We start from the raw sequence: 234424 nt of genomic DNA on the forward strand, positions 1-234424 counted from the left end.
TTTGGATGCAGTGCCAGTAAGGTGCTTTGGAATACTTGGGTCTGTAAATATGGGTCTGTAAATATAGCACTGGTCTGCAACTCTTTAAAGCAGCTGCATGTTTTCCCAAGATCACATGGTCGCTCTGTACAGCTCCTGTGTGATGTTGGGAAAAGATGCAGCTCTTTTAAAGAGTTGCAAACTTAAACTGCATTTGCATTCCTGCACATTCCAAAGCAGCTTTTTGGAATAGAATCTAAAGTGCTGTATGATCCTAGATACAATGCAAATGTGACACTTTTAATTAGGAAAGCAGCTACAGAACTTGGTGAGTTTGGGGCTTGATCCACCAAGATCTATTCCAAGTTGCACAAAGTGCCCCTTTGTTCATACAGAGCTGAAGTGAGGACAAGTCAACAGGTGAGAAGGAATAAGACATGCCCTACAAGCCCATGCCGTCATGGACAACTGGGCCTTGGAAACTTCCCAAGTTTGCTTAGAGTGCAATCTCGCTCTATCTTCTCTATGGAGAAGTTAAACTCTTCTAAGGGTGATGTCTCTTATGGAAGGAAGGAAGGAAGAAAGAGAGAGATGGCAAAGCTTTTAAAGCTTTTTAAAGCATGTGCCATATAACCCAATCTCAATTCAGCCAAGTATGTGTTGTGCATTACTGTCACATTTTCAGGACTGATCCAAGCAATTTGCTGGTGGTTCTGTTGGGGAAACAGAAAACATCTTTTCTCACATTCTTCAGATTAGTAAATGATGATTATGTTTTTTGCTTGCTTTGTAGATAAATGTTTAAGGAACGTTGTGTGGAGAGAGAGAGAATGCCATATACAGCAGAATGATCAAAATCATAACTATGAGAAGGAGAAAGGAATTAAGACTTATAGCAAATGAAGCCAGCTACAGTGGTTAACAGGTGGCTCAGTAACTGTGTAGACCAACTGATAACAAATGGGATTAATTTAACATAGGCCAATGTGGTTTAAATTAACATAGGCTCTCACTGGAATAGAAGCTTCAGGGTCAATATTTATGTAAATCAGAGTAGAGAACCTTTCTGGTTTTGCCCAAATGCTGCACTGCCTCAACAGAAATCTGCTGGGAGTGGTATTTTATTTTATTTCTTTTATTTTTATTTCTTTATCAAACTTTTATCACCACCCATCTCCCCACAAAGGAGGGACTCTGGGCGATATTCCTGCAGTGGATGATGATACAGTCCAAATAAGTGGCTGGAGTTAAGGGGTTCAACTATTCACTTACTTGTTTATATATATCATATATATATAAAAAATCCCTTCTCACCCCTATGGGTGGTATGTGTCTTCTTCAACCTCGGGTCCTCTAACAGAGGCCTGGGAGTTCGGGGATTCTGCACAGTATCTTAGCTGTTCCTATCACTTCACTCTTCTGGACAGAGAGCTCTGATGTTGTTCCTGGGATTTGTTGGAGCCACTCTCCCAGTTTGGGAGTCACAGCCCCAAGTGCCCCTACCACCACTGGGACCATTTTGGCCTTCACTTTCCACATCCTCTCTAATTCCTCCTTCAGGTCCTGGTACTTCTCCAGCTTCTCATACTCCTTTCTGATGTTGCTGTCACTTGGCACTGCTACATCTATCACCATTGCTGTCTTCTGGTCCTTGTCTACTACCACGATGTCTGGTTGATTGGCCAGTACCTGCCTGTCTGTCTGGATCTGGAAGTCCCACAGGACCTTAGCTCTGTCATTCTCCACAACCTTCTGTGGAATCTCCCATCTGGACTTGGGACGGTCTAGCCCATACATAATATATCATATCCATCCAATTTGCAGCTGATTGGACAGGTAAAGGATTGTTCTGTCCCTGCTTTGCCATTCCAATTGGCTTCCACCCTACTTATGAATGAGGTACCTTCACTTCCTCTTTGGCTTTATAGAAGCAACTGAAGCTATTGAAGAATAAATAGAAAGAGTATTGACATCTTTGAACTTTTATGTTGAAGAAGACTCATAGGAATACATGGATAGCCAAGAAAACAAACAAATGGATCCTAGAACAAATCACTCCAGAGTTCTCACTTGAGGTACAAAACATGGGGCTCAAGTTATTATAATTTGTATACATTATGCAAAGATACAGCTTTCTTGAGAAGTCTATAACACTGGGAAAGGTAGAAAGAAAGAGAAGAGGATGACCAGCAGCAAGGTAGATGCACTCTATTACAGTGGTGATGGTGAATCATTGGAAGACCTGAACAGTCAGGTTGGGGATAGATCATTCTGGAGAAGTCTCTCTGGTTGGTTGCTGAGAATTTACATTGGCTTAATGGCAAATAATAAAGAGGCGGCGGGGGCACAAAAACATTTTCATAATTCCTGGGAATGTGCAGAAAAGCAGGATCTTTCCATAGTTAAAAGAAACTGTATGAAGAATCGAATTGTCCCTGTTTTCATTGTATATTTACTTGATTAATTCTTTAAAATGACTTTAAAACACGCTGACAAGCTCAATGACCACTGATAAATTGTAGATCAGATATGAGCAGATTGAAAGGTTATGATATCTACTTTGTGTTTTAACTAAGGTAGTTGAGTGCAAAATATTGCCTGGGGTGGAGCCAGGTGCAAAGTATAAGATGGGAAGGAATCCAATTATACGTAATGTGTATCAGTACAGCCAAATGGGAAAATTGAACTTTGATGATTTGGAAAGGTTTGAGAGAGCACCAAATTGAGCCTCGACTCATCTGAAGCAGAATGAATCAAATGTGAACTCTCTCATAGCTTTGTCAGTGGCTTAAAGATTTGAAGGGACCCAGAGAAGCAGCCTGTGTGTCTCCAAAATCAGTATTTTCTTCCGAAGTCCCAGTAGAAGCTGTAGGGCAAGAATGGAGGTGTGAGAATCACAGTAATTGTCACATGAATAAGGCTGACAGTTATCAAAACTGTGAGCACATGGAGGCTGCTGTCTTTCACATAAAGTGAGTGTGCGTATGTATGTATGCATATGTCCAGCCCTTTCTGTAGAAAAAAACAGGAGAAAATGAACTTGAGTTTTGCCACCCTAAATTGCCCATACATAGGTAATTCATCTGAAAGGCGAGTATTCACTGGAACAATACTGAACTCTTACAATCTCGTTCTTGGAGTAATACTTTTGCAGTCCAGACTGCCGTGAAGGAAGTCTGTAAGGAGGCATAGTTATGGGAGGGGCAGATCTAGTTTCTAAGTACATGGTGAATGAATTTATCACATCTCTCCAACCTCTGTGCCTTTGCAGTGATGTAATAAAATTTTCCTTGAGTAGCATTTCAATCCTGGCCCTTACATGGATATGTCTCTGTGCTTGATAGCAATATGGAAGTACTCTGCCATTGCCCTTCTACTAGAATTTTTGTTTTTTAACTTTCTGGTCTAGTCTGCAGTGTGGTGGTCTTTCCTGATGTTCCAAGTATTAACCAGGTCCAATTTTGCTTAGTCAGCTATGTGCTTCCATGTGCCAGATTTTGAAGTCCTTTTTCTTCTGCCATTGTAAACTCCACAATAACTTCTCTGCATTCTATGTAGTCCCATTGCATCTTCAGTGACTAAGTTAACAAATGTTTTTTAGAGAGTTGTGGGAAGACATTGCCGTGAAAAAAATGAACTAGTGATTATGAGTGTGCAACTTAGAATTAAAAGTTCACTTGGAAGTCAACCTAAATCCCATCATTGGGAGGGGGAAAGAGCTGATTCAAAGATGATTTCAATTGTGTTGTGAACTAATTTCCATGTTCAAATGTTATTGCCACATTTCTGTGATTATCTTTAGAGAATACTGTCCATGATATGTAATCTGTGGGCTGAAGTAATATTTTTAAAAGCAGAGTTTCTTGTTTGACTCCAAAGCATAGCACAAATAAGGGGAACCTGTAGCCTTCAACTGCATCTTTCAGCCTTTTTCAAGGTGTCTGAAGCTGTTGGGAGTTAAAGTTCAGTTGTATCCTAAAAGCCAAGGTACTTCACCTTATCATAAGAGTAAACCCCAGCCCTGAACAAATAAACCTTCAAGTAGAGGTCAGATGGGCAGAGACTACACAATGCTATCACAGTTTATGTGCTGCTGATCTGACAATAAATGCATTAATGAAGCCACAGTGATATTTTCCCCACAACATGTTTCAAATATGTCTGTCGAAGCAAATAATTATTTTTAAAAAATAACTTCACATTGTATATTAATACATTGGTAGGCTTAAGAAATTTTGAACATCCATATTCAATATTTCTGTCCAACATGAGGTTAATCTATTATGCATTATGTTTTTAATATAACCTCCCTCAATGGAGCTAAAATGGAATCAAAGTATCCTTAACTAAGATTCTGTGCTGTTTTCTAAATTGTTTTGGCAATGCAGTTTCCAATTGTTTTAAATACCACTGTTCCAAAGAGAGATGTACTTCAGCTGTTCAGCATTTGCTATAATAAATCTGATAGTTCATAACAAAAATTGAATTACTTTTTTACACTGCACCATTTTATACATCTTGGAGGAAAATGATCAATAAAACCACAACAGAATTTTTATATAAGAATGTTATGAAATGTTTCTATTTTCCTCAAAACCTTTCTAACAGAATAGTTAACTAAATTGACATTTGCCACCAGATATAACTTAACTTGATCGCATCCACTTCAGCATAATCCAACTGAAAAGCTAAAGTTTTGCAGTTATTGGTGTGACTCTGAATGCCAGTTTCGTAGGATATTTTGGAACTAAGCATCTAACATGTCTTATTTTACTATTTCATTTAAGGGAAAAAAAACTTAAATTAATTGAAAGTCTACAAAGATGCCTTCCTGGGAATTTCCTGTAGGAGGCCTATCTTAAATTTCAGTGTACAGATAATATTCTATTAAGTTGTTCAGCTTTCACAATGAACTATGATAGAAATAGAATGTGTCAAGACTGTCTTATTTGATTAATTCTGATGACAAAAACGGCACAAATGAATACTGCCAAATCATCCTAAGATGAACAATTTCCTTTTCTTAAACAATTCCTATAGGGACAATAAATGCTGACAGAATCACAGACAAATTGAGACATTCTATATTTTACTTTGATTAAATAAAATAAAGGTCCCTTGGTAATCTGAAATCATAAGTGTCTCTTCATAAAAATTGATGAAGGAAAGTGTTTATTGAGATCTCATTGGACAATCTATTTACAATCTGTTTACTATCAACAGTTGCTTTTTTTTTCTGGGGGATAATGTTTTTACAGCATTCAAAATCACATCATGTTGTAAGAATATAATCTTTTTCATGATTTTGACATTCACTTTTCTCTTTGGAATGTGGCTGTGTAAACACAAACTAGACAATGAATCCCCAACATTTTGACATAAGGTAGCCCCATTTGGAATTTTAAAAGCATGCTGTGCACATGCTCACAATGGCATGGAACACTTATTCCATTGATGAAGCTAAAGAAAAGGTAACGCTCTCAAACCAAAGTATACACATTCCAAATGACATTTATAAGAATGCTTAAAACAATGCAGGGCGTCACATTGGGACTCCAGAATTACAGTTTTAAATGCCAATGATAACTCTTTTATGAAGAGATCTATTTATATAAATCTGGAATAACCACAGACCTGGAAAACTTATTGTCTACAAAAGATGGTTTCTTAAGCCTGAGTGCATACTAGGGATCAGATCTCAGCTTTCACTGCAGGGTCCCTATAAGGATTTTGACTGCCCCATCCCATTTTGAAGAGAACAGGGATGGCTGTATTCTCTGCAGAATGCCACTGAAAGGACTGAAGCTGGAATTTGAGGAAAAAAGAAAAATCTGGACTTGCCTTCCTTTGAAGTCAGTTTCGTTGCAGTGATTATAACATGTACATACTTATCCTATTCCTTTTTGTGTAAGCAATGTTACGCAGAACACAAAACAAGAGTAAGACAAATATGTTAAAGACATGAGATAATAAGGAAAGAAAATATAGTTAGAATTAGTTTACACCATCACCATTCACTAGACTTTTCTAGTGCTTTCAAACCATCCTTTAAACTTCTCACCTTTCTCTTTTGAGGAACTCATCATTACATCCAACCAGGACTTCCTTGATTTTCCTTCTTCCCTATGCCACAAGGGCAACCAAAGTCCAATTCTATCCCCATCATGTCCACCCTATTCTGTGCAAGCTAAGATCTCTAATCTAGAGACTATTTTGCAAGTCAGCATACTATTGCCTGTATCCCAACAACTAGGAGTCATTCTTTTGTATCCCCAGTGAGTAAGAGAAGAAGCAGACAGCAAAGGAATGTCATTTTTCCTGCCCTGTGAAGAAGGAGCAGGTTGAGATGATCCTCTTTTTCTTGGGAACTGTTGGCCTGGCATCCTGTCCTCCCAGAGATCATCAAGATTAATAAAAAATCCACTTATTGTCTATTCACATTTCCTTTGTGTGAGTGTGTGATTCTTTTTATTTTCCTTGCTTGCAGTGACAAAGAAGCTACCTTTTCTGTTTTTCAGGAATGGATTGTTATTTTACCCTGAGAGCTAGATAGACATTGAATATCATGTGGGGCCACACATTATTGGAGATTGTGGAAGATCTAGAGCCCTCAGTCTCACATATGCACTCTTCATGTCTATCTATAAAGATATTTAAAGACATTAACATCATTATCAGCACATATTCATGCACACCATCCACATACATAGAAGGAAAAAAATAAAAAGATTCACCTCCTGTTGACTTCAGGACCTGTCAGTCTATAAGGAAATAGAGTACCTCGCATAAAAGCTCTGGGCCTCTCTCTGTATGTGAAAAGGACTAAGTGGCAGGAAAATGAAAAATAAAACCCTTTTGTGGAAAAAAGGAATTTGTCTTCTGTTATTGCAGAAATACGTATAGACCCCTGGTCAGTATTAAATAACATTTGAGAGAAGGTTGCTAAAACTGACTTAACTGGTTGTCTAATCTGAGGCCTTCCATTAACACATCATATCTTAACTGATAAGGGTTTGCAGAGAAAGCTTGCCGTTTGCACCTAATGTATTCAGGAGCATGACTACAAAATGCATTGCAGAAAAGTGTTTATTTGAAGCCCTTGGGATTTTGTCCTTCACAAAGAAATTAGGAGTTGGCAAATGTAGATAAGAGGGTTTTTTTGGCATAGCTTTTTAAAGATGGCATCAAATTGTAAACAGATGCACTGCCTTAGAGGTAGATATTGCATTCACACCCTATCAGATCTTATCCCAAAACTTATTTTTGCAAGGGCAAAAGTCTAATATGATTTTAATCAGTTACTGTACTTTAGAAGAATGAAAGCTAAGGCTCTCAGAATCTTTCCAAGAGCCCATTGCTAGACAAAAAGGACCTCTTGAAGCTTGATGCAGTTTGTTGATTGCTACTTTTCATATGCTGCAACCCACAATCTTCCTATGCCTATTTCTATAACCCCTCCCCATTTTCTGAGTCTTAGTTACATGGCAGGGAGCAGATTGGTGAAAGCAGCTTCTTAGCACATGACAAATGAGTCAGACCCTTATCTGATTGAACATATTTTCAGCTATGCTACTTTTTAAAAAATCAGTAGAGGTGGGGTGAATATATTACTACTGAGGTCTTATTTAACAGAAGAGTGAGAGAGGCACAAGCTAGTGTTCTGAGTAAATAAAACACAATTCAATCCTCTCTTTTTAATCATGAATTATTCATTTATTTCCTCTGGTGAATGCTGCCCATGTTTTCCCTGCTTTGCTGTGGATGCAGAGCGGCTGGTAGAGGATCTGAGGAGCTAATACTTACGCAGTCCCAAGTGTCAGTCTAGTCCTAAATTGAGGTGTCTTCAGACCAGCAAATCTGCTTTTGGATAGCAAGTGGCCCAGTAACAATGGCCCATCTTGTGGGTTTCACACATGATACTAGAGGTATTTTGAATGAATGAGCTGCTAAAGATTTCCCCCTCAAGGCAATAGGAAGCAAGAAACTGAGACATGAGCCTGAGGTTTGCCTAAAGCTGAAGAAAGAGAAGGAATCTTATACATTACTGCAGTGATTTTCAACCCTGGCAGCTTGAAGATATGTGGACCAACTCCCAGAATTCCCCAGACAGCTATATCTTTCCTGTATGGATTCTGGAGGAACATGTGAGGTGTGAAGACAATATAGCTTTCAGGGCAAATAATTTAATCAATTGTATAATCAATTTTTTTCCGGCAGGACTTTGGTGTGTTTTTTTTAAATAGAACAGAAAGAAATCCAATAGTATATCTTCTTTAACCAGATGGTGATATGCAGAATATGGGAAAGGATCTTTTGTACATTATTGAACTTTGATCAGGGAGAACCAAAGTCCAAAAGAATTCTGATCCAGCCATCAGGCTCACCTGGGTTCTAAGGCTAAGGCACTAAGCTTCATCACATGTTGGTGCTATTATGTCACCATCAGTGCCCCAAACAAATTGGGAATAAACCTACAATCTGACCTGACAACTGTGGCTCCTGTTGTTTTCCTTATAGCTCATGTTATTGCTGTCTTGGTCCCATATGTGTTTCCTACTTAAAATGCTCTGGTTTCTCTCCAGATCATATAAATATTTCATCTTTGTTTTTATTTACAGTGGGTTCAGATGGCATTGGGAGGTGAAGCCTAGATATGTTGCCCAGGAAGATATAAGGACTGCTGATAGTGATAGCGATGCAAAGCAATTCAGGGCACAGGGCTGCTTCTTATGCAATGATGCTGCAAATGTTAATTATACAGTACTGCAGTGCAGATGGCTCAACATTTTTACTGTCTGGATCCAGCATAACCCCTAACAGATGCCCTTCCATTAGGGGAAAGCTTTTAATTTAGCAGAAAGGGTGCATTTTTTTGGCGATTTCCTCCAAGTCTCCTACTTGAAAAAATTGACTTGAAGGACTGGAAAAAGGGCTGTAAAAGGACAAGCAATTGGCCACAATTGTCCTTCACTCCCCTGCTAGATTCTGTATTCAATCCACTATCTTGTTTAGGATAGGAATGTCAGGAACTGCAGGTAGCAACAACTCTTTAACATGAATTCTTTAAGCATATATAAGTAGGAGGGCTGCAGCTCAGTGGTAGAGCAGCACACACGTTCACGGGTCCAGGTTTTCGGGTTCTGACTGATGCTCAGAGAAAGCCTTCTCTAAACACTCTAAAGAGCCATTGGCAGTCACTGTAGACCTGCTTTCCACAATCTGCTGCCTTCCAGACACGTTGGCATTGCATCTCCTTGTTGGGAATTGTGGAAGTTGCATATGTAACCCAGCTGGGAGGCACCAGGCAGAAGGCTAGCACAGAGCTTAAGAGACAAACTCCTTTCAAAATGGTTGCTAATAGATCTAAAACAATGAGCCATGGGCATGCTCACATGTTTCACGTATCTTTCTTTGATGTTTCTTTTTGATGCTGTTTTTACATTTCTTTGAATTTTGTTTTCTTAATTAAAGCTAGGTTTGTGAATGCTTAAGTATATAACTTGTTTATGGCCACCCCTCCCCATATCAGTGCTTCAGTAAATGATGGTGAAACACATACTTCATTTGTTCTTCTTCTGAAGATTAGTCTGTTCTTGGTAGCCTTATGATGGTAAATTGCAACTGCCTAAGAACAAAGTGCTCAAGCTTGAAAGTGGCAGGACGGGGAGGCGAGGAAGAAGCCACACAGGCAGTCTCGTCTGTTCGTTGTGGACTTCTGTTAGTGCTGCATCTCTTCTATTGGATGACATGGACCCTTTGGAAGAAAGTCACTGTATCTGCATCCTTTAAGGTGTCAATTTAGAAAGTTTTGAAAACATTTGTCATTCTCACATTAGGGACTGGCTGCGTGCAGACGTAATAATGTAGTTAACATATTCCATATTCTGGTAGTTTGCAATTTTGCAAAATTACTTTTTAAGTGGAATGTTTCTCTTGTTTATATTAAAACTTTGCCTGGGCATGTTTTCAGTGATTGTTCACAAATGCTAATTGGTATTAGAATTAAAAAGAATTTTCTAATACGTAAAATTTAGATAAGGATCTATGGATTCATTTTCCCCTTACAATAAAAAGTGGGTATAATTAAAAGTGGCTATGTATGTGTTTAGTGTCCAAATATCAAAGGACTGTGTTGTCTCATTCATTGAAGGGTCTCTCCAAGTGATCTGTAGTACTTGCTAGCTTTTTTTTAAAAAAAAATTACTAAACTTATATTCCATCTTTCTGCTTATGTAAGCACTCAGGGTGGTTTATAAAATATATTCTGTATTTTATACAGAAAACACAACAGAAAGATCAGTATGATTAAAATCAAAATCAGAATGATTAATGTTAAATTAACAGTTAACAGCTTGGTGAAAGAGATGCTGTTTTGCCAAGTTTGTATTTTCTGGGAGGAAGGAGCCACATGCCATCTCCCTGTGGAAGGCCTACCATACCCTGGGAGCCAAACAGAAGAAGGCTTGCTCCTAAACCCAGATGGTCCAGCTTCAGGCAGTGGGAGAAATATACGTTTACCCATATTGCTGTGTAGGCCAAATACAGTATATCTATATTTATTCCAAGTGTCTCATTAAATTCAGTGGGGATTATTCCTAGGTAAATAATGAAAGAATTGAGTTCTGTGACCAACTATGCCAAAGTTTAATGCAGGGTTCTTTCTCTCAGTCAAGCACAGCAAACACTGAGCCACACTTTTCCTCCCTATCATCGTTGGAATAATACTCAAATGTGCAGCTGAATTCTTCTCCTGAAAGCATGAGTAATGCCAAAACAGAACCAAAAGTATTAGGACATTGGAATAATGTTTATACACCAACTCATCCCCTTCTCCCAGTTAAAGGTAAATACTCACAAAGAGTATTATGTTTCTCTCTGAATCAATTCACAAAAGATTCAGGTACATGTATATGTACTGTATGCAGTATTAGGTACATGGGATGACAGCTGTTTTATTTGCATGAGATCTCAGGGAATGTTGCTGGAACAGGCAATACAAGCTTTAGGTACAAGTCAGCTCCAAATCTTCTTCCTTTAAATCTGGCAGATGGGGTTATATGAAGTATTAGCCAGTTTTCCCAAACATTGAGCATGATATGCAGTAGATAAAGCAAGCTTTTGATTAGATTTACTGCTATTTGTTAGTTTGTAAGCTTTGAAAAACAGCATTCTTTTTAGCATTTCATTTGTGAATGTAGCTGAGTTCTCAGAGTCTCTGGGCTGTGCTCCAGAAGATGATGATGTAATATAAACAGATCACTTGCCAATATGACATTCTTGGGTTTTTTTCCAAAGTGTTAGTTAAATACCCCATTAGGAGAGCTTTGTTGCAAGTTGGCTGCTGCTTTCTTGAGATGGATTTGCAGGTTCAGTCGTGCCAAGTACCAGTTTACTGATCTATTTATATAAATATATCCTTTGAGAGACTTTAAAGAAGCTGGAAAGTGACAGCTCCTGGCTGACTTTGTTTGGGCTCAGACACTAAGTAGGATTGCGTCTGATTAGTATTTGGATGGGAGGCCTCCAGAGAATACCAAACCTATAAACCTGACTGGGGAAACTGAAAAACAACCCAAAACAGTGTTTCTCAACCTTGGCAACTTTAAGATGTGTGGACTTCAACTCCTGGAACTCCCCAGCCTGAAAAGCTGGCTGGGGAATTCTGGGAGTTGAAGCCTACACATCTTAAAGTTGCCAGGGTTGAGAAACACTGCCCCAAAAGAAGGTAATGGCCAACCACTTTCATACTGCTGCCAAAAAAACTGTATGAACATGTCTGTTAAGGCAACAGCCTCTCAGAGAATTGCCACCTAGAAGTGGTAGGAGAATTTGGTGGCTTCAGTGACCATAAGAATTATGCCAGTGGGACTGGGAGTCCCTGTTAGGGTCACCTTTACCAGTAAGGAAGACATGGGAAGGGTAAACCTAAGAGTAATCACAACAGTGCTGATGATAGGTTGGGCTCTGCAGGCATGAGGAAAGCCAACCCATCTAGGAGAAAGAATTCCCAAAATCATAGAAGTCAATGACAAGAAAACATCTATGAAATATTTAGACAAGTTTGGATGCCAGATGATGAGGCCTCAGGTCATGAGACCCTCCTTCAATTACTGGACAAAAGTGTCAAACTTTTATTTGCCAATATGGAGGTAGTGATATGGCCAGACCAAAATCTCATGAATGGTTGAATTTTAAAAAAGATGTTCCTTGTTTTATGAGGCCACATGCAATTGAAACATAGAATATGAGAAGCATAATTCAGGAAATCTGAAATTGTTGAAACAGAATAGAAGTGTATTAAATTAGAAGTTTTAGGTCTAACTTAGGTAAGTAGACCAGAATTGGCCATATAAATTAGAGACATTGGATTGCATTATTTGGAGCATGAGATCAAAGAAAGGAATGAAATCTGTATCTCTCTGCTGCCATCTAGTGGGTATTAGGATTTAGTAGTAACTCTCAAGCACCCAGAAACTACATTTATCCGCCATCTACCAATCCCCATGGGTGATGGTTAACTGAGAGTCTACTGTAAATGACAAGGTTAGATCTGTTATTGTTACTGGAGGTCCAGTTTACATCAGTCTCGTTCGAGTGTATGTAATATATGTATTTGTTAAATGTATATCCCACCTTCCTTCCAGGGCTCAAGCCAGCTAAGTACTGCACCATCTTCCCAGTTTTCCCTACAACAGCAAGCCGGTGAGGTAGGTTGGACTAACAAAGAGAGATTGGCCCAAAGTTACTCAGTCAGCTTTCATGGTGGAGATGGATTAAGCATGGATTTTCCCCAAGTCAGTCCAATACCTTAAGCACTACACCATCCTGGCCAGACCATCACACTGTTACACTAGTGGAACACATTGAGGAATTTTACAGCATATTTTAAGAGGCATTAAATGAGTGATCAAGAGTGATCACTGAATGATTGGAATGAAGATGGAGAAAAGGAGGAACCTGAAATTACAGTATGATTTGAACTGGGTAAATGCAATAATACAGAAGATAGGTAAATATTATTTGTTATTCCCACACCTGCTTCAAGCAGTAGAAACCCAGACTTCCAGGGGAGGTACAGCAAACTGAAGGCAGCTCTATGAAAGCAGAGCCAATGACCACGGCAAAGATGAAGGAACTGGTGAGTAGACCAGTCCCTTGGAACCTCTCTGGATAAGGAGAGGACAGGAGATCACCCACATTTGCTCCAGATGGCTGTTCCTCACAAGGAGACCACAGGACAGTGGTTTTCTGAGGGTTTGAGTGCCAGGAGACCTTGGGATCATCCACCTTGCTCGCAACCATGGTGGAGCCTTTTAAAAGACACTAAGTTTGCAAACCTCACTTTCTAATCACTTTTAGAAATTGCCGTTTAACCATCTTAAAGCTATTAGAGACCTTTGGAACAACAAATTTGAACAGTCTTCATCGGGTGAATTTATCTTCAACTCTGAGAAAAGAAAAATTAATTGTAAGCTTAAGAACTTAAAGAATTTGAAATAAACAGCAAAAAGCTAAATAAGATTTTGATCTAAGAAAGTTATACATGGATTAAGGGTCCAGATAAATTTGGAATATTGACTTTTACTATAAGATTTTGGAATTAATTATAAAGAATAAACAGCTTCTCGTGGGAAACAGATTTGTTTTGGTTATTGCAAGTAATTTTATGATTTTAGAAACTGGACACTAGAGGGGACTAAAGTTCCTAAGTAGAGGAAAAAAAACACAACCCTGCTTTTATTTATTGGGACTTACAGAATGATGCAAAATGCTATAACACTGAAAATATTAAATGAGACCTTTGAAGAATGGAGCCAGAAATTAATAGCCACAATATCATCAATACCAGTAATGATGTCTGCTTCTATAGATAAACTATGTCCAAAAGATATTGAAGAAATCACAGATGTGGAACAAATTTTGTCTGACAAGATAGAGAGGGTACCGAAAATGGATTTACAAATGAAAAACCAACAGAATGACTTGGAAAAAGATGCTTTACTGAATATACAAAAGAAACTGGCTGATGTTTTAAAAATCAAAATGCAAATACAAATGACAAAGCAAGAGAGTGACCTGGATAATTTTTTTCTTATTGGATTTACAAAAGAGGCTTGTTAAAGCCTTGAAGAACTCTCTGATGGGACAAAGTCTCTGATGGGACAAAGAAGAATTGGAGAAAAATCAAATCCTATAACAATATTTGAATGAACTAAAGAATAAGGCAGAAGTAAAAGGAAGGAATATAAAGTTGGTTTATTTGATCAAGGTTAAAATAAGAAATGTTGTTACAAAGCTAGCAATCCTTTATGGACTTTTTGCTGATGTCTGGACTGAAAAATTGATGCTTTATGGATTTGTCTATAGATAAGGGAGGGGATATGTGATGAAGAAATATTTGTTTATAACTTTATAGGGGGTGGAGAGCCACTAAATGTGTTTATACTTGTTGTGATGAAGGTTGGAAATCACTTCTTTATATATTTCTTTTCTCTTTATTATATTCTCACTTTTCTCTTTCTTCTTCTTTTACCTTTTATTCTTCCTCTTCTCTTCTCTTTCTTTAAGTTTAGTCTGTATTACTTTTTATTATTATAATCTATCGATCAATCTCAGGACAAACTCAGACTGTACTCATGGATATCACTGCGCTATCACTGGATGTGCTGAACACTGGAATTAAATCAATTACTTAAGAGGAAACCAAAGAAGGGCAGTTCAGTCAGCCTGGGTACTTCCAAGTGCAGATTGTGGAATAGACCATAAATTATACTTGTTAAATGTACAGAGTAAATATAGAAAACAAAACAGAATAAGCGTGTCAGTAATATTTGGCCTGGAGGAATGCAGCCAGAATATAAAAACAATGCAAGAAACCGATTTGGTACACTTAATTTATGTGAACAAAACCTTAACAACCCTCAGCTCAGAAGGGATAAGAGAAATTGTGAAGATTAAAATGGAAACTCTCCCCTCCCAATTTCAAGTAAGGAAACATGCATGTTGCTTTAAGAACCAGCTATCATGACTGCTAGAAAAAGATGGAGATGAAAGCCTTGTGCAACAAGAAGGACGTTGAAGGACTGAATGTAGACTTTCAAAGTCAGATAAGAAAGGACAGGGAAGGGTATGTCAATCAAAAATGTCAACAAATAGAGGAAAATAGCAAGGAAAATGGATGATGTTTTTAAGAAGCTTGCAGGAAAATGTATAGCTAAGGTAGGGAGAGACTTCACAGAGACTGAGACAAATGAACTGTCCTGAAATCCTTTACAAATGGGATTATAGAATGTCAGAAATATTTGCAGAAACCAACTCCATTTGAAAGCAAGATATGAAAAGCAAAAGACCAGCTGCCACATAAGAAAGCTCTGGTCTACTCACCAGTTCCTTCATCTTTGCCGTGGTCATTGGCTCTGCTTTCATAGAGCTGCCTTCAGTTTGCTGTACCTCCCCTGGAAGTCTGGGTTTCTACTGCTTGAAGCAGGTGTGGGAATAACAAATAATATTTACCTGAAATGTACATTGAAGACTGCAAGAAAAGAGGCAATTAGTGCTACTAGCTCCATGCCAACAAATATGGAACAAGACTAGAAAGTGAGAAAGATTGCCATATAATACTGAAGAAGAGTGATGCAAATGACCAAACCACTGCATGGAAAATTTTGCTTAAGATATTTCCAAGGAAAACAGACCATTACACGGAAAGAAAAATGTCAAATGAACAGGTAGATTTCAGAAAAGGCAGAGACATGAGCTCTGATAGTTAATACAAACTGAATTGTGGAGAGTGCAAGAGAATTCAAGGAGGTTCACTTTTGCCTCATTGACTACATTGTCCTTAGTTGTGGAGATCATGCCAGAAGGTAGAATCTGTTAAACCTCCTGTGTGTGCCAGAACATTGGAGTCTTCTTCTGAGGAATCTTTCTCATGAACAAGAAGCCTGTGTAAGAACTGAGTTTGAACAAAACAGAGTTGTTCAGAAAACGGAGGATGCATGTTGTCCTATATCTGTTGAAATTGTACTACAAGTATATTACAGGAATAGCAGGATTAGAAGAAACAATAGGGGGTCAATACATTAGCAGTTGAGATATGCAGATGATGTTTATTAGCTGAAAGTAGAGACTTACAAGAGTGCATTATGAAAGTAAAACTGGAAATGTGAGTAATGTTAACCGGTATGCATAGTGAACTCACAGGTGATAGCAAAGAAGTAAAGATAGCAGACAATATTGGTTTCTTGAGCTCAGTGATAAAGATGGGCACTGTGCTAGAGAGGTAAAGAGGAAATTAATCCAATGGAGAAAGGTAATGACAGAATTAGGGAAAATCATGAACAATAACATATTTCCATCATAGCAAAGACCAGAAAAGTTAAAGGATTGGACTTTCTAATGGCAATGCACAATACAGCTGTGAAAGCTGGACAAGCAGAAACATCAAAAGAAAGATTGATGCCTGAAATATAGATCCACAGACATTTACTAAGAGTATCACATACAGCAAGAAGAGCCAGTCAGTCAATATTGGACCAAATAAAGAATGATCACTCCCTTAAGACACTGATCAGCAAGCAGAACTCATATATTTTAAGCGTGTGATGTGAACAGATGAAGAACTATAGGAAATTACTATGTTTGAGAGGGCTGAGGTAAATGAAAAAGGGAAAGACAAAGGATAAGAATTATGGACAGGATTAAGGGGACTGTTCTTGGAAGTGCTACAGCTTATCGCTGAGATGGCAAGCATCTGCTGATGCAATCACTGGGGGTTGAGCCCCACCCAGTTGCACCTCACCAAAGAAATACCAAAAACTTCAGTCCAAATCATTAAACTAAGTCAAACATCTATATTTCCTTGATCTGTATTAAAATGTTTCTTTTCCCTTTAGCCAATAATGGTATTCAATTAATAAAACATAATTGTAATTGAATTAATTGTAATTTGAATTAGATTTACATTCCAGGAGGCATCTGGGACCCTTTGAGGTTAGTGGAAATGTAGTTTACATCACTGTAATCAATGCAGTGCTCAAGTTATCTGTGAAGAATGATGTTTAAAATCAGCCATCCTCCGGATGAGGCTATCCATTGCAATTCAAATGCAAGTGGAAGGAGTGAATAATAAATTGTAATCAGGCAGCTGTTTAAGTCTTTATAGTAAGTTCAGCAAAACTTACATGCTCTGTAGGTGTAGCTCTAATACATAGTCAAATAATGTTACTGATTTGAAGAAGAAGGAGCACTATATAAATCTGTAGTTAAAGTAGCCTTCAGAAATCTTCTGAAAGGGTCTTCATAGCAATTTAACGGCAGAGAGGTAAGTGTGAAAAATCTTTATGTAGGAGATTTTGGACAAAGATCTGCCTAAGTGAATGTTCAGACTCTTTCTGGTGATTAAATTAATGGGGGAGTCAGTTTCTACATTCAATTAAGTCTTTTTTCAGATGCTCAGTAGGTCCTAGAGAGTCTCTCCAATGTGCTATGTATTAGGTTGTGTTTGCACAACAAACTAGGCACAAACTAGCCACATACAATTTCTTAGCATGCTAGGTAAAAGCAGCCCATATGAACAGATTAGGATTGTGCAAAACTAGAACTTTGGGTTGAGTAAATCATGTTTTGGTTAACCACTGGTAAATATATCATGCAAACGTTAACCGCAGTGTATGTGTGCATGTCCACTTCTATATTTCATCTAACTGCTACAATAAGAAATGATCCAGCTGTTCAGTACCATATACTATGTGGTTGCAGGCTTTATTCTGAAAGAGCAGCTGACTGGGACATAAACAGAGAAAAGCAAGTTCAGTCTAGTTCAGTCAGTGTATGAAATGATAATTCTTTGGAAAATGAATGATATAAGTGCATGTGTGAATCAGTCCCTCAGCATACCAGGGACTAGATCTCTGAACTGGTATTTTAGGGATATGCAATTTATATTTTGAATTATGATAACATAATTTTCTATCATAATAAATATAAAATACTTGTTAGACAATATTATAAAGATAATTTTAATTAATCATACAATAGACCCCAAAGAAAACTTTCACAGATATCTCAGAAATTTGTACAGTAACATATTTTGTGAGATCTTGCCTTTCAGAGAGACAGTAGTATCCAGTTCCTAGTTTGGCTACAAATTAAAAGCTAATATATGAAGAATTAATAAAAATGTTGCTTATAGATATTTTCATAAAATTAATGCTTATTTCATTCAGATTGGCCAGAACAGAATACAAATTGCCATATCTAACTAGCACAGAAGATATACAGTATGACATCTTGTTTTTTTGTGCTTTGTTGATCTTGTAACTTTAAAAATGGGAACAATACAGTATTATCCAATTTCAGATGATGTTCCGGTTCAGATCAACACTGTAGAACCAACTTAGCTAAAGAAAATTATGTTCTGCTATACTGTACTGCAGAGATAGCCATTTTTCTTGTTTGTCAAGCCCATTTTCGTTCTCATGCAGTACCGACTGTCTGCCTACTATTCAAAAATTGCAGAAATCTTCTGATGGACGTCTAGGATCTCAAAGAATGCCCCCTTTTTTGCCAGGATTGTTGAGATCTCATTAGAGATCTCATTAGATTTCAAGTAAGAATGTTAAAGATACTATGAAATTCCAACAATTTTTACTTTGTAGGGCACCTCAGGTAGCTGTGGGTGCCATTTTGCTGATTCCTACTATGTAGTGCTATTTATCTTTCATCCAGAATAACCACATTATGCATTTTAAGTAGTAGGTAACTCACATAATTTAGCTAAAGTAGCCAATATTAATGAAATGTTCCTGTATCCCCAGTGCTTTCCACTGTACTTCACTGTGCTTGTCTACCCCACTGTCTGCTACACTGTGCTTCAGGGGATTTGGAGATCCTATGGGACAGATTTTAGAAAGATGCGGTGGTCCACAGGAGGAGAATTGAAAGTTCTGTTGTGTAAGACATTATTTGCATGACCTTGGCTCTTGCCCATTTCTATTTAGTTGCTAAATTGCAGGTACTGGATAAAAATGAACTTAGTTCAGTAAATGTGAAAATGTTAGTATATGGTCAAAACTCCCTTGCTGGGCTAACTTACCTGTTTTTGAATGGATTTTTATAGAATTGTATGGTAAAAGACTATCTAAGTCTCTTCTCTTATGTATAAAGTACTGTTGCTGGAAAATTGGAGGTGTAATTTATGATATGAATACAAATGAAGTTACTAAATTCCTTATCTCTGAGCTGACTTTATTATTATTTGTTCTTTCATATATTATGATTATATTTTGTGGTCAGTTTTTTAGGATAAGCTGTAAAGTATACCATAGTATTTTTAATTAATTAATTAATTTCCATCCCACCTTTATTATTTTTATAAACAACTCAAGGTGAGGATTATACCTAATACAACAACAACCCTGTGAGGTGGGTTGGGCTGAGAGAGAGTGACTGGCTCAAGGTCACCCAGCCAGCTTTCATGCTTAAAGTGGGATTAGAACTCACAGTCGCCTGGTTTCTAGCCAGCACCTTAACCACTAGACCATAGTAGTTGGTCAGACAATCAAATTCTTACAATCACTACAGATATGAAAACCCCACTTACTTTCAGTTGAATACATTTTTCCAAGAACCTTTTGCCCTGTCTGAAAAAAGGAAGTTGTGCAACTTTGGTGTGGAGGGACACAGAAGCTCCAGATATCCCAAAGAGTAAATTGTGTTTCAGAGGCCTACATAGCTTGGTGCCTGCTAGCCTACCTCTGATTCTTGGTCAATCTTACATGTGCCTCAGATATTTTCCAGATTTTTTTTCCGGCATAAAACCATTGCTGCAAAGCTCTCTTTAGATTATATGAATGATTGCTCCTGAGGTTTGGGGTGCTTCAGAAAGATACAGGAGAAGAAGCTGATGCTCTATTAGGAGGATGTAGTTCTAGAAGGAGAAGTCAGAGCAACGTGTGTAGGGAGTAAGGCAGATGACCTTGACAGAAGTCCAGAAAATGTTTGAAAGTGACTCAGATACCTCCCTAATTCACTGAACTACAGTATAAGAAGGAGGAGCAAAGACAATATAGTGAGCCTTGCAAGATTGGTGTCAGCCCCACTAGGTAGACCAGACCAAGAAATCAATTCTACAGGAAGACTAAAGCTACTTTTATTGAGACTGGCTGTAATAACAGGATCTTGCAAGTCTGATTATTGCTACACCAGTATCCAGAGGAGTGACTTTTAGAAGGAGATATGACAGAAAAGACAAAAAAATTATCTTGCAATTGTTCTTCTATGCAGATTCACCTGGGTACAACTCTATGGTTTTCCAAATTCTCCCTGGGTCTGGATTTTGATTTCAATTTAACTCTCCTCTCCTTCGATGACAATAATGAAGAAAGAAGATAGGAAAGAAACAGAGTGGGCACAAATCTATTCAAAGCATGATGATGATGATGATGATGATGATGATATAAATTTGGAAAAGCGAGGGATACCCTGAAACTGGGGAAAATCTATAGAGCAGGAGTAGAAAAATGGCAATAGAGGATGGTGTCAGGTACATGGATTTTGCTAAAGCAGGGAGCAAATTTATGTATTTACTACAGCAAAAATACATTTTACTTTTCCAAAGGAAGCTAAACAAGGTTTAAATATTTTTTTCTGAAGGTTCTGTTTAAGGTTTAATACTGCCATGTGCAAAACTTCTAAAAGAGGTGCATTCTTTATTAAACACATTTTCTTAAATCACATGAAATAACAACTTATTGGAGCACTGATTATTTTCAACAGCATAATTCCACACGGCAAATATATCAGCAAAATCAAACACCCTGTTACAAGGGGTGGCTTAGCTCTTCAAAAATGTTTCAGCACAACATACAAATCTTCAAAGGTTTATAATATGTTTTTAAACAATGCAATATAAAACATGATTCCAACATAAAAATATTCATAATATATTTCTAGGACAATCCTCCAGTGGCAGTTATTAGATGTTACACATCACATGTTGTATACAGTTACATATACACGCACACACGCAAAGACAGAAACATTCATTCTCTTGCATCTACTATGAATCTAATGAACTGCTATTAAGAACAGCTTTTTGCTTAAAGTAATAATTGTTGCTGAAAATATATAATTATTTTATATGTAGTTGTTTCCATAGTAACACAAACAAACAACGTAATTACATGGCAATCTCACTGGATTATTAAAGTCGAGTCGGTAAATATTGTTTTGCTACAGGGAATGTAGTGTTAACAGTATAGTCACCTGGCTTCTGGCTTCTACAATGGCAAATCTAAGATTTCAAAACTACAGGGATTTTGGACTTGATTATGTCAACAGATTTTTCTGATTTTCTTACGTTTTACTCCAGTCTTTTTAAAATCAGTAAACCAGGGGGAAAATACTAGATCAGTTTTTCTAAATATTCTTTATGAGCTATATGCTAACATGCTAGGTGGCATCCCCAACATAAATTTCAGGAGATGTCTTGCTATTTCCACCTAAAAAAGTTTAACAAAATATATTCTCTCCTTCCAAGCAAATGTTGCTGCATTACGGTATAGTATCTGCTGCATTCAATGGTGGTGCACATCCTGGAGATAAAATTGCGCAGTCATATTCAAGTGTTGCCAAGAGAGTATATGATGTGACTGTGTATTTGTGAACACTGTGTGTTACTATTATGCTGTCTTTTTGCTATAGAAGTTGTATATGGGATTTGTGCTTTGTCAGAATTCCGATGGTCTTCTCAGAATACACTACTCTTGAACACAATTATTTCCTTTTTTAAAACAAAACCACACACACAACAGGTAAAGAACTGGAGCCCTCTAATGGATTTAGTGCAGGATACAAATTTTTGCCCCACCACGTACACCGTGCTCACTGGTCTTCACTTGCCCCACAGGGCTTGTGCTATTTCTCCCCATCCAATCAGAGCTGAGAGAGAAGACAATCTCTACTTGCTTTCACCAGAGCAGCCTCTGTTCTACAAAGTGGATGAGCTTTGCTTGTAATCCCTCAAAACAACAGAGGTGCAAGTTGCATTGGGAAGTATGCAAAGCACTGATTCGGACACAGGAGAACTGGGCACAGAACTGCCTGAAGCCACCGAATCTCGAAAAGGAGATGGAGGTGTCAGTGCTGGTGAATCCTCTAGAGTCAGTTTGCTGGTGGCCTGTTCCTCTTCTTCATCTTCCTCCTCCTCTAAATTTCCTGGCCTCTCGTACACATACTCTTGGATAAGCTTAAACTTTTCATTTTCTTCTTCTTCCTCCTCCTCTTCCTCTTCTTCCTCCTCCTCTTCCTCTTCTTCAGATGGGAGTGAAACTGGCTCTTTACTGAAAGTGCCCATTTGTAGTGGCAGTATCTGTTGCTGCATTGCCGGAGGATGGTATATGGGCCTCAATCCATTTCCTGCGCCAGACACGGGCATTACAGCATTGAAATCAGGAATGCCAGTGGCAAATTTGTGGACCACACCGTGCAGCTGCTCCATAATGGATCGCGGGGGTGGGGGTGGGGGTGGCAGGACTTTGGGACTCTGTATGTCTTCTGCTGCTGCCTGGGGTGGAGGCATCACCATCACTCTCCTGGGTACAACCATGGAAGGACTACTCATTTGGCTGACGTGCACTGACTCCCTTCCTTCCTCCTCCACAACGTTGTACAAAGTCTTACTGCTGATGTCTGAAAAAGTGAGGCTCTTGCTTGGACCTGGATAGCTTTTGGTTAGGGGCTTGATCACTGCTGTCTGATTGCATCCCAGCTCCTTACTCTTCACATGCACTGAGAGCCTGTGCCACATATGTTGTCCCTTGGGAATTTCTCTTCCACCTGGTTCAGACCATGACACAGACTTGCCATTAGAACTAGAAATAAAATAAAGATGGGTTTATTCACATTTGCATAGGCAGACATAGGCAACCACAACAATGTTATCCTACAAAATCCCTGTGTGCTTTGTAGTGTTAGTTCCTCTGAGAAACAACTGCAGCTGTTCTTAAATCTGGAAGTTCTTGCTGTCTGCAGATGAAGGCAAATTATTCTCTGTTAGTTTCAGACGTTGTGGACAGAGCAACGTGTGGCAGAATATGCATCGCTGCCACCAAACACAGGAGGTAATGGCTCTTCATTCCCTCTCCCTGAAACGTTTGTAAGGAATAGCAGATGAGCTGATTCCAAGATTCTCCACCCCCAGTTTATAAACTAGCAGGGGAGGAGGTGCAGAGAAACGTTAACAGCAATGACTGTGACAAACATATATTTTTTAAATTAAATATTGTTAGGGTGAATGAGGTAAAATGTTGTTACTATTAATTATAACAGCAGCTTTCTTCAGGTTCAGCTTCTCTTTTAAAAGCAAGCAGCCTCTGTGTTTAAGGAGGAGAAAGGGTGGTGAATGGGAAATGGAAAGGTCCATCTCCTGCTCTGTTGTCAGCCTATTATTCTTAACAAACATAAAATAAATGCATGCACCTAAGACATAGAATTTCCACACACAGAGGAGGTTATTCAGTGCAGAAACTCAACTTCCATATTTAAAGGGGACTAAAACTTATATAATCTAAAGTCTGTATCATTTGATTTGCATTTCACTTGCAACAATTTTCACAACACAGACATTTGTCTGGATGTGGTAAAAACAGTAATGCAAAACTTCTTAGGTCCAATTTGTGGATGGGTGGAATTACGTCAGAAATATTCTCATTCATCTATTGCATTTGTTCCATTAGAGTCATGGAAGTTTGAGGATTACCTTTCTCATGGCACATACATTGCACTGTTGCCCTTGTGTATATACTGCAAAAAAAAAATCCGTTGTACAATCTATGATGACAGATGTCTTAAAACACAAATGCAGACATACCTAATACCAGTAAATATATTATACATTTAGTAAGTATAAACGACCTTAAATACTTGGGGGAAAGAAATTAAAAGGATGACAAAAGGTAGACCATATTTATGTCTGTTTGCTCTAGGACAATCCCACTGTTTAGAAACAGGCTACGCTTATGATATGGAAGCACCAAGAAAGTACTGTAATGAATGAGAATCACAACAACAGTGTAGGTACACATGACATTAAGCAAGACTGTTACTCTGAGAATTCTTTGGGGTGATGACGGCTTACCATCCGTATTAATTGCAGTGGCAGCTTTAGATGGTTAGTGGATTTTTTTTGTAGGTATGTTATGTTGTTAGACACTGTAGGAGTGTGGCATAACAAAACAGTCCTGTAAAATAGCTTTAAAGGCTGGTATTTTTTGTGATTTGTTCTATGTAACATGGAAGTAAGGAAGTATTTTGTTCTGAAGAATGGATTGAAATGTGAAGTGAAACACTTTTCACTTAAAGAAGAGTTTATGATGGAAGTTATGAAAGAGTCAGGTTAGCTGGGTTAGAGCATAATAGTTTGTGTGTGTGTGTGTGTGATGCGTAAACATTCTGCTGCAGGCTCTCTGCTGCTCAGAGTAGAGACTGCAATGATCTAATTCTATGTTAGCTTTATGTGGATGTACCTAGTTAGCACCTTCTGATGGAAATTACTTGCTTCGCAATGCACTATGGTTTGAAGTTATCAGCTAATTTCTCAACAGCTGATGGATGTGCTGTGTGACAATGTAAATGCTGAACTAGATAAATGGACATTTTATCCAGTCCTGTAATTCTATAGATTGAAGCCCAGTTATTTCTCAAATGAAGGTCTATGCAGACACCCTCAGATAGGAATAAATCAAGGCATAGAATACATTTTAGATGGAAATTTCCTCTAGCTGCTTACATGTAAAAAGCTGAAGTCTTTTTAATGGGTGCCACTGGGGTTATTTAGTTGGGAAAGCTTGGTGGAAAGCCTTATCTTTCTTGTACATAATTTATAAATTAGTAGTATTGGAAATTTTTCTGTAGGAGACAATGAAGCAATCTCCAAATTTAGATGGGCAAGTTCAAACAATGTATTTGATGATCAGAAAACAGGCCAAAGATGCTCTGTAATATGTGTGGGATTGGATTTTATACTTTTATATAGGTATAGAATGTAAAACACACGGCAGTACAGAATATATTGAACAATTATACTGATTAATGCATATAAAAATGACACAGTGAAAGCACAACTCATATATATTGGTATACACCCACATATGTAAACACACACACACACACACACACAAAGTGCCTTTCAGCTCAGTGGGGCTGACTCCCAGGCAAGAAGATATAGAATCACAGACTTATACTGCTCCATTTCAGTGAGGTTGCTTTGAGAGTTGATTTTGTTTGTAACACACCATTCTTTATTCTGAGAAAGCTTTATGGATTAAAGGCTGACAACAACAATATCATCTCAAAAAACTTCCATTCCTTGAAATGAAATGCACCCAAATCTGTTTACCTGCTGGATTATACCTCATACCAGTAGTCCTTGTTTAGCAACTGCCTTGTTTAGTGACCGTTTGCAGTTACAGTAGTGATGAAAAAGTAACTTTACAACCAATCCTCACATTTACAACCTTTGCAGGTCTGTAAAGCAAAGAAAAGCTGAAGTAAGGTCATAAGCACAGTTGTGGTTTCACTTAGTGAATGCTTTGCTTAACGACCAGGTTGCTGGTCCCAATTGTGGTCACTAAGCAAGGACAACCTGTATAGCTAAAATGTTGTGTTATAGTCACAGCTAGGTTGTTAATCTTCAGTGGTGTTTCAGATATTAAGATCAGCATGTTTATAGGCTAAGAATCTATGAATTGCCCTAAACTTTCCAATATATACTGCATTCTGAATATTTTAACAGATCTTTCATATTTATGGGCAGAGTTTGGCAATCCAGCAACCCATTTATTCTTTGCTAGCTGCCTGAGATCATGACACTTAAATTTTACAGCAAAATGATTTGGGGTGGGTGCTTTTTTTTTTTTTTGTTCCTTTTCTCCAAAATAAGGTTAGAAATAGGAGCAGGAATCCTCTGGAGACAAACCACTCCAATTTCCATTCTGACCCAACAGAACTAATAAATATGCCCCAAAATCACTCCACTGAAATTCAGTGATTTTACCACTGACTTCAGCACTGTGATTTTTGGTCAGTGGGGGCGAGAGGCTTACCACTCCTATTCCCATCCTGAACCTTGCTCCCCCTTTAGAAAAAAATGGGCTGAAGAGAACAGCTCAACACCCTTTCAGGGAAGTTCCATGTGGTTCTTCAGCTGATCAGAGAAAGGATGATAATCCGAGCCATGAGAAAGTTGCTTACACTTGCCATTTAGGGTAACTTCATATCCATTTATACCCATTTTCGATACTAAGGAATGCAAGTACTGTATTCTAGAAAATCATCTTAAATTTATTTTACATTTACTGTACTAGTTTTATTGAAACTCTTATTGACTTCTGGAAATATCTGGACTGTCTGTCCTGGCAACACATTCTGAATTTTATTTTAAATCAATGTTGGCAGCAATTCCAGTTCCTGAACAAGTTTTTTTTCTCCATGAGTATTACATCTTTATTTATCTTTAATATTTATCTTTAACATTACATATTACAATAGGGACGCGGTGGCGCTGCGGGTTAAACCACTGAGCTGCTGAGGTTGCCGATCGGAAGGTCGGCGGTTCGAATCCACGTGATGGGGTGAGCTCCCGTTGCTAGTCCCAGCTCCTGCCAACCTAGCAGTTCGAAAACATGCAAATGTGAGTAGATTAATAGGTACCGCTTCAGCGGGCAGGTAACGGCGTTCCGTGTAGTCATGCCGGCCACATGACCACGGAAGTGTCTACGGACAAACGCCGGCTCTTCGGCTTTGAAACGGAGATGAGCACTGCCCCCTAGAGTCGGACACGACTGGACTAAATGTCAAGGGAAACCTTTACCTTTACTATTACATCCCAACAAAAGTTCCAGTGATGACTTCAATCTTGTCCACAATGTTGATGACTAATAATGCACCTATTTCATTGGATTCTATTTTGTATGGACTGGCAACTTCCCATTGTCATATAATACTGAGAACACTTGATAATTATTTCTAAAATTTCCATTGACATTTCTTCGACTGGATGTTTGGCAAATAAACTCAAAATTTGCTTGGAAAATTCATTTTGAGTTAAATTTATGGCACCTGTATTGAAATGTTGACCCAAAGGTTATTTTTGTGAAGTCTCTTCATTTTGGCTAAAAAGCCCCTTCATCACTCAGCAGCATTTTTTTCTTCTTTTATCCTGCATTACTTTCTTCTGTGTGTTCAGTTTATTGCCGTTTTGCCCACCTAGACTTTCAAACATTCTGGGGAAAGCAGATTCAATTCAACATGATTTGAAATTTATCCTTAATAATCTACTGTATGTGGGCTCCCCTTTCTACCATGCAACTATTTAAAAAAAAATTTTTTTCTTGCTATATCATCATTCTACTTACTAAACAGATTTCACTCAGCTCAAATCTGTGGCTTTTAAATCTTGCTTAACTGTGAAACCTTTCATGCAATAAGAAAGAAAGAAGAAATATATAATAAGTAATGATTAATATCTTCTATCTCATTGGTCTGTTTTTCATCTTCCAAGATTCCAGTACGGCCAACTAAATGCAGTCATGTTCATCAGTGAGAATTTTTGTATTTGGCCTACCAGCTGAATATTTCTGAAGCCCTCAGTATGCCAGAAGAACTGGACACAGCCAGGATGCAGCTGAAGCTGCTAGAGAAAATGGAAAGCTGTCGTTGAAAGAAGACCACTTCAGCTCTATACAAAACCGTGAACAAGAAAAACTGTGGGCTAAATGTGGGAAAGATAAAATGAACAGGTAAACTATTTTTTTTCCCTTTTGCAATTCAGCCAGCAGATGTTGAAGTGACAACCATGAAAAACAGAAAAAAAAATTCTTTCAAAAATTATTTGACAGTGTCCTTTAAAGAATATATGGACGAGCAAGTCAAGGCAGTGGGAAAAATGGGACACATACACGACTTTTCTATCATTAATGGCATGCACCATTATTAGAAATGAGAAAGTCATGAGAAAGAGAAAGCAATGGGTTAAAAAAAATACACCACTGTTTGTCATGCAGCTTTTCTTACACATTCACTGCAGTTTGGGGGTTTTCAAAGCTGCACATGTGCCGACGGACACTGGCTGGTGGGCGGGAATTCTGGTTGCCTCTTCCTGAGGATTGAAAAGAAAAAGATACCTAGTGAGTGGTTATCCACATCCACATCCAGGACAGTTGTACCACTCAGTAGGGTGCTATGTTCCACCTTCCTTGGACATCTTCCCATTTCTCCACCATGTCTGTATTACTCAGGTTACAATCCTATGCTTGCTTACCTGGGAGGAAGCCCTACTGAACTCAAAAGGGACTGACTTCCAAGAAATTTGTGCAGGAATTGCACCATTAATGGCTGAACTGCTTCCTTGGTTCTACACTGATAGAGGTCTGACGTTCTTTGCACAGTGTTCCTTTCTTGATCACCTTTGTTGTGTTTAAAAGCCAATGTGGAAATGCAATACTCTTGGGATAGGTTGAAATCTATCCTCTCCTAGGACACTGCCTCCAGTAGCACCGTTGGAATGACCTTGTGTTCTCTTTCAGTGCTAAAATGAGAGAGACGTATCACTTAACCTATCCCAGCTTCCTGTGAAAATTCAGAGATTTCATTAATCAAATACAACTCTAGCAACTGTGGTGGGCAGATCAGAATGTATTGCAGACCCCCTTAAACAGTTTGTCTGGTTCCCTGTTGTGAGGAAGAATTAATTCCAGGCAAACAAGTAATACCTTTTTTTTCTTCCCTGTGACTATTGATTGGGCAGAAGGAATTATGTGGATGGCTAAGTCAAGGAGAGGAAAGTTGGGTTAATAACTTTTGTGGATTTATCTGCAAGGTGACTTTACAATGTGTCAAATGTATTTAGGGATTGGTATAATGTATGAGTGCTTCCTTGCCTACTGACTGAACGTTTCAAAAGAATGCACATACAGTATGTTTATTTCTTTTTTGAAGAGTTGATAGCTTTACACAGTGCACTGGATCCACCATTCCTTTGTCGCATTTTCATAATTTGCTCTTGCCAAATACCTTATTTTAGCCCACATTAATGAATATGCTGATCAATGGTTTACTAGAAAAAAATAGTTATACCACTGTCAGAAGTGTCATATGAACATAACAAAACCAGATGAAGTAAACAGAAACTGTCACTTACCTGTCAGTTTGTAACTTCCCACCCTGACAACATATTAAATTGGTGTGTGATATTATGAAATGCTCATAAATATTCTGTGCTCCATATGTAAAGCTTCCAGAGAGAAACCACTGTCTTTATTCAAATGGTAGTTTGATCACCGCTTCATCAATTAACACACATAGTTCCTCTATTTTTACTATTCTGCTATAATGAAACTCTATGATAGAAGGAAGCTCATGCTGTGGTATGAAAGGCAAAGAGGTGGGGAGAAATAAACTGGCTGTGTTCACACAATACACCAAACCTGTTCACCGAAGTAACAAATTTCTCAAGGGTAATATACTGACTTACAAGCTAACCAAATGCCACAAAAAAACCAAATCAAGATTCAAACTAGTCAAGGTTATCTTGTCACATGAATGCTGATGCTAGGGAGGTCTTCTGCTGCAATAGTGGGGAAAACTATTAGCCATTAAAAGCCATTAGACCTTAGACTTACTTCAGCCTGCCTCAGTAGAGGGCTGCTGATGGGTTGGAGGCTAGGTTGTGGGGACATTTCCCCAGGAACGGTGGGGTGCCTTGGTGCCACAACAAGCAGGACGTGTGGATGAACTCTGTAGTTTTCCTAATGTAGTCCTTGGGTTGAAAAAGTTTCCCTGCACTGATGAATAGATGAATGACCCAGAGCCCAGCTCTATAGGGCACACATAGGAAAACTCCTGCTGGTGGGCTGAATGTGGTCAGAGAAGGTTCTCCTCAGTTTGTCTGCCAAATGTCTTCCTTAAGTTCCTTTCTTTCTTGCTAATCCTAGCCTCTTCCGTAGCAGTTAAGAGGCGATCTCCCGCCTGCCAGGAAAGAGACAGTTGCCGTCTGCCAGTGGGCATGTGATGAAATATTACAAGTCTCATTGACTACCACAGAACTGAAATGTGAAAACCTTACAGCTGCATAAATTCTTGGCTTGGAAAACCTCTTGCAGGCATGCTCTTGCAAATAAGAACTCTGCTGCTTAAGCAACATTTTTGCATAGGATAGGGGTCCATCTGCAGGGAAAACCTGGGATAAGATTGGATCTGAGGAAAACATACATCAGAAGTCTAAGCGATTACTCTTGTATTTTGAAGTATTGATAATTCAAGCAAACATAAATCTTCTGTTATTTACTGCAGCAAGCCTTCATATTCATGAACTGGGAGACTTTTGCCCTTCTCCAGAAAAGACTGCATAAACGTCTTTATATCAGGGATTGATAAAGTGATGTCCACAGACATCAATGTGCCCTCAGACACTTCCCTTGCTACCATCCAGGCTTGCTGCTTTATCGGACTGTTTGTTTGTTTGTTTTTAATTAAAGCTATATAGGAAGCCCTTCAGCAAAGGATCGTTACCTTGTCGTGGTGCTGGAGCTTGAGCACCTCAATGATGCCATGAGCTAAACCATGAAGGGCCACCCAAGACGGGAAGGTCATGACAGAGAGGTCAGACTAAATGCGATCCCTGGGGAAGGTAATGGCAACCCACCCCAGGATTCTTGCCGTGAAAACTAAATGGATCAGTACAACCAGAGATATGTCGGTATACCATCGGAAGATGAGACCCCCAGGTCGGAAGATGGTCAAAATGCTACTGGGGAGGAACAGAGGATGAGCTCAACTAGCCCCAGACGTGATGACGCAGCTAGCTCAAAGCCGAAAGGACGGCTAGCGGCCGACGGTGCTGGTGGTGAACGGCGAATCCGATGTTCTAAGGATCAACACGCCATTGGAACCTGGAATGTAAGATCTATGAGCCAGGGCAAATTGGATGTGGTTATTGGTGAGATGTGAAGATTAAAGATAGACATTCTGGGCGTCAGTGAACTGAAATGGACTGGAATGGGCCACTTCACATCAAATGACCACCAGATCTACTACTGTGGACAAGAGGACCACAGAAGAAATGGAGTAGCCTTCATAATTAATAGTAAAGTGGCTAAAGCAGTGCTTGGATACAATGCAAAAAACAATAGAATGATCTCAATTCGAATTCAGGGCAAGCCATCTAACACCACAGTGATCCAAATATACGCCCCAACCACAGATGCTGAAGAAGCTGAAGTAGAGCAGTTCTATGAGGATCTGCAGCACCTACTGGACAACACGCCTAAAAGAGATGTTATTTTCATCACGGGAGACTGGAATGCTAAGGTGGGCAGTCAAATGACACCTGGAATTACAGGTAAGCATGGCCTGGGAGAACAAAATGAAGCAGGACATAGGCTGATAGAATTTTGCCAAGACAACTCACTCTGCATAACGAACACTCTCTTCCAACAACCTAAGAGACGGCTTTATACATGGACTTCACCAGATGGACAACACCGAAATCAGATTGACTACATCCTTTGCAGCCAAAGGTGGCGGACATCTGTACAGTCGGTAAAAACAAGACCTGGAGCTGACTGTAGTTCTGATCACGAACTTCTTATTGCACAATTTAGGATCAGACTAAAGAGATTAGGGAAGACCCACAGATCAGCTAGATATGAGCTCACTAATATCCCTCAGGAATATGCAGTGGAGGTAAAGAATCAATTTAAGGGACTGGACTTAGTAGATAGGGTCCCGGAAGAACTCTGGACAGAAGTTCGCAACATTGTTCAGGAGGCGGCAACAAAATACATCCCAAAGAAAGAGAAAACCAAGAAGGCAAAGTGGCTGTCTGCTGAGACACTAGAAGTAGCCCAAGAAAGAAGGAAAGCAAAAGGCAACAGTGATAGGGGGCGATATGCCCAATTAAATGCAAAATTCCAGAGGTTAACCAGAAGAGATAAGGAATTATTTTTAAACAAGCAATGCGTGGAAGTGGAAGAAGACAATAGAATAGGAAGGACAAGAGACCTCTTCCAGAAAATTAGTAACATTGGAGGTAAATTCCAGGCAAAAATGGGTATGATCAAAAACAAAGATGGCAAGGACCTAACAGAAGAAGAAGAGATCAAGAAAAGGTGGCAAGAATATACGGAAGATCTGTATAGGAAGGATAACAATATTGGGGATAGCTTTGATGGTGTGGTCAGTGAGCTAGAGCCAGAGATCCTGAAGAGTGAGGTTGAATGGGCCTTAAGAAGCATTGCTAATAACAAGGCAGCAGGAGACGGCGGCATCCCAGCTGAACTGTTCAAAATCTTGCGAGATGATGCTGTCAAGGTAATGCATGCTATATGCCAGCAAATTTGGAAAACACAGGAATGGCCATCAGATTGGAAAAAATCAACTTATATCCCCATACCAAAAAAGGGAAACACTAAAGAATGTTCAAACTATCGAACAGTGACACTCATTTCACATGCCAGTAAGGTAATGCTCAAGGTCCTGCAAGGTAGACTTCAGCAATTCATGGAGCGAGAATTGCCAGATGTACAAGCTGGGTTTAGAAAATGCAGAGGAAATAGGGACCAAATTGCCAATATCCGCTGGATAATGGAAAAAGCCAGGGAGTTTCAGAAAAACATCTATTTCTGTTTTATTGACTATTCTAAAGCCTTTGACTGTGTGGACCATAACAAATTGTGGCAAGTTCTTAGCGGTATGGGGATACCAAGTCATCTTGTCTGCCTCCTGAAGAATCTGTATAACGACCAAGTAGCAACAGTAAGAACAGACCACGGAACAACGGACTGGTTTAAGATTGGGAAAGGAGTACGGCAGGGCTGTATACTCTCACCCTACCTATTCAACTTTTACGCAGAACACATCATGCGACATGCTGGGCTTGAGGAATCCAAGGCTGGAGTTAAAATCGCTGGAAGAAACATTAACAATCTCAGATATGCAGATGATACCACTTTGATGGCTGAAAGCGAAGAGGAACTGTGGAGCCTTATGATGAAGGTGAAAGAAGAAAGTGCAAAAGCTGGCTTGCAACTAAACCTCAAAAAAACCAAGATTATGGCAACCAGCTTGATCGATAACTGGCAAATAGAGGGAGAAAATGTAGAAGCAGTGAAAGACTTTGTATTTCTAGGTGCGAAGATTACTGCAGATGCTGACTGCAGTCAGGAAATCAGAAGACGCTTAATCCTTGGGAGAAGAGCAATGACAAATCTCAATAAAATAGTTAAGAGCAGAGACATCACACTGACAACAAAGGTCCGCATTGTTAAAGCAATGGTGTTCCCCGTAGTAACATATGGCTGCGAGAGCTGGACCATAAGGAAGGCTGAGAGAAGGAAGATCGATGCTTTTGAACTGTGGTGTTGGAGGAAAATTCTGAGAGTGCCTTGAACTGCCAGAAGATCAAACCAGTCCATCCTCCAGGAAATAAAGCCAGACTGCTCACTTGAGGGAATGATATTCAAGGCAAAACTGAAATACTTTGGCCACACAATGAGAAGACAGGACACCCTGGAGAAGATGCTGATGCTAGGAAGAGTGGAGGGCAAAAGGAAGAGGTGCCGACCAAGGGCAAGGTGGATGGATGATATTCTAGAGGACTCGTCCCTGGGGGAGCTGGGGGTGTTGACGACCAACAGGAAGCTCTGGCGTGGGCTGGTCCATGAAGTCACGAAGAGTCGGAAGCGACTGAATGAATAAACAACAATATAGGAAGCCAGCAAATGCAAGGCAAAACTCCAGCCTCTAAGTATTGTAGTTATCTGCAGCAATATCTTTGGACCTCAGAAAGATCCCATGGAAATGGCAGAGGACATTCCGGAAGCTCGATCATAAGTGTTCTGTGACCGGCCATGATAAGCATTGCACAAACATGTGTTGAACAGGTAAATCTCCAAAGGCAACCATTTTGTGAAGCATTGACCGCATTCTCTCAGAATTTCAAATACAACTCAACTCCAAAAAAATGCTTATTTTTATCTTAAATACAAACATGCCTTTGCTCTGCTGTTTATTCAATAATATACATATTAAAAAAAACATAATGCAAACAAGCTTCTTTTATGACACTTCCCAACACATGTTTTGAAAAAAATCATGAACAAAGATTGCTACGTTTATTTAATCATGGTACTGCTATCATCACCAGATATTTAGCTTCAAAACTGGGCTCTTGAAAGATATGGTAAAAAGAGAAATTAGTTCTGATATGCATATCATTCTAAATTGGATTACAAATTACAAATAAGGTTTGGTCTCCACAGAAATAAACTGAATACTAGGTGCAGGTGAAAAAAATGCTGTGTGTAATTCACTATTAAAGAGATACATTTCTGCATATCTTACTTTCTTCCCTTTGCTTGCCTTATAAATATTTACAAGTTTGCCATTACAAGGGTAAATGGTATGACACCCAGTCAAGCAAGAAATTAAATTATGTGCACCTACACACACTCATGCACAAAACAACAATGAAGAGAACTTTCCATCCTAATTTTCCACAGTAATGCATCTGTATCCTCTACCTTGGGAAACACAGAAATGCTGCATAGTTATAAGCATCATTCATGAGTCCTGGTACATCTTTACTCTCTCCTAAATGCTGAGCTTCATAATGCAATTTTGTCTCATGGTACAGATTTATAAAATAAATCAGATGCTTCAGCAACAAAATATTGCTTCAAGGCACAAAGAAGAAAAAGTGGAGCATATGGCTGTCTTCATGCTTCCTAGACTTGCTCTCTCTCATTCTAGAGCAGTGTGTTTCAAACTTGGTAACTTTAAGATGTGTGGACTTCAATTCCCAGAATTCCCCAGCCAATAGAGTGTTAGGAAAAACTTCTCAACAGATCAGTTTGATATTGGAACCAATTTACCCAAAAAGGGGGTCCTTCACTGGAGGTGTTCAAGTTGAGGCTAGGCAGTCATCTTTAACTTGCATTCCTCCACTAAGCAGAACGTTGGACCTGATGGCCTAAATACAACTAGACATCACGTGAATAGTAATCACTGAAAACTTCATCCCAGAGAGGAACTTCCTGGAAGGCCTTGCTCAACATACCTTATTTATACATATCCTTGCTTTAGTTTGTTTTATGGTTACTCCTGAAGATAATGGCAGGCTGTTCCTTATGCAAAAAGCAAAAAACATCAGAGATTAGATAAACTCAGCCTTCTCCCCCATTTCACTCTGTGCTGTGAGTCGCACTACAGAGGAAACATTGCTGCTCAGAGTTATGACAAAGCATCAATGGCCTGAGCAGGGAGTAACGATCACCTGTATGGTTAAATTAAGGTATAAGCACAGCAATGTAATGTTTGAGAGACCTACTTCACATAAGCCCTATTTCAAAGCAAAGCAGATTCTCCTCAATGGTCTCTTCTGACTGCTTGTTATGGGTTACTATGCAATCTGTCTGTTGGTTTAGTAATGTCCACAATGGAGCCACATTTTAATTTTTAAAAAGCCGTCAGATGGGCCTCCCATACTTCATTTCCTGAGGTCTGGATGCTGAACTGTTCCTCAGGGAAAACAATCTGTCTAGTTTCGGGATTTAATTATAATAATTAAAAAAGAAACAATATGCATATAGAATACCAAAAGCTAGATGGTATGGACAGACCTTAAGTGCAACCAATTTCTCCAGTCATGATCTCTCAGTTCCAGGCCAGAAATCTCTCTTGTCATGAGGCACGGTGAGACTCTGGTTTTAAAGAGGCACGTTAACCCTTCCCCACAAACACATCCAGAAACTGTTCCCAGTGGCTTCTGGGTGACCTGCTTCCCCTGCTAGTGGCAGCTTCCTTCTTCTCTACCACTGTTGCCCATGTTGCAGCCCCGGCCTCCGCTCCTCTCCTGCATAGCAACACTATAATTATTGCTTTACTACAGCCCAGCAAAGCAGATGGCCATTCCTTTCCTGCAGAGGTAAAATGATGGCCATATAGCACACCTTCTCTGACCTTGCCTTTAATCGCCGCCTTCTGTGAGAAAGGACCTGAGAACAGGACCACTGTTTTGTTCTCCTGAGATTAAAAAAAGGGGGGATATTAAAAAAAAAATCCCCCTACAGCAGTGCAACCAGCCATTGTGTAGCTGAGCCTGGCGCCATCACAGATCTTGCTTCCTCCTTCCCTGACCTTCACTCTTTGAGGACAGGGATGCTCTTCGCAGACCAAGGCATTTGGGAATGAGATCTGAGATCCGATTGGCTTGCCAGTCTCAAAAGTAGAGTCCATCAGCTGAAGATGGAAAAAGGATGTTCCTCAAATGGTGTTCCTTTGACTATTTGAGGAAGACCAGAAGCAGTGAGCAGCAACAGATCAGTATCTGGGTTGCTTTCTGCTCCAGATGCTGCAGAGGGGCAGAAACGGAGAAACCGATTGGGGAGAACGAAGAATTGGGGGCATGCAGGGAGGTGGCATTTTCTCAAGCTGACGGGTTCTGTAGGGTGTGGTAAAAAAAAGCACATTAAAAACCAGGTGGAGTTTCGATTGCACTGTTGCAGCCACCATCTTGACTTTTGTGTCAATATCCTGTGGACATCCCTGCAGGCTGAGGTGCAAAATTGTATTCGCCTGTCCTCTTCGATGGAGTTTTTAAAGGTTAATAAAAGAACTCCAAGCAGCAAACAGCAATCTTGCAGAGTTGAAGTGTGAACCAAAAAAGGAATTTGCACATTAAGTTTAATTATGTTCAGAAATAAATTCAGTCTTCACTCTATAGTTAGATGAAGAAAAATAGAGATAGCTTACTTTTATTCAGTAGATCTGGATACAGGTAGGTTCATAGTAGAAAGCATTTAATCATCCCTGGTGCTTTGTAGACACTTTCTATAGGGCAAGAGCTGCATCCTGCAGTAGCTCCTGCTTGCAGGTCTGCCAGAAAGGTAATGGAGATTGTTAATCCCCAAGCCCATGAAGGAGGAGGAAGTGGAAATCAGGTGACCCATGTGACATCCCACAAGCACAATAGAGATGTGTTTGCTGGAGAGACTCCCTTATGCTTATGAGACAATGCTGAGTTGACCCCTGATAATTCCAACACTCTTTTCATATTTTCTTACAAAAGTAAAATATAAAATGTGCCATGGCTTGTTGAATTCTATGTTATTGGTAACACACCGAAGGGGGAATTCTAAAACGACATCCGGTCTCTTGTTCTTCCCATTGTTCTTCTTCTTTTTAATTGGTTTTATTGTATTTTCCTTGTTTTAGTTGTTGTGAACTGCCCAGAGTCATTGGGAGTCAAGTGACATACAAATTAGATAAATAAATAAATAAATATGTATATTTAAAATGGCAGTTATTTTTTGTTACAGTTCTCTGAGATCTATGAAAAAGATGGAAATTCAGTGAGTAAAACCAGGAGAGGTACGATTCGCTAGAGAGAGTCTGATATGTAAATATTTAGCGCAATATTTATATGTCAGAGTGTGGAATATTATAGTACTTGGATAACAACATACAGCATTTATTAAAACTAAGAGGCAGGTTAAATGGAGTAATATGAAGTGCATGATTGTCTAAATGTTAAAAAATATTAGAAAAAATGATTTCATTCTAATACTTTGGAAATTAGGAGCAAAAGAATGCTGTTTTGACAGAGGACACAGCTGCAGTAAACTGAAAAAGCTGAGATACTTTTGCTACTGACAAATTACAGTAAGTTATCGGATAAAAGTGTTAATTATGAACATAAAACTAATGTGTTTATTTATTGCAGAACTCTAATTGCTTTGAGTAAGAACAAGTGGCATTTTAAAAAGATAATAAAATGTAGAAGAGCCTATACTATACAAGATGACTGTTAGCAAGTATCAGATACACTGAGAAGTACCCAGGCAGGTTTAATTTGAATGAGCTTACTTACTTCAGCTGATGTAGTAATATGTTTATAGAAATAAATGTTCCCAAGGAATGCATGGGTTAGTGCAGTCTTTGTTAAGAAAACCTCTCTTTTCACTTACCATGCATGTACTAGACCAAGGGTTCTTGACCATTTTGTGTCATAGATCCCTTTGGGAGTCTGGTGAAACCTACAGACGCCTTTGCAGAAAAATGTATTAAAATGCATAAAATGAAACACAAACCTATAGATTGCATTACAAAGGAAAACAATTTTACTGAAATACAATTATCAAAGTATTTAAAATGACAAATATAGTAATATAGGTGAGAATAAAGCTGTCATTTCTTTTCCCGTCCAAGTTCATGGACCATGTGCTAGACAGTAGCTCTTACTGGCAGCTGTGCTCCGTGTCACTTGGAGGCGAAGCTGCAAGGCCTGGCTGTCGTGTTATGGCATCTGTCCTTTTGCAACCCGAGGCCAATGGGACTTGGCTTCTCTGTAAAGAGTGCCGGTTCTTGCCCTTTCCAAGACAAACACACCCAGACACACATGCTCACAAACACAGAAAGTCTCGGTTGTTTCCTCCCATTCCAAACAAATGTTTCCAACATGTCTAAAATAAATCTTTGTCCCAAGTGAAATACTTTTTGCCCCTCCATGAGGCCATCAATGTGACTTTTCAAGCCCTTTTCTAGGCAAGTCCCAAGTCCTAGTTCTTTTCAAACTTGGCACTAGCAAGCCCCTGTAAACCTCTACAGGCACTGCATGTCAGAACAATTGTCTACCCACTCACAAGATGGGCCACAGTTTTCTGTACAACTTAAAATGATGTGTGGCACATTACAGTTGTCAAGCAATTATGTCACTGAAATGAACATTAATTACTAAGTATAAACCTAGAAGGCAATTGTGCCATGGAGAGTTTCTGAAGTATAAAATAAGTTCTGGAGCATATACTAAATTTCACAAAAAGCCTTTTCATTACATTTACTGAGTCTGAGAATATGGGCAAATGTTAGCCCATCTCAGCTTATTTCTTTTAATCACAGAGAACTGATCAGTTGAGTCAAAGCAACTGTTAATCGATTACTGAATAATGGAATGATGCCTGTCACCTCAAAAAAAGAAAAAGTCTTCCTTGAAGTTGGATTTGACAAATACCTACCTTGTCAGTAATGTCCCTTTGGGGGCAAGATATTCAAGAAATTGTCAGCAATTAAATTGCAAGCATTATTGGAAGATACTGATTACCTTTTTAAGCCTATGTTCATGTGGCCTAGTTTGGGGACAAAATTGCTCTTATGTATTCTTATAGATCAGGGTTTCTCAACCAGGTTTCTGTGGAATCCTAGGGTTCTGTGAAAGGTCACTAGGAGTTCCCTGGGAGATCACAATTTATTTAAAAAATTATTTCAAATTCGAGCAACTTCACAGTAAAGAGGTAAGTTTCATTTTTTATTTTTAATTTAAGAACACTGTTAATGCATATATATAGGCCTACACATGAAACAAATATAATAGTAACTTCTGGCCTATATTTGAGCCTGAACATGCAGGGGTTCCCTGAGGCCTGAAAAATATTTAAAGGTTCCTCCAGGATCAAAAGGTTAGAAAGGATGTTATAGATTATTTCTATGGGAAAGAGGGAGGAAGACATAAAGGAAATATAACCTCCTTATGCTTGCTGTTAAGATTCTGCTGGTCAGTCTCAACAAATTGGGGATTGGAGAAAGTATTTTACAATGATTCTGTTGTAATTTGTGTAGCCAGTTCCAGACAGTAGCTCTGGATAACTGTATGTTAATATCTTTGCAGTTTTTCTTGGGGTGTCATTGGATGGAATTCTGCCCCAAATGCTATTTAACATGCATGCAATGGCATTAGAATGCCATTAGAAATTTGAGGCATGATGTCACTGAGATGTAAATGATAGCTGACTTTTCTCTAATACATTTAAAGCAGAGGGATCATACCTGCTCTTGACCAGTTTTTGCACATATTGATGGATTGGATCACAACAAACTGTCAGAGACTGAATCCTGATGAGATACAAATTCAGTGGATGAATTGTTTATAGGTAAAAGACCTGGGGAGTTTACAGACCCCAGAAGAGATATATTGGAGTACTTCTAGATCCACTACCATTTAGGTACCTTCTATGGCAGGAAAATACACTGTACTATCACCTTTGGCTGGTGTATCAGCTATGTCCTAACCTGGACAGAAATATTTTTGCTACAGTAATGAATGGATTATTAACGTCACACGTGTGGACTGCTGTGTGGCTCTCCATCTGGATCTGTCTTTGAAGCTGGTACAAAAACTGATGCAGAATGTAGTGGAAAAGGGATGGACTGGAACAATGTACCACATACAGAAAACTGCATTAGGTGTCTATTTTCTACCAGATCGTCTTCCATATTTTGTAGTTAGGATATAAAAACCTTTTTAAAAGTTCAGGAACGGAAAGATCTCTTCCTGTCTAGAGCCTGTTGGATTACTATAGTTGCCAAGGGAGATTTTATTGATGATGTGACATTCTGCACACTGTGATGTGGCAGTCACCCAGAAATCGATGTTTTCTGCTACTGCTTCTATCCCCTGGAATATTCTTCAGTTGCTATGCACCAAGTAACTTCTCTGTTCTTCTTGATATTTGAGGCTGTATTAATATTAGTAATATCTATTGCACTTATATTCTATTGGTTTTTATATATTCAATTCATTGTATTTTATATTGTGTACCACTTAAGGATAATTTTAATGATAAGAGTAAATTATGTTACATTTCAATGTAATAGTAAAATAATAACAAAAAGCCTTTAGATGGTGCCAAACCAGTCAAGAAAGATGTAATCACATTCAGAGGAAGTGTGCGTTGTTAACAAAGAGAGTCAAGGGAGTCATGAGAAGCAAAAAATTCCTTTAGAAAGTGAACACCTTGCTCAAGTGTGGAGAATAAAAAGAGAATACCAACTTGCTCACAGACCAAGCAAATGGAAAGTAAAATGCAAATAAGAGGGAGAGAAAGAAGAAAAGAATGTGCAGTCATATTTTTTTTCAGAAATAAATTGAGTGATAAAAATATGTAACTCGTTAGGGAGAATTCAGATTCAAAATTGGTCTTCTAACAAAGAAACCCACTTTATTTCTGTCTAAGATTGGCCTCTGTGACTGAAAACAAGCAAATGGAACACTAACTTTTAAAAAGGATCTGGGGATTCAGGAAATTATAGGTCAGTTAGCTTAATGACAGTTCCTGTAGATACATGGAAAGCTTTATTAAGGACAGATTACCAAGCATATTAAGGACATTGGGTCTGCAAAGTTTCAGCTGAGTAGTTTCAAGTGTTTCACTGTGGTGCATGTTTTAAATATCCCCCTGGCACCTTTTTAAGGCAAGAAATAGCAAGGAGGAGAAAAACACTGCAACCTCCAAATTGTTAAGCAAAAAGCATATGGCGTAGTTGTACCAAACCATCGCAAAATGTATTTGTTTTCACGGCTCACTGGAAAATTTAGCTTCTTCAGGGAATAATGCGTTATATACTGCTTGTGCAATCTCTTTGTTAAAAGAAAAGTTTAAGAAAAGCATGTGTAATCACTATGTTAAATAGAATACATTGTGATATACAGTTGTATTATAGGCAAAAGTTTAACAGCCAAGTATTCTATCACAGATTCACTCTTGCAATGAATCAATCTGAGTCTCTCTCTTGCTCCCCATCCCTTCAAGAAAACCTGCCCAACCCAAGCAGAAAAACAGCATGTCTCCATGTTACAGGGTTTGCAGAGATGATAAAATTCAGTGATTGGTGTTAGTATCAGGCAGCTTATCCCACCATTTGCCACACGTACAGTACACTAGCTTTTTTCACATATAGCTGTAAGAATATTAGACTCTGTAAAGCCAGAAAGTTCACTAAACGTCTGAATTGCCTTCAAATCTCTTTAACGTGATTCAGATGCACCTGACTCAATGTGACGCTTCAAACTGTTATGACGGTATGACTCAAACACTTGATTGAAATGGACAATTCAATAGGATCTTCTTTGAATCGAATCACCCATTCAGAGCTTCATCTAATCTTATTGTTAAGTTTCACTGAAAGACCCATGGTTCTCATGTAGGAAGAGAAAAGCTCTCCTGCAGCTCCCTTCTTTGCCCTGTGCAGAATTGTGTCAAATTCTATCATATCTCCCATTTTCTTCTTTTCTTCTATTTTAAGAATAGAAAAAGTTAGGAGAAATGCTCTACTCCCCTTGTGATTTTGGTTGTCTTTTCCTGCATTATTTTATCCCCACGATTTTAATTATTTATTTTTATCAAATTTGTATAGCCACCCATCTCACAGAAAAGTGACTCTGGGAGGCGTACAAAATTTTATTTTTCAAATGCAATGGGAAATATATACATCAAATGTGATCACATCATTGTTAATGGAAGTTTTAGTTCTGATCTCTTTCTGACCGATTCACAAAATGAAATGTTTTTGTCTTTTAACAGCCACCATGTCCTGGGTTAACATTTTCACTGAATGATCTATGACAGCAACAGTATCTTTTTCTGGTCAGTCACTGCCAGCTCATTCAGAACACACTAGTGTATTGGTGTTTCTTGCCCCAATATGCATTACATTACATTTAGACAGAATTGCATTTGCCATTTTATTGTCTCTTCACCAGTTTTGAAGGGATCCCACTCCTCTTTCTACTGAAAAACAAACCATTTTGTGCCCTTGCCAACCTGACTAGATAACTGCTCATCTGCAATTCTAGATAAGTTGATCACAAGTAGGTCATTAGATAACATCACATTTTACATCTCCAGCTGTAAGAGCTGTCCATTTATTCCTGTTCCCTTTTTCCTCTCCTTTACTAGCCCAGAAGAGAGCATTGCCTCTGATTTTTGACAACCTTTTCAGAAGGCCTTTTCAGAAGCTTTTTGAAATCTCTCACATACAAGGTCTATCCATCTATTTCTGGGTTTGTTGATATTCTCAAAGAAACATTTGCAGAAGCCTTATTGATTCTTCTTTAGCAAGGTGAAGTCACCTTCAAGTCAAGGAAGACACCCGGTGACTTCATGGACAGATTCAGGTCCTTTCTAGGCACCACATTAGAAGTTTGCCATTTCCCTCTTCCAGAATTTTTTTTTAATTTCTAGGTCTAGCTTATATCTGTGGTCTTCCCTGATGGCCTCCCATTTGACCATGATGATGGTGCTTTTATTTTCTTTAAAATAGGACTATCAAATCTGGGCTGCAAAAATCCAGATGATCGTCAGCAAAGAGGTTACAGAAACTAATGCTGCCATCAAGTGTTCAACTGGATTTTTGAAGCCCAGATCTGGAGGTTGGAACAATGTTTAAAAAATAAAAAAATAAACTGGGATAGCAGACCTACCAGGCACTAAGGAACATGACACATTAGGGAACCCAGTTCTATCTAATGGTATCATGGAGAAATACAAAGAGCAAAGAGAGGGAGAGAAAGCATCTTCTGCTAGCTATTTACCTACTTAGGTTCACTCATGTCTCAGATTCTTAGCAATTTTCATAAATGGATGCCATGCATGGCTGTTGTACTATCCAGTGACTTTTCTGAGAACATATTCCTGGCAGAGATTGTTGGAAGTGGGGTAAGTGGGGAGGAGGCTCTGTCAGACTGATAGGCACAGAGTGATGAGTGAGTTCAAGGTATCTGCCAGTGTGTCTTGTGTAGGTTTCTGAGCTAAGGCAAAAGTTTGGGAAATACATTGTAATTATTGTATTGCCCTGGTCATCTCCCATATAGACTACTGCAATGTGCTCTACATGGGAGTACCCTTGAAGAGTATCCGGAAGCCTTAGCTGGTCCAGAATGCAGCCGTGTGGGCAGTTATTGGGGCCCCAAGATTGGCACATGTGACACCACTGCTGCGCGAGCTGCACTGGGTTCCAGTTTGCTTCCAGGTCCAATTCAAGTTGTTGGTTATGACCTTTAAAGCCCTACATGGCATGGGGCCAGGTTACCTGAGGGACCATCTCATCCCCATAACATCGACCCGTCCCATCTGGTCATGCAGAGAGGGCATGCTACGGACCCCGCCGGTAAGGGAATTCTACTTGGAGGGGTCCAGGAGGCAGGCCTTCTCTGCAGTGGCACCCACCCTCTGGAACATTCTGCCCCCGGAGGTGAGGCAGGCCCCTTTGCTCCTGGCCTTTGAAGTCCTGGTTCTGCTGCCTTGCCTGGGGTGGGAGGGGCAATCGTTCTTCCTGGGGGTGGCTGGCACCATAGATCCCTCCCCAGTGAATGAGATCTTCACTCCTTGGATTCTGTATCTATTTTATTCTTATTTATCAGTTGTTTAAATTGTAATTTATATTTTTATGGATTTAATTGCTGATTTTATTGTAAACTGCCCAGAGTCCCCCTTTTGGGGGGAGATGGGCAGTGATAGAAATTTGAAAAATAAATAAATAAAATTTTATTAAGTAGAATATGCAAGAGAGAACATTGAGAGTCAAGCATTCAAAATTTAGCATTCTTCTCCATTAAAATTTAACACAGCTCACCTAAATTTAGGATGAAAAAAGGGGAAATGATGTTAACAGAACAGAAAACATTGATGCAAATACAATAGTAATCATTTCAATGGTATGTAGATTGCATGCCTATCTTTAAGATATTTCTCTGCCAACAGAAAGAGATCTTTGCAATGTTGGTAAGACTTAAGATAGTCTTACTGGGATTGTGTGCCCCCCACACAGTATGAACGAATACATGGTGGCCTTTGCTTCATCTGAAAACTTCAAGACTATACAGAAATATCCCCAGGAACTCTGAGGGCATTTGTGAATTGTTCTTGCTTTATTGATAAAATCCTTTTAGAAGCATTTGCCTAAGGTGTTTAATTATTTGATCACTTGTAATTTAGTCCACAGGATTTTTGCTTTTGTTTGAGTACAGAATGGAAAATTGAATGATGCAGTTAGTGGTAAACAGTTTATAATAAATGGAGACATAAAAGGGGAAGCATGAACCTTATGCTTAATTGCTGAGGTGGGCATTAAAATGAGTAAGCAATGACTTTGCTTTTCGACATATATTATGTGGTTTTCAAAGTTTGTAGATTTTCCAATCTTTCTAAATACAAATTTAGAAACTTCTTATGTAATGATTTTTTTAAAATTTCATGCAGAAACTGGAGAGTTTTCAGTGAAGTTATTAGGCAGAGTCACATGTTGAAATAAGCAAAAAAGAAACCATTAAAAAGCATTATTTTAAAAATATTTTAAAAAGCAAAGTTCATTGCCAAGGAAAACTCATTCCATAAATAAAAGGCATGAATGACTTTCCTTCTTTCTCTCCCTCACATCCTATGTCCAGGCTGCTTGGCTTCATTTCCCTTTCTTAAAGAATATATTTTTCTGTCTCTATTAACTCCTCAATGTTCATAATATAATCAGACACAGTCATTAGGAAGTAAATCCAATTAATTTCAGTGGAATTTACTTTCAACTAAATGGGTTAAGTTACTCTCCAGATAGCCTTTACATTTGGCATCAAAACACGTATAAATGAAAATAGGAAAAACGAGTAGCTGTTTGAAATAATTAATGGATCTTGCCAGAGTCTGTAAAATAAGTTTAATGTTTCGGACTGCTCCAATTTCAATCAGATTTTATGTTTGACTGTTATAAACATAAATAATTATAAACATTTACAACTCCTTAACTTTTCTTTTTTTAATGTCATGGCTTTTTGAGAGAAGTAAATAAATGGACAAGTTAAAGCAAGGAACGCTTATATATCCAGAGGGTTTGCATACAGATTTATTATCCAGAATGTCCTTGTAATATGACAATGTTCATTTTTCTACTTTTAAATAATTGTTTATCCTTTCTTACCAAAGAGTGTAGGACAGAAGTGACTTATCTATGACTCCAAAATGATTTGGAAGAAGTGTTTTCAGACCTAGTACAAGCCAAGCATGTTTTTGCTATTCGTTAAAGGAATCTGATCTTTTTCAAATTTCAACAGGTTGGGGGCAAGTCACTCTTAATGCAGCAGGATTTTCTTTTCAGACATGAAGCATACATACACCTATTATCTATTCATATTCTTTCATACTGGTTGTGGTGGTGATGTGATCTTGGGGAAGCATACTGGTATCTGTGCAAACATTCATTTGCTTATTTGTTTAGCTGTTTGACTTTTCGCAGGGATGATCTGTTTTAATGATCGTATGTAATTTGGAGTTGCATTTTTGTGAGTTGGTAGTCCATATAAAACTTAAAAACATATAAGAACTTTGAGTCTCATGAATGGAAGGAAGGGGGGCTTCGAATGGTGGAGTCGGCAGTGTTCTGAACTACTGTCCAACTGCCTCACCCTAGGGTTGTATTGGGGATATTTTCTCCATAGCCCCCACCACCACTGGATCTGGCCGAATTTCCAACCTGACCAATTTTACTGGCTTCTTCTCCCACATTAAATTTGGTCCCATTCTGTTTGTTCTTGGATAGTTATCCTGCTGATAAATGGATGGACAGACAATGTCCTGAGCCCTTTTACATTATTTCTTTCCAACATTCCATTGGATTAAAAAAAAATAAGGTAGAAAGGGGAAGTCAAACAAAAATATTTGAAAGTTAATGTTTAGCGTTATTAGAGTCTTAATCTCCCTCTGCCAATGCCCAGTGGAATGACTGTTGAGCATAAGGAAAATAAATTCTGATGGAGCGGGTTTTTCAGGAGAAGACCCCTTCAGAATAATTCCTATTTCTTTTTGTTATTCCTGAGGAATCAGTGATGGGCTGAGCATCTTTTTTTTTTTTCAAAAGAATCAACAGCTGGACATGATAAGAAGTTAATGTTAAGGTATTGGGTATCAGCTGACAATGAGAGGGATAGAGAAGGGATTTTTTTCTCTCTAGAACTAAGCTAAACATCATTCAGAGCTGGTTTAGGTCAATCTTGTCTTTTTGTTACAGATGATGGTTGAGTTCTCCCAACTCTGTGATTAACCCTCAAATGCATTTACAGCTACTTGGCTTGCTGAGACAGTACTTTAAAGCCAGTGTTATCTTCCTGGACACCCATCAGCATGTTGATATTTATGCAGAGTAATAAGGTGTGTGTCTCCACTGAACAACAGATTTGCAGCAGCAGCATCTTTTTCGTCTGCAAACAAGCTTGGGTTAAGGTTCAGGCTTGCAACTATACTATATGTCATGACAGGGCTTTTATTTTTTTATGGGCAATACATCCACGTAGATATAGTAATAAGTTAGTTGGCACTTACAGTTTGAAGTATTAATGAAGTACAGTGTGATAATATTAGTTTATAATTTCATACAGCTTGAGCAGAGAAAAATCAAAGGGAAAAGCTAAAATATTAAAAATGTCATAAGAAAAAGAATCTCTCAGAATGTGTTTAATGCCAGTTTTGAGACACTGGACTATTGTAAAATATAGAAAAATGTGGTCTTATAATGCATACTTAATACACAGAGTTCATTACACATTATGTACATATTGCATAAAAGATAAATATTTTTCCTCATGTAATTCCTTTTGCTATTATTAAAAATGTTATTTGAATCTTACACATCTAGACTACATTAAGCTGGGGAATATGCTCTAGAGGCTGTTGCGAAAATGAGGTTGTGTTTATTTCTCCTGGAAAATGTTATGTCTGCATTAATGCATTCCCCTGTTCTATATTGGCATTATTAAATTCAGAGAAAATCAGTAAGGAAGATGGGAAACTCCACTGCCATCTTGTGCAAATAGCTTTGCGGGCCAATGCAAAGGAAAGGATAGGATACAGGAGGGACATGCCTTCCTTGTCTGTGATAAAGGTTGCCTCTTTGGTGGGGATCTTTGAGTGAGATGGGCAGTGACAAAATTTGGAATATAAATAAAAATAAATAAATAAATCTTGGAGGCTGTAGTGGCTTTGTCATGGCCTTGCTCTTCTGGAAGGGTGGGGAAGGGTGGGAGACTAACATGGACAGAACAAAGGAATTTGTTAGATTTACCAGGTAATATTTTTGCTACTAATTGGGATAAAGAAGAAAAACCTGGACTAGTGAATTGGAAGGGGGGAAGGGGAGGGGCAGAAGAGATTACAGAGAAAGAAGTCAGGACAGGTGGGTGATTAGGGGAGATAAAAGGGTCAGCATCCAGCCTCCTACCTGGTATGGTGAAATTTTCAGTTAGAGTCTGAAAGTCCAGAATAACAGGAAGATCTGAACCATACCCACAATTTCATATTTACAAAGAGAAGTGTCAAAATTGCATAAAGCCAATGTACTAGGAATATATATTTAATACAAGCCAAGGCCTACTCCTAGATTTTTCTCCCTTTCTTGTAGATGGAAGTGAGAATATATTTGAACAAATGGAACTCCAAAGTTAAACTAGAGCTGGATACTGATTAGAATGTAGTTGTGCCTAGGTTGTAGCAGAATGTCACAGTGGGCAGTTTGGTGTTTCATACTGGGTGAATTCAGACAACACTCTAAGCCAGGATTTTTAAACCATGTTTAACTACCCATAGTTCCTGCTTCCAAATAATGCTAAATTACACGGAGCCCCCAAAAACCCAAACCATATTGTAGCTTAACATTATATGTGAACCAGGCACTATGAAATTTAGAGACTTTGGTGCTCTCTGAACTTGGTTGTTTGCTTGCAGACATTTCATGCCCGACTAAGCAATATCTTCATTGCACTGAAGATGTTGCCTAGTTGGGCAAGCAAACAACCAAGTTCAGAGAGCGCCAAGGACTCCACAGTTCCATCCTGAGCTACAGATATTCTCTTCTATTAGTGCTATGAACTTTAATTCAGACAGATCATCATCTGGACATTTACAAAGGTGAACATCAATTTAATATAACTATTTAATTTTCTACTGTGGATAAAGACTGGATGGTATTTCCTTTAGCCAAGAATAGAAGGTGTTTTGTTTCTTCCAATACCTGAGTCTGTAAAATTGCCTCATTCTTTCTTATCCAGTTACCTTCTTCCATTTCTAGTTCCAGTTCTCTAGCATCTCTATGTTACAGATAAATAGCCTATTTCTGGTCCATGTCCATGTTGCACAACTAAATCACTCACACTCCTCCTTTTCCCATAATCCTGTAAGATGCTGCTCTTCTCTTATCTGGCAGACAATCTTGCTGAAGAGAAAGTGCAGCCATGGAAGACGAAGGAAGTGAACAAAAGAAGATGGCGTGGTTGGAAGCAATAAAAGGGGGGGAGGGAGGTGCCAGCAATCCCAGAAAAGACCTGAAGATGCTGGAGCTGAGCCAAGTGAAGCTAGTAGGTGTGGTGTCATCAAGAGCCACCATAACTCCAGTGGTGCTGTAACTGGCCTCAGCAGTCCCGTAGTCCAGTAGTGGGTGATAGAAAGCAGGAAGGTGCTGGAAAGTTCAGGACATATAAAAGTCCAGAACTATAAAATGCAAGCAATACTAGAATACAGAACTGTAAGTGTCAGTGAATTGATTATAGAATTATAAATACAATGGAATTGAACAGAGAGCAAGATAGAACAACCCAGAGAAGAAATAAGAATAATTCCTGGGAATAAGGAATTATAATGACACCTTTATTTTAAGATACGTTTTTATAATAAAATTCTTTCTGAAGGGAATTGTTCGCCCTCTTGACTAGGTTTGTTAGTACCCCCCAGTTGGACTCATGACAGTTCATTAATAAATTCTGTTCTGTTTCTGCAATAATCTATTTTTTAAAAAATAAAATTTTCCAAAAGTGCTTAGTTTTAAATGTATTTTAAACAAAATAAACATTTATAAATATTTTATCCTCAAAGCACACAAATTGTATATAAATTCAAATCCTAAAATAAATTGCATTTTAGTGCATTTGGGGAGATATTATGAACCAAAAACCAGGGGAATGGTTTTCAATTCTTCTAGTTCTTTTACCTACTTCCATTTTTTTCTAGATTAAATTCTCAGCTGAGCTTATGGTGTAGTTTTTTCCAAAGGCAAAGGGTCAGGACTTCATTGCAGATTAGAAAATGTTCAGTATTTCCTGTTATCTATACTGTACTTCCCCTGCCTATAATTCAGCAATATTTATTGATATTATTTCCTTTTTTAAAAAAGTATTAAAATGTACATTTGGGTATTTTTATTAATTAATTGATTAATTAATTTTCTATCCCACCTTTATTATTTTTTATAAATAACTCAAGGCAGAGAACATACCTAATACTCCTTCCTCCTATTTTCCCCCAACAACTCTGTGCGATGGGTTGGGCTGAGAGAAAGTGACTGGCCCAAGGTCACCCAGATCAAAAATACAAGAATTATTATAAAATTTATCAGAGTAATTATTTTAATATTTTATATTGGTTCCTGAAACAGAATAAAAATGTTTTATAAAAACCTGTTAGAAACTTACAATTATATTCCTCATAACAGACAGATAGAACTAAATTTCCTGCTATGAAAGGCAATACATAATTAAGCATTAGATGTACCTATTCTTGTAAATGTAATCTTCCCAAACTCATAGTTCTAATGATTCTTCTGCACCACTATTGTAACAAAAAAATAAATTTTAAAAATTTGTTTAGGGTATTATTTCAGGACATTTTCTATCTTGTGAATCATTCAGAATTGGTAGTTGCATACCTGCCATCCTGAGAAGATCTACTGCAATTACAACATTTCCAGAAATTCCTGAACAGAGTCCTCCAAATTCTGAAGCTTTGGTGAACATCAAGCATCCACTAAATTTTATCCAAAATTAATAAGATAGCTTAGCTTATCATTACCTTCTACTCTAAGAGGAACTACCTTTGTTTAATAGTTCCAGTCTTGAAATAACACTGTGTAGAATCCTATGAAATTAGTCAAGTATGAATATAAGAGTAAATTAGTTGGATGATGATAAAGATGTTAATGATAGTCTCAGAGATCGCTTCTATATTTCATAGAAGTGTGTGTGTACACTTGTTTTGTGAGGTAAGAAATCCATCTAATTGCCCTGCAGTTACTTCTGCATATAATCATCATCCCACAACATTCCTTTCTTCTGTTTAAATAAAGGGAAAATGACAGAAAAGGCTCTGTCTCTTATTTCAATGGAGACTATGAGAATAGAAAAAAATCCTGAAATTTCTTATCAGGCAGTGAAAAAATGATGGAGTGAATGAATCATAAGGCTCTGCCATATTCAGACATAGATCAAAGAGATTTTCCTAGAGAGTATTGTACTATAATTCATAAACGGTATGAGGCCTATCATTTCTAGGGAAAAGATTCAGTCAGCTGAAAGCTGCTGAAATACAGTACTTCAGTTTAACTGATTTGTCAACCACTGATGGTTAAAGTGGTGTTCAGTGCACAGCCCTCCAACAACTTACCCAGATTTGCAGGGCAGTTGGGGTAAGCATAGCTAGTCATTGTATTTTTGTTACACAGTCAGAAAAATACTGAATTTGAAGTGGCTTTAAAAACCCTTCCAGTTCAGTTACCTGTCATATATTGGACTAGGAAGAAAGCTTATTGAGACAAAATGGCTCTTAGGAGATTAAGACTGTTCAATTCAGTCTTTGTCAACAACTGAGCGTAATGGAATCTCACTTCATTTGAAAGACCCGTGTAAGAAAAGAAGCTGGTGAGGCGGGAACCAGTAATTCACAGAGAGAACTGTTCCATCAACACAGAGCAATTGCCTCTCAAGGCCAAGAGAGCAATCAAGTATCTGTTGATTCAGAAAAGCAGGAACAAAAAGCTTAGAATTTAAATGCTGGAGCATAAGCCTATCTATAGGCTTTGACCACGGTGTATTGCAGCAGGCACATCTTCTTTGTGTATATAGCTTTTTTCCTGTCTACAATAAAGAAACTAATCTCACTGAGTGATGCATGTGAGTTTTCTACTGAGTAAGCCAGTTCAAGAATAAAGGCAGAGTACCTGGAGAGCTGAGATTTTCAGTTGTGTCTGTGAGAAGCCTAATACATAGGTCAGTAAAGAGTTAGTAAATTGTTTATTATGTGGCAGTACTGGCACAGAATGAGACATTTTTGCAAATGTAGAAATACCCTTTCCAAGATTTGTTGATAGTTCACCATGCAGTCCATTATTTTATATGTATAACATTAGGGATCAGGAAGCAAAAATGACGGGAAATCAGAAAGGTTTATAAGATTGGAGATGATAAGGGCATGCCAAAATATTAGACAGGATTCACGGATTCAAAGCAGCAGAGAGGAAGAATAGATCCCTATTTTAGATTTTGCCTTGCTTTGCTTCTTTAATGCAAATGTTGATTTTTTGAACACACAGCAAGTTTTTGAAGAACAAGGAAAAGAAAACAAGAGTGTGCTAGAGGTGCACTGTCAGAGTACTTACTTTGGGTTTCCAGTGCCTGGCTTCTTTCTCCGGAATATGCTGAGGAAAGTGTTGGACCTACAAGGTGTCTTGCCATCCCCGACATGCATACGCACCACGTCTGAAGTGGTGAAGGCACTGCGGACATTCCTTTCGGGCTTTGCAATGATGATGTACATCTTGGGAGTGAACATGCACCCCAAGGCCACTGTCACACTCAGGCTCACGGCAAAGCAAGTTGTGATGATCTTGTAGTTGCTTCCAAAGTATATAGGTACAAAGGCAAGCCAGATGATGCAAGTTGTGTACATAGTGAAGGCAATATACTTGGCTTCATTGAAATTGGCGGGCACGTTGCGAGTTTTGAAAGCATAGTAAGTGCAGCTCATGATAAGGAGTCCATTGTAGCCCACTGGGGCAACCACACCTAAGTTGCTGGTGTTGCAGATCAGAAAGACTTCCTTGATACTGGGGTAGGAAAGGATGGGGAAAGGGGGCTCCATGATGATCAGAGTAATCACCAAGGTCAGCTGCACACTGATCAAAATGGAGGCAATAACTACTTGGGCCCAAGCACTCATGAAGCGTGGTTTGCGGGTACAAATCTTTTTCTTGCTCCCTGCCAGAATGCGTGCAATGCGGTTGGTTTTCGTGACAAGGGCAGAATAGCACATGGCAGCGGAAAGCCCCACCAGGAGACGCTGGAGGTAGCATGAAGTGACTGTGGGCTTAGCAAGGAGGGTGAAAGGGCAGATATAACCAAGGAAGATCCCCGCAAGTATTATGTAGCAGAGCTCCCGGCTAGAGGATTTGACGACAGGGGTATCCCTGTAGAGTGCAAAGATAAGGGTGACAAACATGGTGACGAGGATGCCCAGGCAAGAGAAGACCACAGCCACAATAGACTCTATGTCACTCCACTGCAGATACTTTACAGGGATAGGTTTGCAGCCTGCAGGATACAAAAAAGAAAAAACAGTGATTGGATAAGCAAACAAATATAGCAAAATAAAAGGCTCCCCTGGAATCCTTAAAGAGCAGTTGCATAAAAGAACTGATCCTGCATTTACTGGCCAGTAAAGAGTTTCATCCAATTATGTTGTTCCACTGGTAGAACAAACTCTGCCAATGGAATGGATTATTCTTCCTCCCTCTGGCCCCCTGTGTCTTTGCCAAATCTGCTCCACCAGTTTGGACAGAAGAAAGAGGAAACACAAGGGAAATCTTAACTGCATGAGTGCAAGTCCTTTCATGTATCTTTGTTGTAATCTCTTAGTTTACATATAAAAAGGATGGACTCATCTTAATTTTTCAAGGCAATTTGCAGTAGAGTTTAGTTCTCAAAGGTCTATTTATTTCTAAACTTTATACTTACAACTTCAAGGCCAAGGGACATCCCCAGGACAGCATTCAAACCAAATAAATGTTAGTTACAGTTTCTATTTAATAATACATAGACAGAAATTAATTGTCCTGTAGGGTAAAAGCCAACATATTTATTCAGCTTCTGAGACATTTACAGTATACAAGACCATTAGCTAGCACAGACATCTAATTTTTAAAGTGCTTGGACATTTTTACTATTACTAGACAACATTCCTGACTATTAAAAGCAACATTAAGTATAGACATATTTTTCTTTTAAATAGACATCATGCATTTCTGTCCTTATTCTGCCTGACAGCATTACCAATGTAATTATTTGTGCACATAGTTTGTAATTTGGACAGTCAGAAATCCTTCAGCTTCCGTTTCATTAACTGTCAAGGTAATATCATTTGATTTTTGGTTTACTTAAATGAAACCCTATATCCACTTTCTAGAGATAATAGGGACAAAAGATCTACTAGGTTAAGGGTACATGAGTGGGATACAGCATCCCATTTATGCTAATTGCTCAGTGTAGGTGCTAATTTATTTGGTCAACAGTCATGAGTTTCATAGTGTAGACATGACTATGTAAAGTATTAAATGTATACTTCTGACATTATAAGTGCCTGCTGAGCAGAAGAAAAAGCCAAATGAAGTTCCAAGGAATATAGGAGTTGGATGATTTAAGCAGTTATTGCCACCTACAGTTTTACTCCCTCACAATGTTCCAATAATCTCAATGCCACTCTTTGCAAGCATAATGGTACATGTGGTGAAAAATAACTGTAAATTTTAAACTCTTAAGAATACACAGGAGCATAGCAATTGTATAACCTGGAGGTTATGATCTGGCTATCATACATAATTGTCAGTTGTTCTTTCTTTTTTTTAAAGAAAATTATCAATTCAAATTATTTATAGTTTCCAGGGTGGTGTAACTAACAGCAGTGTGCACACACACAAAATCCCTAGTGAAGGTATTGCTGCGAACATTCCTAGATTCCCACCTTTCCTCCAGGAACTATCAGGAATAGCAATCTCTGTTCATATTTTTCCCTACCAAAACGTTGTGAGGTTGCTTGGGTTGAGAGATAGTGACTGATCCAAAGCCATCCAGTGAACTTTCATGGCTGAGGGACCCTGTGTTTCCCCACTTGTAGCTGTAGTGTAGCATTTTAACCACTGTGCCATATTGGCTCCCGAACCATAAAGTGAGAGGGCCTGAGCAGCAGGCAGAAAGTACACACAGCTCTCTTCTGTGTCATTCTTGGGGTGGAGTAGGGAGGAGATATGAACAGCAACTGGAAGCAAAACCCTCTCTCTTTCATCTTTTCTCTCCCTAGGAAGTACAGTGTGAATGTAAATGTGATTGATCAGAGGTAAGCATCACCTGGATTTTTAGCAGCTTGGTATGTGTTGCAAACCCACTGGGTTGTAGAGTGCTCACTGTTTCATATCATACCAACCTCTGAGCTGTTTAACTTAACTTCCATTTTCATCTGTGTTCAAAAATGAATTGGAAGGCCATGGAGTTGTTTAAGGACTGGTAAGAAATGTTCCTGTAATGGTATGTGGGAATGACCTTGGGAGATAGGAGGAAGAGCTGCAGCCCAGACAATGGTCTGATAAATGAAATCTGAGACTGAAGGAGGGTGAGGGTAGAGAAAGCGTCTCTAGTTTTCGGGAGAGTAAAAGTAAGGAGGTGAGAGGTACTTTTAGATTTGCAAGATTCTGTTACTGTAACCTTACAGTAAAGGAAGTGTTAATACTCATGGTTTGTGTTTCTTGTCTGGACTACCTTGAAGGGCTGACAGTTCCTAATTCCCAGTGGCTATGAATGTTATATAATCAGGAAACATGCAACAGGAGGAATGTGCTCCCACTTCTCTCTCCTCATAGGATCACAATTGCCCAGAGGAAAATGCCTGAAATTTTCCCCATATAGAAGTGTGCATATACAGGTAGTCATCATTTAGTGACCACAATTGGGGCTGGCAACTCAGTTGTTAAGCAAAGCGGTTGCTAAGTGAAACTATGACTATGCTTGTAATCTTACTTCAGTTTTCCTTTGCTTTACAGACCTATGAATGTCATAAATGTGAGGATTGGTTGCAAAGTTACTTTTTCATCACTGTTATAATTGTGATCAGTTGCTAAACAAGACAGTTGCTAAATGAGGACCATCTGTATGGATTTTTGTTGTATGTGTAATCAGACACATACTTTTGTGACTATCCAGGCATTCTGCTTTTGCAGCGTATCCAAAGCCAACCTTGCTTTGAAATTGTATTTAAGAAGGAAAATGGAGGATAAAAGTTTTATAAGTAAGTAAGTAAGTAAAATAAACATTCTTATTTTGGAAGTATTGATAGACGGTTATTGTAAAGAGTTGTTCATACCTGTCAGCTCATCATTAGGCCACCATCCTAGTTCACAGGCTTTGCATGTGAACTCATCTTGCACAAATTCATTCTCCTTGCAAGCAGTACAAATCCAGCAGCAACTCACTTCTCCCTTCCTTATAACCTACAACAAAATTAGAGAATTTTTTAGGTGGAAATCTTCTAATATGGCATCTGAATATGGTATCTCTCTGGCAATATAGTGTATGACATTATGAATACAGTCCCAGAAAGTAATAGCGATGGGTAAATTTTAAAACTTGTATTCAAGTCTCAACTTGTCTGGGCTAAAACAGACCTTTTGTAAATAAAAACTGAGTGCTTCAGGCTTTGAAGGAGCTGTAGCTCAGTGACAGATCCCAAGGCTTTCATTCTAATGGTCCCAGACCTACCTACCTGGCGTCACCTGAAAAAGGAGCCAAGGTAGTACAGCCAGAAGAGACCCCATCCTAAAACTATTGGCAATCAAGTTTGTCCATAACTCTCATCCATAATAAGTACACTAGCCTATTACATAGTCAGAAACAAGCAGAGCTAAAGAGACTAATTGTCTGTTGCAACATAGGACCACTTAGTAAGTCAAGTGCAGTTGGTAAGTAAAAGAATTGATACAACCCCCAACAATCTATCATGATTTAAACTTCACTGCATCCTACCTGCGTATTAGGTAGTTTCTAATGTATAAAAAAGATTTTGCACTTGAATCCTCATTAGAGTCCATCTACTGGCATAAAGAAGCTCTGGCTGACACCTGTCCAACACCTTTATCTGAAGCAAGGTCAGTATCCTCAGTTGCAGCCTGCTTACTTGTCCCCTCCTCTCAGATAGAAGATGGACTAATAAATTCAAGAGGAGACAATAAGATTTTGATTGAGAGGCACAGGTCAGGTGGGTTTAGTTTGGTCTCTACCGCAAAGATTAGAATCATCCACTTCTGGAAATCTAATAGTGCAGGCCCTTTGTTTTTCTCACTGAACTAAAAAGAAGAATCCAATGTTATAGGAAAGAGCAAATAAAGTGTTACTAATAGATATTTCACTTTGAGGGGCAATTCCCCCCCCCCATTCTTTAACATTGCAGCTTTTTATCAGCCATCCCCTGCCACCTCTGTGGAACAGTTGTTCTGACAGGCTAACTTTCTACCCATTCTTTGATTCTTGTGACTTTTTTTCTTCTCTCATGCCACATGAGCATGGTGGGTGGCAAATTGCGTTTACCTAGATACAAATGGAGTCAGCAGGTAGAGATTTTGTTCGCAGAGATTTTGTTTGTGGCTCAAAGCTGCCTGTGATGTGGGAGCACAGAGGAAATGTAGTATGTAGTGTATGTTTCAGTCTCCATGTAGGGAGATTGGAGTTATATAACTTAGTTAGGCACTGTGTTGTTCAGTAAATTTTATATTATAGACATATGATATGGTTTGTTCATTCAGAAAAGCCTGCAGAAAGTCTGTTTAATAAAGCAGAAGACTCTGGCTACATTCCTTTATTCAAAAACAGAGAGCCAACCACTTGTTAGAAGACGAAAGAGATAACGTTTGTGAAACAAATAGGATTGCAGAAGCAGAATGTGATAGGAGACATACTGAAACTGGATGACAGTATATTTTAAGAAGAATATCTCATTTCCAAAGTAACTTGTAACTATGACTAAACAGGTTTTGTAAAAGAGTAATTGTGGCAGCACCACTACCCTAGTAATGCCATTAAGATAGGACAGGAGGTGGAGAATTAGGATCTACTCAACAGAATGAGCATGAAGGTCCCAACTAACATTTTTTGAAGTAAATAAAGAAATCCACATTTGCCATTCAATGAAGACACCCCTTCCCTCCCTTGCCAGTCCCCCCTCGCCAAAGACCATCAGATCAGCAGGAGAAACTTTTCAAGCTGGGGTTATAAATATTATCCTCAAGAAATCTAGGTGCCATTAAAAATGCAGGAATAGATGGTAGCCCAAAATGTAGCTATGGGACAAAAATATTTCATTTGGTAGTGTCCTTAGGGGAGATAATACTCCTGAATAAAAACATGACAGAATCAGTGTTTGAAAACACCCTGAAGGAAAGACTTGAATACTGCAATTGTGTCCAAGATCTCTGAGATTAAATGTCCCTGCTGGTGACATGATGTGATTTAAACAGAAGAAGAACAGCTAAACAAATTGCCATGATATACTGCATTTCTTAAGGTAGGGGTTAGGAAATCTAGTAAGAAGAAAAATGAGGCCATATATACTACAAAATCTGGAATAAAACACAATGGAGATTCCACATTTATCATTATTATTTTCCTCAACAAAAATTGTCCTGCAAACAAGACTCCTGGAATAAAATGTTTATTATTTTTCAGGGCTGTGTGATATTCTGGATTTGAAGGGCAAAATGTGAGAGCACCTGGGAATACCTAAAACCAATGTGTCTTTTCCCAGGATCAAGTGTCAGCCATGGAGGGCCGAGGCAGGAGCCCAGAAAAAGATGCAGCTGATTTAAGGCATTCCTGGCAGTGCTACGAAGGCACAAATGTATGTTCTAAATCACATTTTCCTTTCAAATGGGCATCTCTGAACTATTATTTTTATTGGAAAAAAATGCTTTTAAACCTCATAAATTTGAAGGATGCTTCAAATGGATACACAGCTATTACAATGGGGGTGGGAGGACTCTCCAAACCATTCTTCTGTCTTCCAAACTACAGATTTCTTTCCAGGCATTTGGTTATAAAGTCCAAACCTGGTTGGGTCAAGTAAAACATCTACATTTTGCTTCTGTTCTGACACACTCCTTAAATTAATTGCATACTTTTTTCTTAAAGTAGTATCATCACATCCTTTTCATTTAGAATAGGTGGAATGTGTACACAGAAAACTAGAATCCAGAATTAAGATCTTAACTCAGTCACCTCTTATGCAGCTCTCAGCAAACTGGTAAAAGGAGCTCCAGGAAGGATGGGACAAAGAAAACCATGAGGTACCTTAGAAATAATTTTAGTTACTTTACAGATTAAAACTTTAATTTAAAAAATTCCTGAAACATTCTAAATATTGTTATGCCATTCTTTTAACATTCTATGGTATCAAAGTACTGTTGTTTGTGTAATGAATATTTCCACTTGTAGTCCAAATAATCTGTTAACCCATTGCCAACCAAACATAATTCCCTATTTTTTGCTCAAGGCCTGCTAAACTCTACATTCTACCTTCCTGCTGTCCATCCATGCTCTATGCTGTCTCTTCCTCATCAGTGAAGCATATAAAATTTAGATCTGAGAGCCACTTAAAAAAAATCAATTGGCACCCTAGTTTTAAACTAAAATCCATCTGTTCTCAGCCTTTCAAGTAGAATAACTTCAATTTAACAAGTGAAAAAAAGTAACAATTTCTACTTTCTTTTCTTACTCTGTTCTATCTGTCTTGTAAGCTGCTTTAACTGGAGCCAGATCATTCATCTATCTAACTCAGTATTCCTAAATCCCACCTGGAGGTGTCCTGAATAGCCACTGAACGTGAGATATCAAGTCATAATTCACTACCAATGTCTCCCCCAAAAGGTGGACTGTGTGATTCCTGGTAGAGGAAATTTGCAATACAGATGTGATTATTTTGTACATTTTATTCTAAGCATAATAAGAATTCGTTTATTGCTATGATTAACAATTTTTCCTTAATCTAACACAATTGTACACAGATTAATAGAGGTTAAGTATTCATGTCATCCAATCTTCAACCTCCATAGGAGCAGTTACCTTGATCTGACCTTTCAAACAGGGATCACTACACACAGACCGGACCATTTCAGTTTTGTTCATTTGAATTCGGTTATCATCAATATTCAAGACTCCTTCGTGCCAGGTCCCAATGTGGACATAATCATAATGGTTAGATTCTATATGTTGCAGGTTCATGATGTCATATCTAGAGAACAGAAAGAAAAATGTCTAATTAAAAAAACTGCCCAAAGCATTAACAACTCCTTCTCTTCTCCCCCCTTCCGACAAAATAAAGTAAGCCCTTTCCTGCCAATACACAATTTAACTTCATCCATTCTTCCAATAGAAGAGAATTTATGTAGCTCAGGGTTGAACTGTGGAGTTCTTGGTGTTCTCTGAGCTTGGTTGTTTGCTTGCAGGCATTTTATTACCCAACTAGGTAACATCCATCCATCCTTCTTTTCAGGCAAATGCCGAACTTAGAGAAAAATGTTCTGGCCACCATGTCCCTTCAGTCTACTATAGTCAATTTAGGGAAATGAAGTCCTTGGGCTGGGCCAGACCGGGCATAAAAGAAAACTCATCTACATGAAGCCATTGAGGGAGATCATCCAGTGTTTCAGGGTCTGGTGCTATCAATACGCTTATGACACCCAACTGTACATCATGGCCCTGGGGTGGAGATGCCGTCCAAGTTTTGTCCCAATGCCTGAGAGCTGTGTGGGTCTGGATGGGAGAGAATAGGTTTAAATTGAATCCTAGCAAGACTGAGCTACTGTACATCAGGGTTCTTTTACATCTTCTGAAGGAGCAGGTCTGTGACTGGGGGATCCTCCTGGAATTGCAGCTCCTGAAGAATCAGCAGGTGGAGACTGTGATGTGGGGGGAGGTGTCTTTGCCCAGCTTTGTGGCCTTGAGATGGGATGTCCTGACTACTGTGGCTCATGCCCTCATCACCAACTAATTAGATAACTGCGATGAATTCTAGGTGGGGCTGCCTTTAAAGACCACCCAGAAGCTTCAGTTGATACAAAATGGAGTGGCCCAGGGGATCACTAGAGTTAGCTTGGCCACTTTAATCATGCCAGGAGAAGCAGCTGGTTGTTCCCCATTTTCCGGAGATCAGCCTGGAGGGCTTGTTTTTTGGTGATTGGACAGGCCCTCTAGAATGGCCTCCCATTGGAGGTTCATTGGTCTCCAATGTCATCTGCTCTCTGCAAAAAGTTGAAGATAGAGTTTTTCTAGAGAGCTGTTGAGGCCTGATGCTATGTATTGTTCGGAGGTTTAAACTGTATTTATGTTCTTATGTACTATTACTCTGTATTTATGTTCTTATGTACTATTACTCTTATTTTTGTGAGCTGCCAAGAGTCTTATGATTGCAATAGGATATAAATGTGAACTTCTACATTTCCTGGGACAGTTGACTATTGCTTTATTATTATATTGAAAACATGATGTAGAGAGTAAGGAAGATGACCTTGACTGATATCTGTGAGATCGTTACCAAAGTGATCAAGAAAAACATATCTTAAGTCCACAACAAGCAGAAAATATGCAGAAGAGATTCAGATACCTCCTAATTCACATGTGTATAAGAAGGGATGGAGGTACAGCACAATTAGCCTTGCAAGGTTCTTTATTATAACCAATTTCAATAAAAGTAGTTTTAGCCTTCCTGTGGAATTGATTCCTGGTCATATTTACCTGGTAGGGCTTACACATAATAATTGTGGGCTTGTATGTAATGATTTATCCCTGTTATCAGTGCTGAAGTGAGAATTCTATTCAATATCAGAGATAGTCTTCTGGATTTTGAGAGCACATTTAACTTGTGTGGAATTATTGGGAATGCATACTGAGAAATGTGCTAATTTTTATTGATTGATTGATTGATCAAATTTATACAGCCACCCACCTCACAGGGAGTGACTCTGGGCAGCATACAACAATTAAATAAAACAACAATATATAAAAACTATCATTATAAAAATATAAAAATCATTATAAAAATTAAAATATTATAAAAATTAAAAATATACAAAGCACAAGGCATGGAGAGAGTAAATATATCAACCACAATAATGGAGCCATCATAGAATGTCTCTGGTTTCCTGGGACCCTCAAGCCTGGTGACATAACCAGGTCTTGAGGGACTTCCAGAATATTAACAGGGATGCAGCTAACCTGACTTCAGGGGGAAGAATGTTCCATAAGGTGAGTGCCATGGCAGAGAAGGCCCGCCTCCTGGGTCCCACCAAATGTAAGTCCCTAGCAGATGGTATCTGCAATATGCCTTCTCTGCCAGATCTAATTCACTCCACTCAAGGCAATCAAAGATTTCTTGTTATAAAATGCCAAGTGAAAAGCAAGTGAAAAAATGCTTTATGAGAAATAATTAACAATCTGGAGATGTGAATAAATAAAACATGGTGATGTATTAAAAAGAGTAAAAAATGCAAAGTAAGTACATGTTGTCTTCTGGGTAACTTGTATAAATTATACAGACAAATTGATTTTCATAAGCAAGAAAATAATAGTGAGGCAAAACCTCTATCACTCATGGTTAAATGGATATTTAAATAGCAATGAACTATAATTTTTAAGGTTCCAATTCAGATTTTTCTCCCTAAAGTTTGTTCAATAGCTTATAGCTCAAATTCAGAAGTGTGCTTAATATTGTACTAATCAGTTAATGTCAGTGGTAAATGTTCAAAATACATTTTGTAACTAGGGAAATAAAAATACTATACACTTGATTAATGACCTGTTTAGAGATGTCAGTAAGATAGCAGTATAAGTTGCTGTGTACTTGTAAAAAATACCCAATTTGCAATGATACTCATTTAAGTAAGACAAACATGAACAAAAAAAAAAAGCTTGGACATCTCACAGAGGGGAGCAAGTATTCTATCAACTCCGCACTATGGTGACTCCAGAAAATCAAAGATCTAAAAATAGATGGATGTAATTATGGTTTCATTCAATGTCACAGCACTCTTCACATCCATAGACCCAGAACTAGCAAAATAATCCATGGCAGAAGTACTACAGAACACACCTGACATAACAAAATACACTAAGATCGAAATACCCAGAATCACGGACCTCACCAACCTCTGCCTCACCACCTACTTTCAGTTTGATGGACACATATACCAACAAATCAGAGGAACACACCCATGGGATCCCACTCTTAGGACTCATAGCGGAGACTGTAATGCAGCATCTAGAAACTACAGCACCCCCAGTATGTAGATGACACCTTCGTGATAATAAAAACGGAACAACTAGAGAAGACACATAAAACAATCAACATCTTCAAAGGAATAAAATTCACAAGGGAAGAGGAAAACAACAACACACTACCCTTCCTGGATATCCTCATCAGCAGAGGAAACAACAGCAGATTAGAGGTCAGGAGTCATCTACACATACAGTGTAAGGACTGGAACAGCCACTCTGTAGGACAAACAGGCAGAAGACTAGCAGAGCACATCCATGAACACCAGCTAGCAGTCAGAAGACACGATGAAAACTCCTTAATCTCACAATACATGGACAGACTCCACCACAGTTTTAGTTGGGAAATTATTAGCATCCTAGACCAAGCCAAATCCAAAAACACTAGGAAATTCCTGGAAGCTTGGCACTCAGACATATCAGCCATCAATAAACACATAGAAATAAACCACATTTACACACTATCCAAAAGGGACAATAAGAAAGCTAAGAAGAAAACAAAAAGACCAGACACATCCTCTCCAGCAGCCTATATCCAGATAAGCAGAGATTAACACCAGACAAACAATCAAGCAGAAAACAACACCCTAAGCAAGGAACTACCAAGGAGAAAACCACCCCCCCACCCCCACTGGCAAGGCAAGCTACTGTATATAAACAAAGAGCAAACCCCACACTCGCACTGATGATGTCACCTGGTCAGGTAATGAAACATCTGCAAGGAAACAAGCAAGTCGGGAGAGCACCAAGGACTCCACAGTGAAATCCTTGTTGGGGACTCCTCTTCAAAGTAGCCCCTTGCTTTTGAAAACCTTGGGGATTTTGATCCCTTAAGGGACCCTTGCTCCCTTGAGATCCTCTGATTCTGAAAAGGAAGTTGAGCCTTTCCATATTCGTAGACAGCGCTGACATCAAATAGTGCATTTCAGTACAAAAATGTAGATGTATTGATGAATAAGGGCCTCCTCATGAATAAGAATTCTGCAAAGACCAACTTCTACTAATTGATTATGGGTTTTTTTAACTATGATCTATTGAACAAACCATACTCAGCTAATTTGCAGATCATAGACTATAACTCTGGTTTACAAATGTAATGTCTAGATTTTCACATGGCACTCCAACAAAACTAAACAAACCCAGCTTCTGCTTCCAACTGAGTTGGGACTCTGAGAGCTCCAGCTTTAGAACCTTCAGTCCCAAAGTGCTAGTTGCTGTCCCAGGGTCTCTTTCCCAACTCTGTTTGCATTGGTCTTGTCCAAGCAGTTGATTGATTGATTATATTTGTATAGCCATCCATCGCACAAGGAAGTGACTCTATTAGTTGTCTATTAATCTGTGGGACTCCTGAGGGATAGACTGTGAACTTTGTTTTTGGCAAGGAGCTCCTGCTTCATCCTAACTAGGTCAAATTATATTGACTTTCCTAGGAAAGGTAGTTTAGAACTGTACATCTAATTTATACGAAAATTAAATGATTATAATATGAGATAATATTGGCAAGAAAGCTGCATTTAAAAGGGCCTTCATATTATGGCTGATCCAAGGAACCTTGATGGTTTACAAACAAGCCATGGATGATTCTTCTTCTTCTTCATCATCATCGTCATCATCATCTAGATATTCCTATTTTCAAGCTGCTGACTGTAATACAAGAAATGAGTAAAAGACTTGGCAGTACAGTTCAAAATGGATTTGGAGTGAGGAAGCACATTTACTCCCACAGCTAAAACTTTGCTAGTCCATTGATCCTTTAATCTCTTCATCTGCATCTGTCTGCTTAGTTTCCATATGAGTGGAGCAGATGTTACTCCTTTTTGCCACTGACATGTAGGAGAAGCCCATTCTATGTTTTAATCTACAAATGTCCCACCTTCCAGAAACAGAAAGCTGATCCATCCAACTTGAATGCCCCCAACCTGTCTTTGTTAAACTGATGAAAGTCTAAACAATATTCTCCATGACTTAAGTAGATTTCTTACAGTGCACACTGAGAATAATGGGGCTAAATAAATAAAAATAAAAACAAACAAACAAATATCTAAAGAGCACCCATAACTGGGGCATGAGCTTGAGGCCTGGGCCAAACTGCCCTCCTGTCTCTTGGCTCCCACTGCCCAGGATGTGCTTACACAAGAGCAACCTAGTCACCCTCCTGCTTCTGTAGGCTGTCAGAAAGCATTCCCTGCTCACAGCGCTGCCTCACAAAAGGCTTTCGGAGCTAACATGCTCTTCTGTTGCTTATCAGAGGGAACAAGACCCATGCAAAAGGAAGGAGTGACAAGACGTTGAAGCTAATGGAGCAGAGTAGAAAGAAGGAGGAGGAATCACCAGCAAGTCTAGACAGACAAGCAGGCAGTTGAGAGATGGAGATGGAAAAAAATATGTTGTGGGTGGCAGACCGAGAAGTGTTTTGATTGAAATTCAGAATGAGGAGAAAACTGCAACCAGAAGCTGTGATTTTTATTTTCTATTTTTTTGGAAAAGAAAAAAAATTGTGAGAGTAGAGGGACAGATTTGGGCTGCAGCACTCTAGATGGCAGCAAAGAGATAAGAAAAAGCCTACTTCTTTGCTGCCATCTACTGGTCATCTGGATTGTAGCAGTCCAGATCCAGTACAGGTAGTCCTCACTTACCAACTGCCTCATGCAGCAGCTGTTCAAAGTTACGACAGTGAAAAAAACCCACTTTGCAACCAATCATCACATTTATGGTCATCACAGCATCCTGCGGTCACATGATCACCATTTGCACACTTTGCAAAAAGCATAGTTAATGGAGAAGGTGGAATTAAAATCATAAGACACGGTCACATGATGTTTTGCTTAGCAACCACACTGCTTCACTTAACAATTGAAGGGGAAGTGAGGTCGTAAGCCCATCACTGTCACATGATTTTCTGCTTAGCAACTGCAGCACTTAGTGACTGAGTTGCCAGTCCCAATTGTGGTTGCTAAGTGAGGACTACCTGTAGTCTTAAGTGTGAGGCATGTTTTCTGCAAAAGTCATGCTTTCTTCTGGGCAGCTGCTTTGTCTATCAGCTTAAAGGATATAGAGTAAGGAGTGGGTTTTTTTTTTCTTTTACACCATGATAAAGTGGGACTAAGAAAAGCCAGGCAGGTAGCTGAGCCTCCAACAGTATTGAGGGAGAGCAAGTAAAATTCTGTCAAACTAATTCTGGAAAGCACAACAGTGCCCTTGGCAAAGAAACTATTGTTTAATACATTTACAAAGCAATTATAAATATAAACTCAATTTTTCCAACTACAATAATTATAGTATATATTCTTCTGCTACTGATTGTGAGAAATGGTACCCTGAAGGCAAAGAGAGAGAAAACAAGTCCCACCGCAACAACTCCTCCTCCCAAAGGCACCAGGACAAACATGTGCCAAAATGTAAACAAAAGTTTAATCATCGGAATAGTCCTCGAAAATATTTTGATACTCGTCAGTAAGTTGATTGTCGTTCCTTTCTGTTGTGTACCAGCTGCTGCTATTTATTTTTTTATGCATTGCTCAAGGAGACTTTACCTTTAGGGCCATGAAAATCATTTAATGATATGCTGCCCTCATGAGCAAAGTGCCCCTCTGGATCTGTTCCATGTAGTAGCCACTCCAAGTTTCCAGTAGTTTGCACACCTGAGCATTACACCTCTCATTCTCATCAGACTCCAGTGGATTATTAATGACAACCAACATTTTGCAGAGCTGTGTGAAGATCCGATTCAGAGATTTTTTAATTCAAAGATGATTTGATTGAATTATCCCTCAAATTGATTTTTTCCAAATTCAATTTAATGCATCAAATTAAATCACTGCATCCCAACTCAAGTGATTTTGAACTGAATCAAGCATTTGAATTGGATCAGTTCAGTCTGCTGATTCTCTTCCACATAGCAAATCAACTTAATTTGTGGAAGCAAATCAATATTTGAATCAAATTCACACAACTCATAAAATCAATAATTCAGATCAGATCACAGATGATTCATATACTGTACTCCTAATACTTTGATATCTTGTTCAGGGACAGATTTAATAGGTTGCATAGTTCTTAGCTGCACATATTTCTGTTCACATCCAAGACAACTGATTTTTGCTGATTTCTCATATTTAATGGATTCCTCTGTGCCATATCCCTATCTGTTCTGAAGGAACTCATTACCATAAGGTACCGTTTCAGAGAAAGATGTGAAAGAGACTGAATGGAGGGATTGGAAAAATCAGCAGTCTTGATTATTCATTTATTTACATTTATAACTACTGTATCCAATCAGACCCTGGATGGGAAAGAACAAAATAAATAATATAAAAAACATCATGCTTAAAGAAAGCATCACATAATCATTTATTAAGGTGCCAAATCATTTAAAAGCTAAAAGTGCTTGCAATAGTATGGATTTCACTTGCTTATGGTCTGTCTGTCTGTCTGTCTGTCTGTCTGTCTATCTATCTATCTATCTATCTATCTATCTATCTATCTATCTATCTATCTATCTATCTATCTATCTATCTAATTTATATAGCTGCCCATCTCATATACTGTATATGACTCTATATATGAAGGGTTGGGGCCACCCATACCACCCAGTGAAGGATGGCCCAAAGGATCAGGCCACCACTGAGAACGCCTGCAATCTGGTCCATACCGTATGCACCTAACAAGGATGTGATCCACAGCAGGCCCTCCATAGATGACTGGAGTTGATGGACAGATTTTATTCTGATATAACCTAGTGCTGTGCCATACAGGGTTTTAAAGATCATAATCAGCATGTTAAATTGGGCCCAGAACCTTACTGTTAACCTATATAGCCACTTCAAAATTGGTGTTATTCTAGATTGACTAGATTGTCCTGGCAGTAATTTCACCATCAGATTTTGTACCAGCTGCAGCTTCCAGGTCATCTCCAAAGGCAGCTGCACATAGAGTACAATGCAATAGTCTAAAGGAGTGATGGTCAAGGCCTTAGTTATTGTCACTAGAGTATCATGACCCTGGTAAGTTTGTAACTGGTACACCAGTCAATGCTGGGCAAAAGTCCTCCTGACCACAACTTCTACTTGATGCTTGAGCAAGAGTTATCCTGCAAGTTCAGGATAACTCCCAAATCACAAACCACCTGTTTCTGGGGGAGTGCAACTCCTCTGAGAGACCCTATCAGAATTAATTATATTGGATTGTCCAGATGTTTATTGACACACAGCAACTCTATCATGGTAGGACTGAGCCCGAATTTGTTTCACCCCATCCAGATATTCACAACCTCCAGACAGTAGTTCAGGAATTTTTCAGCCTCTCTTGCTCAATCCGGGAGGTGGTGTACAACTGGGAATCATCAACATATTGATTATACCTTATCCCAAGCCAACAGATAACCTTCTCCACCAGTTTCACATAAATGTTTAATGACATTTGGGAAAGGACTGAAGCCAGAGGAACTGCACACTGGAGTTCCCAAGGACTTGAGTGCTTACCCACCTCCCTGAGGGTTGACTGGAACCACTCACTTAGGTAAAAGTGGAAACATAAAATGGTGCCCCAAACTCCCAGAACCCATAGATGGCCTAGAAGGATGCCCTGGTTGATGTTCTGAATACTGCTGATAGTATCAAACATTTTTCCTCCAGGATTAATGCAACTAGAGTTACTTTCTAATACTGCCAAGCCACTGTATTTATGCAACTACTCCAAATTCTGTATGTGGCCTCTCAAATGCTTTATTTAATAAGCAGGTGTACATATTTTTATCAAGAACCTTTAATAACACAACACACACACATACACACACACACCCCAAATTAAAAAATGCAGTGAAAAGTTCAAATCTTAGTATGCTAGTCCTGATGTACTAGGCAGAGTACTGCAGACTCCCTAGTTCAGTAGTCTAATATTGATCCACCTCAACAAAATGGATGCTCCACTTGTAATCCAGGACAATTAATTCTGCAGACATTCCTGCAAAAACAACAGCAGAATTGACAGAGCTTCACCCATGCCTCATCCTTCTCCTTCAAGAAAAAAAATGACACCCATGAATGAAGTTTTTGATTCTACCTGCAGATCTTCTGCACAAAGAGTGTATGTTTGAAATATTTCTTAATTGTAAAGTATACCAAAGTGGGACTAGAAGTATTCACTCACACTGAACACTAGATAGTGAAAAGAGCAGATAACAAAAACATGGAGTATAATAATTAGGCAGAATAAAAGGCAGAGTAAAAACATGAAAATGGTACAAAATGATGGAGCAAATCAGAAGTTCTGAACCTTCCACTAATAAAATTATCTTTAGGGAGGGCATTCTGGAGTAATGCATGATATTAATGGATACTCAGAGAAGAATCTAGACAGAAGTTGTTAAGCTAAGAGCAGACAAGTAGAAGAGGGTGCATTCCTGTAGGGATCTGGGCTACAGGCTATTTCAGGGTCAAAGCAAGCACCCCTAAATGGAGGCAAGAAGCAAACACGCATCCAATCTCATTATTTCCGAATTAGTGAAAGGTGAACAACTCAACTAGTGAAGATTCCGGCAACTAAATTCTTCATTAAATGAATATTCAGGGTCATCTTTAACAACAGTCTGGCATACAGCACACAGCAGTGATCCTTCCCATCTGCATATGGCTGCAACTGGGGAATCAGCCAAAAGTGGTAAAAGATATCAAAGGTCATTGAGACCATCTAGGATTCCTATAAGTGACAATGCTGGATCAAGAAAGAACTTTAGCCTGTGGACCTGTTATTTCAAGGAAAGTGCAGTATAGAAAGCATTACAACTCATCCCATCCCCTCCTTTTTGAGTTTTCTTTTTTTAAACCAGGAGTATTTAAACAAAATGTATGCACTGAAAGCCATTAGGCCCACAATACTTTCAACCTATATATCATCAACTGAGTCTCAACTTTTCATTGTATGTAATTAAATAATTCAAAGCATTCCTTTAAAATGAATTTGGAAAAAGGCTTATTTTTTCCCCCCCTAAAACTCTTTGTATCCTACCTTGTTTTCACTGTGGAAAATGGGACAGACCCAAATATACAAATTTTCCCTATCTGAGAGAAGAGGCAAGAGAGTGCCCCAATCATTCCATGGACAGAAGTAAACTGGCCCGCCAACTTAATTTGGGTTCAGTATTAGTGATGGGGCAGCAAGCAGGTTCAGTGGGGATATAAACATCTCAAATGTCTAGAAATCTCAACAATAATAGCTGCTGGCTGAGGTTATTTCTTCCAGGCCAAAATACAAAGCACTGACTTTTCTTTATAGATTGGGGACCCGGATACCTAAAAAACTGATTTACTCCTGTATGAATCTAGTAGGTGATAACATCTTCAGAAGACTTTCTCTGAAAGTTCCCTGAAGTGAAAGCAGGCTGTTATCAGGGACAAAAATATGTTTATTAGATGATAGTTTTACCAGGTTTAGTCACCAACTTAAATCAGATCTTTTTATTCATGCTTTCAAAAGAAAGTAATACTGTATGCACTAGTTCCATTTATCATCTGGGATTTTATTAATAATATGTAAAAGATAACTGTAGGCTCCTTTTGCTATTTTATAGTAAACTCAGATTTGGGGAACAGGGGTAAAAGAAGATAACTCTGCTATCTTCTTTGTGAGTTTCCCCCACCCCCTTTAATTTGAACGCTGCATATGGTTTGTTTTTATAAGTTCGAAAGAAATGAATGAATGAATGAATGAATGAATGAATGAATGAATGAATCAAATTGCTTTGCCACACACAACCAGGCCAATCCACTTCTGCACATAACTGATATTGGTGAACTAGTATATCTCCACTACCCTATTTCTTTTCTCAAAGAACAGGTCAGGGCCTTATAAGGCCATCTTGTACTAGTCATGAGACAAGCAGAGAATAAACCCTTATTGTCCACATAGCATGCTTGTGTCAGATTTTCTTTACTAATTCTAATTATCTTCATGGAATGTTCTTATGTGGCTGGTTGGCACACTATATGAATAATATACAGTAGTAGGAATATAAACTTTTATGTTTGGACTTAAGGTGTATAAACAGTGATGATTATCACATAGTGTCTCACCTTCCAGGAGCATCTCCATTTTCATCAATCCTCACTTCTTCTCCTGATACTCCAATGAATGACGAATTTAGGAGAAACTCCAAAAGTTTGCTTCCATCAATTGGCTTCATAGCATCACACAGTCCAACATGTCCTGGGCAAAGGGCATGATGCATATTTTGTAAGCCATGGGCCATAGCATAGATTGCATTGATAACAAATCCCATTTTACTGTCTTGGACATAGTTTTCTTCTAAGCTTTCATTGCCTGTAATCAGAAGACAAGAGTGTTAGCCCTAAAATGAAAATGAAACTGTTTTCAGAATGCTCTTCTGCAGTGAAATCAATATTTTAGATGCCAGTAGCTTAAGTAAATTAAATAAATCCCACCATTGCTTCAAATTCCCCCGCCCCCAAACCACCAGGTTTTGGTTCTCAACTTGTCACTGAATGGTGACTTTCAACATCCTTTCCACTGGCCATCCTGTTGTTCAGCAGCATTTGAATATGACAAATTCCACTCCTCTGCTCTAAAATAATGTGGGACAATGTATTTTCTAAAACAGTTCTGGAGGCTGTTGCATAGTATCAAAATTTATAGGAGTGATGCACAAGTAAAAATTAGATATTTAATTATTTTACATTCTCAATCTTGAGAGCATTAGTCAATGTCTTCCTAACAGTTGTAGAGATTAAATTATTCTAAAATCCTGCACACTGTAACTTGAAGTGATGAAAGTGGTGGTTTTATTGACTGCAGCACAATCTTTAATGATTAGTTCACAAAGTAATTCTGGCTAGAAAATTAAAGCAACAACCAGAGAAGTGGTATTGCAAACCATGGAATGACCTTGACAAACAAGGACTCTTGTCTCTGAGCTGCTTGAAGGCACCATAACAAAAGAAACAGTAAAACATTAAAATGCAATCAAAACATAAACAACCAACATTCAGTCTGCTGCTGTTAGAAAAAGAGCTTATCTACTCATACAATTTAATGGAAAGCCCACAAAAACAGAGGGAATTTCAAAGGTTCAAGATAGGACTGCTATATCTGGGATGCAAAAAACCAAATGACCAGTAGATGGCAATAAAGCACTAGCATTTTCTGTATCTTTTACTGCCATCTAGTGGACATCTGGATTTTTGAAACACAGTTATGGCATCCCTATTCCAAGAGCCTGAACAATAGGCAATGGAAGCTAATTTCAGAGTTGAAGAACTATTAACAAACTGTGCTCCTTTTGAATGGACCATCTAACATCCTTTGGCAGCTTGTCAGTGTGAAGGGCCTCTGATGATAATCTCAAAATGTGGGCAGGCTAGTCCAGGTGAAGAGGGTCTAAAAGGTGTTTCATGGTCAAGGTCGAGTTAATAGAAATAAGAGACTATTTCCTCAGGTAAGATGGGCTTATGACTAGCCTTCCCTTCATCATCACTCTATTTTATTTACTTATATCTCCCAGGTTATTTCACCTCCATATGGTTATTTGGATTTAAAAATGGGTGGGTGAGCCCATGCTCCTGAAATTTGTCATCAATTGGCTAAATTTTGGCCAGGGCCTGATGGTTCTATATTTTTCTGGATTTCTTTCACCATGAACCAAATGTCCCAGATGAGTATATATCCTATACTGCATTACTGGCACTACTGAAGGAGAAGGCCTGTTTCCTGTCTAAACTAGACAAGGCCCAAAGTTCTTAGCAAACTCCCTGCGTCTATGGTTCAAAGACGGAATAGCTTTTCAACCCTTAAAACTTGCCTTAAGAAAACTGCGGCTATATTTTGGAGGTTGATGGTTTGACTGTTAGACCCTTCTAAAGTCAATAATTAAAGCTTAATTAAGCATTTCAGCATTCATAACTATGCCTGAGTTATCTTGATCTGACCTTTCTCTGAGAAACCAGTTTGCAGCGAAGCAATATGTACAGTTCATTTGTCATATTTGAAATTCGGAGACCAATGGTTCTCCAGTGACCCAAATTGACTCTAGAATGGCACTGACTTCCTTATATGGTGCTGGAAAGATGAAATCACATGCTGCCAAGTCTGAGCAACATTGCTCGGGCATTTCCCATGCAAGTGGCATATTTATTCCTGTCAGATGGCTGCTTAAGTAGGAAATTATAACTAAATGGTGGCATTACTCATGAATATTGAATTTGCATGTCAAGTGTAATGAATGTGCCACCATACGATTGCTTCATAGGGGAACATATCCCATATACAGTGGCTGCGTATGAAAGAATTTTTAAGGGAAAAAATGCAACGAGTATCCGTAGCACTGGGAAGTGAATTCACATGACTAACAGCCCAATCCTGCCAGCCAACAAGAGTCCCAGCAAAGATGCTCAGCTGTAGCAGAACCATTTGGTTTCATCATATTTATCAGGCCTATCAAAGATGCATCCGTCCTAGGACTGGACTTTTATTACTAACCTCAGTTCTTTATTATTCATTAATATATTGTGGGCTAAGAATCAATAGAGTAAGTATCTTTCTTGTGAAACAACAAGCTGTTTTCAAAAGATTCCCGAAATATTCAACTCCTTAATAAATACGATACCAAAGTATGAATCAGATTCCTTTGAGTGCGTCAAGAAACAGATCTCATTAAATAAGAGCAGGATTCTGTCAGCCAGATACTGCAGTCAGAATTAGATGACTTTCTAGTGCAAACTTATAAAATACTGGATTGCACATCAAACACCTTTCTTACCTCTTCTAAAAAAAGTTAATTTATCCAGATGCACTTTGAAGATACAATACTTAATGCCCCCAAAAGCTTTGATAGGCAGAGAGTTTAGTGAGATGATAAAACTCACTGGCTGGATACTTAGGTCAATGTCAAAGAGCCCAGAATGTTCCTCAGAATGTCACTTCATGGTGACAAAGTAAAATTGTAATGAGAAAAAAAAATCTCAATTTTCTTATGGTCCTACGGCTATCATTTCTCCCCATAAATGCTCCCCTGACACTCCATTGTTACATATTGTCATTCTTATTTCCACTCCAATTTGTAGCATGTGCATTCATAGCCATTCTTTCTAACCATTAGGATCAGTTCCTCTATTTAAGGAAAAAAAAAGAGAGACCAAATTTTTAAGAAGAAGGAATAAGAACAGCAATAACAAGATCACTGTAAGATCAGTGTAGTGTTTTTGTACTAATTCATTCCCTGATGTTAGCTAGGGATGTGTGCTTAGACAAGGGAGCCAACCCACACTTTGGAACTAACCAGGGAAGGATAAGAAAAGAAGATCAGTAGCCAGTATTTGAACAGATTAGGTGTCAGGTCCTTAACCTACATAGGAGCTGCAGTAAACACTTTTTCTTCCTTTTGAGAAATTATTATACGAGAGATGAACATTTAATTCACTGGCATATCCATAATCAGTCAAAAAAATTAAAAATCTACCAAGAGCTGAGAAGATAAAGATTAATTCCACCTTACATATTCAGGTATGTCAGAATGTTTGTCTCCTGTAAAAGTATTTAGCAAAAAGTATTGGATATCCACATTACTGATACTTGCAAACTAATATAGAGTAACAGGCTCATGCCCAGAACTCTGAATGTAGCCTTCCCAGATATTCTGGAGTTCAGATTTAGGCACAATCACCAGTCATAGTAAGAGTTATGGGAGCTGAAATCCAACGCATCTGGAGGTCGCCAGGGTGGGGAAATCTGATTTAGCTCATTGTATTCATTATTTCTTTTTGTTGCGAAATGTTCCTAAGTAAGAATCCTTACCACCTGCTAAAACTACCACCCTAGTCCCATTATTACAAAATGCCACTGGCTAACTAAGGGAGCCACCTACCTAGAAAGGTAAGCTTTTTACAGAACATAAAAGGAATCTTGGACATCTCACAGAGGGAAGCAAATACTCTATCAACTCCCCATTACACTGCCTTCAGAAAATCAGAGACCTAAAAATACAAGAAGAGTAAATTATGGTTTCATTCGATGTCACAGCACTCTTCACATCCATAGACCCAGAACTAGCAAAATAATCCATGGCAGAAGTACTACAGAACACACCTGACATAACAAAATACACTAAGATCGAAATACCCAGAATCACGGACCTCACCGACCTCTGCCTCACCACCTACTTTCAGTTTGATGGACACATATACCAACAAATCAGAGGAACACACCCATGGGATCCCACTCTTAGGACTCATAGCGGAGACTGTAATGCAGCATCTAGAAACTACAGCACCCCCAGTATGTAGATGACACCTTCGTGATAATAAAAACGGAACAACTAGAGAAGACACATAAAACAATCAACATCTTCAAAGGAATAAAATTCACAAGGGAAGAGGAAAACAACAACACACTACCCTTCCTGGATATCCTCATCAACAGAGAAAACAACAGCAAATTAGAAATGCAAGTCTATCGAAAAACAACCCACACTAACCAAGTGCTCCATTACCAAAGTAACAACCCAACCTCCCATGAGAGGAGCTGTGTAAGAACATTACTCAGATGAGTACAAATGCACTGCAGCAACCCAGAACACCAGAAAAAGGAAACAGACTGCCTATACAACATCTTCCAACAAAATGGAACTTATCAAAAAGTGCCTGAAAACTCCTTAATTTCACAACACATGGACAGACCACCCCACCACCAACATGGCAGGGCAAGCTACCGTATATAAACAGAGAGCAAATCCCACACCCACATGCACTGATGATGTCACCTAGTTGGGTAATGAAACATTTGCAACAAAACAATCCAGCTCAGAGAGCACCAAGGACTCCAAAGTTCAACCATGAGCTACAGATATTCTCTTCTATTGAAAGGTAAACTTCAGCTGGATTAACAGCAAATAACCTGCATCCCAATTAAACAACCAGACTACCTCCCTGGTCTGAGCTACCTAATGGAGTATTAGTTTTATCAAGACTATTTTTAGATAGTCTTGATAAAACTACTAATTTTATCAGGAGCATATTAATTTGATTCTTCAGTTTCTCTATTATTCTCTTTTGGAGGATAGCTGTTTCTGCTCCTGTACTATATATAATAGTCTGTTATTTTCTGCTCCCAGAACCTTACCACCTTTCTCTGAGGTGAGTGCTCATATCAGTCACTCTTATGAGTTTGTTGAAATCCCAAAACTGTGGTTCTTTGTCACTGTGAATGCAGCCCTTGGGATGCAAACAATCCCACGCTGCTCTTTTGTCCTTTGCCTTGGTCACCAAATGGTCTCTTTGTAGTAGTACTTAAGGGATGCTCTGCCAAGGCAGGTCAGTTCTAACTTTGAAATAGTTTTAAGAAATTACACAGTAGATAAAGAGATTTCTCTATGGCATACTAAAAATACAATTACAGGTTCTTGAAATGTGCCTCTAAAGCAGCTGGTATCTGAAACACAGATATCCCACTATGGCACAATGCCCTTTATCCAAAAATAAAACCTTGTTTAATGAAGAGGCCACTGTATCAGCAAGGAGTGTCAAATGAAGTTTGCATTTGAAGCTGTTGGCCTAAACCTCAAGAGTATGAAAACTGTGCTGCACAGGCCACAGGTACTACATTCTCCAAACACAGCCAGATTTCTTGGCAGGTTAAACCTGGGAAAGAAATAAAATTTTATTCCTGTTCTTCACTGCTGCAACTGCCATTTTAGTGCGCAGACCCACAGTGAAACAGAAATGCGCACTATCTTTTCTGATTTTTTTTAAACATTAAAAATAGTGTTTAGAACTATTGTGTGCCACAGTAGGCCTTTTCATGGGAGAAAGGTACAAGCACAGCATGTTCATGCAATTACTTTCAAGGGGACCCCCCCCCCATACATTTACATTTCATTTCCTGCTTCTCACTAAGTTATGAACAATCCACCTTTCTTCCCAATGTACAAAACAGCAGTTAGATAACTTTGTTAAAGCCTTAGAATGACATTATGGAGAAAATATTCTTTTCCTCTACTTCAGTCTTCAAAGAGAAATGCCACTGCTTATGTAGTCAGCATGGCATCAACTATGCACAAGAGGAAAGTAGCAAGAGATCTGAGACAACCTAAGTATGCATAACTACAAATAGCCTTCATGGGGAAGAGCCACAGGGTTCATTTGTTCTAGCATCTTGTTCTCATGCAAATGTTTTGTGAAGGTCTTGAATAGATATAAAGGCAAGCTGATTACAAACTTCTGTCAGTTTTTCTCAGAATCAGAGACAACATCTTGCAAAACTGGTGGCAACAGCTTTGAGAAAAAGGGGATCCCTGCTCCCTGTCAGATGAGACCATCCATGCTGGATCTTCATGTTCATTATATACATCCCAGGAAGCTGCCACTGCCATCTGCATCACAGGAAGGGATTTCAGAGAGTGTAATTCTGAAAACCCTGTGGAATATCCCCCACCAAGCTTCCAGATCTTCAGTAAATTGCCTATTTGGGGCACTCAGCTGTGTAATTACATTCTATAAAGAAAGGGTAGTAGTCAGTAGTAGGGTAATTTGTCTTTACCATAATTACAGAACTATTATTTGAATTGGATATGAGACCATACAAAAATATAAGATAAAAATAAATTAAAACCAGTACTATGAAATAACATACAACAATCAATCAGGACCAGTTGAACGACTGGATGAAAATACACTATTGGATCTCTCCTTGGTCCTGACCTTGAAATCCTGCCTGTGTAACAACTCATAGTTACTGTTCAAGATCCTAATATAGGGCATCTCAGGTTCTTTTATCAGCCATCCTACTTCTCTTTCTCTTGCCTGCTCTAATAAAGGGGTTTGTGTATGTGTATCCATCTCTCTGTCTGTTTATATAATTTATTAGTGGTCTTGTATCGGATTTTTAGTGGCCTCCCACCCAAGAAATTGATCTGGTCTGTACTTGCCCAAGAGAGCTGGAGCTATTCTTACAAGTTAACCTGACTTATGGTGCTCTCCATTTATTTATTTATCATCTAATTTTAAAATAATATATTATTTTTCAATATTAAATATCTGTACTGTCTCCTTTGCCAAATTTTGGAGGTAAAATATTTTTCCCAAAGTGTTAGTTTTTTAAAAAAATCTTCAAAGACATTTTCATCCAATATTTTGTTGTGTCAATGATTTTTTCTAAGTGCCCCCCTTTTTTTTTCATTGTAACCATCATCTGAGTAGTTAAAACCAGGAACAATATGCAGAAATTATATATATTAAATGATTAGGTCCCAATGACACTTATCCAGTCAACTGTGTCTACATGTTGATCTCAGTGAAGTCAAGCAAACTTCAGGAAGCTCTGAATTCTTTCCCAAGGGATGAAAACTATCACCTAATAACTAAAAATCAATGTAAGAGGACACTCAGTAGTGGGGAAAAAATGAAAAATGCCGTTTTATTCAGGTCTACATATTTCTTCAACTTCTCTTAGTGAAAGGATTGAATCAGTAACACTATAATACCTGATTAGCATGCAAACTGAAGTTACAGAAACAAAATCAATATCCTTTCTTTGTGTGTATTTTTATCATTAATCAATTTGATTTGTACTTGTGATATAAGTTGTGCACCAGGCAGAATATTGTAGGAACAGCAAAATGCAGAAAAAAGCAACAGAAACATTAGAGCAGGTGGGTTAACTTCCTTTGGAGGAAAGGTCTGAGGCTGTTTAACATAGAAAAATGCTGTGGGAGAAGAACATGACCCAGGCATGTAAATGTATGCATGAGAGATTTTAGATAGGGAAAACTCATTCTATGGAGTTGAATTGTGGAATGTTTGGGACAGATAAAGGAAGTACTTCTCAGCAAGTGAGAGTTATCATCATGGTCAGCTTTAAAGGGTAACTAGATAAATCTATAGAAGATAACATTTATCAGTATATCTTAGTTGATTGGTTGGTTATTTATTTATTGAAAAGATTTATATAGCAGCTCATATTATGAAACACAACCCTGGGCAGCTCACAAAATAATAAAACAATTCTTTTAAAAAAGACAGCCACAATAGAAACTCCCTGTGCCCTGTTCCATACATCTTTGCTGGGCTCCAGCCTCATTCTTCCCCAATGCTTGGATATATATAATGGATATATATTACTATCACAACTGGAAGCAGCATACTATCAAAATCAGGATAATGCTGTTGCCCTCATGTTCTATCTGAACACATCCCAGAAGCATGTGGTTGGTAAATGGGGAAACAGGGTGCCCTTGGTTCATATCTTAGTCTTTTATATTATTTTATTCCTGGGCATACATCCCATTTATTTCCACTTTGCTTTTTCTGCTACACTGACTGTTAAACAAACCATTAAGGGTTTGTTTAGGGCAGGAATGGCAACTTAGGCCATTAAAATGTTTGGGCTATGCCTTGCATGCTGACTAAACCTGCCTAATCTTATTTTCATGCTGATTAAAATACAATTTTCATCACTCTCTACCCACCCACCCCAAAAATCAGGGATTGTAATCCAAGAATAAGCATGTTAAATCTTTTGCAGGACCTAATCAACTTATTAGCTCATTCATGATAAGCCAGAATCCCAGACAATTCTGTTTTATTGTCTAGCATGCAGGTATACATTTCAATTTGTTGCCAGTAGTGATTAAACTTTCTAAGTTCAGTGTAAGAAGATTTTGCATTTCATATAAATTACTTCTAACAAAAAATAATGTTAATAATCAGTTATTTCACTACCAGCTACAAAGCTTTAGTAGTCTCTAAAATCTCATCACACTGTTGGCATATCAGTATTTTTTGCTTTCCCTATGTCTGTGATGTACCAGTAAAGTCTCAGCCACACTATACAGTTAATTTTTGAACAGCTCCTATCTGCTTTCAATGCTATCTAACCATGTTAACACAAACCACATATAAGATGCTCAAAAGCATTTTAACATCATACATGAAACTCTGAAAGGAAAAAAAAAAGCCTGAAGCTTTGTTAGCAATCAAGCCAAGCTTTTATTCTATTTTTTACCACCTACAAATTCAATTCAGAATCAATCAAAAACTTCTGCTTCAGCGCAGCAGAAGGAAAAAAGCAATTAAGAATTGCTTAAGCAGAGCCAGAGGACATCTATATACACCAGGTATTATTACACACCATCTTTTGACATTCACTCCTCGAATGCAAGGATCTGAGCTTATTCATTCATTCGTCAAAGAACCAGTGGCAAACTGGAGGCTGTCCAATGACAGCACCATGCTGACAGCTACAAGAATACTGGATTGTGGGGCTAATTCTATACCTCTGTTAAGGTTTTTATTCAATCCAGTTGGAAAAGCAAGAAAAAGACTTTAAATTGATGGAAGTTACAAAAAGTTTCTCAGACTTGTTCAGACAAGAAACATATGTAAATATTTACCGGTGCAATTCTTTTGAAAGTTGGGGTTCTCTAGAGGATGACCTGGCAAGCGGCATTGGAAACGATGTTGCCAAAACTCAGGGAACCAAGGATTTCTTGTGTTGGTCTCCAGTCTTATTTTCAAAAAGTAGTCATCAAATGATAAGACTTCTGGAGACTGCAGCTTAATCGTGATGCCCCCACTTGCTTCAGCTTCATACCCTTCAATGACTTCATCTCTATCTGCCCATCCATCACTGGAAGAAAAAAAGCTGCGGTTAGCTCAAAGCACGTATCTATATAGTATTTAAGTAGAAGCTCTTCGATGCAATATAAAGAAAAACATGATTATGCTTTAACACCCCCTTCTCATCAAAGCATTATTTGACATTTATTTCTTCCTCCAATAATATCTTAAGTATTGTATCTCTTCAGAGAGTAGAGCTACTATATCTTCACATTTGTTCCTGCCCCCCCCCTCCAATTCTTCAGTGCCCTAGAAAAACAGCACCATCCAAATTTAAAAAAAAAAAAAAGGGGCGGGGGAGAGCTAACAGAAGTCTGTCAGCGTGAGGAATCCAAAACTGAGATGGATTGGGTTTGGATGCTTTCAGTCAGAAGATCACAGAGTTTATTATTCAGGACATGAAAAAAAAAAAGAAGGAATGGGACTGCTTTTATAGTTAGGAAGGGTATAGCAAGAACAGTACTTTGCCACAATGTAATCAGTGGTTGAATAATATCATTTAGAGTTCAAGGACAATCCTTTAATATGACAATTATCCAAGTTTATGTTCCAATCATTGATGCAGGAGAAGAGGAGATTGATGGTTTTTATGTTCAATTTGAAATCGACAGAACATGCAAGCAAGATGTGCTGCTTGTGATCAGAGACTGGAATGCCAAAGTTAGAAACATGAAAGAGGAAAATGTATTTGGATTGTATGGTTTAGGAAACTGAAATGAAACAAGAGAATGATTTATCCTTTTCTGTTACTCCAATGATTTCTTTATAGCTAACACTGTCTTCAAACAACCAAAATGATGCCTGTATATATAGACATCACCAGATGGAGTATGTAAAAATCAAATTGACTATATTATTGCTAAAAGGAAGTGGAGGAGCTCAGTTACAGCATCAAAGACATGGGCAGGTGCTGACTGTGGAACAGATCATATACTGCTCATGTGCAAGTTGAAAGTTAAACCAACCAGTCTCCACAATGAGATCTCAATCATATACCCACCATTTTCAAGGAGAATATCAGGAATCACTTTCAAGTCCTGAACTTCATTGATAGAAAACTAGAGCTGTGAAATTAACTTAAAGAAGTTTTAAGGAGGAATGTGAAAAGAGACTGCCTCCCTAACAGAATCTTGCAATCTTACCTCCCTAATTCACTGCACTATAAAAAGGAGAATTGCAAGGTTCTGTTGCTGCTGCTGCTGCTGCTGCTGATTGCCAATTTCAATAAAAGTAGTTTTCGCCTTCCTGTGGAGTTGTCTTCCTGGTCTGGTTTACCTTACAGGGTTGACATCAGTCTTGCAAATTTGATTGTGCTGTATCTCCTCCTCCTCCTTATAGTTCAGTGAATTAGTGTCCTAACAGTCAGGAACCACGCCGAGACAAGGAATAGGTCTCTTATTACTGCTACATTAGACAGAAAATCCTAACAAACTGAAGAAGCGTGGGAAAAACCCAGACAGATAAACCCCAAAAGTTAAGGCGGGTCTGATCTGTGTCTCTTTGAATGGCTGCTTAACTCCTCAGTACTACGGATGCGTTTTCCCCCCTGGATAGGGGCCCCCTCCTGCTCACCATCAGTACTCATGACAATTAGGGAGGCATCTGCCTGATCTGTTTCTGAATGTTACCTCGTTCGGGACTTTTTAAATGTTTCAGCCCATTTTGTCTAGGTAATGGTTCCTGCATATTTCTGTCAAGGTCAAGTTTATTTTCCTTAAACTCTACAAATGAAGATCTTGGGAAGGGTATTCAGATGCTGGGATGTGTCTATACCTACAAAGATCAGCATCATGCAAGCCATGGTATTCTCTGTGACACTCTATAGAAGTGAAAGTTGGATTTTGAAGGAGGAGGATAGGAACAGTATTGATGCTTTTGAACTTTGATGTTGGAGAAGATTCCTGAGAATACCATGGAAAGTCAAAAACAAACAAGCAAGCAAGCAATGGCTCATCAAACAAATCAGCCCAGAGCTCTCACTCAAGACACAAATGACCAGGTCCAAATTATCCTACTTCGGACACAGTATGCGAAGACCCGGCTCTCTGGAGAAAGTTCTAATACTGGGAAAGGTGGTGAGAGAAAAAGAGGATGACCAGCAGCAAGGTGGATGCACTCCATTATAGTGGTGATGACTGCATTAATGAAAGACTTGAAGCACCAGGTTGGGAACAAATCATCATGGAAAAAGTCTATCTATGTGATCACTAAGAGTCAACACCAACTTGATGGCACAAAATCAGTAAAAAGGTACTAGTAATGTACAGTATTTATGCTTAGTTAGCACAGCTCCTGAAGTTGATAAGATAATTTAAACCAGAGGACTGAAAAGTATATCCTAATATGATAGAATGGGGAAAAAATAACAAAATTGAGTCCACTGAAAGAAAATCTGCCTGCTATTCATGAACACTGGTATTGGTTTGTCTTACAAACAAATAAATTCTCGTTGGTTTGATACTGCAGACGCAAGCTGGCTGTGCTAAAAATGGAAAAAATGGATCACTTGGGTGAGGCATTTCTGGCTTTTTAAATGTTGGCTCACAAACTTTTAAGATCATAGTTTAGTGCTTTCTCTTTTTCTGCCTCCAAAGACTCATAGCCTGGAGTTTAAGTGCAAATGCAAATCAGTCTGTATTTAATTTTTAATATGCATGGCCATGTCACCAGAAAAACAGACTAAGTTGGCATCTAAACATGGCTGCTTCCATCTGGAATGATAGCAGCAACTCTGTCTGTCATAAAAGAGCTTAATTTGCTGGCTTCTCATAGCAGCAAAGGGGACTACAAAAATCAATGAGACTTTCCATAAAGAATTTACATCTGACCTGAAGCCACTTCCAAAGGTTCAAGATATTCAAGAAAGAAAAAGTACGTGGATTCCTGGAAGGAATACTTCATAGTATAAAAATAAACTCATGCAGGCAGAACATCAGAAAGATTTTTAACTGTTCCTCAAATCACAGAGAAGGCTGTGGAGATTCTGTCACTCCAGCCCTTTGCTTCTGCATTGCTAGAAAACTATAGCCAAAGAACTGAGTCATTTAAACCAGTGGTTCCCAACCTTTTTGGCACCAGGGGCTGGCTTCGTGGAAGAAAATTTTTCCACGGACTGGAGGTGGGGTGGGGGAATGGTTTCAGGATGGTTCAAGTGCTTCCTCTTTTTCCAGACCTTTTATTCTTTTTTCTTCATGCTGTTTGGAGATAGCAGCCAATGGGCTTGCTTTCTCTGACAGGAGGCGGAGCTCAGGTGGTAATGCGAGCGATGGGGAGCACCTGTAAATAGGCTGTAAATTTGCTTGCTCACCCACCGCTCATCTCCTTCTGTGTGGCCCGGTTCATAACAGGCCATGGACCGATACCAGTCCAAGGCCTGGGGGTTGGGGACCCCTGATTTAAACCATTCTGGGAAAATGAAATTTCCTAGCAAATCTATGGTCTTTTCTTGCAGACTTACAGCATACACCAGTGTTTCTCAGCCTCTGCAACTTTAAGCTGTGTTGGGAGAATTCCCTGCTAGCTGGGAGAATTCTGGGTGTTGAAGTTGGCACAGCTTATAGTTCCAGAGGTTGAGAAACACTGGCATGCACCATAGGGCTAAATTCTAATCTGTATGGTTAAACGCTATTAAAATAATATACTATTAAAATAAAAATATAGTAAAATAGTATAAAATTAAGGGCCTCAAGATACAATAATCAAAACATAAGCATCAAGAAAGAAATATCTTCCTGATTTTCCATACCATGCTAAACTGAATCCAAACAAACTACAGTGGTTGTTTTCAAGATAATATAATGACATTATGGCATGGATCTGAATCAAGGTCTTCCAAGTTCAAGTTAAGTTCAATTCATTTTGGATCACTTTGCTGGGCATCTGCTTTGCTTTAGGACTTAGAAATTTGCTTCCAAAAATTGAAACCTATCTTCCCAATGGGGAAATCAACAAATAGCTAACTTGTTTAAGTTCTGAAAAAATCTGGATGAAATCTGCAGGCATAGGATCATTTATCAGTAAAATAAATCTGCCAAATTTTACACAAAATAGGTGCATAGGTTTTTGTTCAAGTTGTCTTCACTTCAAGTAGCCAGCTTTCATTTATGAGAAGCAGCTTACTACATTTTAGACAAATAATGGACCCATATTTTAAAAGGGGAAATCCATCCCTGAAGGCATTTCTAATGATCAGGTGCAAGATTCTGAATGATTCCCAAAACTGCAAGTAAAATTATAGATTATGTTATTCATCATTAATATGTCAGCTCACCACAAAATTCTAAATATTTGCCTTAAACGTGCGCAATAGAAATAGTCATACAGAACTGATTAATCCCCTTTTAACACTGATGCACTGTTCATTTTATAGTTTGGCTCTGACTTGGGTAGCTTGCGTGCAACAGTGAAAAGTTTGATGCTTTATAAGGGCACTGAAAATGTAAAGGCAAAGCACTCACTTGAAAGGTGTGTGCATGTATGCAAAATCAGCAGTAGTATTCCTCAGTGTCAGGAAAAAAAAAGAGACGACCAGTTGTTCTCACTGTGACTTCAGGATGTGCTTGCAACAATCGGGATGGCTGCCAGTTTTCTACAAGCAGCCCTAATTTGGTTGCTTAATGTTGCACAACCATAGCAACAGCTCTATGCTTTTACTGGAACAAGTTGCACAAGGAGGAGCAGTCCAAGAAGAGAAGAGTTTTCTCTTCCTTGGGATTTACCTTAACTACCAACTGACAGCATTCCACTTAGTTAAAAGGCATCCCAAAGGGGGAGTTCCTTCTTTAGCTTCAAATGCTAAACGCAGAGCTCCATACCATATTTGAGGTCTTGACTTAGTGTGTAAACTGTGTCACAAAACGTAATTGATGGCTTAGCATATTGTCCTAATTCTTTACTGAACTGCCCATAACTTAGTGAAAGAGTCAGTGTGAGAGTTGGGTCATGATAGACAAAATACTACCCAGCTGGCAGTACCTAGCAGGCAATGGTTGATTTTAGGAAGCTAAGCAGGGATATATCTGTTTATTATTTGGATGAGGGACAACCTGAGAATTCTAGAACTGTAGGCTGAACTGGGAAGTAGAAAAAATTATTCCAGGAGGAGACAATTCAGGGTTTTATAGTTGCCAACAAAACTACATGCATGGAGGACCAAAGATTCCTTGCTCTTGGCTTGATCAGAAGAGAATTCATCAAATGTAATGGTTCCTGTGAGATTATCAACCACTGCAGCAGATAAATTACCTATGCACAGTTTTTGCACAGTCTGCTACTATTATATTATCAAGTAAGGATTTGATGTTACATTTGAACTTATTCCCTATTCGTTATGTCAGCTCTTTATTCATAGGGAAAGGGCAATACAGTTACATGTTGCTAATTGCTATTAACATTTATGGATCCTTGACTTAATGCCAAGTCTTAAATTGATCAACTGTTCATGTAACAACCATGCACAGTTTTGGTTAAAAGATTGCCATGCACAGAGATGGGAAATTGTGACACAAGGCAGATTAATAATGTCCAATTACCATAGAATTCAAACATAAAAGTGAAGAGGGTTATTAAATAGTTACACTAATGGGAATCAAGTGTGTATAGCTCTTAGAAGAGTGTCCATCCCTTATATAGGAGCAATATTTTCAGACCTAGTTAAACATAAGCATACCACCTACATCTATGGCGGTGATACCTTTATGTAGAGAGGTGGGAAACAGACAAGTAGTTGCAAGGATCAGAGACTAAATGCTGAATACACCTAATGAGTTGGAAAACAGATTAATGTATGCACACCTGCCTCTTTAAGCTGTCAGGGTCAGGCCTTTAAAATAAGTATATTTTTGATAGTAGACGATATACTTAGCTCAGGGTTGGTGTATCGGGTTGTTAGAGTTCTTTGGATTTTGGGGTTACAAACTTTTTATTATTGTATGAGGTTAAGTGATCAATTGTGGAGAGTAAGTGGGATGACCTTGACTGAAATATGCAAGAACCATTACCTAGGCAAAGAGCACTGAAAAGCCGTGGAAAGCAAGAATAATATTCAGAAACGGTTCAGGCAAACGCCTCCCTGATTCACTGGAGTATGAGAAGGACGAGAGGTAAAGTACAATCAGACTTCCAAGATTCTGTTACTCTAGCTGTTCCCAACCAAGTATAGTTCTGGTCTTCCTGTGGAGTTGATTTTCTGATCTGGTCTCCATAGCTAGGCTGACATCAGTGCAGGAGATTTGGGGAAGTGCAGTTCATTGGTTGACAAAGATTGTGTATATTTTTTTTATTCTATTAATTGTACACATGTTTGGGTGGGAGAGTTCCATGGATAGCCATTAATTTCCATGTCAGTGAAGTGTTTGGTTATATCTTTTGCTAGATCCATGGGTAAGGGTGATATGCATATGTCAAGTTATCATGGTTTAATCAGAGTGCCATTTTTCCAATAATTCCTTTGCATTTTTCAGTCTGGCTTCTTGTAAAATTTCTATTGTTTCCCTGTTGAAGTTGTGTCCTAGATTATTGTACGGAGGGAGATTAGTGATGTAGCATCATATCTTTGGATTGCTAGTTGGTGCTTATGGATGCATTCTTTTCATCTTCTGCCTGTTTACCCTATAAACTAATGTTCACGACCTTTGTGTTTTATTTTGTGTATCATTCCTCTTTTGTCTTTTTTTTTTGGTACATCATGGCTGCTCTACTGCATGCTAGACTGTGGCATACAGTATTTCTTGACTTGTTGTTGTTTATTTGTTTCGTTGCTTCCTACTCTTCGTGACTTCATGGACCAGCCCACGCCAGAGCTTCCTGTCGGTCGTCAACACCCCCAGCTCCCCCAGGGACGAGTCCGTCACCTCTAGAATATCATCCATCCACCTTGCCCTTGGTCGGCCCCTCTTCCTTTTGCCTTCCACTCTCCCTTGCATCAACATCTTCTCCAGGGTGTCCTGTCTTCTCATTATGTGGCCAAAGTATTTCAGTTTTGCCTTTAATATCATTCCCGCAAGTGAGCAGTCTGGCTTGATTTCCTGGAGGATGGACTGGTTTGATCTTCTGGCAGTCCAAGGCACTCTCAGAATTTTCCTCCAACACCACAGTTCAAAAGCATCGATCTTCCTTCGCTCAGCCTTCCTTATGGTCCAGCTCTTGCAGCCATATGTTACTACGGGGAACACCATTGCTTTAACTACGCAGACCTTTGTTGTCAGTGTGATGTCTCTGCTCTTAACTATTTTATCGAGATTTGTCATTGCTCTTCTCCCAAGGATTAAGCGTCTTCTGATTTCCTGACTGCAGTCAGCATCTGCAGTAATCTTCGCACCTAGAAATACAAAGTCTTTCACTGCTTCTACATTTTCTCCCTCTATTTGCCAGTTATCAATCAAGCTGGTTGCCATAATCTTGGTTTTTTTGAGGTTTAGCTGCAAGCCAGCTTTTGCACTTTCTTCTTTCACCTTCATCATAAGGCTCCTCAGTTCCTCTTCGCTTTCAGCCATCAAAGTGGTATCATCTGCATATCTGAGATTGTTAATGTTTCTTCCAGCGATTTTAACTCCAGCCTTGGATTCCTCAAGCCCAACATGTCGCATGATGTGTTCTGCATACAAGCTGAATAGGTAGGGTGATAGGATACAGCCCTGCCGTACTCCTTTCCCAACCATAAACCAGTTCGTTGTTCCGTGGTCTGTTCTTACTGTTGCTACTTGGTCGTTATACAGATTCTTCAGGAGACATACAAGATGACTTGGTATCCCCATAACACTAAGAACTTGCCACTATTTGTGATGGTCCACACAGTCAAAAGCTTTAGAATAGTCAATAAAACAGAAATAGATGTTTTTCTGAAACTCCCTGGCTTTTCCATTATCCAGCAGATATTGGCAATTTGGTCCCTAGTTCCTCTGCCTTTTCTAAACCCAGCTTGTACATCTGGCAATTCTTGCTCCATGAATTGCTGAAGTCTACCTTGCAGGATCTTGAGCATTACCTTACTGGCATGTGAAATGAGTGCCACTGTTCAATAGTTTGAACATTCTTTAGTGTTTCCCTTTTTTGGTATGGGGATATAAGTTGATTTTTTCCAATCTGATGGCCATTCTTGTGTTTTCCAAATTTGCTGGCATATAGCATGCATTACCTTGACAGCATCATCTTGCAAGATTTTGAACAGTTCAGCTGGGATGCCATTGTCTCCTGCTGCCTTGTTATCAGCAATGCTTCTTAAGGCCCATTCAACCTCACTCTTCAGGATGTCTGGCTCTAGCTCACTGACCACACCGTCAAAGCTATCCCCGATATTGTTATCCTTCCTATACAGGTCTTCTGTATATTCTTGCCACCTTTTCTTGATCTCTTCTTCTTCTGTTAGGTCCTTGCCATCTTTGTTTTTGATCATACCCATTTTGGCCTGGAATTTACCTCCGGTGTTTCTAATTTTCTGGAAGAGGTCTCTTGTCCTTCCTATTCTATTGTCTTCTTCCACTTCCACACATTGCTTGTTTAAAAATAATTCCTTATCTCTTCTGGCTAACCTCTGGAATTTTGCATTTAATTGGGCATATCTCCCCCTAGGCTTGCCCTTAATTTGAATTGAGATCATTCTATCGTTTTTTGGATTGTATCCAAGCACTGCTTTAGCCACTTTACTATTAATTATGAAGTCTACTCCATTTCTTCTGTGGTCCTCTTGTCCACAGTAGTAGATCTGGTGGTCATTTGATGTGAAGTGGCCCATTCCAGTCCATTTCAGTTCACTGACGCCCAAAATGTCTATCTTTAATCTTGACATCTCACCAATAACCACATCCAATTTGCCCTGGCTCATAGATCTTACATTCCAGGTTCCAATGGTGTGTTGATCCTTAGAACATTGGATTCGCCGTTCACCACCAGCACCGTCGGCCGCTAGCCATCCTTTCGGCTTTGAGCTAGTTGCGTCATCACGTCTGGGGCTAGTTGAACTCATCCTCTGTTCCTCCCCAGTAGCATTTTGACCACCTTCCGACCTGGGGGTCTCATCTTCTGATGGTATACCAACATATCTCTGGTTGTACTGATCCATTTAGTTTTCACGGCAAGAATACTGGGGTGGGTTGCCATTACCTTCCCCAGGGATCGCATTTAGTCTGACCTCTCTGTCATGACCTTCCCATCTTGGGTGGCCCTTCATGGTTTAGCTCATGGCATCATTGAGGTGCTCAAGCTCCAGCACCACGACAAGGTAATGATCCTTTGCTGAAGATTTCTTGACTACTTGTTTATTATTCAAATTTAATTACCGTCGGTGGTAGATCCTAAAAGGGAGAAGCCATCTACCACTTCAGTATCTTAATTTTCATCTCTGAGGCTGGTTGTAATATCTGTTGTCATTAGTTTGTTGTCATCGCCAATTATATTTAATTTTAGTCCCATTTTCTCACTGTGCTCCTTGACTTTTATGCTAGAGCTTGCAGATCCTTTACATTTTCAGCTATCAAAGTGGTGTCACTAGCATAGTACAGGTTATTGATATTTCTTCCTCCAGTTTTAAAACTATGTTCATCTACTTCCAATTCAGCTTCCCTTAATCTATATTCATCACATAAGGGAAGCGTATACAGCCTTGTCTCATTCCTTTGCCAACCTGGAGCCAGTCTGTTTCACCACATAATGCTGCAAAAAGGCAACCCTTATATTTCTGTCACATTTACAAGTCTTCAAACCAGGTTTCATTTATCGCAGTGAGAGAGTGACTCTAGCTCAGTTACAGATACCACATGTAAACTTATGGGATGCCTGAATCTGTAGCACGCTCTGAAAAAGTCATTGTGAAATTAGTATTCTCTGTCCATGAGGCTAAAATATGGTTTTGGTCTAAAGAAGTTACCAGTGAAGAAAATCAGGCTCAGTGAGAAACAAACTAGCCTTTTCTATTTTTAAAAAAGATATAAATAAAGGGAGAGAGATTTGGGGAAGAGATAAGATTGTCTGTTTGACTGATAGTTTCATTATTGTTTAGTTGTGAGTGTCATATGAAACCAAATTTGCTTTTTAAGAAATAGGAATAATGCTGTAATAGTAACTTTTTGTATAACCAACTGTTGTAATAGGTGGAGAACCACTGAAGAAGATGAAACACGCGTGCTCTCCCCACCTCGCTGTGGTATTCTTCACAGTGCAAATACTGAGGTATAGTCTTAACACAATTATTGTAAGCCATAGAACATTAAGATAAATGAAGTGTCAAATAAATATGCTTCTGATTTGAGTAATTTACTCTTGTATAGATATGCATAATCTGCTTCGTCATACTGTTTGATAAAATATTCTGTGTTAATTCCTAATGTTCCATAATCTTGCCTTCAAAACATGGCTTTGCATATTTTGCAATTAATGGAACTAAACAGGGGGGTGAGGAATATGACGTCAAAGGATGGCATTTCAGAGCATTAGTCCTTCCTTCGTTCTTATGGATTTTTCCTCAAACCATTAAAAACACCGGATGCAGTCTTATAGACTATGATAGATAGTCTGTTTTGTAAATATCTAGTCAGGAGTTCTTAAGTACCATATGTACTGCATATATTTGCATAATACATTTTATCAGCCTATCATACTAGTGTCACTTGGAGTTGTTACCATGAGAATCTCTAGCTCTGCTGGCATCTTCAGCACTTGGTAAAAGTGGCTGTTTTGCTTGCATATTAGTAGTTCTCCAGGGTGTGTGCCGAGGCACTTTGGCGTTCCTGCGCTGTGACAGTACTTTTTTTTTTTCCAACTCAAACTGTAGGCAGATTGGCCCAAGCCACATAAGTCTCCATCTCTATACAGGCAGTACTGCTGCGACATGAAATAGATGTTAATAAATGTAATTTCTTTAATCATTTATATTTTTATGGGTACATGAAGAGGGGTCTGAATAAATAGAAAGGGCAGTTCCTTGCACATTTGATAACAGGAACATACACTGAGCATCATGTCCACTTGAGTTCTTGAGATGAGTATTTCTGAAAGGTTTTTTGCATATGTTAATAATATCTTATAGCCACTCTACCTCCCTCCCTCCCTTCTTCTCTGCCAACAAAGCTCATAAAAAGACACAAGTTTAAATATGTTGAATATACGGAATGCCCATAAAATAAACATAGAAACGCATATATAAATAATTCACTTATTTGATTGCACCCTTAGTGCTATACTGAATGGGTTCATTTATTGCACTAATCCATGGCTTGTTTACCATGGAGTATTGAATAAACCAAAACTTGTTGAGTTCAAACAACAAGCTATGTCATAAATCATGGTTTATAAACTACTATTGGTTGGGTTCATGCAATATGCTAAGCCAAAACCAAGCAAACCTTCATCCAGTGTGAAAATCAGGTCACTGCATCTTGAATCATAGATGCCACTTGGGAAAGAGTGCAGCACCACTGAAGAATAAACGTTTCCTATCTTCCTATTCAAACTGCCCTGCCAGTCTACGCATGCCCCTTCCTTGAGATAACTGAGTCAGGATTCTCTTTCTTTTTAGAAGCATTACTTTCTTTGTACTTCTGCAAGTTTGGGAGTTTCTCCAAAAATACCCGTACTGTTCTCTTACACGTAGTTGGTGTTGTGTAGATTATGTAAGAATGGACATTTTGACAATTAATTTTTTATTAATGCAGGCAAGTGGGAACTCTGCAAGGAAATGTTGCATTTTATCTGTGCTGTCTACAGCAAATGTCAAGACGTCCACAGCACACCAAGATTTCATCAAAAGAATGAAACCAGCTTCATGATACAAACTCTGCTCCTTATGTAGCTGTATGCAATGCTGCAACTCAGATGTAGAGTTTGCATTGCAACATCACAATGCATAGTTTGTCATTCCCACCCCACCCCTCTGTAGATGCCCATATTGGTATTTGTGCATATTCCGAGTTAATATCTGAGGAAATTAAAAAAAAAAATCAAGGACAAACATTGCTGTTCTGTCTTTGGTCTTAGCCACATAATAAATTCATATGTTTGTTTATTCATTTGATTGAGTGGTGCAAGGCATTTTAATATGCAGCCAGACTGTATATAAATCAATGAAACATGAGGCTTTTGGATGCAACTGAGAGTTGCCCTTTTTCTCTGTAGCCATTTTGGGTTTCAACCCCTGTAGCCAAGCTCTCATTCTGCTGCTGCAGATTTTTTTTTTAATCCATTCAGAGAAGGGAAGGGAAGGGAAAAATTAAAAGGCAGGAACTGAAGAGGAAAGTCTCCCAAATGGTTCTGTGGCAACTAGGGGAAAAATGAGTGTTTCCTGATCAATCTGATCATCATGGGTTGTGTGCTGCCAGTGTATGGAGGTGAGTACATTGGACAAATAGGATAAGATGTCAGACCAGATGGATGATCCCAGAATGAGTTTGCTTCTGTCTCAGAGAACAAAAACGACATTTTTAAAATATTCTATCAGGTTAAAGCACATCCATTAACTAAAGAAAAACTTGAACAAATAGTGGTGCCTCAAGAATACAGAAGGCAAATTCTCCAGGTAGCTCGTGAGAATCCCTGGCCAGGACATTTAGGCAAAGATAGGACATTATATCGCTCCTAGAGAGATTCTATTGGCCAGGCATAGCCAGAGATAGCAATTATCACTGTAAATCATGTCCAGAGCTCCAACTAATCCAGAAAAAAAGGCCACAGGATAAAGTATTTACTATTAGTGAGAGTTCCTAGAGTTAAAATATCTGTGTTTTATTTTAAATTTTGAACTGAAGATTTAATTAAATTTACCCCTTCTCCAACATCCAGGATTGCAATTTTAGACTGCCTCAAAATAAGATCTCTTCAATAGGAGAGCTACAAGCTGTGAGACACTCCTCAGACAACGTACTTGATAATGGAATTCTATATAAAATGACGGCACAGCCATGCTTGTTCAAAGTTGATTAATTATAATTTGGAATATATATTAACACTGGGGTGATGAATAAGCACAAACAAAAATTTATTATGAAATAATTTTCAAATATCCATTTGTACTGTATATTTGAGACATACACTGGTGGTGGGCAGCTTACATCTAAAAATGTTGAACTTTAGCATACTGATACCATAGAAACCCAGAATTATTTTATTTATTACAATATTTGTAAACTACTCCAATGCACTGAAACTCTTGCCAGTGTAAAACAAAGCAGAATAAAACCAGCAACAAAGAGAAATATGAAGCCATGTAAGAAAAATGTAATAGCCACCCATTACTGTTTAAGATCAATGGTACATCTAATGAAAGGGGGAGGGCAGGGGGAACTGACATTCTGGTACTTCAGTGCTACATATCAAAGGATCTAAATAGTTGTCTAAGGGAATTAAAATCTGTCCTTTGAAACTCAATAGTTACTGGGATTGCCTGTCTTTTCAGGAATTGGGTCCAATTCATGTGACTCCCCCATTTTTAAAATAAAACTAAAAAAAACCATGTAAGATTAACAAAATCTCATGAGATGTTATGTGAGAAATCATAAATCATATAGAATTTGGCTATCCCATGAGATTTTGGCTAATTTTAATTTGACCTGTTGCTATTATTTTGCTCTGAAAATGGAGATAAATGGACATTAGCTGCTGGTGGTGGTATCACTAAGAGGGTGAGAGCCATTGCATTGATGATCTAGGTGTAAAAGACCAAAAGAGTGTGCATTGTTGTACAAATAAGTATATGAAATTCTAGCCCTTCAGCAAAAACGATCTGGCTTTCTTGATTCAGGGTTGCTAGGCTACAGTGGTGTCAACTTGTAAAACTATCAGTTAAAGTCCTAGGATTGATGAGCTAGAGTTTAGCAGCCTCACAACTCTTTGGCTACTTGACATAAAGCTCTCAATATTACAACTGTTAAACCTCCTGTTTCATGCCTGTCTACCTAACTGCTGAGACTAAATTTCTGGGGTCTCTTAGTCATATATAGGCCATAGTTCCAGTCTCCTCTGCCCCTTAGAGCAGTGGTTCCCAAACTTTTTGGCACCAGGGACTGGTTTCATGGAAGACAATTTTTCCACAGACAGGCGGGGGTGGTGGCGGAGGATGGTTTTGGGATGATTCAAGCACTTCCTCTTTTTCCCGACCTTTTATTCTTTTTTCTTCACACTGTTTGGAGATAGCAGCCAATGGGCTTGCTTTCTCTGACAGGAGGCGGAGCTCAGGTGGTAATGTGAGTGATGGGGAGTGGCTGTAAATACTCAGGCGGTAAATTCGCTCACTCGCCCACTGCTCACCTCCTGCTGTGCGGCCTGGTTCCTAACAGGCCACGGACCAGGACCAGTCCATGGCCCGGGGGACCCCTGCCTTAGAGCAACCCTCTCAACTTCCTCTGTCTAACAGTCCTTATTCCTTTAGGCAGACTTGCTGAACCAGTCACTCCCTCCATGGCATGCTATTTGTTTAATCTACCATATTTGTTGCTCAGATTTTTTAGCACGCGTGTGTTATTAACAGCCAAATTTTTGGTTGAGAAGCTGGAATTACCTTGCAAACTCTAGCAAGGCAGGGTTAATAAAGAAATACAGCATAATGTAAGTTATAGTAGTATACTACAACAATACAGTTCAGTGTAATTCAGTATAGTACAATAATATAGCCTATGTGTGTTTCATCAAAATCAAATCCTGCTGAGAACAGTGAGATTTTTTTCTTTGAAGTGAGATGGAAAAAGGGCTGGTTCCTAGATCTGTGGGGAAAGAATTAGATATTTTCAATTATAATTTCCAAATTATCATTCAGAATGTGTATTAGTTTATTCCTTTGAGTTAAATGTTCACTTATTAATTTCCTGTTTTCACTGAGTCTCTGCAAAATGGGACTATTCCTAGAGGAGTTGCTTCAGTCAGGACCACCACAGCCCTCTGATTCGAAGTGCACCTCAACTCAAAAAAACTGCGTCACTCAGCCATGGCACTTTGAATCAAAGCAGGCCAACTTGTTTTAGCCTGCTACTACTACACTTCCATAGAAAGGGGCTGCCCACCAAAGCTCTGCTTCAATAAAGGGTCTGGCTCTGAAGGGGCACTCCAGTTGAAGCTTCATTAGATCAAAGCACCCTCTGAAATTCTGTACTAGTCTACTTTTTGCTCTTGCCTCACTCTTGGGCCATGCCTCTTTTGCTCTCCAATTAAAATGCAGGTCTTGGCCTTGCAGAAGATCATCTTCTTTGCTCTAGCATTGGCATTAAAATAAGCGTCTCCTAAAAAATGGCATGTCTTTTTCATTGCCATTCGTTGCAGATCTTTCTCTCTGAACATGTTTAGATGTGTCAGTATTTTGCTTCATTAGTTTCTGGATGGGGAAGTGATAAGCCTACCTATTTTAGTACACATGTTTATGCCTCTATTATTTCCCTTATACAGAAAAGTGAAATGTATTCACTTCCTGAAAAATAAGAACAAATTGCAATAATGAATGCTAAATCTTCCCTTTCTCCTGACGCTTGGACACCGGTATCAGATGTTGATGGACAGGTTTGGAAACCCCAGTGAAAAGGTCCCAGGGATGTGCACTGCTTTGTTTTCTTTCATGCAAATGAAAAGGGATAGGATGTTTTCCAGGATATCATGAAAGGGAACCCCATCACTTCAGGACTTCTTTCCCCCTTAGATCAACATTGTTATTTGGTTAATTTTATAAACTGCATATTGTTTTATAAGTGTGGTCTGAAATTACATCTATTGAGCTGCAGAGTGTGCTATTAATTTGTAACAATAAGGAAATTATTAAGTGGAAGAAGCCTGGCGGGGGGTGGGGTGGGGGTTAAACTGTGAATTGCGATATCTTCACACTGCATTTGAGGTCACATCATACAGGGTGTGAACAATTTCTGAGAAGATTAGAGAGAAGAGACTATGTAAGTGCTGAGGCATAATTGTTTTTACAATAAATTATGTGCACACTGTGCCTGTGAAAAATTGTAGATAACACTTCAACATTTGCTGAGAAAGTATTTCTTATCTGAGACTGGGTATTTGCTTTTGATGAGCTCAAAAGAGTGCAAAAAATCCAGACTTCAAGCCCAATTAACACTGTGTTAGATGAGGGAAGGCAGCACCCCTCTCACTTCATAGAGCAAACCACCTGAACCAAGGAGCCATCAAATGTGGAAGACATCAGCTATCTCATTGCAACTTGGCACAAGGCAAACAAATACCCCACACCACTACAATGGTGTGCATGCATCAATTACATCTACCTGTGTTAAGACTTAGAAACCCACACAGGGAAGTTCTAATTTAAATTGTAGTTCATTTTTGGACATAAGAAATGTATATGCAAACAGGCCATGTTGGTCCATAAGAAATATGCTAAAATTCTAATAAATGTCATTTTCCTCTGAATTGTGTAGAAAATATATATAATAGTGTTGTGGTATATAGTGTTTCACCTTCATTTGTATATTCACCTTATGGTCATGCAAATCTTTGAAACGATGCTTTATTGTGATGAAGCTTTGAAGTGGCACTCTAGATGAAATCAGCCCTTCCCTCAAAGTGTGGACTGCATCAGCTACACCTTCAGTTGGATGCTAAAAGGAAAGAGACTTGGGCCCCTTTCCACTGGAGCGAACAGACTGGTGAAATTAAACTAGCCTACTTCAAGATTTTGATTTGAGCATCAAGGTGGAGCAATTTGAGATGTCATCTTGAATCAGGTCACTGCAGTGGTTCTATTTTCACTTTAACAAGAACTTATGATTTGAGGAATGAGGACTTTCCTGCAGCCAGACACTGCATTAAGCCCAGAGTCTCTTAGATGAGATGGTGACCATACAAATAAAAATACTTATACTAATACTAATACTAATACTAATAATTTGGTTTGCTTGTCTTTGGGGGTTTTATGAGACCAATAATTGTTTTATATAATAAATCATAGTTAAACCACGGTTTAGTGTAAAGTATGAATCCACCAGTGAGTTTCTTTTCTGCCTAATATAGTTTCCACTGGTGCCACTTAACTGGTAATTTTTTTTAATCGGTTCAATCATGTCCATTTCTCAGCGACTGCCTTAACAAGTCCCTGCAGTTTTCTAGGCAAGGTTTTTCAGAAGTGGTTTGCCATTGTGTCCTTCCTAGGGCTGAGAGAAGGTGACTGGCCCAAGGTCGCCCAGCGGGCTTTGTGCCTAAGGCAGGACTAGAACTCACGGTCTCCCAGTTTCTAGCTTGGTGCCTTAACCAGTACACCAAACTGGCTCTCTAATATGAAAATAGCACACCAGAAAATTGGCAAACTTCCACCAGCATACTTTGTTTTCCTTTCCACTTGGGCTTACGAATGTGCCAGACAATAATTGAATTATATAGGTATTCTGATGAAAATGCTGCAGCTTTTTCATCTGCATCTCCCTTAAGTACATGAACATGAGGTGGCTACAGGGAATTATTCCAGGTGTAGCCTGTAGATACATTTCTTTCCTGACAGCTCATACATGCAGCTTCCTAAGTGCTATTTTATGTGCTGGTTATTCCCAATCAAGCAAACCTCCTCTCCTACCAATCTGTGCTTTAGATAATTTTATGGATGGTTAGGATGAATGTGTATATGTTTTGTTGTTGCTGGATACTGAAGATACCTGCCTCAATGTTTATTCAGTTGCTCCAATGTAAAGTTTCACAGTGCTGGGTTTTTGCTCATTACAGGGAAGACAATGAAACAGTGTTAAGGGTAAATAGTAGCAATAGAAGAGATGCTTCCCTTTCTTCTGAATCAGCCTAATTAAGGACTGGAATGAATGAAGATGATTTAGCTGGGCTGAGATGAAGGCAGAAACATTTCTTCAGTACAATAACAGGAACAGAAGATTAGTCCAGCTGTCCCATGAGAATACTGTAGTGAGTCCTCAATTTACAATGTGGAAATAAGAATAACTGTGGGCACCAGAGAATGGATCAATTAATTGAAGGTCTTTCTATTTTGCCTGGAATCACCCAATCTAATTAACTAGTGCAATGTTATTGTAATGAAACAAAGAACACATTTATGGCCCACAAGCTCATTCAAAAATAATGAGATATCATTTCTTTGGCTGCTTCCACTGAGAAACCTCTATTCCCCTTATGATGGTTGCACTAGGGATTGTCCTCCTTAGCCTATTACTGCTTCTTCAAGGTAAGATGGATAGGGACAACCATCTTTATCAAATTTCTTCTGATTGGAAAAGCAGATAGAGAAAATATTGCTGGCAGGGAAGAAATCAAGCACCCTTTCCCAATTCCTCCCCTAATGACAGCCTTCAGAGGACAGTAGAGCACATACTTTATGGTAGGACAAACCATATAGTTTAATCATTGTCTGGTATGGTGCTAAAGACAAAAGAGATGGAACAGAAAGTATGCTGGTGGAGGTCTGCTAATTTTATGGCACACTGACTGCATATATTGGTTAAGTAGAAGGCATGTTAGACAAGCAAACCATGCAAAGCTTTGAAGAGGCCCTTTCCTTCGCCAGCGTTTCTTGGGAAATCCTCTTGAAAGAAGCTTTGTGAAGCAACATGACTTCTAAAAATGAAGCAGAGGGACTGAGGTCTCCTCCCCAGCCCTGACCAGCACTTTCACTAATTGGAAGATGCTGCAAGGCACCAATTAGGCTCTTCAACTTTCTAGAATATTCAAAAAACCTTCCAGAAAATTAAAAAGAACCTCTCAAAAACTTACCCAGCCTGGTTTGGTGAGAGGAGAACAGCAACAACCACACCCCTTGTGGCCCTTCAAAACCAATAACAACAGCAGAACCTGCTTCCAGAGTTCTGCCATGAGTGAGCAGAACTATTGCCTTTTGTAAATCATCACTGATGGTATAGCATGAAATACAAACCCAGCTACTGTGGCTTATCTTAGTGAAAACAAGCATTAAACAAACATTATAATATAACATGTGAATACAGCCACAGACCAGCAATGCCAAATTACATATGTATCTTGCTGTAGCAGTCTGTAGCCTTCACTCATCTGGTTGAAGAATATGCTGCTACAGCCAATACTAAAGGAGTAGAAAACTGGGAAGCAAAAACCTTTAAGCACAGTGAGCTTAATTAGAATGACTAATGGATGGGACTAGTCAGGCTATCATGCTTCTCCCTGATTACACAGAAGTGCTATAACCAGTGAGGCCTCTTTTTATTCCCACCAGTTTTGTAGCTCTTGCACTGAGTGAGGGATTCTCCTTCACTACACAAGGGGATTTAAGATAGTGTGTTTACTGTTAGATTATTATGTATATTATCCAGAATATTTCTTTACAACATAGTGTCTTACATACCCAGTAATGATAATGAATACATACCCATGCTTTTCAGCCTGGTTTTTTTAAAGAAATGCACAAGTAGGATATAACATATCATTTGTTGAAGTCAATGATCTGTGCCAACAAGTCTGCCAGTCAAAAAAAGCAAATGGTGAGAAGGTGGTGGACAGTTCAGTCTTCAGTAACTATTTAGTTTTAAAACAGGTTGCTAATTGTAGGAGTTTTCTGCATTAGTTCAGCACAATAGGTTCTTTGCTGGGTAATTTGAAGGTTGCTATATTGTTCTTTACTACTTCTTGCTAACTCTGCCTTTAAAAGAGTTGCAGGAGAAGTATTTTAATCATTTATTGCAAAGAAATGATTGGAGGTACCCAGCTAAACTTCCACTAAAGAGTCTACCTTCCCTGTAATTTTCATCCCAATTTGCTACAAGTGAAATAGCTACAAGTACTTTGATACTTCCTCATTATAGTCCTTGTTTAAATCTTTTATTTACTTAACTGAATCTCATATTGGTTCAAACGGAACAGTAATGCATTTGAATCTTGAATTCAAACTGGATCATGACTGATTCACACATCTCATATAAAGTACTTTTTCAAATCACTCTAATGGCCATAGAAAACAAGAATTCACCAAATGGCTCATTCACTGAAAATTTCTCATGACATTTTACAATAGCTACATCTTAGCATGAAACATTGGTGTGAATCACAGCATCAGTGGGTGCTTTTCACTGGATTTCACTCTTTGCTTTGAATAAACCAAGAAATAGAAGAGAAATGTCAAGTATAGAAATGCAACAGAAGATATGATAATGCACATTAAAATATGTACAAGATTGTGAAGAAATCAGCAAATCCACATTAAACTTTGGAATGGAAGATGCATTGGAAAGCATTCAAGCTAAAGGACAGACAGTGTGTGTTTGTGTGTGTGTGTATAATATGTAATAGCTGACATAATGTACTTTTCCAGTAATAAAAAGAGTACCATAAAAACTTTTGAAAAAGGACATTCACCTTTCTCAATGTGAGGTCTTCCGGATATATATAATTTCCATTATCCCTCATCAGTATTACTATGCTAGCTGGGATGTTGGGAACTGTATTCCAACATATCTAGGAAGAGAGTCAGATATGGGAACATTTCTTTGTGTTTTCATCTCTCTATTCCTGTATATAATATTTATTTTCTACTTCCTTAAATGTGATAAATATGGGAAAAGGGTTTGTTTGTTTGTTTGTTTACAAGACTTCAAGGCTGCCCTAACTGATGGAATAAATCATAACTGGCTGAATTTCCCCACTCAATAATACAAATTATTCCCTTACTCCTCTCTTAAAGTTGTTACAGGCATACCATCTTGATCTCTTTGATCATCAATGCTTTAGTTAAATTTAATTAAATTATTTAATTAAATTATTTCTGGATAGACATTTAGCATTTCACTGTCAGATCTCCAAATTAAAGATACAGAAGCGGTAACAGTTCCAGAAATGTATGTATGTTTGTGAGAGTATACAAAGAAGTTTGTTAAGACAATGGCTTACGAATGGTGAAGAACTCTGATGCTAGAAAAGATATAATATAATAGGCTGTTTCACTCATTGTACAAACCATTGGCACAAATGATTGGGATCACCAGTCACATTAAACCATGAATTATGGTTTAAAAACCATAACAGCTAAGTTTGTACATCATACTACTCAAAAGCAATCTTATAAATTAGTGTGGCTAATCAGGGATGTGAATCTAGGGCTCTGCAATCAACCCTCCCCATTATTTATTTATTTATTTATTTATTTATTATTTATTTATATTTCAGATTTCCATCTCCCCTGAAAAGGGGACTCTGGGCGGTTTACAATCAATTATACTACTGGTTTGTGATTGTCAGCTGTTCCTGTTAAACAAACTTTGAAAGTTGGATTCTATTAAATTGGCATGAAGAATTCATAATACTTTTGAACAGAAGAGAGAGTTTTGCCAGCTGCAATTTATCCTTTCAATGAAGCCTTTAAAGATACAGAAAAACATTTGCAAAAATCTGGCAAATCCAGACAGGTTTTGCTTCCACTGTCCACAAATTCCCTGCTACTTAAAAGAATTAGCAAGCATCTTCTACAAGCAGAAAGTAATGTTGGACACTAGAAATAAAAATGAACTTAGAGAAGAGTTACAAGAACATCTACACACAGAGAGAGATACTTTCTATTTGAGAGGAGACCTGGAATTTTGCCTGATATGAAAGTTTTGCGACATACCCAAATCCTAATTTTTGAGCATCCTGTCTGTCAAGTTCCTTTCTCTAAAGTGTAGATATTTTGCCTTCAGTTTTTTCCCCCTATAGATGGTGTACAGTTTGGTCTACAAATAGCAGCAGTAAAGTATCACAGACCTTAGAAAGGGTAGAAGTGGAAATCAACATTTTTGAAAAAATCTGGGATTAGTTGTCTGTTTCCTTTCACTCTTTGTTCCTGGCTTCCTGCAAGCCCCACTGAATATCATTAAATGTCAAACTACTTAAACTAGGAAACCTGTTGCAAAATATATTCCTGGCAGAAACACTGAAATAGCATGGCACAATGAGTTGCTTTCTTCTAAGCATCTTTTCTCTACTGTGAGGCCTGTTTAACTCACTCCTTCCTTTCAGGAATAAGCCTGAGGTCTGTTATTAATCCTACAAACAAAATGCCACAAACTGCACCCTACAATCATCTCAAGAAGTTTCTCCAAAGGTTGATAGGAGGTTGCCACAAAAACCAGTAATCCCAATTATAGTGCCAAGAAAACACACTTCTTTTCTGTATCAGAAAAGAAGCAGAAAAGAATCCAAGCACATCCGGAGGGGGCAGCCTGAATTAAAGATCTTGAGTCATTAGCAAATCTGTGTAGATGCACAGCAGGAATGCTGAGGAAGGATGCCAAAAATATGCACACTGAGAGAAAAATTATTGGGTATCAATAACTAATCTACTGTTTTTCAGTTTTAAGAAGCTCAACCTTGGCTATTTCATTATGGACATATTGAATTATATGTAATAGAACCTGATGGAAAGATTATATTCCTGACAGGAACATGAAAATAGATTGAAGAACAAATGTGGACATGTGCCTAAACCTGTAAGCTAAGCTTGGCTAAACTAAATCAGAACTGCTTCTTTCTGTTCAGGGCACCCACACAAAGGTGACTAAGTACCATGTAATTACTGATTCATTGGAATCGGTTTATGTATTTGTAGAAACCCCATTTCAGAAAAGTGGTGGAATATAAACAAAAATATTCAACACTCAGGCAACCACCAATCCTGTAAGTTCAGTCTATACCATCAAGTCACAACAAATCAGTCTAAAGCAGCAAATGGCCACTTACTTGAGAATAAACTACCATTGAAAAGCTAGATTCTTATTATCTAGAAAAAGGTTCTTGTCATCTATGTCTGTAAGTTGAGTCATGGCAACTGGATTTCTTTCTTTTTGGTAGAAACGTTTCACTGCTTGGACAACCAGCGAAACTTTTCTACCAAAAAAGAAAGAAATCCAGTTGCCATGACTCAACCTACAGACAATTCTACCTGGATGACTGAGAATCTTCATCGACTCTTGTCATCTATGTATCCCTCCAGATCTTGAATTATCTGCCGTTTTCAGAGTAGAAATAAGGCATTTGGAATCCTCTATTGTCCTGTTTCTTTTTATTTCTGAATTTTAAATCAGTTCTGGGCATGTCCATGTCCTGCAGGTTTCAGCTCTTTCAAACCATTTAAGGTAGAGATCAGCAGTCTATAACCCCCAACCTCATTTCTGCAGTCCCCTGGAACCCTCAAGATCGTCCTGGCAAAATTCAAGAGAAAAGTGGCAAGTCTTGGTGGTATGATTTTCCACTCTTATTTTTCATGCAATAAGTCCTAACAAAGGAGAATTTTCTCAAATAGGCATCACATGCTTATTCTGAGTAACTCAACTTCTCCAATCTATCAAAAGCATGCTAAAAGTTTCATCTTCCTCCCCACTTCAGTGGTGTCAACTCCATGCTCTCCACAAATGGTTGCCTGTCCATCTTGTTCTCTCTCTCTCTCTCTTTCTCTCTCTCTCCCGCCATCTTAATTATGTGTTATTTATTATGATTGTAGCAAGAGTGTGCAGACTTCACTAAAAAAACACATATATACATGAGTGCATCAATTAAACACTGCAGTCTAGCAATCTGAATCTTACTTTTATGGTTCCTTCATCACATGCATATATCAGTTGTTGTTTTATATAATACATTTATATAAATATAAGTGTAATACAAGTATATTTGTAAATATAATACTTTTATGCAAATTGTATTCAAGGCCTAAACCTTTTGTTTTGTTTTGTTTTTGGATAGCATATTTTCTGCTGCTCATAGAATTCCTGAAAGAAAGTGTCTATATGAGATACATAGCGGTGACACAATGTTTGCATTAATAAATATGTGATCCAGGCCTGCTAATCAGTAGAACCTCCACTAAACTGCAGAGGTTTGACTCTGATGGAATAGTGGAACTGAAGATTTCCTGTTTGTTTTAAAAGAGTATGTAGAGCTGGCTACCAATGAGTAGCTTTCTCTGATGGCTGGAATGTGTGAAAAAAAATGGATACAGACAGAATATTTTGCTGTTTGTTGACTACCTCCTCACTTGGAGCAGCTTCTGTAAATATGATGAATGTGCAGTGGCCACAGCAATAATATGGAGTATATCCTCTGTACAGGCAGTGGGTTTTTTACATTGGTTAATTCTCCTTTTGTAACTTTCTCTTTGTTGTTGTACATTCATTAGTCTCTGAGAGCCAAGTTATAGTGTTTCTCTTGATGGGCAGGACTGTACCATCAACATAGATATGGGCATCATGGATTTGTTGTAAAGATCAGCTTTGGGTGGAAAGGAAGGGGTTGTAAAAAGAATCATGTTGACTTTCAGTGATGGTCACTATGTATAAATGCAGGAATTTATGTATACGCTGCTTTGAATATACATGAGATACTTGCTGTCTTCCTATCTTCCAAGCACCTTATATATTTTCATGACATCTTTTCACTTTGGTGCCATAATCTCTGTGTCCTATACTAGTTCAAAACCCCCACCCCCACCACCCCCCACACACATAAAGTAGGGATTTAGGGGAAAAAATAAATAAAATTTTACAGTAGTTTCAGAGGAGAAGTAGAAAACATATGTCACCAACTATCAGTTTCTTATTTAAAAATCATCCATATCCTCACTTACACACACACACACACACACGTGTGTGTGTGTGTGTGTGTGATGTTGTTTGAGCAGACTGAATTTCATCAGTCAGGAGAATTATAATGGAAAATCATTCTGCTGTAGCAAATGCCTAGTGGGTTCTATGATAATCTTTGGGTCTATGTTCAATTTCTTGCATCAGTGAAATGCCTGCTGAAGTATGTTGTTAACATATTGTGAACATTTGGGCATATTATACATAGCAGTTAATTCAGATCTTGCTCGCTGGCATTTCCTTGTCCCCTTATGTACTGTCAACTTAACAGGTACAAGAAACTCACTACTGATTTTCAGTCCAATGATAAACATATTATTGTTCTCCAGAGGAAGGTCAATATTGACTTTTTCTTCATTAATACAGTCTTCTTTGGGTATTTTCTATAATTAGTTTTTCTAGCAAAAATATGAAGGGGGGGGGGTTAGGTCTTGGGTCCCCTTTCAGATTCCAAATGTTCTATTCTTGGAACTAAATGATGTGAAAACAGAGACGCAACCACATATAGCATTTCATATCATGGCCTGCCTCTGGCTTAACATGCAAAGCCACTTATCCTTCTGCTCTCGGATTGTTAAGTGATGTACCTCCATGAGCACATTTGAGAGATGGAAGAAGAACATTGTTTTGGAAATCAGTATTGGTCCACTGATGCCCAAATGTTGGAAAAACATAAACTGGATCTAAAGCAGAAATGGTATCTATAATAGAGCTAATTGGGTCTAATGCCATAAACAAATAGATCTGTACAATATTTAATCACATCCATCTAAGGAACTTTTGATCTATCAACTGTTTTTTATTCTGCTCCATCATTATTTCTGGAAAGTCTTTTTGTACCTTTACGTCTTCCTCGAAATAATCAACTTAGACATTAGTTGGGGAAAAAAAGTGGAAAGCAGAAGAAAGTAGCACCAAGCAAGATGGGTGAGGGCAAGTTTGCTTAACCTCCTAACTGTTCATAGGATGATTAAAGAGAGAGAGGATTGTTGGACTGTGTGCTTCATGAGATTAATAATGCACTGGATTATAAATAGAAAAGAGAGGTGCAGTCAATTTCAGCCTGATTTTTCTAGAACTACAGTATATAGCACAGAAAGATAACTGGGAAACTGCTATGGAGCTTTTCCCCTTTTCTTTTTCAATATTTTTTAACTGAAAGTTTTAATAACAATAGTAAGAGAATACAAACTTAGCTCAGAAAGAGGAGAAAGTACATTTCTTAACTTCTCACTTCTTGTGTTAATTCTGTCCACTTTGTCCACTTCTACATGCATGTCTTCTTCCTCCCATACTAAAAAAATTGTTAGGGCTTCAACGACCCTCTCCTTACTATCTTCACCAGGTTGTTTGGTAGCTACTCTTAGTCCCAGGAGAAATTCTTTCTCTTTTATATCCAGTGCTGCCACACTGTCTAAATCTTTTTTCATCTCTTGGCTTACTGTTTCTGTCTCACTCATTTGTATTACAGATGCTTCAAATTTTTTATTCATCTTTTCTTCTGTATTTGCATTTCTTCCATTCTCCCTTCAAATGTGATCAAATCTCTCTTAACAGATTCAGTCGATGATACTGCCACTTTCAAGGTAAAGCAACAAAAATAAGAGAGCCTTTTTCCCTCCCCCCCCTCTCTCTCTATATACACTTAACTCTTTAGACCCATCCAGCTCTCCATGGTTTTATAGTCACATGATCTTTCACAACTTTCCCTTTTCTCTTTGTTTAAGGAAATCCACCAATCAGTCCTCTTAAGAGAGTTAAACAGTCCTCTTTCCCACAAAGATATTTAATTTGTTTAATTAAGTCCAAAGTACTTTAAAATCAACAATATTCCAAATTTAACTGCTCCCTTACTCCCTTTTAAATTTTCATAATTTTAATAAGCTTTTTGCTCCAATTAGTTTTAAATCCTTATAATTATTTCTTTACAGTTCACTTTGATCTTGTCCCAGTTGAAGGAAACTCTCCACGTGGTCTACTTGCTCTGCTGTTTAGAAGATCTCTGTAGCTGGCAAAATAATTATATTCCTAATGTGTGTTCGAATGTGGGGTTTGGGTCAAGCCCAGTGTCCTTAAGGCAGGCTCTGCCTGAGGCTGAGAGCTTGATGTTTCTTCCTTGGCTCTTGGCACTCTATTCACTCTTTGCCCACAAGTTCTGTCTATATCCTGTGGGTTTCCTTGCGAGGCACAGCCTTCTGGAGCACATGTGAGCAATTTCTTGGCTCCTCCTTGTCCGGGGAAGCTCCACTGGTCCAGGCTCACCACCTGGTCACCAGTCTCCATCTCGGTGGCATCTCCTCTCTTTGCAGATGGGTCAATTCGCCATTCCTCCTGCCCCTAGAAGTCCTCATCACAGTGTATATAAATTGATTTAATATTCTCTAGTATACTGCAAATTACAGCCTGGTCTACACTTACAGCTGATGAATGTGTATCAGTAGGAAGCTCCTACTGTTCACCATTCAGAAAACATGCCTTCTGTTTTAAGAGTCAATTGTTTAGAGGACATATCTATATGAATTCTCTTTAAAGAAGCTAGAAGAGGTCACTTGAATAGGGCCACTGTATAATCAGGTATTCAACACTGGTGGCCTGCAATATAGAACCAACCTTTGTAGGTGAGAAATCATAAGGCTTTCAGATTTTCTCACTCCAACAATCGCCATGAACCTAAACTTCAATCTGCCTTCCTTCTTCAAGTTTTACTTTACAAATGTTCTTTATTTGAGCCTTAATATTGGGGCCATTGGGTCCATGGTGATTCTAACCCAAAGGCCCCACTGTAAGCTCTCCTTACTTCCATGTAAGTTTAGGAGAGGAAAAGAAAGTGGTGGTAACAGGGGTAGCTGGAAGGATTTCAAGCCATTCTGAACTGAGTACGAGCTTCAAAATATGCAGTTTGCCCAGTGTATAAAGTTATTTTCAGTAGCATAAATGTACTCATATTTACATACAAGGTCTAAATTTGTTTTCTTTGCACATCATTAGCAGTTCCTGTTTATCTTGTATCTTTCCTCATCTACTATATGTTTTGCACTATTATGATCTGTTTTGTTCTATTGTGTAGTGTACTCTTGCTCTGAAGTTATAACTTTCTCAACCTTCCCTATATTACCAATATTTCTTAAATGTATGCTCCCCCCCAATTTTCTATCAACAAATCTCTATTTCCTCCCTAAGGTCACTGCAAAGTGAATCAAATGTAGCATTTACATCTGCTATAAAATGCAGTAAATGGAACAAGAATCACTTGCTGTCTGGATGACATATTGTCAACAATAGGAATTTAGTAGCATGTATATATATCAAGCTGTATGCAAGCCATCATTCAGCAAATGTTTACTAAAACCTAAAAAAGGGACAATACATTATTGACATCTACTTTAATGTATATTTTAAGCAATAAGTCTTCAGCAACTCCTTGAACATTCATCCTTCAGATTCATCAAAACCATTATGTGATTTCTCAATAAACCTCATCAAGATAACCAACTGGTTTGGTGTACGGTTCAATGTATATTTATTCATATAGCTAAACTATAATCCCACTGTGGTCACTGTAATCCCTAACCCTGGGATTTCAGGCAAGTAGCTACCCTACTGTGGTGGCTAATCCCCACTGAAAATAACACTATACATTTATCGATCCATATTTCCCATCATTCACCATATTTTCACAGGTTGCCTCACAAATAGCAAGGCAGTCATCTCCAGTCTCTGGACTCCAGATATATTGTTTTAACGGTCTGTCTAATCAAAGCAGAAGTCCAGCACATTTGGAGCACATTGGATTGGGACAGTTGCTATAAAGTGCAACTGAAAAATATACATTATGTTGATCAAAAGGAGGATTGTTCCACAAAAAGTAAAGATAGTCGATTTATTAATAAGCTGGTTAGGCTCTACAACAGTCTCATTCATTTTCATACTTTAAGAGCATATCTTATGGAATGGAAATCACATTTGTTTAAGAATATTTATTCTGACTGTGGCACAGAAAATGTATTTAGGCAGATAAAACCATAAATACGTCATAAATTTAACTGAACATATATGCACTATATAAATCAGACATTACTTTGCTTATGTTATTTCCGTTCTGAGGTGGTAAAGCCACTAGCGTCTTTAGAAGAAAAGTGTTTTTGCTGTGTTCTTGGAACCATGCCTCCAATATAGATTTGCTTGTCTGTTTACACGAACGTGTGTGTACCACTCACTTCAAAGACTCTTGTGCTTTAAGATGAAACTACACAGTGGTGCTGGAGCAAATGGCACAGACCAGAATGATCCAGTTGCTGTAATACAGTTTCTGCTCTCTTGTTAATGCCTGACATAAGAATTTGAAAATGCATGATTCTTTTAGTACACGGAACCAATGAGATTCTTTTGATTCCAGCTGTTTCCTTTATGGGACATCATGTGAGAGATTTTCTTTGTGTTTACTTTTCACATCTACCATTCATTGTCCTTGCAGAAAATAATTGTTCAAAAGGCTAGCACTTAGCAATTTTCATAAGCGAATGAGGCATTAATTTAAGAAGGCAGCAAAAAAAGGATTTTGAAATCTTTTTCATAACATGTTGATTACCTCCTTCCTGTGGACCATGGAAAATAGAGAGGCTTGGGTTTGGGACTTAATAGGAGAGAAGCACTAATGACCCTCAATTTTTCATATCTAAATCTAACATAGACCATAGAAAATAATAAATAATAGGCTTTTATGTACATGTTCTTGATTGATAACTGGCAAATAGAGGGAGAAAAGATAGAGGCAGTGAAAGACTTTGTATTTCTAGGTGCAGAGATTACTGCAGATGCTGACTGCAGTCAGGAAATCAGAAGACGCTTAATCCTTGGGAGAAGAGCAATGACAAATCTCGATAAAATAGTTAAGAGCAGAGACATCACACTGACAACAAAGGTCTGCATAGTTAAAGCAATGGTATTCCCAGTAGTAACATATGGCTGCAAGAGCTGGACCATAAGGAAGGCTGAGAGAAGGAAGATCGATGCTTTTGAATTGTGGTGTTGGAGGAAAATTCTGAGAGTGCCTTGGACTGCAAGAAGATCAAACCAGTCCATACTCCAGGAAATAAAGCCAGACTGCTCGCTTGAGGGAATGATATTCAAGGCAAAACTGAAATACTTTGGCCACATAATGAGAAGACAGGACACCCTGGAGAAGATGCTGATGCTAGGGAGAGTGGAGGGCAAAAGGAAGAGGGGCCGACCAAGGGCAAGGTGGATGGATGATATTCTAGAGGTGACGGACTCGTCCCTGGGGGAGCTGGGGGTGTTGACAACCGACAGGAAGCTCTGGCGTGGGCTGGTCCATGAAGTCACGAAGAGTCGGAAGAGTCGGAAGCGACTGAACGAATAAACAACAACATGTACATGTTCTCCTCAGCCACTGAGCTGAATAGTTAGCAATGCAATTGCTCTTAAGAAGACCCACCCAAACTTCAGCCAGATGTACAACTGGCAGTCTCTAGTTGGCAATCATGACTGGCAGTTATGGTAGAGTGCATTGTAAGGTTCTCCTTTATAGCCATAAAATCTATTTGAGTGAGAAGAGCTATTTTTTCCCCCTGATTGCTAAAGATGCCACAAGAGCCTATCATATTTAGGTCAAGTTTCCAATGAACAGTAAATCTCACTTTTTAATACCTTTATATATTCAACACTGTCCTTGGATTAGAAAAAAGCAAAAGTGTCCTTATCTTTTATATTAAAAGCTGAAAGAGAGATACTAATGAGAAACATTTGATTATTATATTGTCTTTTCAATGTGATATCTTCTAGAAGTAAAATTGTAATGTTGCCTGTCAGCTGTTGTGTTTTGACAATGACCTAGAGAAACACTGAGAAGGAAACTTTCAATGTTATAAGATTTCTTGTTGCTGTGGAAAACCAATAAAGTATTAAAAATATTTCTCTCAACTCAGATTCTGTCATGACTCCTTGAGTCTGTCTTATTCTTACTAAAGAAAGACTCAGTATGACATGAATCAGTATGTTTGGTCTCTCCAACTGAGGAGATTCATTTATTTATTTATTTTCTATCCCGCCTTTATTATTTTTATAAATAACTCAAGGTGGAAAACATACCTAATGCTCCTTCCTCCTCCTATTTTCCCCACAATAACAACCTTGTGAGGTGAGTTAGGGAGAGAGAGAGTGACTGGCCCAAGGTCACCCAGCCAGCTTTCATGCCTAAGGTGGGACTAGAACTCACACACTCCTGGTTTCTAGTCCAGAGCCTTAACCACTAGACCGAAATCCAGCTTAAAATGTTGACTATTTGTTCACCTCCATGCCAGGTTGAAAACTACACCCTGTCTGTCTCATATGTCACATCTCTAAGTAGCTGCTATTAGTAATTCTATGACTGGGTGCTACAACATTTTGTTGTATCATGCAGAAGGGTTATGAGCCTCTTGCGATGATGTATTGCAGAGTGAAATATAGGCAACTCATAATATTTTACACTCTACCATTTATTGCTTATCTGCTCTGGAGGCCACAGTTCAATTCTGCATGACCACACAGTAAATATTCAACGTATGTGCACTTACCAGGCACTGTTTTTGGTGCATCTATTGCATATTGAAAGAATCACTTAGCAGCTAGCACATATACTATAGATTCCTTGTTTTGTATTTGTCTAGTCCAGTGTTTCTCAACCTCAGCAGGTTTAAGATGTGCAGACTTCAACTCCCAGAATTCCCCAGCCAGCAATGCTTGCTGGGGAATTCTGGGAGTTGAAGTCTGAACATCTTAAACCTGCTGAGGTTGAGAAACACTAGTCTAGTCCATCAAGAAGTACTTTGCTTTCCATCACAGACTGGGTAATACTTGTTTCCTCCTTCCACAATCAATCCATCCCAAAACAAGTATCCTAATTTAAAGTTCATGCTGCAAAGAATGGAATGGATGGTAAGATAATACAGAATCCCCAGAGGATTCTGGGATCTTCCATGGCCCTTCCCTTTTTTTTAAGAATAAGGCATTCATACAGATATATGCAATTTTAATCACACGTTTATACATATACTGTCATTAGAAATACCTGAATAGATGCACTTGTGACAACCCTCCCTGGGGTTCCTGATTGCCATCTGCAGCTTAATATTGTTATGCCTCAAGGTTATCGGTAGCTGCCACTGCTCCGATTGCACTGGTATTTATTTTAGATGTTTAATAAATCCACTCCAATTGAACCCATTTGCTTTACCATAAAGAATTTTCTTAAGTATTCTACCCAATAATTCATTAGCTTCTCCTCCCTTTCAACTTGGCCAAAGAAGATATACAGCAAAAAATGTTGTCCGATCCAATTTGCCTTCACCTACCTTTCTTACAGTACACTGTTTCCTCATCTATATACTACAAAATCTTCTTTATCTGATGATGTCTTTAGCTCAAGTATGAATTCAGGGTTTCTTTTTGCACAACTACGAGTTCAAGTGTAGTATCCCACCCAAGCTGAAAGGTTGCCTAGTAACAGCTTTTAAAGAGTTTTATTTGCTCAGCAAGCAACAAGCTATTCTTTCTCTCTTTCTCAAAATAAAAATATAAATAAAGAGTAGTCCCAGCAGAGGAAAATCTAGTGCTTACTGCACCAAATAGTGTAAATGGTCCCATTTATATAAACAGTACAATGGCATATGGTCTTTTCCAGGTTGCCATTGCAGGGCTTATAGGGCAAAGGGCAAGTCTAAATCACTGGAGCTAACAGGAACATGGCCTAGTTTCACTGAATAAACCAAACTAGCCTCAGATAGCATGCTTTATTACATGGAGAATAGAATCTAGATGAATTACTGGAGCTGTCCTTCCCCAATAAATCAGTCCTGAATCCAGTAGAGTTAATGAAAGTATGTGATGACGATTCTAGAAGCCCAGAAGAAATTTTTTTCTGGAAATGTCTCTGATTTTTGTAACATCATTGACAGATTGAACTATCATGGAGTTGTGGAGGATTGATCTGATAACTTTCTTACCATGAGATGACTTTCCATCCTCCTATTAATGAAGATGGAACAAAGAGGTTGAATGACACACTATGATGGCTATCCAACCCAACGTCTACGGCGGTGATTTTATAGTTTTCAGAATTTTCTCCAATTATTACTCTCATTGGACCTTTATGTATATAGTTGCAATGGCATCTCCAAGGTATGGAAGCAGCACAGTGTGAGACAAAAAAGGAAACAGCAGCATGGAAAATTGGAAGCAGTATTATTTTTTTCTCTGATAAAAGTATCGGCAATGCTTCCTTATAAAATTGTAAAGTCTTAGATTCACTTGATCTGGAACAGTTAACTGCCCTTTTGTCCGCACAAAGTGGTTAAAGGAAATGAGTAGCTTTTATCCTATTCTTTCAATATGTCTGTTTATGAAGAATGTTGATTTGAATTTGCATTCACTATTGTGAGAAGAAAATGGGAGTATGGCAATTCTGCCTAATTCATACGGAAGCAGATTATGATCATGCAGACTCTCTCTTTTAGACAAACCATAAATGGCTTAGCAATTTTATTTTTGCATACACAAAAAAATGATCTCTACCTCTTCAGCCACCAGTTCCTATGGCAGCATTCTCACTATCAAAATAGAGTAACATCAGAAATGATATTGTACGTGCATGAAAATAGGTGTTTCAGGTTATTTGCTTGACTTACAATAGACAATATATAGGAATCAGTTACTGATTAATGATTGATCCATTGTATCTGGAGGAGGAGGAGGAGGAGGAGGAGGAAGAGGAAAGTTACTTAACACTTGTAATTTCTAGGGAAAGACACTAATAACTTGGGAATAATAATTATTTCTCAACTAGAAATAAACTGGGGAAGGTAATGGCAACCCACCTCAGTATTCTTGCCGTGAAAACTAAATGGATCAGTACAACCAGAGATATGTCGGTATACCATCGGAAGATGAGACCCCCAGGTCGGAAGATGGTCAAAATGCTACTGGGGAGGAACAGAGGATGAGCTCAACTAGCCCCAGACGTGATGACGCAGCTAGCTCAAAGCCGGAAGGACGGCTAGCGGCCGACGGTGCTGGTGGTGAACGGCGAATCCGATGTTCTAAGGATCAACACACCATCGGAACCTGGAATGTAAGATCTATGAGCCAGGGCAAATTGGATGTGGTTATTGGTGAGATGTCAAGATTAAAGATAGACATTCTGGGCATCAGTGAACTGAAATGGACTGGAATGGGCCACTTCACATCAAATGACCACCAGATCTACTACTGCGGACAAGAGGACCACAGAAGAAATGGAGTAGCCTTCATAATTAATAGTAAAGTGGCTAAAGCAGTGCTTGGATACAACCCAAAAAACGACAGAATGATCTCAATTCGAATTCAGGGCAAGCCATCTAACATCACAGTGATCCAAATATACGCCCCAACCACAAATGCTGAAGAAGCTGAAGTAGAGCAGTTCTATGAGGATCTGCAGCACCTACTGGACAACACGCCTAAAAGAGATGTTATTTTCATCACAGGAGACTGGAATGCTAAGGTGGGCAGTCAAATGACACCTCGAATTACAGGTAAGTATGGCCTGGGAGAACAAAACGAAGCAGGACACAGGCTGATAGAATTTTGCCAAGACAATTCACTCTGCATAACAAACACTCTCTTCCAACAACCGAAGAGACGGCTTTATACATGGACTTCACCAGATGGACAACACCGAAATCAGATTGATTACATCCTTTGCAGCCAAAGGTGGCGGACATCTGTACAGTCGGTAAAAACAAGGCCTGGAGCTGACTGTAGTTCAGATCACGAACTTCTTCTTGCACAATTTAGGATCAGACTCAAGAGATTACGGAAGACCCACAGATCAGCTAGATATGAGCTCACTAATATTCCTAAGGAATATGCAGTGGAGGTGAAGAATAGATTTAAGGGACTGGACTTAGTAGATAGGGTCCCGGAAGAACTCTGGACAGAAGTTGGCAGCATTGTTCAGGAGGCGGCAACAAAATACATCCCAAAGAAAGAGAAAACCAAGAAGGCAAAATGGCTGTCTGCTGAGACACTAGAAGTAGCCCAAGAAAGAAGGAAAGCAAAAGGCAACAGTGATAGGGGGAGATATGCCCAATTAAATGCAAAATTCCAGAGGTTAGCCAGAAGAGATAAGGAATTATTTTTAAACAAGCAATGCGCGGAAGTGGAAGAAGACAATAGAATAGGAAGGACAAGAGACCTCTTCCAGAAAATTAGAAACATTGGAGGTAAATTCCAGGCAAAAATGGGTATGATCAAAAACAAAGATGGCAAGGACCTAACAGAAGAAGAAGAGATCAAGAAAAGGTGGCAAGAATATACAGAAAACCTGTATAGGAAGGATAACAATATCGGGGATAGCTTTGACGGTGTGGTCGGTGAGCTAGAGCCAGACATCCTGAAGAGTGAGGTTGAGTGGGCCTTAAGAAGCATTGCTAATAACAAGGCAACAGGAGACGACGGCATCCCAGCTGAACTGTTCAAAATCTTGCAAGATGATGCTGTCAAGGTAATGCATGCTATATGCCAGCAAATTTGGAAAACACAAGAATGGCCATCAGACTGGAAGAAATCAACTTATATCCCCATACCAAAAAAGGGAAACACTAAAGAATGTTCAAACTATCGAACAGTGGCACTCATTTCACATGCCAGTAAGGTAATGCTCAAGATCCTGCAAGGTAGACTTCAGCAGTTCATGGAGCAAGAATTGCCAGATGTACAAGCTGGGTTTAGAAAAGGCAGAGGAACTAGAGACCAAATTGCCAATATCCGCTGGATAATGGAAAAAGCCAAGGGAGTTTCAGAAAAACATCTATTTCTGTTTTATTGACTATTCTAAAGCCTTTGACTGTGTAGACCATAACAAATTGTGGCAAGTTCTTAGTGGTATGGGGATACCAAGTCATCTTGTATGCCTCCTGAAGAATCTGTATAACGACCAAGTAGCAACAGTAAGAACAGACCACGGAACAACAGACTGGTTTAAGATTGGGAAAGGAGTACGGCAGGGCTGTATACTCTCACCCTACCTATTCAACTTGTATGCAGAACACATCATGCGACAAGCTGGCCTTGAGGAATCCAAGGCTGGAGTTAAAATCTCTGGAAGAAACATTAACAATCTCAGATATGCAGATGATACCACCTTGATGGCTGAAAGTGAAGAGGAACTGAGGAGCCTTATGATGAAGGTGAAAGAAGAAAGTGCAAAAGCTGGTTTGCAGCTAAACCTCAAAAAAACCAAGATTATGGCAACCAGCTTGATTGATAACTGGCAAATAGAGGGAGGAAATGTAGAAGCAGTGAAAGACTTTGTATTCCTAGGTGCGAAGATTACTGCAGATGCTGACTGCAGTCAGGAAATCAGAAGACGCTTAATCCTTGGAAGAAGAGCAATGACAAATCTCGATAAAATAGTTAAGAGCAGAGACATCACACTGACAACAAAGGCCCGCATAGTTAAAGCAATGGTGTTCCCTGTAGTAACATATGGCTGCGAAAGCTGGACCATAAGGAAGGCTGAGTGAAGGAAGATTGATGCTTTTGAACTGTGGTGTTGGAGGAAAATTCTGAGAGTGCCTTGGACTGCAAGAAGATCCAACCAGTCCATCCTCCAGGAAATAAAGCCAGACTGCTCACTTGAGGGAATGATATTAAAGGCAAAACTGAAATACTTTGGCCACATAATGAGAAGACAGGACACCCTGGAGAAGATGCTGATGGTAGGGAGAGTGGAAGGCAAAAGGAAGAGGGGCCGACCAAGGGCAAGATGGATGGATGATATTCTAGAGGTGACGGACCCGTCCCTGGGGGAGCTGGGGGTGTTGACAACCGACAGGAAGCTCTGGCGTGGGCTGGTCCATGAAGACACGAAGAGTCGGAAGCGACTAAACGAATAAACAACAACAGACTCTCTCTTTTAGACAAACCATAAATGGCTTAGCAATTTTATTTTTGCATACACAAAAAAATGATCTCTACCTCTTCAGCCACCAGTTCCTATGGCAGCATTCTCACTATCAAAATAGAGTAACATCAGAAATGATATTGTACGTGCATGAAAATAGGTGTTTCAGGTTATTTGCTTGACTTACAATAGACAATATATAGGAATCAGTTACTGATTAATGATTGATCCATTGTATCTGGAGGAGGAGGAGGAGGAGGAGGAAGAGGAAAGTTACTTAACACTTGTAATTTCTAGGGAAAGACACTAATAACTTGGGAATAATAATTATTTCTCAACTAGAAATAAACTCTTTCTCAGCTTAGTGGGAAAGACTGTGTTTAGGTGACCTGTGCAGCTGTTTAGGAGCTAATTGTGGCTGGATAATTTTAAGGATTCTGTTCTGCATTCTTATGACTTTTTATCTTTTAGCTAGAAATAGATCAGACAGCCCTGCAGAGAAGTTCCCTTTAAATATCACTTGGAAATCTACTAACAGAGAACTATTCACAGTAATGGCCACCCTATTCACAAGAGATGCAGTTTCAGACAAAGCTCAAAATGCTGTAAAATTGCTCATCTCTTCTTTTAATACAGCCTTATATGAACTCCAGAACAGAATCTAGTAATGTTACAGTTATAATACATGTATGTACAGTATGTTTGTGTGTTGCTAATGAACTAAATCCATTTTACAGAAATAGGTTTATTGTTGCTACAGTGAAGCCTTGCTAATATCAGAGAACTTCCATAACTACAATTTTTCTTGAACAGCCTTTTGTTGAAGCGATGCAATACCTCATTTCCCTCCTAATGTCATTGGGAATGTAACCTGTTGGGCCAAAATTATGTCACCATAGAGATGCCAACAATACTTCATAATGTTATTACATGTTGTAAATATTTAATCCTTTCAAAAGAAAGGATTAATCCTTACATCCTTTCAAAAGAAATGTGCCTGACAGGGAGTCAATCTATTTCATTCTATCCACTTATAATAGAATAAAAAACAGATGGTTCATATTCTGAAATACTGTTTTTGTATAAGTTTTAATCTGAGAATCTGAAACAGAATATGGTTGGGAGAGAGAGGAGAGATAAAAGTCACTCTCTTGACAGTTTTATCATGCAATTGCAAGAATGTCCTTCGATGAAGTGGATAATTTTCAAGGTTAATAATACAAATACTAATAATATTACAGAAACAGTGTTATTAATATTTATAAGACTCTTGGAGCATTGGATACTATACAATAATTATGTTAAAAATAACAAATTGTGCCTGAAGGCTTACAGTTTAAATTGAGACAAGACAATTAAGAAAAGGAAATCAGTTTAAGGTAGAAATTAGAGTTTAAGAATGTGGAAAAGATAATTTCCAGCATATTTTAAATATTTCCAAGGAGAAAGAGTAGAGGACTTCAGGGTGGTGAAGGGCTCAGAAAAAAAAAGCAATAAGGGAAAAAACAGATTTATTAACTAGATGAAAACGGGTGCCTATTTTTAATAGCACAATTGTATGGTTGTAAGATTATGCAGCTCGAAAACATGCAAATGTGAGTAGATCAATAGGTACCGCTTCGGCGGGAAGGTAACGGCGTTCTGTGTCGTCATGCTGGCCACATGACCCGGAAGTGTCCTATGGACAACGCCGGCTCTAAGGCTTAGAAACGGAGATGAGCACCGCCCCCTAGAGTCGGACTCGACTGGACTTTATGTCAAGGGAAACCTTTACCTTTTTATCTTTGAATTATATTATATTCAAAGAAAAATAGTATTACATTCTTATAATGGATGTGGTTCTAAATGGGTTTTCTATCCACATCATCTGCATTGGAGATCACATTTAGGAGAAAAAGAATTATTATTGAAAGGAATGGCTGGGAAAAGGATACAGCTGGAGTTCAGCTAAGAAAGTAGCATCAAGTAGGCAATTTCTTGGGTTGGATTTTTTTTTTTTACATACAGGTAATCCTTGGGTTACTATGGCAATTGGGACCAGAATTTTCATCACTAAGTGATGTGGTTGTAAAGTGCAACATCACGTGACTGTGTTGGTTACTGATGGCAATTCCAGCAGTCCCAGTTGCCATGATTAAGTGAGGACTTCATGGGTCATTAAGCGAGGACCTTACGTGACCGCAACTTCCGACTTCCTGCTGGCTTCCCCATTGACTTTGCTAGTGGAAAGCCAGCTGAGAATGTCAGAAATCGCAATCGCATGACCACGGCTTGTGATGTCGTAATCACATATTGGCCACTGAGTGCCCGGATCACGATCATGTGACCACAGGGGGATGCTGTGATGGCCAGAACTCCAAGGATTGGTCATAAGTACCATTTTTTCAGCAGTGTCATAACTTTGAACAGCTGCTGAATGAGTGGTCATAATTTGAGGACTACCTCTAATATCCTTTCCCACAAGCCTGTGGACCTGCAGGCATTGCAAAATGTACAGGAATGTAAGCTGCAACAGGAGTCCAGCAGCATATTTGAAAGCTCCAGCTAACAAAGCAGACCAGCTAGAGAAGAACTTTGGACAGCTCCCAGGACAAATGGAACTGAAGTTGGTTCAATAAAGCCTGAGGAGCAAGAATTGTATATTTAGGGGAAAAATAGAAACACAGCACTCCAACTTGCAGCCTAGCACTATAAAATCACTTGGTGTCTTCCAACTGCTTACAGAGCAGCAGTGGGCCTTAAGCAATTATCTTCTGAATTCTAATTCCTCAGTGAGAAGATTAAATCTGAGGCTCAAGAAAACACTGTGCTTCACATAAACATGGTACTTGAAATACAAATCTGGAATCTAGATGCATAGTGTGGATGGCAGAGGCTGATGATGAGTTGTCGTACAGCATTAAGCTTCAGGACATCCCAATCCATGTAAATGGCTAAGTAAGATGAAAGGCGTATAGCAACATGGAAAGCAAACTGGGGCATGAAAAGGTCAGGCATCTCATTCATACTGTCAGTCCATATGCCAATCACTCTGACTGACTATCCAAAGTGCTTGCTTCACACTTCCAAACACTTTTGTTGAAAGTTGATAGCCAGGGATTACAGATAGATTCCTTATATGCTAAGCTTTTACTTTTCTGTGGTGCTAGATGGCTGGAAACTTCCTCACTGATCTCCCTCCTCCTCCTCCTTGTTCTTCCTGAATAATTTGATTAACCTTGCTAGTGATGAATTCTGGCATTTGTCATCCTGACACATTTGGAAGGCACCAGGCTGGGGAAGGTTATATTAGTGTCTCTCTGTATTGAGGAAGTCTGGTTGTGGTCTTGATACTTCTTGCATTTTCCACAAGAAGCTGTTATTGCAGAAAGATGCCCCAAACTTGCTGTGTTACATCAAGCTATTTGTACTTTCCTTCAGGATGGGACTCAAACCTCAGAACTGATTTCATTACTCATTCTCACAGAGAAGCCTCTGGCATTCCTCCTCTGAGATTCTGTTTGTCTGTTGCCTTTTTCCAAATCTCTTCTGCCTCACAAAGGCAACAATATTATAACATGAAGAAATGGTTTACAAGGAAGGTTTTCTTTCACACCAGATCTCTTTCCTCACTTGGTTGGATATGTCCAGTTAAAGGTGCATTACCTGAATATGATGTAGAATGTTGTATTATGGGGATTCTCCATCTTTTGTTCTAAATGGGATTGCACTGACCCATTTAGAACTGGTGTGCAATTTGGGGGTCCTCCTCAATTTGTGTCTCCTGTTTGAGGAGCAAGTAGCAACTATGACCAGAAGAACCTTTGCACAGCTTCATGTTGTGTGCCAGTTGCATCCTTTCCTGGATCAAGGTATTCTGCTCATGGTCATTCATACCTTAATCATCTTCTGGTTGGACTATTGCAATGTGGTCTACATGGAGCTGACCTTGAAGAGCATTCAAAAGTTACAGTTGGTACAAAATGCATCATCATGGGCAGTTATGGGTCCTTCTTGATCTGCACATGTTACACCTCTGCTCCATGAGCTGCATTGGTTGCCAGTATGCTTCTGGGTTCAATTCAAGGTGTTGATGGTTATCTATAAAGCTCTTCATAGCATGGAGCAAGGTTATTTGTGGGATCGCCTCTCCCCAATCATGTCTACCAGTCCCATCAGATCTGGCAAGAGAGGCATATTATGGGTCCCGTCCATTAAAGAATGTCACCTGGCAGGACCCAGGAAGTAAGCTTCTTCTATCATAGTGTGGAACATCATCTCTCTTCCCCTCCTGGCCAGAGATCAGATTGGCCCCAACTGTGTTGGCCTTTCACATGGCCCCAAAGACCTAGCTGTGTTCCTGGGCTTAGGCTGGAGTTGTTGGAACCTGTGAATTGGTGTTACTGAAATATTTGTACTGAAGCTTGTTTTTGTTATTGTTGTTTTTCTCAGCTGTCAATTTATTTTGCTTGTTGTTACTGTTGTTATTTTTGCTGTTTTTTAAATTGTTGTTAGCCATCCAGGATCATTTGTTTGAGATGGGTGACCATATAAATTGAATGAATGAATGAATGAATGAATAGATAACTGCACTGCATGTTACATTGGTCTTACTGGCTTTTTGGAATATCAGGACAATAAAATCTCTAAACCTATGAAGTATCTTCTTGCCCTACATTTTAAAACATAATTTTATATGAGCATTTCACGGTAAATATTTAATTGCAAATTTATTTTGTAGTTATATTGTCTCCATCCCAACCCATTATAACATGAAAAATAATTCATTCACATTAACTGTCAACAATTTTAGGTAAATCTATTCCAACTGATGTCTATTATAGATAATAGCGGCAATTGTTTCCACTGTACACAGTTTCATCGGAAAAAGCATGACAGACATTTTTTTCTTTCCACCGAACTCAGTGTAGCTTATATTTTGACAAGTAACATTTAAGGCTTTGTTGCTCAGAACTAAAGTATTAAGTAGGATTAGAAAGTGACATTTTTATAACTAGCAATTAGATGAATGCAATGTTTATTTGTATATATCCAGCACTGCAAGAGAGGTGGGGGAATACTCAGCGTTTTGTCTCTTTCTAACTAATAACACTGGTAGTGGCCCAGTGCTGTTGCTATAGAAATGTCTCTGAATTTCACACAACCAAAAGTTTTAAAGACTCAGTTGATCTGTTACTGCTAATTCTAGAAAGAACATACCGGAAACATTTGTTTTTTCTTGTTCTTCTACTGAAGCAAAGCAAAATTGTTCTGAATGGTATTTCTGTATATCAGAGGGTTACCATATGCAATTTTTAAACATAGGTGGTTTCCCTTACTCAGCAAGCAAGCACAGATTAGACTGAGAAACGAACGGGGTTTGCTAGGTCCCAAGGTGCTTCACCATTTATGGAAGGGTAGGACTTCTATCAGTTCTCATAAACTGCAGCTCCTCTGAACCTTATCTCCAACTATGCCAAAGAACCCTCCAGTTCCCAGATGGGAGGTGTAGAGAAAGAGAAGGGTAACCCTAACCCTAAAGTAAATCATTAGAAAGGAGGCTTGCATAATTGTGCATACAGTAAAATAGGGCACAAAACTTTTTGTGGCCCAGGGTTGCATTTTTTAAAAAAATCAGCCTTCAGTTACCTAAGGGAGCATGCTTTTAAGTCATAAAAATTACTGGAAGGAGTAAGTCCCTTTTCTGTGTTTTCTGTGCACAGATACATAAAACAATAGATATATTAACCAAAGCAGAGACTCAACACACCTATTTTAGCATCTAAAAATGCAAAAAAATCATATAGTTTTAAAAATGACAATTTGTCATTGAATAATAAAAAAAATGGTGCCAATGTATAGCATTGTGAAAAGATATTAAGCAACTAGAAGATGGGGCGTAGTATTAGTTTTCATAGGGACACTGATTTCAAGAATAATCACATTAGATTCTGGATAAAACAGATTATTTGGATCTTTTCACATAGGATTCAGCCCTGGTTGCGGGACAAGCAGAGCATTGGTTGTTTTGGTTAATTACCTTTGGTGGGACCTCGATGGGGACTGCACCTCTCTTGCCCTTATTTCTCAGTGGCATTTGATACCATCAATTATGGTATCATTCTGGACTGCCTGCAGAGGCTGAGAGTTGGGAGAACCATTTTATAATGTTTCCTGCCCTATCTCAGTGAGTAGTTCCAGTAGCTGATGATGGGAAGGTAGCACTTGAGTCTTTGGTTGACTCATTTGAGTGGTTCCTAAGGTTTTCTGCTTTTCCACATGTTATTTAACTTATACAAAACCAGATCATTCAGGGTGAGGTGTCGTCGATATGCTGCTGACACCCCATTATACATTGGCATCCTGGGCAGAGTCAGAGATGTCTGGGGGAAAATAAGTTCAGATTTAAATCTTAACAAGATAGAGTTGCTGGTCAAACAACCAGCAGGCGTTGTGGTCAAGTCTTTGTCAAGCGGCAACTGGTGATTCTTGTGATGATACTTATGATTCTAGCTGGATGAAGATGCCCTAGTGATGGAAGCTCATGCCTTCATAACCACCGATTTGGACTACTGCAACGGTGCATGTAAGGTTGCCTTACAAAGGGTCATCTACAAGTAAAGAAGATGTCCTGGATGGAAATGTGCAAGAACCATTACCTATGCAAAGGAAGCTGAAACATTTTTTAACCCCTGGGAAACCAGATAATAGTTGAAAGTTCTCAGGCAGACACTGCCCTGATTCACTGTGATATAAGAAATGAACACATCAGACTTGCAAGATTCTGTTATTATAGCCAGTCTCAGTAAAAGTAGTTCTAGTCTTCCTGTGGAGTCAATTTCTTGGTCTGGTCTACCTAGTGGGGCTGACAATATCCCAGAAAAATTCAACAACTAGATTCCTGATGGGACAATCCTATTAGCCCAGAATAACACCTACGTTGAAGTCACAGCACTGGAATAAAGCAGGCAATGCCTTGCTGAAGTTGAACCTGCCTGTCTGGTCCAGTCATTAAAAAACCATGGTATTGGGGCCTGGTGAAAAGCCTTCTCAGTGGTGATCCCCACTTTGGAACATTCTTCCCCCAGAGGTATGAAAGGCCCTTATTCTACTTCCAGCCAATGCCGTGCTGTTCCAATGCCTAAGGTGTCTGACCCCTGGGTTAGTTTACGTTGATATGGCTGGCCAGACAGGGAGGTTCAACTTCAGCAAGGCATGCTTTAGTCTACCATGGGTGATACTCCTATTCTATTCTATTCTATTCTATTCTATTCTATTCTATTCTATTCTATCTGTTCTGTCCTGTCCTGTCCTGTCCTGTCCTGTCCTGTCCTGTCCTGTCCTGTCCTATCCTTTATCAAATTTATACACTGGCCATCTTACTATGGAAGTGACTCTGGGTGGTTTACAAACAACAAATCATAAAAACCATTATAAAAAAGTACAAAAAATACAAAGTTAAAAGAGAAAAACTAAAAGGTTGTTTTATTACTCAAGCTGTTTTTTCATGCTGCACTGTTGTTTTTCACCTTGTTGTATCCTGCCCAGATATAACATCTCTGGATTAGGGTGGGCTATAAATTTTGTAAATAGAATTATTCAGCCATGACTGAATTGGACAAATGACAAGCATTCAGTATTCCATTTTCCCATGCAGTTCCCAGGCTCAGTTTTTCTTTAAAAAAAGTCTTCAATTGGTGCTTGTAGGGTTTTGAATTATCATTATTATTAACTGATTAAGGATGACTGTGAACTTATTGCTTGCTTGGGCTGCTAGTATATGTTGTAATTCTTGCAGACTCACTGGAGTTAGTTCTTCCAAAAGTTTCAAAACAGCAAGCAATTCTTGACTCAAGTTCTTTTGTTTGATCAGTAGAAAAGGCAACACAGTACTATATTACAAATACATTTTAGATGAAATATATCATTTCTGTCTGACTCTTTGGCAGCTGCCTGAACTAAAAGTGATTCGTTTCCAAGTGCAGTTCTCACAGAGTTCTCTTTATCAAGATTTATTGAGATGGAAGAGGAAGAGGTACATGAATATCAGCAAATGAACTACATCCAATTTAGAACCTATACATCTCTGTGTACATTTTATGATTCTTTTTTTTTCTGCTATGAACTGGCAAGGAGGTGGGTATCTTCACTGTTTACAGGAAAGTTTGCAGCTGGTTGTCTCCATAACAATCTCTTCAATCTTTATTAGTCCGGGAATTAAGCCTTACAATTTCTTTCCTTTTTAAAATCCTATCTATCTATCTATCTATCTATCTATCTATCTATCTATCTATCTATCTATCTATCTATCTAATTTGTCCCCACCCATCTCCTCCCATCGGGGGACTCTGGGCGGTTTACAGTAATCAATTAAAACAACAATAATAAAATCCACAATATAAAATTACGATAATAAATAATATAATAAGAGTAAAAAATAAATAACATGACACTTTTACCAATGTGTCATGTTATTTCTTAAAGTTTATCTATATTTTTATTCATTGTTTGAATCTTTTATTTGTGTCTGTCCTACTGATATTCATATGCTTTATCACAGTATCTTCATTTTTTACAAGGTCAAGAAACTGATTATCTAATATTTTTTGAAAACCCTACTTTTTAAGAAATACGTCTTTGAAAACAAGAGCGAGAGAAAATGTCTAGAATTAGAATTGCTACAATCATATTTGAATACATTATCTTAGAAATAATTGTAAAAGTGGATGGAGAATTCACATAGTAAAAAACAAATGTAATTGTTCATCTTTAACTGACATTAGACAAATGGATAAACATAAAGAGAAAGTGATTTATTGTCGCAAGCTTTAAATAAGATTGTTCATCTTTAACGGTGGGACATGAATTTTGGAGGAAAGCAAGAGAGATATCTGCTATGTAACTAACAGGATTACATTCACACCCTTTCCTGGAACTTCCCATTTGGCAATTCTTGACAGCAAAACTTCTGATGGAATGCAGTGTGAGCCCAAATTTATATTATTCCAAGTTAATAAACATTAAGAAGATATAAACCGTAAACATTTTACTTAGCTACATAACTAAGTCTCAGCAAAATGGGCCTCAGTCTGAACAACTAGCCGCAGAGCATCTAATAAACATGAAGAAACTCTGCTTATTTATGATCTAGACCCCAGTTTCATTGTAACATGAACCTCCTGAATGAATGGTTTTCTTGGAACAGTTATAGGCAGCCTAATGCCCTCAACAGAGCTATGTTTTAACATAGGAAATTTCTTCCTAAATATTTAGTCTGAATAATTTTCTTGTAATTATTTATCCTTTCAAGCAGTAGAGACCAATCTTGTGAACATGAAACAAGGCTTCAGATATTTAAAGATCGCTATCATATAAGATCTTGTTGGTCTCTTAATTTCCTCCTTCAAGGAATCAGTATTGGTCTACCTCAAAGAACTGTTGTGGAAGCAAATGGAAGGGAATAAGCCATCTTGAGCTCCTAAGGATAGGCGGGATGTAAGAAATAATAAATTATATATAAAATATGCATCTTAAAAAAATTATAGTCCTGAATTTTTGATAAGGAGGCAAACTGAAGAAGAAATAGGCTCCCATATGAGAGAGAAAGTGTTCCTAACAATAAAGCCAGAAAATATATTAAACAAACATTTTATATTGAACCAATTGGTTCTTTTTCAACATGTTTGGTAGCTGTCTATCTTCTTCAACCTAGTTAAGGAATATTGTCTTCATTAGACATTCCTGTAAAACTGGAACAGAAACCCAACAACATTCGCCAGAGAAAGTCCTTTGCATTCCAGATAATTAAGCATAGCACATCTGAACTTTCAAACAAACTGTTGGCATGGCAACGGAAAGCATTTACTGTTAGAAGGCAGTAAAAGCAATGTGGGATAAGCAACATAAGAAAACCCCACTCCTGTATATTTGAAGAAATGCTATTGTTTGCTTTGTTTTAAAAGGCCTTGTGTATATAATTCTTTAACCAAATGCCTCAGTTGAAGCTATTCCAAAAAAGAGTGCCCAGTAGCTATAATGCCTCTCATTCTTTCCTTTCAATCATTTAAAAATAATTTCTAACAGGTTTTTGTCCTAATAACACTGTTGGTATGTGCCTGTAAAGCAAGCGTGAGTATTAACTTCTCTCTCTTTGCCAACATGCCTCCCACAGACAGCGAGGTCATGCAAATAACACCGATGCTGAAACAGCAAGGAGACAGAAATGGCTTATTAAGAATATAAAGTTCTTAGTCATAAGAGCAGAAAATCTAGACCATTATACACAATGAATAAAGAGGCCTGACCACAGTAATCACAGGTGGGCCTAAATGGTCAGGGGTTTGGGGGCAGAGAAGCAGACAATCCAAGTTCTCCAAACTTCTTCAAGGGAAGGAAAAATTTTCCAGAAATTTCTGAAGGGCATCACTACTTTAAGAAACAAGGAAACACTAATGGAAAACATTCCTTCCTGATGGCTTTTTTTGGGAAGCCTGGGTGGTTATATTAAAAACGTGTATCTTCAGACAATCCCCCAGCTCACCTCATAACTAAGTGGAAGAACCCTGTTCCACTCAGAGGAACCTTGGGGGACACAGAAGATACACTTTACAATGATCCTTGTTGCATACAAGAGGGCAGGAAACTTGACTTGGAAAAGTGATTCCTGGGCTATTCCTGATGGCGCTTGGTTGTCTTAAGCCTTCTTCCAGCAGAGTGGCCATGTCACACACACACACACCCTCTGATAGGAAGGGGCTTAATCTTTCCAGGGATGGCTATACCAGTTTCCTGCTCCTTGCTTATGCTCTGTTACTCTGACAACTGTTGTTGGGAATCACAGCATTCGAGAGATGTGCACACCCTGAGTGTGTATTGAATGAAGTGAGTCAGAGCAATTTTGAGAAGAGAAAGGGAACAGCATTTGTCTGTCTATCATTCATTTGCTAGAATTCACCAACTTCCTTTTTCTGATACTTTGTTGTGTTGCAAAAAAGCAGCTGTATCAAAAAACTTGTTCAGGAGTGTGGCAAACAAAAAAAGTGAAAACCCTGACAAACCTACAAATGTATTTTATCTAATGATATGCCCTGGATTAAAAAATGAGAGCCCACAGAGACTACGGTATGTTTTCTAGGGCAAAGTAGACTCAGGCAGGAGAGTTTTCTATTCTTATCTCTGACAGTGTTTTCTAAAAGGATAAATGTTTAACTTTGCCTTGTTTCAACTTGTATTTACTACACACCAAATCTTAATTTCTTAAATCGTGGATATTTGTTCATTTGCTTCTATCTAGAGAAGCTTCCCCAAGCCGATGCCCACTGATATGTTTATAATTGCTGATATAATTATCAGAGGATTGGGAAAGTGGAAGGAGAGGTATGGAAAGTTGAAAAGCAGGTCTGCTCCTATGACATTGGGTGTATAACCTTGGGGCATAAAAGAAGGAATACTTGAAAATAACAGTACAAAGTGTTCTGTTGGATATAACAGGATCTTGCAGGGCATATTTTCTTGGGGGCATAGAGATAACATTGGAAGAACAATGTTCTTCATTGTTCTAGGTCCATCTAATCCAGGTCCATGATGGTCTTCTTCTACTCCTCCTTTCTAGCAGCTGGTTTTTAAACCTGTAAACAGCTATCAAGACTGGTACCTACTGATAAACTAACCCTCTAGGGACAGGTATGTTTTAAGATATTTTTTCCAGTGTTTTTCAACTCCCATAATTCCCCAGCCAGCATGCTGGGAGTTGAAGTCCATACATCTTAAAGTTACCAAGTTTAAAAAACACCAGTTTAATCTATACAAGGGGTCCTCTTGCCAGTCATAAAAATACTTGATTAATTGATATGACACCCAATAATGGTATAGCATGTAAAACATTATTGGAATTGTAACTAAAAGGAAAATAATAAAGGAAGGAAGTGTTAGTAGCTATTGTTATGAAGTGATGACTAAATCTTTTCAATCAATTATTTAGTTATTAAGCTATGCAAATACATAAAAGCATGTTAATGATATTCAAAAGATTATACTTCTTGATTTCTATCCTGGAACCCTAGGGATAGCAGAAATAGTAATGCATTTAGAAAATGAAATTAAACAAATAAAACATACACAGAAATGAAAAACCTTTCTAATTTTTACATGCTTTTATGGCAAAAGTGTAGCTTAGGAAATGTGTGTCTTTGTCTCCTTCTACATCTTAAATGACACAGAGAGAGAAAGAATGAACACACAACTCTGTGTCTGCGGCACAAATGTACTTTAAAAAAAGGATTAAGATTGGGAGATGGAACTTGGCATGTGGGCAGAATTCTCTAATATCTTCCCCAATACTGCAAGTGGAAGAACATAATCTTAAAGATACAATTTGCCCCAGGAAGGATGCTGCTCTCATCCAATGCTTGCTTCACAAGAAGAATGATTGGGGGTACGTTTTGCCAGTAAAGTAGTATGGGTTTAATACTTCTCAATACACCTGTCAGGGGCCCAGATCTTACACCTAGTTAGATCCTGCTATGGCTGCTATTTTTCCATTTAAAAAGTATGCAAAATATAATAACATGTTTCATGCTTTAGCTCGCTATATTTTTAAAAATTGTATTCATTAGATTTATATTCTGCTTTTGTTCTAGAACAGTGTTTTTCAGTCTTGGCAACTTTAAGATGTGTGGACTTCAACTGCCAGAGTTTCCTAGCCAGCATGAATTCTGGGAGTTGAAGTCCGCACATCTTAAAGGTGCCAGGGTTGAGAAACACTATTCTAGAAGGTCTATATGACCTATATAGCAATCCCTTTTCCCATTTTTCTCCAGAACAACAATTCTGTGGTAGGTTAGGCTGAGAGAGAGACATGACTGGCCCAACATCATCCAGTGAGTTATCTTACCTGGCTGTGGCCCTGACTCTGGATTTCCCTGGTGCCATTCTAACACCCTCCCCACTATGCACACTGGCTCCTTTAGAGTTTGTAATTTTCATTTCCTTTACAAAAATTGAGTGGTTCTTGGATGCACCACTAATTACTAATGAAACCCCATTGAATCATTTCATCTCCCATGAGCACACAGTGTGAGGCAATGTCCATGGCTGAAATACTGACCAGATGTGTTCTTCAGTATTAGCCAAACAAGAAATGCTGTCCCTTTTTTCCTAGGTTATATTTCACACGTGTTCTATGAGACTCTTAGGAGCATCGTTATTCATATTTAACAATAATATTCATACTGTGAAAAACTCCGGTATCTTTTATAACACCACAGTACATTCAGCATAAACTGGCTTATGTAGAGCAGCTTCAAATGTAAGGGATAAGTGAAACAGTCATGCTGTTTTTGTTTTTAGGTACCATTTTAATTGGTATCTTCATATCTAGGATTTCTTTTTTTAGATGCATTCCCAAGCAAGAGATAAAAATGAAAAAGCAACACAAATGCACTTTATAAATTAGCACACACACAAAGCTAGAGAATTGCCTGCCTTTTTATTGTGTTGACATTGCTGATAACACTTTAGAAAAATAAATAAATCCTGTAATTGCATGCAATTAACACCCAGTAAATATCTCATATACTCTGTAGCCATGGGGTTCAAGAGCATTGCTTCATCTCTCTGAAGTACCTGCCAGAACTCCTTGCTCTGGCCCATTGCATTGTATGACAGAAGGAGTGCTTTATATCAGCTTTGATAACTCTATGCAAGAACAGGGAATCAGGAGTTGTTGTCATAGTACCTGCCCTGTGGAACAGATTCTCACCCCACCCTCCACTCTTGCTGGCTCCCACCCCTTGAAGGCTTGGCTCTTCCTGCAAGCATTGGGCCAGGATGTTGCATGAATCCATCTTAGTTATTATGGGAGTTACTTGCCCTTGGCATGGTGCATTTTTATCAATATATTATTATGTGGTGTTTTTAACACTTCAGAAGTCATGCAGAGTCAACTGGCAAGTCATAGCTGGCTTTGAAAACAGAAGAAAACAAACAAATAAATAAATAAATTCCTGCCTATGTGTTTTGCAATCTTCTGGCCAAAAAACAATGGAGAAAAGGGACAAATAGGAGTATCTGAACATACTAAATAGAATTCTGATAATCCTGTCCTACCCAGGACTATCTTCCTGAATAGTCAAGCCCGTATTTTAGAATGGCATGATACTTAAACCAAATGAATGTCCCTAAACCCTGAAGAGCACTAACATTAGCACATTAGCTAGGAGATGGGCGGCATATAAAATTAAATAATATTATCTGCCTATCCCAGATCCTTGGGAAGGACTTGATAGGTGGACAAAAATGCCAAATCCAGACAAAACATCTGGCTGGCTATTCAATCAACCATAATAATAATAATAATAACAATAATAATAATAATATAAATTTCAATGTCCTCCCAACAACTATTCTTAATAACAGAAAAAACAAACAAAAAATGATCCCTTATGAGATAAGATTGTGCTCTTGTAGAAAAAGATCCACTGAGTCCATAGCTCATGTCCAGTTATATTCAGCCTTCTATAACTCCCTATCTGGCAAAATACCCAAACAATTCTGACTTATTTTATGTACAGTACTTTTATCAGACCGTATGATTTTGTTGCCTTGAACGTGACTACATTTTGTTATTCTTTCTATTAAACTAGATAGCCCTGATCTCCTTGATGGCCTAGTTATGATTTTATTCTACTTAAAATAGAAACTGTTTAATTATTTTAATTATTTGTTAACTCACAGAATTCTGGTCAGTCACCATAGTAAAGATGATTTGATTTGAAGTTGTGATAAGCCTCTCCCTCTAAGTTTATCAAGTAATATTTCTGCAACTATTTAAGGCTGTTTCCTACATTACACAGACACACTCCCAATTGAATGTGCAATTATTAGGAAAGTTGTAGCCAATTCATGGCTTCTAGAGGAAGTCTTTGTGTGATACATGTTTGAAAGCCTACATGCAATGTAATCAACCACCTTTGATTTCAAAATGAAGAAAAGGCTAGGAAAAAATAAAACTGGTGGAATCTTAAAGATTTTTTAATGCTATTTATTTTTTATGTTTTTTAAAAATAATCATTTGGAGGATTGGGTGATGTTAAGTGAATACTCAAGTCTGACTGTGTGGCCGTGATCTAATATGCTTCTTTCTATTGCCTGAAAGCAAATAAGAGGCTGTTCCAAAGTATTTCAGCAAAGCATAAGTGTATTCTAGTCCACATAGTACTGCAAGGCTTGGAACAAAGGAAGGGGACAAGAGAAGCTGTTTGGAAATGGAAAAAAATGCACTTCTGTCTTCCCTTGTACCTTCTCCATCGAAACATGACATTACAGATGGGGATGGTTTGATCTCCACACTGCCAAGGGAACCATCCTGCTGTCAAATCACAGAAAAATGAAGGTTACTGAACCAGGAGTACAGGAGCAGCAAAAATAGCATGGACACCCCCCCCCCTCCAATCATATGCTTCTCTTTGAAGAAAAAAGCATTGGGTTTATATAACATCCAATAAATGGCATGCTGGTGTTGTGAGGAACAAAGGCTGATGTTTATAGCCAAGAAAACATATCATCAGTGTCACCATTTCACTCCATTCAGGAGAGATTCTTTCCGGTTCTTCCTTCGAGGACTACAATTCATTCAAATCAATTGGCTAAGTGTTAAATGAGTTTTCTCTTTATCAGAAGAAAAACAATGTTGGAGTGATACCTGAAGAATTTTTTTAAAAAAACCAAAAGAGAAAAATCAGTCTATTGGTAAAGGACTGTGTGTTCTTGTACACAAGAGACTCTAACGTAGGAGAGCCAGTTTGGTCTAGTGGTTAAGGTGCTGGGCTAGAAACCAGGAGACTGAGAGTTCTAGTCCAGCCTTAGGCATGAAAGCCGGCTTGGGTGACTTTGGGCCAGTCACTCTCTCTCAGCCCAACTCACCTCACAGGGTTGCTGTTGTGGGGAAAATAGGAGGAGGAAGGAGTATTAGGTATGCTCGCCGCCTTGAGTTATTTATAAAAATAATAAAGGCGGGATGGATAAATAAATAAATAAACAATAGAAAAGTGAACTCAGAAATGAAAAAAATCTGCCTGAAGAGGGTTCAACTAAATTCCTTAATTTTCCCATATCTGCTAATCTCCACTTAGGTTGTACCAACCATTTTCATCAGCTCACATGGCCAAAATGGACACTGGCTGTGTATGTAAGGGCTGAGACTGGTGAGGGGGGACCAGGTTAGAGAACCATCACCTAAGCTGCCTCTGAAGGCCATCAAGACATCAGCCATGAGTTGCAACTCTGAAACAAGTTTAGCCTCTGCCTTCTTTGCACTCAATGGGGAATCAGCTGTTGTGTTTAAGGCTTCCTACTTGTCTGAACTACAATTCCTAATCTAGCTGAGCTGTGTCCGAGAGTGTTCTGCCATGTAAGGCAAGGACAGAAAAGGAGTCTGGAGAGCTGTGATTTACTGCTGAGCCCTGGTATGAAGCCTGACAGTGCAGGCTGAGCTGATGGGAATTATAATTCAGATTCATGGTTTTAGCATTTAACAATAAATAAATAAAGTTGTGTTACAGTGTCAGGGTGACTGCTGAATGCGAAACTGTTGGCACCAAGATACTTTCCAATAAAATAAGCTCTTGTTAACCTGTTTACAGTTAGAAATAATAAGATGAGAAGACAGGGGTGCACAGCTTTCATTTGCTTTGTGAAGCAAGTTGAAGACCACACTACAAAAGTGGATTGGACTTGATATTTTTATTTATTTACTTATTATTTATTAGAAGTATATCTCACCTTTTGTAGAAGAACTCAAGGCAGGATATACAGTATCCCCTGACTCCTGTTTTGCCCCACTTCAACAGCTCTGGGAGAGAGGGACTGGCCCAGAGCTACCCAGTGAGCTTTTGGGCCAGTGCCAGTCCAACACCTTAACCACTATGCCACCTTGGGGCTCTCTCTCTTTTTAACAGATTTTGAGGGAAATAAGTGCTTTAAACATCCGCAAACCTTAAGAAATCCATTTTGCTTCTTAAATCCCCCAATCCTACAAAATGCAAAAAAGAATGACATTTTTGACCCTACCCACTCTGGGAGAGGAACTCTAGGGCTTGAAAATGAATGCTACCCTACTTCATGTGACTCCAAAGGTAGACTTCTTGTACCTGTGTTATAAAATTCAGGCAGCAAAAGCCACTGAAGAGCTTATGGCAACTCACTATCCCCTTCACAGGTAGCCACTTCAATGTCAGCTCCAGTTGGATTGTCCCCTACACTTTAGGGCTATCAGCCACCACATGCTCTCTAGGAAGTTTCCTGGTTATTTACAAGAAGTGTATTATGCATTTGATCGTTGGCATTGCTCATAAACCACTTGGGTATCTTGAAAGGCAAAGTATAAAACTTGCCAAAAAGTCTTACATTCTATTTCAGAAACCAACTTGTGAGGCCACAGATATTAAGCACAGCTTACTGAATTGGTCCGAAATTTGTTGAGGCTTAAAGCTGGAGAAAGGTAAAGGTGTGCTCTGTTCTCATGTTAAGGTAGAAATAGTATTGCACACTCTTGTGAATCCCATTTAGTGGATACCATTATAATAACAAACCATTAGCTTTGATTAAAAACCTGATACCATCAAAACCAGATGATTTCCAGTCCACCAGACGTTTTCTTTTCCCTTATCTTTTCATTATGGCATCACTGACGAGCAACTGACAAGTCTGAACCATTTCTGAAGGAGTCCTACTGTCCTTTAGATACTGTCTTTTATTTGGGAAGGATCACAGCAATGTCAATCATTTGTTTGGGAAAGATATGGAAGCAAGTGACCAAAAGACTCCGTCACTGTAGTGGGCAATCTCTTTTAAGCTTTCATCACACCCAAGGTGCCATTCTGTGTAAACTCTGCCTATCCAGAAGATAACACACTGATTGATGATGGTATATAAAACATTCCACGCATTTTCTGCTTAAATGATGATGACAAAAATAGCAGCAGAAGCGCCTGACTGAAGTCCAGTGAAATATTTATCCTCTGCTTAGCCTTTAGTAGCAGATCTCAATAAATAAAATCCAACGGAATATATCCACATTCATGCCATGATGCTTTCTCTTCTCCTGTTCCTCCTGTTTTGTTTTATTCATGTTGCCTCAGTCTCTTTACTTCTTATTGTCTGTCGCCTTCACTATTGTAAAAAGATTAATTTAGATATTTCTTGGAGAATGGCCTCTCTTTTATTTATATTAGCCTGTAAAGTAGCATGGTCTTTGGGAGCAAACAACAACAACAACAACAATAATAATTCCTTTGTGAAATGTCTGTTATGTTTTAACCAACTATAATATATGCCATCTACTTTCAACAGAACTTAATGGGATATGCATTTAATCTGAGGGATGAACACAACGACTTTCCATCTGCTGCCTAATATGTGAATAGCTGAAAAAGCTAATTTGTTTCACAATTAAATTGTTTACATTAATGCAACAGAATGTGTAAAGTCATGCTGTCTAAAAATATATGACGAAATAAGCTGAAACACAAAACCGCCAATGACCTGAGCTCATTGGCCATCACCTTCGGACCAAGTCATTTTGAATATGAGTGGCCTACAAATATAAGTTGTAAATAAATCACAGAACTCTTTAAATAGCCTCTGGAGCAGTGATGGCGAACCTATAACATGCTTGTCAAAGGTGACACATCACGACATTTTGCGTGACAAGCCAGTGTTCACCAATACCCAACAACTATTCTCCCTGCTACCCAAAATTGGATTCTATTTTTTTAAAATAAATCAATATGTAAAGAATTGTATGTCTCTCTTTTGTTCGGGGTGGGAGATGACACACCAGCAGAGTCACGTTAAGCATTTTCTGAATTTTTGACACTCTGAGTCCAAAAGGTTCACCATCACTGCTCTAGAGTATTGCAGGAGTAGCTTCTGGATGAGTCATGGCTGACTGAAGATATCTCCACAAACAATGGAGATGATGACCATGGTGAAGAAAGAGGGACTGGCAAGTAGACCAGTCCTTCAGAACCTCTCCAGAGGAGAGGATGGGAGGCTGCTTACAAGTGCTCCAAATGGCAGCTCCTTGTGAGGGGATCATAGAACAGTAGTCCTCTGTGGGATTGAGTGCCAGAAGGGAAGGGAGACAACATCTTGCTCTCAGCCACGGCAGAACCTTTAAAAAGGACACTAAGCCAGCTATACTCACTTTCTAAACATTTTAAATTTTAAATAGTGACTTAAGAGTTTAAAAACAATATATATTTGGCAAAAATAAAAAGAAAAGAAAAGATTTTGATTTAAGAAAGTTATAAATGGACTGGAACACCAGAGGCATTTAGAACATTTGTACTTTTGCTGTAAGATTTGAAAAACAAGTGTATAATTAAATAATACACCTGTGGAAAATGACTGAAAGAGAACTAAATCCAAATTAGGAACAGAGATTCTTTGAATGTTGCAAATGGACACTAGAGGGACCAGACCAAAAACCAAGGGGGGGGGGGAGTGCATCTATCCTTTAAATTGAGGTTTTAAAATGGCCAACCCTGGTATAACTTTTGAGTTACTTAAAGAGTTCTTTAAAAAATGGGCTGAGATATTAATAACTAATATCTTAGAAAGCATACAGATTCCAATGGTTAAACCTTTAGAAGATGTTAAGGGAGATTTTAAAAAGCAACTTATACCTGACACATAATGGAACCTGTAAATATGAAATATAATAAAACTGAAAAAATTACTAAAATGGAAATACAAAAGACAAATCAAGAAAAGGACTTGGACAAGGAGCAGTTGCAATAAGAAATCTTGGACAGTGCCTCTTTACTGGATTTACAAAGTAGCTTGGTAAAGGATCTGAAGAATCTTTTGCAATGCCAAAGATTGATGAAGGATCAAATCCTGCGACACCACTGAAATGAATTAAAGGCCAAGATTGTAAAGTGCAAAAGGAAGGAGCATAAAGTTGGACTGTTTGATCAGAGATAAATTATCTGTTTGATATTTCTGGTAGCTTCTAATGGACTTTTTGCTAAACCAGGACTGAAAAGATGAAGATTTCTGGATTGCATGTAGATATGAGCTAGGTTATGGGAAGAAGAGTTTTTTGTTTGTAATTTTAAAAGAGGGTGAAGAGTTGTTATGTTAGCTTGTGCTCGGTGTGATGAAGTTTGAAAGCCACTTCTTTGTTGTCTTTGTTTCTTTTTTCCTTTCCTTTCCTTTTCTCTCTTCTTTTTTCTTTCTTTCTCTTGCACTCTTTAAACTTTTTTCTTACTTGTCTTTAATTTTTCAGTTTAGTTTGTATTTGTTTTTACTATGTCTATTAAAAACTTCAATAAAATTATTGCAAAAAACAAACAAATAAATAAGAGAGCTGCAGGAGTGTTGTTCCTATGTTCGTAGAAATGCAATCTAGAAATGAAAGTCTAACAGGTACAGTAAATGCCTTACTATTTGGAACAGGAAAGCAATATCTTGCAAGACATTTATTGGAAGATTGTAAAAGCTTGCTGTGGACTGCACAGCCTGTCCTTCAACCCCAAGCTATAGTTTTGCCTTCAGATGCAGGAAAGATGGCTACTCTCATGTGTGCAATGAAGCAAGCTCAATTGCCAGTTCAGTCAACTTGAACAAGTTGGTTCAAAGGCCGTTTCAGGGGGCTTGTGCCACAGAGATGGTGCATCATGTTTTGCTGTCTGAGGCAAAGAAGCACACACGCACACACATACACACACACACTTTGCATGCCCCAATTACATGTAAGCCCTCTGAAACTGCCTGTGAACCAGCTTTCAATTTTGCTTTATGTAGTTATCTTCACTGCAAACCAAAGCTGCACATAGATGCATGCACAATCCCTTATTTTTTCCCCATTTTTCTGTTTGCGAGGTTGCTGGGTGGCTTTGAAGTTAGGACACGAGTGACAAGGCTGCCACTTCACTTTGGCCAGCGGGTCTTTTCTGGACCTAGAACTGAAGCTGCATATAGTTCAGGAAGGAGCACAAAACATTTAATGATACTGTATTACTTTTTTGTTTTATTGTTATGGTTGTTGCTGTGGTGAAGTTTATACTGGACCTTGCAAGCCACATTAAGGGAATGGGCAGCATATACATTGTTTAGCATAAATAAGTTGCTAAATAAATAAGAAAAGGAGAGGAAAAGGCAAATTTGTCCTCTATGAGCTGCTCTGATCGCAGCCTGACCAAAGTGCTGATTAAGACTGTCCTGATAGGGATTGAGGGCAAACTGCAATATTTCTTATAAAATACTGATGTGTGCAATCTTGTGCAAAGTGCAATCTTAACAATATGGTTTTCCTCTCATTCTGTTACAGGGCTGCACTGATTTCTCCCTTATTCCAACTTTCTCTTCCCAGATCCACTTAACTCATTAGCCTTGACTTCAGCTCATCCCAGAAAGCCTCCCTCCCATATCTCCTAGCTTCCCACCAGTTGGTTCATGGTAATTCACCTTACCCTTTGGAATAAAGCTCCAAGTTGAGCTGTTGCCTAGCAAGAAGTAGAATGAACCTGTAGCAGAGGGCAATAATTTTCCCGTTCCCACCACTCCTGTTTCCTGAAATTCAGGGTGGAGGGGCTTTGGCATCTTGGCTTTCAGAGACGAAACCTTTCCTATAAAGAGCTTTGAAATAAAGGCAGTTGCTTGGCTTTACATCCTAGAACTAGTACAATCTTTGATTAATTGGATGAATATAAAAGGTCTTTAACATCTGAAAATGTCCTTTTGATGAAAGAGGTAAACAGGCTTATTGCAAAGTCAGTAATTATACAGAGAATCAACTTTTTTCACAATTAAATGCAAAAACTCTTCCCTTGCATTTTTTTAATAGAGGGAGACAGAAGGTGCTTTCAGAGTTTTCATGTAAACCATGCTCATTACCACTGAATTCAAAGATACATTACCGAACATCCCACCCACCATCTACACTTCTAGGTAATAGATTCTTATTAATCACTTTATTGAAATTATATAAAAAGAGCAACCAAGCATATTGAAGGAAGTAAGAATGGTAGCCTGCTCTTTTACCTTCTTTGTGGAGTCTTTTTTTCTCCTGCTCTTATCAATATTGGCATTCTTTATCATCTGGCCAATATAGGATTCATATGTCTGAGAAAGCACAGACAGAGTGTTGCACAGAAGTAGCAGACGAGATTCCAAAGTTACCTCCTCCCTCTGCATGTGTCAGTTGGGAGCTCATTACCATTGTTCTAATATTCCTGTATTGTTTCAGCATTGTGATCTGGCTTTGTGGCTTCCAAAGAGACTTTATGGTGACAACTACATCATGTTCTTTATGGTTGGGTCATTCTGTCAATGGAAACTTTCCCTGAAAGTGCAGCTGTAACTGATGTACAATTGTTTCAGTATAGTTTTGTTGATTCCCTTGCATGGCCGCCTTCTTTGCTTTATCGTAGTTTGAACAGTAGTTCCTAGGCTTGGGTCATAAGACAAAAACCCCAATGATGTTATAACTGAATCATTGTTATGTGAGTCATTAAATAATTTGCTATCTTTTTAAAAGCACTTTTTTTCTGGATGCTTCTTTTGGGTTGGTTGAGGGAGATCCAATGAGGTCAACACACATGGGCTCAAGACAAAATATAAAATCCTGCTGAATCAGGAATCCAGATTCAGTAAGTCAGGCTACTCTGCTAAAACAAAACTCTCCTTTGAACCTTCCTCCTTCTAGTGAGAAAATGTGGAGTTGATGGGAATGTGACATAGCAGGTGGCACAAGAGACAAAGGCTCATCTCTTTTTTTCACATGGTCATTATGGACAAACACGAGAGGAAAGCAGGTGGGAGCAAAGGTTGAAATTACAGCTTTATCTAGATGGATCTTTGCCTCACAAATTCTATTTGTGGAAAAAATATTACATATTACGTATACAGCCCAAGTGGAACTAAGACTGTCTGGAACAGAATGAAGAGGGTAAACCTCATCTAATATCCTGTCCCGTTATCTCCCAAACATGTAAACTATCCCTGTGGTGAAAACCTGAGGGTGGCAAAGGGCTGACAGAAAAACAGATGAGGTTTTCACACACATGCTGTCTCTCATAGGGAGGGGAAGCTGAAATGGGCTAAGAAGCTTGCAGGAAGTTTTGGAGTGTTAGAGATGGACTCAGAGCAGGAGAGGAAAAATAGCTAGTAAACAAAGATGGAATTAAGAAGAAATCAGGTTCCAGGGTGATTTAAGATTACCGAAGAGGAGTTGGCATAGAAATCATTATGCAGAGAGAAGGTCAGCATGGCATGGGATCTGGTGTAGATTTTTAAAGGGAGAAAGTGATCCAAGGTTACCAAAAAAAAGTAGATCAAGGTTGAGCTAGCCACAAGAGATTGCCAGCAATGTTTTAATTGAAACCCTTGATTAATTCTTTGGGGAATTTAGAAATAGCTACACATGTAGCTTTAGTTTAGGATAGGCCTACTATCATGTTAGTAGAAGCAACATTATTGCAGGCAGGGAGGTAGTTGATCTTGGAATGGTAAATCAATTAGACCATAAAGAAATTTACTACATTCCTTTGAAGCCAGAAAAAGATGGGGAAGTTTAAGCTTTGTTTTTTATGCATTAGCAGAATGCCATTTGCTTAGTTTCTATCCTTGACAGGCTATGTATAAACAAGCATTCACAAGAAGGTCTGCGTGTGCAGTGTCTGCCTGATGAATTCTAAGAACTAATCACAAAGTCCTGGTATTTCTAATTGGTTGGGGAAGGAGGAAGTCATATTAATGAAATGTTTTTCCTTCATTCCCAGTTTCTACATTTACTAATCACTTACCTGAATTTTTTTTTCTTCCCAATTTGTTTTTTAGTCTAGCTGTTTCAGATATTGTAACAAATAAGATTGGGAGATTACCTGAGTGTACATACAAGGCCCACCAGGTCTGTCTTCTGATAGCTCAAGGATTTATATGAGCAAAAAGCCACTCAAAAGAATTTATCTCAACTATTGCTATTCAGAGCAGAGTTAATCAAAGACATTGCAATTTAAGGTGGCAAGATTTTTGTGAATTCAGTTTGAACCCTTCAAGACATTTTGAGCTCATTTTATATTCATTGTAATTGCACTAATGAGTAGAATTCATTCGTTATTTGTTCATCTCAACACATTTATTTTTGAACTATAGGTGTTCTGTTTTAAATTAACATCAGCACTGGATGTGAAATAGGAATACTTTGGGTAGATTTATGGAGTTTGGATGAACTTGTGTCCTCAATAGGGGTGTGTGGGTGTGGGTGTACACACACACACACACACACATACACAGACATATACATACACACACACACACACACACAATTTTTTCGTGTGTGTGTGTATATGTGTATAAACACTAGGGAATTCAATGATCATTTGCATCTAAGACTCTTCAGGTAGGAACCTAGTCAGAACAAACACAAGAATCTAGGTGCACTTCTGAGTGTCAGATTTGCAGAGACACACGATAGGTGTCTTGAAGTATCTGAAGGGAGACCAAGTAAAAGGGCAGAAATTTTTCAGAAAATAAGACAAGAAACAGTGGATTTAAATTATAAGTAGGTTTCAGCTGGAGGTCAGGAAAAATGTTCTAACAGTAGTTCAACCGTGGATTAGATTTTCTCAGGAGATGGTAGACTTCTTTTATTGGAGTGTGTAAACAGAGACTGGATGGCCCTTTGTCAGAGATGCAATAGTAAGAGATTTCTGTGCTGGGCAGCAGGTTGGGCTAGATTATCTCTAGGGACCTTTCCATTCTATGTTTTTATGATTCTGAAGCTCTATCAATGGAGAAAAAATATAACATTCTCTCCCCAACCCCTGGACTCCACACATACAAACACCCTGCAGAACCATCACAACGAATGGCACTCATTGGCACTCACTGGAAACTAAAAGTGTCAGTATCACCCGACCAATAAGAAATGCTACTGGACCATGCAATTACCAGCCTAAATTAGTCTGGCTTTTTCCTTGTTCCACTCAGGATTGCAGTGCCGGGTATAAGGCGGAAGCTCAGCTACCAAACTGAAATAAAGAAACCATGTAGTATTACCCACATGAATGCCCCATAGGTTTTAATGAACCATTTGCTTTCCAGGCAACAAACAAATGCACGCATTGGAGGCAGAGGAGGGAGGGAGGGAGGAGCCTCAAAGTAACCATGCTGGTCTTGAGAAGAGTTGCTGTCTCAGCAGTGGTTTCAGAGGGATGCTTCGTAATGTGCTTCACATAGTCCAGAGAGAGAGAGAGGCAGAGAAACAGCCTGTGAACTCCTGGGCTAATGCAGCAGTTTGCATGCTTCTATCACTACAAATCAAATACAGTTATGATGGGCCTTGCTGCCATTTCTGGATGAGAGACACAAAATCCATTCCCAGATGAAGACCACCTGCATCCCATTATAATGTACTATTTCCTGTATTGCCACCAATCTTATATATGTCACACTTCTGAATTAAAAATTCAGGAGCGGCATTCCGGTCACTGTGGCCATGAATGATAAACAGTTCAGTGAAATGAATGCCAAGGCCACCCCCGCCCCCACCAGCAATGTGGCTCCTTAAGCCCCTGTACAACTGCATTGTGTTGCCCAAGAGACTGAAACAAATACCTCTGAATGTGCCTCTGCTCTGGCAAAAGCTTGAACCATCTCTTTGTTTTCATCATGAATATATGGGCCACTGACTACAGTTCTAAAAAACAGTGTTGTATACTTTTGACAGTTATATCGAAGTTATATGCATGACCATGGACACCTTTATATAATCACTTTATGAAGTTATAGCAAATCTGGGGATCTTTTAACATGAATTTTAAGTGCTACCTGGGAGGTTGTCCTTTCTATGCCAATGGCCCCTATTAACTCTATTTATAAACCTGTAATGGTCATAAAGCTCATCTATACAGCCATTTTGCCATGATTTCCTCCTGCTCTGGAGCCAAGAAGAAACCACGTTAGCATAAATAGTGCTGCCCCAATAGCATGCCTGTTAAATGCATCTGGAACAGGCCATGCTGTTCATACAGCTCCTTTGCATGACACTGTAAGGGCAGTGATTGACAGTTTTTCTTGGCTGAAATTTGAATGTCATCAACCGCAGAAGAAGCCACCACCAATTGACATACTGAACATCTACAAGTGGCGCACATATCCATATCATTTTTCCAAACCAATTGATTTGTCAACTGGATGACCACTGGGTGGCAGCAAAGAGTTAGAATTGTTGTCTTTCTTGGCTGCCGCTGTTAGCCCTTCCAGGTAGGCCTGGTCAACAAACAAGGATTTTATGAATGCTACTTTACTGTTGTAGGTATAATAACAGAATCTTGGAAGTCTGTCAGAGTATCCCTCTGTGTCCTCTTATATTAAACAGAGTCAAGGTAGGGTTATTTTGAGTTTCTTTCTCATGCTTCCGCCTTTCCCAGGACTAAGTTGTTGTTTACTTTCTCTTTAAAAGTTCTGGCATTCCTTCATCAAGGTTGTCAGCCATTTAGTAGTCATCTGAATTTCTGCAACCAATATGCAGACACTAGATCAGTATTGTTGAAAAGCTGGAGTTTGTGAAATCCTTATAACAACTGTGTCCCATCACAGCATTAGTATAGCTCTGATCAACCAAAAGGGGTATGTGTGTGTTGCGGGGGGGGGGGGTAGGAATGTGGCTATGTGTTGAAGACATATCTGTACCAGTTTGCATTCTACAATGGAGCGAACTTCTTAAAAGAACATTCAGGGAAGAAAGGAATTGAAGACCCAGGGCTTCCCGGAGAAAAGGGACCCCTGGGAAGGGAATCCTCCATGATACAGGCTAGAGAAGCACAGGAGCTGAATCCTTTCGGTTACATTTCAACTACTGTTGTGAGCTGCCCAGAGTTTCTTAGATGAGATGGGCAGCCATAAAACAAACAAACAAACAATACATGCATTAAGCCATGGAGAGACTAGTCAATTTCAGGCATTGCATACTCTAAGTCCACTGATAAATCAACCCATTTAAAAAAGAAAATAACGAACCTGGCTGTCGAAACACTAAGCCCAAAGGCCAGACTGAAGGGACAACAGATATACCAAACTAATTGTAGTTGAACAAATCACCACCTCAGACTGTATCAACTCTTGCCTCTCCTCTGTGGGCCATCAATTGTCCAGATAGGTCTTCTTCTGTTTTCCCAAGGAAAATGCTGCTTTCATACTGGGAAGTTTGTATCAGCTTCAGCTTCGTTCAAGAGCAGGTGGTCTAGAAGATGGAGCCTCTGTTCTAAGGACGTGTTTTCAGTGAACAATACATGAGGCATATTCAAACCGTGGGAAACAGCCTCTTTGGATAACCCTACACACCAGGCATTTGGAGAATCCCAAGGTTTCTGAAAACCCATTTTTGAAATTGATTTAGGGCCTGCTATTTGATTTTAAGTGCTTAGGCCATTGACTGGTATTTTAACTTTACTGCTCTTGTTCCAGCTGTATGTTGTTGTTGTTGTTGTTGTCCTATTTCATACATGCTTCAATTAATCAATTAATTGTAATTATTGGATATATATCCTGCCCTTCTCTCTTTGCTTGGAGCAGTTGCATTATACAGCAACATTAATACAATTAAAATATAAATAACAGTCAAACATTAAAGTGAAATAAATTAAAATGAGATAAATGAACAGTTCAAATCTTGGTGAAAGAAATGTGCTTTTGCCAACTTCCCAAGTCCTGAGACAGTAGAGACACGGGGAAGGAAGGAAATGCAGAGCAAAAGGAAAACATCTGTGTCTCCTCCTTCCTGCTAAAAGGCAACCCTAAATCTGACCCTTTATTAAGGGGTGAATGTGAAAAGGTGAAAGGTCCCCTGTGCAAGCACTGAGTCATGTCTGACCCTTTGGGGGGATGCTGCTTATTATTATTAAGGGGTAGCCACATGTAAAGTGTGAAGTGCACAGCTGAGGGTAAAGCGGCAGTGTGAAGAGCCCTGTGATGTGGGCACGAGGGTGAAGAAGGTGTGGCATACGAAGGACAGGAGGTGGTTGGAGAACTCTGCTAAGGGCTGGGAGAAGCCCAGAGACTGCCAACAGCAACTGAAGTCTCAGTGGCATGGTTGGATGGGGATGCCTTTGGCTGGAGAGTCTCTGGAGGAGGAGGGCCAGTGGGACAGCTCTCCAGTGGGAGAAGGGCAGAGTCCTTGAGGACCTCAGAAGCTGCCACAGCAACATCTAGAAAAGGGAAGTCCAGAGCACTGGCAAGTCTTAGTCCAGAGTGCTGGCAAGTGTTTCATAAGCCTGAAGAAGAGGCAAAACTTGGAGTGCAGGGACAGCTGGCAGGGACTACTGGGAAGACTAAAGATCCCACACATGGCCTGAAGAAGCAAGGCAGAAGAGCAGCAGACCAGAAATGGAGGCTGCTAACCCACCCCCTCCACCCAGCAACAGAAAGCCAAAGAAAAGCACAGCACCTGCAAGCAATTAACAAGGGCCTTTGTGAGGGCTGGCGGAGGGTGGAGAGGAAGGGAATTCAAAGCACCAGCAGAAGAATACAGAAAAACAAGAATATAGCATAAGTTAAGTCAAGCTAGAGCAATAAATAGAAGTGTAAGTTAAGAATTAGTAATAGATACTGTATAGAACTAAGAAGATGGACAAATAAGACATGAATTTACATGGAGAAGACAGAAAATCAATATGAGAACAACAGGGAAAAATAATACAAACTGTAGTAAAGCGGTCTATTATGCTACAAGCAACCTACTGAAGAAGAACAAGCTTACTGTGGTTCAGTTTCCCAGGAAAAAAGATTGAAGAAGTTTAGAGATCAATACCTGCATTCTGTATTGTACCCAGGAGGCAATCGGTAGTCAAAGGAGGACTTCATAATAGGAATTATATGATCCCTGTACCTGGCACCAGCCTAGCCACCCATCTTACACCAATGGCAATTTTTGGACACTTTTCAAGGGTAACAGTGCAGCACAGGAGTCAAGATGGGTTGCAACCAAGATATGGATGATTGTTGCTATGTCCAGTCAGCTCAGAAAGAGTTGTAGTTGGTACACTACTGTAATTACACAAACAGACTTTCTGGCACAGCCATCATTTCCAAATCAAGTGACATCTGGGATCAAGTGGTCCCACATCTTACCAGTTTGTGCCATTTTTAATTTCTCCTTTGTTCAACTTCCTGGTAAATCATTCCAACTGACATAACTCTGAACATGTTGAGGGTTTTCTACTTTTATAATTTTTTCTGCTATCCCTGCACAATTATGAGATCTTAAAAATTTTGGGGATGAGGTTATGATATTATTAAGAAGGTATAAAACTTAGGTTTACATCTTAGGTAGAGTTTTGTCTCCCTTGGTCTACAGACTGTGGCTGAAGGTGTCAGACCAATGTGTCTTGTCTATGCATCTTCAGTCTTTGACTGTCTGAAAGAAATGCAAGTGTTATCCTGCACTGAACATAAAAGCATAGCCTAATCCTTTTTGGTAATCAGTATAACCCTAATAAAACTGATTTGTATTGTTCCTGTGTGCAGAACTGGATTAATTGATAGTCAACAAAGGTCGATAGCACTCACACCTAAATCCTGAAGTGGGAAGCTCTGCCTGAATGTTTTAGTTGGTGGGTGATTAGCAGAAAAAGAGCTTAAATTAATTTCCTATAGCAGTATGAATATTTCCTCACAGCTCTTGGTATTGTTAGACTGAACTTTTCTATAGTTGTTTTTATATGTACTTGTTGAAAGACTCCCTTCTTCATGAGGTTCATATGTGGTAAACTAGTCACCCATATTACTCTAACATGTTTTCAGGTCTCAGTTGATTTGGGGCTTTGGTAATTATATGGTTCTTTTTATTGTCACTGTATTCATACTTTTTAGATAATACTATATTGGCCTTGTTGTTCTCCAACAGTCTGTCAGGATTGGGGGAGGCAATTAATATTGTCAAACAAATGAATATGAGAGAGAGAGGCTGTCACTAGATATTTAACTGGTTCTTCTATGAAGGACCTCAGCTCATCCCCACAGTTGAAGGACATCAGAAATGCCATTATTATCTGTCTTCATATCAATTCAGTTTCTTTTTTAGAAAAACAAGAAAGGGGCTTTATTAGGATCAGTCCAAATAGTCTCTTTTTCAGTTATTTAAAAAAACAGATTTTGCCGGTGTGAAAAATGACATCATAATTTGACTTTTTAATATGTTTATTTCTCAGATTTTGTGACTTCTTTCTGTTTGTCAAACAGGAAAGCAGTTTAAGCCTTACATGACAGCTCCTGCCTGAGTCTACAGCATAGAGGTGACACTAAGAAACTTGTAAAATTTCAGAAAGATATTGGGTGGGTGGGCAGGTGGGTGAGAGAAATTTGCATTTCCTTCTTCCAAGCTGTATATGGTTTTTTTTTTTTTTAATCATCTCACTATAGTTGTGAAAATGAGATTGTTACAGCTATATCTGTAGGCATGGATCTGTAAACTTCAAAAGGAGAGATGGAGATTTATGTCGAATTAAAAACAGATGAAGCCTCCTCTTTTAATGCTCTCCTCTGTTGACACCTATGTCACATAAAGTGACACAAGGTGGCATAGGACAAGGGTAGATGAAAGATGTGAGGAAAAATAGATGCAGAAACTGAAGCTTATATAGGTAGCTTTTTAAAATGAACTATCATACACCCTCCCTGGTCCCATAATATCCAGCAGCATGTTTTTAATATACAAGGAAGAGAAAGCTTATAAAAATCATTGAACTGTAGAAGAATTCTTCAGCAATTCTTTAATTTCCCTCCCCCAAAGCAGTCATTGGAAAGCCACAACAGTCGCAACACTACACACTTCCTTTCCGTCCATAGTTCCCAATCTGGGAGGAAAAGGATCATTTTTTGAAGGCACATTGGGTGTCCATCCAGATATCTGAACCATTCATAGATAGGAAGGAGGGATAGACAAATAGATTTACATAATTCAGCTGTTTTTGCATTTGTTCAGGGAAGGGGAGAATTATCTTCATGGCATCCGCTACTAGGTTTATGAATTAAATGTCCTGGAGGAAGAAAGTATTTACTCAAAATTTCTTCCCTTATTTTGACAGGCTTCATGGTATTTGTACCTGCTGAAACAGAAATATAATAAGCTTCCTCTCACTACCAGTCCCTTTTTGACAGCTCAGTCTATAACTCCTGACTACAGTGTTCCTCATCTGGGTCCATAAGAAACAGTAAATTGAAACAGTGACAAGTTGAATCCCTCAGGCAGCCAGAAGAGAAGGAACAGGATCTGTTGATGATGTTTAAAAGACATAAGTTTAACAAGTCCTACCATTGGGGCAGATTGCCAGATTCATGATATTTTTGATCACTAGCAATATGATTGTCTTGCCTGAACCTATCACCTGTGGAATCACCTAAAACAATTACTGATAATATCTGCCTTTGCCTGAAAACAAGAATCCTCTGTGTACTTGACTGAAAGCCTTTCTCAACTCTAACTTAGCTAAAAAGGAGAAATGCAAAAATGGAGCTTTCCATGTACTAAGAGATATGTATGATTTTTCTCATACATGTTTGGAGTTTTCCTGTATAAATATTATTCAAAAATTTTTCAAGTTGCCAGTTTCATTCAAATAAAATTACTCAAATTTTCAAGATTAACTGCATGCCGGAAATATCAACATGTTTTCATTTTGTATGTGCATAATTTTCCATTCTCTAGGAAACTTTTTTGCTCTTGTGGTATTTTCATATAGATGGCTCTCTAATTATGACACACTTTTTCAGTGTTATTGGATGAAGTAATGAAAAGGCTGCATTTTCAACTGAAAATATTAGTTTTATTTATTTTGGAGGGAACAGAGACATGTAATCCAATGGGGTTATCAAGCCCCACACAAGCTGGCAAATTCAATGAATGAAGAATTGCCCAGATTTCAGTAAGGCATCTGTAATGCTAGCCTGGGGTGAATACCAACTTTTGGACACTGCAAAAGGAATTCCCCAGCATCATGTATAGAAAGTTGACTTAAGGTGATAACATTGCATAACTCTAAACCTGCACTAAGTTGCCATTTATGAGATAAGGTATCAACTGACTAGGCCTTCCCTCTTGACTGTTTATATCTGCCCTCTCTCCCATTCCTTTCCCAGCCTCATCACTGTCTCTTACAAGGTCAAGCTTCTTTCTCTTCCTCAGCAAGGTCCTTGGGAATTATTTTACATCAAGCATGACTAACCTTTTGATAGTCAGCTATCACAAGTCGCCTGCCTGCCTGCCTGCCTGCCTGCCTGCCTTCTGGTGGGATATAGTAATTTTGGGAAAGATGAGATCCACAATGCATGGACAATGATGCAAAGTGGATAGGATAACATCAAGGATGCAGAGCTGGAAATTTCTAGTGGAGGAGGGAGATTTTTGATTTTTGTGCTTTTGTATTTCCCACAAAAGGGCTCTAAGTCTCGATAAAAGTGAGAAATGAAGCACAATAAGGCATTGAAAATGAAACATTTGGACATCTTTCTGGCAGGGAGATATGCAAAGCAAGAAGAACTGGTATTCAAAACCTGTCAGACCTTCAAGCTAGGCCAAGTCAGGAAGTGGACACCACAAGAAATACTAGAACTCTACTTTATTAATATAGGGTAAAATAACAGATTCTTGAAAGCCTGAAAGTGTTCTGCCTTCTCTCCCTCTTATACCAAAGAGAATCAAGGTGGGGCAATCTTTAGTTTCTTTCTCCCACTTTGTTTTTCCAGACTAAGCTCATGTTGTATCAATGGTTGCCACATATTCTCTCCAAGGTCAACTCTGTACTCCTCTATAAATCCACAACATATCATAGACTAATTAAAAAAAAAAAAGATCCTGTACAAAGTAGTACTGTATTGATTAGCTCATGATGCTTCCTTTTACCAGGAGGCATGTATATAATCCATCTTTAGTGCTCAACTTGACACATTTTGTTCATTTATACAACCTGTCCAGAGAACATTGGCTGGTTTTAAAATTTGCTCTGCTGTTTTGGGCGGAAAGTGAAATGGAAATTGTCTTTTAAAAATAACGCGAAGTGTGTGGATACGAAAAATGGAAAATAAGCCTAGTTGTGATTTTTGTTCTCCAACAGAGTTCTCAGTTCTGAACCCTGTATTTATAGCAGTAACAAGCACAGTGGTTTGACCCAAGGAAGACATTTTCTCCTCCTCCTCCTCCTCCTCCTCCTGATATAACAGCAAGAAAAGGAACTTGACTTACCTCCCAATCAGGAGAAGCTCTCTACGTACTCCCAAGCGTCTCATAGCCATGAGGATTCCCCTGACTGTCATCCCTTCGCAGAAACAAACCACAACTTTGGCCTTTGGCAACCTGTCCCGGAGCTTCTGTAACAGCTTCTCAAAGCTTTTTTCTCCTGCATTGCTGTAGATCTTGTCTGAATGAGCAATACAAAGGCCTTCCTGAGCAGCCAGTTCCTTGAAAGCTTCCATGCCACTCTCTCCATAGTTTCCTAAATAAAAGGGAAACGGGTTGTCATTATTATTTCCAAGGCAGTGGGGCACCAGCAGCACCTGAGAGGCTTCAAAATAACTCAGGATGTGTCAGTTCCACCCATTGCATAAACCTTAGCTGATTAAAACAATTAAGTCCCCCAAATAATTCATTCAATATTGGTTATTTGTGACCTAGGGGAGCACCACTTTCTAGTCTAAATCTTCTTGGCCGGACACTATCAGTTTCCATCTCAGATGGATCACAGAGGCTGAATTGCTTAAATTATTTCACCCACTGTAAGGGCAATGACTGGAAAGCAAGGGAGGAAAACATGAGGAAGAAGGCTCCCTCCCCCACTGCCCAGTTAGCACTGCAGTTACTTTGTCTTTACTTAGTTGGAGACTCTGGAATTTCCAGCACACTTGACAGGAGAGGCTAGCTTTCTGTTGAAAGCAAAGGACCCTGAAAGCAATATTTGGGAGGAAGAGAGAAGAGCAACATGAAGGTTAACCAAAAGCCGGGTTTTCACTTACTCTGGGGCCTTGTTAATTCTGTGGAGACAGAAATCAATGGGCTGCCAGCTATTAGGGCACTAGGAATACCCAGTGCAGTGTGAACAAAGAGCGCCAGGATTCCAAGAGGCACCGTTTGTCTCTTTCTTCACAATTGCTGTTGCAACAGAGCATTATTCAAGATATTGTTCCACCTGGTTTGAAACTTGCAAGTTGCTCAGCTGTGCTTTTCAGCTTTGTTTGGCAATCCTTCAGGCACCTTCAGAAGCCTTTGTTTTGGGAAATTGCCTCTCCTTGGTTTCTTTTGGTGTGAAATTAATCAGAGCAAAAGCAATTCTTACACTTTCTGTAGGGCTTTACAGAATGGGTGATGTCATTTTGGCATTGAGTTATAAATAAAACACAAAAGCAACAGTATAGTTAATGAGATTTTCTTCCTCTTTTTTTCCCAAGCATGGGCTCACTGTATGCTTGTCGGTCACTTAAGAGTACAAAGGGGAAGAAAGTGATACCACATGGAAAGTATCCTCCCCTGAAATACCCAGAACCTTTGTCAGAAGAGTTTTAGCACTCCTAGCTGTAGTAACATGATTCCTCATGTTTCTATACATGCACACAGCTTAGGGGAGGCACCTGTTTCCCTTCTCCCCGCTACTTACCTATCAACGTTCATTCAAGCACTGTGCCTGCAGCTAACAGACAGACTGAGACAGAGCAACAAGCCCCAATTTTCACCCTGCAAAATTCACAACTGAGGATCTGAACCCGGGTCTCCCAGAATAAAGCTGACCCAGTAGCTCAGGCTGCCCAGCCCATGACCTCAGTGAGATATGTACCCCGAAATTCATGTTTAAGGCCCTTGCTGTTTCCAGCAACCATTCCACTGGATTCTGTGGCAAACTGAGGAGGAGATGGTTTGATTTCCAAATGATTTCAGAATAATCAGAACAATACAGAATAGTGCATCATCCTTATCACAACTTAATAGCAGTACCTTCTTAAAAGCCTTCAAGTCCTCCCACACATATCTGGTAATCCAGGCCCTACTCCCCTACACACTCCCACAGGGAGGATATGCTCCGGTCTCCTTCTTTCAAATCTTACCATCTTATGAGACCTAGGAAGCATACCTTTTCTGTGCTTGCCCTTGTTTTCTGGAACGATCCACCCCAATATAGGACAGGTCCCCAACTCTTCTCTCCTTTCACAAAGCCGTTAAGACCTGGCTCTGACCTGGCTCTTCCCCCAGGCATTAGGGGCCAGCTGATGGTTGTCTCGTTATCTGCTTGGTTGCCATTTTATATTTTGCATTTATAAGTTGTGTTTGCCTGTTGTTATATTGTGGGGGGTCTTTTTCTTATTTTTCTTATTTATTGTTTGCTTTTTATGCTTACTAGATCTAGAGTCACATTGTTTGAGTTGGGTGGCCTTATAAATTTTAAAAATAAATAAATGATACTATTACATTATCACCCCATATACTCTAACCCTTCACTTCTATTGGTACTCTAACCCTTGGCCACCCAACCCTGCCTCTTTTTCTTAAAAAAATTATGTCTCTCCTGGCTACTATGCACTCCTCTAGCCACTAATGCCACACTGGCCAATACAAAACTATACAAAAAGCAAATTAGGAACAGCTACACTGCTGGATTCTACTTCTAAAGTGGAATATAAGAAAGAGGGCTGCAACTGAACTTCAGAAGTATATCTAATCATTCAAAACCTGAACCAGTAGAATATACAGAATGCCTCTAAGGACAACAGAGAGGCACCAGCTTTTCCCAATAATAATAATAATAATAATAATAATAATAATAATAATAATAATAATAATAATAATATTTATATGCTGCCTGACTCCCAGTGGCTCTGGGAAGGTGTAGGCGAAATACCTTCAGGGTTAGGGTTAGATTGGTACCAAGACTATTTTTTCAGTCAGCTGCATCATCTGGCCTTTGTTCTTAACTCTCTCTTCTTTGCTCTACTACTTAAGTAGCCCGACCCAGTCAGGAGCACTGGTCCTTCCAAGAAGAGGAATTCTGGCACTTCCACTCCAAAAACTCTAAACAAAGGTAGCTACTCCACCATTCTGTGCCCATAATCCAATAACTTTTCCCCATCCAACTAAATGGGTCTTTAAAAGTGGAGAATCCCTTGTGCTAAAACTGACTCCTTGAGATTTCAGGAGTATAACTGTATTGTTTCCTTAGCAACAGTAACGAGTTGTTTCCCAGTGCCAGCACTTTATCCACTTCCTTAGAATAAACAAGGGAAAACAAACCCCAAATAACATCACAGTATGTCATCCAGTCTTTTTCTTAGATTCTACCCAAAGAGAGTCAAGACTTAAGTGAATTGGGGTGATATTATTGGCAAACTGTTGTCCCACTGCTTCACAGCAGCCTGGGGAAAATTTGTCTAGTTTTCAAAAAAGAGTGGATTGCTGTAAACAAGGCCCCTTTCCACCTCCATCAAAATGTTCTTGTCATCTCTCTCTACTCCTGCAAATCCTTCCAAGCCCCCTTCACCCTCTCCTCCACAGCTGACAACCCGCACCAAATAATGATGCCTATACCCAACCCACTGCCCCCTCGTCCATCCCGCACTTGCTTCTCAACTAGCCAAGGAGCACTGGTAGACTGGCAAAGGAACTTCAACCAGCCCAACGTACATTTACTTTCTGCACACTTCTTCCACTTCTTGCCTACTTTTTGCCATTCTTCCTTCCAATCTGGTAACCCACTCCCACCGCCCATTCCTGCTCAAACCAACCTAGGGTGGATTAATTCCCCCCTCCCCCAGTTTTCTCACTCCAGGTGGGGCCAACAAACTCAGTCCACCTCTCACCCAGTTCTCTCAATATGATGAGTGGTGCCCCTCCAACAGAGGAAATCCCTGATAGTCTACTTGTAGCCCCAGGCCTTAGCAGTCACCTGGTCTTCCCAGCAGGACCAGTGACTGCTGCTGGAACATGTAATCCCATGTTGTTTTGGCCACTTTCATCAACTGCTAGTAGCCCAGGCCCAGTAGTTCAACCTTCTCAGGCAGTTCCTGGCTACCTAATCTGCCCACCTCTGCACAGTCTCCACCTTGAGCAAGCACAACCAGCACTGACTTAACTAATGGAAATCCAGCACCTTCCATTTCTGTGTCTCCCTCTGCTGACCCTTCTTCCAGTGGGTTAGCTTGTTGCCTTACTTTTTGTTACTTATGGTATCATGTTACTGTCCTGGATGGTGGTGCATCCTTTTCTGTCTCTTCTTGCTCAGCTTTACATTATCCTTCTTTTCCTCCACTAATCCAAATCCCATTCCATCCAACTCAGTGACTTCTCTGATACTTCTGAGTCTTTCGGTTACCTCTGCCAGTTCTCCTCTGCCCTTCTTCAATGTTCATTCACTTTATTCTGCTTGTTCTCCTTCAATAGTAAGGTGCCACCAGGCCTTCCAACCACTCTGAATGTCAATGGCTCGTTACAGTATATGGCTCAGTGAATTCAATCCTCCCCCACTTTTCCCAGTGGTCTTCATTTTTGCAGCCCTCCCTTCCTGAAACCACCAAATCTCACCCCTTTCCTACCAACTTAAGAGACAACATCTTTCAGATGCCATCACAAAGAACTACCAAAACACAAACCAACCAACAAACCAGTTCCAGGTCTGCCAGGTTTTTGGAGATCAGCCAAAACAAGCTAGGTGTGGCCATACAGTTGGCCCTAAATGAATCTTAATTCTGATTGTAGAATAAATTACTGTCTGTGGACATTGTCTAATGGCCATTGGTGTGGCCATAACAACAGAATAAAGAAGCACAGATAAATATATGTGGTCTGTCTCTTGATTGATCATACGGTCTAGTGTGTATGGGATCTAACATGGCATAAGCACCAAAATGGCAGTGAGCCCCAGGGAACCTATGCCTCCAGCTTTTTGGCTTTTGCACCTACAGTGACCTGCTGATAGTAAGTACCACACAGTGATGCTGTTGAACAAATGTAGATTTCCAGTGCTTGGTTTGCTAGGAAAAAGGCATTTATTTTTGCCCAGCAACTAAAGCAGGGATTGGATTGGTTTGCCAAACTGTGTTTGAATGTTATTCATACAAATCCATATGAGCACCATCTAGTGGGCAAAATATAACCATTAGGCAGAGTTTATTAATGCTACAAGAGAAATACTTATAAAGTAAAAGATTTATATGACCTGAAGAGAAATCAGAGTATATTATTAGAGTATTATGGTTGGTCACACAGTCAGCCAGATGTTTAGACTGGATTTGGCATTTTTATCCACCTAGCAAGTCGTTCCCAAGGACCTAGGATGATGATAATGATATTATTATTATTATTATTATTATTATTATTATTATTATTATTATTTTCCCACCTTTTTTATTTATATTTGGTCAGCTGAAGGTGGCAAACACACCTAATAATCCTGCTGCCTATTTTCCCTGCAACAACAACCCTGAGAAGTGGGTTGGGCTAAGAGAGAGAGTGACTGGCACAAAGGAACAGTATAGGTATGGGCCATCAGGATTGTTTTAAATGTTAATTTCACTGCATCCTGATCTGCAGTGTGGGGCACTTTGCTTTTTGCGATGATTGTTCTGAGGTAAGATCTTTGGGCTCTTGGCTTTAATTACTCTTGTCTTTAGGATTTCAAGCCCCTTTAACCAGTGTTGTTCTATGTCATTTTCTTTAATGCATTAGGTACAAATTAAAGCTTCCCTGCCTTATATGGCAATTGTAAAGATATATTCATTAATGTATCTGGTAAGGTGAGATGATCTGATACTATGGTAGCAGGTCCCCTTATAGAGGACCACACTGAACATCATATTAAGATAGCAACTCCTAAGCAAGAATTGAAGATATTTGGCACTTGAGGTTTGATGAGCAGCATTCCTCCAAGTCCTTTATGTTTCAACAATGGAAGTTCCTGCTGAAAACCTTTGGGATTGTAGTTAGAGAGTGAAGCTACAAGTCCAGCGAAGATGCTCATGTACCAAACAACAAATAAAGGAACTCCTGGATAGTTCTCTAATTTTGGCTCCGAAAAATTATTTGGCCTGTTATTGTCCTTAAAGAGCTACCATTGTTGCTGCTTTATTGGCAATGCAATATGCCATAGTACTACAATACTGCATGAACCTTGAATCACTCAATGGTCCTGTTCTACAAACTGTTTAACTGAGTCAGTGAAGTGTTAGGGTGTCACAGAAATATCAAAAGAGAATAAATTGACCCAGTCCATTGACATGAGTTGCAAAACTCTGGGCATTCTTTAGATGGCAGCAAGGAGAAGCTTTTGCATCTCTACCCTGCAGTCTATTAATCATTGGATTTTTGAAACCCAGGTCTGGTAGCCACACTCAAGGGATTAGATATAGCTCTAAACCTACCCAGACTTGAAAGGCTAAACTAATTTTGCCAATCAGTCTTATCATGGGAACTGCTGACCATGGAGTTAACCTATCCTGAGATTAAGACTAAATCTCATAAAAGCCTTGTGAAAGGCATCTTTCTAGATACTCTATGACAACCTTGTTCCATCTCCATGACTAACTGGGGGAGTGAACTGAAGCAGAAATGGGTGGTAGATATCAACATATTTTTTCTCCCTAATTTGGGAGAAAAAACAAACAAAAATAGGGTAGGAAATGACAGCCTTCTCAAAGGAGACTAAGAGCATTATAAAAAGTGTGGCAACGCAGGGACAATCATCTCCAATCATGTGCAAGTGTATAGGCTTCTGTCAGAAGCCTCAATGACATCACCTGCTATTATTTGTGGACAGATGCCACAAATATTGTAATTCGCATCAGTCACATCGTGGCATGATGCAAATGACATAAAGTATATATTTTACATCATTTGCACAGTAAGATCATAACACATGATATCACTTGCTCCCTTTTATTCCCCCTCACCTTGGAGTCACATGTGCAGTAGCAGTTTGTGAGTTTATGGACAGGAATAAAGGATGACTGGTGCCTTGGACTTCATGAAGAAATGACCATAGCACTGCAGCCTCTCTTTTTTCAGATCACCCCATGAGCCTATAAAAATGTATGGCTGTTTAAGAAATCAGTCATTAAAGTCAAGCTGATTCTTAAAACAGCTGTACTTTTTTCCAGGTTGCACAAAAGCCTGAAAAGAGGGGCTGCTTCAATAAAGAATAGATAGATGCTTGTCCAAAATCAAAATAACTTGTTCCAAATAATATGCAAGGCATCCACAGCCCTTGGCTTCCAGATCTGGGCTGCAAACATCCAGATGGCTGATAAATCACCTAGTTCTTTGCTGGAGTTTTTCTGTCCAGATCTAATACCCACTTTACAAAATCAGGCTGAATTAAAATACTAAAACATCTGATGCAACAAATAGATTGTACTACTTTAATATGCAGGTAAATGAATGTACAGAAAGCATACCAGATCAAAACCTACCAAGTTTGGGATGAGTAGCAGTGAGTGAGACTTGGAATCTCTGCCTGATGTTCCACCCCAATTCAGGCAGAGAAACAGACCCATCATACTACTCCTTTTTGGGTTAAGAAATATACTACTCCAATCAGGAAAGACCTTGAGTGGCTTACATACCCCCTCCACAGTATGAAAATTAAAATTAAAAACAGTAATTCATAGGAACTCAAATTACAAAACAAAAATATATAATAAACAATTACAATAAACCTTTACTCCAGAGGACTTGACCAAACTCAAAACATGTTCTCAAACTAAGGAGGATACTCACCCAGAGTAAAGCCTCTACCCAAACTCTATGGAATAGCCAAGTTTTAATGGCTTTCTGAGACAACAGTTTAAGATCCAATCTAATCTTGGGGGGAATGATGTTCCAATATAGGGCACCACAACTGGCTCATCTGCAATCCCTGAAGATTACATTCTCTAAGAGGAGGGAGCCAGAGACAGTTTACTGTCCCAAATCTTATTGGATCAGCAGAAGCCACTGGGGATAGGCAGTCCCAAGGATATCCAGGTTCTTAGACCATGTAGGTTATGAGCTATGAAAACATTAAGGGAAGACTGTACTGACTCTACTCAGTAGTCATTATTCTCATTTATACTTGGGCTTGTGAATGGCCCAATTTATGTACTCTCTCATTTCATTCACACCCAACTATTCATACGGTCTAACAGAATAGTTCCCGCCCCTTTCTGGGTTGCATTTATTTAGAACAGTGCTTCTCAAACTTGGGTAAATTACCCCAAACTGGGTAAAAGTGGTTTTTCTTTGGGTAACGACACATGAACCCATTACCCAATCACAACAGGGACATTTAAATTGACTTTAAAAAAAGTTTTACCTACATTGGGTAAAAAGGACTTTCTGATAATCAGCTTTGGGTAATGAAGGAAAAAGTTTGGGAAGCACTGATTTAGAATGTTGTGCAGTATTCCTCCAGACACAATCATGATTTATCACCATTTACTGAAGTGTATCATGCAACTATCGCTGGATGACAAACTCAGATCAAACTTTCTGACATTAATTCATTCAGAATTAAACCCACACTCCCTCACGTCCCCATAGATTCCACTCCAAAAGATTAGATCACCTTCATTCAGATCTATTATACTCCCCTTCTTTCTTTAGTTTCACAGACACTCATTTCATTTCATTTCATTCTCTTTACCCTTCTTATATTCCAGGTCACCATATTCCATATGAGATGGTCATCCCCCAGACAGGCCCATAGTTATTGACCTCTACCATCCATCACGGTGTTGATCCATTGAGGTTTTCACACTATGCTCTTTAACAATGTAAAGGAGAAGTAAACTAGTCATGTCTGTGCCACCTGCAACATCCCATTCCAATGGTAATGACAACACTTGTCATTACTGAGAGAGGATATAAAGAATGGTCTTAGCCTTATAAACAAGTCCTATAACTGCACAGCCACAAGATCTCTGCTTTAGAGAAGGCCAGAAACTCTCTGTTCAGAATATTGGTTATTTTGTCCTACCCTTGCTTCTGATTGGCTATAGAAAATATCACAAAATCCAGAGAAAAGTTAGATAGGAATAAGGATATTGGTTCCATAAATGAAATGATACAGCCTCAGAATGATTTATGATAGGAAAATCAAGAGGGGTTGTGAAGAGCTTCAAAAGGATCTCTCCAAATTGGGTAGATAGATTGCTTTCAAACCTTCCCATCACATTTGCGGTTCAATTTAAGCACCTTCAGAATGATGCACATTGAAGAAAGCAATTCAAATTATCTCTATCAATAGGTTGTGAACAAGCAGTGGCTGACCAACAAAGGGATTGGACTGCTTAATAAAAATGTCAACTCACTGTGTGTCTGCTGTAAAACAAGCCAGTTCCATGCTGTAAATAATTAGGGCAGGAGACTGAAAATAAAGCTGCTGCCAGTATAGTAATGCTCTTGTATAAATCTGTGATGTAATTGTGTACAGCTCTCATCACTGTATCTAAGAAAGTATATTATAGAGCTGAAAAAAGGACAAAGGAAAACAACATCATTTGGAGCTTTTTTTTAGCTAATAAAGAAGAAAGAGAAAATGAGAAAGCTACTAGGAGACTTTGGGGCTACTCACCCTATCTCAGCCCAACTCACCTCACTGGGTTGTTGCTGTGGGGATAAAATGGGTGAAAGAGCACTGTGTACACTATGCATTGAGCTCCCATATGAAAAAGCAGGATGTGCATCTAGCAATACATAAATAAATAGTAACATTGGATATAGTGTGGAAAATGTGGACAGAAAGGCATCTCTCATAACATTATAACATGGGCTGACCTATTGAAAATAGAATGCAGAGACAATCAGGACTGATTAAAACGTATTTAACCCACAGTTAAATTATGGGATATATTGCCATCTGATGTGGTGGGAGCTACCAATATAGATGGGTGGAAAGGGAACCGAACACATTCATGGAGGAGCCAGTGGCTGCTAGTGACACCATACCTTAAGTGGCAATTTGCCAAGAATCCAGATGCAATCACCCTCATGCTCTGATTTGAAGGCATTCACACACACGTACAAACACACCTGCTTGTGAGCTTTTCTGGCATGTTTATTTGGCCATAGCATGCTGCATCAGATGCACATTTGGCCTGGTCCACCAGGCCTCTTCATGATAACAGGATGTGTAGTCTTCCTAACCCGATGATCTTTAGATTTTAACTCCCCTCATCCCCAAGCAACAAACACCTGGAAGGCACCAGTTCGGGGAAGTCTGGATGTACATCTGTCTCTGAAACTACATTTCACATTTGCATTAATTGCATTAAGAATTTGTGGCAAAAGCTAATAGCATCTTCTTGCCATTTGTGAGGAATCAAAACTCCCACAGTCAAAATTATAATGAATTATAATAAAATGGCTCAATCCATTCAAAACATGCACTTGTACACTCTTCAGAGTACGCTTACATTTCTCCGGTATAGCAGAATTTGAACAACTCAACAAAATAGATTATAGCAAAAACCCTCCTGTGGATATAATTTCTCATAAATAAATAAATAAATAAACAAAGGAAAATCCAGTCATTTGCAGTAGTTTGGCCAAAGATCATGATAAGCACTGCTGCATTAGAGATGAAAGGATCTGACATTTCTACGATCTGAGCACTTGCAAATAATTTGTTAAACTTCACCACAGGTACTCTTGCTGCTGTGATTCATCAGCAAGAGTAGATTGTATTTTCTCTCACAAAGTGATTTCAGTCAAGAAAATATGAACAGGGAGGGGATGGTGTATGTGTAAAATAGAAACAGAGGCTGTTTGGATGAACTTTTAATTCAAACTATTAATTTAATCTAAATTAAGTTAAACTTTAATTTTTAAACAATAAAATGTTACACATATCTATGATTCTTAAATAACTTTGATCAGAAATGGAAAAAACTATAACATTCTATTTTATAATAGTAAAATCTCTATTCATCTTATCAGATGCAGAATATCCATCCCATATAAGCAAACAAATAACCTCTTTTGTGGGGATCAATCATTCATTTAGTCCGCCAATCAATTATGGGATTAACCATTAAAATCTTACCCTGCCATTATTTCTCCTTCAGCAAATGTGAAAACCTTATTATGTAGGATAGAAAAATGCTATTGCTGAACCAGTCTAGAGTTCCTTTCCAAATCCAACTCCTTAAATTCTAAAATTGGGCAACATCACTTGCTAAATATGTACATTAATTTGGGCATCATTGAAAGCAGTATGTCAAGGGCAAACCTTAATTAATTTGGAAACCAGGCTTTTTTTAACAAAAAGGATTACTGGAAGCCGTCAAGGGAAGCCTGGATATTTCCCCCTCATTTGAGTAAAATTAATGCTCTGTCTTCTACCTTTTGGAAGCTCAGAGAAGTTGGAGAAGTAAAGGATAGTGGCCTTTTTGAAAACACATTCTGAAGTGCAATACCATCCAAAATAACAATAATAAAATATCAGTTAATTTCAATCTGTTACATTAAAAGTCTTCCTCACTCGGAATATTTTCTTCCAAGTATTAGTCTGAGGAGATGAATATTTCCTGGCTATGACTGTATACTGTAGGTAGCTATGTTTGGAACTGAATCTTCCATTGTTAAAAGTCATTTTGATCCCAATTATCTCATACTAACCTTTCAGTAAATATAATCAAATAGTAATTAGATTATTGTTGTTGTTGTATAGTTTCTGATGCTAGCCTTAAAAAAAGATGAAGTCCTTGCTTTTAAATTAGATTATCGAAATAAATCAAGAAGCAGTTTCACTATAACTTTACATAGAGAGAACAGGTAAAATGCCACAACTTTTATACATATCTTCAGAATCAACCTTACGTTACACTGGTATTAGTTCAGTTTTTTAAGATGGATTAGCAGATTAATGTTAATTTTTTAAAATTGGGTATTTTAATTAAGCTTTATATCTTCATTTGTGACTTGATTACTAAACTGCATTACATGGAAAAATAATTTTAATGTTGAAATGCATTGGAAATTAGTAATTTAAATATTCCTGAAAATTTCTTTGGAATAATTACTTAACCAAGATTTGTTGACTGACAGTTGTTTCTACAAATGGGAAAATGTTGATTTAGGAGCAGCAAGCTTTGAAAATGACAGGTTAGATGAGACCAAAAGTTTGCCTACTGTATCCATTCTGGCCTTCCCCAACCTGATGTCATCCAGATGTGTTGTACTACTATTTCCATTATCCACAGACATTGGATAAGACATTGGGGAAGATTGGGACTTTAGCCCAAATAATTTGTAAGTGCTGGGCAGAGAGGGCCATCCTTCATCAAGGAAGCTAGATCACAGGACCTGCAGAGCAAGCAACCTAAACAAATGAACTAATTGAGACTAATTTCCATCTTTCCCAACAAAGCAAACTGACCTGAGACATTTACAAAGTCTGACAAAAATAGAAGAAATGAGCAAGGCAACAAAAGAGCATTCCAACTAATCCTTGAACAAATTAAAATCAATGGGCTGTCAGTAGGGCTGTCCTCCAGACTGTTTATGATGTCATTGTCCAAATCTCTTATCATACCTATTGGCAGCAAAAGCCAATGCTCTTGTTCTAGTTTAACAAAAAACAAAAAAACTGTGCAGATCTCTAATCCAATCTGCACTCTCACCTTGTCCTTCAAAAGCTGATGGCAGGTTGCCCAGGTGGAGCCAGTTAATTTCATAAAGTCTGCTCATCAAAGTTCCAGCAAATCAGATTCTAAACTCTAAAACAGCTTGACCCAAACAGATTCCCAGCCCACCCCAGCCCTCAACAGAATAAGCTAAATTAACATCAGCCTGCAGGCCCATGAGATTTCTTCCAATTCAGATCAAGGTCACAATGAGAATCCAGGGAGAAAAAAACCCTCATGAGAATATACATACACCATACAAATGGGGTCATGAAAGGCAATGCAACAAAGAATATGAAGTGGGGAGGGCAGTGCCCAATTTAGGCGTAAGCTAAACAAGCTATAGCTTAGGGCCTCACAATCCACACAGCCGCACAAAATTTCAGAATATCACTTTTCTGATTTTGCAAACAAGTTTATTATTATTTATATTAATAAAAGGGATCCTGATTACTTACTTTGTCAGCATTTTGTATATATATTAAGGTATCTTAAAATTATTTTGAAAATTCCATTTAAGTATTGTTTCCAGGGTGTACTATATTATAATTTAGGAGAGAGATCAAGCCAGCCAATTGACAAATATGTAATCGTAAATGCATTCATCTGAAAGTAATGTGTATTTTCCACCTAAAATACCTTGCTATTAAATAATTAAAAGGCATATATATGTTTTCAATTTTTTTGTGGTGACCCAAGGTCCTGTTTTGGTACACACCTGTGAGACCTTCTGGTGTAACTTTTTAACCAGGAGCCTCCAAGCTTTATATAGCTTAGGGCCTGACCAAGTCTAAACCCAGCACTGGGAGGGGACAAAAATTATAAGGGAGGAGGGAGTGCAAGATCATTCAGAAGCTAGTTAGATAATCCTCATAATTGTCAATGCTGGTATCTTTTCATAAGTTGTTCTAATTAATAGTTAAGTCCAGGTCCAGTTCTGAAACATATATATAAAAAAAGAGGCAAATACATCTATTTATAAATAAGAACGAATTCTTAAAGAATTATAGACAAGTTAACCTGATTACTTTACCTTAAAGATAGCAGAGCAAATAATAAAACAGCTACTTTGCTAGCTTGTAGACAAAAAGTAGCTGATTATTAGCAATCAACATGGCTTTATTGAGGATAGGCTTTTTTCTCTTTTTGATAAAGTGATTTTATAGACAAAGGGGATGCAGTTAACATCTCTCAGTTTCTGCAGAACTTGTCGCAAAATCATATGGCTTCTCCTCAGCCAGCCTCCTCCAACTTGATATTCTCCAGATTAATTTGAGACCAAAACCCCAGAATTCCATTTGAAGCTATACAAATGACTAAAAATGAAACATGCTAGTCTTACTATATCCATATAATTAGGAAATAAATAAGCTCTAGCATTTGGCTGACCTTGATTGATCTCAAGAAACATCAGGGTTGAATCTGGGTAGTACTTAGATGGAAGACCACCAGGAAAAAAACAGAACAAGAAGTTAGCCTGGGAAGTTGAAAAGGCATCCTAGAAGAAGACAGTGGCAAACTACTACATACTGTTGCCAAGAAAATGGCATGGGAATGGGCATGAAGTCCCCAGGAGTCAAAGGACATTGACCTTACTTCTATCCAAATAAATGTACTCATTATAGTCAGCATGGCTTGGAAGGAGCTATCAAACAGCATTCTGTGGGAATGAGTATATGATTAGGTAATGATCTGGGAGCTGGACGAAGACAAAAGGCCATATTCACCCAATGTGTATCCTTCTGCTTAATGAACTATTCTTCCAATCAACCAATTTTCTAAACTAGTGAACTTAATGGGCTGGGTTCACATACAATGCTAAGCTGAAATATGGTTGGCTGATTTGTGGTTCAGTGCCTTATGTGTTCATTGACCCAGAATGTTGACCTATAAGAAAGAAATAACATCAAGCATGCTTTCAGACTGCGCACCGGTTTTGGTCCAGAATAGTTTTCTTCCTAAGGAGAAAGGAAAGATAGACACCTCCTCACCCTCCCCATGGCAGTTATAAAGCTTGGCTAGGTTGGCACCCAGTTCCCAGCTCCGAGGCTTTGGACCCCTAACAGGTCATTCACAGGGGAAGGTAGCTTTATGGCTTTGCAACTCAACTGGTCAAATTGTTTTTCATGTAAGCAGACAAAAAAACCACACACAACAAAATGACATAGATGGGTGTAGGGCAGGCTAATACCAACTGGTTTTATTCCCCTCTTTTGTGAAGTAGGATCAGGTACTTTCTTTAATCCCCAAATGAAGCTGGGGATGCAGTTGTGATTGCTTAACATTTTTTGTTTTTTGTTCCCAGAGAGGGAGTGAGGAAGGTAACCATAGTTTGGCTTCAAACTATTTTTGAGAATTTGGAGTACAAAAAGAGTGAAGGTGTGAAAGGAAACAAACTGTTTTCTAAGGAAAGCCCTTCAGTCTGTAGCTGGTAGAGTTGGCTCAGTAACCCATTTCAAACCCCAGTTAGGAAACCTTGGATAAATACAGCCACAAAATGGGAAGAAGGTTTTTCAGTTAGCCATACTTAAGAGATCCATGGGGCATATATGGGCAGGGGAGGAGGTCACAAAGGGGATCAAATGACCAAATGTGTGTTGAGATGCCAAGATCTCTCTTATGGACTTCCAGCAGATGTCACAATGCACATAAGTGTATACAAGGCTGCAGCCAAAATGTTCCCTTGGTTGCTTGGGGAATTGTCATTTTGTTAAACATGAATACCTAGTGTTTGTGTTTGGTTTTAAATTAATTGGTTAATTGCCTTAGCAATGTGAGAAAGAGTCTGCACAAATATCAGTTTCGGTTCAGGGAGGCTATTAGTATCATCTAATACTCTTGTTGTTCTCTAAAGAGGAATATTACGACTGAAAGAGGTTTCATTTTAAAGACAACTGGCAAATCTGTTTAGCAAAGTATTGCCTTTCCTTGCTTTTTCTTTTCTTATTTTACCCCTGTACTGATTTCATCTGCTAAAACATCAATACTGATAAACTCTACATTTGTGGAGAGCCAGGAGAGGCTCTAGCTAAACCTTGTCTGGAACATCTCCCACCCACTGATGCTGAAGCTCAGAGAACTCAGCCAAATGCTAATCTTCCAGCATTTGTGTCTGCATGTGAAACAAGGGAGAATCGCCTGTGGAACAGCTTAACAATCAAAAGACTTTTCCTGGTTTTCATCTCTAAGTCATAAAAGCAAAATAGTTCTCAGCTCAGACTGAGCAACACCAACCCTCTTAAGAGCAGATTTAGAGCAATCCCAGAGCTAACCTGTTTATCTGTTATACTGAAACTGCTCTCTTCTCTTGTGATCCTGAAAATGGAGTGGGGAGGAAAGGCTGAGGCTTCTTCAAGGGCCAGACCTATTATTTGGGCCAAGTGAAGCAGCAGCCTAAGACAAAGGCATCTGGGAAGTAGCAGGAAAGGCAGGGGTGTCCTCAACATGGTGCCCATGATGGTGTGATCAAAACCCCAGCTTTAAAAAAGAGTCACAGCTTTAATCCTACTGTTGTGGTCGCCATCTTGACATTTTTGACCATACTCTGTGGACATCCCTGAGTAAAGCATTGGAGGAAAGAGTGGTCTGTCTACCCCACATTCCATATATGGCAGTGACCTGGCTGCCATCTCACTGCCAATGCTAATGGAAAGACTCAGCTGCCACGCTGCACAGTTTCTAGGTAGGTAAAGAATTTTTTTTCAAACCATTAAAGCAACTGCATCTTTTTAGGCTGATGTGGCTGTTTTGGAAGTGACTACAGACTGTTTTTTGCCTGAGTTCATTGCAGTCACTTCGGTTCTCTAGGAGAAGTGCCTCGAAAAAGTTGCAGCTGCATTAACAGTTGGAAAAGTTGGGCTTGCTACATACGCTCATATGTCCCAAAGAACCTCTTTGGAAGACTCTGCACAGCCTTTATGATATTCCTACATGAAATGAGTGTTATCAGGCCATGGAAATTCATTTAGTCCAATGAATGAGAACTTCTATAAAAGGTTAACTTTACACATTTCTACTTCTCCGAATTTCACAAAACTATTTGCCAATCCATATAGGAAAAGCACATATTCACCAAAAGAATGTACAAAATGCATTCTTTCAGGCAAAATTGTTTGCAAAAACAAATTGCAAACAAAACTGCGTAGGATAGGAGAAAATACATGCAATGTTTAGGGCAGATTTGTTTTTTTAAAATTAGTATGGGATGATCAGTCAGAAACTTCAGTGTCAATTTTCCGAGCCATTCACAGTTGCTATAAATATGCCTGTAAAATCTGGTATATTTTTCCCTCCCTCGCCCCCCGAAACAAAAACAAACCCCACATTCTAGTATGGCATTGCTATAAAGCCTCTTGGCATGAAATAATGTAATACCTTGTGACAAGATGCAAGAAACACAGAGTGAAAAGATAATGAATCTTTCAGATGCACAAAATGTTTCTAGGCCAAACATCATACATTTCCTGTAGTTAGGCCAAACACAATTAACTAAACAAAAACAAACGTTAACTACCTCGACTGCAGTCTGTTAGGGTAAAAAATGTGTGTTCCTCAATACTGTGGTTAGCAGAGGCTTTCACAGGAACTAATGCTTTCATCAAAATGACAAAAGCAGCATCATGCCAACGTGATGCAAGTCCTACCCCGTTTGTACATGTGTCGTACGATGTGCGTACAAAAGGGGTAGAGCTTGTGTTACAACAGTACAATGCTCCCTTTGTTATTTGCCTTCCCTATGGAAGCCTCTGGCAGGAAAGAAAATCAAGTCCCACAATCAATGGTTCAAATCATGTGGTCCTTGTGTCCTCCACGGATTGGCTTCACTGGCCAAAGTTTGTCAGAAAAGAAAGGGCAAACTGTATTTGGTGAAGGGCCATCTGACAGAAAGCTCACTTAAAGAGCTCTCTTTTTTCCCATGTGGGATTTTCCCACGTGGGAATCAGATCTCAACACAATAATGGGCAGTTGTGGCAGGTTTTTTTTTTAATCAGCTGGTAACAGCACCTGGCTGATCTTGTCTGGGCTCGTATAAGGTCAAACCTGGCTAGTCCTTGCATGGGAGGCTGCCTGGGAATTCTGCGGCTGCAGACTAGCCTGGAAAGTTGAAAAAAACTACCTGGAGTAAACTATGGCAAACCATTTCTGCGCTGTTGCCCAGATGATTGGCTCCATGTATTCACCATGAGCTCAGCTCTACCCCAGAGAGGGTTCAGCTTTTATAAGGAGCACTCTGTGATACAATTGGGTCATCTTAATGCACAAACGGTTCTATCTGAGGCTTTCTAAAGTTGTGAAGGAATTGAGAGCACAGTGTTCTTCGATGTCATTCCTTTCTTCTTCACTAAAGTTTATTTCCTTTTTTTTTGGGTCTATAGAAGCTAATGGCTCAACAAGCAGACACATGTAGGAAAACATGAAGCATTAAAATAATTATTTGGAATATATTTTAATTGATTCATTTTACCTGCCTGAAAAAAAAGGAACCATCTGATTATATTTGAAAGGCAGGACATAAGAACAGTGATTCTACTGGATCAGATAAAAAAGTATCTTAGGCTACTATTTTGCTTCTCCCAGGGACCAATTGGATGCCTCTAAGTGCTCACAGGCAGGAGATGAAGCCATGCCCCACTTCCTGTTCTCTTGCAGCTGGTATTTGGAGACCCCAACCAAGAAGCAACAATGAGTCTTCAAGAAAAATAGCCCTTGATAGATCTGATCTCCACAAATATTCCAGTTTCTTCTTAAAGCCATCCAAGTTCATGGCTACCTCATGTTATGCAGCAATGAATTCCACAAGCTAATTATGCCCTGGAAAAGAAAGCCTTCCTTTGACCTGTCCTTAAGCTTCTTCTAATCAGCCTTCTTAGAAGGCCCTTGTGTTTTGAGAGAAAGAAAAAACCCTCCCTCTTCACTTGCCACAAGTCATACATAAGTTTCTACATCTGGATCAAGACCCTCCTTAGGCAGTTGAGAAAGTAACGTCTTGCCCATGGTCTGTTCCATTTCAGTACATAAATGTAAGTCATAACATCTGTATGCAAGATACAATGCATTTCCAGAATTACTCAAAACCTGACCTGAGAGCCCAGTAAACTGGGTGATGGCACACTGTTACAAGTTACACTGTTACAATGGCACACTGTTACTCTATTAAGTCAGTCTTTCTGTTTAACCAACACTTGTTTTTCCTGCAAAGAAAAATGTCATATAAAATTCCCTTCTTGCCCATATGGGTGGTATGTGTCTTCTTCAACCTCAGGTCTTCTTCCAGAGGCCTGGAAGTTTGAGGGTTCTGTGCAGTATCTTAGCTGTTCCTAGCACTGCACTCTTCTGGACAGAGCGCTCTGATGTTGTTCCTGGGATCTGTTGGAGCCACACTCCCAGTTTGGGGGTCACAGCCCCAAGTGCTCCTACCACCACTGGGACTACTTTGGCCTTCACTTTCCACATCCTCTCTAGTTCCTCCTTCAGGCCCTGGTGATTCTCCAGCTTCTCATACTCCTTCCTGATGTTGCTGTCACTTGACACTGCTACATCTATCACCATCACTGTCTTTTGGTCCTTGTCTATTACCACGATGTCCGGTTGATTGGCCAGTACCTGCCTGTCTGTCTGGATCTGGAAGTCCCACAGGATCTTTTGTGTGTGTGTATGTATGTATATATGCATATAGAAATCAAATTATATATATATATATATATATATATATATACACACACACACACACACACACACACACACACACATACATATGAATGATTAAAAAGTCTCTTGATCATTCCAACTTATATACATATTTATCTACAAGCACCATGTTTCTCTTCTTGTTTTGCTTGCTAGCTGGACAACAGTGTAGGCACATTTACCTGTGATTATGTCTATGGAATTCAATGAGACATCCAAGCAGATATGCATAGGATTGCACTGTAAATATAAAGCTGCACAACTGTGGGATATTATATGTCCAGCATATTGTTACTGTGGACATAGAACTAAATTCTTGATAACCATGCCTTTTTTACTCCTTCTCTCTCTCTCTCTCCCTCCCTCTTTTCTTTATCTCTTTATTGATGCTTTGCACAGAGTCAGGAAATAAAATGTATTTGCATGCAATGAAACCGAACCTCAAGCTCAGACTGAAGAGGCTGAAAATGTGCAATATTTTCAAATGTTCAAATTATTCCCAATTCCTGAGTTACCGTATGCCATTTTTAGGCCAAAATGGCTCAGTTTTCTCCAAGGAAAAGATTCTGAAGCATCCAGGAGAACTAAGGATTGTTCTTTATGAGGCTTCAGTTCCCATGGTGGCCATAGAGTTTCACTGAATAAATAAATAAATGACATGAAATAGAAAATTGGAAAATGGAGACTAAGCTTCAGAGTGGTCTTTAGAAAGGTTTATTCTGGTTAAAGGCCTTCATGAAAAGCCATGCATAATTTTTTAAAGAATTGAAAATCTGATTTAATGTTTTCTTCTCACTGATTTTTTAAAAACAATATTCTATTTTTTTTCATGGAAATTTTTGTTTCCAAATAATTACACAGGCCTTTTCAAATAATTATACAGGCCTTTTCTTTACAAGGCTTTTCCCCAAAAATCCCATATTTTTTCAGGGAGAAAACATATCAAAATGAATTGCTTATCAGGGAGAATTTACTGAAACCACAAAGTATATTGATGCCTTACAAATCTCTTTTACCATCTGCAGAATGGCTATATGGTCTAGTTGTACATTTTCTAGCACATGAAAATAATTAGGAAGTGATTCTCAGCACATTTACCTAAAAGTAAGTTTATTTATATCAACGGATCATCCACCCATAAACTTACATTAGAACTAAGACTTTCTATAAAACATACAGAATAAATGTTATAAATGCATCCATTTGTCCACCCATCCATCCAAGCTCTACCACCCACAGATAGAAGGAGGCATACAAAAACAAAGGGATGAATTCAGGTATTGCATACTACAATGCACCATGATATATAGAATATAGGGCATCAGTACAAACGGAGGTCCCCTGATCCAGAGTGACACCCTACATATGGACTACCCAGTTGGGTCTGTTTGGAATAAGCATACCATTCTGATGATAAAAGGCAAAGATTCCTCTTCCTAATTTGGATCAATCAGTTGCTCCTAGACCAGGTCCCCAGGACCAGTCCCATAATGTTCATGCTACCAAAGCTTATAAGGCAGTAGTGACTGCATAATTTGTATGCCATTCAAAGTCACTCTGGTGGGAGCTGTACATAAACCCAGGGGGGAAAAAAGTAAAGTAAAGTAAAGTAAAGTAAAGTAAAGTAAAGTAAAGTAAAGTAAAGTAAAGTAAAGTAAAGTAAAGTAAAGTAAAGTAAAGTAAAGTAAAGTAAAGTAAAGTAAAGTAAAGTAAAGTAAAGTAAAATAATAAAGAAGATGATAGGATAGGATAGGATAGGATAGGATAGGATAGGATAGGATAGGATAGGATAAGGCAAGGCAAGGCAAGGCAAGGCAAGGCAAGGCAAGGCAAGGCAAGGCAAGGCAAGACAAGACAAGACAAGACAAGATAAGATAAGATAAGATAAGACAAGATAAGACAAGACAGAGTCCCTAGCTCTAAACTTTTTTCTGATTAGTTCTGGGGAACTAGGCTTTGGGCGTTGGTTTATGTAAATGATTTCAATAGAACATTCTACCGATTTATCTCTATCATCTATCTATCTATCTATCATGTCTGAATTTAAAAATCCCTTTCAGAATAAACTAAACACAGGATAAGACCATGTATTACAGACAGAATACCTGGGGCAGATGTGATCCATATCTAGACATACTTAATCCCAGGTTTGCAGGCAGCCCCAAAACCTACTTCAAAGATTTCTATCAAAGTGATTTTTTTTAATGTGACAGAGGGGAAGAGGTTATTAAATATATCAGGGGTAACCAGATGATGATGATGATGATGATGATGATGCAAAGATCACTTATAGTCTCTGTGGTGCAGATTAGCTGCAGGCAGTGCCTAGGACAAGTGAGGTTCTTATTGTTTAAAGTAGGGGTGGACAATCTTTTGGTGATTAGAGATCACACTTAACATTTGTGGAGGGGAGGAGTGCAGTAGGTGGGGTGATTGTGCAAAGTAGGTGTAACTGCATCACACTTGTGGTAAGATATGGATTTACATACTGTTCCTGTGATGCTCGTGATCCTTTAGCTGTTAAATCTCCTTTCTCCCCTCCTTAGTGGGGAGATGGGTGGTGGTAAAATTTGACAAACAAACAAACAAACAAACAAACAAGTAAGTAACTCTCAGCACAAGCCAATAAGGATACGAAGAGTTCTTTATTAAAGCTAGTGATCCATTACACTTTAAAGATTCGAGTGAGGAAAGCCTGTGTGACCAACCGTTTAAATTGGTCAAGATTCCCCACCTCCCCATTGGGGATCCACTGCTTGACAACCCCTCCCTTCGTCTCACGGTTTTCAGGTCTTTCCTGGCCCGAATCAATCAACTCGACAATAGCCCCCTTTGATCTGTCCTTGGTGCTGGTCTGCTCGGTGCGGCCCTTTGGTCATCGCAGTCTAACCCTCCCGCAAGCATTCTCACCTACTCTGCAAATTTGGCTGTTTACCATTAAGTACTCCCAACGACCCTGTAGATATTTATGGATTGGCAGGATGTTCCTTCCTGGCGCCAAGGCAGGATATTACATCCTGACAGCTCCCCTCCCCCCTGCTGTTTTTTAGGGGTTCTTTTTCCCCTAAACCTTTTTTTAATGTATATTTTAATGTATATTTCCTCCAATGCAAACTGATGGGAAACTCTGCCACCAGTCTTTGGTAATCATAGCTTGGGCAGCTCTTAGGGGGAACCAAGAAAATGGGGCCATAACTTGTTGACTACCAGGGTATAAATACAGGTGCTTAAAAAAGGAGGAGGGGGAGGAGGAGGGGAAGTCAAGGTCCCATTCACTGGGAGTTCTGCTATACAGCCAATTCATGGAAAGTCTGCAGGAGAAATATGTAAAAAAATCTGTTATCCCATTGTTCAAATTCTGTGGATGTTGTGGGGTTAGTGATACACTCAGAAGAAGCATGTAAAGTTTGTAACCACAGGAGAGAGGCTTCTTGATCCCAAATAAATAAATGCTGGGGATATCTGTAAGTCTCAAATTGTCCAGAAAGAGTTAAAAAGAAAAAGATAAAGAAGGCTTTCATTTTTTTGTCCATCTCTTCCTTTTAGTTATGAACCGACAGTCAGCGTTTACTGAATCAGAGTAATCCATTACTAGGAAACTGTTTCTTCATAATGAATTACTTGCTTTATTGCCTTTGCAATGTGAGGAGAAAAAGAATGTCTTAATTTTCATTTCCCAAAGTACTTCTCCTGAGTCACATTTTGTTATAGGTGCCGGCAGATCGTCTGTCAAAATGAAAGAGTGGGAAGTCTAGTGCCTTCCTTTTGCAAACAATAAGGTTGTGGTGACATTTCAGATGCTCTCCTCAATAGCTGATTTATGCTGTCTTCCAGAGCGGCTGCTCCCGGCCTATTTCCTAGCACAGCTTCCCAATAACATGAGCCGAAATGAACAGCTCTTCCTGTTCTGCATCGCTCTGGGCTTTGCATAGGTAGGCTGCAGGACTCGCTCTGCTGTTCCAGTCTATTCCTTTATACCCAGGAGCTGGTATGCTGGGGACTACAGCTCACACAGCTGATGCAGAAGGCTCTCCAAGAGAAACATGTTGATTTGTTGCAGTAAAAATACAGAGCCCTGTTGCATCTTAACAAAGAACAGATCAGTTATTCTTTTAATGTGCAACAGAAGTCTTTCCTTTTTTGGCTGCAGGTCTGTCCTTTTCTTTTTCTATGCTTCATTGGATCACAGAGTTTATGATATTTATACATGTAGTGACTGTTAAGAAACAATAAAGTAGGATTGCTAACTTACTAGCTTTTGATTCTAAGACATTCAGTTTTAAATCCTGGCTTACCTATGAAATTCACTAGGTGGCCTTCTGCAAACTGTTGTCTTTAAGTCTAATTTAATTTGCAGGATTAAGTTGAGCTAAAATACCTGAAAGAAGGACAAAATTCTGTTCATGTTTGGAATTTTGCACCATGGGCTTGGTAAACACATCACATTAAGCCATAAACCATGATTTACCAAGCAAAATGTCTAGATTCACCCACTAAGCCGGGGTTTCTCAACCAGGGTTCTATGGAAACATAGGGTTCCATGAGAGGTCACTAGGGGTTCCCTGGGAGATCATGATTTATTTAAAAAATTATTTCAAATTTGGGCAACAAAAGGCTACATGTGAAACAAATATAATAATTTTGTAACTTCTGGCCTATATTTGAGTCTGAATATGCAGGGGTTCCCCGAGGCCTGAAAAATATTTCAAAGGTTTCTGCAGGGTCAAAAAGCTGAAAAACGCTGCACTAAGCCAACAACAAACCACATGGATTTGAATGAGCGCAGCAATTTTAGTTGCTAGCGGGGGGCAACTGGCATGTGCCCCGGGCACCGCGCTGGTAGGATGCCAAAATGAGTGCTGGGGGGAGGCGCCAAAATGGGCACGGAATCCATGGTTGCCCCGGGTAACACAGACCCTAGTTGAGGGCCTGCTTCTTGAAGGATATTCAGTTAAGTTATTTAATCCTGATAAAATAAATTATTATTTTAAATTTAATTTCTAATTTTTTTCTGGTGAATATTAACCAACATTTATCATGTTTCGGAAGTTCCATCACAAAAAATCTTACAAACTGGAATTGTTTTTCTTGACTGTTAATAGATGGTGGTTTATTCAGTTCAGATATTGCTCAGCTCATCATGTCCATTCAGATAATGAGAGAAAACCCTTTCTTCTCTCCACTGATATAATTTGAAAGGGGACACACAAAGTAATAAGTATGCATACATTCCCTCCAGTAAAAGAAACATCTTTGAAATTCAGGTGTGCATGGGACCTTCTACATGTGCTTCTAAAAAATTATTATATTGTAGTTGCCTAATGCTTTTCCAAACCAGTTTTGGAGTCATTAAACAAACACTGTTTGAGGAAGTCATAATTCTTATTTTCTTTAAAAGCAAATAATGCCTTGTTTGTTGCCTTATTTTGTGAGGCTACCATTGACCTGAAGGCTTCTTCCCGAAAGGTTAATGTTATACTTTGAGGACTTTCGAAGTAGGGAGAGGGCAGAGGAAGCTGAATTGCCCATACCTGAGGCTGGCTTAAGTATTAAATATATGTGTTTTGCCTTTAGATATGAATTAACAAGAAGATGAAGGATATCCCAAATGGATGAAGAATATGCATGGGTATGGTAGCTTTGGGAGAAAAGGAGCTTGAGTGCTCTACGGCAGTTTGACATTAGGTGGGAACCGTTTCTTCAATCTTGAGTCATTTGTATGCTTCTGTTAAGAAGATAAGGGACTATGGCAAGAAGGCCTGGGGAATGAAAATCTAGTTCAGCACTTGGCCTTCATATTCTTTTATCCCAGGCTGGCTATAAAACTGGTTGCTGGGCTTTGTTATACATCAGTATTTCATGGTAAGTGAAACAATAATAGGCATAATAACACAACCCTCCTAGGAAATCTAGATGTTCCCTACATTTCACTTAGAAAACTGAGGGCATAGTTAAAAATAAGTCCATTGAGCAAGCACATACACACACACAGGCACACCCAAATCTCCCTCTGCTCTTTCGTTCCACAAATAAGCCAGCTGTTTCAGAAAAGACATGTCAGCTTCTCAACAGTGTGAGAATCAATCTCCTGCAAACAGTACAGAAACATATTAGAGCATGTGAAGTGGGAGAAAGAAGTATTATTATGCTGGTTTTAGGCCATAAATCTCAGATGAGAAGAAACAAGGCAGGTGTCTTTAGAAGTGATTTTCTAATGCTGAAAACTGTTCGGCCTTCCTGACCCCAGTGTGTCTGTGATGCCATTTTAGTTTTACTTCAAAGTCCTTTCGTGAATTGATCCATTCAAAATATCTAATCAAATTATTTCACCCATTCTCCCTTCCTTGGAAAGAAAAATACAGCACAAGTGAATAAAATAACTATGTAAACTATTTCTGCCATTTTGTGACACCAGTTTTTTTTCCCTGCAAAGACTCATTCACTTTGTTTAATGGTACTGCTAGCCCAGATTGTCTCAACCTGTTGATTTCTCAACAGTCAGGCTCTAATTTGTATGAGCAGGCACTCATATTTTTTTCTTTGCTTGTTTTATATACTTCTGAATTTTGTTAGCCAACTCATAGTAAAACGTTCATTTGTCCAATATGAAAAATAAAAATTTGGGAGATGTCATTGAGATTGGCACTACTACAGATGGGTTTGTTGGTCTTATATCCTCCACACTGTTTCTGCCCCCTTTTCATTCCCCCCCCCCCATCAAAAATCAAAACAACCACAAAGCCAGAGTGCTGAGTCTGGATCATAGATGACAGAAGGAAGTTAGAGCTCCAGTAAGTTGCGAGATTAAGTTCTCACACAATTAGAAACAAACAGCCTGATACCAGTTCAGTCTGTTACCGAAACAAGAGACAGATGGAATTGTTACTCCCACACAAAAGAGAGTGGCTTCTAGTCTTTATATTGCATAGGCTTAATTTCGTATACTGTAAATAAGGCTTGCATATTATACACAGCAATTGCTGGAATTCTTTCATAGCGGCTTCATTAATTTTGCTACAATAAATCTATTTCTCAGAGCCTTAATGTCCTTGGAAGTCTATTGTTGTAGTTCCTTGCCTAGCTGACTGAAAGAATCACTTTCCCTTAATTCAGTTTTGGAGTTCTTAGAACACATTTATCCCCATGACCCTGTTAAGTAAGTCAACAAGGCCACTGAGAAGTATGCAGACAAACATGGAAATGAAATTTTTAAAAAATCAAAAGCACACATTTCATTATCATACTCTTTTTCATTTGTAAGTCTCCTCAGCCAATGCCCTTAGCAGCATTATTCAATTGCTCTTCTATATTAGAAATATCAACTCATGTGGAACAAAATATTCATAGTCAGGTTGATGTCTAGCATTTTTTTCTCATTTGAAAGGATTACAAAGAAATGAAGCATGAGCTGTTGGTGTACCAGAAATGTTTAATGTGACATTGCTCCTGTCCAAACATGACCCAAGACCCTCAAATAATGGAACACCCATTCTTTCTACTGCAGAGAAGGGAGCTGATAGATTATAAGTCACAGCCTCCATCTTAATACCTGGCTTGCATTCATGATATCTGTCCCTGAAAAGGGGACATAAAAGATGGGAAATCAAATGAAAAAGTTGTCTGGCTTTCACATTGCCTGAATGGTTGGAGGATGCAGATTTCTTGTATGTACATCCTGCCTCAGAACAGGGTAGAGATATCCTTGCTATCCGTTAAGAAAGGAAAGGTCAGACAAGGAAAACTAGTGCCATCAGGCACTTAGTCATTAAATCATTCCACTTCTCCTTTTTGTCATCCTCCTCTCAGTGATAAAATGGACAGGCACAGAATAGAAATGAAAATTATGGCATTCCAGGAAACAGAACACCCACACTTATCCCAGAGCACTTAGAAAAAGTGTTTACAAAATGTCTATAAATATGTCCACCTCATTATTACTAACAGAATATGAAACACTAACAGATCACATAAAGCACTTGAAGAAGATCAGTGTATTACATCAGTATATTATACATACACTTACTAAATAGAAGATACTATTGTTGCTTTGTTAAGCATTCGGTAGTAATACCAAATATTATCACCCTGCACCATGGGTAAAGTAGGAGCCCTTTATGAAAATGGACCTCACGGGGAGATAACATGGACAATGTTTGTGACACAATACTTGGGCCTATACATGGTATACCAAAAGTCAGGTCCCATATGCCAATCGCAATATGTTTTATTAATTCATATTTTTTCCGAGAAAATGTTACTGTACTTGGGAATATCCAGAGGTCATGCATCAAACAAGTAAAGGAATGTTTAGAAGAAAATGGCAACCAATTTGATCATTTAATGTAATTTATATAATAAATTGTTTACAGGACCAGACTTTTGGTGCTCCTTGTATAAACAATATATAGATTCTCTTTTCCAAAATGATACCACCATAATGGGGATTTTGCAGATTTAAAATACTGTGAGTTTTTTCCCCCCTATGGATGGAAATAAATATCAGATAAGAATAACCTCCCAAAAATTAGTTGGAAAATAAATATACAGTACAGACAATTTTTCATTTGGGATCTACAATTCTCTATGCCAGGAGGCAGATTCAACAGCTGGGAAACCAAACAAGAAAATGAGACCCCTTTTCAAGCTCTGCTGTTCTGCTCATGGCTTGAATTCAGATCTAGCAACCCAAAAATGGCCCTACACCAGACAGGTGGTGCCCTCATCTCTTCCTACCAAGCTCCCATGCAGGACCTTAATTCCTTAACCATACTATATGATATTTTAACAAAAGTTTTGGGTTTCATCATATTTTCTACCTCTTTTTGTCAAATGATTTTCTTGCCCAGCCCCCTATTAATCCCTGACTGCCCTAGTTTGATCTGTTTAAGGACCAGACTGCTACCAGCCAGTAAGGTCCTATTCACACAAGGTGCTTTACCCAGTTGGCCACCAACTCAGCCATTTCTCCTTTCTGCTGGTTATGGCATTACATAATCATATTGAATCAAGAGCTGCCATTTAATGGTATAAAGACCATTTGCACAGTTTCCCTACTCTTGTCTGGTATCCCATCAACCTTTCATGGCAGGGGAATATTTGCAAGATTTCACTGGCCCTTTTTCCACTGGTCAGTCAAGAGGCAGGATTTGTAGTTTGGGTGCTGTAGTGTTTCAGAGGTCTGTTCTTTTCTTCAGGACTTGATAGTGACTTCTATAACATAGAGGCTTGTTTCTTCATCTGTTCTGTTCCTCTCCCCCCCCCCCACACACACACTTTTTTTCTCCTTGGAGAACTGACTGGGCAGGGTTTGGAAACTGCCCACTGTTGACTAGGTGTTGGAGTCTGCACATTGCTGACCAGTGTGGGGTATTTTCATCCAAAGCAATCTTCAGAGTGTTGTGTGAAAACTGACTATCATCTGCCCCTTTGTTGACTAGATTTGAGTGTTTAAAGAAGTCAGAAAGCAACCTAATTAAGAATGTTGTATATGCAGCCAAAATATGTCTTTGCATCTCATCTACACTTAACGTTTAGAACACAATTAGTAATGATAATTGCTAGGAGCAGAGAAGACATTCAATCTTTTCTTCCATTGTTGAGGTTCTGAAGAAAACCTTCCCTCCAAATCCTTCTTCAAAACCTAGCTTGGGGTGGTATAACGGAGGGCTAATGTGAAGGGGTGGGAGTTTCTCCCCAGTGCAGAGGAATTATTTGTTTGGACTACAAAAGAAAGTAAGGTTGAGATACCTATTTTATCTAGTCTGATCCTGGAAACTTCTGTCACTCTAAAGTGTGAGTTCCTAACCTGTTACCAAATAATGTGCTGATGCTATTATTTTTCTGCATTAAAAAAAAAACCTGCCAGCCAAAATACATAGCTGGAAGGCTGTTTGCCTTAGTAGGTCACTAGTTCTTCAGCTCTGCTCTACTTTTTCAGCTCTTCTTATTTAGACCTTATTGGTAACTTTTAAAAGGAATTTATTCTTTATATGGTAGCAGTTCTGGGTACTGGAATTTTAATGTTTGAGATTACAGTGGATTGCTGATTTTGATTGATTAGGCTTTTTATTATTTTAAATTTCATGTGTTATATTACTTGTCTGCCACAATGAATGTTAAAGGAAGTGAGGTATGATTCAATATGGTCCATTTTAATATGTCATTGATCTAAAATGCAATTTTATACCTCTGAGATCCCAGCATGGTGCCCATTGACAGCAATGGGCCTGCAGACATCTCCCTTGGAGCTCCCAGGTTTGCCACTCCACTTGACTTTTAAAAAATATTTTAAAATATTCTTTCAGTTAACACAAAATGGACAGCAAAATTCCAGCTTAGAGCACTGCCTTTAATTCCAAGAATTCCATAAACCCCCAAGCAGAAGATTCAGGCATTGTTAGAAAATAAAAATGGTGAATAGGTTAAAGTCACTGCAAACCCCCTCCCTCCTCTCTCATACATGGTTGATTGGAACATTGTTCCACAGTAGTCATTCTGTTTTAAAAAGCAAAAAGAGACTGCTGCAGACTGTTGGGGGCCTTTGCACAGTGCCCTCTAATCCAGCTGTAAATGTCCTATTGTTCCCCTGCATCTGCTGCTCAGAGGGACAAATTAACACACACACACACACACACACCAGTTTAAAAAGGAGTCAGGATGAGCAAGACCTTTGCCAAGAATTGGGCCATGGAAGCCGTCTTCCCCACAGAAGTAGAGGACAATCATTTATGGCTTAGGAGGAAGTCATCCAGAAACTCTAGCCTGAAAGAGGAGCAGAGGCTCCCCAGTTTAGACTTGCTCCTGGGGATTTCCCTGGTCAAGCAGAGTCCTGAACTTTGTCTCTTGAAGAAAACCCATTTTGCTGACCAGCTGGGGATTCCTTTCCTTTGTATTGACATAACTGCCACTTATTTCCTCTGCCAGGAATGCAGAGACACCACATTGAAGGGGAGCCATTGCTTCCTTGATGGGTTATTTTCTTCTCAGTTGAGGAGCTGAGCGAAGCAATCCATGGCTCATTAATATTTACTCGGCACCTGAGTCAAGATTTCTGTCAATCTTGTTAAAACAAGTGAATACACTGAGAAGCAGCTTTATGTGGTTAGGGATCGGCTGACTCATTGTCTACTCCCAGCTAGGGGATTTCTGATGTCAAGAGGTGGTTAGTGCATCCATGAAGTGGTTGGAGCCCAGAGTACACCTCCAACTGTGGTATTTTCCCCTTTATCCTGGAGGAAATGCTCCCACCCACCGGTAGCACAAGATCAGAGAAGTGCTGCACAAAAGGGGGAGCAATATCTTTGACAGCTTCTCAGCTGTTACTTCTTTCCATTTTTTTTAAGCTTAAAATACGGGTGTGGGCAGGATATGATGGTTGGGGGCAGATAAAAAAGGTAGAACATAAAATATATTGATAAATGGCATCTCTACTGCTGCTAGCAGTAGCCAGACAAATATTTTCTACAAGTCAAGAAGAGAAGCATGAAAAGCTTAGCATAGTCTTGTGCATGCTAAATTGCCCGATATCTTTTTCTAAAAATTAAAGATAAACTGTTTGAAACCAGAATGTATAAACACACTCAATCCATTTTGTCACCATGAGATGTTTTTTAAAAGGCAAAAGTTTTTAACTTAAAAGCTAAAATAATTAGTTACACAATTACAGTGCTATATCTCAGCTTTAATTTTAGGCAAGATTCACTCTGAAGACCATCCTGGGTTTTAAAAATTTGTCTTGATATTTTGCCCCATAACTCAAAGCTTTCCAAGTAAATAAAGACTGTTTCTGAGCACTCTGCCACCAGATTCAGCAGCCGCTCCACTGCATTTTGGTGTTGTGTGGAGAGGAAGCTCTGGAAATTGTACCACAGCCATGAAGTGATGGGTGTATGCCTTTCATAGAGCCAAGACAAACCCATTTGGGAGGTTTCTATACTCCACATCTGGTTCTTGCGACTGAATAATTTTGCTCCAAGGACCTTGCTAAGCTTCTACACAATTTCCTATCTGCTCTGTGAGAATCAAATGTCAAATAAGAGTCAGTGTGGCATAATGGTTAAGATGCTGGATTAAGACTGGGTAGTTCCAGGTTCATGTCTTCCCTCAGCCATGGAAGCTATGGCTGATATTGGGGCAGTCACTCTGTCTCAGCCCAACCTAGAAAAAATTGGAAAAGAGAGAGCCTGGTATACCACCTTTAACCTCTGGAGGAAGACAAGAAATGAGTAAGTGAATAAAACTCTGGGCAAGATGATACTCAATAGTGCCTAAGCGAGCTTGGTTGATGACTTTGTTTCCTATTTGCAACACTCCAGGAAGATGGGAAGATGCCCATTCTGAGTTTCAGAGTAGGTATGACATATCAGGGAGTCACTGGTTTTCTGTGTTGGAAGTCCTGGCAAATCCAGCATGCCTCATTAGCATGTGAATTAGCATGTAAATTGAGTTGTCCCACAATGCAACTCTGAGGAAGCTGTTTTGTTGCCACTTCCACTTCCTCTCTCTCTCCTTTCTTTCTTCCACCCAGGGAGAAGCAAGCATGCTGCCCTGCTCTCCATTCATCAGGGCCATGTGCTCGGGCCTTGATGAAAGATTCTGCCCCTTTCTTCCACACAGCCCTTGGCAGCAAAATAGGGCTGAGGGTTTAAGGCAAAACTAAGTATTTAGAAAGAAAAGAAGAACAAAATAACTTCATCTTTTCCACCAAGATGGATGTAACAGAAGCAACAATAAAGTCAGTAAGAATTCTTTTACTTATCTTAACCTAATCTGTATAAGCATGTGATTCTTTATGCTTGGGGGGGCTGAGTGTGTAAGATCCATAACCTGTATTTCTCTGGCATGCTCATGAAAGCTATTTAAAGATAATATTCTTTTTCTGTGCAGCTTCTCTGCTGTGTTACAAGCTCTGCTCCATTTCAGTGGTTCTAGCAGGCCACTAAATTGGCTTCATTCTGCATAGTGAAACAAGAAAGTAGCAACTACTTTTATTTGATTTACATTTCTTTTTATGCCTATCATTTCTATCCCACAACCCCCTCCCCCCAGGTATCAGTACTTCAGGTCTCTAGTGTACAGCTTCCTGAAGTCTTAGCATTGCTACAATATGCAAACAAGCAGATACACTTTGCAAGGCAATATTATCTGTCAGAGAAATATAAATATTGGCATACATACTGTATATATTCACATTTTCCCTTCAAGTAATTTATTAATACCTGTTTCTCAAAAAGAACAAGCTTAATATGCACAAATACAAAGATGAAAAATAGTTCTTAGCTAATGACTAGGAAAAACAATCAGACAGGTTTGCAAATCCAGGTCCTGAGTGCTATGAGAATAATAAGTTGTTATTTCTGACAAGTGATATTCATAATCTCAAATATAAAGATGGGTTTCATCTTTATATTTGTGCATATTTAACTTGGTTTAATAATGTTACCATGATTAGGTAATAACTTTATTAGGGCCAATCAAAATGAATCACAAAGTGTATAAGGATTTTAAGTTTTGTCAGGCAAAGTGGAACAACAAGCTGAAGATGGGGAAAAATTTAGGTCAGATGTTTTAGTCATGAGGTTCTGAGATTGCGGTCAGCTTCAAAATGAAGACAGTGGACTAAAAACTAGTACAGTAGATGTGCAGGTAGTGGGTTATGCCTAGCATGTAGGGTCAAAACATAATGACTGATGCTTCCAACCACCCCACTTCTGAAAAGGAAAGCTCTGCCAGCCAAGCACAGAAACAGATCAGAATCTCAGCAACCTTTCTGGTTCCAGAACTGGAGAAACTGGGGAAATGGGAACACTTGTTATTTTTCCTTGCCTTACCTACATACTTATCACTGACTAATGTGTTCCATCTACAGTCTCCATATTGAAACAGACTCTAAATTGCAAGTGCCCTGCCTGAATAGTTGGCTTAATGGTGGAATCCTTGGTGCTCCCTGACTAACCAAGTGTTCCATTACCAAAATAACAACCCAACATCCTACAAGAGGGACTGTGTATTCGGATGAGTACAAATGCACTGCACAACCCAGAAGTCCAGAAAAAAGGAAACAGGCTGCCTATACAGCATCTTCCAGCAAAATGGATACCCACGCAACTTTATCAAAAAGTGCCTGACCACTCAACCCACTACAGCACAACCATCACAAGCTATGAAAAGGATACCACCACCATACATCAGAAACATCTCAGAAACCACCAACAGACTATGACAACCACACAGCACCACCGTAGCTGTCAGGCTCAGCCCAGGAACAACGAAGAGTCAGTCCATTCAAACTCCAGCTCTTTATTTGCTCACACTGTATAGACAGAATCTTGCCAGACTAAAGCCACTCTACCTAACCTCAGGAGAAATAACCTGGGAGACTCTAGGGCGGGGCTACCCTGAACCTCTTCGTTTTCCCACCATTGCCCCCCGGACTGTGCCTCTGCTTCTCTCCTCCACCTCCTTGGAATGTGCTCCCTCCTTCCTGAGAACCAGCGGCACCACTGAAATCCCCCACATCACCCCCCTTCAGAGACACATTCCATAACAGTAGCACACAAACCAACAAAAGCCCTCCGAAACATCTTCAGTAAACCCAAAGGCCCAGTAGCCCAAGAATGAAAAACAGGAGCCATCTACAGCATACAATCTAACAGCCACTATGTAGGACAGACAGGCAGAAGACTAGCAGAGCGCTTCCACAAACACCAACTGGCAGTCAGAAGACACGATGAGAACTCCTTAATCTCACAACACATGGATAGACTCCACCACAGTTTCAGTTGGGAAATTATTAGCATCCTAGACCAAGCCAAATCCAAAAATGTTAGGCAATGCCTGGAAGCTTGGCATTCAGACAGATCAGCCATCAATAGACACATAGAGATAAACCACATTTACAAACCATCCAAAATAGACAATAAGAAAGCTAGGAAGGAAACAAAAAGACCAGAACACATCCTCTCCAGCAGCCAACACCCAGTTAAGCAGGGATTAACACCAGGCAAACAATCAAGCAGACAAACAATATCCTAATCAAGGAACTACCAAGGAGAAAACCACCCCCCACCAACACTTGGCAGGGCAAGCTGCTGTATATAAACAGGGAGCAAACCCCACACTCACTCGCACTGATGATGTCACCTAGCTGGGTAATGAAATGTCTGCAAGCAAACAACCAAGCTCAGAGAGCACCAAGGACTCCACAGTTCAACCCTGAGCTACAGATATTCTCTTCTGTTGGAGTTGACTTAACTTTGGGATTCATATGATGAAGACTTCTTTAGAATTTGAAAGCTTGGACACTCCTTTGAATCATCTTGGTTACTCCCTCTCAACAATGTACAGTAGTTCTCACTATTCTTTAGAAGGGTTCTAAAATGTGTGTCCAGTCTGTTTCTGCTCCACTTTGATTATTCAGTTCCAAAGAACAAGTTTCCGCTAAAAGACAAGTCATATGCATATTGCTTTCCAAAAACACTGCATGTGGGACTCAAATGTACTAATTAACACTGTGGAAGAAGTGTTAGAAGTGTTCAAATGCAATAAGATTTTGACAAACACTTCAAAGCATTTGTTAGGTGTGGTTTTCATTAAGAAATGTATTTTAAAAAACCAAAGGGACGTGCACATCCGTATATTCCTAGAGTTATAGACAAAATCAGAAAGATTAAAATTTTCTGTTGTGTTTGTTTTAAAAAATGGAAAATGTCCCAAATATGTGTGTCCTTGTCAGTAAAATTTATTAAAGGTGGTTTATGTGTGTAGAGATACAATCTTAAAACAGCATCTTCGTAGAGATAAAATCTTAAAACAGCACCCATAATATTGGAAGGGTGGAATGTATGTTAGGTGCTAAAGGAAAAAAATCAATTGCTGTATTATAGCACAACCCCAAAAGGTAGACTTTACTAAGATCAAGGAATCCACTGTCCTGTGACTGCTTACGTTACTGGGTTGATGGGGTTGTTGGCATGGCTCATTGGCAATGTTAGCCCCGTTTGGAAATAATGCATTATGTGCTGCTTTTAAAAAGTCAGGGAAATATGTGTGGTATCACTACGGCAGATTAAACATAATCAGATATAAAGAAATAGTCTGTATTATATGCAAGACAGCATGGTATTTCAGACCTATTTGGATAATCAATAAATCTGAGTCTCCTTTTTGCTCTCCTTCTCACTCCAAACCCCACCCCCATCCATAACAAATTCTGTTGAAAGAGTGAGAGACATAAATGGCAAAGCAGCACTCCCTGAAGTGCTCTGATTTCCAGGATTTACCAAACTAATAAAACTCATTGGCTGACTACTCAATAATCAAAGAGTTCATAGTGTGACTCAAACCTATCTCCACTGAGCTCTGTCCATATCTGAAAAGATAGTTACAACAGTTACTGTATACAATTCTGAAATTTCCTAAGGCTTTCACTTTAGCCAGGCTGCACGCATCTCCCTCAGTAGTCCTATTTTTGAACGTTTTAAGGATACTCCTATGTCTCTCTGGTTATATCCATGTCGTGATGGCTCAATAGAAACTCTAGGCCATGTGCTACTATGCTGCTTCCTATATAAAGGTGCTGGACAGACCCTTATTTATCCAATCTTGAAATTTCCAGGCAGGGAGTATAATTTCTATTTACTGTTACTTCTTTTGGACAAGGACTCAAAAATATCCTCCAAGTTGCCCAGTTTTGTGCCTTCAGCTGTACAATACTTTGCACTATTAACTAAGTTTGGATACTTACGTATTCATTGCTTTTTATAATACTATTTTTAAAATTTTATTATACATGTTCTTATTTATCTTTAGATCTTATTATATTCATTGTTTTTCTGTTATAGATATAGATGTATTAACAGTTCTATTATTGGATATTTTGCTGTATCTGGCTTTATGGCTGTAATAAACGATTTGATTTGATTTGATTACAACAATGTTTGAACCTCAGCATAGCCAAAAAGTCCCTCATAGCTCCAAATTGCCTTTCACTTCATCCAAAACAATTTAAAGGCAACTTTAATACTTTAAAGTACAGAAATGAGTTCTGAGTTTCAAAAATAAAGCCACTCATTCAAGCCTATTTTTTTCTGCTGTAACAGATACCCATTTCACAGAAAGGAAGATTGGTGAGGATAAACAAGTTCAAAAAAGGTGACAGGCAGTTGCAAGCTGATGTCTATAGAGTATTTATGGACACTAGAAAAAATTATTTACACACACACACATACACACACAGTCCTGCTAGCTGTTCCAGGCATGTAATTTTATTAATTCTTAGACAAGCTAAGATCAATATCAAATGTTAATACCCACATTTAGAAATAATATATGGATTTGGAATTAGTGCTTTCTGAAAAAGCAATATTGTTGCTGATTAATGAATGCCATCTATGTTTGACTTGTTTCAATATTAGCTAAAAAGAATGGGACTCTCTGCAATAAATTTAAAGCAAGCTAATGTATAGTAGGAGAGCCAGTTTGGTGTAGCGGTTAAGGCAGCAGGCTAGAAACTGGGAGACTGTGAGGCACAAAGCCAGCTGGTTAACCTTGGGCCAATCACTTTCTCTCAGCCCTAGAAAGGAGACAATGGCAAACCACTTCTGAAACACCTGCCAAGAAAACTGCAGGGACTTGTCCAGGCAGTCTCCAGGAATTGGACATGATTGAACAGATTAAAAAAAAGTATAGTAAGCTTATATTATATACAGTGATACATCTCAGGCATGGCAGGTAGATACAGGTTTATTCAGGAAAAGGTTGTATATATATTGGTATGATGCCTTTCTATAGGAAGTTGAGAATAATTTATTGTTAGAGTATGTTCCCAGATGCTTAAATCTACTGTGGCCTTAAAAAATTGCAGTGCACCTAACTTTAGGATCAGAGTTGAAATACTAATTCTGTTGCCTTCACAAGAACTAACAACCAAAAGATTTAGGAAAAAAGTCTTTTATTAAGACATAGGAATTCCTGTGCTGCATATAACCTCCCCTATATTATTGAGTACATTTGAAAAACAGCCAGGGTGATACAAATGAAATGCTTCCTTTCTCAATTTGTCATGTGCTGCTAGATTGCCGGATTGGGTAGCATGTGGACTGTCTTGCAAGGAAATGAATGGAATGACATTTCTTTCTATTTTAACTGAGGCGAGTCATCCAAACAGGGGCATGCTACAGATGAAAAGACAGACTGTAAGTTCCAGGACTTTTCACTTCACTAAAAGTCATCCCACATAACAATAAGTTACAAATGCAGATAGAATTGGTGTCTGATTGGATATGATGCAGTCTGTGTTTAGAATAGCCATCGTCAACACACCAACAACAAAGAAATTAAATAACAAAACCTTAGTTTCTCACCCTTTTCTACCTGTACTCTGCGTATTCTCATCATTTTTCAATGTAGCTTGAAGAAGGATTCTTTCTTGTATACCAAAAGAAATAAGTACATGAATTTCTGTGTATATAAGGGTGAGCAACATCTCATATACAAAGCCAAGGACTCTAATGTGTAATCCTCTCAGTCTAGTAAAAATGTGTTTTCAGTACAAAAACACCATTCTGATGTGGACATGGCAGAGACTGAAGTAGTCAAAGTTGTAGAACCTTACAATGTTGAAATAAATTTTTTGCTCTGAACAGGGGCAATACTGGTTCTCCAAACATTTTGGCATATTTGATGTGCACATTTAATGTCTATTGCGACCCTTTATGAATAATCTACCATTATATGGATATGTGTGAGGAACCTCTGATTCTATTGTCCATCTCTGACTCTACATGAAGCTTTTGTGGTCTTTCTTGAATTTGTGAGTTCACAAAGACATTTGTTCTTTGGCTAATATGGTCTGGTCCACACAATACACAAATCCATAACAAGATCTGTGTGGTATTACTGCAGCTTGTCATGTGAGTGATACCATTGTGCTGTATGAACTGTGACATTTGTAACATATGTTTTCATATACTGGGTGCATAAAGATTGAAGTGCCATCAAAGCAACCCAAAGCTGCACAGAATTCCCCATACTGTGCATGCCAGCCTGGCCTGGGATGTGTCACCTGCACAGATGAGGCATCCTCCCATATTTTTAGCCTTTCTGTGGATACTGTCATCAATCATTTGAGTTGATATCATCTGTGATGGTGGCTTCTGAGACATAAATGCCAGTGCTCTAGCTCATATTCCCCCCATAGTCCCCCTGCATAATCCCGCTCCTTGGGGGGAGATGGGCGATAATAGAAATTTGAATAATAAATAATTACACTGTCAGTCGTATAGCTGTTGATTAGCAACAGCATTCATTCACCTACACTGTTGCACAGTCAGCAGGGACTAAACCACTAACAACAAAACAGAAGCTACTAGTCAATAAATAGTATTGCACTGCAGGGCTGGCACTTGAAGTATATTCCCTAAAGATAAGGCCTACTTCTGATAAGTGGCAAATAGAGGGAGAAAATGTAGAAGCAGTGAAAGACTTTGTATTCCTAGGTGCAAAGATTACTGCAGATGCTGACTGCAGTCAGGAAATCAGAAGACGCTTAATCCTTGGAAGAAGAGCAATGACAAATCTCAATAAAATAGTTAAGAGCAGAGACATCACACTGACAACAAAGGCCCGCATAGTTAAAGCAATGGTGTTCCCTGTAGTAACATATGGCTGTGAGAGCTGGACCATAAGGAAGGCTGAGCGAAGGAAGATCGATGCTTTTGAACTGTGGTGTTGGAGGAAAATTCTGAGAGTGCCTTGGACTGCAAGAAGATCAAGCCAGTCCATCCTCCTGGAAATAAAGCCAGACTGCTCACTTGAGGGAATGATATTAAAGGCAAAACTGAAATACTTTGCCCACATAATGAGAAGACAGGACACCCTGGAGAAGATGCTGATGCTAGGGAGAGTGGAAGGCAAAAGGAAGAGGGGCCGACCAAGGGCAAGATGGATGGATGATATTCTAGAGGTGACGGACTCGTCCCTGGGGGAGCTGAGGGTGTTGACGACCGACAGGAAGCTCTGGCGTGGGCTGGTCCATGAAGTCACGAAGAGTCGGAAGCGACTAAACGAATAAACAACAACAACGTCTGATAAGGCCTACTTCTTTACACTTTTGTTAAATGCCCTTGTCAAGCAAGACACTAACCCTGTACAAGAGTTATTTAAATTACTTAATTCAATACATGAGTGGGGATAGGTTTGCAATGAATAACTCTTATATCTATCTGTCTGTCTGTCTATCTATCATCTATCTATCATCTATCCCAAATGTCTGTCAGAATACAGCCTTTGCCCACAGAGCTGTAGATGCAGAGATTTGTGGCCCGGAACTCTGTTCTTTGGAGCTCTCATGGAAACTTCCCTGGATATACCTGTCTGTACCAAGCCCCTGGATCTTAGCAGGAGGGCTTCACAATCTGTGCAAAGTTGGAGGTTGGGGTTCCTTGATGTGGCTCCATTATTCTTTGGGCATAGAGTTGAGGACATTAAATAACACCTGAATAAGACAATCAACAGTCCCCAAATCCATCACTTCTTGGGATTAAAATACTATAGTTCTGGCGAATCTCATGCTGATCTATTCAAAGGCTTCACTTCAAATGTGCATTTAACAGCTGTGAAGTTCCTACTAGTTTTGCAGTTTCTTTCTTTCAATACCTGCACAGCCACTTCCTGTGTCATCTAGCTGATTACAAATTCAAATAGTACATCTATATATACTGTACATATATGTATGTATATACACACGCATGTATATGCACTTAGATATGTACAGTCATGCTCTATGTGCTTCCTTAAGTGTAAAATACAGACCAAAATATAAGAAGTTTTGCTAACAGCTGAGCAAGGTGGCTGCTATTTCTATGCAAAGACATTTCATGCTGCAAAAGTGATGCAGTTCATTTCACTGATGCACAGAGGCAATGCAATCTGCTTCAGCAAGTTCCTTGTATTGTTGTTCAACCTCCTCTGACACTTAGGAAAGCTGGAGGATGCTCTGGAGTGTAAAACACATTGGCAGAGGGTTCTGCTTAGGTGCAGTGCCTAAGCAGAAAACTCTTCTAGCTGTTGAATGTGTCAGACAAGGTGGTAGAGGAAAGTGAAGTGAATCAATGAGGCTGCTTCACTTTGCTTATTCTTAGAAGCTAAAGGACTACATGTCTTTATCAAGTGGCTTTTAGGGAATGCTTCATTTCAGATATATCAAAACAAAGAGGTCTTTCAAGGCTTTGCACAGTCCTGCTAATTACAACATTCTTATTCCTACTTTCTATCTATGCTCGTCTGTTCTATCTATGCTCGTCTGTTCTCAACTCTCTTTCCCACAAGCTTTCTTGCCACAAACACCGGTGACCCCCAAAGGCAAAAGTTTGACATAGTGAGATCAGAGAATTCATCCAGCCATCTTTAGTTTTCCAGAGAACCTGTGGGTGTTCTAGGAGGGTTCAGAAATTTGTGAGCTGTCACACAACCATTCATTCTGCTACTAATGCAAAGCAGTTAGACTGGAACTCATGTGAAGGACAGTGCCAGCCAAAGACATTTTCCTGCTAAGAGCCAAGAACTAAATCTAATAAGGACTGACAGTTGAATAACTCTTCAGAACCAACAAAGGGACAATGTCTTCTACAGCATCTGAAGAAAGCAGGGAAGCTTGGGCCTTAAGCCTTAGGAGGTACAGACCATGCTGCAGAGCACATAACTCTTGCCTCAGAAGCATTCTTGTAACCAGTAATACCCATTGTCTCACAAGACTGCCTACTTAACAAGGTAGGACTGGCCAGCCTTTAAAGGAAGACAAAAATGTTTATTATATACCTGCATCAAAAAGATAAACTCATGATGGTGTACTCCTTGTTAACTCATTGAGGCATTCCCATGACCCAATATTAGTGGTTCTGTGCTATAGTAACTCCCTTTGGGGTGAATTTATTTCACATATTAATTTATTTTGGAATGCTCTTTGGTTTTGTAGATGTTCACATTCTTTTGATTTACATACCAGTGGTTTAGCTAGGAATTGTTTGAAGCTGCAGTTCTGCAGCTACTACCAAAGAGCTGAAAGGTTACAAGTTCTAATCTTACGAAACTTGACGTAGTCCTCCCTATGATTTCTTGCTATTACCCACCACTTAGTTATCAATGAGCTTTGCTAATAGCCATATTAACAGTTGTGGTGCCTGCCCTGTGGAATAATCCCCCTCCCCCACCTTCCAAGATTTGACTGGCCCCAAGCCTGTTAGCCTTCAAGAAGGCTTTGAAGACCTGGATATTCCCACAGACACCAGGGCAAGGATGTTAGGTGGTTGTTATGCCCCAATTGTATTGTTGCTCTCATTATTAGGGTGTTCGTTGTTCTTGTTGGGATATTATGTTTTATGGTTGTATGCTGCCAGGAGTTGCCTTTTTGAGAGTTGGGGAACCATTAAAACAAACAGACAAATAAAATGCTGTGGTTGAGATATATTAAGCAAGAAGAGCATGAAGAAGATCATTTAGAAAGCAGAGCCTTCCTCCAACACTTGCTTTTGGTTCAGGTCAGTGGTTCCCAACATGGGCCATATGGCCCCCTATGGGGGCATGCTATATTTCTAGGGGGCACAGTAAGTTTCTGAGCAGGCCTCTCAAACTTAATTTCCAGGTTTATGGTCAATTTGACATAATCCTCAAATCACATTCTCTGTGCTAAGTTCAGCAGCATAAATATTGAAAATTACTACAGTTTACAATAAATATCTATTAGTGAATTAGAGATACTAGAGGTATAGAGGTAAATGAGGCTCAGAAGGGGGCCATGAGCAAAAAATGGTTAAGAACCTCTGATCTGGGTGACAAAATCATGTGTATGATGCTCGGACATGAAAGACAACTGTGATAAAGAACCTAGTGTCACCAGCTGCCAGAATATACGCCACTGTGCTGCTTAAGTAATAAAGAAGCTGCACAAGCACAGCTAACAGAACCAAGTACTGCTTTTGCACAGTATGCTAAGGATCACTAAGTGTTAAGTGTTAAGCTAAGGTATTTATCTATTGAATGCATGCCAGATTACAGCAAACTTCAGTTGGTTGCAGTTTTGCCATCTCCTCCCCTCTTCAGCTGGTCCCTCAACCACTATTCTGTTAGCTGATAAACCAGGACTTCATTTTTTTTAAAGAAACAAAAGGCAGATGGTGGACTTCCTGAGGTCAGAGCTAATACATGCATAATGGGGAAAGGCTGTTTTCCTCCTATCATTTCTGTGTCCCTAGGAGGGCACTGAAAACCAGTCCAGAGCAGTAGAGATGCTGTTTCAGGAACAGCTCTGCTTTGTTGTCATTCCTGCTACTTGACATTATGCCCTGGAAGTTAGGGGGAGAATTTAGCTATTAGCTAATTCTCCATTCAAGTCTGAATGACATGCCACCCTGTGGTTTAGGTAAAGTAACCCAAACCAAACCATGGTTACAGATTGAAGTTAAGGTATAACACAATCACCATCAGGACCCTGGTCCAGGTACAGATGACACATTAAGACAGATTACAATATTGTTTAGTGAGTTGTGAGAATATGGTCACAAGGTTTACTGAACATCAGTGGTGGGGTGGATTCTATAAGCAATTTGTAGAGGTTCAGTTGCCAGGTCTTCTCATCTTCCAGGTCCCTCCTGCCTCCGACTATGGCAAACAGGGTGCCTCTGGGTAAGTATTGATATGTCTGTTATATTCTTTCCTTGCGCTGTGAAAAAGAACAGAAGTTTTGGGACAGTAGAGTTGACAACTTCCAAAGGAATGTGTATCTTCTCATTAGTCGCAATTGCTGCTCTTTCTCATGTAGATTTTCTCATTCTCTTCCTGGCATGAAATTGGCAGCTGCCTGTTAAGTGACAAGGAAAATCAAAGGAGTATAAAATATAATAGCTGGTGCAGATAGTTTCTCTAAATGAAAGTTCACCAACTGATAGACTAAGAGCAGATTATTTTATCTAGATGCCTCTCCATTCTCCATGTCCCAAGCAAGTTCCCCATTCTTCCAGTGATTCTCCACATGAGGCCTTATTTAAGGATTCGCCTACATTAAGAGACAATAGAGTAATAAGAACAGTACTCACCCACAGTTTGCTAGTACGCAAGCCATGTATATTAGCACTCCACCACTATTCATTCTGCTCCACAGACTTTTGTTCTGATCCTACAAGTTAAAATGAATCATTAGTATGTGTTCTAATTGTTCCATACTATTATCAGAGAGGTCGGCACTTAGTAGCCAAAGTGGCTGTGTTCTCCCACTACTTTCACTGATGCATAGGGAAAGCTTACCTAACATTGGGGATTTATGATTAATGAGACTCCACTTCTGGCCATATCCATACTATCCATGCTGCTGTGTGGATGGGGAATCGCTACCTTTGAAGTAAGGGACAGCTGCTAAGCTAGCACATTGTCTTCCTTCCCCAGTGACATAATGATACAGTCCATGACTAGGCAGATAGCAAAATCTCTCTGACTTACCGATTTGGGGTGTGCTGTCATTGCTGTACCATTTGCATCAGTGGAGTTAGGATTCCAGTTGAGTGTGTGTATTTGGAGCCCTGAAGAAAGTACCTGAAAAGGTCCTGAGGAAACAAGTATTAGCAATATGCATTTCTTGAGTTTCTAGTGAGCATTTTTTGTCTGTATGAAGTTTTCATTTGTGCACTTTAAATTTGATAGACATGAGGCCATAGTATCATATGCACATATAAGATTAGAGTTTCCTGGTTGAGACTTAGATACCTCTGATGGTGTCCCATGGTTGATTGACAAGTTGTGGCCAAGGCATGTGTTTGTCTTCAACTGTCCCTACATCCCCAAACCTGCCTCTGATCAGGAAACCTTTTAGGCAGGGAGTTTGTCAGAACATTTAGCCAAATGTCCTTTCAACCCCCTTTCAGATCTTTGCACTAAACACACGATGAGCAGCTGGACATGTGAGAATGTGGGGGGCAATGCATACCATGTACCTTTATTAGGCATTATTCCAAAGCAGAACCATAGAATTCCTCCTACATCGTGCTGCTCCTGTAATATAGTTCCACCCTGACCACTTTTTGACTTGTGTGCTGCTGGCTCATAAGAAATCTGCTGCCACAATAGCAAGCCTCACCTATGTATGGGACTTGGAGCAGTTCTATAGGTGCTCAATGACTTTATGGGAATGGGATTGTTCTTTTGCACATATGGATAAATAGAATGTGTTCCTTTCTAAGCATCTATCAAATTGTAATACAGTTCTAGTGCAATATAGTTCTGCTTTTTACTCTCTTGTGGTTCAGATTTGGTTCTTTTTTTATGTCATGAGATGTTTAAGAGGAAGTCTCCACAACCTGTGACCCAGCAAGCTAAATGCAACCACCAGCCATTTCTATTAGCACAACAGTATGTGATAAATATCCTGATTTTACTGCTTGGTTGGAACTGGGAGTTGTCAAGCATCTGACAAGCCACAACACATGCCTGGGGAGTTGTGTTCAACTTGGTTGGTCATTGTTATGCAAGCCTGATTTAGTATATTTCTGCCCTTTTGGAAGAAGTAGGGTAATACAATTAAAAAGCACATTTTTTCAGTATGTGGAAATAGCTAGCTCACAAGCAATGCTAAAAGGATATATTCTCCTTGGAAATGAGATCATGCATACATATAGACATATTCCATAATTTTCTCTAATGCATTAATTTAGGTATACTTTTTGTTTCTGTACACTGCTGTATACACTAACAGTTCTGCATAGCCTGGGTACTCCAGACAGCAACGGAGAGAGATTGTGAGGGCAGACAGTGCATTAGAACTGTTTCCTCCGTCTTGGTTCATTGAAAAACAAAATATACAGCCTCAAAAACTGGGGAGAAGATGGAAGCTAGTGCAAATGACAAGACAATATAAAAGCCGTAAGGGAAGACAATAATTCAAACCTTTTCCTACTGAATCTGCATAGATACATATTCTCTACAGCAAACTCATCTGCCACATGCAAATTGACATTGACAGAATTCAATTAATGATTGAATGTTAAACTTCTTTAAGTTCAGCAGTTGTCTACACACCTAAATATCTGTCTTATGGACAAAGAGAAAGTATGAACTGTAGGACTGGTTCTATGATTAGGCAGAGTTGCCTCAGGTGGTCAGTGCTATAGCTAGATGTAGGTTGACTGTAGATATAAATGCCCGGGTAAAAAGACAGGTTTTAGGTTCTGTCCTCTATTGTAATAAACATAACAAAATCTGTCTGAACTCCAATGGCAATTTCTTCCACAAATAAAGGCTCCATCAGCAAATAAGCAGATTTTTCTATATATGTTAGACATCTCCATAGTAAAACCTGCATAAGGTGGCGTGTATGGGAGGAAATGGTCCTGCAAGTCACTTGGGCCTAAACCAATTAAAGCTTTGCACATGAAAGTGAGCATCTTGAATTTGACTCAGAAAGCAACCAGCAGTCTGTATGGCTGTTTCAACACGGGGATGTCTCTGAGAGGTGTCACTCACCAATTATGCCACAACTTTCTGAGTCAGCTACAACTTCTGTGCCATCTTCCAGTGCCACTTTATGAAAAGGACACTGCAGTAATCCAGCCTTGATTGTGTCCCTCCTCCATAAAAGGTCAGAACTGATTTACTAGCTGAATTGGATAAAAGGCTGCCTTGCCATAGAACTTACATGGTCTTCTGTATTAAAGCTAGATCCAGGAGGATCCTTAGTCAATGAACCTGTTCCTGAAGGGGGAATGCAACCTCATCCAAGACAAGTTATCAAATGAAATGTTAAGTGTGTAGCTCCCAGAATCAAAATAATTCTGTCTTGCCTGAATTCAGCATCAGCTTGTTCTACTCCAGTCAGAGTCTAAAGACATCTGGAGGTTTTTAAAATGTCTAACCCTCTCAGCATTCCTCTCTACTGAAGGTCAGAGCTGTGTATTTTAAGCTGCTTGCCTATACTATCTAAACTTACTTGCTGATCTTAGCTGAGATGGAAAACATTGTTCCATCATCTTTGATGAGGTAAATTTTGTTGCAAGTCTGATCAGTTCCTATAAATGGAATTGGGGTGGATAATGAGGAAACATGGTAATGTCCTGCTACTCAGCAGGTAAATATCCCAAGCTAACAACCCTGGTTGTTTAATATTTCAATTAGACATGATCCTTGGAATAATATGAGACTTGATGTTATTAATAGGAGCTATCCTGAAATTTTAAAAAACTTGATTTTGAGTTACTAGCAACACTGGCAAGTTAGAAACACAAGTCTACAGGAAAGCTACCCACACCAACCAAGTGCTCCACTACCAAAGTAACAACCCAACCTCCCACAAGAGAAGCTGTGTAAGAACATTATTCAGATGAGCACTTACACACTGCAGCAACCCAGAACACCAGAAAAAGGAAACAGATCATCTGTACAGCGTCTTCCAGCAAAATGGATACCCTCTCAACTTTATCAAAAAGTGCCTCACCACCCAACCCACTACAACCCAACCAAGGATAACACTGCCATACATCAGAAACATCTCAGAAACTACCAACAGACTGTTACAACCACATGGCATCACTGTAGCACATAAAACAACTAAAACTCTTCAAAACGTATTAAGCAACCCAAAAGACCCAATAGCCCAAGAAGAAAGAAACAGGAGTCATCTACCACATACAGTGTAAGGACTGTAGCAGCCACTATGTAGGACAGACAGGCAGAAGACTAGCAGAGCGTATCCATGAACACCAACTAGCAGTCAGAAGACATGATGAGAACTCCTTAATCTCACAACACATGGACAGACTCAACCATAGTTTCAACTGGGAAACTGCGAGCATCCTAAACCAAGCCAAATCCAAAAACTCCAGAGAATTCCTGAAAGACTGGCACTCAGACAAAGCAACCATCAACAGACAGATAGAGGTAAACAACATTTACATACTATTCAAAAGAGACAATAGAAAAGTCAAAAAAACAGTATACCTCCTCGCTAGCAATCAACACCCAGATATGCAAAAATCAATACTAGGATTAATACCAGATGAACAACCAAACAGTACAATATATCCTAATTAAGGAACTATTAACTCAGGCAATCAACCAAGAAGCAAACAACAGCCCAATCAAAGAACTTCCAAGGAGAGAACAACACCCCTACCAACACAAGCAGGGCAAGCCACGGTATATAAACTGAGAGCAAGACCCACTCCCTCTTTGCGCTGAAGATGTTGCGTAGTCGGGCAATGAAAGGTCTGCAAGAAAACAAGGCTCAGAGAGCACCAAGGACTCCACAGTTCAACCCTGAGCTACAAATATTCACTTTGATTGGTTACTAGCAACAGATTATGCGCTACACAAACTCTGGCTTCAAATATCATGCTAATCTATCATTTGCTGAACCACAGCTTATTAAACAAATCACAATGGCTGAATTCACACAATATACAAATCACAGTCATTGGGTTCACATGATATGTTAAGCCAAAACCAAATAAGCCACATTAAGATTTAGCATAATGTACCAATCCAGCAATATTCTGCTTTCTGCAACTTGAGTCAGAATCATGGACAGAAGATACAGCTTCTGTGCTGTCTGCAGGTATCATTTCAGTCTTTGTTCCTGTGGAGCTCTAGAGTTAAAATAATCTAGAATCACAACAGAACCTCAGACAGAAGGACATCATGATCTAGATGCATTCCTCAGATGCCTTACAAGTAAAAAAAAGGACCTAATCCTCCATCAGCATTATAGATAGAACATTATTCCTTTTCTTAAAATGCAAAATAATGATTAAAATGTGATGGTAAGGTAAGTATCTTCATTAAAGAGAAAGTAGTATGGTGTAGAGTGTAATAACTGGGTTGCTCCAAAAAATTGCAAATATGCACTCTCTCTATTCCCCAGCTGAGCCATCTGGCAATGAGCTGCTCTGTAAGAACTTGGCTGTGACATACCAGGTACTTGAAACATACCAAGTACTGATTCTAAAACAATACTCGAGAATAATCTAATATAGCTCTCAAAAAACTATAGCTGTGCTGCAGATATAGCAAGTCTTCCCTCTAGCCAAAGACCCTTTCCTGAGAGCAGAGGAATGGCAATGGTTAATTATTATAAAAATGATGATGAGTTATATTATTATAAGCCCCATAAGCTGAAGAGTGGTCTTAGCTATCTCATAAAATATGAATACCAGACTTCTTCCTATACTTACTGTCAGCTTTGTTTACACTACTGTATAAACCCCTAACATATCCTAACACAGACATTTCTTTTAATTCCTTGCAAATACAATTTCAACATAAAGCAGGAAATTCTTAGGTAGGTCCCCAAGACTTCCAATCTTTTAAACAGCCTACTGTAAAATTATCAGTTTAGTATCAGATTACAAGTCAAGCCAAGTCATCTTTTGTCTTTGCTAAATTGGAGGTAGTACTAATAAACCACTGAAAACAGAATGGCACTTCCCCCCTAATCTGGAAAGATTCTGATGTTGAGGTTTTAATTAAGATGTTGTAGAGATGTCATATTGCACCATTTCTTTATGGTAGGGCAATTTCAAAAGGAAATCATTTTTTAAAAAATTAACCACTGGTCTCCTCAGCAGATTGAAGGATATTTGGCTTGGTTAATTAACTTGCATTTCAGAGATGACTAATTGTTCAATGTTTTCTTACGTTATATAAAATAAAAAGGTGCTGAGATTTGTCTCACACTTTGTGTGAAGTCAGCATATTGTGGATGCGAATGTTGGACTTGCAGAACAAGCATTCAGCCCCTACCCTACAAGCTATGAAGGGCAATTCTGTATTAATTTATCTGGGAAGCCCCCCTGACTGCAAAGGGGTTCCTTTCCAATGAGCACACATAATGTTTTACATCTCCTTCATTTGTGAAAACACCATGCCTATGTATAAAATTCACTCAGGTGAAATTCAAGGAAAAAACACTTGTATTATCTCTAGTTTGCATCATGCCAACTTTAGATTGTGCTCCCCCCCTTTCTCTCTGAAGAGATATAACATAACGTAATTTTGTGTTCTGTGTTATATAAACAGTAATACTCTAAGGGTACAAACGGAATTACATGTGAGAGATCCCTGATCAGGCTCTCCCACTTTTGAAAAGATTAAAAGCCTTTGGCTGGGAATTCCAGGAGCTGCAGTCCCAACACATCTAGAGAATGCCAGGTTGGGGAAAGTACAGGGAGCCAAAACTTGTCACTTATTTCATCCAGACTGAATTTGGTTACAAAAAATATGAAAAAAATCAACTCTACTGAGAGGACATTGTGAAATTTAATGCAAAAGGAAATCCAAAATTATTTGTTCCAAGACCAGCCCTAAATTTTGCAGATAAAGAGACAGAGATCATCATCTTGACCAGACATCACAATAACTTGCATTATTTTTTATCTTTTCTGACATGATATGGCTACAGACAAATTCCTCCAAGCTCTGATCAATTTCTCCTATGAATCTTCTTGCTTGTAGTCACTGGAAAGTTAATCTGCTAATTAAAAAAAATATCATTATACTATCACTATTAAACCTTCTCTGAGAATCTGGCCCACATTATTTTATTCTATATAATATATGACAGTATTTTCAGCTTTCACATTTACAGCATTGTAATATCTGACAAGAACAGATTTCCTGGGGCCAAACTGCATTCTTTAGTTTTTCAAACAGCTTTGGCCTCATTGGGGCAAAATGGAATTGACATTACAGACATTGGGGTGGGTGGTGTTTCTTTCCTTCATACAAAGGAATAAAACATATTCATGGAAAATCTATATACTTCAATTCTGAATTGGGGACTTTAAAAAAAATGATTTGTCTATGACACTTTTAACTTTTCCTGTAGAATTCCACATCATCTTCTACCTATTTAATAAGAAATGAAAAACTTGAGGTTGAAGTTATTCAGTCTCTCTGAAGGGAAATGGTGTCTTATGTAATATACAATAATCAAAGGGTACTTCTTTTTCCACTGTAAACTTAGGAACACAACTTATTTTTAGATTCAATAGTTCAATCTAAAGAACATGGAGAATAAGAAACAGTAGCTGTCAATTTACACCAGGGACTCTAACTTTGCTGTGCTTCTCTTTGACAAATACAAATTAGTTCCATATATTATCTAAGGATAAAATTCATTACTATTTTTAAAAAAAATTAAAAAGAGCTTTTCTCCCTGATATGAAAATTTCCCAAGAAATAATTTTAAAACAAAACAAAGCTAAAATGTCAAAATAGTGTGTTATATTCATTCTAAAATGAAAAGATATGAAACAATGAATGAATTTTATGTAAAAGAAAAGGAAAGTTTGTGATTTGCTGTCCAGGGCCATAAAAGAAGGATTTAGGATTCAATTCTAAAATACATTAAAGTCCTCTTGAGTTGTTTGTTTGTTTGTTTGTTTTTAAAAGAGAAACAGCTTTAGAAAGGAATGGTAAGGAGGGGAAGGTTTAAACCTCTTTCTCCATCTTCAGTGTTCTTGTAACCTCATCTGCTTACAATAGCATAAAAGGGAAAAAAAGAGATTTGTATACTGTATATGTATCATGTGGTTTATTTCTGGCTCAAATTAAAAATAAAACAAAAGAAAAGTTGATCCTAAATGCTAAATTTATCTAATCTGGTCAAATGGTTGGAAGTTCAGTCTTGGAAGTTCAAATAAAAATACCATCCAGTCACTGGTTAGGGTTTACACATACTGTTGAACCATAGCTTGTTTTGATAATGGTTTCTTAAATAAAGTTCATTGTTTGATTCACACTAAGCTATAAATCATGGTTTAAAAACCACAATGGCTGGGCTCTTACAACTTATTAAGCCAAACTCAAGCCAATGGTATTATGATTTAACACAATCTGTTAAATCATAAGTTAAGGTATTTAATATCAAGTGTGTATTGCATAGCCACTGCTTCTTAAAATGTAAATTACTTACAGTAATTCTGAGAATGAAAGTTAGATAAAGATTTGGAAGGACATTCTACACAAAAGTTCAATGCAATTAAATTAAATGCCTTACCCACCTTCAGTATGCACAGCAGATACATATGTCCAATTGTAACGTTTGACGATGTCAAGCATGGCTCTAGCTTGCAGAATATCAGATGGAACTACCCTCAAGAAATATTTGTACAAAGTTTTATCACTCAGGTCAATACTGGTTGCAGAATAAGCAATCTGAGGAATATCAAAAAGTTGAAGCAGATTTTGCACTTGGATGGCTACAGAACTGGAACCTGGACCAATAACACCAGCAATGGGTTTTTTGGCCCTGACCTGGTGGTGATATAAAGGATCTGGCAGGCAGCGACCCAGAGCATCTTTTTCATCTCGGATGGAGATCAAGGAGTCCCTTATGAATTCAATACTCTGTTCCAAGGCTACTGAGGAATGCCAGCAGGAATCTCGAATTTCACTGCCTAAAGTGATGTTGGGCAGCAGAACTGGGTCTGAATTTATTTTATCCAGAGTGTGAAACATGGCCTCAACTCTCTGGATGCCATATTGCTCCCGGATCTCACCACACTTCCTTTCTGGTACCTTCTCAGCTGGGGGTTGGTGATGGACTGAAAAGAGAGCTCCTATAATGACATCTCCATCCATTCTGGCTACTGATCTTTGGGAGGAAGCTGCTGAAATCAAAACCTTTCTGCCAACATTCTTGGGGAGAAAGTCCATCTCCAAGAGGATAGCAGGAAAAAAGACAAGCAGGACCCCTATCATCTTGTTGCAGGAGACCATCCAGATCCAAGCTACCAGTTTCATGGGATCTTCCTGTCTACACATGGTTAAAAGCATGAAGAAGACCACAGACTTTCTTCACTATTTCACTTCTTAAGAATCTCCAAGGTGATTCTAAAGCAAAAGCTTAAAGGGGCAACAGAAGTCACTGTAGGTGTGAATTGTAGCCTGTTGACATGGGAAGAAAGAACAGAACACATTCATCAGCTAAAAGTATGGCACAGCCAAACACTGTAAAGGTCATTTCCTTTATAAGTATCCCTCTCCACCTGCCTAGACTATTAGTAGACAGCATAATCAATTGGCTGCAAGCAGCAGGTTACTCTTAAATGCAAATTCCAAAAAAAAAAAAAAAAAGTAGGGAGAATAGGCAAGACACAATTCTAAGATGCCTTGACATAATATAGATTAAAATACCAGAGAATTTGTTGTATACTAAACCCACATAATATACTAAGATTAATCCATTCATTATCAGATCTTTGCAAGACCAGATGAATTCATTCATACTTGACAACCTGCATGTATATCATTGAGAATATATTTATGTACTAGGTGAAGTGGCTTTACCTGTAATCTGATATTTGAGTGGAACTGAGGAAACCTTCGTAAGTTATAGAACTTCCATAGGTTGTGTAATATTTTTTTTAAAAATTGTTCACTTAAGGATGAGAAAGCTATACTGGTTTCAAGCATCACCAAAAAGGAAAAGGAAAAACCAAAACAGAAAGAAAATGTCATTTAAAGGTCAAGCCCGAATTGTTAAACAGACAAACAAGGTACAGCCTTTTGCGGTAAGATTATTAATCTTTGGAATTTTGAAAGGAAAATCTGTAGTTCCCTATGAGCTACAACTATGCAAGCCGTGGGAAATACATATTAGTTACTAAGGCAACGGCAGGCAAAGTCCTGATGTGCTTTTCTGGCACCACTTGGTTTTCATGCAGACTTTGGGCAGCAGAGGTGGCAAGACAGGAGGCTAGAGTTTAAGTAGTTTAATGCGATTTAAAAGGCGATCGGCTGGCGTTCGAGATAATTGCTGATTGGAAAGAGATGTTTCGCTGAGCTCGCCTGCCTGGGCTTCCTGTTGCATGGCTAGGTTACTTACCGATTTCAGGACCCTGGACAGCGACCTCCGCAACCCAAATCCCAACGAGTTCCTCCGGTCTTGAAAATGGAGATTCAAGGGCGACGCTAAGCATTTTGTACCCGAAACTTCTTGCCCTCGCTGCTTTTTATCTTTACATAGATCCAATTCGCTCACACAAACAAACACACGCACGCACCTCTTCCACTAGCATCAACCCTCCTCTCGTCAATGCCTGACAACAGAATGAAATACATACAGAGAATTCCAGTTGCAGCAGCTCCTGCTTCCCATCCTTTTCGGAACGGTTTTGAATGCGTACAGAATTAAGCAGCGGCGGTGGGTTTTTCTATCGCAAGGCAGATTTCAAATTGCACCGTACTCTCTTCACACTCCCTCCCTCTTTCTTCTCCCCGAAGGACAGGAAGCCCGAAGCGCCACGAAGGAGAGGGGGAAATGAAAGGGGTGGAAGAAAGATACTCCGAGGAGGGAATCAAATCCCATTTTTCCCTGCGCACACGCACGCTGAATACAGCCGGGGGTCTTAAATTGGTCGGGAAGCCCACCCTGTCTGTCATACATCTGCATGTAAAATGAAGTCTTGGGCTGGGCTCTTTTGCCTGCGATCTTATGGTCGCTCTGATTAAACTTAGACAGACCTACCTTAACCCGAATCCAGGACGCAATTCGCTCCTTCCTTGGCCACAACGTTTATTGCCAGTTCTTCGCTTTGCCAGAAGCTGGTAGAGGCAGATGGAAGGAGATGGGCTGTACGCGACTGCCCTCTTTCTTCAACGTGGTTTTACCGCATGAAGCAAGAAGAGGGGGCGGGGGGGGGGAGCTCAGGTCATCCAAGGCTCCTCGCGTACACAAAGATATGCCATCCTTCCCACCACCTCTCCCCGGATTCCCCCACTTCCCTCCAGATCATTTCTGGTAATCAGGTCCGTATATTGTATATGTATATCCCAACGGAGAAGGGCTTGGCTTTCCAGGTACCAGCAGTGCATTACTTCCCTGTCACATAAGCAAGCAAGAGAAACCAGTATATGAAGAAGAAAATAAGAGGGGAGGGAAGAATTGGATTCAGAGGTGTACATACAGATCTACTTTTTTTACTTTTCTACTTAAGATTTTTTTTTTAATTTGCAATTGAAAATTTAGCATTTCGTGTACTGGAATTAAACACTACAGTGTTGAGGGGGAGAATATGAGAGAGAGGTGGGGGGAGAGGGAGAGAGAGAGAGAGACCCTGTTGAATTTTTCAAACATTTGAATGAAGCAAAATGGCATCCAAATAAGTAGAGGGTGGATTTTTTTAAAGTAAGTCTGAAGCATGCATGTGGAAAGTATGTCTGGTTAAAATAATGCCAGGTTGAATGATACAATTGATAAGTTTGCTATGCTGACAAAGTTAGTTGTTTTGGACTCTAGTATTTTTAGTTTTTTATAGGGAAGTTAAAGTTAAAGTGGCCTCTTGCTGGGAAGAGCAGACACAATTAAGGTGTTATTTTCTAGGATTTTCTTCTAACCTCTGTAGTAATCATATGCTACCTTCTTATAATTGGGATGTTTTTATCAAAATCTTCATTTAAAATCAATAGAAAATGCATGCATTTATGACTCTGTATGTTTGTGTGTGTCTGTGTATTTGCTAAGAAAGAAAATTAGTTCTTTTCTTGCCTAAAAGGCACCCATGGAGATGTGCATTTCACAGAAGACCTTTAAACAGCCAGACCTACCATGTTTAAAATAAGCATCATTGTTGATATTAAATAATACGAGCCAGATTGGTTAAAGTACCCACGCAACATTTTATGCCTGGAGGACTTACCAACTATCTATTTTACATCTTCATTTCAATCACTCTGTTCACTTAACATGTCCCTCTGGATAACTGGTTCCAAAATGCAGCACTACCTAGAGAACAGCCTACTCATAAGCCTCACAAGTTTCAATTGCAGAAAAGGGAGGAATCATAAGTTCCTCCCACTGATGTAAAAGACATTCCTGCAGTTAGATCAAATCTACCTAAAAGCATATTAGATTATGGCATTAGTCAGGGAAACTGTTTCAAAACTAGTCAGTGATTATCCAAGGGTTTAGATGGCATCTAGCAATTATATCCAATAAATTATGTATTCATTCATTCATAAAATGTATACCATTCATTTCACTGTTTAACAACCTGAGTGTGAATCCAATTCAATTAAATTTTTAAAGTCAATTGAAAGAATTACAAGAAAGCAATGAATGACTCAATCAAAAGTTTGTCTTGAAAATTAATTCCCAATTTTTATATGGTTGTTTCTACAGTGTGTTTTTTAGTTTTACTCTTGATTATTTATACATCTGTTTTTTTAACCCAAATTACAGATTTGAGGAGTTGTATGCCACTCAAAGACAGTTGATTGGAATGGGCTATAAGCTCCGTAAATAAATATAAATAAATAAAAATAAATAAAACATTCCCCCCCCGTACAGAATAATAATACAGGTAATCCTCATGTAGTGACTGCCTCATTTAGCAACCATTTGAAGTTATGACAGTGATTAAAAAGTTACTTTACAAGCAATACTCACATTTACGACCTTTGCAAGTCTGTAAAGCAAAGGAAAGATGAAGTAAGATCATAAGCACAGTCGCAGTTTCACTTAGTGACTGAGTTGCCGGTCCCAATTGTGGTCTCTAAACCACAAATGGAACCATACAAATTGAAACATGTCGCATTATCCTTTAAAGAGCTGGATGCATAGATACATATTAAGATAGCACCGGAATCAGTTCACTTGAACTGAGAATACCATGCTTTTGGATCACCCAAAATTTATTGCTAGCAAATGTGGCACTCTCTAGAAAGCTTTTCTACTAGATTTTTAGTTTATAATCAAACATATAATGGAGCTGGTGCTTCACCTTATATCTAGACCCTAACTCTTTTACTCTTTTTTTTATAACAAGTATAAGAATTTGGCATTGCAGCCAGTGCAGCTGTTCAGAATAAGCGTAATATGTTTGTGGTAGGTTTCCCCTTTAAGCAATCTAGCTGCAGAATTTGCACTACCTCAATCTTCCAGTCTATATAGCACATACAGCACATTGCAATAATCTAAACTTGAAGTTGCCAAATGCATGAATTTTAGGGGAATCACTTATTCCTGTCCCAGAATTACCACAGCTGATGAATCAATCAAATCTAGCAAAAAGCTGAAAAATACTTGTGCCTTCACTGATAATAAATGCTTTGGACTAGTCCTTTTGGGGAGTACAACCTCATTCAAACCATATAATTTCCCTAATTCCTGAACAAGAGAACTGTCTGTCTACAGTTTTTATTTCATCAAGTCAATATTAAACCTCATCTTATTGACCCTTGTTCACAATACCACTACATCAGATAATTGTCCAGGATCTGCATAGCTTCTTCTGGCTCACACAACACAAAGAAATAAAGTTGGGTATTGTCATGAGTACTGATGGCGAGCAGGAGGGGGCCTCTATCCAGGGGGGGAAATGCATGCGTAGTACTGAGGAGTTAAGCAGCCATTCAAAGAGACACAGATCAGACCCGCCTTAACTTTCGGGGTTTATCTGTCTGGGTTTTCCCACGCTTCTTCAGTTTGTTAGGATTTTCTGTCTTATGTAGCAGTAATAAACACTAGAGACCTACTCCTCGTCTCAGCGTGATTCCTGACTGTTAGGACAGGTATCATCAACATATTGATCAAACTTTGTTCCAAATTTCTTGATCACTGTTCCAGAGGATGTCATATGGATGTCAAACAGCATTTGGGGCAAAATGGAATCTTGTGGAACCCCATAATTCAACTGCCATACAGCTGAGGAATAGCCACCTCAGTTCTATCCTCTGAAAGTAGCTCTGTAGGTAGGAGATCACTGTATTATAGTTCCCACAGCCCAACCCAGAAGTTCAGTCCAGAAAAATAGCATGGTCAAGAGTGTCAAAACCAAGACGAATCAACTTACATTCCCCCTTCTCACCTCGTAAAGGCCCTGTAATCACATTATGTACCTGAATCCTTGATCTCTATCCTAGAATGGGTCCAAATCAATCTTTTTTTTTCCCCCAGGAGCATTTGCAGCTGTGCAGTCCCCACCCTCTTGAGCACCTTCCCTGGAAAGGAAATATAAGCAAATGGATAATAGTTATTTTGAGATGTTATTTTAAGTATTATTTTAAATATTTAAAGGCATTTACTTTATACCCCAAGTTCTTTTTTCAGACCATGTAATGATAGTATTTAACTATTTCCTGTGCACATACTATATATATAGAGTATGTATATATACTATACATATACATAATATAGATATACATATACAGTACATATACATATACAAAAGTGCCCCACTTTTGTCAAACCTCTTGAATTACAGCTGAAAATCCTGACTTCACTCCCATCTGGGTGAGTTTCCTTTCAATTTCAATGTGGTGGTGTACAGAGGCCAAATGCCAAAACAGTTATCCTTGTTCCAATATTTCTGGTCCTGACTGTATACATACATACATACATACATACATACATACATACATACTATATTTTTGCATCTAAACTATTTATTGCTCTTCATTTCTAGATATTCTCTGTCCTAACAAAGTTATTCCATCATTCCCACACTATTCAATAAGATTTCAAGAAATCTGTGGGATTTGGAGAAGAGCTATATATAATTTTTCTGCACTGGATTGTCAAGTTGCACAGAAATGAACTTAATAAGATTGCTTAAAGGAACTTCCACTTCAGTAGTCCTAACACTATAACACTGTAATGTTGTTAAGAAGCATGAATACACAGCATATTATACTAATTTTTTGTATATGTTGAGCAAATAAACTCCTAAAAATCAAATTTAACTCATGAGAGTTCAATAGTTGATCTTCTAGCATAAGCTGGAAAGAGAGACGCACGCACACTTTTCTGAGATGAAAAGCATAAAATATAAAAATAGTTTTGTAGTTTTGATAGGCACACATTTTAAATCAACACAGGATTACTATTTTTTTCACACAATTTTACATATCACTTCATGCCCACATGAAAAATTCCATGATGATATTTCATTAACATAATGAATTCCATATATCTTTCTTCACATAAGTAAAGCCCTCAGATTTTTCCAGAAAATCAGTGAAGAACAAGTTTTCATCTGGCTTCTAGCATGCTTGAAATACAATCATATAAGAAAGGGCATTCTACGAACCCCGCCGGTAAGGGAATTCCACCTGGTGGGGTCCAGGAGGTGGGCCTTCTCTGCAGTGGCACCTGCCCTTTGGAACTTTCTGCCCCCAGAGGTGAGGCAGGCCCCTTCACTCCCGGCCTTCTGGAAGAACTTGAAAACCTGGTTCTGCTGCCTCGCCTCGGGTAGGAGGGGCACCAGTTCTTCCTGGGGGTGGCTAGTACCATAGATCTCTCCCCAACGAATAAGATCTTCGCCTCTTGGATTTTATATCTATTTTCTCTTTATTTATTGGTTTGTGATACTGTAATTTATATGCTTTTAAAAATTTTGATTTTATTGTGAACCACCCAGAGTCCCCCTTTTGGGAGAGATGGGCAGTAATAGAAATTTGAAAAATAAATAAATAAATAAATAAATAGATAAATAGATAAATAAATAAATAAATAAAGTATGGTTTACAACCCTGAGACTTACTGTAGAGTTTTAGCATTCTACAGAATTAAGTACATACCAGTTGAGCTTTCTTTTATATATTTTACATCTTGGCCATGTTTCTAAGTTAAAAAATCACCCAGGCTGCTGACCTTTAAACTCTGATAGTCTGAAGACTTGATGTACTAAGAAATTTGGCAGATAGTTATACTTCTGAGAGGAATTAGTACTTAATTTGGTTGTGTTTGCCGCTGTGCCTGGGGGTCTGGCAATGGTGGGGAACTTTTACAATGGCTGTGTTGAGCAGATGTAAGAATGGATTCTGCAGCTGATCAAGATTTTTTGTTTTAAATTGGTTATGGATGGTTTTTTTATATGTTTGTACATTGGTTTTTTTCATTTGGTTTTATTGGACTGTTTTTTTACCTGTTGTGAGCCACCCAGAGTTGCTTAGATGAGATGGGCAGATATATAAATTGAATAGATGATGATGATGATGATGATGATGATGATGATTAGCAGGACTATTGTAGCTGATATGCCAGTGAGATATCATTTTCACCTGCTCCTGATTCATTTCTACATCCAAATTAACTTGCTATTTATAGTTTCTTTGTTTATAATTAAACTAAAAAGCCCTTCACTATACCTATAAGCACATCGCTTCACTGAAGAACCCTAAACTCATCCTTGGGGGCTCTTCCCTCAATCACATACGCTGAACCATGGGAGGTGGCTATTCTGCAGCTTTATAGCTCTAGAAAACTCTCCCCAGGGACATCTGCCTGAGGCCTATTCTATTATTTCTTAGTTGCACTAAAGACTTGTTTAGGCTTTGGCATTCTTTGATATTCATGTTATTATGTCATGTTTTAAAAATATATTAATCTCATAGTTTAACTTTTCGGCTTGCACTGTGATGTTTTGTTTTTAGCTCTTTTATCTAGTTTTTCCATGACTGTTGTTTCATTATGTGTTAATCTTTTATACTGGCCATGTTTTTATTTTTTGCAGCTATTGTGTGTTACAGTATTCTCTCATGTGTGCATGTGTGTGTATACCAGGGCACTTTAGCATGCTGCCTTGAAAAGAGCTATGATCACATGGCTGAATCCCAAGGGCGGAAGTTGTAGTGAGTTATAGTATACACAGCCCCTGGATACAAATGAATGTTCCTCAGAAATTTCTGCATTACATTGGCTCTATTTTAAGCCCTCATTTCATTATAGCTCTGGAAGGACTTTTTCTAATACATAAAATGATAATTAGTCCTTGATATTAAATTAGCCACCAGTAACTGATCAAAGATAGACTTTCTGTTCTTGCTTTAAATTATGCTTCTCATTCACACCTTCCCAAAAGAACTAAGTCCTTATGCTAAAATATTACAGAAAAATAAAATGATAGGATAGGCAGCATAACCACTGAAAAAAAGGAAAAATCTCGTATTTTGTCTGAGGCATTGCTTTCTATTCCACAGTAACTGTAAACAATCACATCACCTCCTTTCCTTTAATGGGGAGGTTTAGCATGTGTTTCAAATTATGAAATGTTAACTACCAAATATCATACTGGAATTATTTCTTTTATCCCAGTGTGATGGATGAAACAAAATGGACACTCTAGCAGTTTTGGTAATAGATAAATGAGATTAATTCTGATTTTGAATATCTACTTCCACTTAAGAATTTCACCTTATAATTATTTGTGGGTTTAAAAGTATAAAGTAAGCCTCCTTAATCTTGGAGTCATTGGATAAAAAGGTCAGAGATTCACTATTAAGTTGTACATAAGATGTAACCCATCATATGCTTCCTTTTTGGGGTAAAAAATATACAAAGTGAAGAAAAGGAGTAAGAAATAGTAATGAAAAGAAATTAAAGACAGGAGATAAAAGGGAGCCAGTTTGGTCTAGTGGTTAAGGCACCAGGCTAGAAACCAGGAGACTGTGAGTTGTAGTCCTGCCTTAGACATGAAAGCCAGCTGAGTGACCTTGGGCCAGTCGCTCTCTCTCTCAGCCCAACTCACCTCACAGGGAGGTTGTTCTGAGGAAAAGAGGAGGAGGGGGGAATGTTAGGTATATTCACCCCCTTGAGTTATTTATAAAAAATAATAAAGGCAGGATAGAAAAGAAAGAAAGAAAGAAAGAAAAAGAAAGAAAGAAAGAAAGAAAGAAAGAAAGAAAGCTAAAGCTAGTTTATGCCAAGACAATTCATTATACCTCCTTATATCTTTCTATCCTTGCAAACTATCCTTCCTTCTTCCTTGTCCATATACTGCTTCATATGTTTTTTTTTTTATTCTTTAAAATTACCATACCACTGTTCTTCAAGATTTCAATTCCATTCAACCACAACTCTTGTTTGTGATCTTGACTCATTCATTCTTCATTCAACTTATTTATTTTGCAATCTGATTGATATTCTTTCTCTTTTTATGATAAACCATCTTCACACACTTCTTTTGTACTGGTCACCAACTTCCACATTCAGTCCATATCTATTCAATATCCATTCATTCTTGACCCCTTCTCCTCTTGGTTCATGAGATTCTATCATGAAGCATGAAACATGCCTATATTTTAACATTCCTCCAGTTACATCATCTACATCACGTAGTGTTACCATTTTTCAGTACTCTCACAGCATATATGACAAACGTCTTATCAACATTTTCTTGGACATTAACATATACAGTATTCATTTCAGTTCTATTCTTCCATTCATCCCCATATACATACAGTATCTATACATACATTCCTTCTAGCATTCTCTCAAAATGTTTTGTCTCAATCACTTCTTTTTAAAATTTTATCTTGGTGGCTCAATCAGTCCCTTTCATTCACTTCCAGAAATGATGATGATAATGATTTTCATCAAGATCACTCTGCAATTTCTTTGCCCTTTTTAATCTTAACAAGTTCTTGCTCTCTCTGACTACATTCTTAGCACTTCTCATGTTCTCTAAATACCCATTATACTATATCTTTGTTTCATTCTAATTTTTTTCAACAATCCTTTTCTTATATGCATTTTATTTCATCCTCAACATCTTTCACTTCAGTATACCACCAAGAATCTTGTTTCATACTTTCCATTAGCAAAACCCCACACATTTCTCTGATCACAATACCTTGTAGTCTGATCCAAGAAACTTCCACATCTCTCTCCCTATGTCTACTTTCCATTTATTTTGTTGAGAGATTAATCTATCTTCTTTTCCTTTTTCATTTAGGGCTTTTGTTTTCTGTACCCACAGATGTTTCATTTTTACTTTTTTCATGGCTTCCATTTTCTTCCATGAATATTTTTCCACAATATTCTCCAAAAAAAAATCATCTGTCTTACATTCAGAACCTAGTAACCTTCATTAATTCTCTCAACTTTGCATCATAAGCAATACAATTAACCATGCATTTGGATTTTTACTCATTTCTTTACCATGGGTCTGTACAAATACATGCTTAAACCATGTATAGGAAGCAAATGTTATGCTTAAACCAAATATAAGAAGCAAGCAGACTTTTTTCTCAGAAGATCCTCAAGAGTCACCATCGTCATTCATTTTTGGTCTCCAAATGGCCCAGTCATTTTTTCCTATACTTCCTTATTTTGTTCCACCCATCTGTTTATGCAGTCTGACAGAATTATTTCCCCCCAGATTATATTCATTTATATTGTTCCACCGTTTTCCAAAACTCATCCCTTCCATTATCAATATTCATCCGAGCATAACATGCAACTATCACCAACCTATGAATTCCTACCTTCATGCCCACCCACATTTTAGATGACATTACTTTCTATCATACATTTTAGCTTTTCCATTTATAATTAAACTTGTCCCCACACTTCCCTGCATGAATCCATCAATTCCCTAAGATGCAATAATCTTCACTCAAATCTTACATTCTTTCTTTTTCTCTTAGTTTTACAAACACCAAATTTATCTGTTTTTTCTTTCCTTTAGTTTATTAATTCATGCCCTATTGCATTTACCTTCACATTCTAAGTTGCAAATTTCCATGATCATCAACAGATAAGCCCCAAAAGATTAACCTCTGCCATGCTGATCCCAGGTTTCAGTATTACAAGGGAGAGCTTTTTCCATTTCAAGCTTCTCTAAACCATGCAAAATTTTGAATAGCTCATTTATCTCTCCCCCCTCCCTACTGTTCCACCCATTTCCATCACTATGTTTTATTTGTTAACACTAGCTTACCATATTTTGCAAATGCAGCCACTAGGTCTATAACTGACCTGGTTTAACATGATGTGTAAATGTTGCCAATGTGTTGCTTGAATCTAGTCTAATCTAGGTTTAATAATGATATGCAAATGCAGGCTTAGAATGATGTACAATGTGTGAATCCAGTATTTGGCTTAATAAAGTCTCATTTAAAAAAAAAGTCCATCCAGCTATGGAGAAAGGCTATCTAGAACACAGAGAAATTTCATGCTTGCATGGGCTGATTTTTGCTGCACCTCAAAGGAAGTATCCATATCTATAAAGTTTTCTCCTATTTAGCTTACAGTAATGTTGTAGGATTCACATCCATTCTAAACATGGGGAAGTGAATAAGCTTTTCATATATTTACTCAGTAAACATCTGCCGCAGTGCAAACATGTTCCATCTTCTGTATATCCATACCTTCTTTGCAGTTATTTTTATATGAGTTCAAATTTTATTTTGTATGTTGTGGTTTTGCAATCAAGAGTCCAAAAATTCCCTTTTTAATTTAATTTTTAAATTATACAAGACAAAATGATTTGTATGACATTGTATTATAGATTTTGTTTCTGCTCTGGTCTTTTGAGATTCTAAAAAATTGTGTAATATAGAAAAGTGAAATATTAAATAAGTTAGGGCACCAAGAGATGCAGAATAGCTTGTAAATATTTGATGCAGACATTCCTTCTGGGCTGTGTTTACTCTTTGTGCAAAACCATCAGAAAAATGCCCTAACCATTGCAGAAAGTGGCTTCATTTTTCATGGATTTTATGGGAAGACGCCCAAAAAGTTTGAATGAAAGACTACAATTTATAATGCCAGGTATTTTGGGGGCAGTTTGCCAAACAGGAGCTGCTGGCATCTGGCCTGTTCTCTGTTGCCATTTGGGTGCCACTTTTCTAATGTACAAAAGGCAGCAGTTCTGTCTTCAGTAACTGCTAAGTAAATAGAGGGAAAGTGAATGGACAAATGGATTCTACCTAGCACCAAAAACCCTCAGGATCTGCCCTGGCTTTATGGTAGAGATCCAACCAACTTTCTGCAGCTTTTCCACCAGCTTTGCTGCTTTCTTCTCCTCAGCTTCCCTGTTTAATTAGGTAATAATTTATATTGCCACTTATTATATTTATGTGTTTTACTGCAGTTCCTTCAGAGTGACAATTTGGGTATTTGTAATGGTTGATCACAAGCTGTGGAGGCCTTTTCCTGCATCATCTGGAAGAGTCTTCTGATAGCTGTCAACATATTTGCTGTGGTTTGAAAAGGTGGCTACTGCGTATTTTTTGATACCTCTGGCTTGGCTCAGTACCATTTTTCCCCTATATTTATGTATGTATTTTGATTTTAATGCTGCCTGACTGTTGAACCTGCTAAGGAAGATGGACAAAGATTCTTTCTATATAGGAGCATATGATTATATGGGTTTTTATCATTCCTTAGCTGAGAAATATTTTACTATCCATTAGGTAGTCCTCACTTAATGACCACAATTGGGCTTGGATTTTGGTTGCTAAGTGAGGCAGTCATTAAGCAAGGCATCACATGACTGGACCTGATTTTACAACCATTTTTACCATGGTCATCAAGCAAATCACTGCAGTCATTAAGTGAATCAATTGTTCCCTATTCATTTGGCTTGTCGGAAGTTGGCTGGGAAGGTCGCAAATCATGATCATGTGACCGCAGGATGTTGCAACCAGTGGTAAATGCAAGCTGGCTGCCAAGCGCCCAAATTGCAATCATGTGACAACTAGGGTAGTGCGACAGTCATAACTTTGAGGACAGGTCCTAAGTAACTTTTTTGAGCCCCATCGTATCTCCAAACCATAGTAAAATGAATGGTTGTTAAGTGAGGTCTACCTGTAATGTTATTTATCTGGTTTGTTTCAGCAAACTACCAAAGTTTTTTTATATTTACCTTTATAAGTAGAAAATATGCTAAAACCACTGGCAGTTGCTAGTCTCTCCAGTAGGTTTACAGAGTCAAGGACAATATTGCTTCAGGTGTCTAACCCTGCTGTTGCTTACTATTAAATTCAATGACACAGGCAAGACTGTGTTAACAAATGTTCAGTAGTTCGTTCCCAAGCTGCTTTACAGATCTCCAGGAAAGTCTTTGCTGTACTCAACTCCGCACATGATTAAACTGTTGCACTATGTAATGACAACTATCAGTTTAGATGGTTATGAAAGGGTAGTACACAAACTCATGGATAGCTACGATATCAGTGCCTACTCAATCACAGGCACTATACCTAAATAGCAGTCACTAGGGAGCAACAGTCCAAGAGTCTATGGCCACAAAAAGGGCCCCCACCCAAAGTACAATTTTAAATAGTCAACTGGAATGATGTTTTCATGAAAGACAGCCAAAATAATGTTAAAATATAATGGCAAAAGTTATCTCAGATTTCCCCATAAAGGCTCAGTTCCTGGGCTATTAGCTTCAAAGGACAAAAAAAAGTGAAAAAAATGGTGTATATTTTCCTTTAAATGCTTAAAATTCAATGTTTATGAAAGTAAATCACTTTTATTTGGATGTGAACAGAACCCAGATTTCTGGAACAACAGTTATAATGATTACAGGAATCAAAGCTGTTGTAATAATGCAGCATCATTAAGCCTAATTCAAAGAAATCTCTATATTTGGGGTGATAAGTTATTATTATTAATCAGTTGCTTGAATTGTAGTGATGTGCCTTCTTCATTGTGATTTCCATAAATCCATTCACATGTACTGTGCATATGAAAAAGGAATGGATAGTGAAGGATCTAAGGGTGGTTAGTAGTTCTGGATGTGGAACAGGTCATTATTTGAGAGAGTAGTCCTCAAAGAGTAGTCCTCAAAGGAAAACTGGACATGGAAGAAATGGATAGAAGGGTGAAAGTAAAATATCTGCAGAAAGAGAAACTACAAGTCTGGTGTGACAAAGTATTGGAAGATAAGATTAATTTCCTTAGAAAATGAAAGAAAAGTGCATGTAAAGAAAGAATGAATGGAAGCTTATTTGAACTGAATGAAAAGGATTATGAGTTTGAGTGCTACAGAAGTTTGAGTTGTTACCGTAATGGGAAGGATGAAAAAAGATGTTTGGTGATGTAAAGGTGAAAGAGGCTATGGATGAGAAAATAAGGGAACATTGCAAAAAGTGAAGATACGAGAAAGATATTGCAGAATGTGTATGTATAGAAAATGTTAGTTGCACAGAATGTAGTCAAAGAGAGCAAGAAACAGCTGAGATTAAAATATATAGAGCATAGCTTAGTTATCAATTAAAAAGAGCTTTGGAGGTGGATGAAAATGGCTAAAAGAAGGACCCTCCAGCAGAATGAATGGAATCAAAATTATTTGGGATGAAAATGAAATGAAGGAATGCTGAAAGAAGCATTTTTGAGATTTGTATCGGAATAATGATATGTTGAAAAGTACAATTAAAATGAATCCTGTAAATATAAGCATTAAAATATGGGCGTGTTTTGCTTATACAAGTAGCTATGCAACTTGTTTAATATGCCCTGACTGTTCTGTATACCAGAGGAAAAACAGCAAAAGTGAACATAAAAACTACAGCAGGATGAGAATTTGGAAAGACGTTTGGCAGTCTAAGCAAAATTTGGGAGCTGCAGTACAGCTTTATGCCACATAGGGGTGTGCAGGCCAGATTTATTTTGGTAGGAAGTTTACACAAAATGGGAAAATGGATGGAAATATTTTAAGAGATACAAATGCTGGTGGAACGGCAGTGGATATCATGTGGTCTGTTGTGAAGAACGAATGTTCAAAGGAAGCCAAAAAGAAAAACCCTGTGTATAAGTATGCTTCTACCCAGTTTGTTATATGGAAGTGACACTTCCGTATTCAGGAGAAATGCAAGTTGACTGCAGTGGCTGTGAGTTACTTAGGAAGTGTCTGTGTGGTGAAAGAAGAATAGGTAGGGTCATGAATGATTGGGTACTAAATCAATGTGAATTGAAGACAAAGTGAATGACAAATACAAAAGAGACAGTTTGGTCATAAAAAGAGAATTAATGAGGATCAAATTGTAAAACAAATGTAAGGGGATGTGGAGATAGCCTTACTGAAGGAATGGATGAGCCATTAAGGGAGAGAAAATGACAGCTCGGACTTTGGAAAACAGAAATCATGAGACAGAAACCTAAAATAAGTCTATCTTCATTCTGTCTGGTACAAGATGAGACAGAGAGAAACTCTGTCAGGCTTTCAAGATTCTGCTATTATACCCTACAACAATAAAGTAGTATTCCTGTAATCCTTGTGGTGTTTGTTTCCTGACCTGACTTATCTTGAAATGCTGACAAGGAAGATGAATAAGTTGAGAGGAAGGGAAAGACTAAAGAAGGGTTGATTAGATTGAGTAGAATTCCCCTTTTGTGTTTATTAATAGATGTGCTATCTCAGACTAATGTGTAGAACTAACACCTCTTAGGAATCCCTCTTAGGCTAGAAATCTTCTCCCTATTTATATTATTATAAAGCTGTTTTGGTGTTCTCTGAGGATTGTTATTTAGAAAGGTAGGATAAAAATAATTGTAACACATAAAATAATCTTTCTTCCTTTGCCTTCTGAGGTAATTATTACTATACTTTCAACAGAGCATAAACTGTGGCTTTCTAGGCCAGCATTTGGGCACTAGCTTACTCCCATTTTGATGGTACATCTTTGTTGTGATCCATGAGGGGTTTTTTTTCTTTTTTCTGATATTGATTATAATTTTAATCCAATGTTATTGGTGGATATAAGCAACTCAGAGCCTTCAGGAACTTAGCAGCATAGTAAATAAAAGAATTGAATAAAAAGTCACCTATATTTTGAAAAATAGTACACAACTCATTGGATTGATTCTAGGTTTCTCCAGATGATAGTCATAATGTTATCTGTGCTCACAGGCAGAGAAAAAGACCATGCTTGGGAAGAAAAACAGAATATTTTGATCTTTTCAAAGTAGAGTAGGCTATGAGCCTGAGGCTGCTAAAGGTTTTCTTGGAAAGTAATTGTAGAAAAAAGCCCAGCTCATTGCTCTGATAAGAATTGAACCCTCTGAATCCTGGGAGGTGTATTATTAATCAAAGTTACCTGTGGGTGAGAGGATTAAATCCTTAATGCATCAAATGATCTTGGTAGTTACCAGTACAAATTTAATGAAAGCAAGAATGAATGAATGAGTTCAACAAACTATGGATTAGTTTCGGCTATTAACTTAATAGTAGAAACTCAATAGTTGCTATTAGGAAGGACAAGTCCTTTGTGAGGGGAGGAGATACATACATGGAGAAGCCCATCCAAACTATGATTCAGTAATTCAAATGATCAGATGCAACAATACAATTTGTATGATCAAGGCACTAACACTATCAGCTAAAAATATAATTTCCAAGAGCTATGCCAGTATTTGAGGTTTTCTTAGACACATCAATTACTAGGGCACTAAACCAACAGAGGAGGCTATAAGAGACACAAGGACCTATATGTATGTGTGTCTGTGTGTGTCTGTGTTTATTTCTTATTATTTGATATTACTTTTTCTGTTTCTGTTATTGTAGTTTTATAATGTATTTTATTCTTGATGCTATTTTAATATATGAAAACCATCTAGAGTCCATGAGGACCAAGGTGGTAGATAAATTGCATAAGTACTACTAAAGAAAGAAGAAAGGGAACACAAATTATATTATTTTGCCCTCAGGATTTTAAGAGTCATCAAGAAACCTGATGAATTTGAGGTAGTGGGGAAGGGGGAAGCAAGCCTTCAACTGGTAAAGTACATGGTGATTGCAGGACAAAAGTCTTTGCTGGTCCACAATTTGTCTCAGAGCTGTGAAGTAAGTAGACCCAACATACTACATTAGAAGAAAATCAACAGCAGGCAGCTGGACTTGCAAAAAACAGCAGTGAAGATCTGCAGACATTACAGAGAATGCCGATTGGACAGGAAAAGTTCCCTCTGTAGTTTGCTCCAACTGAGCATTGCTTCCTTAAAAGATGGCTGAGTATGGGAAGAAGAGGTACAACTGTGCAGAAACAAAGGCAAAGACAGGTACGACTGACCATCCACCATGAGTGTGAAAGTTCTCGTTTTCCAGTTCTGTTCTAAAATGATGCCCCAGTCATGTTTTTTTTTAATTTAAAAAAGTGGCCTGTTATTTCTGCTGAGAAAAAAAGGCGTATCATTTGTATCTGCACAACATACGTATCCCTAGCATATGATCCAACTATGTGTTTTATACAAAAAGGGCCATGATTTCATTGGTTAACAGGGATTAGTTGAATTATAATCTATCTTAATTATTTTGTTAAAAGAATTCTCAGGGAATCCCCTGTCCCAATAGTCAAGATATTTTTCTGGATTGTGGAGGGATATGCATGTTGTGTGAACTTTGTAACCTTTACAAATGATCCACTTAACTCACTAAGAGGGGGTCAGACTTAGCCCCAAACTGACCGGGGTCAGGTAGCTTCCCTTACTCCTCTGATTCTCGAGGAAGTCTTTGTGTCTCCCATTCTTGCAGAGTTCAACCAGCCCATGTAGACACATAGTCTAACAGAAGCAGAAGGAGGTGGGGAATGGATACATAGCTCCTAAAATCTAAGATCACATCACAGCAGGTTTGTAATATTTTCCTCTCTGGAATAGGCACAATTCAGAGTACAGGAAACAAGTACAGAGGGAAAGGACAGCTTCCTGGACTTTTCTGGCATGGTTAGGAAGACTAGAAAAAAGGCTGTCCTACAGACAGAGCCACCATGGGACATGTGGTGCCAATACTCAAAGGCAAATCTGTTGGTTGGAGGAGGGCAAAGCAAAGTTGTTCATGCTGTGTGAACATAATGTATTTGATATGTTGGTTAATCTCTGAAGGACTGTGTTTGGTTAAATTTCCCCTTCATATGCCAATTTTAATTTTAATTTATTTATTTATCTTCTATCCTGCCTTTATTATTTTTATAAATAACTCAAGGTGGCAAACATACCTAATACTCCTTCCTCCTCCTGTTTTCCCCACAACAACCCTGTGAGGTGAGTTGGGCTGAGAGAGAGTGACTGGCCCAAGGTCACCCAGCTGCCTTTCAGGCCTCAGGCGGGACTAGAACTCTCAGTCTCCTGGTTTCTAGCCCGTTGCCTTCACCACTAGACCAAACTGGCTCTTTTGGCAGTAACTATGCAGTACCTGTAATCCCAAACTCTTTGAAAAAAATTAAGCTGGGAAAGTTGAAGGCACTCTCTCCATTGTGTGACACAACAAATATAAGAGGGATTTGGGATGTATTAGCTTTATAGACTAGTTTGAAATTTTAATTAGTTTTGATTTCAGATCAATGATTTAACTAACTTCTCTCTTTATCCTCATATTTCACCTACATTTAAAGCCCATGAGTTCAGAATGATCAGTTCATAAAAAAGCAGAAGAGGATCATATTCTTATTTGATTCATTTGTCATAGTGGTCATTAATATAATAATTGCCTCAAGAAAGACATTGTGACCTGTTTGAAATGTCAAAGTACAAATGTCCATCTCTGGTGAAAATTGGCTGATGCTTTTATGTACTGAAAATGTAGTGCACATTTTATTTTCCTTGAAGAATTTCCCAGCATTTTGAAAGGATTTTGCCATGTTTGTGTCATGTTCATCGTTTCAATATTAAAGTGCATCGTAATGTTTCGCATGTCATTTGGCTGATGCGTGTTTCGGTTGGGAGGGGAGGAGGACTCTGTTGCCTGGGATGTTATCTGTATTCAGCTAGGTTAGAAAGTGTTTGGGTTATCTTGTGTGTTCAAGGTTTTCTTCCCAGGACATCAGCAGAAATTGTTACCAGCACCTGGGGTGGGGAATTTGAAACGGTTGGGCGAGGGGAGGGATTAAGTTTGTGCCGAGGGTTTTTAGTTTGTATTTGTGTCCTAACAACCAGGAAACACACTGAGACAATGAACTGGTCTCTAATATTTATTGCTAGTACTTAACAGGAATCCTAACAAACTGAAGAAGCATGGGAAAAACCCAGACAGATAACCCCCAAGGGTTAAGGCAGTCCCGATCTGTGTCTCTTTGAATGGCTGACCAATTCCTCAGTGCTACGCATGTGCTTGACAGTCTGGATGGGAGCCCCCTGCTCGCCATCCTTACTCATGACAATTTGGTGCGCTTTACCTCATTCTCAGCTTTCTCTGTATTTGCATACTATTTAATAAATCAGATATCATTAAGCTTCTACTTGTGAGTCTGCTTTTGTTAGGGTAGGCAAACATTACATAAAGCTGAGAATCTTAAAAAAATTACCGTTAGCCCCTTTCCGGATTTATCTCGTGAGGGAGTAGTGCTAGCGATGACTGAACCAAAACCCCAAACCGGGGAACGCGCGGACCCGAGCGATGGAGAACCTGACTCCACGGTGAGGAGAACGGAGAGGGTCCCTAGTCGAGAATTATCGGTGATACATGAGATGTCATGTTCCAGTCCGGAAGAAGAGTCGGTTGGAGGAAAAGGAGCCTCTGAGCCTACCGAAGGATCGCCAGGCGAGCTGATAACTTGGGATGAAGCATGGGGACCCCTACCAGGGACATCAAAGATGTCTTGGAAGCAGCGGTATCCAATGTCCCCAATTGTTGTGAGGCAGGACGGGGGAGGGAAAGAGGATTCTCAAACCCCTGACAGGATAAGACTATTGGAGGCCAAATTTGAGTCAATGGAATATATGTTAAAGAAACTGTCAATGGACTGGGGTCCTCAGGAGAGGGGGAGAGGAGAATCAAGCACCAGGTATTCGTCCCCTTCCCCTCCTCCTCTTCGCTCGGGGGAAAGAGGCAGGAGAAGACACCAGGCTGAGCCACAACTGCACAGCCCCAGGTATTCATCCCCTTCTCCTCCTCCGCTTCGCTTGGAGGAAAGAGGTAGGAGAAGGCACCGGGGGGAGCCACAACTGCACAGCCCCAGGGATTTGTCTCCTTCTTCCCCTCCTTGATCGGTGGAAAGAGAAAGGACATGGCACAGGGCTGAGCCAGAATCTCCCAGAGTGAGAATTTCGAGGTCCCCTCTTCGAAAGTGGAAATCCCCGGTACCCAGAAGGAAGTCAGACCGCCCAGATGGGGCAAGGGGCCCACCGGGAGCGGGGGTTAAAGACTTTACAGTCAAATTTGACGGGGATCCAACTAAGCTGTCATTCTTTCTAACCAATGCAAGCAGCTATATGGATGAATTCGGACCGTATTTCCATTCCGAAAGGGCCAAGATCAATGCCATTGCCACCAAACTAAAGGGGCAGGCTGCTGACTGGTTTGTCCAGTTAAATGAGGCAGACGCTCCTGAGCTGGAGGATTTCGAAGAATTCCTCTGGGCATTAAAACTGCACTTTGTGGACCCGTTAGCCAAGGAAAGGGCGAAGAGGGCTCTAAAAGAGCTCAGCCAGGGGCAAAGATCTGTAGCCGATTACGCTCTGGAATTCAAGGCTTTGGCTGGAAAGGTTGAAGACTGGTCCCAGGCCACCTTAATAGAGTTGTTTAAAGACGGGCTGAACATGGAGGTCCTGCGGTGGTTGTTGGGTAGAGATGACCCGAATACTTTGTATGAATGGATACAGTTGGCAGGGAAGGCTGAACATGCCCATGAGACTTTTGCGCAGAGTAGGAAGGCATTGAGACACGTGGCGCTCAGTAAGGGGTCCAAACCCACTACCACGACTGGAAAACCCGGGAAGCATGCCTGGGAGGCGGAGAGGGAGCGGCGTTATGCTAAAGGGCAGTGCCTTCGGTGCGGGAAGGAGGGCCACAGGGTGGCTGCTTGTCCAAAGCCCAGGCCAGACGATCGGCCCGGAAAAGCGGCGGGCAAATCACCATCACTGCCCAGGAAAATGAAGGCAGCCAAGGCGGAGACCGAGGCGGAGGAGGTTCCGTACTTCGGGGGAGAGGAGGAACATGACCTAACAGAGCCGGCGGGAAACGCCAGCCACCTGCTCTAAAAAGCACCTGTGGGCAGGTGGTGGATGATGGGTGCGAAGATGTTTCGGTGAGTGCAAATTGTCCCACGCTGAATGTGAAAGTGAAGTTAGGCTCCCGCACCAGGACCGTTGAGGTTTGGGCGTTAATCGACTCGGGGTGCTCCAGATGTTTAATGCACCCTGATGTGGTGGCTGCTTTGGAATTACCCAGCTTCCCATTGCAGCGGCCCATGATCTTCACCCAATTGGATGGTTCAACGGCGGGAGGGAAACTGGTGACCCATTTCACGGGAACGGTGGCGTTGCAATTGGACAATCATCGTGAGGGGTTACAATTTGTGGTGGCACCTGTGGGTCATCCCTTTGTCATCTTGGGGATTCCCTGGTTAGTCCAGCAAAACCCCCACATAAATTGGGTCCACAGGACTTTGACTTTTTCTGATGGCTTTTACCAAGCTCCTGCAGCAGAACAAGTGCTGTCTGCTGCGGTGGGGAGGGCTGCGGCAGCTACCCCGCATTTCAATGTGACACCACTGGAGGGCTTGCTGGAGAGATACCAGGACTTTGCAGATGTGTTTGGTGAGATGGAAGCGGACCAACTCCTGCCACATCGGAAAACTGAATGTGCGATTGAGTTGGTCCCCAACGCTCAGCTGCCTAAGCCAAAGATTTACGCCATGACTCAAAAGGAGCTTGTGGCATTGAGGGATTTTGTGGATAAGAACTTGGCCAGGGGTTTCATCGAACCAGCAAATTCGCTGGTTGGCGCCCCCATGTTGTTCCGGGGAAAGAAGGATGGGACTCTGAGTCTCTGTGCAGATTACCGCGGATTAAATGCGGTCTCCATATCAAACAAGTACCCTTTGCCACTAATAAAAGACATGTTAGCACATCTGTCAAAGGGGAAAATCTTCTCCAAATTAGATCTGCGGGAAGCCTATTTTCGCATCCGCAAACAGGACCGGGATAAGTGGAAAACTGCTTTCAATTGTCCACTGGGTTCTTTCCAGTATAAGGTCTTACCTTTTGGGTTGGTGGGGGCACTCGGGGTGTTTATGCAACTGATAAATGAAGTGTTACATGACCATTTATTCAAAGGTGTGTTGGTGTATTTAGATGATGTTTTGATTTATACGGAAACTAAAGAAGAGCACGAGCGCCTGGTCAGATAGGTGCTGTCATGAGTGAGGATGGCAAGCAGGGGGCTCCCATCCAGGCTGTAAAGCGCATGCGTAGTACTGAGGAATTAGGTGGCCATTCAAAGAGACACAGATCGGGCCCGCCTTAGGCTTTAGGGTTTATATGTCTGGGTTTTCCCACACTTCTTCAGTTTGTTAGGATTCTCTGTTATGTAGCAGTAAATAAACACTAGAGACCTATTCCTTGTCTCAGCATGGTTCCTGGCTGTTAGGACAGGTGCTTAGCAAATTGAGAAACGCTGAACTGTTTGCTAAGCTTTCTAAGTGTGAATTTCATAAGACTCAACTGGACTACCTGGGGTATAGGATTTCGGACAAGGGCATTGAGATGGACCCTGGGAAGGTTCAAGCCATTTTGGGGTGGGAGCGCCCTCATACACAAAGGCACCTCCAAAGTTTCCTTGGATTTGCTAATTATTACTGCCAGTTTACCCAGGGGTTCACTGAAATTGCATTGCCCCTTACTGATTTACTACGCACCAAGGGGTTGGGTGACACACGGAAGGTGAGAAACCTGGGGGTGATACTCAATTGGACTCCTGAATGCCAGGCGGCGTTTGACAAACTTAAAAGCCTTTTCACGGCTGAACCCATTTTGCAGCACCCCGATCCCACGCGGCCCTTTGTGGTGCAGGTGGACACTTCTGACTTTTCAATTGGGGCGCTCCTGCTGCAGAGCGATTCTGACAATTGGTTGAAGCCTTGTGCTTATCTATCCAGGAAGTTTTCTGAAACTGAGCAGAGGTGGAACGTTTGGGAAAAGGAGGCTTTTGCAGTCAAAGCAGCTTTGGAAGCCTGGCGTCACCTCTTAGAGGGGGCTAAATGCCCTTTTGAGGTTTGGACTGACTATAAAAATTTAGAAGCGCTCCGCACCCCTCGCAAGCTCAGTCCTAAGCAGATTCGTTGGGCTCAATTCTTTAGTCATTTTGACTTTCAGCTGAAGTTTATTCCAGGCAAGAAAAACTTCCTGGCTGATGCTCTGTCTCACTTACCCCAAGATTCAGTCTAAGCGGCTGAAATAGTGGGTACTGTGTGGACAGAGCCCCAGCTGGGGCTCCAAGCTGTCACTCGCAGCCAAACCTGTGCGCAGCAGCCGACGGCTTCACCCTCGCCTGGGGGGGAGGGGGGAGGATGTCAGTTTCCTCTCAATTGCAACAACAGTTTCTCCAGGAACTGAAATCTGATACTTGGTTGCAGGCGAATAGACACAATGTTACTTTTGACAAGGGGTTGGCTTGGAGGCGAAACCGACTCTATGTGCCTGAAAATTTGCGAAAGGAAATTTTGACCAGGTCTCACGATGATAAGATGGCTGGGCATTTGGGCTTTGTGAAAACGTTACATTTGGTGAGACGCCAGTTTTGGTGGCCTACTTTGAGGCGTGATGTTAAGGATTATGTTGCTTCTTGCCCTGTTTGTGCCATGTCAAAGAGGAAGGGGGGTAGACCACAGGGGCTTTTGCAGCCTGTTGCAAGCCCTTCTGGTCCATGGGAGGAGGTTTCTATGGATTTTATTGTAGACCTCTCTCCTAGTCAGAAAAAGACTGTGATTTGGGTGGTTAAGGATTATTTTTCAAAGCAAGTCCATTTCATTCCATGTGCTTCCATTCCTTCAGCCCCACAATTGGCACGTCTTTTCCTAATCCACATCTACCAGATTCACGGTTGCCCCTCCCGCTTGGTCATGGACCGCGGGACACAGTTTACTTCCCAGTTTTGGAGGGCATTTTTGAAACTAGTTGGCACCAAACAGGCGCTGTCCACTGCATCACATCCAGAGACTGACGGATCTACAGAGGTTTTAAATTTGACCCTTGAACAATTTTTAAGGTCATTTGTAAACTATCAGCAGGACAATTGGGTTGATCTCCTGCCTTTTGCTGAAGTTGCGTACAACAATGCTGTCCATCAGAGCACGGGGCAGACCCCTTTCCGTGTTCTTTTTGGAAGGGATTTTGTCCCTATCCCTGAGTTGCCACAGCCTTCTATCCAGCCCTGTTCTGCTTCTGATTGGGCTACTAAACTGGCTGATTTGTGGCCAGGGATTCAGCAGGCGTTGGCTGATGCTCAATCTGCCTATAAGCTGCACGCAGACAAATGGAGAGCCCTTCATCCTGATTTTAAAATTGGGGACCAGGTCTACCTGTCCACCAAATTTATTAAGTCTCCACAACCATCCCGAAAGTTGGCCCCTAAGTTTGTGGGTCCTTTTCCCATTGTCGGGATTGTGAACCCTGTTACGTTTAAATTGGATTTACCTCACAATCTGAAACGTTTGCATCCTGTGTTTCATTGCAGTTTGCTCAAGCCTGTCAGCCACTCGACCCGTTGGCATCCGCAGCCTCCACCTCCTGCTCCGATCATGATTGACGGGCAGCAGCATTTTGAGGTGAAGGAGGTCCTTGATTCTCGCAGGCTTCATGGAACTTTACAGTACCTGGTTCGTTGGAAGCACTTCCCCCACCCTGAGTGGGTGTTTGCCCGTGATGTTCATTCTCCTGTTTTAGTTGGATGCTTTCATTTGGCTTATCCTCTGAAACCTGCTCCCTGATAGTTGCTTATTTTTTGGGGGGGGGCAGTATGTCATGTTCATCATTTCAATGTTAAAGTGCATCGTAACGTTTCACATGTCATTTGGCTGATGCGTGTTTCGGTTGGGAGGGGAGGAGGACTCTGTTGCCTGGGATGTTATCTGTATTCAGCTAGGTTGGAATGTGTTTGGGTTATCTTGTGTGTTCAAGGTTTTCTTCCCAGGACATCAGCAGAAATTGTTACCAGCACCTGGGGTGGGGAATTTGAAATGGCTGGGCGAGGGGAGGGATGAAGTGTGTGCCGAGGGTTTTTAGTTTGTATTTGGCATGCTTTACCTCATTCTCAGCTTTCTCTGTATTTCCATACTATTCTTTAATAAATCAGATATCATTAAGCTTCTACTTGTGAGTCTGCTTTTGTAGGGTAGGCAAACATTACAGTTTGTGGTTAAATGCAAATACTATATTGGCTTAAGGTTTGGTGTCTAACTGTATCTTTGCTGTTATCTTTGCTTTGTTTATATTGGACTGTATCATGTTTTAAAGAATTGTGTAATTACTATTTTTTGTATATCTTATTTGTCAAGTTTTTAATTTAAAAATAATGTAGAGAGAATGTTTTCTAATAGAGCCTTATAAATGATACTGTTGAGGTTTGTGATCTCTCTTTAACTACTTTGGTTTAGCAAATGGAACCTTTAGCTGTTAAATTTTGGCTGCTGAGATTAGATCAGATCCTTCTTGAAAATACCAATAAAGCTGAAAAGATTTTTTTAAGCTATTAATTCAAACGACCCAGCCATTCTCTCCTCCAGTCAATAGACATGTCCCTACCCATATCCTGTCTTTTTATTTTTAATTTTAATTTTTTTGCTTTAGGAGTTGATTATTTTTTAAGTGGTGTGATCAGAGTCAGCACCACCATAGATGCCTTTGGCAAAGACTTTCCCCTTTTTGCCCACTTTCCCTCACCCATGTGGCAGTGCGGGGGGGGGGGAGGTGACACCAAGAAGGTTTCACTCATTGCCTTCAATTTGGCCATCTCAGCCAGTTCCATCAACTTCGCCAACAATTCCTCCATTGTAGATATTGCCGAATCTTTCCAACTTCGCACATACAATAATCTTGCTGCAGTTATCATATGCAAAAACAAAGCTCCATGACATTTTTCAAACTGTTTGTCCATCAGTCCCAAAAGAAAAACCTTTGGTCTCAATTGTAGATTAACCTTTAAAATCCTCTGAATCAGTGTATGTATTTGATTCCAAAACTTTCTAGCTTTACATGTCTACCAAGCAGGATAAAATGACCCTTCTTGTTGTTCACATTTCCAACATAAATTTGAAGTGCCTTTATACATTCTAGACAATTTCTCTGGTGTCACATACCAACAGTACATCCTTTTATAAAAATTATCTTTAAGATCATAACTCATCGTAAATTTCCACATATTTTCCCATTGTTCAATGTGAGATGGGCAGCCCTATAAATTTGACAAACAAACAAACAAATAACCAAAATGTTTAGCCTGCTTTATCATACATTCTTTCACTTGTTCTTCTTCTGTTTCAAATTTCAATAAAAGTTTATACATTTTAGCAATTACATGTTCATCATTTGTACACAATTCTATTTCAAACTCAGTGTTATAATGTTCAAAACCATAAACTCTTTTGTCTACCTTAAATCTTTTTAATAACTTTAAATATGAAAACCATTGGCAGCTATAACCCTCTGTCACCAATTCTTCTCCTGATTTTATTTTACATTTCACAATAAGTTAGCCACTTGTCTTTGCCTATTATTTCTCATCTATAAAATGCTTCTTGTGCTGAAAGCCACAAATGTGTTTTTGGGCACAACCTGGGTTTATCGTACCACAAATATCCATGCCACCCAAATCTCAGGTCATCTCCTCCTAACTCCAAAAGCCTTCTATTTTTCAGCAGCACCCACTCTTTCATCCAAATGAAACAGCAAGCTGCAAAATACAATTTCAAATCAGGTGAACTCAATCCTCTTTCCTTTGAATCTTGTAACACCTTATATTTAACTCATGGTTTTTGCCCCACAACACAAACTTAGATATATCCTTTTGCTACTATTTAAATGGTGCATCAGTTGCTAACACAGGTATTGTCTGACAGTTTGATTCTGTTTTAAGTAAGAATGAACCACTTTAGTTCTTTCTTCACAATCTTTCACTACCAAAGAATGTCAAAAATGGGAAAGATATGCAGGTAGCTATTTATTACCCTGCCTCCATTTCACATGCACTACTAGAAGAATTTCCCTCCAGTCAAACTTGACTCCCAGTCAGGGATGTACGCAGGATACGGTCTTACGGCAGTTCTGATGGTCCGATCAAAGCTTTGCCTATGTTTTATGGGCTTTGGTTTGATCACATCATCATAGCCACCATCTTGACTTTCTTTTTAACCATACCATGCAGATATCCTTGCTCTGGTGACTATATAGACATGTCCATTTGGTTCTCTTGGCAAAAAAGCAAAAGTGGTTTAGCACTGTTTTCTTCCAGGCCTTTCTTTTTCAACTTCTCAGTCTAGCCGAGAAGTCTGGGATTTTCCAGTTTAACCACCTCTGACCTGCTTAGCTTTTTTGAGGGCAGCCATGCTCAGGGACTTACACTTGTTATAAACAGGATTCCTACTGCTATTTTTTATCCAAAAATTCCCAGAAAGGGATCAGAACCTGGGTGGCAAAACAACTTGCTTGCCAAGATTCGGATTCTGGCCTCTCTCCTTAAAATATTCTTAGTAGGTAGCATGAAAGACCCCTGTCTCAGATATTGGTGGGTTGGTGCCAGCAATAGATGCCATGGACTAAATAGAAGAACAGTCTGACCTGGACTACTGCAGCTCCCTTTGTTGCTTTTAGGATTGACAATAGTGCCACATGGACAGCTGAAAGGGTTATGAATACTTATATCTTACTTGAGCTCCATTCTACTTCTAGCATTGGTCATTATAGAAAGTTAGAATCTATTTGCACTCCAGTGACAATTTAGTAAAATATATTTCTTACATCATGCTTAATTTCTCATCTTTGAAGCCCAGTCATACATGTGATGATTCACAGGTATTTGAAAAGAGCTCTGAAATTCAGTATTATCTCCTGTTGATAATTTTCTGAAGAATCTAAGGAATGCTTTAAAATGTAACTAAATGAATCTTTTCCATCTGACCCTGGCACAGACTTGTGATGTTTTCATGGCATGTTCCTGAGGGAAAAATGGCAGAATGGTGCTGCGGAGGAAGTGTTTTGGACATTAACACAGGATGTACAGTGCTGTGTTGACAGGCGAAGAGAAACTCAGTCTGTTCGCGTTTTCATTGTACATGTAAAATATGTTAAAGACACCTGTGTGGTTCAGAGCTGCATGTACAGAGTTGATAAGAGACTCTGTGAGGAAAGAAAATTGGCATCACACTACCAGTGGAAAAATTTGAACTTGCCTAAACTGCACATGGTAGTGATGCATTCAAGAAACAGTGTGGACAAAATCAATTCACCAAATTAACATAATGTAATGGTTAGAGGATCAGGTTCAGTTCCACTGCCAGCTATTGCAGCCATTCATTCATTAAGTTCACTCTTGCCTTATTTATCTCACAAGGTTTTTGTGAAGATAAAATGTGTGTTATGTGTAAGTTTGAGTTCGTAAGCATATTCACTACTTGGAATTCCATGGTTAAAAGAGAAATATAAATCAATATAAATCAATACAAGTAAACTTAGCCAAATTGTTACAAAATACTTAAACCTCACAAGCTACAATTAGGTTTCAACTCTAATTTTGTTGGTTTCTGGGGGCTCCAAATTGGCGACTAGCAGAATAACAAATCTAGCTGCATCTGGGAAATTTGAAATTGGCAGGTAGTAAAGTGAAATACTGGCTTCTTTACAGCAGTGCCTCTTATCTCATCAGCCACAACCTCAAAAGAATTTAAATTGGTTTTGCAACCTTCTTTCTGAGTTATAAAACACATTTCAGCTCCAATTTAGGTACTGGCTTGGTATTTCTTTCTGTGATCAACAGTCAAATGCCAAAATATATATTTATTTTTTACGTAACTAAATGCTAGCTACTCATGATGGTTATTTAAGAAATAAATATCTTGATGGTTGATGGTTATTTAAGAAATAAATATCTGGGTACTTAATTATTTTAAAACATTCATCTTTCTCAGTAGATCAGCCTGAATTAATTTTAATATATCAATATACAAATTAATAACTTAATTTGTAATGGAATTTTCTAAACTGAAAGGGCATTATTATGCAACTCCTGGCTGAAAGAGTGTGAACTAAAAATTAAAAAGGAAGTTCATTTAAACCATTAATTCTACCCATTTATACATCTCCAGAACCTTTCACTTCATTCACCTTTTCTCCAATGCAAGAGAGAGAAATGTGTGGTCCTTCAGGTGACCCTGAGCTACAATACTCAGTAATCCCAGGCCTGAAGAATGTTGGGAATTATTTATTTATTTATGTATTTATTTAAATTTATATCACCGCCCATCTCCCCCAACGGGGGACTCTGGGCGGTTTACAATTATAATTCACCAATCTCTTTGGAGCACAGATGCCTCATCCCTAATGTAGTAACATAGACCATTGGTGGTAGACTGAGATGGCTAAAATGGTTTAAACTAACTGGGATAATGTAGCTGCACAAGATTCCCTGTGTGGAGACTGAATAATGGCTGTTCCTGACATACCCAGAAAGGACCTGTCCATCATTCACTTTATTTGCTTTGCTACAGTAAATTCTTTACACTGGACCATCAAAGTCAATACCTCTTCACTAGTATGTTTGCTAAAATTGTAGTGGTGGTAAAGAACTTTTGGTTATTTAGTTGTGTATATGTTTGCAAGAATCATTTGTTAAACTGTAAACTACTACTCAATGAATTCTACATTGATAAGAACATATATAGTAACAAACTACCATTGCAAAAATAGCTTTGTTCAGTCTTGAGAACATGTAGAAATACTGTGCAACTGTAAATGAACATATTGTGGTTCAAAGTTAAATAAATAAAATAAAGTTATCTATCAAATTTGTCACCACCCATCTCCTCCCACCAGAGGGACTCAGTTAACTTTGCTGGGGTTAACTGAAATAGCTGTTATGCAGTAACCATTTTCTCTTCTGTATCATGCTATTCTCTTTTTGGGTAAGCAACATTATGCAAAGCTCAGGAAAAAAAGGGGCAAGTAGTAAGTGAAAGAAATTGAAGGCAGGAAATGAGAGAAGAAAAGGAAATCAACTAAATTGAATTTATACCAATATGGTTACTCACTACACCTCTTCATGTCTTTCTATCCTTGCAAAACATCCCTATTTCTACTGTGTCCATATTCCAAGCTTATGACCTCTTTCTTCTTCAGTACCTCATCATCTCTCTATCCAAATCCTGCCCATTCATTCATCCTTTCTTCATGTATCTTTTTTTTGTAATTCGATACTCATTCATTCTTTGTATATGACCAAGCCTCTTGAACATACTTCTTTCAAATTGGTCATTTGTGTTTGTTTGCAATCCACATTCATTCAACACCTTTTCATTCTTGATCTATCTCTTTTTATTTATCACACACACTTCTAAGTACTCCCAGGGGCATCCAGGGAGGGGATCAAAAAGCAGCCACAATTGCATAACTGAAGTCCTGCCCCTTTTGGTGTGATGCATATTAAAAAGAGAGACTTCAAACAGTTGTGGCTGCCATCTTGACTTTTTCGATATCTCCATGGACTCCCCTGAGTACCCTATTCTTTCTGCACTGAACATGTTTCTCCTGATGTAATAAGTTGTCACGTCCATATAATAAAGTGGACAGAAAAATGATGCTATACACTGCCATTTTTGCTTCTTTTAACAGTCATTTATTCCTTGCCACAGCCACCTATGCTACCAGTATTTGCAAACATTTTTTTGCAATTTTTAGCAAGCATTCTACCAAGGTACAAGGCTTGCTCTAATTTTCACCATTTATATCAAATTTACATTGTTTACTCCATTTTCCATGTCAAGCACCACTATTTTGGTCTTCAGTGAATTAATTTTCAGAGCCATACTCCTTACTGCATGATTTATCATGAGCATGTCCATACACTGCATGAGGTAGGATATTCACAGCAATATATTGGCTTGAAGGTAGCCTCTAGGTAAGAGATCCTAGTTTGTATAAAGTCGTATGAGCATGTCTGGGGTAACCCTTGGGTTTAGTTGCTCTCATGGGACGCTGGCCAAAATGTCCATAACTGACAAGTACTATCCCGTAAAGGGCTGTAAGAGTAACCTTAAGGGACAGGAGGAAGAGCCACAATCAAGGTAACCGTCAGATAAAAGAAACCTGAGTCTGGGGCAGAACTGTAACCTGTGAAAATGTCTCAGACTTGACCCTCCCTACTTCTCTTGAAGATAAAGGGAGGGAGGGGAGGCACATTCAGACTTGCAAGATTCTGCTACTGAAACCTTATAACAAAGGTAGCATTAGCATTCGTAACTTTGGTTTCCTAGTCAGGTCAACCTTACCATTAGCAAGGAATGCTGCATATATCATGGTTTAACCAAGGCTGCTAACCAAGCATACACTTTCCTTCTCTTACAAAAAAACATCCTGTAATTTTGTCCCTGAATGCTGCTGACATTTTTCAACTACCTGGTAATGATCTCTCACATACACATTTAATCTACGAAATACACTCCAAATTGATTCTGGACTTGAAACATCTGGCCAATTGTTTTTAAAGCTAGTACATTTTTTTTGGTGCCATTTTGCTTTAGGGAAATAAAACTTTATGAAAAAATATCTATATTAGGTTTTGAAATAATATGTTATGCATAATATTATACAGGCTGTGGTACACTTCAAGAAGGAAAAATGAGGGAAACCTGTAAGAAAATATACATAACTTTTAACTGCAGGGAAAATAATGTGAATATCCATGTAATGAATGTAAATGCAAGTTCTGAGATATAGGTTCTGAAATAAGATTGCATTTTTATGATATGCTATTCTGCCTTACTAATTTTAAAATAAGAAGGCAATAGGAAGATTAAAAACAGCTTCTTTACATTGGAACCATGCTTGAGATATACAGTAGATTTCTCCAATGATTAATATTTAGTTTCCTGAACTTGGTACTCTGGGTCTGTTGGGCTTTGATTTGGATGCTGGCTGTACCAACAGGTTGGGGATGATATAAACAGCAAGTTCAAGAGCTGGCTTAGTGCAGTAGTTAAGAATGTTGGGCCAACCCACCTTAACGTGGAACTCTGACTGATTCTGAAATAATTGTTTTTTTTCAGCCTGGCCCCCTCTCCCCTTACCGGCTGTTGTGAAGAATAGAAGAACTGTGTGTACAGTCCTTAACTACTGAGAGAATTGGCAGGATATGAGTGAATGCACAAATGTAATACTTGCACCATTCAGACAAACCACGGATAAAGTTAAGGTTTCTCTCTAGTCCAGTGTTTTTCAACCTCAGCAGTTTTAAGATGTGTGGACTTCAACTCCCAGAATTCCCCAGCCAACAATTGTGGAAGGTGAAGTCCACACATCTTAAAAGTTGCTGAGGTTGAGAAACACTGCTCTAATTGAGCTAGACTCCTGACGAATCTACGCTTGTATGTTGGTTCTTTTAGGCAA

At 39.0% G+C, this 234424-nt stretch overlaps 1 protein-coding gene across 4 annotated transcripts; it reads right to left on the reverse strand.

Moving 5' to 3' along the window:
* Window positions 1-21614: 21614 nt before the first annotated feature.
* On the reverse strand, window positions 21615-202104 carry GRM1 (glutamate metabotropic receptor 1). Of its 4 annotated transcripts, XM_063308956.1 has the most exons (12): window positions 201390-202089; window positions 150275-150524; window positions 80364-80599; window positions 71041-71287; window positions 59765-59933; window positions 56019-56145; window positions 52291-53200; window positions 46302-46312; window positions 31448-31466; window positions 26759-26771; window positions 25214-25225; window positions 21615-22135 (listed from the first exon to the last, which is right to left on the reverse strand). In XM_063308956.1, exons 1-12 carry the CDS (start codon window positions 202087-202089, stop codon window positions 21971-21973), a joined length of 2859 nt encoding a protein of 952 aa, XP_063165026.1. In that variant the 3' UTR covers window positions 21615-21970. The 4 variants fall into 4 exon arrangements, with proteins under 4 accessions (XP_063165026.1, XP_063165017.1, XP_063165035.1 ...); XM_063308965.1 differs by lacking the exons at window positions 21615-22135; window positions 25214-25225; window positions 26759-26771; window positions 31448-31466; window positions 46302-46312 and adding exons at window positions 28078-28138; window positions 29843-29855; window positions 43593-43618 and having other exon boundaries at window positions 52270-53200; XM_063308947.1 differs by lacking the exons at window positions 25214-25225; window positions 26759-26771; window positions 31448-31466; window positions 46302-46312 and having other exon boundaries at window positions 21615-22853; window positions 52270-53200; window positions 201390-202104.
* Between the last annotated feature and the right edge of the window lie 32320 nt (window positions 202105-234424).

This window comes from Candoia aspera, chromosome 1 (assembly GCF_035149785.1).
Source record: "Candoia aspera isolate rCanAsp1 chromosome 1, rCanAsp1.hap2, whole genome shotgun sequence".
NCBI classification, from domain to species: Eukaryota; Metazoa; Chordata; class Lepidosauria; order Squamata; family Boidae; genus Candoia; species Candoia aspera.

Excerpts from the sequence above, each read along its gene's own strand:
- GRM1 (XM_063308947.1), bottom strand. The coding sequence starts at position 202,089 with ATGATAGGGGTCCTGCTTGTCTTTTTTCCTGCTATCCTCTTGGAGATG. Across the intron at positions 150,525-201,389 it reads ATCTGCTGTGCATACTGAAG|GAAACTATGGAGAGAGTGGC; the intron begins GTGGGTAAGGCA and ends CCTTTTATTTAG. Across the intron at positions 59,934-71,040 it reads AATGGAGATGCTCCTGGAAG|ATATGACATCATGAACCTGC; the intron begins GTGAGACACTAT and ends TCTGTTCTCTAG.